The sequence below is a fragment of the Lepus europaeus genome, chromosome 1, assembly GCF_033115175.1.
Source record: "Lepus europaeus isolate LE1 chromosome 1, mLepTim1.pri, whole genome shotgun sequence".
Classification (NCBI taxonomy): Eukaryota; Metazoa; Chordata; class Mammalia; order Lagomorpha; family Leporidae; genus Lepus; species Lepus europaeus.
This window is the reverse complement of record NC_084827.1, coordinates 124,063,348-124,351,705: the sequence shown is the minus strand read 5'-3', so window position 1 is coordinate 124,351,705 and position 288,358 is coordinate 124,063,348. Positions and strand designations below refer to the sequence as shown.

Here is a 288,358-nt window from a genome sequence, read left to right as displayed (position 1 = left end):
GAGGGAAGTTATGGGAGGGGGGAAGCCATTGTAACCCATAAGCTGTACTTTGGAAATTTATATTCATTAAATAAAAGTTTAATAAATGAAAAAAAAAGCAGTGTAATCCTGTCATTTGCAAAGACATGAATAAACCTGGAGGACACTAGGCTAGGTGTTACAAACCAAGGACAGAATAAACAAATACTATAGATCTCATTTTCATGAAGAGTCTAAAACAATTGAACTCACAGAATTAAAAATAAAATGTGTCTGCTTGAGCAGCACATATACTCAAAGTAAAATAGTGGTTGCCAAGGGCTAGAGTGATGGGGCAGTTGTTGGACAAAGGGTATAAAGTTACAGTTAGGTGAGATGAGTAAATTCTAGTGATCTATTGTACAGCATAGTGACCATAGTTAATAATGTGTTGTACATTTGAAAATTTCTAGAAGAGTATATCATAAATGTTAACACACATGAAAAATGATGTGCATAATATGCTGTATATATTACTTAGTTTAATCATTTTGCAGTGTATGCATGTATCAAAACATATTGTACAGCATAAACATAAAATAAAAAAGTAAGTCTGGAAGGGTTCTGAATATTTAATCCTTTAAAAAATATTAGTTCATATACATCTAATGCAGCAAATACTCTAAATTATTATAAACTAGGAATGGGTTGAAAAATTTTCAGAGTGCAGTCAAGAGCCTATGTATATATGGACATATATACATATACATATACAGGATATACATGCATATATATACATACAGGATATAGTTGCTTAAAATTATCTGATCCTATATTAAATTGGCAAATACATTCACTCAGCCATTTATTAATCAACTCCCCTGTGCCCAGAGCTGTGATAGACATTACAACCCCCTTAACATCACTAGATAATTTTTTGACTTTCTATGTAACCAAGAATAAAAACCGAAATCCATAATCCATAAGGTAACACAGCCTCCATTTTAAAGCACTAATGACCCAGCAAACTATGAAGGATGAATTTCTTTTCTGTGCTTTTCAAATATTTTAAGTACTTATGCACTTATGAGATGAAAATCATATCCTAATCAGTAAGATGTTTCACTAAGTTTGGAATGGAACTGTAAGTTTTAACATCTAACAGAATTTCTTATGCAGTTCAACATTCTCATCAATGAATTTGTACTTACATGTATAGAAATTTGTTACATATGATGCTAACTATATACCCAAGATTCCAATAGCAACTCACATGGTTTAGTTATAATGTAAACAAGAAGGAAACTGTTTACTGACTTTATGCTTTCCATTGCATGTAATTAATCAGTTTTCAAGGATTGTTACAGGGTATAAGTAAAACAGTAAATGACAAAGGGCTGTTACTGGCTCACAGTAAGGTCTTCTTACAAATAAGTTATAGGAAACGGCCCTTGCAGTTCCCTTATGTATCACTGGTTCCTGGGCATGCTCAGACCACTCTTCATTTGGTCCAGAGGTGGTACCTAAAAGGCAGGGCCGCATTCAGCTCAAGGCATGTGTAGCCTGGCGGGCATATTTTCGTCTTGGTTGGTCTTGAAGTCCTTTGCAATGTGATGTCCTGAGAATGTGTTTTGGTTTGTTTTGATTCTATTTTGCAATGGCAATATTTGGTAGTTGGATGGGACTTAAGCTTGTCACTCTACTCCACTTCGTACTCTTCCCTGTTGTGTTTAACATTCTGTCCTATCTACTTACATTTGTCCCCTGCCTCTCTGAGCTCTGAGACCCGCCCCATAAGCAAATATTAGCAGGAAACTTCCAAGTAAAACCGAATCCACTGTGACATCTTCCCATGAGAGGAAAGGATTCCTCTCCTTTGCACTGTGCTTGCTGAGCGTCTTCATTTTCTGTAACAGAAAGCCACTGTTTGAAATGCTGGGAATACGCGGCAGAAACCAGTGTTGGCAGCATCTCCGCCACTCCTGCGGCTCTGAACATCCCAGAAAACTGTCTCCCAATCTGTATGCCGCACAGCTTGAGTACGAGTGTGCCTCGCAACATTATCTTGCTCCATTGAATGAAAGCCGGGAAGTCTTCCCTGTGCCCTCTCCTATTCTCTTCACTCCTCAGACAACAGAATTCTCCATTAGAAAGAGAGAGTATAGCAATTGGAGGAAAAAAAAATCCGTTTTTTGTTCTCCCTCTTCTGTCCGCTATAATACAAAGCTTTGCTCCTCCTCTCGGGAAAACGTAAGGCTGGCTGGCCGTCAGTTTGACAGAAGGAGAGCAGTGCAGCGGAAAATTGGATAACAGGATAAAAATCTATGGGGCCACAGGAATCCCATCAAAAAGGGCTCCTCCTGTCAAAACCCAGACAAGTGACAAGGACAAATATAGAATGTTATTTATATTTAAATATTTCTAATGATATCATAATTACACTTCTGCCTCTTTTAGGCAGCCATTTTCCTTTATGCCACAGTTCTGCAAACCAAATGTTGTGTGTTGCAGAAAATCTACATAAGAATCAGACAGCTTCAATCAGACATCTGGGAATAGCCTATAAACTCCTCAAATAGCTATTTCTAAGGCCACAGCCTAACAATTCACTTTTCTAAGAAATTTTACTTAGAGTACAATAGTCAAGTTTCCATTCTCAACTCTTTGGGCATAGGAAAACCAAGCTATCTAGCAGGTAGCTAATGAATTAAGCTCACTTAAAATTAAATTTGATAATTTGGAAAATATCTTTTTTTCTCACAATGTGTCTTATTGAGTCCTTCTATAGTTTAAGTTAGTGACAGATGGTCTTAATTTATTAAACTATGGTAAGTTTGACACTTAAAATACATACATTTTCTTATTTTGAAACTTGGAAAATGTTCTAATGTAATATAAATTGATATTATAATTCCATTGTGAAAAGGTGCTATTGCAGAGTACTCCCTTAAGGGAAAATACTGTGTTACCCAAGAACTTAGCATTATTACAGAAGACAAAAATCTACATAGCATATAATATATGTATATATGGATAATATATGGGCAGACTGCTGCTTGCAATGTCCATATCCCATATTGGAGTGCTGGTTCAAATTCCAGCAACTCCACTTCCAATCCCATTTCTTACTAATGTGTTAATTTGTCCTGGGAGGCAGCTTATATGGATCAAGTGCTTGAGTGTGCTCCCCACATGAAAGACCCAGATGGAATTTGGGTCTCCTGGCCTGCAGGCCATTTGAGAGTGAACCAGAAAATGGACAATCTCTCTCTCTCTCTCTCTCTCTCTCTCTCTTTCTCTCCTTCCCTCATATTCCCTCTCTCTCTCTCTCTCTCTCTCTCTCTCTCTCTGTGTGTGTGTATGTGTGTTGCTCTGCCTTTCAAGTAAATAATTTTTTAAATAAACATATAGTCTATGTAGAATCTACTTTATATTAAGTACCAAGTTCATGGAACTTCCATAAAATTTGGTCATCTTTATTAATCATATGCTCTTTTTATAAATGGCTGGTTATATATATATATATATATATATATATATATATATATAAATACAACAAATCAGTGCAACAGATTGTGCAGTGACTGGTTGTCAGCATATAAACTCATTAATTTATATGAAAAACAATATATTCATTTCCCATCATATTGAAGACAATGTCCCAAGTGCTGGCAGAGAAGCTAGTATAAGAAGGTGTTTCATTCAAAATAATGTCATCCAAAACTTATGTTGGAGCTTTATAAACAGAGAATGGATATCTGAGAGTCTTCCATTCTATATGTCATTTCAAGGTAAAATACTGCTAGGCATTGAGGCTTCAAACCATCTGAACTCATTTCACTGAGCAAATTTAATTTCCCATTGCTGCCAATCTTTCCCTTCCACTTTGCTCATAGGAATGTCCCTACTCATACCTACCATTTTCTTTTCTTTTCTTTTTTTTTTTTTTTAACAGGCAGAGCGGGCAGTGAGAGAGAGAGACAGAGAGAAAGGTCTTCTTTTTCCATTGGTTCACCCCCCAATGGCCTATGCGGCCGGCGCACTGCACTGATCTGAAGCCAGGAGCCAGGTGCTTCTCCTGGTCTCCCATGCGGGTGCAGGGCCCAAGGACTTGGGCCATCCTCCACTGCCTTCCCAGGCCACAGCAGAGAGCTGGACTGGAAGAGGAGCAACCGGGACTAGAACCCGGGGTGCAGGCGCCACAGGCAGAGGCTAGTGAGCCGCGGCACTGGCCTCATACCTACGATTTTCACTCCTGCATTCTCCCATTTAACCTCTTCCTCTACCTAAGATGCCTGGATCCTTCCTTCCTTTACTCTAAACCTAACCTTTTAAAGTTCAACTAGAGTATCACTTCCCTGTTGAAACCTGTTTTCGACTAATCTAGAAGATTGTCTACCTTGCATAAGGTAATACCGTGATTGATAAATAAGAGCATACTTGAAAATGTTCATGAAAAGAATGGAATTAAAAGGTGATGTGAATTTCCATAAATTTTGGAATACTTCTCATGTGATCTTACTTAATGTCAAAATGCTATTAAGGGGGCTAGGACCCCATTTTAGAAGTGCAGAAAGCTCAGAGCAGTTAAATAGCTTGTCTTATTACACAGCTTAATGGCCGAGTGCTGCGGCTCACTTGGCCGGGTTCTAGTCCCGGTCGGGGTGCTGGATTCTGTCCCAGTTGCCCCTCTTCCAGTCCAGCTCTCTGCTGTGGCCTGGGAGGGCAGTGGAGGATGGCCCAAGTGCTTGGGCCCTGCACCTTCATGGGAGACCAGAAGGAAGCACCTGGCTCCTGGCCCTCAAATCAGCACAGCGCGCCGGCTGTAGCGGCCATTTGGGGGGTGAACCAATGGAAAAGAAAGACAATTCTCTCTGTCTCTCTCTCACTGTCTAACTCTGCCTGTCAAAAAGAAAAAGAAAAAAAAATACACAGCTTAAAAGTAGTAGAGTTCAGATTCAAGTTGTATCCATCTGACCCAAAAGCCTATGTCTCTTATTATTCTGTTGTTTGGCTCTCTCTCGTCATGCAATCAATTCCTATTTTCACTGAGCTTGTGTTCTAGATGGTCCCACCTGATACAGCCTTTCATAGTCCTCACATTCGCATAGTCTTCTTCGCTAGGCTGTTAATCTACCTAAACTTATTTGCTCCCTACCCCAGCCCAGTACCAGGCATTTGACTTGTTTCTGGACTGAAGCTGGCAAATATACAGGAGTTTAACAAATTAGAGGACAAACTACATTTCTCATAGTATTGCTCTACTTGCCATTTGTTTGAGTTATTCATAGCTGTTTTAGCCCTGTGGGATTATTTGCCTTCTAGTGAACTATGAAATGTGAAGTCACAGGAGTGGCATTGTGTATAGTGGGTAAAGCCACTGCCTGTAGCACCACTATCCTATATGGCGCTGGGCCAAGTCCTGGCTTCTCCACTTCCTATCCAGCTCCCTGGTACTGTGCCTGGGAAAGCAACAAAAAATGATCCAAGTCCATGGGCCCCTGTACCCACCTGGGATACACGGATGAAACTCCTGACTCCTGGCTTTGGTCTGGCCCAGCCCTGACCATTGTGGCCATTTGGGAAGTAAACGAGCAGATGGAAGATCTCTCTCTATCTCTGTAACTCTGCCTTTCAAATAAATAAAATAAATATTTTTTAAAAATGTGAGGCCAGCGCCATGGCTTAACAGGCTAATCCTCCTCCTTGCGGCGCCGGCACACGGGGTTCTAGTCCCGGTCGGGGCGCCGGACTCTATCCCAGTTGCTCCTCTTCCAGGCCAGCTCTCTGCTATGGTCCAGGAAGGCAGTGGAGGATGGCCCAAGTCCTTGGGCCCTGCACCCGCATGGGAGACCAGGAGAAGCACCTGGCTCCTGGCTTCAGATCAGTGAGATGTGCCAGCCGCAGCAGCCATTGGAGGGTGAACCAATGGCAAAAAGGAAGACCTTTCTCTCTGTCTCTCTCTCTCTCACTATCCACTCTGCCTGTCAAAAAAAAAACGTGAAGTCACAAAAGAGAATCCTAATTTTCATTCATCAAGTCTTTATTGATTGACAACTACGTGAACAGTAAATTGCCAGGCATGTAGTAGCAGAAAGACCAATATAATCCCTGTTGCTAAGAATCTCATTAACTTCTTGCAAGGAGATTTCATAAACACACATACACACACTAATTATATGGTACATATAGATATATATGCTATATATTCAATTATATGTTTATAGGAATTAACATCAAAATGTGAGTTTATACTTAACATGCACTTCAGTGTAAGGCCTATCACACAGGAAGAGGATGATAATTAAATAATTTATCCAAGAGTTCTAATGTACGCCAAGGTGACTACAGTTAATAATATTCCATTATTTTCTGGAAATTTGCTTAGAAAAAAAGATTTCAGGGGCTCTTATACTACACACTTTTAAAAAGTCAATGCAATAAGGAAATGGGTATATTCATTTGCTTGACTATAGTAATCACTTCATTATTGTATGTATATCAAAACATCATGTTGTCCACCTTAAATATCTATAATATAAATATCATATCCATCCCATCAAAGCACAGGGAGGCTATTGCGTGTTATTTAACCTGCTGCCACTCAGGATTTGCAGCATCTATCACCAGAGCTATTGTTTATTATCAGATATTTTATTCAAAAAATATCTATTGTTTTTCCATTCTGTGTCTTTCCAGAATTTACAATCTGGCAAAGTGAAGGGTGAGGAGCTGCGGAAAACACAAGGAACTGGATGTTTCTGAAAGTGGTCCTCTCCTGAAAGATGCAGTCTGGACTAAGTCCCTGACATGAGTTTTTGCAATATCAGTTTTTTGTTTGTTTGTTTTTTGCCTCTTAAAAATGGAGTTCAGCAAAGAAAGATGATGTTTTGTACCTCTTGCTTAAATGGACTCTAGCTATGATTTTACTGTACTATTAATATTAATATATAAGCTCCCTCTTTTTTTTTTTTATTTTTGACAGGCAGAGTGGACAGTGAGAGAGAGAGAGAGAGAAAGGTCTTCCTTTTTGCCGTTGGTTCACCCTCCAATGGCCGCCGCGGTAGCGCGCTGCGGCCGGCGCACTGCACTGTTCCGATGGCAGGATCCAGGTGCTTATCCTGGTCTCCCATGGGGTGCAGGGCCCAAGCACTTGGGCCATCCTCCACTGCACTCCCTGGCCACAGCAGAGAGCTGGCCTGGAAGAGGGGCAACCGGGACAGGATCGGTGCCCCGACCGGGACTAGAACCCGGTGTGCCGGCGCCGCAAGGCGGAGGATTAGCCTGTTGAGTATGGTTGTTTTTATTATGTGAATTTGGACGCATTAGTCTAGGGTCAGATAAATTACATGAAAAATTATCCCCAAGAGTTCTAGCATCAAAAACAATATGTGGTTCTTCAATTCTGTTACTTACTTAATGGATCACAACCAGGCATCAGCTAAAGGCTGGTTATTCAAATTATAAGCAGGGGGGGTTCAAAGATGTAGCTAATTCATTACTCACACATTTCTAGTTGAAGAAGTAATTTAAAATCATGTGTGATGCATTAATTGTGATGTTGTTTCCAAATGACAAGATAAATATCTCAAGGAACATAATATATTATGGTCACAGGTCAACCCAAATGAATGTCTAACATAGATTAGCACTAAATGCATGCAATATGTCATATTTATAAAATTTTTAAAGGATAAATTATATTAACATTTAGCAGATTGCTCATTACACATCAACATTTAGCTTTAAGTGTATTAAACTCTATTCAGCAACAGCATTCTCTGAATGTACCAAATAAAGAAATGCTACAAAATCAGATGGAAAATCTAATGTTTTAAAAAAATACACCAATATAATTTGAACTCTTTCCCACTAAGATTCCATTTCTTTGTTACACATAAATGTGAAATAGATAGAATTTGGTGCTCAAGTGTCTTAAACACAGGCTATGTTACAATTAGCAAAAGAAGAAAATTGTCATAAATGCTAGGTCCCCACCAGTCTGTGATTATAGTTCTGCTTTTAATTTAAGCTTCTCTGTCATCTGGGACTGAAACTGACCCTCATCCACGGTCCTATAGTAGAAAACCAAATTGTCCCACCAGGAGCACATGGCAAAATACATGCACTCATGTGGGAGACACAGAATAATATCCTGGCTTCTGGCTCCTGGCTTCTGCCTGGCCCAGCCCCAGCCTTTGCACCCATTTGTTTAATGAACCAGCAGATGGAAGACCTCTCTCTCAGCCTGTGTGTGTGTGTGTGTGTAACTCTACCTTTCAAATAAAATAAATCTTTAAAAACAGACAAAAACAATTATTAAAACTTCTAATAAAACTCATTTAGAAGCTGCATCAGTAATTTCAATTTTAAAAACATAGGAAGGATGTAAGATAAGCATAACTTTTAAACCCTGGATTTATTGGGATGCAGTATGGTAGATTAATTTACAGAGCTGAAAACCCTAATTTAGCACTCACCTGCTACTGGTAACCCGGGATAAGTTATTTAACTATTCTGTCCTTAGTTTCTTTATCTACAACCTTACCATCAAGGGAAAAGTGGAGTGTTCATTATAATGAACAGCAGAGTCAAAGCAAAAATCACAACAGCATAATTTGTATACATCTATGGCATTGGCTCAGATTAGCTCAGGCTGCTATGACAAAACACCACAGACTGGGGGATTAAACAGCAAAAATGTATTTTCTCACTGTTCCAGAGGCTTGAAGTCCAAGATCAAGTTGTTGACAAGCTTGGTTTCTCCTAAGGCCCGCTCCTTGGCAAGGGGATGGCCATCTTCTGGCTGTGACCCTTATTCCATGCACATTCATCCCCAAGGTCTTTTCCTCATTTTACAGGCATTTCAGTTACAGTAGATTAGGAACCCAACCTGTTGACCATATTTAATTATTTCAGTCTCTGTCTCCAAATACAGTCCTGATGGGAGTGTTAGAACTTCAGCTTAGGAAATCTACAGGATCCCAATTGAGCACACAACAGGTATTAACAGTGTACTTCATAGAGTTGCTATGAGGATTAAGTGAGTATTATAAAGTTTTCTGAACAGTGCTTGGTACACAGTATGGCCTCCAAGAACTTTCTAAACAACTCCTTTAAAATTTTAATGATCATTTGTAATCTCTCCCCATTAATATCTGTAAAATGAAAGGATGTCTCTCTTCCTGGTAAATTCGAATCAGGCAAATGTGTGAGTTATTTATTCCTGCATAATAGCCTATTCTAGCCAAGATGTAAAATGATGCTAAACTTTAATTATAAACATGTTTCTTTCTAGCTGCTCCAGTTTCTGGCTCGGAAGCCAGATTCTTTAAAGGGGGACTGACAAAGTCTCTATCCACCTAACACTGAATATAACCAGGCATTGCTAGTTCAAAATGTAGATCAAACGGAGGTCCAGCAAAAGGGACAAAGTGTTCCAAAAGAGACTTACAGATAATTAGAGATGGTTATGTGGCACATACTAGAGACATGGGTTCCAGGATCCCAGGAAAGCTCTAATATCCACAGGCTACACAGTGAAAACCCAGAAGCCCAAAAACTTACTACAAAAATCAAAAAACTCACTGTTGAGTTATGTGGTAAGATCTAGAATAAACTTAGGGTTTACATGGTAACACTAGTTAAACCTGGCAGCCCAGGCCCATAACCCACGGGCTACACCGTAAACATCTGGAAGCCTAAGGATGGCAGAGACGTCTGCCACAACTTCTCTAAGTCAGGCTATGCAGTAAGCACTGGTTAAACAAAATCCCAGGAAGTCAGGTTAAGCAACCAGAAAGACTCAACTCACTGCCTCTTTTATCCCCTTTTCTCTTCCAGAAGGGAAGTTACTACTGTTCTTCAGGACTCTCCACTGTGATGTACGGTTTGATCCCCAGACCTTTTATAAGGGATGACTGACATTTTCTGTAATAATGCCTGGCCACAGTATAAAGGACCAAGTAACAGAGCCAGACAATGAGAGCTTAAACTATGAAATAATGTTATAGCTAGATTGATTTTTCTGTGTACATGGTAAATGTGCAGAATGCCCCTTTTAAACCAAATTTAGGGGCAGATAGGAAGTTGTACTGATGAGCTCAAAATATGTATACAGGTCACCACATGTGATCTTACCTGAAAGGTCATACTTCTCATGGGCACAGTTTTAACTCACAGGGAAATACTAAGTGTCAGAATTTGCCTGTGACCATAGCTTTCTAGCTCATCCTGATGATATTAAAGAAATTGTCAAAAACCAGGGTTGGGTTCAGCACCCCTTTGACTAACATCATAGAGACTTCTTCCATGGTCTACTATATAAGAGACCAGGAGAACAAGGAGCAAGCTAGCAGCAGGAGCAATGTAAGGATATGCAACAGGCCAATTAATGGCCACTTTACACGGTGATCTACCATCAAGGAGACCCAACAAGGCTAGTCCACCCCGAATGGCACCTGTTTCTGATATGAGGAGCCAGGGCATTGGGCAAGCAGCCATTGTGAGAGAAACTTGCTTCTGTCGGCTCTGCCAAGAGCAAGGCCCTGAACACAGAACTGCCCTGGGTGTCGAAGGACTCCTAGTTCAGAACCGCAGACCCTGCGGCCCTGAGCTAAAAAGCCTTTGGCTCTGCCCAGCCTCTGCCCAGCTTCCAACTCTAGCCACTGCTATTGAGGGGATGGCCTAGGGTCAGTGAAACATAAGTTGCCTATTTGTACCAGCCTCCTATTCAGCTCCCCTCCTAGTCCAGCCACATAATGGGAGTCAACAGGATGCCTCCCTTAAGGAAATTCACATCTCTCTTGCAATTCTCTTCCAGCACTCCATGGATAGGTCTGGGCCTCACACACACCCAACCAGACCTTAAAGCCTGTCCAAATATTATTTTTTTAAAGATTTATTTATTTATTTGAGAGACTGAGTTACAGAGAGAGGTAGAGGCAGAGAGAAAGGTCTTCCATCTGCTGGTTCACTCCCCAGATGGCCTCAACAGCTAGAGCTGCGCCAATTTGAAGCCAGGAGCCAGGAACTTCTTCCAGGTCTCCCACATGGGTGCAGGGGCCCAAGGACTTGGGGCATCTTCTACTGCTATCCCAGGCCATAGCAGAGAGCTGGATCAGAAGAGGAGCAGCTGGGACTAGAACGGGCATCCATAAATGGGATGCCGGCACTTCAGGCCAGGGCTTTAACCCACTGCGCCACAGTGCCAGCCCCACATCCAAACATTATTAAGCTTAGAAAGCCCTTCCTGCCAGCTCCTAGAAGCAGGGTTTTAAAGAATAACAGCCAACTTAGTCCTGCACCTATTTGGACAAAGCCTCATCAAGGACCTAAAGGGCCTAGCTCTTGAGGGGGGTGTGAAATAATCCAAAATGTAGATGGTTAAATGTAAGTGATGTATTACCCTGTTTCCTTTCCCAGACTGAGACTCTGGTCTTGTACATTAGCTTAACTTCCTAGCAAAATTACCTACTAAGTATCCAGAGGAAAAAACATAGCATAGCCAGTCCACTAGAGAGTTAATTATTTAATCCTTATCCTCACCCCTGGGGAGAGAAAACCTACTCCAGAGAGCCATGCAGCAAATTCCTACTTCTGCAAACTTCAGGCAGTCTCAGCATTTCCCTAACAAGTTACAGAGTCCTAGATACAGGGAAATAACACAGTTCTAAACCAGGCTCTCAATAGGGAGCCAAAGCATAGGCCCTCCTTACGGAAATAAACAAATAAACAAAGCACAGCTTTCACCCATTGAAAAGATGCCATGACTAAGGCTTTCACAAAGGGATTGTTAATTCAGTCCTTCAAACAGGCAGGCTCTAGACTGCTACCTGCTGCCCAAGAAAGTGCCAAAACTAGGGCCAAATTAAATGGGTACAAAATCATGTTTATGCTATCTTGTACAAAGCCAGAAAACTCCAGGACCAGGTCAGACAAGGCGAAAATATCCGGCCTAACATCACATCTGGTCATGGAAATCCTGGTGACAATCCCTGGTGACGTAGCGTCCACATTCTTTCTGCTCTCTGCAGACTGCTGTGCTTTAACATCCTGGTTTGTTCTGCCTAATGGAAGACAAGCCATCTGGCTCCAGGTGCTTCTAAGACATGGCTTCCGGCCAGCTCACTTGGCTAATCCTCTGCCTGCGGCCTGGCACCTCAGGTACTAGTCCTGGTAGTTCCTCTTCCAGTCCAGCTCTCTTCTGTGGCCTGGGAGTGCAGTGGAGGATGGCCCAAGTGCTTGGGTCCCTGCACCCGCATGGGAGACCGGGAGGAAACACCCGGCTCCTGACTTCAGATCGGCATGGTGCGCCGGCCATGGTGGCCATTAGGGCAGTGAACCAACGGAAGGAAGACCTTTCTCTCTGTCTCTCTCTTGCTGTCTATAACTCTACCTGCCATTAAAAAAAAAAAAAAAAAAAAAAAAAAGACATGGCTTCCAGCCTGCCTCATCAGACCAGGAGACCTGCCCTCTGGACCAAGCAGGACAATGCTTCCTGAGACCACTCTCAAACACCATAGGACAGAAAGCAAGAGAAAAATACTCATATCTATCTCTACACCCATTTGTCAGCTTCCAAAGTAGCTACGGAAAACAGACCTCCAGCCACTTATCACCATACGATTATGGGTACTTCTCTCTTGAGTGGGGATATGTTAGGTAGCAAGTCAGAAATTTAGCCTATGTGTGTGTGAGAAAGGCCTGAAGACCAGCACCTACTGCGAAAGCTCCAGAAGCCCAGCATCTTGCACTTGCAAGTCCAGCTCAGACCCTGATAACCTCCCAAGGGGTCCCAGCCCTTCCCCCAAGGAAAGCTCCCAGGAGAATTCTCTCCTCAGGACCAAATGGGTTACCTGACCTGATGACATGGGCAATACAACTTTCACAGATGCCCTAAAGGAAGCCCCACTGCTCTGTCCAGCTGCCAGGTGCCAGCAAATCTGGAGGGAAATTTTCTAATTTTCACCCAACAAACCCTTCTGCTAGGACTTTCTATCTTTTGTCCTGGAGGAGAGAGGGAGGTAGGTAAACAGATTCCCTTAAAAACCTAGGGAGTCCAGTCTGTGTGCTCAGCTCTTTGGCTCTCTGCTGAGCGGCCCACCTGCCTGGCCTGCCCAGGTGTATTCTCTCCATTCAACCATGTAGCCTTGCTCTCCCCCAGTCTGAGAGACTGGACGTTCTCTCTCTGTCCCTTTCATTCTGCACTCTCTGTCTCTTCCATTCTGATGGATGCCCTATCCCCAATAAAGCTTCATCACGCCACAAAAAAAAAAAAAAAAAAAAGAGAGAAAAAAAAAAAAAAAAACCCTACTCTAAAACTTAGCAACTTAAAAAAAACAAACATTCCTTTGTAATCATAACCTCTACTCTATCACCAATGGCTCTACTCCCAACCTGTGTGTACTGATGGTCCTCTTCCCCACTTAATGCTGTATAATTGTTCAGACCTGCTTAATGCCACTCTTAGGATCATTGGTTACTATCCTCACCCTGTCTTTTATGACCTTGTCTAAATATGATCAGAGTCGGGGAACTTGGAAGGCTTCCATAGCCTTGGCAACTCATGACGACAGCCTAGGGTGGTTACTGGTGCCATAAACTAGAGTGTCAATTTGTTGGGTCAACAACAGGAGCCACTGTGCGCTTGCTCCTGATGTGGGATCTCTGTCCTTAATGTACTGTACATTTTGATTTAATGCTATAACTAGTACTCAAACAGTATGTTTCACTTTGTGTTTCTATGTGGGTGCAAACTGTTGAAATCTTTACTTAATGTATACTAAATTGATCTTCGGTATATAAAGAGAATTGAAAATGAATCTTAATGTGAATGGAAGGGGAGAGGGAGCGGGAGAGGGGAGGGTTGCGGGTGGGAGGGAAATTATGGGAAGGGGAAGCCATTGTAATCCATAAGCTGTATACTGGAAATTTATATTCATTAAATAAAAGTTAAAAAAAAAAACATTCATTGCCTCAAATAGTTTTTGTGGGATTGGATTCAGAACTAATTCACCTACACCACTATAGCTCAGTCTTTCATGAGTCGCAATTAAGATACGAGCTTGACTGGGGCTGTAGGATACACTTCCAAGTTGGCTTGCTGCTGCCAACAGTTGGTAGGAGGTCCAGAATTCTCACAATGTTGACCTCTCCAAAGGGCTACTTAGGAGTCCTCACAACATGGCAACTGATTTCTTTCAAGGAACTGATCCAAGAGACAGCAGGACAGAGGGACAATATCTCTTATGATCTGGCCTGAGAGGTCACAAAGCACCACTTTTGCTGTATTCTATTGGTCAACATGAATACCATGTGGAAAGACTACACAAGGGCATGAGTGTCAGGAGCTGAGAGTCACTGGAACCATCTATGGGTGAATGGCTACCATATTTGGCCAGATGCTGCCCAGGATGTGAAACAAGGAGACAGTGATAGTGCAAGATAACTTACAGCCCAGCACAAATATTAAGTAGGAAGAGCCTCAGTAGACAGGATCCCAAGCAAGCACCTGGTTATGTCTGGATTGTGTTCTACGTTCATCGTCTTACAGGTTTTGTTTGGCTCTCATTCTCAATTTCCCAGTCTCCCAAACAATTCTGGGACATGCTCAGTATTCTTTCAACAATTTTTTTTTTAAAGATTAATCTATTTACTTGAAAGTCAGAGTTACAGAGGCTGAGACAGAGACAGAGGGAGAGAGAATCTTCCATCTGCTAGTTGACACCCCAGTGGCCACAGTAGCCAGGGCTGTACCAGGCCTAAACCAGGAGACAGGAGTTTCATCAGAGTCTACCACATGTGTAGTAGAGAGGCACAAGATTTGAACCATTTTCTGCTGCTTTTTCCAGGCCGTTAGCAGGGAGCTGGATTGGAATTATAACAGCCAGGAAACTAACCAGCACCCCTATGTGTTGCTGGCATTGCAAGAGGTAGCTTTACCCACTATGCCACAACACTGGCCTCTCAACAGTTTGTTTTTGAACTGCTGGTTATTCAGTTGATTACTATTATTTGCAATGCAGACCTTTTGCTGATACAATCTTGAACTCTTGCCACAATTAATTCCTGTTCTTCCCTCAGATGTCACATCCCAGGAACATGTCATCTCCTCTAGGAAGCCTGACCTGAAAGCTCAGACTTTCAAAGGCAGGAGCACCACACTGCAAGCTTTCCTCACACATTGTCTTTCTCATCCTCACCTCTGTTGCTAACAATGAGTTTTCTGACTGTTGCTATACAGCAAATTTTTCACAGAATTTCACCCATGGAGTGCAGAGAATGTGAATATTTTGTTTGCTGCTGTATCCCCAGCATTTAGCATAGGTCTACCTAAAAGTGAAGAATAAAAATCAAACATAAATGTTTCTGTGCCTGGTGTTGCAGTATAATTGTTGAGGTTGCCGTCTGATGTTGGCCTGCCATATGGACCTTGGTTTGTGTCTCGGCTGCTCCACTTCTAACTGAGCTCCTGCTAATGTGCCTGGGAAAGCAGTGGAGGATGGCCCAAGTGCTTGGGCCCTTGCACTCATGTGTGACACTTGGATGAAGCTCCTGGCTTCAGTCTGTCCCAGCCCTGGCTGCTGTGACCATTTGGGGAGTGAACCAGCAGATGGAAGTTCTCTCTGTGTGTGTATCTCTCTCTGTAGCTCTGCCTTTCAAATAAATAAATAAATCTTTTTAAACAGATTTTTTTTTTACTTTACTGCCTTTATAAGAACTTGAATTGAGAATGACATTGTCTTCATTTAATTTTACCATTTTCCAATGTGTTTTTTTCTACTAATTTTTTAAATGTGTATTCTCAAAGCTCAGTTTGATATGGCCATTCTGCTGAATATATCCTTTATTCAGTGACTTCTTTCCCTATGAGAAAGCCAAAATGTAATGAGAAGTTTGTTCCATGAACATAGAATTTGAAAATTAAGAGAATTAATTATCTGATTGTTCAATGGTGTCTGGCTAAGGAAGCTTCACTGAGAATGGAGATTTTGCTGCCAAGACTTCTGACAAGTCCATGAGCCAGGATTCCCTCTCTAAGAATGGGCAGTGCCAAGGCATGACTCTCTAGCCTTTATTTTTCTCTGCTGATCAACTACCCCTTCTCTTTCTAATGTACTCAGTCTTTGTTTCAATGTTATTATCATCCAAGCCCATATTTGATAATCTGGGAACAATTAATTTTAAAGATAATTTTTATCTCTGATTGGGTTAGAAGGTTAGAAAGCAAGAGGAGTTTTAGAAATGGCACTTTAATTTTTGTGCTTTTAAAAAATTAATCAGGCCAAATCAATGTGACCTGTGGCACCGGCTTGAGGCATAATTAAGATCATAAATCTTTTTAATATTCAAATTAATCATTCAGTCCCCCACAGGACCAATTTAAAAGAAAACCCAATGACTACCTTTGGAAATCTACTGTTTTAACTAAATTGACTAGATAGTGGAAGCTTACACAGTCCTAAAATATCATCTGTTTCTCTTTAGCAGGAGAATTAAAACAGGAAGGAAGGTGAAATGGAAGGAAGGCACTCTAGCTGTCTGATCCATTTCATACTCACCTTAGCAATGCTAAAGCATAAGCTGCAAACACACTCTATGCTTAGGCTTCAGTTCCAGCTGCTATTTACCCTTTCAGCCTAGGTCATTGTTTGCACAATGTGTCTGTTAGGACAGGGAGGTCTTTCAGCTACAAATTGTTAGGCAGTGAATCTTCCTTCCTGATTTCCTACAGTTCGCTAAGGGTAAAAGCTTTTCCTAAGGGTAAGGACTTCTTTGGAGACACAAGTGAAATTATTTGAAATCATCTTAACCAATCTGTTGTTCTGATAAAGTGGACTCAGATGGAATAGAGAGGAAAGTCTATTTCCTTGTAGTAATCTTTTATGATGCAAATTTACTTGGACTTTTCTATTAGGCTTGAATAGCTACAAATATATGGGAATAACTTTATCACATCACAAAATACCCTGATACATACTTTCTCTGAGTCAATGAGCTCCTACTGCTTCCACCTGCATAACAGTGGTTCCTGCAGCAACTCCTCCTTCTGAATCAAGAAATTTACTCCAATTTGAGTCCTTGTCATCCTTCATCCAGGAAAATAGTCCGCTATTTTCACCAACATAGAAACAAAAACAAACAAAATCCCTCCTCTATCTTGCCACATATCCCTCTATACTTTTGCACAAAGGAAGAAAACAGCCTACAATCATTAAAGAGAACAGAAGAAAATACAGGACTTATTTGAAAGGTGTAATACAGGAGATGATTGGGCCATTTAACATAGATGCATCTTAGGTATCAGCATCCTAAATTTGATGCTAGTATCAACCCTTGTCAATGTAGCCCATGTATTTGGAGTCAACTGGCTTCCCACTTCCATGTCTTTGGAAACATGTGCATCTCCAATTAGTATTTCCTTGGATATAGTAGTTGGTTCAGGGATGGGCCCATGATTTAATGTCAGCCTATGAGAGCTATGTTTTTGCTGTATTCTTTCTAAAATTACTTTTCTCTTTTGAGGGACAGAGTGTGAGGGAGAGCGAGACAGAAAGAGAGACAAAGAGAGAAACACATGAACACAGTCCTGAGTGACAGAAAGGAAGAACAACAGGAACTCAGTCCAGGCCTCTCAACTACTTGAGCCGTCACCCCTGCCTCCCAAGGTGTACATTAGCAGAAAATTGCAATCTGGAGTGGAGCTGGAACTCAAACTCACTCTGCTGTGTGATACAGGAGTCCTATCTGATATTCTGAACATCCACTCCTACTTTTCATCTACTTTTCAAGGAGAGCAGCTTTGTTTCCTGGTAGATGAGAAGTCTAACCAAAACTGAAGAGTCTGTTTAAAGAGGAGCCAATACAGGGGAAGTGGAGCTAGCAATAAATTCTGGTCATTTCAGATATAGAGTGCTCACTTAAACAATAAACTCCCTTTTAGTTATTTTGCTTAGTGATTTATGTTGCTTTCTATCAAATGATCTTTATCTGATACATATTACCTAATTTGCGTGTTAGAGGGTTTCTATTGCTGATGTACTGTGTAGAAGGGAAAGGGTGGGGAAGCTCATTTTCTTTTTCTTTTTAAATTTGCACCTATTGTAACCACTATAACAACAGGAAGCACAGTTTAATTGGAAATAGTCTAACGTGGTTCTAAGAATAATCATCTGAGGCTAACTGCCTGGTAGTTTTGATGTCAGATAAATTGGCTCTCTTGTTATAAAGTGCATCTCTCCTGATTAGTACTTGATTAAACAACAACAACAAAAATAACCTCTTAGAACAGAATTATCAACATCTTCTGAATTCCATTTTCCTCAGCAAGATAATGAGCATAGCACATTGTTGTGCATGGTTTTAATTGGATGAATATCAGATATACTACATTATTCTATCATTGTCTTGTGTGCTAAGAATTTCATTACATCCATAATGCAGCATTACTACATAAAGAATTTTTTGAATTTGTCACATATTCCTCCGTACAAAGATAATAACACAACTTGAAAATTTATCTATTAGCCTTTTCTTTAAATGTACCCCATTGAACTCTTAGATCATCTAGCCTGATGGACTCTGCTTTTGATCACTGTTTGCTTTTTCAGAAATAGATTTTTTAAAAGAGTAGAATCAGAGTGGGGTTTTTATTTCACCAGTGAATCCTATCGTTACTGATTGCACATTCTTTGTTCTACAAATGAGAAAGAAAGATGAAAACATGGTCATTCTGCAGCAGAAATTTATAATCTGGCTCTAGTTGACAATATTGGCAAGGTTTCAAAAAATAGTACCATTTACACAGCAAACTACAAGAGAACATAATACAGAAGCATTAAGTGGTGAGAAAATAAGTGCTAAAGGGGTTGTTAGTATCAATTTGACTCATAAGGGTGAAGAAAGTCAAGAAATGCTCAACTAGAGAGTCACATAGTACTCCAAAATGAATGACTTTTATCATTCATCAATTCAATAAATGATTACATACATTTTATCCACTAAGGTTCATGCTATCTTTAAAAAATAGTTACGTTAGAGTTCCCTTTGTTGCCTCTTTTATCACTTTGTCTTTCATCTTGGATGAACATTAGTTGCACAGAATCATCATGCATGGTCTATGACACATTAACATCAAGAATGTAGTCAGGGGCCATAGTTGGGTTGTTGCCACTGTGAGGCTACTATAAATACATGCCAACAAACATAACAATAAGAAATTGCTAATCAAATGGCATATAAATACTCAAATGTGCAACACTGTTTTCTCAAGTAGTTGAACTCATTTATATTCCTACAAGCAGTGTATAAGAACTCCAATTGATCCACATTCTCACTAACAATTGGTATTAACAGATTCCTCAAATTTTTTGTCATCTATTTTGTATAGAATTTCATCTCGTTATGGTCTCAATTTGTTTACCCAACTCAAGTCAAGAATCTCTTCATATATTTTCTGGTAATCTGTATTTTTTCATTACCCATTTTTTACTCTATTAAATATTCTTAGTATTACAGCCATGGATGGATATAGAATAGCAAACACAATTCTAGCAAGATGACAAAGTATGTTGAACTAATGAAGAGCTAAAAGCCTCATGTATTCTTTTTTTCATAAGGAATATGAGAAAGAACATTTGCCCTTTGACCTAGTAATTAAAGGAAATATTAAGCCTCAACTATTGCTCACCTTATATGGTATTAGACAATTTCGTATCAGATTACTCAGTATCTCACCTCATTTCCAAAGCTCACAGGATTCCTATTGAGCAAAATGAGAAGGATCTTGAAAGCAAACCCTCCCCAACTCCTTTTTTCATTGAGCAAGTCTGAGAGATCTGGGACTAAGACTTTTGCAGACTGAAAGGCTCCTGAGCTCTGGAAACCAGTTCAGGGCACGGGAACACAGAATTCTCAGGCTCCCCTAGAGTCACCTCTGACAAGCACATCAGGATGTTTGTTCTGCGCTGGGGGACATCGCTTCAAACAGCAGTGGAACTATAACATACATCAGGTGCAGAGGGGCAAGGAACATTGGCTTTGGACACAGGCTAAATACTGATGAGAGTCATTCTGTTTCACATTCAATTTCCAAAAGGGAAAGATAGAAACAAAATGAGTTCACAAAATTTTGGCTTGACTGAGTATCTGATGTGAATTGGAAAGAATGAGAAAATACTGGAGATGGTGCAAAGACACTTTTAAATTTTCATGGAAAATGTATATCATGTTAAAACTATACACATGTCTCAGAAATAATTTTGCACTGACATAAACTTATCTTTTAACACATTTTCTATGAACTTTCTGAAGTACCCATAAATACTATAAAGACTATTGAAAAATAATTTAGTAGGTTAACATGAATATTTTCAATGACTTTAAAAGATAGAAAAAAGTATATATATAAAGCTATATTCAGAATGTCTAAAGGTTTTTAAAATTGTTCTGTTTTTTGTTTTGCTTCGAATGAAAGCAAGAAAGCACAAAGTTTCTTCCAAAGTAAGCATAAGAGATTGTAGATGTTTCAAATGCAATGGTATTCATTTACATTCACAGACTATATTTCCAGTGTATATTCTTCTTCAATATTCCAGGAAATTTGGACCAGAGGTATCTAAATTTGCCCTTTTTATCCATAGCCATATTGAAGCAAAGAGAAATGAAGCAATTTTCCTGTAGTCATAAGGAGTGTGGCCTCAAAAAGAAACCTCAAAGTCACATCACCTAAATCCTACTATGGCCATGACAAGGGCAAGAGAAAAAGTAGAATTCCACTATTGTGTTAGCTCAAAAGTTCTTTTTAAAAAAGAACATAGAAGTGCCATAGGGTTAGTTGTGTCCATTCTATTTGTATGTAAGGAATTAGTGAAAAGCTTGTAAGTCAGCAACCTTACCTTTTTTGTGTATTCTATAAAAATTCCCAGATGTCAGAATTGACACATCTACTTGTTAAATTGGAGAAATTCTTGAACCACAGTAAGCAGATGCTAGAACAGATGGAAATATTCTTTTTGGGCTGAGAAAAAAGAAATTTCCAATTAAGAAATGCCTGGACACTATTTTTTCTTCCTTCTAGTTGACTGAACTATGAGATTTCCTTATGTCACAGCTTAGAATTTAAAAAAAAAACTTCATATTTCTCTCAAAATCTTTATTTCTTCATGTATCATGTATCAAGCATTAGCTTAAAAGCTGTTCATTTTCATGTCCTCCTTAGAAAATTACCTTAATGCCTTCAAAAAATAAAAATAAATGAAGTATTTTCATGTAATGTTTATAGTTACTACTTTTATCTTCATCCATCTGGTGTCAAGCTTGCTTGTTACATTTTTTTCCTCATTCACTTACAATTTTATACAGTATCTATTACCTGCTTAATGCAAGGGGGCTTCAAAAGGCTCACAGAAAAATGGAATTTAAAGAAGTTTATTTTGGGGCCAAAAATTGATATCCATGCAACATTTTTTAGTAACACATTTTCCATGAACCCTTGTATTTTCCGTACACCACTCCCCCATCTATTCAAATGGAGGTATTATAAAATGCAAAATAAAAATCCTTTTATCAAGAATGGAGTAGATGTCTACATTTGTACTAACTATTCTAAAACACCCTAAATGCAATATGCAATATCTAGCTTCATTCCTGCCTTTTTGGGGTATAGATGAAGTAGTCCATTCACTCCTGGGCCACCCCTCTGGCTGCTGCTTCACTGACAGGTATTCTTGCTACACCCTATTCATCCTGAAAAAAACCCTTCCTTGCTGTAATCTTGCTACCATGCCAGTCTATGTACTTCCCCTAAATTAGCACTAATTCAAGGGTACACAGAGAGGCCTTCAGAGAGGACTAAGGCATTGGGTGGATTATATATCAACTCACAGCCTAATAGGTAAGATAAAATATCAACTCTCTTGTCTAAAAGTCTTTGGCCATTTTTAAACAGACTGTAATTCTTAGAGTAGTTTTAGAATCATACCAAAATTGGCAAAAGGTACTAAAATTTCTCATATACCCCATCCCCACACTTGGCTAGTTCCCTTCACCACAGTGACACATTTGTTGCAGTCAATGAACCTACACTGATACATCAGTGTCCTCCGAAGTCCATAGTTTACATAAGGGTTCAGTCTTGATGCCATTTCTCTATGGGTTTTGATAAATGTATATTGGCATGTATCCACCATCATAGTGTCACACAGTACAGTTTTACACCCCTAACAATCCTTTATAGTCACCTATTCATCCCTACGTCCAACATGCCCCCAGCAACCACTGATATTTTACTGTCTCCATAACTTGTCTTTTTCCAGATGTCACATAGTGTGTGGGCTTTTCACATTGGCTTCTTTCACTTAATAATATATACTTAAAGTTCCTCAATGTCTTTTCATGACTTGGTAACACATATCTCCTTAGTGCTGAATAATAATCTATTGTCTAGATATAGAACAGTTTATTTTTGCATTCATTCATGGAAAACATGTTAACTGTCTCCAAGTTTTTGCAATTTTTTGCTATAGATATTCATGCACAGGATTTCATATGGATATAAGTTTTCAATTCATTTTGGTAAATACCAAGGAGCAGCTTGCTGAATGGTATGGTAAGAACATGATTAGTTTTATAGTTTTGTCTTGCAAAGTGGCTGTAATATTTTGCATTCCTACCTGCAGTGAATAATAGTTCCTGTTGTTCCACAACCTCACATCATTTGATATTATCAACATTTTAGATTTTGGCCATTCTAATATATGTGCTGTTGTATTTCATAGCTTTAGCTTTCTGTTCCCTAATGAACTATGATGCTGGGCATTGTCTCACATGCTTATCTGTTTTCTGTTATAAATTCTTTGGTGAGGTGTCTATTCAGATCTTTTACTCCTTTTGAGTTCTTTCTTTTCCAATTGTTACATCTTAAGAGTTCTTTGTACATTTTGGATAACATTCCTTTATAAGATATCTTTTGCAAATATCTTCTCCCAGTCTGTGGCTTGTATTTTCATTCCATCTACATTGTCTTTTGTTTTAGTGAAGTCCATCCTCCTAATTATATAGTACTTTTGGTACTATACCTCAAATGTCATCCTGTAACTCAAGGTCATTTAGGATTTCCTCCAAGTTAGCTTCTAGATATTACATCTGAACTAATTTTAAGTTAGTTTTTGTGATAGGGTAAGGTCTGTGTCAATTTTTTTTTTCTTTTTCTGCATTTGGATGTCCAGTTGTTCCAGACTCCTCAGGCATTTTTTGAGCGACTAAATTTCCAGCTTCCTGAAGCTCCCAAAATTCCTGCTTAATTTTTATCATGAAATCATTTTCATACCATTTATCTTGCTAAGCCAACTCTGACTTTCCCAGAGGGTATCATTTTTATAACCAAACTCTGTGATTAAATCACATATAACATTTGAGATGCCCCTGACTGCATGTCCTCTGGTAGAATATGTTCGTGAACATCTGGGTGGGAGGGGCAGCCATTGACTTTGCCATAATTTTATTCCAACTGCACATAAAACAGACCAAATACTATCATGTGTGGGGAAAATGTCAAATTATTATGCTGGCATATTTCTGAGTTTTACTGTGTTTTTTCCTTCTGATTTTCCTTCCTTTTCTTGTTTTTCAATGTTTTGTGAAATAAAATGATAGAGGTTTGGTAACTAAATTCTGCTTGAATTTGAGAGATAGGATTATGTGCCATATATGAGGGGTTTTAAAAATATTCAAGGAAAATACATATTATTTTTAGAAGTATGCATGGGTTTCAAAAATTTTTGTACCCATCAAGATAAACTTATTTTTAATTCCTGTTTGCACCAACTTTTTTAAATACTTATTTTTAGACTTTAACACATATGAAAATTGTACCTGCTTATGGGTTACTATGTGATATTTCAGTACATGTATACATCGTGTAATGTTCAATGAGGGCAAACATATTTATCTCTTCAAATAGTCAACATTTCTTTCTGGTAAGGCATTCAAAATACTATCTTCTGGGCTTTTATTATTTTTTGGGGGTAGAGAAATACACAATACATTATCTAAAGTCACTTTCCTGTGCAGTAAAATGTCAGAACTTCTTACTCCTGTACAGCTATAACCTATCCAGTAATCAGATGACTGTCCACAAACTTTTTAAAGTAGCCTCATACTATGGAAAATGGGCTTAATAAATAAAAAAAAATCTCCTCACCCATTTTTCAAATTCAAGGGGCATTTTAAAGAAGGATTATCATGTTTCTTACACAATGTAAGAAGAGATTTGAGGGACTAGTTATTGGGATTTATCTGTATGTTATGATAAAAGCAAGTTTCTTTTATGTGTCACTTTCTATCCTGGATGAAGACATGAAAAAAATGAGGAAAGATCAAGTAATAATAGGTAGCTATCACAATGTAAACAAACCCTCGGAAGTGTGACAACAGCATTAAAACCAAGTGGCTATATAATTAAAGAGTTGAAGATCACACAACGAACACTTTTTCTTGAAATCCCAACGACATCAGGGCCCATTAATTTTGAGTAAATGAAGTTCCACTAATGTTCCTTGGAGTCTTTAGCTTTAAGCTTCTATGAAAACACACCTTAATTGATTCTGAACATTTAGGAATATTTCACAGACACTGACTCCTAATGAAATAGGGAATAATGATGATTATTCATTTTGTTTCAACATCACTTGTCCAGGACTTAGAATTATCATATCCAATGGTATTTATAAATAGTTACAAAGAAATTTCTCCTGTTTTAGAGGTAGCTTGTTGTTTTTCCTGCCTTCTATAAAAGCAGGGAAGTGTGTATAAATTAATGAAATTTACAGTAGAAGGATGAAAGTTACCAAGGCAATCAACCTATCTTCCCTACAAACTGCCTCCTTTCTACCATTCTTTTTAATACAAAAGGGTGTTCTATCTCAAAATGAAAAGGTAAATGTTGAAAATTCAATAATGAAGGTAACATTTAAACATAAAAGCTTTCTCTTCCTCTGACAATTCAAGCAATACATTACTAAGATGTTATAAAACTGGTTAGAAGTTAAAATTTAGTGTCAATATAAAAGGCCAAAAGAAAAAAAAAAAGACACAGTAATCTTAGTTTGGAACTAGGCTTTAAGTAGCTCTTTTTTCCCCTTAATTTCTATTTAAGTTTATATCTAATTTGTATATATTCTGCTATTTTCCAACAATGCCTTTGTCTTCCCCCAAATAAAAGACACAATGATTCTAGTTCTTTCCAAATTAAAGTTTTATGGTAAAACTGCCATTGCCTCTTCATGTTCAGTGCTTTCCTTCAGAACATAAGCCAGCACAACAAGACCACTTCTTCAACATCACCCAGTGATGCATTTGAGGCTCCTTTGCAAATGTGTGATTACATTTTCGTGCAATCAAAGCCACAATTTCTCCTCCAAATCATTTTGTGCCCTCACAACCTTGTGGACTTCAGTAGGCAAAAACAGGTTCACTGAGGTTGGAGATCGGCTTTTCCAAACCTTGGCCACTTTCATTTGAAATGAGCTCCTCTTCATTTTTTTCACCCTCTGCAAACAAAGAGCCCCTAGCATTTTCACAGCTACAATAAGAAACAATTAAAGACTGGTGAGTAGCTTTTCAAGTCATCAGCCCAGCTGAGGAATGGGCTCCTGACAGCTGGACTGATGAAATATTTCGAGTCTGCAGAGGCTGCCCATAAGAACCATATGGAGTGACACCACCACTTCCAGCACGCCCATCAGAAACCCCACAGCTGGTGGGCTTCACACAGCTGTGGGTTATTAGGAGGGAGCCTTAAATGAACGAGGGAGTCCTCTTTAGGGTCATTCACTATCATAATAATGTTAACTAAAACCTGCTGGTGGTGAAGCAACTTAGTGGAAAAGAACAATATATCACTTTTTGACGGCTGATACAAGCTACAGGGAGTTCTCTGTCTTCTTTCTGTGTATTTTGAGAAATTAATTTTATGTCTGAATTCTATAATGATCTCCTGGGGCTAATAAATGGGACTCTTTACCTGACTTGTATGGCCGTTAACATTCTAAAGAATGCCTTTATTAAACAGACTTCATTTGAATGCATGCAAAAACAAAAAAACACAGATTCTCAATATTTTCTTGAAAGCCTCAAGTGAATAATCAAATAAATTATAATTTACAACCCATGTGAAGGTTTTAGAACATCATTCTGACTAGCCAAGAATCCTTTTGAAATTATTATGTAGGGGTAGGTATACTCCCAAAATTATTTCTTCAGTGTTAATGACAGCAAATTAAAAATACCTTATTAGTAAAACTCAATCCCTAAATTAAAAATTGCTTTAAGATAAACTGAATCTAAAGAATCATTTGACAATGGAGAAGGCAGTTTCTCTTACTCCTTGAAGTTCACGTATGCCAATATTCAGAAGAAGGTTCTGATAGAGATCACATATTACAGTCTAAAATAATCAATGATTCCCTCTATTGTTTGTTAAACAAACACTTAACAAGTACCTATTACATGCAAGAGCCCAAGATCCCCAGAGTTTAATAACTGTGGCTCAAGCTAAGAGTTTCTGTTTGGCCAATGGAAGTGAAGTCAAGTGTTAGGCCAAATTTACTGCCCTCCTCCTCATTCCAATAAGGGAATGGCAAGCAAACACTTACATATCTTATTATAAGATAATCAGATGTTTTTCTCATGTGTAGATGCTTTACAAAATGAAGTATCATTGAATCAATAAAAGCACTTAGTCAAAGAGCAAAACCCAGGTTTTCATTTTCATCACAGTGCTTCTGTATAAATAAACAGCCCTTGATTCAGGACCCGCCCTAATAGAAATGCCTTACTTTGAAGCAATACCAGTGTTCCTTTTCACTGGACACAGCTCCTGTCTCCACTGGTAGATACCAGTAGGTGGCACTCATGGCAGATGATGAGTTGGGAGTTGAGGGGCAGGTTCATCTGCTGCCTGGAGTCTGAGGACATGTTGCTTTCTTGAGAGCATCTTTCCAACCCCAGAACCCTTCACTGATATACCTTTTTCATTTGGTTATTTAATATTTTTCATTTTCAGGGCCAGCGCTGTGGCACAGCGAGTAAAGCTGCCACCTGCGATGCCGGCATCCCATATGGGCACCGGTTCAGGTCCCAGCTGCTCCACTTCCAATCCAGTTCTCTGCTATGGCCTAGGATAGCAGTAGAAGATGGCCCAAGTACTTGGGCCCCTACACCCAAATGGGAGACCTGGAAGCTCCTGGCTTCAGATGGGTGCAAATCCAGTCATTGCAGCCAATTAGGGAGTGAACCAGGAGATGGAAGACCTTTCTCTCCCTCTCTCTCTCTCTCCCTCTCCTTATCTCTCTGTGTAACTCTTTCAAATAAATAAATAAATATTTAAAAAAAATTTTTTTTTCATTTTCAAATGTCTGGCCTTGCAGGGTCAGCACTATAGCATAGAAAGTTAAGCCTCCACCTGCCGTGCCAGCATCCCATATGGGCACTGGTTCGAGTCCCAGCTGTTCCACTTCTGATCCAGCTTTCTGCTAATTTGCCCAGGAAAGCAGTGGAAGTTGGCCCAAACACTTGGGCCCCTGCATCCATGTAGGAGACCTGGAAGAAGCTCCTGGCTTCAGACTGGCTTAGTATCAACCATTGTAGGCATTTGGGGGGTGAACCAACAGATGGAAGATCTCTCTCTCCCTCTTTCTCTCTCCTTCTCTCTCTCTCTCTTTCAAATAGTTAATATATAAATCTTTTAAAATTTTTCTGACCTTAAAACGAGCTTCACCAAACAAATGAAAGAAAAGCCTTACACTAACTCATCTCTACTAAAAATCAGATAAATCATAGTGGCTTATGCAATATAAGGGAGCCTCAAAGAGTTCATGGAAAAGTGGAACTAAAACTCAACATGAATTTTCCAAGGACTTTTAAAGCTTCCTGTCCATTATGCTTTTCGGGGAACTCTAAGAAGACTGATGTTGATTTATTACACACCACAGATAATTTGGGGGAGCAAGGGAACAATTTTCATGATTATGAGTAGTAGAAAAGCTAAATAAGGACCCAGAAGTCCAGAGGTCCTTCTCAAGCCTTTCACTTTTGAGCTACAAATTTTATAAGTCCCCTTATTCACTGATTCATCTGATAGTGACTGAAGGTTTGCATATGTAATATTCCTATCTAAATGAGAGCACATTCAATGTGATGGTGTGAGAACCAATCTTTTGAGACACACAGGCTTTTACAGAGACTTCTCTGCCTGAGATCCAGGCAGTCCTGGGTAAGCGTACAGTGAGTGACTTTGGAGCTCCACTTCTGCAGGGCTCCAGTTGCTGGATGTTGCTCTTTGCTGGTGCCTAAATGCTTGAATGACCACTCGAGGATAAATGGACAGGCATTACTTGTCAATTTCCACAATTTAAAGAATTAAACACCCACAGGAAACAGATAATGGTCACCAGTTTTAAAATGATAAAAAGAAAAAATCCTTTAAATATTTTGCTATCTGTATGTTCCTGTGGCTAGGCAGCTATCCATCTTAGTTTGCCCAATTCCCTGTTAGTTTACAACTGTTGTCCCAGGGTTTTGTTTGCTTTACAAGGGAAAGGGAGAGGATAGGAGAGGGAGAGGGAGAGAGATACATGTCATCCACTGATTCACTCCCCAAGGCTGACAACAGTTAGGACAAGGCCCTGGCCAAAGCTGGGAACATAATCCAGGTCTCCCATGTGGGTGACAGGGACCGAACTACTTGAACCATCACCATTGCCTCTCAGCATCTGCTTTCCAGAAAATTGGAATCAGGAGCTGGAGCCAGGATTTGAACCAAGGCTTTCCAATACAGTGCATGAACTCCTTTTCCAACATATGTTGACTAGTGCCTCCTCTTGTTTTCAAAAGTGACCTAACAACTTGGGACAAGTCATCTGACCTCTAAGTTTTATCGTGTGTAAGTAGGAATAATGGTACCTACTTCAAAGAACTGTCATGGGAACTGTATATATTTTATACCTACGTGATGTTTAAAGTAGTACCAGATACTTAGCCAGTACTCAATAACACTTAGTTTGTATGAATAGGGGGTATTATATCATAGTTCAGTACATTTTATATTTATTATTATTATAAGTTATCAGCCTGTAAAGATATGTAAAACACACATCAGGAGATATTAATTATACCTCTAGAGAAAGTAAACCATCACATTGTATACAATAACCAACTTCACAGCTAAGTCAATAGTAAATTATCAGTTGATCCTTTTTATGTTCAATTTTTTCATATAATAAATGTAAAGTATCTGTCCAATACTAAGGCAATAATTTTCCATTATTAATTCTCAATTAAGAAAACAACCTGCAATCAGAGTATACATATGTCTTGGGATCCTCCATCCTACAAAATAACTAGTTTCTAGAATCATGAAAATAATATTTGGAAATACATATATATGAGTAAACATAAAAGAGGTTTTAAAATACCATCTTTTCATGTATGTGCATGTGCATGTTTGTATATAAAGTACCTTAATTCACAAAGGTATTGACAAATTTTGTCATATTAAAATTAAAAGACATCTTAAAGAAAATGAAAAGACTAGCCACAAAATGACATGTAGAAGAAATTAGTTATCTAGTCTATATGTAAAGGTACATAGATTAATAAGAGAAAATGTTAAAGCCAATAGAAAAATGAGGAAAAGAATAACTACATTATTCAAAAAATAAGGCATCTGGTGGTATATGTGGGGCACAGCAGTTAAGCCACAGCTTGGGACATCCGTGTCCCATACCAGAGTGCCGGGTTCAGGTTCCTGATACTCTGCTTCCAATCCAGCTTCCAACTCATGTGCACTGGGCTAGCAGCACAAGATGGACTAAGCACTTGGATCTCTGCCACCCTCCTGGGAATCCAGATGGAGTTTCAGGCTCCTGAATTCAGCCTGGCCTGGCCCTGGCTGCTGGATACATCTGAGGAGTAAAACAACACATGAAAGATCTCTGTCTGTCTCTGTGCCTTTCAAATGAAAGTAAATAAAAATTTTAGAAAAGAAATACCTTAATACCTTTAGACTACAAGCAGATGAAGTAGATCAATCTTATCAAAAAAATTGAAAAAAAATGAAGAAATCTAACAATGTTGTGCACAGTTTTAGGCATGTTGCAGTTTCTGCTGGGTTACTTTGAACTTAAAGCTAAAAACATTGTTGTAATTTCCAACAGTTAAACAAAGATCATTAGATCTAAAGGTATAGTAAATATTAGTGAAATTCAGACAGATGGGAAAATGTTTATTTGTTAAACTACTTTTAGTTTAAAACAAGATTTTTAAAAATCATTTCTTTACTTTTAAATCTTACAGAGTTTAACATTTGCATACCCCCCCCAGTAGTTTTCCAAGGTGTATATGCAAGGTAAATGTTTATATGTGTGTGTGTACTAGGGACGCACATAAGGCAGCTTTTATATCACAGTTTAGAAAAACAAAAGCTCTGAACATTTCAAATGCCCTAAGAGGAAAATGGATCAATATATTATGGTACATGTTCATCAGATATTATAAAGCAATAAGAATGGACTAACTTATGTATAAAATAGCATGGATCAATCGTAGTAATAATTCTCAATGAAAAGAATCAAAACAATCTAAATAAGTTATCATTTATATACATATATATATATGTCTTTCTGTTTATATGATAAAATTAATTTTAAAAAGGAAAAATAGAAGTACAATTTAGGATAGTGTTTATGTGAGAGGAGAAAGGGTCCAGAAAAGAGTGGATTGGTAATTTTAAGATACACATACACAGACACACACATTTCAATTTTGGGGATAGATTCTAGGCTCATGAATATTTTTAATTATTAAGCAAATACATACTAGAGACCCCTTACTCAAATAATGATACTGTGGCCTGCACCGAGAATTAGAATTAGTTCCAAATACCAGGGATCCAGAAAAGATGGTCACCCTTTAGAAGGGGAGTGGTGTGTAGGTTATTTGTTTTTACAGATTTTGCTTGTTGCATTGCAGTTGTACTTAGTATCTTCTGAGAGGCACTCCAGATATCAATGTTTTTGCTTTTCACAGTAAATGTCAAAGGATAAATTGTTTCATAATAAAAGACTATGCTTGATTACATTTTACAAAGTTTACTATGGTGAACACAGCTTAATAGGCAATAGACATTATTGCTGATTTCTCCAAAGATTTACTAAGTGACTAGAGAATTTGAATAGATGGCAGAGATAATAGATTTATTTAAAAAAAAAAAGATAAAAAACTATCTGCTTTCCTTTGCTTCTTGCCAGTCACATTTACTTTGGAACTCACTAGGTGCTGTACATGCCATGAGCTCTGTGTTCCTTGTGATGAGTACAACTGGAATAAGTTCCACTGTCAAATTCTAAAACATTAATTTCTATTTGTAGATACAAATAGAAAATAGATGGTATACAAATTTTTAAAAGATTTATGTATTTTTTTATTCCAAAGGCAAAATCAGAAGCCATGAGCAAAGGGGTAGGGGAGAGGAGGCAGAGATCTTGCATCTGCTGGTTCATTTCCTAAATGATTGCAATGGCCAGGGTTGGGCCAGACTGAAGCCAGTAGCTCAATACTCCAACCAGGTCTCCCATGTAGTTAGCAGTGACCCAAGTACTTGGGCCATCTTCTAATACTTTCTCATGCACATAGAATAGGGAGCTGAATAGGAAGTGGAGAAGCCAAGACACAAATGTTGCTCCAGACATTGGATTCCACCACCACAGGCTTAACCCACTGTACCATAACACCAGCCCTACAAAATTGTTTTTTAGAAGACTCAGGGAGGGGCCAAGATGGAACTATAGCAACAGCACATTCTGAATTGTGCAGGGCAAAACAGATAGTTAATAAGCAGAGGGGATACAAGCCAGTGATGGAGTCGTGAGAAGTTCGTGTAAAGGAGCCCAGGATTGCACCAGAGACTGGGCAGGTCCATGCAGAGGGAGCAAAGAGGAAGGAGAAATGATGAAGGTGTAGTGGAGGTGCAGCGAGGGCACAATGGAGATGCCAAACAAAGAGATTGGCGCCAGCCCCCACAGGGAACCAGCTGAGAGTCATGAGTCCAAGGAACTGTGGATAGCAGCAGGCAGGGGAGCTTAGTGAACTGCATTTGAAGTTCTAAGAAGGAAGAGGGGAAAATTATGGGGGAACAAGCAGAGAGGTCAGGCATGCTCTGGTCCATCTATGTGTCCCTCTCTCTTCCCCCCAAAAGAACCTACAGCTGGCAGGGAGAAGCTATGTTGATTGTTTACATTTTTGAGTGTAAGCAGGGGGCTTTCAGATTTGCCTCCTGTGCACATGACCATCAATTGAGGGGCCACCTCACAACACCCCCACCTGGGAATGAGGATCACAGCATTTCAGAGTGATTTAGTCCTCACCACACAAGCTGTACAACAAGGAATAGTCCTAAACACTGAAAACCTGAGCTCGTTTCATGCACCAGTGAGAAGCAAGCCCAGACCCAGTATGTAGGGCATAGTGCACCAAAGCTCTGGTACCCACCTCCATCACAATCTAGAAGTAAACAGGGCTCCAGGAGGTAGGGCTATGTACTTCCACTTGCAACGCACAGACACATAGCAGCTCATAGAACAGGGAAATCGCACCACGAACACAGTCACAATTTAAAGATAAAAATCAACCAGAAATGCCAAAGAACAAAGGAAAAATCCTGAATAAGAATAAGGAAGACTCTATGAACTTCCCAGAGGAACACTACAACTCTTCAATAATGGAAGCTAAAGACGAAGAGATTTGCCGGCGCCGTGGCTTAACAGGCTAATCCTCCTCCTTGCGGCACCGGCACACCGGGTTCTAGTCCTGGTCGGGGCACCAATCCTGTCCCGGTTGCCCCTCTTCCAGGCCAGCTCTCTGCTATGGCCTGGGAGTACAGTGGAGGATGGCCCAAGTGCTTGGGCCCTGCACCTGCATGGGAGACCAGGAAAAAGCACCTGGCTCCTGGCTTCGGATCAGCACGATGCGCCGGCCGCAGCGGCCATTGGAGGGTGAACCAACGGCAAAGGAAGACCTTTCTCTCTGTCTCTCTCACTATCCACTCTGCCTGTCAAAAAAAATAAAAGAAAAGAAAAGAAGAAGAGACTGAGGATATGCCAGAAAAGGAATTCAGAAAATTAATAGATTACTTAGAAATAATCAGAAATAAATTCATGATCTAAATGAAAAGTGCTCCCAAGAAATCGAGATATTAAAGAGAAGCCAGAATGAAATACTAGAAATGAAGAATTCAATAGAGCAAATAAAAAATACAGTAGAAAGTCTTAATAATAGAAGAGACAGAAGAAAGAATACCAGAATTAGAAGACAAGTTTCCAGATATAATACAGTCAGACCAAGTACAAGAAGAAATTAGAAAATTAAAAATCACAGTTGGAAATTTACAAGATTTTATCAAAAGACCCAACTTATGGATCCCAGAAGTTCCAGAAGGTGTGGAAAGAAAGAAGGGATTAGAAGGCCTTCTTGATGAAATAATAACAGAGAGCTTCTGCCTTCTGGAGAAAGAAAAACACATCCAAGTACAAGAAATATACAGAACTCCCAATAGACACAACCGGAAAAGAACTTTACCACAACACATTATAGCAAAACTCACCTCAGTGAAACACAAAGAACATATCTTAAAATGTGTACCAGAGAAATGACAAATCGCATTCAGAGGAAACCCAATTAGACTCACTCAGGACTTCTCATCACAAACCCTACAGGCAAGGAGACAACGTCAAGACATAGTCCAAGTCCTAAGAGAAAAAAACTGTCAACCTAGAATACTGCACCCTGCGAAACTCTCATTTATGAATGAAGGAGAAATAAGGATCTTCCACAACAAGCAGAAATTGAAAGAATTTTGTAATTACTTGCCCAGCCTTACAAAAGATGCCCAAGGATATGCTACACACAGAAACACAGAAACAGAAACATCACTACCAATCAAAATCCAGAGACATTATTTTCAGATCTAGAAAAAAATGATTATGAAATTCATATGGAGGCAGAAGAGACCTCAAATAGCTAAAGCAATCTTATATAACAAAACAAAGCCAGAGGCATCACAATACCAGATTTCAAGACATACTACAGGGCAGTTATAATCAAGCAGCACGGTACTTGTACAGAAACAGATGGGTAGACCAATGAAACAGAATAGAAACACCAGACATCAATCCAGACTTCTACAACCAACTTATATTTGACCAAGGAGCTAAAACCAAGCCCTGGAGCAAGGACAGTCTCTTCAACAAATGGTGCTGGGAAAATTGGACTTCCACATGCAGAAAAATGAAGCAAGACCCCTATCTTACACCTTAAACAAAAATCCACTCAACATGGATTAAAGATCTAAATCTACAACCCGACACCATCTAAATGAGAACATTGGGAAATCCCACAAGACATTAGCACAAGCAAGGAGTTCTTGGAAAAGACTCCAGAGGCAAAGGCAGTCAAAGCCAAAATTAACAAATGGGATTACTTCAAATTGAGAAGTTTCTGTACGGCAAAAGAAACAGGAAACTGAAGAGGCAACTGACAGAATGAAAGAAATTATTTGCAAACTACTCAACTGATAAAGGATTAATAACTAGAATCTAAAAAGAGATCAAGAAACTCCACAACAAAACAAACAATCCATTTAACAGACAGGCCAAGGACTTAAATAGACATTTTTCAAAGAGGAAATCCAAATGGCCAACAGACATGTGAAAAAATGCTCAGGATCACTGTCATGGAAATGCAAATCAAAACAAAATGAGGTTTCACCTCACCCCAGATAGAATGGCTTTCATACAGAAATCAACAAACAACAAATGCTGGAGAGGATGTGGGGGTAAGGTACCCTAATCCTCTGTTGGTGGGAATGTAAACTGATAAAGCAACTATAGAAGACAGTATAGAGATACTTCAGCAATGAGAATACAGACCTAACATGTGACCTAGCCATCCCATTCCTGGGAATTTACCCAAGGGAAATGAAATCCGTAAACAAAAGAGCTGTCTGCACCTCCATGTTAATTGCAGCTCAATTCACAATAGCTAAGACATGGAATCAACCTAAATGTTCATCAACTGAAGACTGGATAAAGAAATTATGGGATATCTACATTATGGAATACTACACAACAGAAAAAAAATTAAATCCAGTCATTTGCAACAAAATGGATCAATCTGGAAAACATCATACTTAGTGAAATAAGCCAGTCCCAAAGTGACAAATACCATATGTTCTCCCTGATCTGTAAGAACTAATTGAGCACCTAAAATGAAAGCTGTAGAAGTGAAATTGATACTTTGAGAAACAATGACTTGAACAGTTCTTGTCTTGACTGTTGAGGAACAGTTTTTTTTTTTTTCTCCTCTTCATACTATTTGTTGAACTCTTTTACTTAACATAGAATTAATCATATGGAAAAAGTCAATTGAAAATAGATCTCAGTAAAAAATAAGAGGTGGAATAAGAGAAGGAGAAGGAAGTTTTTAACTGTAAAGCTATATAGTTCTGCATACATTCCTACAGACTTACTTCTAAGGGTACAGTTTAAAAACTTGTCATGGAACTCCAAACCCCATTACAATTGGTGGTAAAAATACCATCTTAAGGTTACCATATTAAGTGTTAAAGTGAACATATAGATAGTATTAAGTGTTAAAGAGATCATATAAATAGCATCAAGTGCCTGGTAATAATAATAGACAGAATTAAAAAGGAGGGAATGTCCAACACGGGAAGCAGCCCACACAGCAGACTCAGAGAATGACAATCGCTTTAAGTAACACTCTGACCTCACAATCAACTGTTCATAAATATATAGCAAATTGTTTGTTCTCTGTGTCATGGTTTTGACTAATTACACAAATGACAGAGTAGAAATGGTCTCTCTTAAGAAGTTTAAGCCAACTATCAAACAGACATGGCATTAAGTCATATTCTGCATGTTGGTGATGTCAAGTTCAGCTAAGGAGTAGCTGTGCTTCTGTTTTCTCCCAGGTTTCTCAGTAGCTATGTTTCATGACTTGTTGGATTTTTAGCTTCCTAGTAAGGTATAACAAGTAGAAAAGCAAGTGAAGACCTGTGAGGGGACTTTAAAAAGTTTCTGGGAAATGGAATCCAAAACTATTTTGGCACAAAAAATGTTTTTGAGATCAATGCATTTTTTATAATCCACATTTCCATCAACTTTTTGAAGTACCCCTGCTTTCATGTACTGTGCTAGATGTTGGAGAGTAACACTGACGCTTGCCCTCCTGTAGCTCACAGTGACACGGTGAAATGCAGGCAACTGAACAGAGACCTGGATTGCAGAGAATGCGCATTGTGATGAAACAAGCACCAAGGACTAAAAAGTTTTCAATCAATGTGGAGTTTAAGAATCTCAAAACACATTTTAAGATCAAAGTCTCCTTGTGTAAGAGGAAACCAAAGCATGGGACACTCTCACATCTTGATTTACTCAGAAGCTAAAAGACAGGTTAGGGTTGGATGTGGTGGGCTAACCAGAGTAAGCCCAGAGAAGCATTGCTTTAAACCAGAAGAAAATTCTAAAGCAACTTAAGTGATTTAGAGTTCATCTCAAGAGCTATGGGAATGTTTGCTTCATCAGTTAATGCAATGATCACATTCATATTTTATGAAGATTACTTTGACTGTTATGTGAAAAACTAATTGAAAGGGAACAAACCAAGGTGTCGGGAAAATGGCTAGGAAATCATAGTTACTCAAGTAAGGAGAGCAGCTACGTACAAGGGTAGTGAGGAGAAACAGAGGCTCAAGGGCACTTCAAAAGCAGAGTCAGAGGCCGGCGCCGCGGCTCACTAGGCTAATCCTCCGCCTTGCGGCACCAGCACACCGGGTTCTAGTCCCGGTCGGGGCACCGATCCTGTCCCGGTTGCCACTCTTCCAGGCCAGGCCAGGGAGTGCAGTGGAGGATGGCCCAAGTCCTTGGGCCCTGTACCCCATGGGAGACCAGGAGAAGCACCTGGCTCCTGCCATCGGATCAGTGCAGTGCGCTGGCCGCAGCGCGCCTACCGCGGTGGCCATTGGAGGGTGAACCAACGGCAAAAGGAAGACCTTTCTCTCTGTCTCTCTCTCTCACTGTCCACTCTGCCTGTAAAAAAAAAATAATAAAAAAATAAAAATAAAAAGCAGAGTCAGAGACACTGCATGAGGGGTTAGAGAGCAGGAGGGGAGTTTTCTAGTTTTGCTATATTCATAACTTTAAAAGTAAAATGACACTTTGATTGAGACATAAAAAGAGATTTCGATCTTTATTCTACTTAGTTTCTACTTAAAGAGAACAGTGGAAAAGGAAACCCTGCCTGAGACTCTCCTCTGGCATATGGGAAATCAAGCAAAGATATTACTCCATCCGATAAGTATGCACATATGTACATGCATACAGATGTACATACAATTATGTAAATTCACAAAACTATTTCTATTTAATGAAATTCATGTTACAAGACTGCAGTTTATAGACAGTTACTGGTTTCAAGACTGTAGGAAGCATTTCTTTATGGTTATTTGTGCTTTCTGTTTGGATTAGGAACAGCATTGTCACATATGGAAAATCAGTTATAATTTTTTGTAAATTTGTAATAAAAATTGTTATTAACATAAAGAGAACAGGTTTCATGTATTATATAGGTATGTTATAGGTACATTTCTAAGATAACCACCTTTCCCATCCTCTACCTCTCCCTCCCACAATCCCCCTCTTTCATTCCTTTTTTTAAATTTTTTACTTTATAATCACAGGCTTAGTGCACCACTATCCATAATATTCAACAAATAAAAAAATTAGAAATACCATAGACCACATGAGTAGAAACAAGGGTTAAAAACAACAATCAAATTTCAAGATGTCCATTACACTCCTGTATATATTTGTATTCTATATTAACTACTACTTATCAGAGAAAATATATATTTGTCTATTGGAGACTGGCTTATCTCACTAAGCATAATGCTTTACAGTTGCATCCATTTTGTTGCAAAAGACAGGATTTTGTTCTTATGGCTATTATTCCATAGTGTGTATGTGTGTGTATGTGTGTGTATATATATATTTACATATATCAGAGATTTTCTTTATCTAGTCATCAGTTGATGGACATGTGGGTTACTTTCATATCTTAGCTATTGTGAATTAACATACAATAAACATGGAGGTACAAATAACTCTTTTATATGCTGATTTCATTTAATTTGGATAAATTCCTAGGAGTGGGACAGTTGCTCATTTGGTAGATCTGTTTTCAGATTTCTGAGGAATCTCCATATTGTTTTCCATAATGATTGTACTAGTTTACATTCCCACCAACAGTGTGGGAGAATACATTTTGCCCTAGACCCTTGCCAACATTTATTATTATTATTATTTTATTTTTGGATGAGAGCCATTCTAACTGGGGTGAGGTGAACCTTATTTGGTTTTTACTCACATTTCCCTGATGACTAGTGATCCTGAGATTTTTTTTTATGTGTCTATTGGTCATTTGTATTTCATCCTTTGAAAAAATGCCTATTCAAGTCCTTTGCTCATTTTATAACTTTGATTGTTTTGTTGTTGTTGAATTTCTTGAGCGCTTTATAGATTCTGCATATTAATCCTTTATCAACTGCATAGTTTGCAAGTATTTTCTCCTGTTCTCTCAGTTGCCTCTTCACTTTGTTGAATATTTCTGTTCTAGTAAAGAAGCTTCTTAGCTTGATGTAATCCCATTTGTCTATTTTTGCTTTTATTGCCTGCAATTCTTGGTCTTTTCTAAGAAGTCTTAGCCTATGCCATTACCTTGCAAAGGTTCCCATATGTTTTTCTCTGGTATTTTGATGGTATCAGGTTATACATTTAGATTTTTTACCCATTGTGTGTTGATTGTTGTATAAGATGTAAGGTAGAGGTCTTGTTTCATACTCCTGCATGGATAAATCAACTTTTCCTGACACCATTTATTGAAGACTCTCCTTTCTCTAGGGATTTATTTTAGCTGTTTTGTCAAAGATTAGTTGGCTGTAGCTGCATGGATTAATCTCAGGGGTTTCTATTATACTCCACTGGTCTAAATGTCTATTTTTGTGCCATTACCAGGATGTTTTGATTACAACTGCCTTGTAATATGTCTTGAAATCTGGTATTGTGATAACTCCAGCTTTATTTTTGTTGTTTAAGCTTGCTTTAGCTATTTAGGATCTCCTGTGTTCCCATATGAATGTTATCTTATTTTTTCTAGATTTGAGAAGAATGTCATTGGTATTTTGATAGAGATGGCATTGAATCTATAAATTGCTTTGGGTATTATGGAAATTTTGATGATATGAATTCTTCCAATCCATGAACATGGAAGGTTACTCCATTTTTTTGGTGTCTTCTTCTATTTTGTTATTTTTTTTAATTTTCATTATAGATATCTTTTACCTCGATTAAATTTATTCCAAGATATTTAAATTTTTTGTAGCTATTGTGAATGGCACCAGTCTTAAAACTTCTTTCTCAGCCATGGCATTGTGTGTGTATACAAAGGCTATTGGTTTTTGTGTGTTGATTTTATATCCTGCAACTTTACCAAACTCTGAGTTCCAAGAGTCTCCTATGTAGTCTTTTGGTTGCCCTTATATATGGGATCATATCATCTGAAAAAATTGATATTTTGACTTTCTCCTTTCCAATTTGGGCCATTTTGATTACTTTTTTCTCACCTAATGGCTCTGGCTAAAACATTCAGAACTATATTTAATAGTAATGGTGAAAGTGGATATCCTTGGCTGGTTCCAGAAGTTAGTGGGAATGCTTCCCACTTTTCCCCCATTTAAACTCATGCTGGCTGTAGCTTTGACTTTTGCCATGATCATGATAAGGAAATGTTACTTCTATATCCAAGTTCTTTAAGGGTTTTTTAATCAAGCAAGGATGTTATATTTTATCAAATGCTTTCTCTTCATCTATTGAGATAATCATAGGGTTTTTAGTCTTCAATTTATTAATGTGATGTATCACATTTATTGATTTGCATATGTTGATCTCTCCCTGAACACCATGGATAAATCCCACTTGATCCAGGTGAATGATCTTTCTGATGAGTTGTTGAATTCATATTTTGTTGAGGATTTTTGCATCTATGTTTATCATTCTTTTGAATTCCTTTTCAGGCATTTGACCAATCTGTCCATCCTCACATTCTAATATTAAAGTGTTGTTGTGTTCCTTTTGGGGAGTCATATTGTCTTCCTTGTTCAAGCCTCTTAGATCTCCATGTTTATTTTTAGGACTTAATGGAAACACTTGCTTGTTTTCTCTTCTGTTGAATTTTATTTTTTGAAATATTCCTCTGTGGCTTAGAGAAGTATCTGCTCCTTCAGTGGATATCCAAAGGAGTATGATGGGTTTGGACAGGGAGATCCAATTAGTGTTTGGGGGTAAGCAACATTCCAGGATGACTCTCAAGTTTGGTGTCAGATCTCATCTATTACAAGCAGGTGGGAGGCTTTGATCATATTGCCTGGCATGATCAGAGAATCTACCCCTTTCTACCAAGGTGAACCAACCATACAGGGTGAACCCACAGTGCCCAGGTACCTCACCCATGCAGGTGCCTGAGCCACACAAAGGATCTGCACTCTCCTCAGTGTGAGTGTGGAACCCTGAGCCTCTTGAAATCTGACACAGCATCTACCCATAGGTCCAGCCACACCCTATCACATAGTCAAAGAATTCACACAATCACAGGGCACAATTACCCACATCAGAGGGAGTAGGGGATCCACTCATCGCCACAAAACTTTCTTATCCATGGAAAGAGTCATGGCAATCCCAGAGTCAGCTGCCTAACTGATAGTTTTTTGGTGCTCTACCTTTGCAAATTGAGTTCAGGTGCCATGTTAGAGTGAGAGGAGGGGAGTGCCTCATGGGCCTAAGTGGGCACTCTGTCCACCACATTCCTCCAGGCCAGACTCAAAGTCAGTGGGGATTATGGATTTATCCCTCTGATAAAATCCCTCAGTCACATGCAGGCCACAGCAGCCACTACTTGACTTATTTTTATTTATTTATTTATTTATTTATTTATTTATTTATTGAAAGGCAGAGTTAGTGAGAGAGAGACAGCGAGAGAGTTATAGACAGTGAGAGAGAGAGACAGAAAGGTCTTCCTTCCGTTGGTTCACTCCCCTAATGGCCACTATGGCCAGCGCTGTGCCAATCCGAAGCCAGGAGCTAGGTGTTTCCTCCTGGACCCCCATGCAGGTGCAGGGACCCAAGCACTTGGGCCATCCTCTGCTGCCCTCCCGAGCCACAGCAGAGAGCTGAACTGGAAGAGGATCAACCAGGACTAGTACCTGGCGCCCCAATTGGGACTAGAACCCTGGGTGCCAGCACCGCAGGCAGAGGATTAGTCAAATGAGCCACGGCGCCAGCCCTCTACTTGATTTTTTATTTGTTTATTTATTTTGACAGGCAGAGTTAGACTGAGAGAGAGAGAGAGAGAGAGAGAGAGAGAGAGAAAGGTCTTCCTTTTCCGTTGGTTCACCCCCCAAATGGCCACTGCGGCCAGTGCTGCACTGATCCGAAGCCAGGAGCCAGGTGCTTCCTCCTGGTCTCCCATGCGGGTGCAGGGACCCAAGGACTTGGGCCATCCTACACTGCCTTCCCGGGCCACAGCAGAGAGCTGGCCTGGAAGAGGGGCAACCAGGACAGAATCTGACACCCCAACCAGGACTAGAACCCGGGGTGCCAGCGCCGCAAGCAGAGGATTAGCCAAGTGAGCCGCGACACCAGCCCCTCTACTTGATTTATTAAGACAATGCTTCCTCCCTGCTGGTTGCCAGGTGCCTCACTCCGAGAAGCTGGCATTCCTTCCAGCCACTGGCTGTGGAAATCGCTGGTGGTTTCCTGCTTACTGCTGCATGATTGTACTCTCCACTGTTCCATGGCATCTCTTCCTTTTGTAGACATTCCACTGCAAACCTCTCCAACTGTCCTTTGGGAATGCAATTCTCCCCCTTTCTTCTGTTATCTCTCTGTGGTCAGAATCAGCACGTCTGTTCCCTATTCAGCTATCTTGGATCTCAGTATTATTTCAAAAATGTATTTTGGATTTTTTCAGTTCAAATCTGGTCTTATTTTAAAAAAGCACAGAATTGAGCCAGGTTATTCATACGTTGACAGAACACTGGAAATAATCTGGAACAGTGATATTCAAGGTTGTCTGCACATTAGGGTCACTAGGAGGTCTTTTTCAAAGTGGCAAATCTCCCATTCCAAATGAGTTATATTAACAATCTGCAGGAATCATCCACAGGTTTCAATCACTTTAAGCTCATAAAGTAATACCAATGCGCAGACAAGTTTGGGAACCACCAGTCTAAGGAAGGTAAAGAAACGAATGGACACTGTTCTCTGCATACTGGAGCTGGCATAATTTTCAGGCCACACACTCAGATGTTAGGAAATGTCTGTTTTTCTATAAAGGACTATAATTTTTCTTTTAAACCACTATTCTTCAATGTGGCTGAAACGTACTTCCAGTCCATCCAGGGCTTTGCTCTCTTATTTCCTGTGTTGCTTCTTAATTGGAAATGGGAGTGGGATCACCAGGTGGGAGTTAGTTATACAGTACCAAGGCAGGAGAGAGGGCCAGGAGGATGAGCCTCCATCTCCTCACCATCGAATACTGATCCTTGTCTGTTCTCACTGAGTCCCTTCAGCATATGGCTTCTCCAGGTAGCCATTTCTTTTTTCTTCTAAATGTATTACTTTTGTAGTTTTAAAATTTAAGGATTTTTAAACAGTTTTAACATCTCAAATGACATACACATATTCCATTTTTATTAAAAACATATTAATATCAAAAAGAAAGATATCATATCACAGAGCGGGGAAGGTAGTAGCTTGCCTGATCACCTATTCTCTGAGTTCAGGACTTGATGTGGTATGGCAGAGACGTCAACTCTGAAGACTGAATGACACTACAAGCTGCCTTAAAGAGAATTAAAGGGGCTCTAAATAAAAATAAGAATGAGCAACTCTGTTGTCTTTTAATTGGGAAAGGGATAGGCACATTGCCTGGCTAGGATCAACTTTTTATAAACCAGATGATTCTCCTGCACAGAGATGCTTTTGCTCCTTAAACAAATTCTGTGTCACATTCTGTGGCAGGAAAGTGAGTTCTCACAGACATAGGGGAAATGGTATCTGGGTGCAGTTTCTAAATTAACACAAAAATGTTCAAATATAGAAAATCTTCCTTCCAATATTTTGGCAAGTGAAAAATCAGATTTATTGAGTCTCAGCTATGTTTAGGTGTTATTTGTGAGGACTGTGGGGTGTTCAGAAATAGCCTTGACTCACACATCTTTTAGTCAAATGGGAGTAATAAGGTATACATAACATGAAAGGCAGAGTTAGGAAAAGGGCCCCAAAAAGGAAGACCCAGCAAGTTTGTAAAAGTGAGATGCATGGCTGATAGGCTCAAGGGGAGCTTTATGAAAGGCATGGAGGCTTGGGTAGCCTGGGATGCCAGGTAAGAATCCAACAGATCAAGAATGGTAGAGGCTTTTTCCCTGAGAAAAAGAACCACAAGAACAAATTCAAAGAGGCAAGACCATGGGGTCGCAATAGGAGAGAGGTGCAGCATGGAACACAAAGTCTACACAGAGGAGTAGAGAAACTACTACAACACAGAGAAAACAATAGGCAGTGCATTGAATTAAGCCAACTTGGCAGAACGTTTTGGAATTTAGTCTTCTAACTGTAGAAACAGGGAGGAAATTTTGTTTGAATTAGCTACCAGTATTTAATATCACATAAAATTCTAAACATTTGGCTTCTCTTTAAAAAAAAATCTGAAGTCTGATAGCCATGCTCTTCCACATGTCATAATTAGTGGAGATGAACAGAAGCAAACCTCTGGACAGGGCAGATACTCCACTAACAGCCATAATCCCCAGCACTTCTTACTGTTACAGCAAATGTCAGCTGTCACTTATTATCATTAGGATGCTGGGTCTATTGTTGTGTTTGTTGTTTTGTAATAAAGACTGCAGTTTTTCTTCAACCTTGCTTCACACATCTCTAAGAAATCTGATCTCTGTAGGAATGAGAGGTTTTTTTATCTCCATCATAAAGGAAGATCAGAAGACATGAAACATCTGCCGGAAGTATTTGTTCTTCATCTGGTAGCCATCGATAAAGCTTTGAAATATTTAGAAGATTCAAGTGGTTGATTAGCAATGTGTTTTAGGAAGTTTAGTAAATGGAAAAAAAGTAATTGCAGATGGAAAATAAAGATTAAAAAAACAATTAGAAGTCCAACTCAGCACTCAAGAGAGAGACAAAGAGAATTGGAATTTGGATGGCACATGTAACAACAGAAGGAAAAAGAAGCGTGTCAGAGAGGGATACTCACAGATGAATCAGGTAATTTATAAAGGGAGATGAGATGGAGAAAGACATAAGCTTTCAAATTACACTGAGATCTCAGACTGGGCTAGGTTGGTGGTTCTATCAGCAGAAATAAAGTTGATCAATGTCTGAAGAAAAATCTGCTTTTCCTAGGTGGGATGGATCATCACCTGCCCTGAGGGATGGTGACTTTGTGATGTTTGCTGAAGATCCTGGTGGAGAACTCCCTCAAATCCGGTAGAGTACAGCAATGAAAGCACTGGCTTTAGAATCAGAGCTCAGCTTCCTCACCCACAACATGAGGGTAAGACTGGGTACCACCTGCCTTGAGTGGACTCGGGAAATGTGTAATCCACAGCGACTGCTCCATTAAAAACTCTGTTAGTTATTAGAGTGAAGAACTGCATACATGTAAATGTTCATGAACTCTAACAGAATGGAAGAAATAATCAAAGAAAAGATTGCAGAAATGGAAAATAACCAAAGAAAATACTGTAGAAAGTGATGTCCATACTACTCAAACAACTACTAATGCAGTGATAACTAAGTCAACCTTTTAGTGATTTTGTATATAAGACAGGCAGACAGTCATTAGAGGCAACTTGGGGACCAAAAGGCATTGAAACACAATATACCAGCTCTTAAATTCTCAAGTGGACTGTCCCTTTCGACATATTGAATGTTTTTCTCTGTTGTGATATACATAAGTGGTGTAAATATATTTTTCTTTCTTGCATTTTTTAATGTTAAGCATCATCACATATTTAAACAGAAATACAGATCATTAAAAGTATGTTAACATAGAACACAAAATGTAGCTTTTACTTAAACAGTTATAGGAATGAGGTTGTTTTTCAGTTTCTTCACTGACAACCCCATTTTAACTATTGAACAAACTGTACTTAAATTAACAGTAGCAAAAATGTAAAAATTCAAATTTAGACATGAAAATATGGAACAACAACAACAAAAGAACAGGAACTATCTTCATTTCCAAACAGATTAACGAATTTGCAGACACTCGGATACTTTCTGAGGCATCTCAAAACACGTACATCGAAGGTTGCATTCATTTGAGAGGTATCAATACATTTGATGACTGGTATGTTTACCTCCAGAAGTATTTACTGACTTCATAACATATCACTGGATACAGAATTGCTGAGATAGGTAAGTATTCATTTCTGGATGGATAAATAGGTGGGTAGATAGACAGACAGATGAGATATGTATTATGTGGTACTGCTTGGAGTTAAAGGGTTCCATGAACAGACATTTTGCAATACCAGGTTAATTAATTTACAGTAGGTCCCAGCATTAGTGAACTTGTTTATATTTACAAACTCTCACTAAAGTTGATGATACTCAGACAAAAGAGAAAATCAGCTAATAAGTCAACATATATATCTCAACATGCCTTTCTTATACAATAAATTCATTTCCAGCATCTCTTCCCCCAGACATTTAACCTGAGAGCTAGAAACAGAAGGAACAAAGCCAAAAGGATCACTGATTGTAAGATTAGAATGTTCAGTCGGCAGTGACTTAATGCCCAAAGATGGCATACTCCATTCATGTAGATGTAAGTAAATGCAACTGATCAATGGTTTTTACCCACACTCCTGCCAGGACAAAAATAATTCACTTGCTCAGAAAGAGAACTATTAAAAGTTGAAAAGATCATTCGAATGTAGGAAATTGCACAAACATCCTGTTTTCTGATTTAGGAATTCATGAAATGCCATATGTCAAGTGTGTACTACACTGGATGATTATGGGCACACATTCTTCTATGATCTTTTAGAGAAAAAAAAAAAAAACCAGGAAGACATTTGATTGTTAAACAGGGAAATAGGAATTTAAGACTTAGTTTTCCACGTAGCTAATTACATCTGCAGCTTGTCACATAAATAAAGTTTAGCAAGCATGTCACTGAGTTACCTCAGTCCTTAGTCTACTGAACACAGAAGAAAATGAGGTAAATAGACTGGCCTGAATAGTGCTGAGGAATTTCAAGGTCTGACAACTCATGACCCATTCTTTACACGGACTCTGCAACATGCATTGTGTTCACCTTACATTCTTTTTTGCATTCCTCAAAATTGCATGTTGGAGATGAGTAAAAAAAAAAAAATCTCAGCTGCTTTCAGAGAAAATCTTGATTTTTGTTAATATCCTCCAGTAATCGGATTTAGTATGATTGTTAAAATGGAGCCATCCGGTAAAGGCAGTTTTCCAAGGCTTCTCATTAGGGTAAGATTCTTTTCCAAGAATAAGAAATAACTTTAAATAACTTATAATGAGCCAGGATAATCACCAAGGGTCCTTTCTAGCTGCTCTTTGCACATGGTACAGTTTAGGCTCCTGACTCCTATTTCAACAGAGGCCGGCAGCTACCTGAATTTTAATATGGTTCTCTAATTCCTTTATTTAGGCAAGAGGCAGCAATACAAAGGTTCTCTAAAACAAACCCCAGAAGTTCTCCAGAGTAAGGTATATAACCTGTTTCTGTGTCTCAGTTATAGTTCTTTACTAAACCTTGTAAGAGGGAGGCTAACACAACTTATAGCGCCATCAGAAGCTTCTTCACATATCTTTAGATTCAACATGAACAGGTTTAAATTAAACACGATCATCAGAGGTATTTTTTTCTCTCCAAAGATACATTGATTATTGTTATTTGATTAAGTTCTGCTCATCTTGATACACCGAGAAGCCTTTGGTAGTAAGAAAAAACAGATATTCCTCAAAAATATTTTTCTATAATTTTAAAGTTGAGGAATTGAAAATATATTTTTAAATATATATTTGGCCTTAGCTATATTTTGACACATAATCACTGGAAAACTTCATTCTTGGTGCATTCTACTTCAAAAATGTTCACATTTCTCAAGCTCCAAAATAAACCATTCAATATCAGAAATCTGTTCTACTTGTCAAATGTCAAGTTTAAATAGAAAACTCAAACAATTTTATTGACACAAGATGGACTATGACCCTTACCCCTTGGAGATATTACCAAGTATGCCAGATTGATTTGGGGAAATTAAAATCATCATAAGAAGTAAACCCAGGATATCCAACAACTACAAGGAGGAGACATTTTTGACAACTTTATGGTGTGTATTTTTCACAAGTTATGTTTCTTCCTTAAATAAAATGTTTGCAATGAAATGGATGACCAAAATTACTCAGCCACTTTGCCTGGGTTACACACAGTACTTGTCAGAATTTGTGGAGTAGCATCTGAAAAAACTGATGCTACTAAATACCCCTTTCAAGATCATAGCCCTTAAAGTGGAATACACTAAACAAACGAAACCAGGTGGAGACACCCTGGTTCCTCTTGCTTCTGTAGCTTCTTATATTCAGTATCTCACTTTAGTCAGGTTCTGCGTGATTTGTTTCTACTCTTAGCACAGCCTGTGAAAGAATGGTTTAACCATACTCATAACTATTGGCCTGATTCTCTCATCCCTGTGCTCATATAACTTCCATAAAGTCAAAACTCCTTTCAGAGTGTCTTAACCTTGAGAATTCCTGTGCAGTCCATATGGGAGTATTTGTACATCTTTAAGATGATTGCTTCTTTTTTGCTATTACTAACTCTTCCTCAAAACAAATAGAGTAAACAGCGTATGCAGGGCCATCTTTCTGAGAGAAGAAATCTCCAGGAAGTAATTAATGATCCAACTGGAAAATATTCTAACCATACAGACCTTCCTGGTTTGCAAATTGACTACAGGTGGATAAGCTCTGAAAAGCCCAAGACAGTGAACAGATTGAATCACTTTTAACAAGATGAATCTTGAGTGAATTCCAAAGTACTTAGAGTCAAGCTGTTTTTGCCTTTCCTTAACTAATACTGCAAATAAAGATTAATTTTCTTTGAAAGTTGGCCCAAAGTACTAGAAAATTGTGTACTTGGAAAACCATATTCATAATATAATGAGTGTTTGGGCACTGTAATTACACTTATATTTTAATTGATGTTGCCATAAATTTGGGGGCAGAGATTATCTTTTCAAATTTTTCTTAGGTATGCTAATAATCTCTAAAACAGACACAATTCAAAAAAATTCAGAAATTTAAACATTTCTGGAATATGTCATCATATAAATATTAACATGGTGCTTTGAAAAGAAAAGTTGAAGCCTTTCAACACTGAATATACTGAGGTATTTTCCTATCTTAAAATCAGGACTTGGAATTCCAGTTTGGAAAATAGTTCTCTACATAACTACTATGAATTTAGTGCTGATCACTGTCTTAAACTGAATTTGCTATTAACTGAAATAGAGCCAGAGAACATAAAATTTTGCATACAGCTTAAGATGGTGTTTTTCTTTTAATAATGCCCATAAGAAAATAAATCAAAATAAAAAGCTTGGCTGATTGGTATACAATCTCTAATTGAGAATTGATCACAATATACTTTAAAATGATTCCTACTTTTTAAATATACATTTAAATGTCCTCTACATGTGCTGGGGTTGGGAGATCAGGCATTTGCCTTAGCTGACTATTAAGATGCTGACTATGATGCCTGTGTCCCATATGGAAGTGTCTGGGTTCAATTCCCAGCTCAGTTCTCAATTCCAGCTTCCTGCCAATAAAGGCCTCCAGGAGAGAGCAAGTAATGGCTGAAGTAGTTGGGTCCCTGCCACCCAAGTGGAAGAACTTGGACTTAGTCTTCTGCTCCTGGCTTTGACTAGGCCCACCACTGACTGCTGTGAGCATTTGGAGAGTAAACTAGTGGATAGAAGCTTTCACTGTTTCTCAGATACATAAACAAATATATTTAAAAAGATTACTTTGGATTTCCATTTTTTAAAACCCTATTTTACTTCCTTAAGCTCAGCAGATGATAAGAAGAAAGATACTGATGTGAATGGAAGGGGAGAGCGAGTGGGAAAGGGGAGGGTTGCGGGTGGGAGGGAAGTTATGGGGCGGGGGGGGGGGGGGGGAAGCCATTGTAATCCATAAGCTGTACTTTGGAAATTTACATTCATTAAATAAAAGATTAAAAAAAAGAAGAAGAAAGATACCTTACTGATGTGGGACATAAGGGAAGAAAGCGTTATCAAAAATGCCCAGTAAATTCATCACGGTGTTTGAAGAAAGTGTATTTTTTATAGTCATCCTAAGTCAAGGGAAGCCTTCCAATCAAGCTGTCTTATTCCACCATATGTGCAGGAAACATTTACCATGATAATCACAAGGGTCACTGAACACTCTAAAAACCTCATCATGAGATTAAATCATCACAGACTCACTCCAAGCAGGCTGGTAAGTTCTGGCAAACCTTACACTAATTCTGGGAAAATATGAGCCATTGCAGAGGGAGCAAAGCATAGCAAAAAGAATATTTATTATACCAGTTGCTTTGAAATTTGAACATTTAAAAAAATTTAAAAATCAAAATTGGTACCTGTGCTGTATAAAATGCATAGCTACTTAAAATCAGTCTCTCTGTCTCTCTGTATCTCTCTCTCTTTCTCTGTAAAAACTTCTGTTTATCCAGTTGCACAGTTTGAAAGTAAATCTGTGTACCAGAAGGTTGTTCAGGATTATGAAACTTAATGCACTTTATCACAAGCAAATATAAACATTTTCAGGGAACATGCAAGGCAAGAGACTTAAAAGACCATATGTTTCCAGTGTTCCCCATGTCAAAACAATACCAGTCTCCAGAAAATAACTGCTAGTCATATTGAATTATTTTGCAAGATATCTTCCAAAAGTTACTTGGAAGAAAGTACAGTGCACTCCATGTACCATGTAATGGATAAAAATAGATTTCCCCAGACCAAACATATTACATTCATGAATTATTTTATTGGCCATAATACTTTATAAGATTTCTGAGTTTTATTGCTCATGGGGAAGTGGCAAAGGTAAAAATGAGATAAGAGAAAATAGAGGCTTAATTTTCTGGAAAATGTTTCTCAACAAGCTGTGTAAACTACTTTTAGTTAAAATGATATTCTTAATACACCTTTAATACACACAAAAAGATCATTCATTCTTCCCAGAGGCTATGTGAGCTCCATACATAGGTTCACACTGCTTCTGCCAAGCTCTACATTGAAGCTCAAACACACACACACACACACACACACAGGGGAGGGGCGGGAGACACTTTAACGTTCCACTGGTCCTCCTTTTCAACCTGTCAAAACACTGCTCAGGTGACCTGATGGGTCACTGCAAATGACTTCTTCAACCTATAATCCTTTCTCTGGCTGCTCTTGGAAGGGGCCTTTCGCTGAATTATATGCTCTACATATTAATACACCCTTCTGCCCCCATTTTATGATCTTTGCTATGAAGCCCACATTATGTGATAGTAATATGTATACCCTTGCTTTTAAAAAAATGTCAGTATGTACATTATTCATGTGAAGTAAACAGGGCAAAATATTTTAAAAATTGTTAAATCTGTGTTCATTGAACTCCTCTTTAAAATTTTCTATATTTGAAATATTTTAAAATTAAGAAGTCAAAATAAATAAAAATTGAAAAACTGGGAAAAAAACAGCCTTTCCTTTTGCCAGACCACTTTCTAAATCATTACCATCAAAAAGTCTCTAATACACCAGATCCTAGAGACAGCCATTCAGGTAGAGATGGGAATAAAATGGAAGCCATTCTATCCATGACTCTTGTAGGCGTATTTGTTACTTCTAGAATTTTCTTTCTAATCATTTTCTGTTTTGAGGGCCCACAATTTACTTTCTATATTATCCCTCTATGTATTGAAGACTTATTGTGTACCAGATCCTTTGCTGGATGCTTATTCTATCTTATCTCAGCTAATATTTTCACTAACCAAATGCATATCTTTTTTCTAAAAAAAAGATTTTTTATTTATTTGAAAGAGAGAGAGAGAGAGAGGGAGGGAGAGAAAGAGAAACAGATATTCCATCTGCTGGTTCACTCCTCAAATGGCTGTAATGGCCGAAGCTGAGCCCATCTGAAGCCAGGAGTCAGGAGCTTCTTCTGAGTCTCCCATGTGGGTGCAGAGGCCCAAGGACTTGGGCCATCCTCTGCTGCTTTCCCAAGCACATCAGCAGAGAGCTGGATCAGAAGTGGAGCAGCCAACACTTGAACAAGCACCCATATGGGATGCCAGCACTGCAGGCCAGTGCTTTAACCTGCTGTGCCCCCTAATGCATATCTTGACCACAGAACAGGCAGAGCTCAATAGAAAATGAAAATGTGAAGTCCATACTTCAAAAAGCAGGTAAAAAGTATCATTTAAGTATACTAAGATATAAATCATTGACCTTTTCACTTTGACCCCTGGGGCATTCTTTACTCCTACTTAATGCTGTGCTCCATGGGGTACCAGAATACTCATGAAGTTATGCAGACGTTCATCCCGGGCTTTGCCCACTACATGGTGTTTGCTCACTTGTAGGTATAAAGCCCATCAGGAACCAGCATGTTCCTTTTGTCAGCCACGTAATCAAAATGCTGTGGTCTGGTTGGAAGCAGGGGTGTTGAATGTTTACTCCCTCTGAGCCCCACTCTAACTCAAGAGAAATGAGACACAATAGTAAAAGACCCACCTATGTAACTCACCATGGCTGTACTCCAAGAAACCACGTGGAGCATACATGACTCCCTGTCCTGCAACTGAGCCCTGGACCTTGTCAAGAGCAAAGGGCCCTAGCTGTCCCCAGCACAGCAGGAATGCCAGTTAGGACCCAGGGTACCAAGGAGTTAAAGAGACAGCAGTCAATAACCCACCTGAGGTGTCAGGAAAACACTCAGCTCTTGCTGCATTGTCATATCCAACTTCACTTACAAACCACAAAATCAAAAATAAATTACAGGGCCAGTGTTGTAGCATAGTGTTTAAAGCTGCAATCTGCAATGCTGGCATCTCACATGGTCACCTGTTAGAGTCCTGGCTGCTCCACTTTTTTTCTTTTTTTTTAAGATTGATTTGATTTGATTTGAAATACAGGGTTACAGAGAGAGGCAGAGACAGATAGAGAGCTCTTCCATCTGCTGGCTCACTCCCCAGACTGCCACAATGGCTGGAACTGTGCCAATCCAAAGCCAGGAGCCAGGAGCTTCTTTTGGGTCTCCACGCAGGTGCAGGGGCCCAAAGACTTGGGCCATCTTCTACTACTTTTCCAGGCCATAGCAGAGAGCTGGATCAGAAGAGGAGCGCCAGGATTAGAACCAGCACCCATATGGGATGCGGGCGCTTCAGGCCAGGGCTTTAACCCAGTGCGCCACAGAGACGGCCCTTGATCCACTTTTGATTCAGCTCCCTGCTAATGTGCCTGGGAGGGCGATGGAAGATGGCCCAAGTGCTTGAGTCTGCACCCACGTGGAAGACCCAGAAGAAGTTCCTGGTTCCTGGCTTTGATCTAGCCCAGCCCCAGCCATTGCAGCCATCTGGGGAGTGAACCAGCAGATGGAAGATTTCTTTCTCTCTCTCTCTCTCTCTCTCTCTCTCTCTCTCTCTCTCTGTAACTCTGCCTTTCAAATAAATAAACCTTTAAAAAAATAAAATAAAATCACCAAACGTTGACTATAGAGCCTTAAAAAAAATGACACTTCTAAGCAAGCGTGAACACTGGTCACTTGCCCATGAAGCTAACCTTACTGATAGACAGATGTCTAATAAACAGTTTCTTCCTCTCCCTGCATCATTGCCCAACTGTAATAACCCTCACCATGCCCACCCAGTAACCCAGTTGAAGTCACAGGGTATCTTGAAATAAAACATAACAGATATATTTTTGCCCAGGGAAAAGAATCCTGTTTCTATTTTTTTTCCTGCTCTTTCACAAATGAGCAAACTGATGAAGCTTAAGTGACATGCTAAAAATCCATCTTGTATGTAAGAGTATGCAGTAGGCTTTGGTTTGAAATCAAAATCATTGACTTCTCCATAATGTGCAGCTGTCACTTAGCCAAGAGAGACAAATGCATGATAAATGCTTCCCAGTAAATATGTTGATATCTGACAGTGTTACAATCTGACTTTTACCATTGACTTTAGGAGGAAAAAAATAACCAAAACATCTTGACACTTTAAGCAGATGCTTATAAAATGTCCTCCTTGTGTTATGGTCTCACTGTGAATGCAACCTTTGGTTAGAAGAACAAAATCTCGGCCGGCACCGTGGCTCAACAGGCTAATCCTCCGCCTTGCAGCGCCAGCACACCGGGTTCTAGTCCCGGTCGGGGTGCCAGATTCTGTCCCGGTTGCCCCTCTTCCAGGCCAGCTCTCTGGTATGGCCCGGGAGTGCAGTGGAGGATGGCCCAAGTGCTTGGGCCCTGCACCCCATGGGAGACGAGGAGAAGCACCTGCCTCCTACCATCGGATCAGTGTGGTGCGGCGGCCATTGGAGGGTGAACCAATGGCAAAAGGAAGACCTTTTTTTTTTTTTTTTTTTTTGACAGGCAGAGTGGATAGTGAGAGAGAGAGAGAGACAGAGAGGAAGGTCTTCCTTTTTGCCGTTGGTTCACCCTCCAATGGCCGCTGCGGCCGGCGCATCTCACTGATCCGAAGCCTGGAGCCAGGTGCTTCTCCTGGTCTCCCTTGCGGGTGCAGGGCCCAAGCACTTGGGCCATCCTCCACTGCTTTCCCGGGCCATAGCAGAGAGCTGGCCTGGAAGAGGGGCAACTGGGATAGATCCGGCGCCCCAACCGGGACTAGAACCCGGTGTGCCGGCGCTGCAAGGTGGAGGATTAGCCTGTTAAGCCACAGCGCCGGCCGAAAGGAAGACCTTTCTCTCTGTCTCTCTCTCTCTCACTGTCCACTCTGCCTGTCAAAAACTTAAAAAAAAAAATCTCTTCCTTATAGATGGCTATCATTAATAATAGCATTACTATATAATTATTATTATATAATATTTTATATATAATTATTATATAATATCATTAATTGCTAATTGCTCATGTATGAGACAATGTATAAGTGATATTATTTCATTAAATCATGCTTAGGAAATAAAGTGTCTAATTATAAGCTTAACCTTATCAATTTCAAATCTTGAAATGCACATACATGTCATTATGTAAGCCACTATATTCAAGTATTCTTTTATTAAGCTAGTGTAGATCAAAACATAATGTAATCATAACACAGAAAATTTCAGATATAAAAAAATACAATAAAGAACTCATAATCTCACCACTCGCAAACAATCACAATTAATCTTGACTTATTTTCCATCCAGTGTTGTTATATAATATGTAATTTATATATATACACACACACACATATATATAGTGTTGTGCTTTGTTTTTTTAAAAGAAAAATCTAAAACCAAACCTCATACTGTGAAAACTGATCTGTAGCTTTGTGTACATAACATTTTATAGCCTACAGCTAGTAATAAAATGTTAAATCACAGTTTTGACCTGATATTTTTATTAATGTCTTTAAAAATATTTGTAAAGATTAAGATTAAAAATTATGATTAAGAGTATTCTAAAGATTAAGATATTAAATCGGGCATATCTAAAGAAGTTTTTTAGTCTAAAAAATACTTTTATTAACCCATTATCAATAGTCATCCTCCCTAGCCAAAAATACTTTGCCAGCTACTTTCTAACTTCATTAGACTTTAATTTGTACCTTCCTGGTAGAACTTATTGTAGTCTGTTTGTATTATAGTTAAGTACTGAAGTTAAATCTTCAACTAAACTGCAAAATATATGAAAAATAAGATTTCCTTTAACCTTAAGAAAATTGTCTTGCACAAAAATGCCCTTTGTCACTCAAACAAGTGTGCGAATGACCAAACCAATTTATTTTGAGCTGTTTCACTACAGGAATATATTTGTGACTCTCTTGTGTAGTTTTTTATTTATAACTAAATTCAAGATGACAGGCCAAGTTCAGTGTATAAGAGCTACCAAAACAGCTAACGAGCCCATATAGTGACTGAAGCCAAAGCAAATACTTAGCAGCAAAGTTTCATTATTTTTGTAGCCTTTGAGCATACATTCTTGAATCTACTTTGACAGACCATGATAGTGATAGGCATCTGAAGACTTCAGCATTCTTAGTCTCCAGAAATATTCAAGTGAATCTTTTTATATGATTTTAAACATATTTTTATCAAATTACACACATATGACTTCATAGTAAATACCTTCATCATGTCCTTGTGTTCATTTTAGTTTCTCTATAAAAACACTTGACTTTGTAAATGGTAGTTTTCCTTGTTTTGGTTTCTGATTTCTTGTGGCTTTTGAGTACATAATTTTTCACTTTTTAAAAATTTATATTAAGGGGAAAATTTCATGTATTTGATATTTACAGTTTTTAAGAGCATAATGATACTCTCCACTCTACCCTCCTTTCTTCCCTCACAATCCCCGTTCTTCCTTCTTTACTTATTTTCTTTTAATTTTTAAAATGAAATACTTTCAATTTTCTTTATAATCACAAATTTAATTCTCCACTAAATACAGAATTCAACTAGTGGTAAGTAGAAAAACTACTGTCCCTCAAGAGTATAGACAAAGACTATAAACAATAATCAAATCTCCAGAGCATAATAAACTCATCTCCAAATCTAAAAAATAATTTAAGAATTGTTAAACTCCTAAATATGACATATTTCATTTTCCTGAGAAATCTATGATGGTCCTTATTAGGTTCTTCTTGAAAGTCTGGACAAGGCTTTGCATAAAAGTGAATAGAAGAGTCACCTCAAAACAAGAGATTCTCAAAAGGCGAAAACCAGAAGCACATGCGAACGTTGAACTACAGATTCCAATGCAAGACAGGTCTTATACTTAGGTACTTTGTTTGCAAAATAAAACAGTGGAATACAAAGTTCAGAGCAGTAAAAGGATGCATGTGATCAATATTTCCTAAAGACTACTGTGTACCCAGACCTGTTCCGGATCGCACTGACCTGGGAGGAGACTCAATCCTTGCCATTGAGGGGCATACACATTTGTAGGGAATAAGAAGCCAAGTATCAGAAGAAATGTGTACATTTAATTTGATAAACTAAGAAGCAATCATTACAAGGATGTTGAATCATTTATTTACATTCTCTATACTTTACCTTTTAGTTTGATAATTTTTCTTGACTTCTAATAACCATGTGAGATATTAATGATGATAAACTTGTAGCTAGGTGGAAAATTTCAACTTTGCTGCCTGTAACTATCAACAGAATCATGACAACCTAAAAAACAAAGATCTCACACAGTACATTATGTTACCAGTGGTCTTAGTTCTGCTGTAGCCCATGAGCAATCTCAGGAAGTTGAGTGAGAGAGATGTGCATTCTCTTTTGTTTACTTATCCACAGCAAAATTTTATAGAAAGCATCCTTTGACTTATCCTTTCAGTATCACAATTAATCATGACCTGCTATTGGCTCTGCCTGAGTCAAAAGACAAACCAACTGCTGGGAGAGAAGAAGGGAAGCAAAGCAAAATGAAGTGGAATCATGAAATGAACTCCAATTATTTACTTACATTACAAAGCGTGGTCCAAGACCAAGAGCATGCAGATTGCCCAGAAAATGTTTCCGAAATGCATACTCCAAGGCCCTGCCCAGTTCTACTGAGGAAGAATTTGCATTTTAAATTAAATGAAGAGTTGGTTTCTTGAAAAGATAAGCAAATTCAATCAACCTTTAGCCGCAGTAACTAAGAATAAAAAAAAAGAAGAATCAAATAAGAAAAATCAGAGATGAAAAAAGACATATAACAACTGATAGTACAAAAACACAAAGGATCATTAAGAAGAACTGTATGCCCTTGTCATGACTGTTGAGGAGCAGTGTTGGTTTTTCTCCAAATATTATTTGTTGAACTTTTTGCTTAGTGTAGGGTTAATCTTACGGGTATAAAGTAAACTAAAAATAGATTTTTGTAAAAGAAATAAAAATGGGAAAAGGAGAGGGAGGAAGAAGAAAGGTAGGAGGAAGGGTAGGGTGGGAAGAATCACTATAGTCCTAAATTTGTATATATGAAATGCAAGAAGTTTATATATCTTAATAAAAGGTTTCTAGGTAAAAAAAAAAAAAAAAAGAAGAAGAAGAAGAAGAACTGTATGCCAACAAATTGGAAAACCTAGAAGAAATAAACAAATTTATATATACATATAGATATAAATCTACCAAAATTGAATCATGATGACAGAAAACCTGAATAGACTAATTATGAGTAATGGTATTGAATCAATAATCAAAAGTCTCCCAGGGGCTGGTGCTGTGGCGTAGAAGATAAAGCCACCATCTACAATGCCAGCATCCCATACAGGTGCCACTTTGAGTCCCAGCTGTTCCATTTCTGATCCAGCTCTCTGCTATGACCTAGATAGGCAGTAGAATATGGCCAAAGTCCTTGGGCCCCTGTACCTGCCTGGGAGACCCTGAAGAATCTCCTGGCTCCTGGTTTCAGATCAGCCCAGCTCTGGCCATTACCAACATTTGAGGACTGAACAAAGAGATAAAAGACATCTCCCTCTGTCTCTGTCTCTCTGTAACTCTGCCTTTTAAATAAATGAATAAATCTTTTTAAAAAAACCTCCCAAAAAAGAAATGTCCAGGACCAGATGGCTTCTAACAAACTTTTAAGGAGAAACTAACACCAAGACTTCTCTAACTAGTCGAAAAAATTGAAAGAGTATAAACACATGCTAATTCATTCTATAAGGGTAACCTTGAATTCAAAATAAGAACAGGACACAATAACAGCAACTCAAAAAAAAACCCCAAAACTATAGGCCAAGATCTTGATGAATATAGGTGTAAAAATTCTCAACAAAATGCTAGCAAATTGATTTTTTTTTTTTTTTGACAGGCAGAGTGGACAGTGAGAGACAGAGACAGAGAGAAAGGTCTTCCTTTTTGCCGTTGGTTCACCCTCCAATGGCCGCTGCGGACGGCGCATCTCGCTGATCCGAAGCCAGGAGCCAGGTGCTTCTCCTGGTCTCCCACGCAGGTGCAGGGCCCAAGCACTTGGGCCATCCTCCACTGCCTTCCTGGGCCATAGCAGAGAGCTGGCCTGGAAGAGGCAACCGGGATAGAATCTGGCTCCCCAACCGGGACTAGGACCTGGTGAGCCGGCGCCGCAAGGCGGAGGATTAGCCTGTTAAGCCACGGCGCCGGCTGCAAATTGAATTTAACAGCCCACCAAATGAGATGTATCTCAAAGATTCAAGGACGGTTTGATATATGCAAACCAATGAATGTGATCCATCAGTAGTATAAAGGCCAAAAATCATATGATCATCTCAATAGCAACAGAAGAAACATTTGATAAGACACAACATCCACTGAAGATTTAAAAAAAAAAAATCTTGAACAAATTAGATATAGATGGAAGCTACCTCAGCTTATAAAGGCTATATATGGCAAACATACATCATATTTAATGGGAAAAAGCCAAAAGCATTTTCTCTAAGATCTGGAACAAGACATGTATGTCTATTCCACTGTGTGTACTCAATATAGAAATTTTAGCCAGAATCCTTAGGCCAGAGAAAGAAATAAAATGCATACATACATGAATGAAGGAAGTCAAACCATCTCGTTATAGCTAACACAAATCTTTGTATTATAAACTCACCAAAATTCTATTCAAACTTATAAATAAGTCAGTAAAGTGGCAGTACACAAAATCAACACAGAGAAAAGAGTAGTATGTTTATATGTGTAATAACAAACTCACTGATAAACAATAAGAATGAGCAATCCCATTCACAATAGCTATAAATAAATAAACTAAACTAAATACCTTGGAATAAGTTTGTCCAAGGATGTGAAAGATGTCTACAACAAAAAGTAAGGGTCCAGCATTGTGGCGTAGTGGGTACAGCCACTGCCTGCAATGCCAGTATCCCATATGGGCACCAGTTTGATTTCCAGCTGCTCTATTTCCAATCCAGCTCCCTACTAATGCACCTAGGAAAGCAGCTGAAGATGGCCCAAGTCCTTGGGCCTCTGCTACCCATGTTCGAGCCCTGGGTGAAGCTCCTGGCTCCTGGCTTCAGTCTGGCCCCCAGCCCTGGTCACTGGGGCCATTGGGGGAACATACCAACAGATGAGACATCTCCTCTGCATGTGTGTGTGTGTGTGTGTGTCTGTAACTCTGCCTTTCAAATAAATAAAATATTTAATAGAAAAGTTAAAACCATTAGTGAGTGAAATTGAAGACAACACACACAACAATGGAAAGACTTTCCATGTCCCTAGATTGAAAAAATTAACATTATTAAAATGTCTATATTACCCAAAGTGATTTACAATTCAACACAATCCCAATCAAAATACCAATGACATTCTTCATAGAACTAGAGAAAAGCAATTGTAAAGTTCCAATGAAAGCACAAAAGACTTTGAATTGACGAAGCAATCTTGAACAGAAAAAAAGCTAGGAGCATCAAAAAATCTGATTTCAAACATACTACAAACCTGTTGTAACCAAACCAGCATGGTACTGCCGTAAAAACAGGCACATAGACCATTAGATCAGAACAGAAGTCCCAGAAATTATTCCACATTAATACAACCAACTAATCTTTGGAAAAGAGTACAAACATAGACACACACTGGAGAAGAGACAATCTCTTCAATAAATGGTGTTGGAAAAATTAGATATGCAGACACGGAAGACTAGAACAAGACCAACCCTCACCTCTTACACCAAAATCAGCTCAAAATGGACCAGATATGTAAATGTATGATCTGAAACTATGGATCTACTGGAAGAGAACAGCGGAAACACTTTAACACATTGGCATAGGCAGTAAGTTTTTAGATAAGACCCCAAAAGCACAGTTAGCAAAAGCAAAACTAGGCAGATGGAATTACATCAAACTAAGAAGCTTCTGCAGAGTAAAAGAAACCATCAACAGAACAAAGAGACAATCCACATGATGGGAGAGAATATTTCCAAACTATGTACCTGATAAAGGATTAATATCTAGAATATACAAAGAATTCAAAAACTCAAGAAAAGCAATTCAATTAATAGGCAACTAGGGAGCCAGCACCGCGGCATAGTGGGTAAAGTCACCACCTGCAGTCCTGGCATCCCATATGGGCGCTGGTTCAAGTACCAGCAACTCCACTTCCTATCCAACTCTCTGCTATGGTCTGGGAAAACAATAGAAGATGGCCCAAGCTCTTGGGCCCCTGCACCATGCGGGAGACCCAGAAGAAGCTCTTGGCTCCTGGCTTTGAATCAGCGCAGATCCAGCTGTTGTGGCCAGTTGAGGAGTGAACCAGCAGATGGAAGACTGCTTTCTTTCTCTCTCTCGCTCTCATTCTTTCTCCTGTTTTCTCTCTGCCTCTCCTCATTCTGTGTAACTCTGACTTTCAAATAAATAAATCAATCTTTAAAAAAAAAAAAGAAATAGGCAATTGGAGTAGGCATTGTGGAACAGTAGATTAAGTTGCCAATTGGGATGCTGGCATCCTTTATCATAGTGTCAGTTTGAGTCCCACCTGTGCCACTTCTGATCCAGCCTCCTGCTAATACATTCAAGGAGACAGCAGATGATGGCTCAAATACTTGAGCCCCTGCCACCTTGTGGAAGGCCTGGATATTGCAAAGATTTGTAGAGTGAACCAGTGGAAGATAGAAGATACTGCTGTCTGTCTGTCTGTCTCTCTCTCTCTCTCTCTCTCTCCCCTTTCAAATAGATTAAAAGCAATAGGCCTTTAAAAAAGAAGCAGGCAATGGATAGGAATAGATACCTCTCTGAAAAAGAAATTCTCTGAAGAAGAAATACAAATGGCCACATGTACATGCAAAAATACTCAGTATCACCAGTCATCAGTTAAATACATATTAAAACCAGAGGAGATCTCACCTCATTGATTAGAATAGCAATTATCACAAACACAAAAAAATGACAAATGGTGACAAGAATATAGGGTAAAGGAAACCCTTACACATTGTTGGTGGAAATGCAAATTAGTACAGCCACTATGGAGAACACTATGGAGGTTCCTCAAAAAAAAAAAAAAAAATAGATCAACCACATGACTCAGCTATTTCTCTTCTGGGCATATCTCCAAAGGAAGTGAAATCAGCCTAAGAAAGAGACACCTGTACTCCCATGTTCACCGCAGCACTATTCACAACAGCCAAGACATGGAATCAACCTGAGTGCCCATTGATGGATGAACTGATAAACAAATGTGATATATATACAAAATGGAATATTATTCAGTCACAGATACGATGAAATCCTGACTTTCGCTGCAAAATGTATGGAACTAGAGGTCATCAACATTAAGTGATATATGCTAGATACAGAAAGATAAATATGCTATCTCTCATGTATGGAAGTTAAAAAAAAGTCTATTTGAACTTAGAATCATGATTATTAGAGGCTGGGAAATGTTGGGAGAGAGATTGTATAACAGCCACTAAAGCAGAGTCACATAGAAGTAACAAGCTCTCTACGGGGCCAGCACTGTGACATAGTGGGCAAAGCTGCCACCTACAGTGCCAGCATCCCATATGGGCACCAGTTGGAGTTCCTGCTGCTCCACTTCTGATTCAGCTCTCTGCTATAGCCTGGGAAAGCAGTGGAAGATGGCCCAAGTCCCTAGGTTCCTGCAAGCATGGGGGATACCCAGAAGAAGTCCCTGGCTCCTGGCTTCGGAATGGCCCAGCTCTGGCAGTTTTGGCCAACTGGAAAGTAAACCAGCAGATAGAAGACCTCTCTCTCTAAATCTCTCTCTCTCCCTCCCTCCCTCCCTCTCTCCCTCTCTCCCTCTTTGTAACTGTGCCTTTACAATAAATAAATATTTAAAAAAAGAATTAACAAGCTCTAATGTTCCGTAGCTCAATGGGACAGCTATAGTTCACAATAATGTATTATATTCTCTATGAAGAACTAGAAGAGAAAAGTTGGTATGCTCCAAACACAACGGAAATGGAGAGGCTGGTTGCCTGATTTGATTGTCTTACACTGCATATATGTGCCAATATATTGCATTGTAACAAAAATAAAGGAAAAAATATGACCTAATTAACAGATCAGAAAAATAAAAATACTTCCACTTCATCGGCGTTATATCACCACTTAATTAAGAAATTCACATGCACCAGAATTCCTGTTTCTAGCTGATCATAAAGCTACAGAACCTGCCAGGTACTCGTATGGCTCTGCATTCCTCTTTAGTCCCTTTAAAGCGGGAGAGGCTGATTTTTGCCACAAAATAGGCTTGTGAATAGAGTCCATAATTTCAGCATCACCTTCTGCTGTGGTCCAAAGATCCAGTGCCTAAAACTTCATCGCTATAGAGGCTCTCCTTTCCATTCAAATAGTTGGGTACTGAGGGTGGTTGCTAGTTTCAAATAGCAAATTTCAATTCAGGCTTTACTGGAATCATTTTGCTACAAGCTTGTGAGAATAATTACTTATAATATTTCTCAAGTTTGCCTAACTTAATAATGCAAATAATTGCTATCTCATATCTTTCTGACTGTAATAGTCATTGATATAAGCTCATATATTGTAAACAAAAGACCATGGCTCTGAACACATTCTATCTTTATGATTTTGGTCTACCACCATAGTTAAATTGACCAGTAGGGTTCACACTCTCCCTCTAAAGATGCTATAAATAAGCTACTCCATTGATATACCTCAAATCTATTTGGTCATGATCATCAAAAGTCATGTATTTCTCAATGATAAGTAGCTTTCTTCTTTCTTTTTTAATATTTATTTATTTATTTGAAAATCCGAGTCACTGAGAGAGAGGGAGACACTGAGAGACATCTTCCATTCACTGGGTTACTTTCCAAGGGGCTGCACCAGGCCAAAGCCAGGAGTCAGGAGCTTCATCCAGTCTCCCAGAAGGAACATCTTTGGCTGCTTTTCTCTGACCATTAGCAGGAAACGGGGTCTGAAGTGGAACAGCTGGGATATGAGCTGGCACACATATGGGATGCCAGCATTGTAGGCAGTGACTTTACCTACTATGCTACAACACCCACCCCGATGAGCAGTTTTTATGCACTGCAGTCTAAGACAAGCTCAGAAGCAACCTTTTGTATATCATTTTTGGTCACTCTAATTTCTCTCATAATAAAAAAGCTTAAATACAGTCATATTTTCTTAAACTAATACTTACTAAAATTATTTTGAGTCCATGGTTATACTTGAAGAAAAAAAAATCACCAAAGTCTAACTATTTACAGTTGAGCCCAAAAACTAAAGTGGTGTTACACATAACCTTAAGCTTAGAGAGTCATTTCCCAGAGGAAACTGTTCAGACAACTTGTCAGACTCTTCATCAACACACTCTCAGTGATGAAACGTCAGCTCGAGAGACTTCCTAGTTCTCTGGTGCAGATGCTGCCTGTTAATAAGCACTTTTCCCTCTCTGTAACTATCTTAGCAGACATGCCGACTACGAAAGATTACTGCATGGTCTAAGTTTAAGATTCTTGGATTTTTAAAAGTGCTATATCCTGCAGGATCTAGGAAGGTTATACCACACTGATACCTCAAGTACATCATAGCTATTCCTTTCAACATTTAAAAGGCTGTTCTAAATAATTGATATTTTATGTTTCATATCCAATATCCATTCAACAAGCCAAGTGTACTAAATCTAAAGACTTCAAAGAATCACCAACCTCAGATGGACTTTGAGAAATAATTGTAAACAACATCTTGCTTTTAAGCAATACTTTGCTTAAGACATCTCAAAAAACTACCTTATTTTTAAAGATCATCATACTTTCCCAGTCTGCTTATATAAGCTATTTTCAAAAAGTTCATGGAAAATGCATATTATGAAAAAACAGTGCAGGGATTTCAAAAAATGTAGCAAAACAAATTTTACTTTCAATCCTGTTTTCCATGAACGTGTGGAAGTTTTCTTGTATACTGCATGACAAAAAATGCTTCCTCACAGATCATCAAAATCCTGCATATGGTGGCTTAAGTCTATGTCTTCTACACCAATCCTTTGTCAACTCACTACCTCTCCTACAAATTTTCATTGATTATTTCAGTTGATGATATAGTGGAAAGAATGTTGAAGAGATTTCTAGCAACTTATCTCCAGCCTTGGTTCTGCCCCCAAATAGAGGAATGGCCTTGGATAACTCACTGCACCTTCCTGACTGCACATCAGTGATCAATTTGCTCCTCAGAAAAATGAAAAATTTAAACTTCTCAAGTCAATTTACCTGTTATTATTTTACTGGTTTAAGGTTCTTTCAAAACTTGCAAATTAGTCCTCTATGTGAATGTTCCCTTCATTCTTCACACAATCATTAAATTAAAATTAAGTTATTATTGCCTCTCTATGAGGAAACTAAGGTTAAAGAAGATAATTTACATTTCCAAGATCACATACTTCAAAAGAGATAGAAGCAGGACTTACTCAGGGTCAGGACTTACTAGGGCCCAACAGGAAAAGAGGACGGGGCACAAAATTTAAGGAGACATTCACTGTCGAGGTAGTGCACGTGCAGGGCTGGCACCTCAAAGTGCACCCCAGGCATCTTGCTTGCCATGCCCTAAAGACATAAGTTCTCTTACCTCTGGAATTATGTGATTCTCAGTTCCTTTAAAGTATTTACTGTTTTTAAAATTCAAAGGATATAAAATTTTCTTCCACCAAAAGCATTTTCACTATTATTCATTTTGAATGGAATGAAGACACATGTATCCCTCTTTGTTCTGAAACACAACAGTTTTGTTTGAAACATGACTTCCAAGGTAACTAAACAATATAAAATATTATTTTACAGTATTCATTGGTTTACTTATAAATAAAAATGATTGAAACATGAAGCTCATATCATTATAATTGGAACAGCAGGCCATCATGAGATGCATAGCACTGTATTTTGAGAACATCTTTTGAAACCTTTGAACCAGAGGGGCCACTTTACTCCAGAAGGAAGAATGAAGTTTATCCACAAAGGCCCAGATATGTTCTGTTGCAGGGCGGGCTCCAAGATGGTGGAATAGGGAGGGAGTCCAGGAAATATAGGATAGTCCAGGAAAACATATCTTAATAAAAGTGAAGATAGTGTAGTTTCAAGGAAGAGTTAGGGAAAAAACTGCAGAGGAAACTTTTCCAGAATTAGAAGGACACAATGGATCTACGTGGTGCCCACAGCTCAGGAACCCAGCTACCGAGAGCCTTCTCCTCCACACCAGCGCCAGAAAGAGAGGTGAGGCGAAACCACATGAGACACTGGCAGAAAAGTGGCAGGAAGAGCCTAGAGGGAACGAGGCTTGAAGCCTCATGGGGGAAAGTACACCAGCCTAACTAGAGGAGAGGAAAAAAATAAAAGGGATGGTATGGACACAATTGTCTCTCTCCACACACCTTACAAAGGTGAGGAATACAATAGAACAGGTGCCATTTTGGACATACATAACAGCTGTGCCATCTCAGGGCTGTGCCCACCCTCACCCAAACAGAAAAACCTGACTCTGTTTGGGAGTAATAACAAGAGACTAAGACCTAGTGAATGTGTGGAGCTTATGAACCAGGACTGTGGAAAAAACAAAACAAAACAAAAAAACTGAGGGTGTTTAGGAGAACTCACTGTGTAGCTGAGATGTGAATACTCTCGCTGGGAGTTGCCACAAACTCGGGTGGCCTTGGTTACCTGGTGAGAGACATTGCAGGGGAATCTGAGCTTACAATGAGGACTGCACAGGTCCTTTATGTGGTCCTTGGGACAAAGTAGATGAGTATTATACCCACGAGAGCTAGCACTCAGGCACTGGTTGGATCAAGGAGAAGAGCTCAGCTGAGTGTAATTACTTCCCCTCTGAATAAATAGAGAGAGAGAGAAAAAAAGAATTACCATGCCAAACCAGGGTGTGTCAACTTTGGCAGACCCTTAACCCTGAAGAACTGAATAAAGCTCTCTAGCCACACCCACCACAAGCCTCTAGAGATTCACCAAAAGCAGACAATCCACTTAATCTAGAGTCATAGTATAACAAGAAAACCACCACAGCGAGAAAAAAAAGAAGAAGAAACCAAAGAATATCTCCACAATGCCAAACAATGAATGCAGAAACCGAGGAAACAAGAACAAGGAAGACATTATGACACCCTCAAATGAACAAGATACCCCAAGCCAAGATTATGAAGATAATGAGATAGAACAAATGCAAGACCCCCAAATGAACAAGATACCCCAAGCCAAGATTATGAAGATAATGAGATAGAAGAAATGCAAGATATGGATTTCAAAAAATGTATAATAAGAACAATTAGAAGTGTTCAAAAACAAATGTTTGAGCTACAGAAATCCTTACTGGACAGGATAGAAAATCTCCTTTAAGAAAATGAAATCTTAAGGAGGAATCAAAATGAAACGCAGAAGCTAGTTGAACAGGAAAGTATGATAGTGACGAGAAACCATAATGAAATGAAGAACTCAATAGATCAAATGACAAACACATTAGAGAGCCTTAAAAACAGAGTCAGTGAGACAGAAGAGAGAATATTGGACTTAGAAGACAGAGCACAGGAAAGTATACAGTCAAACCAAAGAAAAGAAGAGGAAATTAGAAATCTAAAAAATATTGTTGGGAATCTACAGGATACTATTTAAAAAACCAACATTCGGCTTCTAGGAGTTTCTGAAGGCATGGAGAGGGAGAAAGGATTAGAAGGCCTTTTTAGTGAGATACTTGCAGAGAACTTCCCGGGTTTGGAGAAGGACAGAGACATCCTAGTACAGGAAGCTCATAGAACCCCTAGTAAACATGACCAAAAGAGATCTTCACCACGATGTGTTGCAATCAAACTCAGCACAGTGAAACATAAAGAAAAGATTCTAAATTCTCAAGAGGGAAACGTCAGATTACTCTCAGAGGATTTCCAATTAGACTCACAGCTGACTTCTCATCAGAAACCCTACAAGCTAGAAGGGAATGGCGAGATATAGCCCAGCTACTAAGAGAGAAAAACTGCCAGCCCAGGATATTATATCCTGCAAAGCTCTCATTGGTGAATGAAGGTGAAATAAAGACCTTTCATAGCAAACATAAATTGAAAGAATTTGTTGCTACTCGTCCAGCCCTGCAAAAGATGCTTAAAGATGTGTTACACACAGAAACAGAGAAACACGGTCATCAATATGAAAGAAGGTAAAGGAAACCTCACAGCAAAAGATCACAGGAAGCTCAAAGCATATATTAGAAAATATCTTTAGCAAATGGCAGGGCAAAGTTACTACTTATCAATAGTCACATTGAATGTTAATGGCCTGAACTGTCCAGTTAAAAGACACAGATTGGCTGACTGGGTTAAGGAACAAAACCCATCTATTTGCTGCTTACAAGAAACACATCTATCCAACCAAGATGCATACAGACTGAAAGTAAAAGGCTGGAAAAAGATATACCATGCCAACAGAAATGAAAAAAGAGCAGGCATAGCCATCTTAATATCAGACAACATAAACTTTAACACAAAAACTGTTAACAGAGACAAAGAGGGGCACTATATAATGATTAAGGGCTCAATTCAACAGGAAGATATAACGATTATCAATGTATATGCACCTGATTACAGGGCACTGGTTTATTTAAAAGATTTGCTAAGGGACTTAAAGGGAGACTTAGACTCCAATACAATAGTACTGGGGGACTTCAATACTACACTCTCAGAAATAGATCAACCGGACAGAAGATCAACAGGAGACAGTAGATTTAAATGACACTATAGACCAAATGGATCTAACAGATATCTACAGAACTTTTCATCCTGCACTTAAAGAATACACATTCTTCTCAGCAGTACATGGAACCTTCTCTAGGATTGACCACATACTAGGCCATAAAGCAAGTCTCAGCAAATTCAAAACAATTAGGATCATACAATGCAACTTCTCAGACCACAGTGGAATGAAGTTGGAAATTAGCAACTCAGGAATCCCTAGAGCATATGCAAACACATGGAGATTGAACAACATGCTCCTGAATGAACAATGGGTCATAGAAGAAATCAAAAGAGAAATCAAAAACTTTCTGGAAGTAAATGAGGATTACAACACAACATACCAAAACTTATGGGATATAACAAAAGCAGTGTTGAGAGGAAAGTTTATATCAATAGGTGCCTATATCAAGAAATTGGAAAGGCACCAAATAAATGAGTTTCAGTGCATCTCAAGGATCTAGAAAAACTGCAGCAAATCAGACCCAAAACTAGTAGGAGAAGAGAAATAATTAAAATTAGAGAAGAAATCAACAGAACTTAATCCAAAAAAAAAAAAAATTACAAAAGATCAGCAAAACGAAGAGCTGGTTTTTGAAAAAATAAACAAAATTGACACACCATTTGCCTAACTAACTAAAAAAAGACCCAAATCAATACAATCAGAGATGAAAAAGGAAACGTAACAATAGACACCACAGAAATAATAAGAGTCATGAGAAATTACTACGAAGAGTCGTATGCCAGCAAACAGGGAAATCTATCAGAAATGGATAGATTCCTGGACACATACAACGTACCTAAATTGAACCGTGAAGACATAATAAATATAAACAGTTATGGACTGGTGGAGAAATTCAATAAACATGTCCTGGATTGTGGTTACATTATGTTCACTTTAGGGTTTGAGCCTGGGTACACCTCACTGAGTACCTGAAAGAACCCATGCTAGGGCCAGCACTGTGGAACTGCAGGTTAAAACCTGAGCCTGCAGCATCAGCATCCAATATGGGTATGTAGTTGAGTCCTGGCTGATCCACTTCAGATCCAGCTCTCACTAATGTGCCTGGGAAAGCAGTGCAAAATCACCCAAGTGCTTGGGCCCCTGCATCTACATGGGAGACCCAGAAGAAACTCCTGGTTTCTGGCTTAAGATCAGCTCATCTCTGGATACTGTGACCATTTGGTGTGGGTGAACCAGTGGATGTATATAAAAAAATAAAGCTTCAACCCCATTCTATCAATAGTTTCTTCAGTGAAAAGAACAGCATCTTCAAAGTTCTTGAGAAAGTAATGGGTATCAAAACTAATATTAATGTATTAAATAAGCATGTATGGTAAAGAATTAGGACTTGTTCAAAGAAAAGGGCTGACCATTGGGACATTGTGTCAGCTGGGAGTTTCTGAAAGATAATCTCTTCTGATGGGAGGGTCTCTGTTTGCTTTGGTTTAGTTCATGCAAGATAGTCCAATAGCATTATTTAGGGAAGAAGAGTGGCACAGCAGATATTTGGGGCCGGCATAACCATACAATAATGTCCGATAATGCAAGGTAAAGGTTGTGCTCAGGAGCATTGGTGGCTGGTGACTGAGCAGGAACACCCACCGAGGCTCATAAGCTTCCTTGATTAGCAATACAGTACATGTATTGTCAAACACCAATGGCAGGAGCACAATGCACTTTTACTCCACAAAAGACAGCAAAAGCTCCGCACCGCACCGTGCTTCTCCTGGATTCTGCATTCTTTTTCTTGCTTTGGATGATTTCATCTGTGTGGGTTCCCTGTAATGGATCGTGACTATGAGTATAGTAGCTGTAAATGAGTTTGGTGAGTCTCTGTAGTGTATTTTCACATTTGGGGACTCTTCTCCAAAACTTGTTGTTGCTGTGAGAATTGTGGCCTCTTGAGATTGTGTGGTCTGCAGTCAGCCTCAAACTTACAATGTGTAAGAGATAAAGCAGAGGAAAAACAGAAAAATGGCAGGTGATTTTTATGAAAAAAAATATTTGTTGGAGACTTAGAAATAATTTGGGAGAAATGTGGGAGGGTTAAAAATTCCAACGGGGTCAGCAAGGGTGTGACTAGAAGATTTTACTTTAGAACTGCTGTTAATGGCTCTATTTTTCTCCCTTTTCCAGCATAATCTGAAAAGCACATGATATAAATTACTGTGGACATTTTATTTCCAATTACAGCCAAGCATGTTTCTACCAGTTAAGCTCTTTTGTAGGTAAAACTATAAAATCTCAACAAACCACAAAAAAGAACTACCTAAAGGCACTAGAGAGTAGATGAAAGCAGGACGATACTATGGAGGATTCAGTACTCGGATGAAGGGCATAACATGATATGTGTTTCCTATTTTCCTGAGCAGCATTTGTACTTGAATGTGGGAAGATGTATGGGTCAGATAAATGGAATGATTGGAACTCAGAGGGAGACTTATGGTCTTATTTAAAAAATCAGAACATAATCTTACCATAACAACGAATAGAAAATAGAGAAAGAATAAGAGATTCCCAAATCTCTAGCGCCTTATCAATACTTGTACAGGGAAGACTACAAGCAGTCCAGCTAAGATTAAATTAATTAATTAGATGTGCTGCCCACTATAGTAAGGAAAAAGGGAGAGAGAGATCATAAACTTAAGGTTCCTATGATAAGCAATATAAATATCTCTACAATATGTCATTCATGAGGTCAAAAATATAGTGTAAAACAACTCAACATATCATAAAATAAATGAAAATATAAAATATGGCTCATTTTCATTAGGAAATACAGTTGATTTTAGGCAAACCTGAGTTAACACAGAGATTTGAATAAGGAAGCAAGGATTTTAAAATAGCCATTATATCTGTTATACCAAATATAAATGAAAATATGTGTACAATGAATGAAAAGATACAAAATCTCAGCAGAGAAATTGAAATTATTAAAAGAATCACATGGAAATTCTAGAGTTGAGAAATTCAACATCTGAATTTTTAAAATGTATAGAATGACGGTGAAAATTGTGGCTTCGTGGATTAAGCTGCTGGACGGGTCTGAGTTCTGTCCCCACTCTGATCCAGCTTCCTGCTGAGAAGAGGCAGGGAGATGGTAGTTCAAGTGCTTGGGTCTCTGCCTCCCACATGGAAGACTCATATAGAGTTTTCTGGCTCCTGTTTTTGGCTTGGCCAGTCCCAGAATTGCAGGCATTTGGGGAATGAACCAGCTAACAGAAGGTATTTCTCTTTCTTCCTCTCCCTATCTCTATATCACTCTCCCCATCACTCTGCCTTGCAAGTAAGTAAGTAAACTTAGAAATGTGTTGAATGAGCTTAAGAGTAGAATTGAATTGGCAGAAGAATCACTGAACTTGAAGACAAATCAAGAGAAAATGTCTAATCTGAGCAATAAAAAGTGATCCAAAAAAGAATTAAAATAGTCTCAGAGATCTATGAGGTTATTATCAAAAGCTATAATATTGGTATAACTAGAGTCCAAGACAGAGAGAGAAATGAGAAAATAGAAAATACTGGAATAAATAATGCCAAAAATTTCCTCAAATTAGGTAAAAAGAAATGTTTATATATTCAAGAAGCTTAGCAAACTATAAGTAATAAATACACACAGAAAAAGATCCATCTATAAAAACATCCATATCTGTCATAATAAGCTATTGAAAATAAGAGAAAAAGCTTTTTAAAGAAGCCAGAAAAAATGGCATATTTCATGTATGGGAACAAAAATTCAAGTGACTGGAGATTTCTCATCAGAAACAGTGAGTACTATATACAAATAAATAGCATCTTGAACGAGTTGAAATAGAATCAGTTAATCCAGGATTCTATATCTAGTGAAAGTATCCTTTAAGAATGAAAGCAAAAGATATACTGGTAGATCCCATACCAGGAAATGGCAGGTTTATCCAGAATTGTCTTACATTTGCCTCTGATTCCACAGAAATTGTGTTTCCCAACTAGTTTAAAAGGTTCAAGATTTATAACTAATCACCTAACGGATCCTCCACCCTCTCTGTGGTATTGTAAGTTTTACCTGCTGGTTTACCCATTACATCAACATGTTTGTGAACTTCACAGGACTCAGGAATCTCTCTCCTGTAAGTTTTCTATACCTACCAAAGTTATACCATTGACTGTACAAATGTGAGGCTTGCTACCAGCCTTGGCTATGTTCAAATTCCACATCATCAAGAAAGCTGATGGTATCTCCCTTAAAGCATTCAGGTTGTTTCAATATTTTGAAAAACTTATGTAAAAGCATGCAGAATGTTGTTTACAGAAACACACACAAAAAAATCAAGCAGGCACTCATAAGTCAAAAATGAGGCTTTAATTTATATTAAGTATCTTGAATCCCTTGTACTAAATAATCATGTAACTACAATATATCATCACTCAGGAGATTTCAAAATAATATTAATAAATGTGAACATTTGCATATCCATCATTTAAATCTTCTCTCCCCTAACTTTGTCAAATAAAAATCTTCCTGTGATCATTCTGAAAAAAAAAAAAAAAAAAAAAACTTCCTTTTTTCTTTATTTGCACAGTGATTAAAATGAGGTAATAATACTAGGTGCTTAATGTCTATGGTATTTGGGAAACTTGCTGAGATTCCTGAAGCTTATTTTACTTCCTTAAACATCTACAAGTGAAAGTCAAAATGTGAATCTTTTCTGAGTGATACTCATCTCGTTAGATTTCTGGTGGGAGCACTGACTGTAGAACTGAGGCAAGCCACACGGTGAATTCTGTAGTCAGTTGAAAAAGTCTCAGTGAACTCTCTGGGGAGCTTTGATTTTGTGGCTTGGTTTTAGGTATCAGTCCTCTCAAGTTACACTTGCTGGTTTTAACCCTGGTATGAACCCTTAAAATTGAAGAGTAATTTTAAGGAAGTGTTTTCCCACCACACAAAGCCCTCAGGAAGAGCTCTGTAATCACAAACCACAGACTGAAGACGCTGTGTTTGCAAGTCTTCTCTTGTATTAATCATTTTTATTCTCTTTAGTCCCAGTACCCTGAGTTATTCAAAACATAAACAACTTGGTACTTGTTTGGGAATCTCAAATTATTTTTCCTTCTTTTAGAATTTTTTAATCTATGCTTTACTTCTGGAACTCAAAGTATGTATCATCAAGTAGCTCAGTGTGATCACTAGAAATACAAAACTGCGAGGGAATCGCTGGACACTTAGGCAGCTTCTTGCTGTTCCTGACTGTGCTCCTCTCTCCTTTCCCTTCTGATCTACTGTTTGTCTTCTGCTTACCAAGTTCCAGCTACCCTACTAAGTACTTTGGATACATTTTCCTATTTCTTCCTCACAAAAATCTTAAAAGGATATTATGCTTCCCCATTATGAGGTTGAAAAGGAGGAGAGTTAGAAAAATTAAGTAAAATAATCAAAATTGTATAGTTAGGAAGGGATAGAGCCAAGCTCTGAAACATGGAGTTGATTTTTGTCTATTTTTCTATTTTCCCTATTTTTTCTTTCTCTAAATCTCTCTCTCTCCCTCTCTTTATTTGAAAGGCAGACAGAGGGAAAGAGAGAATTTTCTATCTTCTGATTAATGCCCCAAATGCCCTCAACAGCTGGAGCTGGGTCAAGCCAAAGCCAAGCACCCAGAACTCAGTCCTGGTCTCTCACCTGGGCAGCAGGGAGCCAAGTACTTGAGGTGGCACCTGCTGATACCCAGAATCAGCATTAGCAAAAAGCTGGAACTAGAAATGAAGCTTTAACACAAGTTCTTTGATATGGGACACAGGCATCCCAAGTGGCTTCTTACCCACCATGCTAAACATCAACCTCTGCTTCTCTTTTTACAAGGTGATAATATAGTAATTCATCAAATTGTATATACTATTGTCCCTGATTTAAGATGGTTCCACTTATAGTGCTTGGACTTTACAATGGTGCCAGGGCTACACATATTCGATAGGAACAGTACTTCAAGTTGTGAATTTTGATCTTTTTTTCTGAGCTAAGGATTTGTAGCGCAATTCTCTCTCACAGTAGGCTGCAGTTTCAAGCCAGCCACATGATCACAAAGGTGAACACAATACTCTAAAACATACTGAGTTGTTGAGCTGTTTGGTGTATTAAATGTATTTGCATTTGTTACTGGTTTATTAGGATGTATCTCAATCACATGGCAAGGAGCATCTATATTATATACTATAAGGTACTTCAAAAATTCACTGAAAATAGAATTATAAGGGGTTTTTTGATGCAAAAATATTTTGAAATCTATGCATATGAGGGGTCTTCAAAAAAGATCTTGGAACATGTGTATTATTTTAAAATTATGGGGGTTGACACTGTGGCGTAGCTGGTAAAGTCACCTCCTGCAGTGCTGGCATCCCACATGGGTACTGGTTCAAGTCCCAGCAGCTCCTGTTCAAGTCCGAGCCAGATCTCTGCTATGGCCTCAGAAAGCAGTGGAAGATGACCCAAGTCTTGTGCCCCTGCACCCACTTGGGAGATGGGAAGGAGCTCCTGGCTCCTGGCTTCAGATCTGCCCCGCTCCAGACATTGCGGCCAGTCAAGGAGGGAACTAGTGGATGGAAGACCTCTCTCTATCTCTCTCTCTGTCTCAGTCTCTCTGTAACTCTGCCTTTCAAATAAATAAATCTTTTTAAAAAAGGAAAGTTAAAACTTACAGGGCCAGCACTATGGCATAGTGGGTAAAACCTCCACCTGTGACACTGGCAAACCATATGAGTGCTGGTTCAAGTCCTGGCTGCTCCAGCTCTCTGTTAATGTGCTTGGGAAAGCAGTGGAAGATGGCCCAGGTCCTTGGGACCCTGCATCCACATGGGAGACCCAGGAGAAGCTCCTAGCTCCTGGTTTTGGACCAGCCCAACTCCAGCTGTTGTAGCCATTTGGGAAGTGAACCAGTGGATGGAAGACCTCTCTCTCTGTCTCTCCCTCTTTCTCTCTATAATCTCTGCCTTTCAAAGAAATACTTAAAAAATTATTCATGGATTTAAAATTTTTTTGTCTCAAAATGAACTTGTTTTAATTCCATTTTCTATGAACATTTTGAAGTATTTTCATATATAGCTAAACATATTATATATTTATATTATTATTTAATATATAATTATATATTTATATAATAGAATAGGCATTTGGATTTAAACTATATAAAACTATAAGAAAATTTTATGTAACAATATTCAATGAAGTACATTACACATGAAATGCACAATAAATCTAGTGTCTGCATTTTAAATAATGTTTATATTTACAGTAATCTTAAAGTATAAACTCTTGAGAATGAAGGTGCTCGTTGTAGGTGTAATTATATATTTTGAGACAGTATATTTTAGTCACATGTCCTATGTTGAAAACATCCTTGCAACAGATATATGTACCACCTCAAATTTTGACTGCTTCTCATTATAAATCAGTCTAATAATAACCTTGCCAATTATGCTATTACAGATGAACTATGACTAATTGTTATAGCCAATAGTTGTAAAAATAATTTCTGTTAAAGTAGCTTATATTGATTACACTGAAAAACTAGCGTAAGATTTTATTTATAAAAATAACTTTTATTAATAGTAATGTCAAGCCATAGTTTGATAACATGGAAATATGATAACTTGCTGGCCAAACAAATGTATTGCCACTGTTGATGCTAACAGAGAGTTAATAGTGTACACCAGAGCAGCATACAAAGGATACAGCATGTGACTATTGTGATTAGGATTGCCTGTGCTATACTGACTGCTAACATTTTTAGTAGTAATTCTAGTGCTGTAACTTATACAACTTACACTTTTCTGAGCTTGTGTTAAAGTAGCAAAGGTAAGACTTACTAAATTCCCTAACATTCATATTTTATTTATTATAAATATTTGGCTTAGAAATAGCAATATATAGTTTCTTTGTCATCCTTTTAATTCATTTTTAAAGCACTTAAGATTAACTTAATATTTTGACTGAATAATCTTTTTTCTGCCAGGTGAAAGACAGTCTAATGAAGGATGGTACTAAAATAAAAGATTGAAAGAACTACCTTCAACTTATTTAGGAATAAAACTTTAAAGAGCTAGAGTGAGCTTGACAGTTTGTTTTTAACAGGTAAGCTCCAATAAAGATGTGTATACGTGTAGAGTTGATGAATATACCTCTTTCCTGTGACAGAGGAAGATTTAAAATGTAGTCTTGACTGTTTGAAACTTGCATTGCTTGGTTTTTTATTTATTTATTTATTTATTTTGATTGAGATCTCAACTTGCCAGAAATAAACTCCTTTTTCTTATCGTTACCATTCCTTAATAGTATATGTCTAGCAACAATTGCAGATAAAATTTCCTTACTTGCTACCTGGTTTTTAACAGACCTGTGGGCTTAAGCAAGCAGTGATACTGGCAGATGAAATGAAGTAAAATTAATGAGCTCTGGTATAAAAAGCAGAGTGTGAAGCCAGCTTGGCAGTGGGTGAGAAAAAATACAGATGAAGAAAAATACCAGGGTGAGCACAGGAAGATGTGCAGGCAGTAGTTCACTAATAGGTATGAATATAGCTTAAGTGCTGTGGGGGAAATGTGTAAAATGGGGGTGTAAAGAAAATTAAGCACACATTTACAACTGTGATTCCTAAAAAGAGCTCTCACCAACCAGACCAAGGAAAGGTCATGGGGTCTTCAAAATCTTCCCACCCAGCAACTGTACAGTTTCAATAGCAGTAACAAGTGATCCTAGTCCTTGAAAGACTGAGAGCTCCACAGTCTCTTTGGGTTACTTGGCTGAGATCAGCCTGGAGTTTCCAGTTAGGCAGTTTTGATATCTTAGAACTCTGCTCTGTTTGACTTAATTTGAACCATGAAGAAACAGTCTGTATTTCAGTCCCAGGAGATAGAAAGTATTTCTAAGTGGAAAGATATAGTTCAATTGGTAAGCAAGAAGGAGGGACACAGAATTGAAAAACAATGCATAGACACTTGAATTTCTTAAAGTTTTTCTTTTCTGCAGATACGCCTTGTAGTTTTCGTTATTAACAACATGCATGTTGCCCCTTTGTAATTAATCTTTTGGCTATAGGATAGTTTATAATTCTTTATGATCAGTGAAAGAATGTGCTTACTATCCTAAACTTCGATATCTTAAATATCTTAATTTTACCACTCGGAACATTTACCCTTTCTCCAGTATGGATACGAGAAACATAAATAACCTCTGATAAAAATAACCTGGTTGCCAAGTTGTTTTAATTAGTGCTTCTGGACGGGTGCTTCGCATCCACATTGTGTTTCTAAGGAAGCCGGTCTCCACAATGGCTGCTAGGCAGTTTTCACCTACATGGTCTCCAGGGAATACAGCTTCCACTGACCCCCGATTGCAAGTGGAGGCTGGGGAAACCCCACTGTTTTTCTTTCCAAGCAATCCATATTCATATACACTATTTTGACTCTACAGACTTCTCTGTCTACAGATAACAGCAGAATTATCACACAAAAAGCACAGATATATTTTTAGAATTTTCTATTAATTTTCTGAAGATCCTCTGTGAGAAAATTCTAGAATGTCCTAGACCATAACTGCCTTGTCTGTTTTTCAATCCCATCCTCTACACATATTGCAACATAACCCATCTAAATGGAAACTGAGGGTTTGAGACTGTCAAACGATTGCCCATTTTCTTTGAGAAAAATGTCCAAGCATCTTCCCATAGCCACATTCTTCTGCAATGTGGCCCTTGCCTACCGATCTTCCCACCTCATAGACTACATGCCAATAATACAGAACTCACACACCATGAAGTTGGTCACTTCCAAGGCTTGGTATATACATCTGGTTCTACCTCTGTCATACCTAATTCTTCAGAGTCTCATCTCTAGGAACCTTCAGCCTTCTCTGAGACTGCACCCCTCCACACACTATCAGGTGATACTACAGTTCCTTTCTGCTGGAAGTTCTAACACCTGATGCCATCACGCCTTTGCATTTTACTGTGTATGTATCTGGCTTAACACCTGCATTCTAGAGGGCAAGGATTTCATACACTTTTTAAGAAATTATTTTATTTACTCGAAAGGTAGAGAGACACACACAGAGAGCAAAAGAGAGATATCCCATCCTCTGGTTCATTATTCAAATGACCACAACAGCCTGGGCTAAACAAAGTCTAAGCTGGGAGCTGGGAACTCTGTTCAGGTCCCCCATGTGAGTGGCAGGAACCTCAACTACCTGAGCCACACTCAGCTGCCTCCTGGGGTGTGCATTAGCAGGAAGCTGGAATCAGAAGCAGAGCTGGGACTCAAACTCAGGCACTCAGATATCCCAAGGAGCGTCTGCATCATTAAACCTGCCCCATGTGTTATTTTATCACCCACAATGCCTTAGCAGATATCCTGGTACAGAGTAGACATTTAATAAATATTTTTGCATAAAAAATACATTAAAATTAAGCTGAGCTAAACCATCCAAATGTAAGGTCTGATTCAACTTTATTTATGTTCATTGCCATAGCTGCTGCTTGCCTACATTCTAGTATTGTGTCTTTGCTTAATATGAACATCTCTTATGAGTTCTGTTTTGTGGATAGTTTTAAAAACAGCGTATTGTTCTGTTTCTCCAGTTTTAGTTTTTACTTTAAATAGGTTTTTTTCTGCATTTTACTCAAACATTGTCTGTTTTCTAGTTTTCTTTTCTTGTTTCTAAGATCTTATATAGGTACTATATGGTCAGTTAATAATGGATTAGAGTGGTTGGAAAAAATACGCAATCTAATTTAAAAAAAAAAACAGTGCTTAAACAATTGTAAATTCTATGTTTGAATAGTTAACTCAAAATTGTTTCAGTATATGTGTATTCGCATTCCTGTTACTCATCTGTGGATTAAAAATAAGCATCACCTTCTAAGTTAGCTTTACTGAATGTTGATTTCAAAATATGATAATCCATGGGGATTTCAAGCTTCAATAATTTATTTTCTAAAGCTTTATTTATTAGAAAGGCAAAATGACAGACAGAATGAGAAAGGGATTGAGAGGGGAAGGGAAGAGAAAGGAAGGGGAGGGGAGGGGTAGGAGATCTTCCAATCCACAGATTCACTATTCAAATGCCCACAACAGCCAGAGGGAGGCCAGGACAGAGCTAAGAGCAGAGAACTCCATCAGATTCTGTCATATGGCATCAGGGACCCATACACTTTGGTCCATCTGCTGCCTACCAGAAACATTAGCCTGAAGAGGAATAGGAAGCACAGAGTAGCCAGGACTCAGACCAGCCCTCCAGTATGAGACGTGAACATCCCAAGAAGCAATTTAACACATTGTACCATAATGCCCACTTGAAATTTCAGTATTCCTAAAGCACCCATGTGGGAGACATGGAAGAAGCTCCTGGCTTTAGCCTTGCCCAACCCTGGTTCTTGTGGTCATTTGGGGAGTAAGCCAGAGGATGGGAGGTTTCTCTCTGTCTCTCCCCCCTTCTCTCTCTAACTCTGCCTTTCAAATAAATAAAGTAAAACTTAAAAAAGAAAGAAAGAAAGAAATTCCAGGGCCGGCGCTGTGTCACAGTGGGTTAAAGCTGCAGCCTGCAGTGCCAGCATCCCATATGGGCACCAGATCAAGTTCTAGCTGCTCTGCTTCCAATCCAGCTCTCTGCTATGTCCTGGAAAAGTAGCAGAAGATAGCCCAAGTCCTTGGGCCCCTGCACCCACATGGGAGACCTGGAAGAAGCTCCTGGCTTTGGATCAGTGCAGCTCTGGCCGTTGTGGTCATTTGAAGAGTATACCAGCATATGGAAGATGTTGATGTCGATGTCGATGTCGATGTCAATGTCTCTCTCTCCCCCCACCCCCAGGTTTTTTTCACTCTACCTCTCTCTGTAACTCTGACATTCAAATAAATAAAATAAATCTTTAAAAAAATTCCTATTTTATGGGAGTAAAATGCTTTCAATACATGAACATATAAACCATCTGGATGCACTGATCTTGAACTGGATCCAATAATGGAATAAATGACTACCCAATCTTGAAACGCCTTCAGTACAACTCATTTATTTATAGCTATAACATCCTATCTTGGCTTTCCCCCTTCTGCTCAGAGCTATAACTGTAACACATTAAATATCTGTCTCTCCCCACCTATGTGTGTGTCTGTGTGTGTTGAAGATTTATGTTATTTATTTGAAAGAGTTAAAGAGAGAAGGAGAGGCGGAGGGGGGCGGGGGGAGAGATCTTCCATCTGCTGGTTAACTCCCCAAATGGCCACAACAGCAGGGGCTGGGCCAGGCCAATGCCAGGAGCCAGGAGATTTTCCTGGTCTCTAACATGGGTGCAAGGGCCCAGGCACTGCTCCACTGCTTTCCCAGGCACATTAACAGAGAGCTGGACCAGAAGTGCAGCAGTCAGGACTGAAAGCAGCACCCACATGGGATGCTGGCACTGCAGGTGGCAGCTTTACCTGTGCTGCCACAACAAGGGCCTCACTTTGTGTTTTCTATACTACACCCACAGATGGAGTGGTTTTATCCTGGACTCCAGTAATCTTCGTTGGAAATAGATTTTCCCATCCATGACTATTCACTGAATCAAAAACAAACTTAATACTTGAGTTCTGTAGAACTAAATCTTAATTTAACCACTTATGGGGCACAGAGTTTACTGCCTACAGTGCCAGCATCCCACATGGGCACTGGGTCAAGTCTCAGCTGCTCCACTTCTGATTCAGCTCTCTGCTATGGCCTGGGAAAGCAATATCATGTGCCCAAGTCCTTGTGCCTCTCCACCTGTGTGGGAGACCCAGAAGAAGATCCTGGCTCCTGGCTTCAGATCGGTGCAGCTCCAGTCATTGTGGCCAAATGGAAAGTGAACCGGCGTATGGAAGACCTCTCTCCCTCCCTCCCTTCCTCCCTTCCTCCCTCTCTTTCTCTCTCTCTCTCTCTCTCCCCCACCTCGACCCTCCTTCCGTCTCTACATCTCTCTTTAACTCTGCCTTTCTTTTTAAAAAATATGATTTATTTAATTTATTTGAAAGGCAGAGTTACAGAGAGGCAGAGGCAGAGAAAAAGAGAAGGGTCTTCCATACACTGGTTCACTCCCCAGATAGCTGCAACAGCCGGAGTTGTGCCAATCCAAAGCCAGGACCCAGGAGCTTCCTCCTGGTTTCCCATGTGAGTACAGGGGCCCAAGGACCTGGGCTATCCTCTACTGCTTTCCCAGGCCATAAAAGCGAGCTGGATTGGAAATGGAGCAGTCGGGACTTGAACCAGAACCCATATCAGATGCCGGCACTTTAGACGGAGGCTTTGCTTGCTATGCCACGCGCCTGCACACAAAAATAATTTAACCACTTATCCATTCTACATATTTTCCCTTTTTCCTACTGGCTGCAGGTCAAGTAAATAAAAATTATTATCTTGATTACACTTGATCACGGTACCCTCAAAAATAACTAGCACAGGAACAATGCAACTAAACTCTAAAAAAAAATGGAAAAGTTCAATTCCATTTCATTTCCATTACGCTTTCTCCCAGAATTTACTGAATCAATTATTACATTTAGTGTTACTCATTAAGTAATATACTAGCTTCATTGGTTTGGTCTTCACTATTTACTTCTTTTGTCTGGACTTATTTTCACAGAGATGCATGAAAAATTGCCTGGCTAGACTTTAAACTCTTCATCTATAGGCATTTTCTTTACTATTTCTTTTTTTTCTTTAATCCCTGGAAATTTAGACACCATAGAAAACTCTTATTTTCCTCATAATGGACTCCTCAGTGTGTTTCACAGTCTTTTGTGGAAAATAATGAGATAATGATAGTGCTCTCAGACCTATATTTTCTACTTGATAAACTAGCAATTATATGATTAAAGCATTTTTAGAAACTCACGTTAAGTATATGATACCCTAGGAACCAGTCCATCATGTAATTACACAGTCAGGAGAGAAAGAATTTACATAACTAAAAGCCATCTGAACAGTATTCATGACCAGTCTGTGATTTTTTAAATGGATAAATATTTAAGAAATATTAAATAATTCTCTATACAGCACACTTTTAATGTGAGTTAGGACCATGAATTCTGTATTGTATAAATTAGGTTTAAACTTCTATTTTCTGTCAATAGTAAAAGGAAACTGTGTTAACCTCCACTGGAAACATGTGCTAATGAGCTGGATATATGAGAGCAAACTCAGATAAACCAGAATATTTCTCTCAAAAAAGACATGTACTTATGGAGAACAAAACAGGCAGGCAATACCCAGGTATTTATGCTCTTTGATGAACACCAGTTTTACCAAAGATTTTCTTAGATCCATCTTAAAGGCAAATTTTATTAGACTATGATTTTCTTGAATGTCAAATCATTACACCTGCACTGTGAAACTGGAAGAGATCTCTCTCTCTCTGAAAACTGATCCCTGTTAAATATAAGAATGGGAGTAATAGAGGGAAGAGATGTACAGTTCAGCATATGCTCACTCGGACTTACTCCTAATGGTAGAGCTAGAAACATGCCAGGGGATTCCAATTCAATCCCATCCAGGTGGCATGTACCAATGCCATCTTACTTGTTAAAGGAGAAAATGATCTTACAAGGGAAGCAGGATACACATAGACTCATAGAATCACAAATGCCCTAAACAGCACTCTGGCCTCAGAATCAGCCCTTAAGGCATTCGGATCTGGCTAAAATGCCCATGAGAGTTTCGTAGGCATGGAAAGCCAATACACTGTGGAAAAAAAAAAAAAACTAAATGAAAAATCTCTGTGAGTAAGATCCCAGTGGAAAGAAAGGGCCATCAAAGAAGGAGGTACCTTTCTCTGAAGGGAGGAGAGAACTTCCACTTTGAATATGGCCTTGTCTAAATAAGATGATAGGAGTTGGTGAACTCAAGAGGCTTCCATAGCCTCGGCAGCTCATGACAAGAGCCTTGGGTGATTACTGACATCATAAATAAGAGTGTCAATTGCTAAATCAACCACAGGAGTCACTGTGCACCTGTTCCCCATGTAGGACCTCTGTCCTTAATGTGTTGTACTATGTGAATTAATAGTAAAACTACTACTAAAACAATACTCTATACTTTGTGTGTCTTTGTGTGTGCAGTCTGTTGAAATCTTTACATAGTATATACTAAGTTGATCCTGTATATAAAGATAATTGAAAATGAATTGTGATGAAAAATGGGATGGGAGAGGGAGTGGGATATGAGATGGTTGCGGGTAGGAGGGAGGTTATGGGGGAAAGCTGCTATAATTCAAAAGTTATACTTTGGAAATTTATATTTATTAAATAAAAGTTGAAAAAAACCAGGAGGGACATTAACCAGAGGCACAAAGGGTTCAATCAGTGTGTATTGAAAGGATCCTTTCTCAAAATCTAAATATACTAATATCTCCCTCTTCTCATTGCCTTGTTCAGCTCACAGAGCCCACTGTCCTGCTTTCCTGGTTCATTTCCAGAGGCAGAGCCCTAGAACTAATCCTTCTAAGAGATGATCTCGATCAATGAGCAAGTAATCCCAGAAAGAAGGCTTAAATGGCTTAAATTAAATGTGAGGGCTTCAAAATGCCTGCTTTGAAAATGTACATTATCTTTTAATGCCATCTCTCCATAAGCTTGTAGTAGTACCATCTTATTAGGAAAAAGAATCAGGACACCAAACTATGTATGGTATTTTACCACTTGTAGTTTGGGTTTGTTGTTAAGAAACAAAGGGGAAAATATCTCTATAAAAGTACACAAGAAAACTAGATGAGGGTTTTTTGTTTTAAATTCTTTCATATGGTCTGTGATGCAAACATGAGGGCAGAGAAGGGAGGAAAATTCCAAGATATATCAATATGTTTTCTAGGCTTTCAATAATTTTAATGTATTATCTACTCAAAAACTATGCCAGCATTTCAAAAAGAAAGGAAGGAGTCTTTTTTTTTTTTTTTAACTTACTTATCTGAAAGGCAGAGTGATAGGGATCTTCTATGTGCTGGTTCACTCCTCATATCATCACAGCAGCGAGGGGTGGGCCAAGCTGAAGCAGGAGCTAGGAACTCATCTGAGTCTGCCACATGGATGATGGGCCCAGCACCTGGGACATCCTCTGATAACTTCCCTGGAGCATTAGCAGGAAACTGGATCTGAAGAGGAGAACCAGGGTTCAAACTGGCACTCTATCTCCGTAGCTCTGCCTTTCAAGTCAATATATAAATATGCAAACTAATCTTTTTAAAAAACAAAAGAAAGAAAAAAATTTCATGGAAATTCATAATATGTAGAAACCATGAGTAGATTTTAATGTGTTTTGAACCAAAACAAATCAATCTTTGAATTCTACTTTCCATGGACTTTTGGAAATGCCCTCAGATAGATGTGTTTTCTTTCGTGTCTGGGTCTTCTCTTTCCCCAAATAGCATAGGCTTTCTACAGCTGAGTTGTGAAGCTCACACAAAAAATAAGACAGTATTCTTAATGAAGTTTTCTGTTGCACTAAGGGACAATTATAACAAAGCATATGCTTGTTTTAGAGTTACTAATGAAATTTCTTTTAAAAGGTCAAAACTTTTTAAAAAAACTACTATATTTTGCAAAATGACCCAAACACTGATTGTGACGTGCACTTTCAACGCCAAGTGTAAAAACATTAAGTCTGTGATTATAGAGTAGATTAAAAATGTCTTTTTGAAAAAATTAAAGAAAAAATAAAGGAAGAAAGGATGGTGGCTGGGGGAGGGAAAGAGAGAAGGAAGTATGCTTATGTTCTTAGAATCATACCTATGAAATATCTGAAATCTGTTATCTTTATATTAATAAAAATGTAAAAACTGAAAAAGAACATTGCATCTGGCAATTTTGATAACCAACTGCAACCACTGATACAATTCCTGGCTTATCACTTTATATCTAAGGACGTTTTCATGAAAAAATTTGAATTGTTTCTTTACCTTATTTCCACCTGAACATAAATTCCCCATCTTCCTAGCCACAATAGGAGACAACATGGTAGCATATCAATAAAACACGTTCTGGAATAGTCAAAACCTGATGAAAAATGCAAATTATACTATGGGATATGCAAATAAGAAAAACACAAATCTGAGAAAGACTTCTGATTGTATTTCCCCTGAAGTTTGGTATATGCTGGTAGAATTTCAATGCACTCTAGTGCTGAGCCTTCACAGTAAAAACTGTGGAGGCCCGGAGATCAGGCAAGCTGCTCTGTTGTCACTCATTTCCTGAGCTAATGTCACACTGATGTAAGATTTAATGGTTTGTTGCAAACAGAGCAATATTAGAAAGAACATCTTTTAGAAAACAGACTTTCAGAAAATTGAAGACAATTATTATTACACTTAAAAAAGCCATCAGTTGTGCATTTTTAATATGACCTATCATAAAAATGTCATTTTATTTGTATTAACATCTATTTAAATGTTTTGAATTTATTGTTATTCCCAGCAGCTAACAATAAGAAAATAGTAGCATTAAGCTCAGTTTGAGATCTATTTTTTACTAGAAATCATGACACTAATGAGCTCTGAAAATATTGGTAATATTACTTCTTTTGCAGTCTTGTAAAACAACAATGAATATCTATATATGAAGTATATATAACCCAATTATGTATGTGTGTTTATAACTTGACAGGTGAGTTTCTTCAGTCTAAGAAAAACAAAACACAATAGTTTGTTGTATTTTTTACATTAGACAAAATGTGTTTAATGAATTTTAATATCAACTTTTATCAGAACTTATTTTCAGTGAACTGTGGAGTTCAAACAAAATAGGTTATTTTGCAATAAAATATTTTAGAAAATGTTGAATAGAGCCAAAATCCTATCCAGAGAGATATGTATTACAGAAGCAGAATATCCAGTAATTTCTGGGTGATTGAGAGGCTCTGTGAGAACAAAGCCTGCAGGTTGAAATCATGGTCAGGGAATCTAAGGACTCAAGGGCACGAGGACTCCAGCACCTTTATTTTTTAAAATAAAGATAATTTCTCTTATGAAATATTCAAGAGGATTAAATTTATCATGTAAGCAAAAGAATCTAATAAACTATAAAATAATATCTTTGTAAGCTATTCATATTATTATTGATAATACATCCATTTGAATACCAAAACAGTATTAAGATTTCAGTGCATAGATTCAAACAACTTTAAACCATTTTAGGTAAAAAGAGTAAAATATATTACCACTTTAACTCTTACTGTATATTTTTGCAATGTTTAATACAAATGATATTTATATTTGAGGGAAACAAAATATCAGCACTTTTTCTTAAATATAAGTGTTCTTCATTTATCAATAATAACCTTGAATGTAAATTGCCTAAAATCTCCATGTTTTAAATTTTTTAATAGTTTGAGAATAATTAGAATTAGTTCTACCTCAAAGACTTGGTAGAATTTGGCAGTGAAGTCATGAAGTCCTGGGCTTTTCTTTTTTGGGAGGGTCTTTATTATTGATTCAATTTCCAGTTTTATCCAGAGCCATTAGGCAAGAAAAAGAAATCAAAAGAATACAAATTGGAAAGTAGGATCTCAAATTATCTCTGCAGATGTCATGATCCTATACTATTGCAATGCATGAGAGAGTTTGGTAATATAAAATCAACACACAAAAATCAGTTTCTGTACACTGACAATGCCATAGCTGAGAAAGAACTTGTAAGATCAGTACCATTCATTGCAGTGGGTTAAGTCACCATCTGCAGCACCAGCATCCCATATTGGCACTGGATTGAGTCCTGGCTGTTCCACTTCTGACCCAGCTCCTGATAATGTTCCCAGGAAAGCAGCAGAAAATGGCGTAAGTGCAGCTCTTTGCTCCTGGCTTGGGCCTGGCCCAGCCCTGACCATTGTGTCCATTTGGGGAGTGAACCAGCAGATGGGAGAATTTTCTCTCTCTCTCTTTCCCTCTCTCTCTGTATTTCTGACTTTCAAACAAATCTTATTTTAAAGAAGATCAGTATCATTCACAATGGCTACAAAAAAAATTTAAATACCTTGGCAGAAATTTAACCAATAGGTAAAACATCTCTATAATAAAAATCTAAGACATTAAAGAAAGAAACAAGAAGAAGACGCACAATAAAATGTAAAAATCTTCCATATTCAGGAATTGGAAGAATTAATATAATCAAAATGACCATTGCATCCCAAAGCAATTTACAGATTCAAGGCTATCCCAATCAAAATACCAAGAACATTATTCTCAGATGTAGAAAAAACAGTGTTGAAATTCATATGCAAACACAAGAGATTCTGAATAGTTAAACCAATCTTAAACAATAAAAACAAAGCTGGAGGAATCACAATACTAGATTTCAAGATATATACTACAGGGCAGTTACAATAAAACTGCATGGTACTGGCAGAAAAATAGACATGTAGACCAGTGGAACATAATAGAAACTCCAGAAATTAAATCATACATCTACAACAAATTAATCTTTGACAAATGAGCTAAAATCAGTCTCTGAGAAAGGACAATCTCTTCAACAAATGGTGCTGGGAAAATTGGATCTATGTGTGGAGAAATACGAAACAAGACCTTTATCTTACACCTTATACTAAATCAACTCAGAGTGGATCAAAGATTTAAATTTAAGACCTGATACCATCAAATTACTGAGGAAAACATTGAGGAAATCCTGTAAGACTTTGGCTTGGGCAGACTTCTTGGAAAAGACCCAAGAAGCAAGGCAATAAAAGCAAAAATAAAACGGGATTATATCAAGTTAAGAAGCCTCTACACTACAAAGGACACACTCTAGAGAGTAAAGAGGCAACTGACAGAATAGAAGAAAATATTTGCAAACTATGCAACTGATAAGGACCAATATCCAGAATCTATAAAGAGCTCAAGAAATTCAGCAACAGGGGCCAGTGCTGTGGCTTAGTGGGTATGGCCACCGCTTGCAGTGCTGGCATCCCATATGGGTGCTAGTTTCGAGTCCCAGCTGCTTCACTTCCAATCCAACTCTCTGCTATGGCCTGAGGAAAGCAGTGGAAGATGGCCCAAGTTCTCTGGCCCCTGCACTGGTATATGAGACTCAGAAGCTCCTGGCTCCTATCTTTGAATCTACCCAGCTCTGGCCATTATGGCCATCTGGGGAGTGAACCAGCTGATGGAAGAAATCTCTCTCTCTCTCTCTCTGCCTCTCTGTAACTCTGCCTTTCAAATAAATAAATAAATCTTTAAAGGAAAAGAAAGTCAACAGCAAAACAAACAATCCAGTTAGGAAATGAGCAAATGACATGAACAGAAATTATTTTTTTAAAAAAAGACAAATGTCATGTTTTCTCTGATCTGTGGCAATTAATATAGAATACAAAAGAAGTATAGAAATGAAATGGACATTTTGTGATATGATTGTTGCTTTTAGCCCTTGTTTATACTCCTATGGACCTGTGGTCTTCCTACTTTGTACTTGTTGACTATTATGATTAGTGGTGATTTTGGCCTGTGATTATAGAATAAACTTTTGTCTTTGCAAATATTAATTAAAAGAGGGAGGGACTGGCATTGTGGTATAGCAGATAAAACTACCACCTAGAACACCAGCATCCCATATGGGCACAGGTTGGAGTCCCAGCTGTTCCACTTCTAATCTAGCTCCCTACTGATGTGCCTAGAAAAAGCAGAAGATGGTCCATGTCCTTGGACCTCTGCATCTATGTGGGAGACCCGGAAGAATCTTCTGGCCCCTGACTTCTGGGTACCCAAGCCCTGGCCATGTGGCCTTTGGGGAGTGAACTAGTGGATGGAAGCACTGTCTCACTCTCTTTCTCTGCCACTGTGCCTTTCAAATAAAATAAATTAATTAATTAAAAAAAAAACTCTTCTAAAAAAATGGAAAGTAATGGAGGGAAGGAAGAGGTTTGGGAGAGGAGGAAGTGTAGTTATCTTCATAGAACCATATCTGTGTAATCATGAAATCTGTTCTCTTTATATTAATAAAAATTTAAAAATAAAAATATTCATCTACTCCCACTTATTAGACAAAACCCAAAATGTCCATCTCCTTTTCCTAATTGTCAGATAAAACACAAAGATGCCAATGATCTTTTTAAGTAAGAAAAAAGTCTCTTTTATTTACTCACATGTCTTTGAAGTACTTTGTGTTTTATTTGTAAACTCACTGACAACTAGCCAATTAACAAACCAATAAAGGACCTAGGTTCTAGTATACTGTGAATCACTCAGATTTACTGACTCTGTGACCTTGTGTAAGCAGCTTAACCTAAACTGTCTCAGGTTCCTCTCCTACATAATGGTGGGTACTAATATTACCTACTCCTCAGAAAACCGCTGTGAATGCAAGTGAGCCTTCACAGGTTCAGAACTGAGTGCAGTGTTGGGCACAGGGGAGGAACACCCCCCCCCCCCCCCCGCCCAGTGTCTGCTGTCACAGACGACTGTGCATCTCCTCGCATGGGCATCGCAGGCTCACTGATCACTCCCAAACCTTATTTGTGAAGACCAACAAGACTGGACTCCACCTCAGATTCATCCTCTTCCCTGAGTCAGGCACTCGCTCTGGGAAGCCCATTCAGATGAAATCAAAGTGATCCCTCTGTCAATGAACAAAGTCACCTAACACCCCACCCCACTGATGCACTTTAATAGCTTAAGGGCCATATTTATTAGTCTTAATCATAACAGCCTTAGTAAAGGTTTATTCCAGATTCTTGCCATAGGATTTCATTTATTCATTCATCTAACCAAAAAACAAGTATTTAGGGAACCCTCACTATATCACAAGCCCTGTAATATGTAGTGGAATACAAAATTAAGCAAAAAAAAGCAATCTCTTTTTTCATGTAATAAGTTAGGAGGCCGGCACTGAAGCATAGAAGGGAAAGCTGCTGTCTACAGTGTTGGCATCCCATATGGGCGCTGGTTCGAGTCCCGGCTGCTCCACTTCCGATCCAGCTCTCTGCTATGGCCTGGGAAAACAGAAGATGGCCCAAGTCGTTGGACCCCTACACCTCGCGTGGGAGACCAGGAAGAAGCTCCTGGCTCCTGGCTTCAGATCGGTGCAGCTCTGGCTGTTGTGGCCAACTGGGGAGTGAACCATTGGATGGATGACTTCCCTGAGGAAGTCACCATGAAGTTGCTATTGGATAAAGGTTTGTGGAGTTAACAGAAAAAAAAAGAAGCGAGTAGCAGTGCTTGAGTGCAAGAAAGTAGACATGGGCAAGGAGGGAACGTGGTATTAAAAGCCTGAAAGAAGAGAGGTGAGATTGGACTTGAGAAGGAGAAGGTGAGTGAGACGAGACTGGGAGAATAAGCCCAGCCCTGCAAGCCATGTTAAAGGGCTTGTTCTCCAATGCTAAGAACAAAGGAAATCTATAGGAGAATTTTAAGCGTGAGTATGTAGACAGTGTTGAGCAGAGGAAGGGGTGAATGTGTTGGGATGTGGATTCTAGCTGTGAAGAAACGTTCAAGGGTGGTCAGAGTGAGTGTGGAGAAGCCAGTGAAGAGCTTGTTGCTGGGGTTCTAGAAGGAGAATGTGGATTAATGAGGGCAGGTGAACTAGAGTCTTTGCAAGTGATAAAGGAAGAGCTTGGTGTTTCCTAGGACAAAAATCCTTCTCTTTCATTGTCCAGGCACAGTTTTCATAGAAAGCCATTTCCTTTCAAAGTGTCCTAAAAGGACTCAAGTAAAGGCTATTGGTGGTGAAAAGGATTCTGTGTACATTTGAATTTATAAGGAAATAATAAAATTCCAATTTCTAAATGATCAGTATAGGGGCTGGCATTGCAGCGTACTGGGTAAATCTGCCACCTGCAACTCCTGCATCCCATATGGGCACCAGTTCATTTCCACTTCCAATCCAGCTCCCTGCTAACTGCCTCGGAAAAGCAGCAGAAAACGGCTCAAGTGCTTGGGCTTCTGCCACCCACATGGGAGAATCCAGATGAAGCTGCTGGTTACTGACCAGCAGGCTCCGCCATGACCATGGCGGCCACCTGGGGAGTGAACAAGCAGGTGAAGACCTCTCTGTCTCTCCCTCTTCTCCATGTAACTCTTTCAAATAAATAAATAAGTCTTTAAACTAATTAATTAAAAATAAATGAATAAACAGCTTTATTTCTGTCCAGAAGAAACCCTTGTTTGGTATTACAGTAAAAACATAAAATACTGAAAATGAACCAAATGAAAGAACTACCATTGAAATGCATTTTTATTATGAAAATATCATAGGTAAATGATCATTTATGAGAAATTGGACCAAAGAATAATGATACTTCTGAAAGAAAGGAAAACACATCCAGGAAGTTGAAAGTCACAGGCAAAAATAGTAACAATTAGTTATTCAAAAAACATTAGTTATATCAAAAGCAATTGATAGTAACAATCCTAAAACCTTTGGCCTGATGACTGGCTGCTGCCTCAGAGAGAGTATCTTCCATATTTTAGCTGCTAAACAATCGTGATTTATATGTAAAAGTGGTTTGTATGCCAACAAGGCACATTCCTCATAACTTCACAGCAACCGAACAAATTCATACACACACACACACCCCAATAGTCCTAAATATACATAAACTCACACATCTCAAAGGATTAAATAGGAAAAAAAAAAAAAAAAAAAAAGGAACAGCACAGGCCTGCGCCATGGCTCACTTGGCTAATCCTCTGCCTGTGGCGCCCGCACCCTGGGTTCTAGTCCCGGTTGGGGCACCAGATTCTGTCCTGGTTGCTTCTCTTCCAGTCCAGCTCTCTGCTGTGGCCTGGGAAGGCAGTGGAGGATGGCCCAAGTGCTTGGGCCCTGTACCCACATGGGAGACCAGGAGGAATCACCTGGCTCCTGGCTTTGGATCAGTGCAGTGTTCTGGCTGCACTGCACATTGGGGGGTGAACCAATGGAAGGAAGACCTTTCTCTCTTTCTCTAACTCTGCCTGTCAAAAAAAAAGGAACAGTACAGCACAAAACACATCTTCCCTGCACAAAACAGACGTGCAAAATCATTAATATTTTCTCTAAGATGAATTGTATGTCTCTCCTAAAAGAAGAATGAAGTCATTGGCAGCCCAGCTCCTCCTGAGTAGAAGTGAGACATTAATTTAGATCATTGTGCACGCTGAAAAGTATTGCACTGCAGGATTTCCAATTACACTACACAGAAGCAGAACTCTGTTTGGGTGTCACTTGGCTGCCAGCATCCATGGGTGAGCTGTGTAACACTCCTGTCATGTAGCTCATGTGAGAAAAGAATTCTGCTGTTCCAAGAAATGGCACTCATCTTGGAGACCTTCCCAGTTACACAAAAGAGCATAATTTCCACATTATCCCCAGGCATACTGTCTAGGATGATAAGTCTATGATAGCTTTATGTGTAAATTATATACACAGCTCTACTAATGAAAGGCATACGGACTGCTTTTTGGTGGTGGCAGTGCAGAAAAACAAAATCAATTTGTTTTTTTCATTTTTATAAAATGACACCTGAGCCACTATTACCATCTATGGTAATCCACAGAGACTGTGAGGGCTAGACGGTAGATGGGGTAATTGCCCTGTGATTATCTAACAAATCAGGACTGGAGCAAGCAAGCCATGAATGTCAAAAGGGTACAAACTTCTCAGCCACTTTGTAAGTGCTGTGTTTCAGGATTTTGATTTTAATTCCTTCACACTTTTGATCCTATGTCTAGTTTTTCATCAGGGGTTGAATTCTTTTGCATTGCTTTAATTTTTTACATATGAAAGTACATTTGTGAAGGAGAAACAGGAAGTCCAAGGAATATAAAGGTTTCCATGTATTTATTTTCCTTTTGATGACAAAACTCCCCATCCCAGCGGCCAGAGACAAGGGATAAACTGCAAGACAAACAGTGTTCTTTTCTTCTATAGGCTCACAGCCCTTTTTTTAAGATACAAAAACATGAAAAATTTTCTATACTGGCAATCAGTATCATTTTATCAATTTATTGAATTCAACAATTCTAAATCAAATAGAATAAAAGTAGATATAACACCTGGTATTTGTTAAGCATTTACTATATATACACGTTTCCCACATTTCTAATCCTTAAAAATCTCATTATATTTGCAATTGTTATTTTTTAAAATTTTTGTTTATTTGAACGGCAGAGAGACAGAGAGGGGCACAAAGAGAGAGACGGATAGAGATCTTTCGTCTACCAGCTCACTCCACAGATGCCTTACAACAGCTGGAGCTGAGACAGGCTGAAACTGGGGTCCAAGAACTCAATCCAGCTGTCACACATGGATTACAGAGACCCAGTGCTTGAGTGGTCACTGCTGCTTCCTGGAGTGCACATTAGTCGGAAGCTTGAATTCCAAGCACATCCGGGACTTGAGCCACGGTACTCCAATATGAGACGTGGGCAACCCAAGTAGTGTTTTCAATGCTGTGCCAAACACCCACCCCTTACCATTATATGTGAATCTTCATTTTAGAGATGAGAAAATGGAGGATTACACAAGTCAAACAATTTCTAAAAGATAACATGTCTGAAAAATGGAGGCTGAATTTCAACCAATGTCTAATTCCACAGTGCTCTCTCCTTTTCATTTCTGTATACTGTTCTAACATTTTCCTTAACCTCAACATTCAGGCACTTGTGCCTCAGGGGTGTGTGTGTGTGTGTGTGTATGTGTGCACGCATATATGAGTACATTTATTTAATACATATATTTATTGTTTGATACAAAAATTTTTCTTCAATTCATTCTCCTTTTCTCTTTTCTTGAGGATCTCAGTGGGGAAATGAACCAAGTGTCTTGTGGGTATTCCATTATAATTGAAAACAACCATGTCACTCTTTCCCTCTCAAACTATTGTTTTATTGCCTTCGTGTTAAAATATGTTTACTGAGCACCTTTTATATACTAAATATGGTGCTAAGTGTTTTGTGAGTCAACTTGTGGCTCTTGCCCTCTACTTACAGAAAAACCATAGTCAAATAATGAGTGAAGTACGCTCTAATAAGTGATTTGGTAGGAAGCACACAGTGTGTCAAGTAAGCACCTGCCAACAGGATTTCGGCTGAGCCCTCTATAGGTAAGCTGTCACCTGAAACTTACAAAGACCTGGGCTAGCTTTCATTTTCACTTTTCCAACCTTGACTTCATCTTTCAGAATTTTTTTAAAAAAAGATTTACTTATTTATTTGAAAGAGTTACAGAAAGAGGGAACAACAGAGACAAAGAGCTCTTCCATCACTGGTTTACTCCCCACAAGGGCTGCAATGGCCAGGGCTGGGCCAGGTTGAAAACAGGAGCCAGGAGCTTCACCCAGGACTCCCACATGGGTAGCAAGGGACCAAATTCTTGGGTCATCTGCTGCTTTTCACAGGCCATTAACAGGGAGCTGGAGCAGAAGTGGAGCAGTTGGAACACCAACTAGCACCCATATGGGCTGCTGGTGTCACAGGCAGCAGCTTTACCTGCTCCGCTATATCAACAGTCACCGTCTTTCAGAATTTGGCCTCTATCCACTCTATATAACAATGTTTCTGAACATACAGAATACAATCAATACAATCTGGTCCCTCACAAATGTCTCTGGCCCTTCATAATCACTGTACTCATATATTCTGGAAAGTTCCTTGGAGATACTTTGAGAAAACCACAAGAAATCAGGCTGTCTGGCAGTAGGGCTGAGCTCATGTTTTGAAGTTTAAGCATTAGTTTTGTAACTTGGAGGTAATAATTTAATATTTCTCTGTCGGCGGCCAAACAACAAACAGGCGGAGTTGCGGTAACAGGTTCTGCCATCAGAGGGAAACTTAAAGTTCTGCTTTGACTGTATTAAGTTTGAGATAACTATGAGTCATCCAACTATGGATCTGAAGAATAAAATCAGAAAGTATTCATTTATGTCTCAGAGTTTCCACAGCTGGCACAGGGAAGGTGAACCTTGTAGATGCCCTGAGTTGAGGAGATACAGCTTAGGGATATCAAGAATATTAGTGGTTGCTGGGCAAAATAAACAAACTAGAAAGGAGACAGTTGTGTTAGGAGAGAACTGAAAACCTAAGGAAGACCTCCTTAAAGTATTCAGTAAAGCACTGATCATCACATGCGTGTGAAGAAACTAGCTAAAAAATGCTTGAAAGGATTTTGAGAGAAGAGCACTTGGAACTCACAAAAGGTTAGGAATAGTCTTGTATACAAGACTGAGAATCCGGTACTGAGATACAGGGGCACTCGGCAAGTACTCTGATGGATGTTGCTTTAGAAGTAGGAATAGACCTAGACCAAATACCACTCTAGCTCTACTTAAGACATTTTTAATGTAAGAACTCAAAATGTCAAATTGTTTCCAAATAATTCAATTATGCATTAGTACAAAGCTCAAAAACATCAAATACCTGAGAAGGTAAAACTTTCAGTGTCTGATAGCCTATCAAAAATTACCAGGCATGCAAAAAGCAGGAAAATATCACCCATTATGTGAAAAAAAAAATCAAATTGAATCAACTGATACCAAACCAGAAATGGCACAGATGTTATAATCGTCATATAAAGGTGTTTTCACATTCAAATACAGACATGACAATTATAAAAAAAAAACAAAACTTTAAAAAATGAAAGCCACAATGTATGGGTTAAAATAAAAAACACACTGAATTAGATGAAGAGAAAACTAATCATCACAGAAGAAAAAATATAGTGCACCTGACGACATAGAAATAGGAACTATCAAAATGAAACACAAAGAGAAAAGAGAAATGAAAATCAATGGAATCATACTGATCTAACTAAATGATTTTATACAGAATTGCAAATACCAAGAGTAGACAAAACAACTTGAAAAAAAGAAGAAGAACACTACATGACTACAAGACAGATATAAGGTACAGTAATCAAGGCAGTATGGTTTGGACACTAAAATACACAAATAGATCAATGAACAGGATGGGGAGAGCAGAAACGAACCTATACCTATAGAGACCACTGGTATTTTGACAAATGTTGAAAAGGCAATTAAAGTGAAAAATTATAGTTTTTCAAAAACTATTTCAGGAACAATTAAATATGCATATACAAGAAAATAAACATTGATCCCTATCTCATTGTGTGTGATCCTGTGCCTGGCTGGGAGACTGCCTGCCTAGCCCATGCAGAAGGTTAAAAGGGCATAGTATGGATGCACCCCAGGAAAAACCCTGGTTGAGGGCTCAGCACACTTGGACCCGCACACATGACCTGGCTGCTGGCAGTCGGCAGGGACCTCAGGCACATTTCCCCACCCCCACTTCCTGTTGAAGGGCCTTGTACTTGTCAACTAGATAAACAGCTCCCAGGTGTGGCCCAGACTCATAAGACCATCTGGAAGTGTACATAGGCTACATGCCTTCAAGCTGATTGGCGAAATGTAGAGGTGCCAGCATTGGCTTTATCCTATAGAATTAGTGTTGCCCTGAACTAGCTATGCCCCCTCTGCCTGCCCCATAAAAGCTTGTGCCTGATTGTTGACATGTTCATCAAAACTTGTCTCCAGCACTTGTCAAAGAATGCCATTGACCCAACACCCTGACAGTGTGGGCCTCACAGGACGAGTCCACATCTGATGTTTTAAATAAAAATTAATTTAAGATAGACCTTAGATCTAAATGTTGACTACAAAAATTATCAAATAAAATATAGAAAGAAAATCTTTGTGACCCAGGTTTAAGCAAATAATTTTAGATATGATACTAAAAGAAGAGGGAACATTGTTCAATTATACTTCATCAAAACTAAAGATGTTTGATGAAAAAACAAGCCACAAACTTGAAAAAAATATTTACAAGACTTCTATCTTCTACTGAAATCCAGAAAGAAATCTATATTAGGTATTCTCAAGAAAACAATCAACCCAATTTAAAAATACAGAAAATCCATACGCTTCAAAAAACGAATACAGAAAACAAATAAATATAGGAAAAAACTACAACTCATTTGTTATTAAGGAAAGAGGAATTAAAGCCCAATGAGATAACAATATAGACCTTATTAAAATACTGGCCTGGCACTGTGGCGTAGCAGGTAAAGCCACCACCTGAAGTGCTAGCATCCCATATGGATGCCAGTTCAAGTCCCGGGTGCTCCACTTCTGATCCAGCTCTCCGCTATGGCCTGGAAAAGCAGTAGAAGATGGCCATAGTTCTTGGGCCCCTGCATCCACATGGGAGACTTGGAAAAAGCTCCTGGCTCCTGGCTTTGGATTGGTGCAGCTCCAGCCGTTGTGGCCAAATGAGGAGTGAGCCAATGGATGGAAGACCTCTCTCTCCCTCTCTCTCTGCAACTCTGACTTTCAAATAAATAAATAAATCTTTAAAAAAAAATACTGTCCTACCACATGTCGGCAAGTATAGAGAACAACTAGACACTTAACTCACTGCAAATACGAATGAAAACAGTGCAATCACATTAGAAAACTGGCAGTTTCCTGAGAATGTAAATATAATCCTACCATATGATCCAACCACTCCATTCCTAGGTATTTATTCAAGGTAAATCAAAACACATGTACACACAAAGGCTTGTACTCAAATGTTCATAGCAGCTTTATTTATAATAGGCAAAACCAGCAAACAACACAAATGCTAAAAAACTGGTGAATGAGTAAACAAATGGTGACATATTCATACAATGAAATACTACTGCTAAGCAATGAAAAGGACGGATGAATCGCAATAATCAGGCTGAGTGAAAAAACCTAGATAAAAAAGGATTGAGAAATTATTTCAAATGGCAATTTAAATTAACCTTGTTTGTTTCTTTGTGCTTGTGGTTTTTTGTTTGTTTTTTGCCTAGAGCTGTAGCCTTGAAAACTTCTAAATACTACTGGAATATTTCACTCATTATATAATACTACTCCATTTATATAAAATTCTAGAATTTATAAACTAATACATAAAGACGTGAGACATATTTTTGGTTGCCTAGAGATTTGTGAAGGGGCAGAGGGGAAAGCAGAAATGACCAAAATCATAAGAGGCTTTTTAAGAGATAATGTACATTATTTTGTATGTGATGAAGGGCTCATGGGTGAACAGATGCATTAAAATTGTACAGTTCAAATATGTGTAGTGCAATATATATTAGTTGTGAATCAAGCTGTTAGAAGAGAAAGGAGGCAGAGAAGCAGAAGGAGGAAGGGCAGAGGATGAGAAGGAAGCAGGTACATGGGTTGAGAGATGTGGTATTTGCTAGAATTACAAATTTTATGGTGATAAATCTATAGATGGTACTTCAAACCTCAGTAATGAGTGAAATCATCCAGGAAGAGATTAGTCTGAAAAGAGAAGGGGACCCAGGATATTGCATAAGAAACACCAAAATGTAGAAGTTTATGAGGAAGTGAGTCATGACAAACTGTTCAGCTTTCTTCAGCCGTTGAAATACAATATCAAGTTTGAAGCACTCAGTCATCATTTTGTTCACTACATACTGAACTTGTTGGAATATTCTTCTGCTCAAGATAGTAACAATAATTTTTGTGACTTATGTACTTAATTCCTATTCATAGCTATGTAATATTTTTAAAGTTTACTTTTTTAAAAAAAATTGTTTGAGAGGAAGAAACAGTGCTAGACAGAGATCAGAGATCTTCTATCCACTGGTTCATTCCCCACTAAAACCTGGAGCTGGGCTAGGTCAAATCCAAGAGCTCAAAACTCAATCCAGGTTTTCCACATGGGTGGCAGGGACCCAAATACTTGACCCATGGCTGCAGCCTTATGTTGTGTGCATTAGCAGGAAACCAGAATCAGAAGTGGAGCCAGGACTCAAACCCAGATACTCCAATATGGGGTGTGGATGTCCCATGCAGTGTCTTAACCACTGTGCTAACCCACCCCAACATTATTAATTCCAATTTATAGTTGTCTTTTTTCCCCAATGTTAGTATTTATAAAATCCAATTCAAAATTATCATAAAGAAAATATTTATTGTATTTCCATGCAATATATGACATATTTTGTAGATATAATGCATTCTAACTTTCATAATGTCAAACTAATAATATTATATGTAGCACATATCATCAATAGATACAAAATACAGAAATGAGATTGTGACAACTGTCCTTCTAATTGGTATTTTATGAGACATGTAATAAAGATTAATCTTATTATAATTCAAACCCAAATAAATATTTTGTTTAAGCTTCAGGTAAACTATTTTAAATAATTCTTTCTATTAGGTTTGTATGTTTAGTTCTGTTTCGTCATATTAAAGCTATAGCCTTGAAACCATATAAATACTATAGAAACTACATATTAAAACAACATATTTCTATCAGAAATAGAATCTTCCTGCCCAAATTCAAAAAATTCAAATTCATTCCATCCCTCAGTCTTGTCTCTGGTTCAGGCCACTCGCTCTGCCTCTCCCAATCCACTGCCAAACACTTCTGTGTGTTTGTTCATGGGCCTCGCTCCTTCCTTCTATTGTTGCCAGCCATGTCCGTATCCTGAGACTGCTTTCTTGGAGCCCACCACGTCTCAGTGTCTAGCACCCATGAGCACTCTTCTCCTCTCCAGCTCTTTAAACTTGTTGCAATATTTAGCACTGTAGTTGCCTCCATTCTCACAATTCTCACCCCCCACCTTTTTTTTTCCCTTGCATCTGGGATACCAAGTTCTCTTACTTCGCAGGTTATTGCCTTTACAGTTTCTGAATTTCCCTTCCCAATTTCAATTGTGAATTTGCCTGGTGTTATTTTCTACCTTCTTCTTTCTCTACCTTCTTCCTAAACAGTCACCTCCACCTATGTGTGTAGTCCTCATATCCTAACTTATTTGCGTTTCCATGAAATAAAGACTGGTCTCCTTTTGGGACAAATACCTTGCCTACCTCAATGTTTTCTGCTAACTCTCACTGGACCTAGAAGTGTCAGGTCAAGAAATAAAACGTTGGAAGTCATGTCTATTTAGTAATAAAGAAATCTGTCAGAATGGCATACACTTTACCAAATAAAGTAACAACCAAGCAATCCCTTCCAATAGTTAATTTATGTGAAGGGTACTTTTCAGAAAATCAAAGAAAAACATACATAAGCATAAGTTTGTAGTTGCCAGTCACAGAACAGTACATAAAAGCTGTGGGACAAGGCATTGGAGAGTAAAATATAAGAGAGGGTATGAACTCACTTGGTCTGGAGCCAGAGCTCATCTATATTAATCTCATATTGAACTTTCTGTCTAGTTGAAAGTCAACAAAAGGATACAACATTTTGCTGAAGCTCAGAGAAACTGCTCATAGTATTTATGACAAGTCACTGCTATAGATGAAATTTAAAGTGCTGTAACTTTATGCTCTAAGCTGTCTTGGACAATGTCCAAAATATGACAACAATGAGGCCCATTTTAGCAGTTAAAAAACCCAGGGGATTTGAAAAGGCTGTATTTATGTAGATGCTAACAGAAGAATATGTCTTATTGTCACAAAGCAACAAAAGCAAATTCTTCTTAATTTTTAGATGAAATTATTCACTGACCAAATTCTTCAATTAAATCAATTTATGAATAAGAAAGTATGTAAATTTTGCTTCCATGAAAATTACCCTGTAAAATCATTTTTCATCTCTTAAGGATACTTTGTGTTTTATAAATAATATTTTAGTTATTTATAAAATTTTTATCTATCTTATTTATTTGAAAGGCAGAGGGAAAGAGAGAGAAAGAGAAGGGAAGGAAGGAAAGAAGGTAGGCAGACAGGCAGGAAGGCACACCCATTTATTGGTTCATTCCCCAAATATCTATCACAGTTGAGGTTGAGCCAGGTTAAAAGCCACTAACCAGTAACCTAATCTAGGTCTCCCAAGTAGGTGGCAGGGATCCAAGTATTTGATCCATCACTGTTACCCCTCAAAGTGTATATCAGCAGGGAGCTGGAATCAGGAGTAGAGCTGAGACTTGAACCTAAGCACCCCAATATAGGATGCCAGCATCCCAAATGTTATCTTTGATGCTACACAATAGCAAATGTCTGCTGCTGAATAAAATTTTAGCACTTCTGTTATAATCTCAAATTTTATACATGGTTTAATTTTTAAATTTAAATGTTTCTATTAAATATTATATATTTGTATTTGATTTAAAAAATTGTGATTCTATGTATACCAAGAGATAGAGACAGGGAAAGACAACACAAAAGAGATTGTTACTGAGCAAACAATATTTACCCACATTAATTTTTTTAAAGGCCAGGCTACAAAATCCCAGGTCTCAGGCTGGGATGCCCCTCTTTTACTTTTTTTTAAGATGTATTTATTTATTTGAAAGGCAGAGTTACAGAGAGGGAAAGAAAGGCTGAAAGAGATCTTCCGTTCAATGGTTCACTATCCAAATGGCTGCAATGGCTGGGTCTAGGACAAGCAGAAGCCAAGAGCCTGTAATTCCTGACCTCCCGCCTGGGCAGCAGAGGCCCAAGCACATGGTAAGTCTTCTACTGCCTTCCCAGGTGCATTTGTAGCAAGCTGGATAGGAAGTAGAGCAGCCAAGAGAAGTGGGATCCCAGCATTGCAGGAGGCAGTGTAATCAGGTGTGTCACACCTGGGAAAGTAGCAGAAGATAGTACAAATCATTGGCCCCTGCACCTGCTTGGGAGATCTGGAAGAAGCTCCTAGCTCCTGGCTTTGGAACAGCCCAGCTCTGGCCATTGTGGCCATTTGGAAAGAGAACCAGTGGAAGGAAAACCTCTCCCTCCCTCCCCCTCCCCCTCCCCCTCCCCTCCCCCCTCCTTCCTTCCCCCTCCCCCTCCCCTCCCCCTGCCTCTCCCTCTCCCTCTCCCTCTCCCTCTCCCTCTCTCTCTCCCTCTCCCTTCCCCCCCCCCTTGCCTCTGCCTCTCTGTAACACTGGCTTCTCAATAATAAATAAATAAATCTTAAAAATAATCGGGTGTGTCACAATTCTATTCCCAAATTAAAATTAATTGTGTATAAAATATTACTAAAGTATGGAACACGAAATAAAGTATTAAAAGTTTGCCTGCACATCATCAATTTCAAGACTTTGATTAGAGAAGCAAACTTATCAGCAGAAATCTTACAGACCAGATGAGAGTGAGAAGATATAGTCAAAGTCTTAAAAAAAAAAACTTCCAAGAATATTATATCAGCAAAGCTATCCTTTAAAAGTGAAGGAGAAGGGGCTTGGCGCTGGGTTAAAGCCCTAGCCTGAAGTGCCAGCATCCCATATGGACACAGGTTCTATTCCCAGATGCTCCTCTTCCAATCCAGCTCTCTGCTATGGCCTGGGAAAGCAGTAGAACATGGCCCAAGTCCTTGGGCCCCTGTACCCATATGGGAGACCTGGAAGAAGCTCCTGGCTCCTGGCTATGGATCGATGCAGCTCCGGCCATTGCAGCCATCTGGGGAGTGAACCAGCAGATGGAAGACCTCTCTGCCTGTCTCTACCTCTCTCTGTAACTCTGTCTTTCAAATAAATAAAATAAATCTTTTTTAAAAAACAGTGAAGGAGAAATTTTCCAGATTATTTTCCAGATAACCAAAAAGTAAGAGAATTCACCACCACCAGACCAGCTTTACAAGAAATACTGAAGGGTATCCTGCATTATAATTAAACACCATCAAAACACATGACACCACCAAATTCAATAACAGAGCAGGTAGAAACATTATCCAATCAACAAAACGACAGATCTCAGTTCTTATCAATACTAAGCTTGGTTGTAAATGGATTAAGTTCACCAACCAAAAGACTTTGGATTATTGAATGGATAAAAAATTACAACTCATCTATATGCTGCCTTCAAGAAATGAGCTTCACAAAGATATGCACACTGAAAGCAAAAGGTTGGAAAAGGACAGACCAGGCAAATGGAAGCCAAAAGCAAGCAGGTGCAGCTATTCTGTTATCAGATAAAACAGACTTTAAATCAAAAACTTTAAAAAGATAAGGGAGGACATTATATTTTGATAAAAGGTTCAATTGAGCAAGAAGACATAGCAATCATAAATATATATGTACCTCAACACAAGACCACCCAGATGTATATGGAAAATACTATTAGACCTAAAAAGAAAGATATACAGCACAATAATACAATAATAGTAGGTTTACTTCAACACTCTACTTTCATCAATGAGCAGATCATTCAGACAGAAGATCAATAAAGATACAGCATGGTTGAAAAATACTATCAAGCAAATGGATCTAACAGACATTTACAGGACATTTCATCCAATGGCTACAGAATACACATTCTTCTCATCAACACGAGGAACATTTTCTAGGATAGACCATAAATTAGGCCACAAATCAAGTCCCAGAAAACTTAAAAAGGTTGAAATCATACCATATAATGTCTCAAAACTAAAGGAAAAAAATTAGAAATCAACAAGAAAACAATAGGATATTCACAAATACTTGGAAATTAAACAACATGCTACAGAATAATCAATGGGTCATTGAAGAAGTTAAAAAGAAAATAAAAAGCTTTCTTAAAATAAATGAAAATTAAAACACATCAAAACCTGTGGGATACAGCAAAAGCAGTATTAAGAGAGAAGTTTATCACATTTACAAAAGAGAAATGTCTGATTACAGATCTCTTGGTGCATCTTGAAGACTTAAAAAAACAAGAACAAATCAAACCCAAAATCAGCAGGAGGTGACAAATAATAAGGATCAGGGCATAAATAAAAGAAATTAAAACAAAAAAAAAAAAGATCAACAGAACAAAAAGTTGTTTTTTTGAGAAGATACACAAAATAGCCATTAGCCAGACTAATGAAGAAAAAGAGAAAAATTCAAATAAATGAAATCAGAGTTGAAAAAAGGAGATATTATAACTGACATCACTGAAACACAAAGGATCATAAGAAACTACTATGAAAAACTCTATGCTAAAAAACAGGAAAACCTCAAAGAAATGAATAAATTCCTTGATTCCTATAAACAACCAAGATTAAATCAAGACAATCTAGACGACCTAGACAGACCCATAACAAGCAATGAGGCTGAAGCAGTAATCAAAGTCTTCCATCAGTGAAAAGTCTGGGACCTCATGGCTTCACTACTGAATCCTACAAAACCTTCAAAGAGGAAGAAACTCCAATACTCTTCAAACTATTCCACACTATTGAACAGGATAGAACTCAGCCAAACACTTTTTGTGAGGCCAGGATTTCTTTGTTACCAAAACCAAAGACATGATGTGAAAACTATAGACCTATACCCTTAATGAATATAGATACAAAAATTCTCAACAAAATACTAGCAAATCAAATCCAAAGCCACACAGAAAGATCATACATCACGATCAAATGGGATTTATCCCTGAAAGGTCAGGGTGGTTCAACATTTGCAAATCAATAAACATCATAAATCACATCAATAGAATGAAAAATAAAAACCATATGGCCAGCCGGCGCCGCAGCTCACTAGGCTAATCCTCCGCCTTGCGGCGCCGGCACACCGGGTTCTAGTCCCGGTCAGGGCACGGATCCTGTCCCGTTTGCCCCTCTTCCAGGCCAGCTCTCTGCTGTGGCCAGGGAGTGCAGTGGAGGATGGCCCAAGTGCTTGGGCCCTGCACCCCATGGGAGACTAGGGTAAGCACCTGGCTCCTGCCATCCGATCAGCGCGGTGCGCCGGCCGCAGCGCGCCTACCGCGGCAGCCATTGGAGGGTGAACCAACGGCAAAGGAAGACCTTTCTCTCTGTCTCTCTCTCTCACTGTCCACTCTGCCTGTCAAAAAAAAAAAAAAAAACATATGGCCATCTCAATAGATGCAGAGAAAGCATTTGATAAGACACACCCTTTCATGATTAAAAAAAATCCTTCACAAATTAGGTATAGAAGGAACATACCTCAGAATTATAAAGACAATATATGACAAACCAATAGTCAATATCACACTGAAGGGTAAAAAGCTAAAAGCATGTCCTATCAGATCTGGAAGAAGAAAAATACGTACACTTTCACGACTTTTACATAATATAGGACTGGAAATTTTAGCAAGAGCATTAGGGAGGAGAAAAAATAAAGGGCATCAGAATTGGAAAAGAAGAAGTTGAATTATCCATGTTTGCAGATGACATGATGTAATAAGCTGTTAGAATAGATAAGCCAGTTCAGTAAAGTTGCAGATTACAACATAAACATACAAAAAACAGTCGTTTTTTGGTATGCTAATGATGGACTCACAGAAGGAGAAATGAAGAAAGAAATCCTATTCAAAATAGCTACCAAAGAATCAAATATTTAGGAATAAAGTTAGCCAAACAAGTGAAAGATCTCTATAACAAAAAAATCAAGGACACAAAAAAACAGAAAGATATTTCTTGCTCATGGATCAGAAAAATTAATATCATTAAAATATCTATACTAGGGCCAGCACTGTGGCATAGTAAGCTAAGCCTAGAAACATATGGTAAATAGACTTTTCAGACTAGGTTCAAAACCAGGTTGTAGGGCTGGCACTGTGGCATAGTAGGCTAAGCCTCTGCTTGTGTGCTGGATTCCCACACGGGTGCCTGTCCAAGTCCCAGCTGCTCCTCTTCCAATACAGCTCTCTGCTATGGCCTAGGAAAATAGTGGAAGATGGCCCAAGTGCTTGGCCCCCTGCACCCACGTGGGAGACCTGGAAGAAACTCCTGGCTCCTGGCTTTGGATCGGCTCAGTTCTGGCTATTGCAGCCATTTTTGGAGTGAACCAGAGGAAGGAAAACCTTTTTCTCCATCTCTGCCTCCCTTTGTCTGTAACTCTACTTCTTAAATAAATCAGTAACATCTTTTTAAAAAAATTTTTTAAAGTCTATACTACCTAAAGCAATCAACAAATTCAATGCAATCCCTATCAAAATATTAGTGACATTCTTTACAGAATAAAAGGAATCCTAAAATTCATATGGAATAACAAAAGACCCAGAATAGCCAAATTGATCTTTAATAAGAAAAATTAACCTGGAGGGATCATAATACTTGACTTCAAAGCATACTACAAAGCTTGGGTACTGGCATAAGAAACAATACGTAAGTCAATGGAACAGAACAGAGAGCCCAGAAATTGATCTAATTACATATAGTCAAATGATTTTTGCCAAATTGCTCAGATCATAACAGTGGAGTAAGGATAGTCTCTTCAAAAAATGGTGCTGGCAAAACTGGATTTATATGTAGAACAATGAAATTAGATCCATATCTCCTACAATATACAAGAATCAAATCAAGATGGATCAAAGACCTAAATTTAAGACCTGAAACCATGAGGTTTCTGGAAGAAATTATATGAGAAACTCTCTGAGACATTGGAGTAGGGGATGACTTCTTGGATAAGGCCACCCAAAGCACAGGCAACAAAAGCAAGACTAAACAAATGGTACTATATCAAACTCAAAAGTTTTAGCATGGCAAAGGAAATGATAAATAAAGAGATATCCAAATAAATGGCAAAAAAGTATTTGCAAATCACCCAGCTGGAAAAGTTTTAATATCCCAAATAACTCAACAACTAAAAACCAGTCCAGCTGAGATATGGGCAAAGGACTTCAACAGATAGTTCTCAAAAGAAAAAAATACAAATGGCCACAACTATACAAAACAGTGTTCAATATCAACATCATACTTAGTGAAATAAGCCCATCCTCCCTCCCCAAAAAAACAAATATAATATGTTCTCCCTGATCTGTGGTAACTAACAGAGTACTGAAAAGGTGATCTATAGAAGTATGGTTGACACTATAAGAGGCAATGACTTTGAACAGCCCTGTCTTGACTGTTGAGAAACTTTTTTTTCATACTACTTGTTGAACTCTGTATTTAGTGGTTAATATTTGTGTACAAAGTTAATTTAAAATAGGTCTTAGTAAAAAATAAGAATGGGAATAGGAGAGGGAGGAGGAAGAAGGGTGGGAGGGTAGGCAGGAGGGTAGGGTGGGAAGAATCACTATGTTCCTAAATTTGTACTTACAAAATGCATGAAGTTTGTATACCTTAAAAAAAGGGTTTCTGGGAAAAAATGCAAATGGCCACAAATATATGAAAAAATGCGCAACATCACTAGCCATCAGGAAAAAGCAAATCAAAACCACAATGAGATATCTCCTCACTCCTGCTGGAATGGCTAAAATCCAAAACACAGAGAGTAAAATATGCTGGCAAGGATGTAGACAAAGGGGAACAGTTATACACTGTCATTTTGATTATAAATTAGTGCAGCCATTGTGGAAAAACAGTGTAGATATTTCTTTAAAAACGAGACATAGACTGGCCATATGATCTGGCACTACCACTACTGGGTATATACCCAAAAGACTTGAATACAATGTATCAAAGAGATATCTGCACCATCATTTTTTAAAATTTTATTTAGATTATATATTTCATGTACTCATACACCAGATTTAGTGGGTGATACTTCCCACCCACTTCCTTCCACTCATACTCTAACCCTCTTCCTCTTCCCTCTCCTATTCCCACTCTTAATTTTTACAAAGATCTATTTTCAGTTCACTTAATGATTGTAAGGTTAATCTTACACTCAGTAAAGAGTTCAACAAAAAGTCTGATGAAAAAAAAACACTGTTCCTCAACAGAAAAGACAAGGGCTATAAACAGCCATAGAATCTCAAAATGTCCATTTCATGCACTACATTACATTTCAGGTGCCCTGTTAGTTACCCCAGGTCAGGGAAAACACAGGATATCTGTCTTTTGGGGACTGGCTTATTTCACAATAGCAGCACTGTTCACAATAGCTCAAACTTGTAATCAACCAAGGTGTCCATAATCAGACGAATGGACAAAGAAAATGTGGTAGTTATATACAGTGGAATATTATTCAGCTATAAAAAAGAACAGAATTCTCCCATTTGCCACAAAATAGACACAACTGAAGGACATCACATTGAGTGAATTAGACCAGACCCAGAAAGGCAAATACCACATGTTCTCCCTTGTATGTGGGAGCTAAAATTTTTTAAAACAAACAAAAAAGAAATGTCTGTGTGTATCAGTATTGCTATAAATATAGTTTTGTAAAACATTGTTTTATATCTTTGTGAAACCAATGGTTAAGAATGTTATACTACTGTAGTTTTAATGATCTATGACTACTTCAAAATTTACTGTGTATGGGTGAAATGGTCGTGTTTCCATTCAATTATTGTTAATATTGTTAATATATTCCCACTAAACTAAGGTCTTTTTGCTTTTTTACTTGTTAAACCTCTTATTTGGTGAGGTATTAAGCCTTTTTACTGTAATATAAATTTAAAAGATGATATTTCAAAAACTTAAAAAATGAAAGGGAGAAAGAATTAGGGTAGCAGGGAGACAGGGAGAAAGGGATAGAGAAGGGAATATCATTATATTCTTAGAATATTATCTACAAATCACATTGAATCTATTGAAAACTAGTTTAATTTAAAATTTTTTTAAAGTGCTGATTTTGAAGATTTCCGTATATTCATATGGAAAGATACTGGATACTGCTTGTTATATTTCCAATAAAACATCTGCTTTTCTTATCTTGAGAGTTTTGTGGTCACTTTTGTATCTGAGTCATGAGAAAATTCAGTAAGCTCCCCAAATGAAAAAATTTTAAGTATTCCTCTCTGAGTAATTACTATTTCTTAAGTAGTAGATAACATCAGTATATATATTCCATTTAAAAAGAACAACATTCTATCTGATTTTATTTGATGGATTTTTACTAGAAATAAATTATTCTCATGTAGTTTTAACATGAGAATAGAACATTATAAATCTTAGTGGAGTGATTGCAAGCATGAAGCAGTAGGTCAATGACATTGATCAAGCACATTATCTTAAACAGCTGTCCATTAATAAGCCTCTGAGCCCACTGCTTGGCAGACACATTTATACAGGGAGAACCTGATAAGGCCTTTATCCCAATTACTATGAAAATGTTCCAGGATGATCCCAGGTGTCAGGACACCATTGTAGTTAACCAACACTTTTTCTACTACTAATTTTCTCTATTAGTAAGATTGAAGTACATTCTTAAACTGTATTTTAGTTTTAGATGTTTTTCAAAGGGTAAAGATGCTAGACTTCATTATTAAGCAAAACTCTAAAGTACTGGAGAGCTGTCTTGATAGAAAGTTGTCTTGTCAAGAGTTCGTAGTTGATGTCTGATAGCTATACAAGCTTTCGTCAGACACAACTAGGCACATTAATAGTGAAAGCAAGCTTCTTAGCCCATTCACTGATGCAAGAATTCCCCATGATTTTCTTAACGTAGGCTTTCAGCATGATTAAATGATTTACAAGTTCTAGTTTTGAAAAGAACACTGAAAAACAACATGCAAAGAGCCAGTGTGCTGAGGAGTCAAGGTAAATTCCCAGAAGGTGAAAAGTCAATCATGAAACTGATGCACTGCTCTTTATATACTGCTGATTTCCTTCAAGCCCATTCTTAAAACAGGGTAGTGAAAAGGGTGCTTGCATTTCTCTATTTAGCTACTTACTTCTTTTGAGCTTTGCCATATAATCCAAGGACTTCTGTCAAAGCCCAGCATTCTTAGTGAAAGAATTATCAACCAATGCAATTTGTTACTACTTGGTGATTATTAAGCAAGCATGTTAGAAAGCTTCTGGAATGTATGATAATTTTAATGTTCTTCCCAAGTTACATCAATGATGTTCATTTTGAAAACAATGACAGATTAGAAACCCTATAATGATATAAGTAACACACTCATATTGTAGCAAAATCATTGTGTCTTCCCAAATCAAAATCACAATGAAATCTTTCTCTTGCCTTTAGGGAGCCTAAATTTAGGACTAGCCTGCCTAAATTATTCTATTTAAAGTGAAGTCATATGGATGCCCAAAAACTGCCATCCAGTATCAATGAAAAAGGTATACAGCCCCATCCTTAGAGCTGTGGAAAATAAAGGCTAATGAGCGTGAAATTTCAGATGACTGAAAGGTATGGAAAAAAGGGAAATATTTATACCCAAAAGGGAGTTTTCTGTTCATTACTGTATTCTTAATTATTCAAGGAATGTATTTTGCTTTGCTTTCTTACATTTTTAAGACAGTGCCATTTTATTTTCAGAATGTTTGCTTCTAACTCATTGATGTTTCCCTAAATCTCTGTCAGAGGAGTCCACAGAGTTCTCTCTAAAGCATCTAGAGCACACTGCCATTGACTCCATGTTGTCATTGCTCAGGCACACTTCTCTGGCTCAGGCATTGTAAGGACCCCAGTGAACCACAGAAGCATGAGTTATCTAGAATCAATTCCATAGTCGTTCTCAGAACTCGAACAGCACCTCCGTGCAAGTGATAGCAACAGCCATAGAGCATCCAGGGCTCATGGCATGGGAAACGAGGAAAATACATCAGTACAAAGACAAAGGTCTTTCTCAGGAAATGCAGAAATTCCAAGAGGTAGGCAAAGATAAGACTTGGGTATACACCTGGAACCTGTGTGTCATCATATCAGAGCATCAACAGAAAATTCCAAAGAACAATTGACAGGAGCCCAGAAATCAGCAGCCAGGAGTCATAGATTGACACTAAGTCACCGTGGCAGTGGGGAGTGGAGAACTATTTGATTGAAGTTGCCATGAAGAACATCTTGCAGAATCAAATACATCCATATCTCACATTGGCAATCATTTTATAGCCCTTTTAGCCAACTTTTTAGCCCTCTGATTCCTTTACACCTACTTTACTGGACAACTACTATTCATACTTTTCCCCAGATAGTCAATACAGACAACCTGGTGAGTATCCTCTGTACATAGCCTCATAGATTATATGTAGGTAGATGATGGATGGATGGATAGACAGATTGTTTTATGCTTTCTCAGAGCCCTATTATATGCACTCTTTGGAATTTGTACTGCTTCCCGGTAAACTTGGGAAATTCCCCAATGATGGAGATGTATTTCCAAATTCATGGTGACTGTGCAATACTCCATGTTACTGAAAGACCACCGTTCATCCTACCATGCTCTTAATGTTTTTCTCTTTGATTATTTTTTTTTAAAGTTAAATCTTTTTTTTTATTAAACTTTTATTTAATGAATATAAATTTCCAAAGTATAGCTTGTGGGTTACAATGGCTTCCCCCCTCCCATAACTTCCCTCCCGCCCGCAACCCTCCCCCCTCCCGCTCCCTTTCCCCTTCCATTCATGTAAAGATTCATTTTCAATTCTCTTTGTATACAGAAGATCAATTTAGTATATATTAGGTAAAGGTTTCAACATTTTGCCCATATAGCAACATCGAGTGAAAAAACTACCATTGGATTACTAATTATAGCATTAAATAGCAATGTACAGCACATTAAAGACAGAGATCCTACATAATTTTTTTTTTCAAAATAATTAATTTTCTATGCCATTTCCATTTTAACACCAGGTTGTTTTTTTTTTTTTCATTTCCAATTCTCTTTATATACAGAAGATCACTTCAGTATATAATTAGCAAAGACCTCATCAGTCTGCGCCCACACAGAAACGCAAAGTATAAAAATACTGTTTCAGTACCAGTCATAGCATCACTTGGCTTTAGACGACACATTAGGGACAGATCCCGCATGGGGTGTAAGTACACAGTGACTCCTGTTGCTGACTTAACAATTTGACACTCCTGTTCATGGCGTCAGTAATCTCCCTAGGCTCTAGTCATGAGTTGCCAGGGCTATGGAAGCCTTTAGAGTTCGCTGACTTTGGTCTTATTCCGATAGGGTCATAGTCAAAGTGGAGGTTCTCTCCTCCCTTCGGAGAAGGGTATCTCCTTCTTTGATGGCCCCGTTCTTTCCACTGGGATCTCACTCACAGAGATCATTCATTTAGGTCTTTTTTTTTTTTTTTTCCCATGATATCTTGGCTTTCCATGCCTGCTATACTCTCATGGGCTCTTCAGCCAGATCTGAATGCCTTGAGGGCTGATTCTGAGGCCGGAGTGTTGTTTAGGACATCTGCCATCCTATGAGTCTGCTGTGTATCCCACTTCCCATGTTGGATCTTTCTCTCCCTTTTTGATTCTATCAGTTAGTATTAGCAGATACTTGTCTTGTTTGTGTGATCTCTTTGACTCTTAGACCTATCAGAGCTATCAATTGTGAGCTGAAATTGATCACTTGGACTAGTGCGATGGCATTGGTACATGCCATCTTGATGGAACCCTACCATACAACCCAGCCATCCCACTCCTTGGAATTTACCCAAAGGAATTTAATTTGACAAATAAAAAAGCCATCTGCACATTAATGTTTATTGCAGCTCAATTCACAATAGCTAAGACCTGGAACCAACCCAAATGCCCATCAACAGTAGACTGGATAAAGAAATTATGGGACATGTACTCCATAGAATACTATACAGCAGTAAGAAACAACAAAACCCAGTCATTTGCAACAAGATGGAGCAATCTGGAAAACATCATGCTGAGTGAATTAAGCCAGTCCCAAAGAGAAAAATATCATTTGTTTTCCCTGATCGATGACAACTGAGCGCCAAAGAGGAAACCTGTTAAGTGAAATGGACACTATAAGCAACAATGAACTGATCAGCTCCTGCCCTGACTTTAGATGTACAATGTAATACTTTATCCTTTTTAGTATTTGTTGTTGTTGTTGTTGTTCTAGTACTATTGGTTGAACTCAGTAATTAACACACAATTATTCTCAGGTGTTTAAATTTTAACTGAAAAGTGATCCCTGTTAAATCTAAGAGTGGAAAAAGAGAGGGAGGAGATGAACAATTTGGAACATGCTCAATCGGACTGGCCGCAAATGGTGGAGTTAGAAATGTGCAGGGGATTCCAACACAATTCCATCAAGATGGCATGTACCAATGCCATCGCACTAGTCCAAGTGATCTCTTTGATTATTTTTTGTTCATTTGCTACCACAGATAGTTCATCCACATAAGAGGTCTTCAATACTCTTTCTGTGCCTGTTCAACTCTAGAAATAGGGCAGTAAACAAAATGAAGTCCCCACTCTCACAGAACATTGATTCTGGTGGAGGGAACATAATGTTATACTTCTATGAAGCTAACTGTGGAGATATAAAGTTACAGGGATTTATTATTACTTCAGATGTGGTTATCAGGAAAGACCTCTCTCAGGAGATGTTTGATCAGAAGCCCAAATGACCTGAGTAGTAAACCATGAGGAGTATTTAGAGAACAGCATTCCAGTCGGAAGGAATAGCAAGCAGCAAAGTTCTGAGAGCGTGCTTAGAGGAGCAGTTGAGAGTAAGCAGGGATGCCATTGTGGTTGATGCACAAGGAGGGGCAGGCTAAGGTGTCAGACAGATATCCTGGTGAGAATCCAGATGATGCAGGGGTTGGTAGGTTGTGGTAGGAACATCCAAAAACATCCACAAACATTACTAGATTTGTCTCTAAAAGAACTATCACAATTCACATTTTTACCGTCTATGAACATAGGCAAACTCCAAAATTTATGCAGCTGTCTGTCAGGCATTTGAGTTTGTTTTTTTAAAAGTCAACCCATAAGTTGGAAAGGTAATAGAAGAATACAATATTTGTATATACAGGCTATATTAAATATATATATATATTCTTGTTGATTTATCACATCTGTCAAAACCAGACAAATCTGCATATTAGATTCACCAGTGGGAAACAAAACAGCTTCTCAGTGAAAAACATTGAAGCCTGAAAAAAAAAAAGTCTGGTAAAGCCTCAGGTCTAGTGGTCCCGGGAATAATGGTTTCCAGGGTTAGAACTGGGGACTTCAAATCGATAGTATTAGTAAAAAAACTATAGGACAATTGCTAAAAGCCCCAATATGTGTTTCAACATGAGATAGAATTTTCTGGGTTGGAAGGAAATGATCTTTTAAATATTTTAAAATTTTGACTTACAACTGTAATTATGATAAAGCAACTTAAATCAAGAAAAGCACAAATATGGATAAAATTTTAAGCAAAAAAAACCTTTCTTAAATCATTGTACACTCCTTTTCCTGAACTTCTGGGTTCACTGTCTTAAATTGACAATGTTCTACGAGGGAGGAAGTGGGGAAAGCAGGAACAGCCTGGTAAAAACATAGAAGGCCTAAAGGTCAATGGAGAGGCAAATCCTTGAAGAATGAATCTATGCTGCCTTTTCACTAAAAAAAAATAATAAAAAGAAAGAGGAAAGAAAAAGAAAAGCTTAAGGAACTCTTAATCATCTAATATTCACACTCTAGGAAAAAGCTATTTTAAATTGAATTATGTAACAATTTTCGGTGATTGTGAAATAATCATATAAATTAGCCATGTTCTCGGCATTTGCCAAAAGAAATTACAAAAAAAATGTTAGAAATGATACTGACTCCACTTCAAGTTTAAAACTCTTGATTAGAGTTTTTTATTAGGGGAGAGGGGGAGAAAAAAAGCCAAAGAATATCTGTTATTGTCATAAGACCTGTATCTCTTGAAACTCTAATTCAATTAAGTTTTAATTTGAAACCTGGGCTTACAGATGGAATTTTAGACTCATACAAAAAGAAAGAGGAAAAAAGCTTTCTAAAACCAAGCAGTCAATAAAACTTCGGTTATACTGTCTAGCCAGCCATCATTGGCTCTTAAAATTCTGATAACCTTCCCTCAGAAAACAAAGCATTTCCTGCAGTCTAGACAACATAACCTGCTTCCGTCTCTGATAGGGCACTTGGGAACCTCGGATCTGTCTCGTTTCTCCCACACCATATTTGATTCCACAGAAACTAGGGCTGCATGTCCCATCCACACCCCAGATAGGGATCCCCGCAAGGCTGTGCTTCCTATCACTCTTGGGCCAATGCCCTCCCCAAATTCTGTTTGAAAACGCATTTGTTCCTGTTTTCACTTACCTTGTGAAGTCTTGTCTCCATGACATCTGACAGTGGCTTTGGGTGTTGGCTAAAGAGAAAGCTGCAAGCAGCAGTTAGGAAGGTGGTTTCCTGTGGAGCAGTCAACTTACCACCACAAAGTTCAGGTCACCCTCCGAACAGTAAAACTGAGAAGTGAACAGTAGTGTAATAGGAGGCAGCTAGATGCTTTCACTATGCCCACACATGGGCTAGCCGAGCATTTTACTGCTGAATTTTCTTGAACTACAGAATTCTGCTTGATTAAAATTGTATTTTGCAACTTAGAAAAATTTTTATAACAGACTGCATTTTGGAGAAAGGGTGGCTTGCTTTCTTTGAAATATGTTACCTAGGAATCAGTATTTGTGTGCTATATAACGTGTTGCTGTCACATAACTATGGGAAAGGATGCCCTCTCCTATTCCTTGGCATCCCCTACAGGACCAGCACAAGGCATTCCTGGGATTTGAAAATGCGTATGCATTCAGCATTTGCTGTTTGCTCATTGATTCATACCATTATTTATTCAATTGAGCTTCTCTTTTTCATGCCCTGAGTATATAACTACAGGAAAGCACCTTCAATAATTTGGCCAATACCTGGAAAACACATGGATATTCCAGATTTTCTCAATGTTCAACTAAGTGTTAGCATATGGAGCAGAACTAATCCCTTTTTAGAAAGCTACCTTCAGTTCATTTTTATGTATCAGAACAGCTTAGACCCAATAGAAAATTATAGCATTCATAATAGTGCCTGGCACAGAGTAGACTCTCAGTAAACAGGTGTTGATGGAAGTACCACATTGAGGTAGCACTGGGCAAACAAACAAATGCACTGGGCACTGACCCAGGCTCTCCAGGTTGTGGCTGTTACTATTTCTTTGGTAACTACTGTCAGGATATGCCCTTGAGATTCGTAGAGTTGCATTCATTTGGTCTCTATTGGTCTCTAGTTCTAGCTAAACTTTGTCCTATCCCACAGATATCTGGAGATAGCTGAAAATGTCATCTGTAGGAGTGTTTGGGCAGGTTCAAAACATATAGCTGTCAGGTTATTAACCTTGGACATACAAAGCAAAGGAACACAGCTCCAGTGGCCACTGATTCCAAACACCCAAATCACAAAGGCAAAAGCAAGAGGTCCATGGACAGCCACAATAGAAGAAGCAGAGAGCCATTTCCTCTGTGTCTTATCCTGTACTGGTTGGATGCGTACAGTTAGGGGGTAAAGTGATGATGATAGTAATGGAAGTGTAGAAGAGAAAAGAGCATGATTAGCAAATAGGTTTGCTGAACAGAAGGTAGACTAGGCTACCAACACAAAACACTGGAGCCAGATCCAGACACCATCTCACAATACAAACATGTCCTTCAAGTCTCCACAGAGCTTACCACTTCCCCGTTTGCTTGCCCTTCTTCTGCTTCTTTAGAACCCCTTTTCTGAAACTCCTTTCCTCCCTTGTTTTGCAACCATTTCAATATTTTCTTTACATCAAAATGGATCAAAGCACTTAGAAACTGCAAGCTAGATAGAACTTCAGACAGCATCAAACTCAAACTTATTCCATGTTTGAGGAAACAGTAGACAAGAGAAGTTGATCTTGTCATATGAAATTGTTTTTCTGGTGCTTAAATAAAGATAAACTTCTGTCTCCTAATAACCTTCCCCTCACCAAGTTCAGAGTCATTTCTAATATATCAGGTTGTCCCTGCTCCTATCCAACTAGTTAGGAAATGATCATGGCTTAATATCGTTGTCATCCATTAAACCTGGGCTCTTCCTCTCTCTCATTAACTCTTCCCGATAAGACGCTAATAGATTTTGCATCCTTTTCTCTCCATGTTCTGTGTCTCCATTCCACTTCCATCCACATTCAATCACACACTCTAAGTTCCATCCTTGGTAATCCTGCTCTCCCTGAGTTCATCTATCTGAATTCCACTTCCCCTTTTCTCAGCTCGTGACACTTCTTGTTCTGAACAATTATTTTGCAAACACCTAACTGCTTTTTTGATTAGACTCCTAACTAGCTAATTTACTTATCTGTATATTTTTCTTGCCTAGAAGATAACTTTATTGAGAGGCAAAATTATTTTTAATTGTTTCTGTATCTATGCATCACAAAGGTTTACACACAGGAGATAAATTTTAAAAACATGTGCACAATAGACCCTTGTAACACAATGGATGCTTTAATGAAAAGATGGCTATAATGGAAGATACCTATTTCTTGGGTTGGAAACTTTGCATACCCTGTTAGTCTTACTATATAGCAATTGTATCGATCCATAAAATGGGTCAGGCAAAAGGGTAAAAATTCTTTGACTCTAGATTGTGTTTGTGAATTAAATGAAGACATAGAAAAAAGAGCTGTCATTCAGCTTATTCAGATTAGATACACTGAGCTTAATAACTAAAATTCCATGTAGCTCTTTAGTTCAAAGTGCAACAATTCACATGGATAGAGTTGAAGCATAGATTTGTAGTTTTTTCAAATACCTTTCCTAGAATCGCACTGCAAATCTAATCAAATAACTTCATCCTTTAGCCCTTTGCTTGCTGAACTTCAGTCTTATTTCTGAGAAAAGAAGGGAGGATGTGAGTTAACTTATAGGACTGTGGTTTGTTTGTTTTATGTCAAGACTAGAGATTTGAAAGCAAATATATTCCAGGAAACTCATTTGTAACTCAGAATACTTTTCCTTCATTAATAATATATGGAGAATGAGGTCCAAAACATAATTAGTTATATACTTGAGGTAGATGACAGATAAAATAAGTTTTACTAGTCAGACTGAGTACACAGATACTACAGTTTCAATTTAAATATGGAAATTCAAATACAAAATTCTGGATCTCCAAATTACAAAAAAGAGTGTTTGCAGCTACATTTTATCTAGTGAAACCAATGTTCTTGCCTTTACTTTTCTAAAGAGAAAGTGGTGATACATCTGAATGCATCTGTCGTCTTGTCTTGATCAATCCCCAAGAGGGAACGGAGCTTGACTATACGAACAGTTTGCAATTTCTTTGGTAAATCTCTTTATTACCACCAAGTAGCACTTAATATATGCTATTGCTCAGCAAGACCTAACTTCCATGCATGAAATTCTGAAATTGTTCTTGATCATTTAAGCTTCAGTTATTTATAATTTCAAATTAAAGTAAAACTTACTATCTTTGGCTCAACTGAAACTAAATTATCTCAGCTGAAAAATAGCACTTCAGATTTTTAAAAAAATAGTTTAGTGACTTGCTTTTATCTACATTTGCATCGTACATAAAAAGATAGCTGGTGTATATCCTATATGCAACTCTATAACAATAACGATTTTAATTCAACAAACTTATTAGCCACTAATTACATGTGGGACACACACCATTCTAACCTCAAAGAGTCAGTGAGTTTGAAATAGATTTTTCTAGGCTTTCTTTCAACCTTTATGACTTTCTGGGGTATAACTGATGCTTTATTCCTGTTACCCAGAGAAAATATTAGCAAAATAATTGGACTCAATTTTTCAGAGCAATATATCTAGGAAACATTGTAGTAGTAGCAGATATAAAAGAAGAGAGTTCATTCTTTGGAGGAAGACAGATAAGAATTCAAATCCTGGCTCTATCACCTATTAACAGTGATTTTGAACAAGTTAATTAACCTCCCTAGGCCACAATGTCTGACTGTCTTTGGGACTACGTTGAGCCAGCACACAGGTGTACTGTCATAGTGTTTCATAGATGGTGAAGCCTTCCATAAAACATTAAAGAGCTGCTGCCCATAGCCCCTGAGTCTCCATGTCCTATTCTACACCAGAATCCTCTGAACCTTCCTAAATTTAAAAACCAAAAGCTTGGGACCAGCACTGCGCCCCGGACGCAGTGCCAATGTTTCATGTGGGCGCCGGTTTGAGTCCTGGCTGCTCCGCTTCTGATCCAGCTCTCTGATATAGCTTGGGAAAGCAGTGAAAGATGGCCCAAGTCCTTGAGAGACCCGGAAGAAGCTCTGGCTCCTGGCTTCAGATCGGCACAGCTCCAGCCGTTGCAGCCAACTGTGGAGTGAACCAGCGGATGGAAGACCTCTCTCTCTTTCTGCTTCTCCTTCTCTCTCTGTGTAAGTCTTTCAAATAAATAAATCTTTTAAAAAAAAAGGGAGGGGGGATTCTGGTATTTTATCCCAGAGCTGCCATTCTGATTAGTCAGTGCCCTTTCCATCTTGTTAATTTTTTTAAAAAAGATTTATTTATTTATTTATTTATTTATTTATTTATTTGAAAGCAGAGCTACAGATAGAGAGGAAGAAAAAGAGATCTCCCATCTGTTGGTTCACTCCGCAAATGGCTATAACAGCCAGTGGTGGGCCAACTCAAAGCCAGGAGCTTCATTCAGATCTCCCAAGTGGTTGGCAGGGGCTCAGACATTTGGGTCATCTTCTACTGCTTTCCCAGATGTATTAGCAGGGAGCTGGATTGGAATTGGAGCAGCCAGGACCTGGACTAGTGCCCAAATGGGATGTTGGCATCACAGGTGATGGCTTAACCCACTAAACCACAACACTGGCCCCATTAAATATTTCTAATGGTTCACCTACCAGCCTCAAATTTTCTAGGATCTAGTGAGATGGCTATAACTAACATTTAGCAAGGATTTATGTTCAGTATTGTAGGTCTCATCTTTACAAAATATCACAATGCTGGCTGCATCTCCTGTGGCTTAGCAAGAAAAGCCCTCACTTGATAAGGTCATAGAAACTATGATTTCCAAATTATTTCCTCCTTTTTAGATCACTGGCAGTACTGGTTTCATGTTTTTAAGTGCATTTAGCAATCTTAAAATGTAGGGAAAATAAAGCATTGCTGAACAGGTCAAAATGGATTAGCAGACTGAGTTTGAGTTTCAAGATGACTTTTTCACTTTTATATCAGTTCATTTAATTAATGAGTGTTTGTACATTGCTTCTGTTTTTATACTTTCTTGACATTGTATAACTAAATATTAAATACAAAATTATATACAGAAGGAAGGTTTGTGATTTGACTTCAATCTAAAGTATTAACGCAAATAATTGCAGTTTTTTTTAAAACCTAAATAAGTCATAAAGAACATGTAGGACCTTGGTACTGTGGACTGATTGCCGTTCCTTCACAGTTTCATGACTCTACACGGTCACTGCCTCCCCCTCATCTGGACACCCAGCGCGTCCTTGAACTGTTAGCTCACAGCAGCAACATGCTTCATGCACAGCATCAAAGTTCTGGCCCACAATCCCGTCCCAACAGAAAGGTCAATACTTGTGAAAGAATTTGTAAAAAAAAAAAAAACAGCCTTGCATGATGGCTACTCCAGTAAAATGAGGATGAAAAGACACATCGCGGTCACATTTCTGGACATCAACAAGAGGATCTTTCAAATTTCACTCTCTTGACCCAGCTGGCCTTGGTACTCCCCCAGCTGGTCCATGATTTCTTAGTCAATCTGCTGAGTCTCTGTGGCAATACCACCAGAGTGCTCTTTGCTTTGGGTGGCCTGCGCAGACTTCCGGGTTCTTGCAGAAGCTATGTGCTTTGAGACTGAACCTCAGTTCTGTCATTCTCTATGCCTCAGTGCCGTACTTCATGTCCACTTGGCTCCAGGTATGACTGTCAAAGGTGTGCTGTTCCCTTCCCAATGGAGTTTAGTGAGGACCCTCCAGGAGTGGTTGTCCTTGTGTTATAGAAAGACCAGGGTGCATAAGGGAATTCACTCATCTCTGCAGACTCTGTCACATACTTCCTGCTGCATTGCATCAGGATCTCTGAGCAACTTCTCTTCAGTCTCTGTCATCCCCAGCCACCACTCAAGCAGGCATCCTTGTATGTAGTTGGAGGCGGCAAGAGACCTTATGTACCTAACTCCAGTCTGGGAGCTAGGCCAGCTCTTATCAGGTGGTCAATCAGCCAGCCCTGCAGCCTTCCTGACCACTGCCACCAAATAATTAGGTTTTCACTGTTGTTTCAGACAATGAAAGTTTCAGTTCTCAAACATTAAAATAAATTCCCTTTCTTCAGGTTCAAAGTTACATAGATGGTTAATTCAGAAATTAAAAGAAAAATATCTAAGAACCATACAAATATTTGACTTGGAAAAGGCCAAGTGTGTAAGTTAACAGATGCATCGCAAAGAGGTTTGTCTTTTTTCCAGGTCTAATGCTATTGTCTTTTAGCATGGAATGATAACGTGAAAGGACATCCCTGTGTGCTTCTGTCGTAACTAACTGACTTGTGTGCCTTGGGTTAGAAGCACTTCTGCTCCTTCGCTGTTCCTGCAGGCCTGATAGGGCATAATTAGTGTAGAATATTAGGTAGGGCAGAGCTATGAGCTTGCCAATCAAGTTTACTATTGAAACAGTGGATGTTGCCACTTCTAGCCATTTCTGACAGTACTGTTAGGAATTAAATCATGGCCTTAGCTGAGCATTGTCTGGCTGTGCGAACCTACTAGGTCATCAGTTTATACTCCCACCCTCCAGACAAGTGGCAGGTGGAGCAGCACTAGCCACTGCTAATGCCATGAGCTAGAGGCTCTGGCCAGTAGATGAGAGTTTACAGGGTTTTGTTTTTTTTTTAATTCATCCGGCCATATGCTGCCAGGCTCTCATGCAAATAGACAAAATTACAAATAATAAAGAAAGAACCAACTGTTTTAGCACTTGGCTGTTTTCTGTCATCATTCTCATCTATGTGAGAGGCCAGTTAATGAAAGAGGGGTCCTGGACTTGCAGTGACATCAACCTAAAGGGATAGATACTGCAAAATCCAAGCTCCATTCAAACCATGTTAAACCTCTGCCCTAGGGTAGCTCAGTGCCAAGTGTCTATTTGGCTGAAAAGCAGGGGAGCCTGGCCTTCCAGCTGGCCTTGAGATTGGGCAAGCTTCTCTAATGCTCCCTGCAGCTGAGGCCCCATTGTCCACTGATGTGAGAAGAGAGAAAAGGTTACGTTTCGCTTAGGCAGGGTTAAGTTGGGGCTCATGGGTTTATCAGATTCAGACACACTTTGAATAAGCAGTGATAGAAATAGAAAAGATTAGTGCAATTTTTCTTTTTAAATTATAAGAAAATTAGTATTTGCAGGCTGTTTGAAAATCTGTAACATTTCAATATTGAAGACAGCAAGAAAGTGTCTCTAAGCAGATTCTAAGCTTGCACTTAAAATTAAAATGTTGCTGAAATCTTGTATATTTTTTCTATTGCTCTATTCATAATTATTACCAAGTTTCCAGTCTGAACACAAGGAGAACTTCACACCTTTAATAGAATTCACACATTTATTTCTCATTTTAAGGCTGTAAATCCCCAACCAAAAAAATGAATTAGACCAACTCTAAAGTCATATCTGTATGTGCATATTTAAAATAACTCCAATTTAGAAATGTTGTGCTAACGTTCATTTGCACCTTTATCAGGTCATTCTGAAGCCATAATTTGCACTTTTTAAAAGGCAGCTCAAAACCAGTTGTATTCAATTAATATGCTATGTGCTGCAGTTCAAGAATTGTCAAAATAAAGCTATCACAGAAATATGTATACAGGCCTGTGTAATGCTGGAAGAAGTTCACTGTGAGAGTCACATGTGATTCAGCTTGCTACATAGCAAGAATAACCTGAGGAGTGCTTTTGTCCACAGTAGCCAAGGCAAAAGAAATGTCTTTTAGGCAAGAAAAAATTATTTTCCATCCTATTTTCCCTAGAATGTCACCAAAATCTCTGTTCCTTAGTGTCTCACTGAGTTTGCTTTTACCGCCTGGCTAATTGAAAATCTAAAGAATGATTATGAAATGCACATGAGCTCAGCTTGGCTGTCAGGAATGCTTCCCACATCCACCGGAGGACAAAGCATAGTCAAAGACGGTAAAGGTGTTCCCCCAACACCTGTCATAGATACACTCCACCCAAATCCAAATTTGACAGCTTTTCAATGAAGAGTGTTAGTTCAGAGGAAATCAACATTGTCAAATAAATTATATCATATTGTATGTAAACAATGAGACTGTTTATCAGAGTCCTGTAACAGGGCAAAACAGGTTCCATTGTCAGACATTTATGATCCTGTATTCCAAATCGGTTTCATTGTTTTCTTTTCTAATTTGATAGAGTTTACTTCATTGGGAAACAAGATTCATTGGCAATGTTAATTGCACGGTATCATACAAGGAAAGATCTACCTTTTCAGCAAATTTAGAGCTGAAAAATTAGCACTCAGCTTGACCTTAACTTGAATGAATATTGAAGCAAGAAGCAATTCAATCAGTTCACAAGAATTTCAACATTTTAACGTAATGTGAAACCACATCGGTACTATGTCCAAAAATAGGTAACATTCTACTTTTCAGTAGAAAATTTCAAGATTTGTTACTTTTCACAATGAATTCTAAGCTTAACAACTCACTTTTAATGGTGATAAACATTTTTTCTCCCATAGGAAAATCCATGCCAACAATAGGCCAATTTTTTACACGATGTAAAAATATACTTAGACATCACTATACAGTCAAGTAAAACAACCAATCCTAAAGTTTAGGGATAAAATTTAGTGTTGAGAGAAAACAAGCACATAAACAATTTACTGTTGAAAATCCCACTCTCGATTAGCTAAAGTTCTAAGGTCACCAATAAATAAAATACTCATGCAAACAGATCTCACACTTAGGAACCAAAACATCATTCAATCATTTCTCCTATTGATTCTCTTACATAAATAGCAAATTCAATCACTAATCCATCCTGCTAGTGAAGTTATGTTCAAGAAAAAGGGGTTACACTCTGGAAACAGATCTGAATTAATTCATAAGTGCTAGGCACACAGTGTTCTAAGCACTGGCTACCTATCTGTGCCCAAGATAGCGTCTTGGTCTCAGAAAGACAAACTCCTAAACAGAAGATGAACAAATAAATAAGAGGCCGGAGTAAGAGCTCTAGAGAATGTAAGACTAACCAGTTGAGAGAAGTTTCAGTTAGCTGAAGGTGATTCTTCCCCTGGCGTGAAAAGCACACTATCATTTACTTATGACATAATCAAAGACACACAAAGTCAGCCAGTCAAATCTTTTTAGAGACAAAAAGGTCTTAGAGACCATCAGTGGTACTCTCTCACTGTATATGATAAAACCAAAGTTTGAGTGGGTTAAGTGACTTACCTCATGTCTCATAACTAGCTGGACAGTAAGTTTTTGCTGTTAAAAAATAAAGGAAAAAAATCACTATAGATAGATAAATTTACTAATTATTCCATGTTAGTGAACACACAATTAAACAATACAGCTAAATCTGGTTATCAATTCAGTTATGATGGAAAGACTCTACATAAATAATGATCTTCATCTAATTAGATTGTATCATAGCTCTTATATGGCATGTGAATTGGATTTTTGACATCAAATCCCCGCTTTAGCTCTATCCTAATAGTGATTTTTCTTTCAGAATGATATAAGAAAATCATATTTCTTAGATTCTACATATTTATGCAGACACACAGAAAACAGTGGCAATAAACTAGTTTCCTGAACCTTGTAAGAAGGATCATCATAGAGGTCTCAATCACATTTTAGTGTTTACTTTAGTAATAAAACAAGGATTAAAACCATTGAACACCTATAAAACACTTATTCTTCCAAAATATAATCTGATCTTCAAACAAATTAGAATAGCATATGTAGAAAAGACATTACTGTAATTCATTTTAGATTCAGAAAGGATAAATGACTTACCATAGGTCGTATGGTAACCTAGAAATATGAAAAAAACGAAAACCTAGTATTTTCACTGGATCATCTACCTACCTCTATAACCATGGATTATACTATCAATGGATACTTTATATGGTGCAGCAATACAGAGAAGTTATTAAAAATATATGTTCTTTGCCCTTTAGAAGGTCATAGTCGAACTATAAATATGACCATAGACACACAAACATACATAGACACACACACTGAGTTGGATCAGTTTGTTTCAAGAATAAAAGCAGCAATGTTTCTCAGCAGCCTGATCTTTCTCCACACGATTTCATTCACAAACATCTCCTCCTCAAATATCCCCTTAGTAAATTCTCTGTCGTTAATAGTTGGCACTCTCTTGAGCTCTCTCTGGCTTGCTTAACTTCTTGCTTTCTAAGAATACACCAAAGAAGCAATCTGAGTACTTTTAATAGTCTAATCAGCTTTCATCACTAACTTATATGCAGTCTATTTAAACTATAAAGACAAATAGAAGCAATATGAGATAAGAAAGTCCCCCAGGTACCAAAACTGTTTCATTAACTAGGAAACCTGTCCTACTAGGTTTAAGAAATCTGTGACTGAAAGATTGATTATCCTATCATCTTGCAGGCAACGTTGCTATCATGAGTGCAACTCAGTTCGACATTCCTAACTACAGATGAGCTAGCTGTGGGGACTGCCAATTGCTTGTTCATAGAAACGTGCATGAAAAGCTCTAAAATAGCCTATTAAACCAGGTGGTTCAGAGGCATTTCATGATCCTGACTTCTAGAACAAGCGTAGATAATTAATAAGGCTGACAGAGCCCATTATTTTTACACTCAAGTGCATCACATTAAATTAACAGACAGAGGCCACATGATGTGTGACTTTTTTTCCACTGATAATCATTTATGTGGTGCCACTCTTGCTACCACATTCTTCTCTTGCATGGGCTAGACTCCAGTAGACAGTCACAAAGCAGTTATTCTATCAGCTGTCAGTTTTTTGTTTATTTTTCCTTAACTGGGAAAGCTATTTTGAGCCATTCTCAGTGGTGGTACTCTGGTGTGATGGGAAAGAAGTTTGAACAAAAATAAATGAGCAGAAAGACAAAATATAGAGCTGACATTACTGAACTCAGAGGATGACCCATGTGTTTAGGAAAAAAAAATGACTTTAAGTTTAGAAAAATAATTTTTGCACTATCTTTATATTAAAAAAAAAAAAGAGTGACAAAGATAGAAGAGAGACACACACGGAGTGAGAGAGATCTTCCATTCACTGGTTTACTCCTCAAATAGTTGCAATGGTTGAGGCTGTGTCAGGCTTAAGCCAGGAGCGAGGATCTCCATCCTGGTCCCCCATATCAGGGCAGGGGCCCAAGCTCTTGACCCACCTTCCACTGCTTTCCAAGGTGCATTAGCAGGGAGTAGGATTGGAAATGGAGTAGCCAGGACTCAAACCAGTGCTCTGATATGGGATGCTGTCCTCATAAGCACAGGCTTAACCCATTGTACCACAATGCTAGCACCTAGCCTCATATTTTCATGCTTTCTGTGGATCAAAATGAATTTCCTCATATTATGCAGCTGTCCCTTGAGAAAGGAAAATAATCTTACTGATCTATATTGCCAATAATTTGATGTGATATTTTATAAATTTTCATTTTTATACATCAAAAAATCAAACTGGGGCAGGTATTGCAAATGCAATGGGTTATGCTGTAGACTGGGGACATCCATATCCCATATTGGAGTGTCAGGTTAAGTCTCAGCTCCGCTACTTCTGATCCAGCTTTCTGCTAATGCATCTATGGAGGCTCCTGGCTTCAGCCTGACCCAGCCCTGGCTCTTGTCAGCACTGGGGTATTGAACCAGCAGATGGAAGTTCTCCCTCTCATTGCAACCCCCTCCAACTTGTCTCTCTTTCTAATAAATAAATCTTAAAAAATGAAATTTCAAACTCCTATTCCTGTTTCTAGTAGTGATAGAAAAAGTACATTTGTGCATTGTATAAGATGGCTCTCATTAAAGTAATAATGGTAGAAAAGTGTTAAAATTAAGTAATCAGGGACTGGCATTGTGGAACAACAGATTAAGATACCACTTGCTACACAGGCATCCCATATCAAATGCTGGTTCAAGTCCTATCCGCTCTGCTTCCAATCCAACTTCCTGCTAATGCTCCTGGGAAGGTGGCAGATGATGGCCCAAGTACTTGGTACCCTCTCATCTATTTGGGAGACCCAGATGGAGTTCCTGACTCTTAACTTCACTCTGGCCAAGTCCTAGCTGTTGCAGCCATTTGAGGAGGGAACTAGCAGATAGAAGATCCATTTCTCTACCACTTTACCTTTCACATAAATAAATCTTTTTTAAAATTAAGTCATTTACAAACATGATACTGACTACAGAACAGTGAAACCTATTTGGAACTACTATACTGGAACATGTTCAAATGTTTGTTGCTATCACGTTTTCTTTAGAAGGAATCATAAGGCCAATCCTGCTGCCACTTGGAACTTAGGGAACTTTCAACACAAATGAATAAAATTGTTCTTACTTCAAATCCAGATGCCCTTCTTTCTTTCCTTCCATCCTTCTGTCAATCCAAAGCGATATTACTAGAAATTAACTAATTTATCATAGATGACTACAAATGACATTGTAAGTCAAATATCAAGTCCACCCTTAAATGTTGAAGGTTTTACTACACGTAAGTACTTATAACATAACATTGTATCATATTATAAATATAATGTGTGATATAATTCATACTTTTAGTACAATACATTTACCCATAGAAATTTAAGAAATGGAAAGTACCATATTTTAAACTGTGCACACTTAAATGTTCAATACAACCACCAGTTCATTTCATGAAAGGACAATTCTATAGCTATGTAGAAGAGATTTACCCCATTACCATGGTTTATCTAAATTGTAATAAAATAATTTACTATTGAGAAATGCCATTCCCACTTTTAGATCAGTTAACCTTCTAAGTCTGTTATCAAATTCACTTCTGGATACTAACTCACATTGGCAAGCTCTTCTTCCAAATCCTTATAGAGCCTCACTTCCTTCTCCTATGCTCATTGGATAAGAAAATAAAATCCTGGATTTATCAATAAATCATTTCAAGACACTTTTCAGAGCAAAGGCTCAATTCTCAGCTTGTGCGGATACATCGGAAACATCATTGCTGAAACTGTTTTGATGGTGTTCTCTGATCTTTGTAAGGTAGACTTTGTCCAAGACACTGCTTTAGGCTCTATGTCTTACTGATTAACTCTGTCATTTATTGGAGAGCTGCAGGCTTCTCTCTGTCAGCTCAGGTTTGTACACAGATAAGTCATGTGTTTAAAGCACACCGAATGTCATACTAACAGATGTCCAAAAAGCTTAAGATACGGATGTCATTTTGAAAGCATCTCTGAAATGAAGTCATTTGCTGAGAAGGTCTTAAGGGCCTAATATGCAAATGTAAATTTGTGTTGATTGTGGTAAGACTGATTGGATTACACAAAATTGGCTCAAATTCTTTCAAATCTGTGAATGGAAGTATCCCTGTATACAGAGGTCAGCTCTTCCATAAAACGTTCCACAATCCCGCTAGCCCGGTGTTTTTCAAATTCTCCTTCGGAATGCCCAAGTACATTATTAAAACGAAGATTCTGGTTCAGTAGATCTGCATAGGGTCTGAAATTATGCACTGTGTCAACCTCCCCAGTGATATCACCACTGGCCCTCAAATACACTTTTAGTAACAAAGTTCTAGCCTATCATACTATTTCCTTCTTGATTTTACATCACATATGATTTATTTATCTTCATATCTCCACTAAGTCAAAGAGTTCTTGATACAGCATAACGCTGAATAAATGTCAAATTAATGATGAACTGGATGAATAACTGTGCAACATTAACTCTGGCACTTAGAAAATTCTACTTAAAGGAGAATATTGTCACATGCACTGCTTTCTGTGGCTGTTACTGAGTTAACGGCAAATACATTGTGCTTATTTGCATCTTTAAAGAGCGTATATACTCTTTGTGCCCACAGACAATAGGCACTCATGTAAGTATTACCTAAGAATCAGTTGTTAAAAGGATTGACTGAATAACTGGAAAAGGAGCAGCATCAGCTGTAGACTGCACATGAGGTACCCAAAAGGCAAGAGTCATTTACAAGTTGGCCACATACTTACAGGTAGAAAGTCTGCAGACCAGCAATGACAAATGAAAAAGGGCAGAAATATTAAAATAAGCAACTAGTAACAAAGGCCTTTTGCAGATAAAGACACACTCTAATGAGAAATGTGCTTCAGTTAGTTAAAATGCCAAGCCAGTGGCTGATATGCTTGGGAATAAAACCAAGCATTATTATATGAGTAGGCAGATGGTGCATTTTTTTTTCTTAATTCAAAGCTTCACATTTGTAAATAACAATGGAAATTGAACAACTGGCACATACCAAGCGTTGCAGACTGTTTTAAGAGTTTTCAGAAGTAAATTTCCTTAAAAATGTATGCCTTGGCATATTTAAATGTATATTTATGTATAGAACTGTTTTGTCAATATTTCACACCTCTGTGTTATCTTCTAAGCCACCCAGGGAAAAGGACGCAGTGGACACATCATACTTGTTTAATACATACAGTATGTAGAAGAATTTTCATGACATACAACTCTGGTGCCAGATAGGGATCTTGTATTAAGCTGAGAAGAGCAAGGATAGATCAGGAGTTGGAATTCAGGGGGTGCAGGCCACGTAACTTGAGTGGATTTCCAGACTGGACAGTTAAACTCCACATACATTGGATACGGATTTTCCTTTTTCTTTTTCCTATCTTTATATCCACCTAAGATGAACTATCCAAAAATTCTGCAAATAACTGCTTCTTTAAAATATCACATTATGCAAATAGGTGACAACTGCAGTGCCCCTGAAGCTTTAGAATCACTTCACCAAACATTGCTCTGCCAGCAGATTACAAGTAAGCCAGATGCAAATAATTTGTCGGTAGGGGCAAGGAGATGTATCTGCCAATGACATTATAGCTGTCACAGAAGTAATTAAAGTGTTGATTCTTGGAAAGACAGGGCATATATATATATAGGGCATATATTTTGTACAAATGTATGGGTTCAGATAACTATGTGGTTCAAAATACACCTATGATACTTCTGATTTATGTTTAAATCTACCAACTATCCTGTAATTATTTATATAATTATGCTTCATTCTGTTTAAAGACAGATTCTGCAAATACATAGGAGTTTCTCCTGCACAGAATATTTAAAATAGAATGGAATTAGCAATCCGTAATTTAAGATTATACATAGCATTTAGCTTCCTTTAAAATTAAGAGTGCTAGAAGAAGCAAATTTCCATGGCATTTTCATTATGCAGAGAGGTAAACAACAAATAAATAAGTCATACATGAATATGAAATTAACAGCACGATAATTGCTTTACACTTAGAGTGTGTGCAGTATCAAATCCTCAAATAAACACTTACTTAACCTCATTCTCACATATGCCTATTGCTTTTATCAAAAGCAGAATACTTGGAATGCTCAAACTAACGCAACTTCCACAATGAAGTGCAAAGTCCACAGAAATCAGTGCTGTTTGCTAGAAATTTAAGAATGGTTTTTTTTGGGGGGGGGGCAGTTTTAGCATTAGTGGTGGTATATTTGGGAATCAGTGCAAGTGAGAGGAAATTTTGAAACCGATAACAAATATATTCCACATATCATTGTTATTATGCATATCCTATCATAATTGACTACTCTGCTCACTCTTAAAAAACCTTCCCCAGATAATCAATACAGCCATTCTAAGGATGTGCACCTCCTTGCTGAGGCCACGCCCAAGTTCTCTGTTTGTCTAGCACAGAGCCCCGATGACTTGTTGTACAATATTTATGCAGGAAACTGACAAACCTTATTTCTGTTCAATTTTTCCTTCTCTGAAAAAGACAGAAATTCTTTTTGTCGTTTTCTTATGGTTCCTAATTGCAGCTAAAGTCTGTCTTGTTCTCTGGGCCCAGGCTTGCCCTAAATTTAACCCCAAGTAATGGATTCTCTGTCTTACTCATAGCCTGAAACTGACTCATTTATCAAGACGCTGCTGGTACTACTGGTGTTTTCCAGTAAGCAAAGGTTAAAAGGTCAGTAATAATGTTACCTCTACCCATATGAGTGTACAACTGGTAGAGTTCATCGTTATTTGGACTTAACCTAACATCTCATTTTCCACAAAATACCAACCGTAAGGCTCAGAAGGGCTATGTGACCTGTGTGTGTGTGTGCCAGACCATCTTTCCTACCCAGGAGAGGTGAAGTACTTCATCTGAAGTCAGTAAAAAATAAACTAAACTACAAGAAAAAAAAAAAAAAACGAAAATAAAACAATTATGAGGTCCAAAGGAAGGAAAGTCTTGTCTTTCCAAATAAATCCCTTTAAAAATTATTGTTTTATTGTTCTAGTGATAAAATCAGTATGGCTTTGTTGACCTAAACTTAAATTTGATTCAATGGGTAAATTTAAGCCTCGGGCTTTTATGCCATTATCAGAGGCTCTGTCAGTGAGTGCTTTAACCTAATTACATTTGATGCAGCAAATCAACAAAACCACTGCTGGTTATGACCTCTGCCAAGAGCACTAGTGAGCTAGACAAATGGAGCTTAAGATGTTCTGAGTTGTTCAGTTGCAAAGTTCCAGATAGAGCACGACAGGAGGCTGCCGCCCGACTTGGGCACGCATTCTCCAGATGGCGTTCTGCACTGGCTTGTGGCAAGGCTCACAGGGATGTGGGCACATTTTCTCTGTCAAAATGAAAGTTTTCCAATTACAAGGAGATAATGCGAGGAGATGCAAACTTAATCTCTTGAACAAAAGGCTGCTAGCTGTGTAATAGCCATTTCAGGGGAGAGATTTCACTGTAGTTCAATTGATTTAAACGTTACAGATGACAAGAAAGGGCTATTTTTCCTAATAAAACCAAAGAATCAACTACACTAGATTCTATTTACTGGAACACTGTTGTAATGGTCTCGTCATCTAGGGATGCTTCTTTTAACTGGATGTTCTTCCACTACATTGAAATCTATTTTAATTTTTTGTTTTTTCCTCATGCGTGAATAAATACATAGGGACTTTTCTTTTAAACACAAAATGCAGTCTTCAGGTGTGATGTTCTAACAGATTACTCTTGGATACCAAACCACAGAATTTCTTTTGGGAGACTACACGTTAAATGGTTACCATCAAAACCTGCAAGTCAATTTGGCTAAAACGTTGGCACTCTTTATTTTCTAATCCAGAGAACACCAGCACAAATGGTAAAAAGGTAGAAGGATCCATAGCTATGGAAATTAGGTGATACACCTCAATACTTGTCCAAAAATAATTGACCATCAAAGCACGTCAATAGGTGCTTTGCTGTAAGATTACTTCTCAGGAAGATGTAGATTTTCCAGCTGACAGGAACATGCTGTGAGAAAGTAGAGGAGCCACTGTATATCGCTGCTACCAATCTCACAGGGACGGCATACAGGAGACGAGAATGTGTGTGCATGCCAGCCTTGAACAGAGTGCTTTACAGGGTACCTCTAACCACATTCCTGAACGGAACACATTAAAGAGAATTTCAGCAGAGTTTAATTGCTGAAATCATCATACCAGGGCTTTTTTTTTTTCCATACAGTTACAATGTAGGCAATGATTCTTTATTATTTATGATAGCCTTTTTATTTTGTGCTGTAAAGAGAGTTAGCTAATCCAAAATTTCTAAGCACAGGTATAGAATTATGAAGGTACTTCAAAAACCTCATAGAAACAGAATTAAAAGCTGAGTCTGCTTTGATGTAGAAAATTTCAAAACTCCATCATTTTTTCAGAACACATATTTCCCCCAAACCTTTTGAAGATTCCTTATATTAAAAGATTTTTTATATTAAAAGATATGCTTCCAAAAATTAAGGTAATTCACACAAAAACATTTCTGTCAAATTCCAAAGTACCTTAAAAATGTAATTTAGCCATTTCGATGAAGATCAATATTGCAAGTTTGTATAAAATGCTGAATTGCTGTCAATAGAGTAAAGCCATAATAAACAGATGTCTTTTGTCATTTCCATAGCAAGTAGCTAGGAAACTGTCATTTCTTTACTGAAAATTCAGTCAGCTAAATAAAACAGGATTATAAATTCTAAGTAGACTCAACTGCAACATTGTGAGATCTGTAAATCAGTCAGAAATATAAGTAAGCCTTTCAAATCACTCAGAAAACTTACCAGATTCCCATGGAAGAGTTAACATTTTCTAGCAATAAGCATTTTTAAAAAGTCTCAGCATAAACATAAAGTGGTCTATAACAGCTGTTGTAAAGCTCAACATCAATTTTATGTTGGCTCAACCACTAAACAGCAATCACAATGACATCCCTTAGGAGGCATTTAAGGGCCCAAGTGGATAGCAATTTAAAAACTGAGCAGGAAATCAAAACTAATTCCTAGTCTGTTTACAAAAATACTTCTCCCAATGTTCTTGTACCACCACCTAGTGGTTATATAGCTCTCATCTGACCCTTAATTGAGACCAGACTGTAGGGAAGAAGAGGGAAAGAAAGGAGGGAGGAAGAAAGGAAGAAGGCGAAAAGAAAAACAGAAGAAAGAATAAAAAGGAAAAAAGTGAAGAAGGTAAAAACTAACAAGTGAAAGCCAAAAAACAAGTACACATTTAATTTCCAGGTCTTAGGATCTACATCATAAAATTCAGAGGATCTCGCAATCAAAATTAAAACATTGAAAACCACTTTGCTTCATGCATGTACCAAGTACATGAACACCGTATACTTGAGATAACCAATGCCTGTTTTTAAAAATGTAGTTGAGCTTCTAGGATTTTATCCTACATATAGAACTGGCAGACACATTTGCCTGCATGTGAACTGATACAAGTACAGATTATAATTTATAATAGCAGCAATATTTATCAGTAAAGCAGTTCATATAAATTATGATACTTACAAAAGGTAAAAAATTAAGTAAACCTTTATGTCTTGCTAGGGAATAATCTCTAAAATACTCATATTCAGTTAAGTGGAATTAAAAAGCAAGATGCAGTTTGTAGTTTACTATTTGCATTAAAATTTGTTTTCTTTTATAAATGTATACTGTCTCTGGAAAGATAGACAAAGAAGGTTGAAAAATTGTCTCCACAGAGGGGAAAAGGATGATTTGGAAGTCAAGCTAGGAAGGAGATATTTTGTTATTTAAACCAGGTGAATGCATCACCTAAACTAAATAAATTATCAGTCTGAAAAAAAATAGCACCATGATTAAAAGAAACCATTACCTCTGGCTTTTTTTCATCAACAAAAGCATTCCTGAAATATTTTCTCTTCAGAATTAATTGTGACATTTAATGTAAATGGAAATATGACAAAAATGTGAGCTTTACTTTTGCTCTACCGAAGAAATACAATAGGGCAAGTGGGGAAAATTATTTGTAAATGGCATAAAATTAACTCAATGAAATACTAAAACCATTTTATTTCATATTTTGACAAGTTCTGCAGATCTGAGTGGAGGAATGTTCTCACCAGGAGAGTCAGGAATTTTTAGGGCCTCTGTGCTCTAAGCTGAGCTACTTAGAACAGTGAGAAAAATACACTGGAGACAGCACTTGCTGATAAGAATGTGGCCAAAAGGAGCTGTAAAAACAGATTCGAAGAGAGGAAAACTCAACAGGTTTTGGCTCATGAGATCTGAGGAAAGTGATGTGATGGGCTGAAAAGGGTCCATGAGACCACCAAAGGTGACACACAGACCAGGCAATGCCTCAATGCTTCCTAATAAAAGTCCCTTGGAATGCTGGATTTTTGTTTCATAAGCTGATAAAAACTTTCTACCACAAACTTGCCTGTTTTCATCTTTCATTGAAATTTAAATTATTTACTATAGTTTAAAGGTCAATATAAGCTATGCTACTCTTCCAAGTGATAAATTCCATAAACGTTCTTAAGTAGATGTGTAAAATATTCAGTATTATAAACACAAATACAGTTTTTGGAATCTTGGCATGGAGTCAATACTGTATCCTATTGACATTAATAGGTATTTTTAATAGACTATGAACCTTATATTTGAGATGCTGAACACTGTTATTGAATAACTTGGGATATCCAATTATCAAAAGTGAGTAGGTTCTTTCTGGGCAAAGGTATAGGGAAGAATACAAGTCTCAGATGAACCATATAACAAAGTGAGATAATTCTCATGAAGAGACTGATCCAAACTCACAGCTTTTAAACAAAGCTATGGCAATCCTCGTGAGCCTAAGTGTTGACACTTAAAAATATTGTATAACTAACTTCCGTATCAAATATATATACTATTTTCAGTATCACTTGATAAAAGTTTTCCATAAAACTTCTAATTTTGAGATAATTATATATTAACATGTAATCACAAGAAATACAGAAACATCTTGTATACCCTCTACCTAGTTTCTCCTAATAACTTTATAAAATTATAGGGCAATATTACAACTAGTCAAGATTCAGATTTTCATCAAAAAGCATCACTCAAGTTGCAATTTTATAGCCACACCCAACATTTCTCACCCTACATCTCTTTAACTCTCGACGATAACTAGTATTTTCTCCATTTCTCCTTTAAGATTATTTTGATTTATTTGAAAGGTAGAGTGATGGAGATGGACACAGAGAAAAAGAGATCTTCATCTGCTGGTCCATTCTCCAAATGGCTTCAATGTGCAGGACAGGGCCAGGATGAAACTAGGAGCCCAGAACTCCACCTGGGTTTCCTATGTGGGTGGCAACTTGGGTCATCCTCTGTTGCTTTCCCAGGCACATTAGCAGGGTGCTGGATGGGAAACAGAACAGCCAGGACTTGAACTGGCACTTGGATATCCGATGCAGGAGAAGCAAGTGGCAGCTTAAACCACTGTGCTACCAATTTGGTCATTTCAAGAACGATAGACAAATGGAGTCAGACAGTATATAACCTTTGGGATTGACTCTTTCCACCTAGCAGATCACTGTGGAGAGTCACACACATTATTGCCTGTACCAATAACTTATCCCTGTTTATTGTCAAGTACTAAAACATTTCCATCATGTGAACCACATGAATGAACCAGTTTGTTTAACCATTTATTTGTTTTAGGATATCTAGGTTGCTTCTAGTTTTTGGCCATTACTAATAATGTGGTTATAACCATTAGTGAGCAGGCTTTTGAAAGAATGTAATTTTTCATTTTTCGGGGATAAATTCTTAGGAGTTCAATTGTTGGACCATGTAACAGTTGCATATAATTTGGCCTCTTCCAGAAGTCAGCTAGTTGGAGTCATATGGCCTTTTCAGATTGATTTTTTCAATTAGTAATATCCATTTAAGTTTCTTCCACATATTTTCATGACTTAACAGCTCATTTCTTCTTAGTTCTGAATAATGTTCCATTATTTGGATATAACACAGTCTATTCACCTGTTCATTCACTGAAGGATATTTTGGTTGCTTCCAAGTTTTACCAGTTATGAATAAAGCTGCTCCAAATGTCCTGTGCAGATTTGGGTGCAGACATAAGTTCTCAGCTCCTTTGAGTAAATAACAAGGAGTGTGATTGTTGGGAAATATGGTAGGAGTAGGTTTCATGTTTTAAGAAACTGCCTTACTGCCTTCCAGAGTGGTCATTTGACATTCTCCCCAGAAACATCTGAGTGGTTCAGCTTCTCTGAAACCTTGCTACCATTTCATAAACTCACTATTTATTGTGCCAATTCTAATACACATGTGGTGGCAGCTCATCATGGTCTTAATTCGTGTTTCCCAAATGGCCAGACTTTTGAACGACCCTTTGTGTTTTTTTTTTCCCCTGTTGGTATATCCTCCCGATATGCTTCTTCATATCTTCCATCCATTTCTGTACTAGATTTCTTTAATGTTGACATTTGAGGTTCTTTGGATGTTTTACATATAAGTTCTGTGTCAGATACATTTCTAAACACCTTCTCCAAGATTATAGCTTGTCTAAGCTTGCAATTTTTCTTCCTTAGTCCATTAATACAGTAGACTGTAATGATTGATGATCAAATACTGAGGCAGCATTGTATACCCAGAATAAAATCCTATTTATCATGATGATTTCTTTGGACATATTGCTGAATTATACTTGTTAATATTTTGCTAAGTGTTTTTGTTCTATTTTTTAAATCTTTGATTTTGCTGAGATTATGATGAGCTTTATAAGAATGAATTGGAAGTGTTCCTTCATCTCTTTCCTAGAAGAAATTGTGTAAAATTGGTGCTAATTCTTCAATTAATTTTCTGTTGAATTTTCTTGTGACAATATCTGGGCCTCGTGGTTTCTATTGTGGGAGTCTTTTAATTATGAATTCATTTTATTAATAGTTATAGAGCTATTCAAGATATCTACATTGGGTACATTGTGATGGTTTGTATGTTTTTGAGGAATCTGTCCATTGATTCTTTTTAAAGATTTATTTATTTAAAAGGCAGAATGACAGAGGAAAGAGAGAGAGCAAGAGAGAATGAGAACGTGAGCAAGAAGTGTGGAGCGGGGGAGAGAGAGAGTGAGCCCATGTACTGGTTCACTTCCCAACTGGCTGCAACAGCCAGTCTAGGACAGGTTGAATCCAGAAGCCAGGAACTTCACCCTTATCTCTCACATGGGTGGCAGAGACCCATGTATTTAGCTCACCTTCTGCTATGTTACCAGGAACATTAGCAGGAAGCTGATCAGAAGCAGAGTAATTAGTACTTGTATGCCAGTGTTATAACATGGGGTGGCAGGGCCCAAGTACCTGGGCCATCTTCTGCTGCTTTTCCCAGGCCATCAGCAAAGAGCTGGATCAGAAGTGGTGCAGCGGGGATATGAACTAGAGCTCATACAGGATGCTGGTTGTCACAGGGGGTGGCTTTGCCTACCATGCCACAATGCCAGCCCCAAGGAACATACACTTTTAGGGTTATTAAATCTTTTTGCTGGATTGACCCTTTGATCATTCTATCATGTCCCCTGTCTCTAGTAATTTCTTTGTTCTGAGTTTATTTATCCAAAATTAATATAGCCACTCCTGCTTTTCTTAGATCTTTTAGCACGATATATATCTTTCCATCCCACCTGTATCATTGCATTTTAAGGAAGTCTCTTGTATGCAGTAATTAGTTGGGTCACACACCTTTTTTTTTTTTTTTTTCTCTCCCCAGAAACAGAGAGGAAGGGATTTTCCATCTTCTGATTTACTCTCCAAATGCTTCCATCAGCCAGGGCTGGGTCAGGCTGAAGCAAGTAACCAGGACAAATCAACTTGGGTCTCCTACCTAGGTGGCAGGGACCCAAATATTTGAGCTATAACTATTGCCCTCCAAGGTGTACATTATAAGGAAGAAGGAATTGGGAACAGAGCAGGGACTTGAATCCAGGCACTCTGTTGTCTCACTTTTTTTTTTTTTAACAGGCAGAGTGGACAGTGAGAGAGAGAGAGACAGAGAGAAAGGTCTTCCTTTTTCCGTTGGTTCACCCCTCAATGGCTGCTATGGCCAGCGCACTGCAACCGGCGCACCACGCTGATCCGAAGCTAGAAGCCAGGTGCTTTTCCTGGTCTCCCATGCGGGTGCAGGGCCCAAGGACCTGGGCCATCCTCCACTGCACTCCCGGGCCACAGCATAGAGCTGGACTGGAAGAGGAGCAAATGGGACAGAATCCAGCACCCGACCGGGACTAGAACCCGGTGTGCCGGCACCGCAGGTGGAGGACTAGCCTATTGAGCTGCAGCACCGGCCATGTCTCACTTTCAATACTCTGCCAATCTTTGTGTTTCAATTGAGATATACAGAACACTTATGTTTAGTATAATTTTTATATGTTGTCAGAAGACTGTCAAGATTTTTTTGCTTTGTTTTTTCATTCTGTTTTTCATTTCCATTTTCCTTTTCCTTGCTTCCTGTGAGTTACTCGAAAAATTTTCAGAATTGTACTTTGATTCATCTATAGTGGTTTTTAGTATTTCTTTTTTAAAAAAATTTTTTGACAGGCAGAGTTAGAGAGAGAGAGACAGAGAGAAAGGTCTTCCTTCTGTTGGTTCACCCCCTAAATGGCCACTATGGCCGATGTGCCACACCGATCCAAAGCCAGGAGCCAGATGCTTCCTCCTGATCTCTCTTTTTAAAAAACTTATCTTTTTATTTGAAAGGCAGTGAGACAGAGATCTCCCGTTCATTGGTTTATTCCCCAAATCCCTACAACAGCTGGAGCTGAGCCAGGCCAAAACCAGGAGCTCAAAACTCCATCTGTGTCTCATACATGAGTAGAAAAGATCCAACTGCTTGAGTCATTGCCAGCTGCCTCCCAAGATGTGCACTAGCAGGAAGCTGGGAGCAGAAGTGGAGCCAGAACTTGGACCCAAGCACTCCGAGATTGGATATGGGTGTCTCAAAAGGCATATGAACCACTTCACCAAATGTCTGCCCTAGTCTATGTCTTTGCATATCACTTTAATGGTTCCTTTAGAAATTAGATTACATTCACAGAATTTATCCAGTCTATGGACTGGCATTTTTCTTTTGCTAATCAAAGGAAAGTCTAGGAAGCTTCCCTCCTTTTACCCACTTCTATTTATAATATTTTAATAAATAATTCCACACCAGGCAGTAGTATTTTTTGCATCAACTATCAAACATAATTTAGATACCTTAAAATTAGATTTTATTTCTCTATATTATTGCCCATGGAAAAGCTCCAGTGTTGGAAGCCTCTGTTACCTCTGAAAGCAGGAGCATGACAAGGGCTAAAAACAGGAGACCAGTAGAAAAGTAAGCTTACCTAATTATCAATTAGACAGCTAGACTCCCACACCCAGGCCATACAACCTGCCACCATTTTATATAGTATGGGTGTCTCTCAGAGACAGCAGAAATAGCTGAAAAGAGGATGAGCCATCTATGGGGCAACGGGAAACCTACAATGTGAATGGGAAAAAACAAAACAAATGAGCAGAAAAGTTTAAAGTTTGGAAGAATGATGGGCAACACAGTAAGCTAAAGAGAAAGCAAAGGAAAAAGAGAGCAACTATTGTCATCATGAAGCAAAAGCAGATACCAGAAAGATGAGCATTCGGAGAATGAGAAAGAGCTCTTTTCAAAACCAAATACATGACAGAAGTGAAAGAGGCAATAACCAATAGGGAGGTAATGTTGAGGATGTCTTTTAGGAAGCAAAACAAACAAAACAGGAAAATCATGACAACAGAAGACAAAAATAAGAAAACAAGAGAGTCAAGTCAGGATTTCCAACATCCATTGATAAAAGTTCTATTAAGTTAAGCAGATAAAAGAAACAGGGAAAAATTATTAAATCCCAAATAATTATGCTTCAGATTGGAACTTGGAGACAGAAAGTCCCAGAGTGTTGACTTTGAGGGGAAAAATGATACACATCATTTTGTGTTCAGTTCCATTAAGAGAGTTTTAGAGATCTAGGGAATGAGTTAACAATAAGACCATAGAAAACCAAGTAGAATATCATAAAATTAGGCAACTTTTGGAGAGGGGAAAGTTACATAGTATGGAAATGTAATCATGGTACACTATTTTACCTTGTTGTGGAATAATTTGATGCTGTCATGTTAATGTAACACTGACTACATATTTAATGCAAATGTGATATGATTTGAGAAGAATGAGGTGAGGGAAAGTGGGAGAATATACTGGGGAGACACACATAAAATCCCTCTTCCAGCCTGTGCCCCGGCTCAACAGGCTAATCCTCCTCCTAGCGGCGCAGGCACACCGAGTTCTAGTCCCGGTTGGGGCGCCGGATTCTGTCCCGATTGCCCCTCTTCCAGGCCAGCTCTCTGCTGTGGCCAGGGAGTGCAGTGGAGGATGGCCCAAGTGCTAGGGCCCTGCACCCCATGAGAGACCTGGAGAAGCACCTGGCTCCTGCCAGCGTGGTGCACCAGCTGTAGCACGCCGGCCACGGCGGCCATTGGAGGATGAACCAAAGACAAAGGAAGACCTTTCTCTCTGTCTCTCTCTCACTGTCTACTCTGCCAGTCAAAAAAAAAAAAAAAAAAAATCCCTCTTCCATAGTAGAAAGATAATGTCTCAAATTGTAAAGCAAAGAAATCGAAGTACAGATTGTTATTAGGAATGGAGAATTTAAAACCAGAAAGCCATAGGGAAAGGAGTTGTAAGTGAATGCTGGCAGGGAATTGGACTCAGATGGGAATAGGTAGATCATAGATCTGTGAAACTTCTCACAAGCCTTGAAGGACTATTTTTAATTATCTGCTTGTGTTGTTTTGCTTAAAATCTCATTTGAAAATATAAATAACATTCTATGAGTCTGCTGTGTATCCTGCTTCCCATGATGGATCGTTCTCTCCCTTTTTGATTCTATCAGTTAGTATTAGCAGACACTAGTCTTGTTTGTGTGATCCCTTTGACTCTCAGACCTATCAGTGTGATCAATTGTGAACTGAAATTGATCACTTGGACTAGTGAGATGGCATTGGTACATGCCACCCTGATGGGATTGTATTGGAATCCCCTGGCACGTTTCTAACTCCACCATTTGGGGCAAGTCCGATTGAGCATGTCCCAAATTGTTCTTCTCCTACCTCTCTTATTCCCACTGTTATATTTAATAGAGGTTACTTTTCAATTAAAATTTAAACACCTAAGAATAATTGTGTGTTAATTCCAGAGTTCAACCAATAGTACTAGAACAAAACAGAGAAAAAATACTAAAATGGATAAAGTATTACATTGTACATCAGCAGTCAGGACAAGAGCTGATCAAGTCACTGTTTCTCATAGTGTCCATTTCACTTCAACAGGTTTCCCCTTTGGTGCTCAGTTAGTTGTCGCCAATCAGGGAGAACATTTGATATTTGTCCCTTTAGGACTAGCTTAATTCACTCAGCATAATGTTTTCCAGATTCCTCCATCTTGTTGCAAATGACCAGATTTCATTGTTTTTGACTGCTGTATAGTATTCTATAGAGTACATATCCCATAATTGCTTTATCCAGTCTACTGTTGATGGGCATTTGGGTTGGTTCCAGGTTTTAGCTATTGTGAATTGAGCTGCAATAAACATTAATGTGCAGACAGCTTTTTTGTTAGCCAATTTAATTTCCTTTGGGTAAATTCCAAGGACTGGGATGGCTGGGTTATATGGTAGGGTTATATTCAGGTTTCTGAGGAATCTCCAGACTGACTTCCATAGTGGCTTAAGCAGTTTGCATTCCCACAAACAGTGAGTTAGTGTCCCTTTTTCCCCACATCCTCTCCAACATCTATTGTTGGTAGATTTCTGAATGTGAGCCATTCTCACCGGGGTGAGGTGAAACCTCATTGTGGTTTTGATTTGCATTTCCCTGATAGCTAGTGATCTTGAACATTTTTTCATGTGTCTGTTGGCCATTTGGATTTCCTCTTTGGAAAAATGTCTATTGAGGTCCTTGGCCCATCTCTTAAGTGGGTTGTTTGTTTTGATGTTGTGGAGTTTCTTGATTTATTTGTAGATTCTGGTTATCAACCCTTTATCTGTTGTGTAGTTTGCAAAATTTTTTTCCCATGGCAGATGTCCTAAATAGCACTCTGGCCTCAGAATCAGCCCTTAAGGCATTCAGACCTGGCTGAAGAGCCCATGAGAGTATTGTAGGCATGGAAAGCCAAGACACTCTGGCAAAAAAAAAAAAAAAGGAGGAGGAGAAGGAGGAGGAGGAGGAGAAGAAAGAGGAGGAGGAGGAGAAGGAGGAGGAGGAGGAGAAGGAGGAGGAGGAGGAGAAGAAGAAGGAGGAGAAGAAGAAGAAGGAGGAGGAGAAGAAGAAGAAGAAGGAGGAGAAGGAGAAGGAGAAGGAGGAGAAGAAGAAGGAGAAGAAGAAGAAGGAGGAGGAGGAGGAGGAGGAGGAGAAGGAAGAAGAAGGAAGAAAGAAGGAAGAAGGAAGGAAGAAGGAAGAAAGAAGAAGAAGAAGACCTAAATGAAAGTTCTCTGCGAGTGAGATCCCAGTGAAAAGAACGGGGCCATCAAAGAAGGAGGTACCTTTCTCTGAAGGGAGGAGAGAACTTCCACTTTGACTATGACCCTATCGGAATAAGATCAAAGTCAGCGAACTCAAAAGGCTTCCAGAGCCTTGGCAACTCATGACCAGTGCCTAGGGAGATTACTGACGCCATAAACAAGAGTGTCAAATTGTTTAGTCAACAACAGGAGTCACTGTGTACTTACTCCCCATGTAGGATATCTGTCCTTAATGTGTTGTCCAATGTGAAGTAATGCTATAGCTAGTACTGAAACAGTATTTTATACTTTGTGTTTCTGTGTGGGTGCAAACTGATGAAATCTTTACTTAATATATACTAAATCGATCTTCTGTATATAAAGATAATTGAAAATGAATCTTGATGTGAATGGAATGGGAGAGGGAGCAGGAGATGGGAGGGGTGTGAGTGGGAGGGAAATTATGGGGGGGGAGCCATTGTAATCCATAAACTGTACTTTGGAAATTTATATTTGCTAAATAAAAAATAAATTAAAAATATATGAATAACAGAAATAGCAATACATGCTGATGACAGTTGAGCAGTATAAAGTGGTACTACCAAAAAATTAAGTTTCTTTCCCCTCTCTGCAGCCCAATGTGACACCTCCTCTCCAGTTATAAAGATTCTGCTGTGTATAGCTCCAGGAATTATTTTGAAGTTTTGGGGAGTGATGGGGGGAGGAGGAAGAGAGACTATCTGCTGGTTCACTCCCCAGATGATTGCAGCAACCTGAGCTGGGCCAGACTGAAGCCAAGCCAAAAGGGAGGAACTCAACCCAGGTCTTCCACATGGGGTAGGAACACAATCACTTGAGCCATTACCACTGACAGCCAAGATCTACATAGGCAGGAAGCTAAAGTCAAGAGCCAGGAATCAAACCCAGACATCCTGATGTGGGATATGGGCATCTTAACCATTAGGCTAAACCCCTACTCCAATTCCAGACATTTTTCTCTGCACACATATGTACATTTAAATAAACACTGCAGCCCAGTGGTATATAGTTTTCATGGATGTTTACACATGATGACATGGCCAGGCCATGATACCCAGAAATTTGGTCAATCACTAGATGTTTCTATGAAGATATTTTTTGGCTGGGATTAATATTTAACTCTGTAGACTTTGAGGAAAGCAGAATATTCAATGCTTGAAGGCATGATGAGAAAATACACCGAGAATTCCAAAATAAAAGGAAACTCTGCCCTCCAGAATGTGTCTTCCAGTTTTTCCCAGGGTCTCTAACCAGTTAGTACACACTGCAAATACTAACCATGCCAGCCCAACTTTAAGTTGGTTCCTCAAAACCTTTCTCTTTCCCAGGCTCTTTCTCCCCTCCCCACCCTAAACACACACACACACAAAATCTATTGGCTTTGTTTTTCTGGAGAAGCTTAACACAGGAGCATTTAAGGACACACAGAGGATGAGAGTGAACAATGAGATGAATAATCCTGAATGGAGTAATATAGGATATGCTCTAAAAAAGTCCTTCAAAACCAAGTACAAAATGAGCTGCTTAGATGCTTTCCATGATTGGAGTACAGATAAATGTAAACATAATAATGCTCATTAATACTAAGCATGTCTGGAAAGATTTGAGTGTTAATAGAGATTGGAGATATGGCATACTGGTGGTTACTGTTACATTAATAGAGTTGCATGATTTTTCAGTCAAGCCAAAGATTGGAGCGAAATTTCAGAAGAAACTGAAATAGTAGAAAGTACTAAAATAGTAGAAAGTACTAAGGAATTGTTCAAATTTGCTATCAAATCCCTGGAGGCAGAGTTAGTTTTTCAAATCTCCACTCCGTCTTGAATTGTTGCATTGTCCTAGACAGATTATCTCATTTCTCTAATCTTGTATCCTCACGTCTATTTTTAAAATGGAGATAATTAGACTTCTTTCCTATGGTTACACAGACAATTAAAGAAGAGGATGCATGTGAATGTAAAACCCACATTATGTTGGGCAAGAAATGATTTAATGGTAATGAATATTAGTTGCTCCTAGGGAGCAGTTTAAAGGACACCAAGTGACTCTTGATGCTTTCCGACAGGGAGACTTTAGCATCATTCTCCTCATCACTCGAGAGGCAGAGGAAGAAAAGCAGGAAGAGAAAGAACACTGATCACCCAGAAATAAAACCGCCGTAACAAAGAGAATGTGGATGGAGCTTTCAAGCAAGTGAGGCAGAGAATGCCAGCTTCAGGAACAAGAGAGAAGAAACTGGAGAACATGTTTTGTTCTATTTGTCGGGTGTGGTATGTACGTATCGTGAGGTTACACTTTTGAGAAAACTCTAACAGCTGTCAGGAGAATTGCTCTTAGGAAGAGAGCTGTCTTTGTTCAGGACAATACCTTGATTGGCACAGAGCATGGGGGTTCCCAGGAGGCAGCAGAGAAAGGAGAAACCCCTTTTTTGTCTTCTTGCCCTTTTTCCTCTGGAGTAAAGGGGGCAAAAATGAACACAGGACAGACAAAATGAAGGAAGATGACAGACAGAAGCCAACAAAATAGAGGAACAGCAAACAAACCAGAAAAACAGGGAAGAGGAGAGTTGAAGAGTCGGTGAACATTCACGCTGTAGAGTAGCAGAGGAGCCTGATTCACCAACCTTTTGCTAGAAATGATCAGGCTCTGCTCGTCTATCTCTTGAAGGCTCTGGGAGAGAAACTGTGGTATGAATCTCCTTAGTTCCAAAAAACCTACCAGTTTGCAATGAATTCACTTTTCTAAGCTTATTTCTTAGCCCTTCTGAACAAATTCTCCTACAGCTGGTTTAAAGCACATCACCTACTAAATGCGCTTTTTCATCATCATAGGAGAGATTCCTAGTGTCTTCTCGTATTTTCTGCTCCCTAATTTATCCTCACCGTTCAGCTCAATGGCCCTCTGTGATTTTTATATTATTATTGCCTAGATGTCCTCCCCCTACCTCCCTCCACATCTTTCATGACTTTAGAATATAGGAGTGGGCTTCAAAAAGCCTATTGAGACAGAGTTAAAAGGACTTTTTGAAGTCCCCTTGTAAGTGTGCATCATTAATTTGATGATTTATCCTTATCCCTTCACTTACAGATATTTTATCTCCCAGAGGAACTCTGGACTACTTCCGGGAAGTACATTCAGTAAAAGTGGCTGATAACATCAGAGTGAGTCATTGCTCCAAGAAGAAACAAACAAGTTGAGTTTTTCAAATTTTCAGCTGTGCATTTAAGGAGAAGCATTCATGACAATGTAAAATCTGGATAATTTTAATTCCTTTGAGAGTTTATACTAATTCTATGCCATAATGCTTTGACTAATGCTCACAAATTAATCTGCATCCTAATTATGGGCTACAAACCACTTAATCTGTGGAAGAGAAGACTCAGGCTCCATTAGTGAGTGGGATTTATTTATTGTGCTTACTAAGTAATCAGTGAAGTATCTCTACAAAACGACTTCCTATTAGCAAAAAGTAAAGTTTCCTGGACACAATATATTTTGAATGAGGGTCTTCAATCAACTACATGGAATGAATCAAATTACTTTGTTGATCTCTTTAGAAAAGTAAAAGTAACAGAATTTTGTTGGCATGATGTTGTGCCCAGAAACACTCTTTTACTTTTTCTTGTTCACTTCTGTCTCCTATGGATTCTGTTTAAGAAACCAGAGGGACCATGGTTTCTTGCCCTGCTCCTTGTAGGACTTAGTTTTGTTTCTATTAGCATCAATTATTTTTTATGACACATATTTTCTATGGAATTTTTTAAGATACCTTGTATTCTTTATTTTTTTTAAAAGATTTATTTATTTGAAAGACAGAGTTACAGAGAGAGTTAGAGACACATGGGGGGGGGGGTGTCTTCCATTCGCTGGTTCACTCCCCAAATGGCTGCAATAGCCAGAGCCAGGCCAATCTGATGCCAGGAGCCAGGAGCTTCCTCTGGGTCTCCCACACAGGCTCAAGAGCCCAAGGACTTGGGCCATGTTCTACTGCTTTCCCAGGCCATAGCAGAGAGATGAATCAGAGCAGCTGGGACTAGAACCAGCATCCATATGGGATGCTGGAGCTTCAGGCCAGGGCTTTAACCCACTGCACCACAGCACCAGCCCCATCAATTGAGTATTCTGTTGGGATAGCATTACATAGTACTGTAATAGTGCACTACTTGGAAGAAAAATACTTGGCTAAAGCCATCAAAATCGCTGAATATTATAACTACAGAAATTTAAAGAGAATAAAGCCAAGAAAATTGAACACCAGAGTTTTGTGGCATATAAAGTAATCTCTGTCAGAGTACACAGACATTCAACATCAAGAGGCATTTTTTAAGAGGCTGACACCATAACTTAGGTATGTTGCCTGCAGCAGTGATTGTTAGTAAATAAAAATGACTTTTTTTTGGTACCCTTTTCTCAGAATACAGAGGAGAAAAATGAACAATAGATGGTTGAAGAAAATTACATCTAGGGGCTAGTGTTGTGGCATATTGGATAAAGCCACCACCTGTGACACTGGCATCCCATATGGGCACTGATTCGAGTCCAAGCTGTACCACTTCCCTTCCGGCTTCCTGCTAATGTGCCTGGGAGAGCAGTGGAAGATGGCACAAGTCCTAGAGTCCTTGCCCTCAGGTGTGGTGCCCGGAAGAAGCTCCTGGCTCCTGGCTTTGGACTCCAGGCATTGCAGCCATTTGAAGAGTGAACCAGTTGATGGAAGCACTTTCTCACTCTCTCCAGCTGTGCTCTTGAATGGCACTGTTTTACAGCAGTGGCTTGTCTGTGTTGATGAACTGATTCAAATATTAGTGTGGATGTAATCACCTTGCACATTTATTAAAATGCAGATTCCTGGATCACTGGACCACATTGCAGTAATTTCTTTTACAGTGAATTTGGAGTAGGGCCCAAGTAGATGTATATTAACCATGGACCCAAATAATGAGTATCTGGACCACACTAAGAATCACTGTTTTGCATCTTGTACGCTAGGGGCCTTCTATAATGGAGAATGGGAATAATGTTGATGAGTTGATCGCTGACATTATTTAGAACCTGAGTCAGTCTGGGGTCCAAGGCAACTAGGCATATCTGAAGTAGCATGTTGAGCTAGGTTGGGAAGGTATTCTAATACAAAAATATCCAATAAGAAGGTTCAGTTTAAGATGGGCTTGCAATTGACAGCTGACTCAGTATAGCAAAGTTGGATCTTTGGTTTCAAGGCCTATAGACAAATTTATAATGATCAAAACAGCAAAATACAATAGTGATTCGCTTACATGCCTAAGCTGCTCTTACATATAGAGTATTTGATAAAAATTGAGGATGGATGACTGGGCAGCTTATTGCAGCTATTAAAGCCTTACAATAATTTTTAATTTATGATAAAATTCCACTGAATAGACAGGTTCATTTTCAGAATTGAGCACAGTACCTGCAGCACTAGCAGTTTACTTATCATGGAAGTGAGACTTTTGTTCCTTTTCATTGTGATGTTGTAACAGAAAGACATTGTCTTTGTGGTCAGAAGATCAGGAGCTTGAATCCTGGGTCTGTCATTTTAGCTTTGTAATCTTGGGAAAATTCTCAAAAACATCTCTTCTATTGGGGTATGGAGAGGGTTAGGTTCAGTAAGTTCTCTCTCTCTCGCTCTCGCTCTTAGCTTAATAATATTTCCTTTCTTGGTTGGTTTAGCAATTCACCCAAACTAGAAAGGTAAGGGTCTGGGGCCAGCACTGCCGTGTAGCAAGTAAAGCCGCCGGCTGCAGTGCCGGAAGCCTATATGGGTGCCAGTTCAAATTCTGGATGCTCCACTTCCGATCCAGCTCTCTGCTATGGCCTGGGAAAGCAGTGGAAGATGGTCTGAGTCCATGGGCCGCTGCACCCGCATGGAGACCCTGAAGTAACTCCTGGCTCCCGGCTTCGGATTGGTGCAGCTCCAGCCATTGCGGCCAACTGGGGAGTGAACCAACAGATCAAAGACCTCTCCTTTCCTCCCTCCCTCTCTTTCTCTCTGCCTCTCCTTCTTAGTGTAACTCTTTCAAAAAAATAAATAAATAAATCTTAAAAAAATAAAAGAAAGGTAAACTTTGTTTTAAAAAAGCAAACCACAATGAGGTTTCACCTCACCCATACTGGAATGGCTGTCATACAGAAATCAACAAAAAACAAATGCTGGTAAGGATGTGTGGAAAAAGGTACCCTAATCCACTGTTGGTAGGAATGTAAACTGGTACAGCCACTGTGGAAGACTTCAGAAATCAGAATATAGACCTACCGTATGACATAGCCATCCCACGCCTGGGAATTTACCCAAAGGAAATGAAATTAGCATATGAAAGAGTTTTCTGTATCCCCAAGTTTATTGCAGCTCAGTTCACAATAGCTAAGACATGGAATCAACCAAGGTGTCCCTCAACTGAAGACTGGATAAAGAAAAATTATGGAATATGTAAAACAAATCTTTAAAAAAAAATTATGGGCCGGCGCCGTGGCTTAACAGGCTAATCCTCCACCTTGCGGTGCCGGCACACTGGGTTCTAGTCCCGGTTGGGGCACTGGATACTATCCCGGTTGCCCCTCTTCCAGGCCAGCTCTCTGCTATGGCCCGGGAAGGCAGTGGAGGATGGCCCAAGTCCTTGGGCCCTGCACCCGCATGGGAGACCAGGAGAAGCACCTGGCTCCTGGCTTCGGATCAGCGAGATGCGCCGGCCGCAGCGGCCATTGGAGGGTGAACCAACGGCAAAAAGGAAGACCTTTCTCTCTGTTTCTCTCTCTCACTATCCACTCTGCCTGTAAAAAAAAAAAAAAAAAAATTATGGGATATGTACACCATGGAATACTACATAGTAAAAAAAAAAAAAAAAAAAAGTGTGGGGCCGGCGCCATGGCTCACTTGGTTAATCCTCCGGCTGCTGTGCCGGCATCCACATGGGTGCTGAGTTCTAGTCCCAGTTGCTCCTCTTCCAGTCCAACTCTGTGCTATGGCTCGGGAGTGCAGTGGAGGATGGCCCAAGTGCTTGGGCCCTGCACCCGCATCGGAGACCAGGAAGAAGCACCTGGCTCCTGGCTTCAGATCGGCGCAGCGCCGGCTGTGGCGGCCATTTGGGGGGTGAACCAACAGAAGGAAGACCTTTCTCTCTCTCTCTCACTGTCTAACTCTGCCTGTCAAAAAAAAAAAAAAAGTGAAATCCTGTCATTTACAATGAAATGGATTCAACTGGAAACAAATCAGTCCCAAAAGGACAAATACCATACATTCTCCCTGATCTGTAGTAACTAATAGAGTACCTAAAAGTAATCTATAGAAGTGAAATTGACACTTTGAGGTACAATGACTTTGAACAGCCTTTGTCTAGACTGTTGAGAACTGTTTTTTGTTGTTGTTGTTGAACTCTTTACTTAGTATAGGATTAACTTTATGAGTATAACGTTAATTGAAAAAAGATTTTAGTAAAAAATAAGAGTGGGAACAGGAGCTGGAGGAAGAAGGGTGGGAGTGCAGGTGGGAAGAATCAATACGCTCCTAAAGTTGTGTTTATGAAATGCATGAAGTTTATATACCTTAAATAAAAGGTTTCTGGGGAAAAAAAAGCCAATCCCTTCTGCATGTTTCTTCCAGTGGTGACCAAATCTACTGTGCTTCCAAAACACTCATTGCCATCTGTTCAATTAGGCCCATATAAATTTTTAAAAGGTATATTTATTTATTTGAGAGGGAAGAGGAGGGAGAATTTGAGAGGGAAAGGGAGGGAGAGGAGGAGGAAGAGGGGAAGAGGGAATCTTCTGCAACATCAAGGTGTGAGCCAGGCAAAAGCCAGGACCCTGGGACTCCCTGTCTGTCTCCAACACGAGTGGCATGAGCCACAACACTTGAGCCATCTTCTGCTGGTTTTCCGGGTTCATTCCCAGGAGCTCCATCGAGCAGAATAGCCGGACTCTAAGCAGCACTCTGACATGAGATGCTGGTGTTCCAAGCAGTGGCTTAACCCACAGTATCATAACACAAGCCTCAGCCTACATGCCTGATGCTTCCTTTAACTGGACTGCCCTTCCCCTTCAAGTCCTCCGGGCGAGAGCCATGTCTCCCCTTGAGAATGCCAGCACCTTCCACAGACTGTGTGCGCAGGCTTCCTGAAGGCTAGAGACATCCAAGAGCCACACATGCTCTGTCAGGAGGGTGCCTCTGAGCACCCTGGTTACTCTATGGTTGCCATCCTTCCTCATGTGCACTCCTGCTACCAGAGCCAAGGAGCGAGCTTTGAACAAGAGCTCCAAGGGAAGTCCTGAGAGGGCCGCCATGCTTAGTGTAAACATGGACACGTGCTCCTGGCCCCGCATGCGCACTCAACACAAAGCCCTCCCACACACCACCAACACCATCTCTGCCAAACAAAAACTTTAAGTAGCCTGCTGGTAGCATACCCCTCCGAAAAGAGAGATGGGAGCCAGTATTGTGGTGCAGTGGGATAAGCGACAGCCTGGGACTCCAGCATCCCATTTGACCAGTGTCTCAGCTACTCCATCTCCTATCTACCTCACTGCTAATGCCCCTGGGGAAAGGAGCATATGATTGCCCAAGTACTTGGGCCCCTGCCAACCATATGGGAGACCTGGATACAGTTCCAGGCTCTTGGGTTTGTCCTGGGCCAGCCCTGGTTGCTGTGATCATTTGATGAGTGAACCAAAGAACAGAAGACCCCCCCCCCCCCGCCTCTCCCTCTCTTTGTAACTTTGCATTTCAAATAAATAGATTTCAAAAAAAAAAAAAACTAGAAAAGATAAATCAATCACTCCAAAGAATCCAGAAAAATCAATCATTTTTTTTAAACAGATAATAAAAGCCAAATAAAGAAGGCATTGTTTCAATTTAACTAAAAGGATGTTTCTGTGAGTGTAGATTAACTAAGGGAATTAAGCTACAAAGACTATCTGGGTTCATTCAGAGGAAAAACTTTCTCTAAAAGTTGAATGAACTGAATGGTGTACAAATATTTAAGAATGTGAAGATTTGAAATGATTTACCTTAAGCATAGTTTCTTATCTTAGTTCCTCCAAATAATATCTGAAAGCCTAACAAGGAACATGTATTAGGAAACATTTATGAACCAAAAGATTTCAAAATCAACATGTTGGGGCTGGCATTGTGCTGTAGCAGGTTAAGCTGCCACCCGTGATGCCGGCATCCCAAACACCTTTGAGTCCTGGCTGCTCCATTTCCAATCCAGGTTCCTGTTAATGCTCCTGGTAAAGCAACAGAAGATAGCCCAAGTGCTTGGGCCCCAGCACCCACATGCAAGACCTAGAAGCTCTGGGCTCCTGGCTTCTGCCTGGCTCAGCCCTGGCCATTGCAGCCACTTGGGAAGTGAATTGGAATGGAAAATCTTTGTCTCTTCCCTCTCTCTCTGTAACTCTGCCTTTCAAATAAATAAAATATGTCTTAAAAAATTAATGTTTATTGTTAATGTCCCATCTAGACATTAAAGAGCACAATTATACAAAATAGAAAGTGATGAATAAAAACCAAGAAAAGTTTTGTTGCTTTCTAACCACTGTCAATTCCATGAATTAAGTTTTGAAGGCTTGATGTCAATTATTGAAACCAGCAGTGGCAACCTTAGAATCAGTAGGAAAAAAAAAAAAAAAAACAGCATGCCATAGGCCCAGGGACACATCCATTTTTATGTGTTTTGAAGGTCTGTTCTCAAAAGCACTAGCCATATTCAGGACTTAATGGTGATCAACAGATTTGTTCAAACAGTTGCCAAACACAAGAAAGCTTCATGAGGTCATTATAAGAACAGGATTCAGAGAAAGGTACTGATCTGTCCTTAATGGGCTGTCCAATGTGAAGTAATGATATAGCTAGTACTGAAACAGTATTTTTACACTTTGTGTTTCTGTGTGGGTGCAAACTGATGAAATCTTTACTTAGTATATACTGAATCGATCTCCTGTATATAAAGATAATTGAAAATGAAAAAAAAAAAAAAACACCTTGGTGTTAAATTGGAAATGGCATAGAAAATTAATTAATTTAAAAAAAAATTATGTAGGATCTCTGTCATTAATGTGCTGTACACTGTTATTTAATGCTATAACTAGTACTCCAACAGTATTTTTTCACTTTGTGTTGCTATGTGAGGGCAAACTGTTGAAATCTTCATATATACTAAACCGATTTTCTGTATTTAAAGAAAATTGAAAATGAATCTTGATGTGAATGGAAGGGGAGAGCGAGTGGGAAAGAGGAGGGTTGCGGGTGGGAGGGAAGTTAGAGGGGGGAAAGCCATTGTAACCCATAAGCTGTACTAAAAGATTAAAAAAAAAAAAAAGAACAGGATTCAGTCAGAGGCACGATCCTTTTCCTATGTCAAGACAAGCTTTTCCTGACACAAGTTAAATGCTTGCTTTACACTTCCATACTTCCATCTTTGGTAGCTTTTTTTTTTTTTTTTTTTTTTTTTTTTTACAGGCAGAGTGGATAGTGAGAGAGAGAGACAGACAGAGAGAAAGGTCTTCCTTTTCCATTGGTTTACCCCACAATGGCCGCTGCAGCCGGCACGCTGAGCCAGCACACCACACTGATCCGAAGCCAGGAGCCAGGTGCTTCTCCTGGTCGCCCATGTGGGTGCAGGGCCCAAGCACTTGGGCCATCCTCCACTGCACTCCCGGGCCACAGCAGAGAGCTGGCCTGGAAGAGGGGCAACCGGGACAGAATCCGGTGCCCTGACCAGGACTAGAATCCAGGGTGCTGGTGCTGCAGATGGAGGATTAGCCTAGTGAGCCATGGCGCTGGCCTTTTGGTAGCATTTTGTAAAACATTTGATCTATGGTTGGAATAGTTTATGTCAAAGACATAAGCCAGATGTGATGAAGTAGAATAGTTTTAGTTAGTCATGAGATAAAAGAAAGAAAAAGTAGACTAGTCAGATTACCTAGGGAATTGTGAAAAGTCTTTCTGAAGATAAAGACTTTAAGTAGCTGTTTGATATTGCATACTTTTTTTTTTTTTTTTTTTTTTTTTGGACAGGCAGAGTTAGACAAGAGAGAGAGAGACAGAGAGAAAGGTCTTCCTTTTCCATTGGTTCACCTCCCAAATGGCTGCCGCGGCCGGCCTGCTGCACTGATCTGAAGCCAGGAGCCAGATGCTTTCTCCTGGTCTCCCATGCGGGTGCAGGGCCCAAGGACTTGGGCCATCCTCCACTGCACTCCCGGGCAACAGCAGAGAGCTGGCCTGGAAGAGGGGTAACCGGGACAGAATCCAGCGCCCCGACTGGGACTAGAACCTGGGGTGCCAGCGCCACAAGCAGAGGATTAGCATACTTTTTAAACAACCATTATCTCATTTGATCCTTATAGTGACTAAGAAATAAACACTATAGCTATTTGCATTTTTTAGCTGAAAAATTGAAGCCACAGAGAAGTTAAGTAATTTAGCCGAGGTTAAACAGCTTGCATGCTGTGGAGAGAGCACACTGTTAAATGCCCCCCTTCATATCCAGTCTTACTATAACATCAGTTTCACCTATTGTCTGCTTCTCATCAACTGTAAAAAACAAAACAAAATCACATTCTCTCTCTACTGAACATAAAAATAAAGATTTAACAAATCTAGTTAGGTGGATGACAGTGTTATATATACCCAAGAACACACATTGGAGAAAGGAGGGCCTTTTTCAATAAATGGTGCTGGCATATTGGATATACACATGAAGAATGAAATTAGATCTTTTACCTCTTCCCACATACAAAAGTCAACTCAACATGGATCAAAGACAGAAATGTAAAACATGAAACTGTGAAACTGTTAGAAGAAAATGTAGCAGAAACACTTCAAGACATTGGTAAAGTGATGATTTCTTGGATAAGACCCCCAAAAGCTCAGGTAACAGTGCAACACTAGACAAATGGTAATATACCAAATTGAGAAACTTCTGTACAGCAAAGGAAACAAGCAATAGCGTGAAGAGACATCTGACAGAATGGAAGAAAATATTTGCAAGCTACCTATTTGAACAAGGATTAATATCCAGAATATATCAGCAACTCAGAATCTCAACAAAAATCCCAAGCAATTCAGGAGCCTGCACTGTGGAGCTGTCATTGAGATGCTGGCCTCACATATGAGTGCCAGTTTGAAGACCAGAGGCTCCACTGCCCATTCAGCTCCCTACTTTCCCTACTGGGAAAGTAGCATTAAGACAGCCCCAGTGCTGGGGCCCCTGCCACCCATGTGAGAGACCCAGATGAAGTTTCAGGCTCTGGCTTCAGCCTGGCCCAGCCCTGGCCATTGCAGCCTTTTGGGGAATGAACAGTGGATGCAAAATCTCTCTTTTCTCTGACAGCAGATAGAAAATCTCTCTTCTATTTCATTGTAACCCTTTCAAATAAATTTTAAAAATCTTTAAAAATACATACACACACAAAAAACCAATCCAATTAAGAAATGTGCAAAGGGCCAGGATTGTGGTTTAGTGGGTTAAGCCACCACCTGCAATGCCAGCATCCAATACCGGCACCATTTCATGTCCCAGCTACTCCACTTCTGATCCAGCTCCCTTACTAATGTGCCTGGGAAAGCAGCAGAAGATGGTCAAGTGCTTGGGCCTCTGCTACCAACATGGGAGACCTGGATGAAGCTTCTGGTTCCTGGCTTTGGAGTGGCCCAGCACTGGCCTTTATGGCCATTTGGGGAATGAACCAGCAGATGGAAGATCTCTCTCTGTTTCTTCCTCTCTCTATAATTCTACCTTTCAATTAAATAATCTAAAAAAAAGAAAAAAGAAAAAGAAAAAGAAATGGTCAAAGACCTCAACAGTTCTTAAAAGCATAAATACAAATGGATGACATATATGAAAAAAGTGCTCGGAGCTGATGCTGTGACACAGTGGGTAAAGCCACTGCCTGCAGTGCCAGCATCCCATATGGACGCCGGTTCGAGTCCTAGATGCTCCACTTCCAATCCAGCTCTCTGCTATGGCCTGGGAAAGCAGTAGAAGATGATCCAAGTCCTTGGGCTCCTGCACCCTCATGGGAGACCTGGAAGATGCTCCTGGCTCCTGGCTCTGGATAGGCCCAACTACGGCTGATGCGGCAATTTGGGGAGTGAACCAGCGGATGGAAGACTCTCCGACTCTCTCCCTCTCTCTGCCTTTGCTCCTCTGTAATTTTGCAATTTAAGTAAATAAGTAAATCTTTAAAAAAAAGAAATGCTCAATATTGCTAGCAAGCTAGAAAATGCAAATCAAAATCACAATGAACTATCACTTCACCTTTTTTGTTTTCAAAAAGAGAGTAACAAATGCTGGTGAGGGTGTGGAGAAAGCTGTTGGTGGGAATGTAAATTAGTGCAGCCACTGTGGAAAACATTATGGAAATTTCTTTAAAAACTAGAAATAGACCTGCCAATGATCCAGCAATCCCACTACTGGGGACATACCCAAAAGGCAGGAAACTTATCAGACAGCTGATCCACCATGTTTATCACAGCATTGTTCACAACATCCAAAATATGGAATTCACCAAGATGTGTATCAGAAGATAAATGGATAAAGAAAATGTGTCATATGTGTGTTTACATAATGGAATATGATTCAGCCACAAAAACAATGAAATTCTGTCATTTGCAGTGAAATAAGCCAGACAGAGAAAAACAAATTCTGTATGTTGTCCCTCATATGTGGTAGTTAGCAACAAACAACAAACAAAACCAAAAAGTCGATCTGAAAACAGAATGCGGGTTACTAGAGGCTGGCAGTAGGGACAGGAGAGACAGGAATTTGGATAAAATAAAGGAAGCCAAACATGGGTCATTAGTTTGACAAATATACTAATATGTGATGCTAATAATGTAGGAAGTGGGGTGAGGGGGTAAGGGAATTATTTATATTTACTATGCCACAATTTTTGTTTTGTAAATTTAAAGTTATTCTGAAATAAAATGTTAAATACCATAAAAATATAGGAATTAGATTAAAAACCCAGTGGACAAAAATGTTACATTGTTCCAGATCTTAAGAGCAGTTAGCCTGAAATAATGTTGTGCTATTGGACACAAACACAACTTTCAACTGTACAAATGGTTCAAGATACTATAAGAACTGGTTAACCTATGTTCTTTTATTTCAAACTCATAAAACTTAAAATGCATTTTGTATCTACAATGAAATAATAATACTAAATGTAGAAAAAATTTGATGTGCAAAGTTTGCTTCTATGTATTTAATAAATAACAACTCAGGCTCTGTCGGGAGAGGTGCCCATCCATCCTTACAGATGTCCCTTCCTAATAAACCTTGCTATTTTACCTCCCCTCCCCCAAAAAAAAAATATGAACAAAAGCTTTTTTGGGAAAAAAATATCCCCTTCCTTTCTCCCACAGGAAATCCTGCCAGGGCATAGGAGACAGCTGGCTGGCTTGACAGGAGTTCCAGAACATGGAGGGAAAGATAGGACACAGAGTGGAAGGGGAGTGTTAGGCTGGGTCAGGCTGAGAGCCATGACTACCAACTCAAAGGACATCTTCAAGGGCACTAGAAACAGTGTGATTCAATAGCCCCTGGGAGATGGGTGCTGAGGGGTTAAAGTGTCCTGGGAGAAGGGATGATACTGGAGTTCCTGGTACACAAATGTGCCAGCCATCAAGTTAGCTATTGGACACTGCAAAATGAAACCTTGTTTCCAGTGAGACCACTTCTAGTCTAACCCCCATCACCTGAGTGAAGCAAGAGCACCCGGGACACAGGGAGCGAGGCCGGCACCAACAGCCATGAGTTTGCAAGGCTGTGCTAGGAAGGCAGAGGGAGCCAAGGCAGCCATGTCATCACGGAAGGGGGCAGAAGTTGGGAGACTTCTCTTAGTACTCCTCCTCTGTTGGAGTAAGTGGGAGAAATGTTGAGGGGGTTTAGCACAATGTAACTATTTAATGCACACTCCAAAAAAGCTTTTAATTTATTTAAGAGGCAAATGGAAGGAGGAAGGGGAAGTATGGAATGGAGAAGGGGGAGGAGAGGGAGGGAGAGAGATTTATTTACACTTTCTAGTTCATGTCCCAAGTACCCGTAAGGAGGAGGCCAGGAACACAACTCTCTCCCACATGGGCGGCAGGAACCAATCAACTTGGGCCATCACCACTACCATGGAGGACCTGCATTAGAACGGGCTGGACACAAGAGCTAGAGCCAGGAATTGAACCCAGGAACTCAAATGTGAGACAGAGGTGTTTTGATAGTCCTCTTAATCTCAAGGTCAAATACCCAACCCTATTATACAATTTCTGTCTTGCCCCCAAGGCTGATGGTATAGGGAAATAAACCTGTTAGACATGTGTATCAGGAAGTCTTTAGCAGCAAATAACCAGCAAGTATTTACTGAGCTAGTACCAAGTTAGACTCTGTGCTGGGCCCTGGGGATACATACACTGAAGAGTAGGCCTTGGTCCTATGCTCAGGTGCCTCTGGAGTCTGAGCAGGGAAGAGAAACAGGAAGGAAACCACACCCTCAAAGTACACTGAGTGATTTCTATGAGTCAAAGATCCTGGTTACAACATATAATACAAGAAAACGGACTGAGGGAATTGGTAGGATGGAGGGGTTTCCTAATTTTAAAAATAAATTTTAAAAAGATTAATCTACTTGTTTGGATTATAGAGAGAGAGTTATCTTCCATCTGCTGATTCACCTCCCAAAAGGCCATGACAGGGCTGGGCAAAGCTGAAGTTAGGAGCCTGAAACTCCATCTTTGTCTCTTACGTGAGGGGCAGGAACCCAAGCACCTGGACCATCTTCTGTGCTCTCCCAGGTGCATTATCAGGGAGCTGGATCCACACTGGAGCAGCTGGGACTTGAACCAGCGCTCACAAGCAGCTTAACCCACTGCACCCCCCATGCCAGCCCCTAAAAACCTTTTATAATGATGGAACAGTATGTAATGTGACTGAACGAGGAGTGAAAACTAAGAGAACCACCACTATGCCAGATAACCTAGAGGTTTCTATAGTATAGGAGGAAAAGAAAAAAGGAAGTGTGCTTTGGATAGATCTGTTCAGAATAGCATTGCTAAGTAGGTCAGCCTCTAGCAAGCAATAGTTGCTGAATCCTATTATTGTAGTTTTCATATGGGACATGTTGTTATGAAACTCAGGCTGCTCAGCTGTTTCCATTTGTACTACTCAGCTGGGGTATGGGGTGCTTTACACACTTCACGGTTCTCTCACAAGTCTCCCACAAGGGAAGCTAATGTTCTTCATTGCATGCCCACAGAGGGAACGTTGACAAATCACAGCATACTAGAGCTCAAATAGGATGGCTACACATTAATGGAAAGGGTAAAACTGATTGTAAAAATAAAATAACCTTATTTTAATATATTTTAAAATGTATTTATAAACATAATATTTAACCTACAAGGCAAATTATTTTAATTCATAAACTGAAGACTATCAAATATTGCTGTGATAGTGAACTCCAACCCTATTTTATCATCATCATCATATATTCAGACATGGAATAAAAGAGAACTGATTTATAAAGAGAATTGTTAAGATATAAAAATCTGAGGAGGCTGGCGCCATGGCTCAACAGGCTAATCCTCTGCCTAGTAGCGCCGGCACACTGGGTTCTAGTCCCGGTTGTTCCTCTTCCAGGCCAGCTCTCTGCTATGGCCCAGGAGTGCAGTGGAGGATGGCCCAAGTGCTTGGGCCCTGCACCCCATGGGAGACCAGGAGAAGCACCTGGCTCCTGCCTTCGGATCAGTGCGGTGTGCCGACTACAGCACGCCAGCCGCGGCGGCCATTAGAAGGTGAACCAACGGAAAAGGAAGACCTTTCTCTCTGTCTCTCTCTCTGTCCACTCTGTCAAAAAAAAAAAAAAAAAAAAAATCTGAGGAAGCTTTGTCTTAAACTACTGCAAAAATAATAAAGACTAAAAATGTTGACTACCTTAGTTTAAGTTAAAACTTTCCTGTTTAGTTCCATCTTTATCCTTTAACAAGAATAAACAGTGTTCTAGGAGAAAAAAATAAAATTTAAGAAATTTCCCCAGTTGCCTATGGATGTGTTTTCAATACATTTACAAACTCTTAAGATATTTCTATCAAAGTTTTGAAAACACTTTGCCAAAAAAAGCCCACAGCACTTAAAATAGTATCACTGGGCAGGCATCTGGCCTAGCGGTTAGGACTCTCATTTCCTTTTTCTGGTTTCGATGCCACCTCCACCATTTGACTTCAACTTCTTGCTAATGCAGACCTTGGAGGCAGCAGCTCAAGTACTGGGGTTCCTACACCCCCATGGAAGACCTGTGTCGAGTTCCCAGCTACTGCCTTCAGCCTGACCCAGCCCTGGCCATGGCAGGCTTTGCAGCAAGTGGAAGCTCACTCACTCTGCCTCTTAATAAAACAGTATCACAGCTAATGCTTACTAAATGTCTCTACACAAGCTGCAGAAGGAAAACAATCCAACCCACCACAACCAGAAAGCAATGATCTAGATGATGCTGAAGTCCAGCACCTACAGAATTCATTTCCTGATGTATGCCAGCCATCTATACACAATCTTGACCTTCCTGTGTGTGACTGCAATTACAAAGGAAGACCATACTGTGAGCAGGAATGAAGAGTTCTGCTGGCTGGTCTGTTTAGCGAAAATGAGGATGTTGGTCTCACCTTTGCAGCTTGTCAGGAAGCACCCACAACCTAAGTCAAGATGCCGGCTGCTCTGCCAGAGTCGGAGAGAAGGCGTGGGCATGTGCTGTCGAAAGCAAGGCTGCTCCAAATCCGGACCCGGCACAGCAGTCAGCAATGCAAGTATGTAGCCCTCACCTGGTAAATCACGAGCTCTCAGATGGGGCCCAGTAATCTGCTTTAACAGGCTCTCCAGGTGATTCTTAGCCTCACCCACACCCTAGAACTACTGATCTAAAAGACTCCCAGGTGCTGCGGTCAGGACTTGCCATAGATGAGTGAAGATTAAGTCTATCCCTCCACATTAACAGCATGGACTTCAGCTGGGAGCTCCTTTAGACATGCAGGTTTTCCTACCCCAATCCTACAGAATCAGTGTCTACAGTTTAGAAAGATCCAGGGAATCCCTCTGAGTTCAAGCTGGAAGCTGGAAGCTGTGGATCCCCCGTTCTTCTGCAGGGAGTGGGGAGGTAATGGGTGTTTTCCCATGAGAAATCAGTTTCCTAGCAGCCTGTCCTCTCAAGCAGTGCTCCAGTGCTCAGGGCTTCTCTTGACATCTCTCTATACAAATCCCCATTTAGCCAGTGACTTCTTCAAGCAGGTGTGGGAAGGGAGAGTGATTGTTATGACCTAATGAACTTTAGTGACTAGTCAATGACAAAAATGCAATGTGTTACTGATTCCCGTAATATCAACATAATAAGAGATTTCTGGAGATAGCTGTATTTTAAGCCAAAGAACCTAATGGTGAAATTCTAGGCAAAGTGAGAAACTGGCAGAATAAATAAAGGTTTTGCGGGGCTCATTTTTAATACTCTACAAATCAGATCTGAGGTAGGCTGCTCTATTCTTGGTCTTCCACTTGGATTCCTTTCCTTTATTATTTAAGTTGGCTGAATGAAGAATTTAACTCCACTGACTTACCACCCAGATTTGGTAACTTCAGAGCAACCAGTATGAGCCCAGTATTCCATAAGTTCTAGCAAATAACATTTAGTGGCTTCACGAGTTCACAAGTGAACTTAAGTAAGTATATAGGAAGTGTGATGTGTGTCTGTAAGGTCCGGTGTGCATCAGAACTTCACAATACCCTAAAAAGTTCTGACTCATAGGTTCGAAAATGCAGGTTTCCAAACATCATGCCTAGACGATAGGAATGGTGGCAAGAGAACATACATAATTTTAGAAGCGTTTTCTAGTGAATTTTAATAGACATGCCCAGCTTCCCCAACTGATAATCACTGATCAGTGTTTTATTGGCCATGAAATTTTCACACATAATTCAAGGTGGCTACACTGTTATTATTTGCTTGAGACATATAATTCCTTTATATATATATACAGAATGTTATTTTATATCTGTTTGACACATGCATGATTTGCTATATACAAGTTCTGAATCAAAACTAGGTTCAAACATGCAAAAACAACAGCATTTTAATGTTTTACTTTGACACTCTGTTGAACTTAACTGGTAACTCTTCTAACTTTATACTCCATTGAAATAAAAACACAAGTTAAATAGAGCTATATTTTAAAACTTATTTATCAATATTCACTTAACACCAGTAATACACTAAATACCACAGCAAATTGCCTGCTAGGATTTAAGTAATCAATTATCTTCACTTAAAATTTACATTGCAGTTTGAAAATCTGACCATGTACTTTTGCCAGCTTAACCTTGATTTTTATGATTTAATGGGAAACATTGGTAAACAAGCCAAACATTAAGCCCATCCTGAATTACAATTGTTTTCATGGATGTCAATGAGCTCTCCTTAAGCTTGAGACTGTGGCAAATTTTTACAACATGAACAATAAAGGAGGAAACATTCTTTCTCTTTATTTATTATAGAACAATATTACCACATAAAGGAGGAATTACATTTATCATAATCCCACCAGCCTAACCTCTTTTCTGTTCACTCTTTTAATCTTTACCCACAAATATGATAGACCTGGAACCTGTGTATATAATCTAGGGAAAAATCACCATTTAAATCCTATGATACAGAATTATATGTAGACTTCTCTTTAAGAAAACTACACAGTGTGAAACCTACAATGTAGAATCTGTACCAAAATCCTCAAATTTTTCAGTTCCCATTTTTCATTCCAGATTACTTCTTCCTTTCTTCCCTTTTGCACTTGAAAATGAACTAAGATGAGGTTCATGCTGGCTTGAGTTCACCATTCCAAAAATAGCATACATGAAAATATGAGACTTCAAAAAATCCATAAGAAATTGAATATATACTTTTCCATGAACTTTTTGAAGTGCTTTCGATTGTTGTTTAGCATCTGTTTGTGCAGTAATAAAATTTAGGTTTTTCTGATAGAAACATTCCCATGCTAACTTTACTAACTTAATGGCTCTTAATTATTTCACTCCTATGAGCTTGTTTTATAGGGAAGGTCATTAATACATACGGCAGACTTCTCCAAAGGGATTCTGCATCTAAATGCACTTCAGATACCAAAGCAACGGCGGTGTGGATGAGGCACAGTATGTTCTGCAATCACAAAGTTCCAGTCCAGTTCCTTTCACTGTGACTATGTGGCCTTGGGCCAATCACTGTGACCCCATGCAATTCCTGTTACTCTACTGGAAACTGAAGGCCATATTTGCATTTCATGTCTTTTGGAATATTATGGCAAATGACTAGAATTCAGGAGGGACCTTGAAAAAAGTTCATGGAAAATGCACATTATCTGCTAATTAATTCCATTTTTCCATGAACCTGCTGAAGTACCCTTGGAGGTAAGCATTTTGAAATCCTCAGATGAAAGATAATGTGTTTTTTAAACATGAGGACAAATACCACTTATTACTAACATGTACCACAAAAACACATCTATATCCATCATTCTGGTTGGAAAATATAAAATTGGAATTTACCTTTCCAATAGATTTCAAAAACAGTTCTGGAGCGCATGCTGAACCAGTTTCATTTAGTGACACACTGACATCTAGTGGAGATTTATGCTATGGGATCTCTTAAACCCCAGACAACCACAGTTCTGATGGGGGCAGAGACGCCAAAGCAACTTTGATCCATGCAAAGCATCAAGGACAAGATATGCAAGATTAAACAAACAAACAAAAAAATACATTCCCTGTATATTTGTTTTTCTTGTCCAGTTGGGAGCACTGACCAATTCAAGAGACATGATCAAAAGCTACTGCATGGTGATAGTGGTGGTGATGGTGGTGGTGAGCTGTTTTGTGTTGTGATTTAAGAGATCCACAAAACCTCCCTCTCACACTGAGTTTCAAAGCACAACTACTCAACTAGGTGCTCACCAGGGGGCAAGGGTGCAGAGAGAAGGGTAGGGATGGGCAGGAAGGGTAGGGATGGTGAATAAAGGAGAGGGGAGAGTCTTCAGGCTTTCAAATACAGCTCTTGAATTAATTTCTAACACCTCTTTGTGGTTAGAATTTCATTAATTCCAGAAGGAAAGCTCTGTTAAGCAAGTATATGTGTAAGCTTTTTGGCACGTCACTAAGCATTTACCTAAACTTGCTCATTTAATACTGCATTTACTTTGGAACGAAAATAGAAAATAAAATGTTTCTATTACCTGGAGTTTTCCAGAATGCCTAGCACAGTCAGTAAAAATGTAGCCTCCTTGTTTCTGTCCCCTCTAAAGGCTACAAAAATAAACCCTGAGTAGCCCCAGGAGGAAGTTAACTTAATACCTACATATTTTATTTAACATGTAATTATTTAAATCCAGTTTCATGAAGATATTCATTGGAAGATAATCGTATCTGCTACAAGCAAATTTTGAAAACTCTGTGTCCCCTCTCCCCCTTAGTGAGCCTGGGAAGGACTCGAGTACAGACGGTCTACGTGAGCTACACAGCCTACTTCCTTGATTTCTACTGAGCTTCAACCACTGGATGGAACTTCTTTACACCACTGTTTAACAGCTTCATTATTCCAACGAACAGGAAAGGCTGAAGAGGAGGAATTCTGGAAGCTGGAATAAATAATTTTTTTTATACTGCTGTGTGCTTAGCCTCTGGTTCTGGCAGACCCTTCCACCACACCTCTTCTGGAAAAAATAAAAAAGAAAAATGAAAACATCTTACTGTTGGTCTACAGGAAATACAGAACTAAAAGAAATACTTAAAGACCAGGAAATGTGTGACTTTCTCTTGAGTAGAATGTGCATGTTTATTTCCACCATACCCAGGATGCTTCTAAATTGATTTAACTCCTTCACTCTTTATGTCTGGGGAGAATTATCTAGAAATGATTAGGCCAGACCAGCTCTCAAGTGTAAAATCCTAGAAGAATATTAAGGCAGCTACACTGCCTAGTTGTAACATCCTTACATAAATGCGTTATCTATTGTTGGCACTGTTAAATTTTTAAAAAGAAATATACTCACTTATGTCCTTCTCAGCAATAGTAAACTTCAATCTTCAGAGCCCAGAGACAAAACAAACAAACAAAAAACAACAAAAAAAGATGCGACACAACCTATTAGCATAAGCAAAAACAACGTCCTAACAGTGAAGCTTCATGTTGCACTCAGGTGTATAATTACCCATACTATTTAAAGTCATGTTATATTTTACTGCTTAAAAAAATCGGTCCAGGCTCTTTACACTGCACAGTTTTATCACTAAATAGAGTTCTTCCTCACTACATTTCTGCACTGTTATTCATTGTTTTTAGTTCAATTGTATAATTGAGAAAAATCAGACCCAGAAATGTACAGGAAAAAAAAAAAGTTCCTAGTGGCAGAGCAAGATAGCAAATGGAAAAGATTTGAAGGCTTTGTCACACTATTACAGCTGGTGGTTAAATTAATTACATTATGTTGGCTCTAAAGGTCAGTATTCTAAAGACCCAGAAGTCAGAACTAAGATAGTAATTAGTATTGGGATGTTTTACTCATGAAGAAACTATTTTGATAAGCTGAGTGGGAATACAACTAAACTTTAAAAGTTGTGATTGCCATATGAATTTCTTTCCATAGTGTCAAAATGTCAGGCTATAACCCTTGGTAATTAGTTTTCATGGATGTATCATACAAATTTTATTGGATGGTAAGTTTTATTTTAGAAATGGTGATTTTAAAGATTCCTGAGCAAGACTATGATGTTGCAATGGAGGCTTTCTCTCTCCGGTGCAGAGTAAGTTGGTGCCACTGATTTCCAGAAAGGTTGCCTGTCATTCTGGGTATATGTATCCTCCTAAACAGGTCTTATGTTCCATTCTCACAGGGCACACTACTTGGTTGTAAACAGGAGCTAAGTTTTCCAGGCACGTTCAGAGCTATAGAAACCAAAAGGAGAGAACTATTCAAAGATCAGTCCACACGTATGTCTATGAGATGTGTCAGAGTGCCTGTGAACAATATATTTAATTTCAGAGAAAGAAAATCACAGTATAGACTCAGTACTAACATTTTCACCACCAAAATCCACCACCCTTGGTGATCTTGGCTCCCCTGGAAATGTTAATAAAATGGAGACAAATATGACTTAAAAAATTTGAGGATACTTTATTGATCTCTTTATCCTCTCAGCATTATAAAGCAGGCAAAATGGCATTTTTAACCCAAGCTCCAACCTTGCCCAAAGCTTAAATGGGCTGGATGTTTTCTCCCCAGTACAGTACCCACCACCACTACACCAATCATCCTCCTCCATCTCCAGCACATCCCACAACCCAGAGTACAGAATTTTGCTATTTCCCTGCTTGAGGGTTCTTGTCTTCTGGGCTTTTGGCATCCCACGATATTTAAACTACAGAGTTCCATTAACCTTACTTTGAAAATACATGACGAGAAAAAAATGTAGCTCTTGCCAATCACTCGGGCAGCTCTAACAAGACACAAGTTAGAGGAATATAAAACAATTTCTAATTTCATTTAATAAAATATAGGATTCTGGAGACGCTATTCTCTAAATACAGACTTTAGACATAGTATTCATTGCAACCTTCCAGCCAGGCCTTACATAAGGAAATGCTGTTTAAGCAAAGTGCCTAAGGAGAGAAAAGTCTTAACCCGGGGAATAAATGAAACAGGAGAGGTCAGTACATGAGATTTAAAATGCTCTGGTGGGGTGCATGTTTGGTGCAGCAGTTAAGATGCTAGCTAGGATTCCTGCGTCCCACAACTAAGTGCCAAGACTCAAGTCCAGGTTCAGCTCCTGATTCCAGTTTCCTGATAATGCACACAATGGGAGACAGCAGGTGACAGCTCAATTACTCCAGCCCCTGCCACCCAAGTGGGATACCTGGATTGAGTTCTCAGCTCCTGGCTTCAGCCCTAGCCCAGCCTGAGTCATTGCAGGCATTTGGGGAATGAAGTAGCAGATGGAAGCTCTTGCTGTCTCTCTGCCTTTCAAATAATAAATTAGGTAAAACAGAAATCTTTAAATTCACCTCAATACTTTAAATTCACCTCAGTAGGACTTGAAAATCCTCCCTTTTAATAGCCTAACAACTTTAAATCTGGAAAGTCGTGTGCCTACATTTAAATGTGTTAATCTCTCTAGATATACACAGCTACAACAAAACAAAAACAAGTGGTTCCATATGCTAAACTGACACACAAGACTTCTCAACTGACTATATGCTTGCCCATACCTGCAGCGTCATTTTATGAAGGCTCACAGATACAGTTAATGTGTAAGTGAAAGGACTTCCAAATACTCAAATTCAGCAAGAAAAAAAGACAAGATGCTCAAAGTTGCCCACTCATCAGCGCATTATTTTGGACTGAACGGAAGCCTGTTTCAGCACTACCAAATGCTCTTAGGCACAGAAGCAATGTACCATCTGCCTGAGGCACCAAGTGTATCAACTCACGTTTAAAATACTGGCGTGCCTAGTAAAGAATCTTCAGCAATCCATTTTCTGATGTTTGACTGAAACTTAACATGGCCAGCAACAAGGTTACATGCATCAATACTTTGAACTGCTAGCAGTAAAATAAATGATAAAAACATCAGAGCGGCAGAAGTGCAATCTTACGAGCAGAAAGCCTGGAAGAGTCGGGATTAAGGAAGTGTTCTCAGTGAGTCACAACTGCTCCTTATCCAAGGAAATCTTTGCCAGGGAAAGGTGGAACTGCTGCCATTGGCAAGTGACTGGTATTTCACTACAAAGTGAGCGCCCCTGAAGCTGCTCCAGAGCCAGAGGCTCTGTCAGGACGCCAGGCTACAGCAATTTAAGGAGGCAAAGCTGGTTTCCACCGAGCAAGCAACAGACACCCACGGCAGTCTCGTGAGCAGGGAATGTCCTGGTGAAAGTCTACACTCCGGGAAGATTAGCAAGACAGTGGTGTGAAAAATGAACTGGAGTCTTTCATATGGACAAAACAGTAACTTGAAAAGGCTCCTACTAGATAAGAGGCAATAGCAGAGCTGGAAAGCAGAGAATCAAGATAGGATGTCCTCCAGACATGAGGAAAAAGAAACCATCAGCCTATCTATATGTAAAATATGCTAAAGAATACTGTTATGACTGATGTAACTAACAAGAGTCACCATATTTCTACTAGAATGTTTTGCTGGGTCTAAATGTGCAATAGTTACCACGAAAGGACTGTTCAGTAAGACCCACTAAGGAAAGAAAAGTTTTACTGTTTTAACTTTTTTTTTTTTTTTGACAGGCAGAGTTAGAGAGAGAGACAGAGAGAAAGGTCTTCCTTTACCGTTGGTTCACCCTCCAATGGCCGCCGTGGCCGGCATGCTGGACGATCCGAAGCCAGGAGCCAGGTGCTTCCTCCTGGTCTCCCATGCAGGTGCAGGGCCCAAGTGCTTGGGCCATCCTCCACTGCCTTCCCGGGCCACAGCAGAGAGCTGGACTGGAAGAGGAGCAACTGGGACAGAATCCGGTTCCCCAACCGGGACTAGAACCCGGGGTGCCGGCGCCGCAGGTGGAGGATTAGCCTAGTGAGCTGCGGCGCCAGCCTACTGTTTTAACTCTTGACTCCAAGCAAAATTAACTAGCTGAGTTATTTAAAATTCAGGACTCTATCTCTGCCCACGTTTTCAGAGAGAACAAGCAAAGATACACCACACTAGCTTTCACTGGAAAGCAGTCAGGACAGTAGCAAGGAAACAAAAACACAATGGAAGGTAGAAGACTTGGCCATAAGCTGTGACTGCTCTACAGGTCTTCTAGAAATGAAACTTGAGGGAAGGCCTAGAACTGAAGTCTAGGGACAGTAGACTGGGTAAAACCAGTTGGTGTTACTGTGTTCTCTGACTGCCACATCCACGGGACAAGCCTGGGGGAAAGAATTCCCAGTTTTCAAGACTCATTTCCTCTCGCTAGTTCCAAGAAGTCATCCACTACATGACACACTGAAGTGTGGCCAAAACCCTCCGTACTTAAAACAGACATCTCTCTCTTCTGGACTAGCCTATGATGAGCTCGCTGGGAAACCGAGCATACCTATTCTTTCATTCCAGCACTTTTAAGAGACATGAACTTTCAGCAATACTTCCATTTATCTAGTTAATCTAGTATCAAGATTCTTCACTGACTTCAGGAAAATCACTTGAAGGGAAAAAAATACCAATGTGCTCAAGATTCAAACCAACTAACCACTACTAAGACCATACTTGATGAAAAGAAGAGTCCATCCAGCTGCTGGGGCCACTGCAGCTGCTTGCTGATTATTAATTAATGTGTAACTATGAAACTAAAGGCCCACCCAGTAAGACAACTCAGCTCACTGATAAACAAATTACTAGTTCTCTGCTGGGACAAGGGAGTCACATAGATCTGTCCCCTCATCCTCACTTCAGCCAACAACCTATTTCTCAAGAGGTGTGGACGCAATCAGATAGCCTCCAGCTATGTCTCCCCTCCAGTCTGGGCCTGTGCTCTTGCATTCTGCCTGCTCTCCAAATGCTTCTGTTCTAATCACAGGCCAAGATCCTACTCCCTTTTGGCTACAGGGGGAGATTCAAGAACTAGGTGAACATCAAAACTGTTTCAAGTCCTGGATATTATATTTCCCAAAGAGCTTCTGGTCTGGTCAGGAACAGAGATGTCTAAGGCAGTCCAGAGAGCTTTACAAACCGCCTCAGTCAATGGTGTAGCACTGCTCTTCTCAAGGACACTGCCTCTCTCCCCTACATAATTCATTGCCCCCTCTACCACCTTTCCCATTACCATAAACACACTATAATTTTGCCTTAGGAGAAAAAACAAAACTCCCAATTATTCCCCATTTTTCTCCAACATGGTCAGTAGTCTCCAATTTCTTACTTCTTTGGCACCTTCTCCAAACAACTGTGAAACTGACTGCTCCAACAAAACTGCTTCTAAAAGTCTCCAATGACCATTTAGTTGCTAAATAAAAAGGCTGATTTCGGTTCTCATCTTGTTTTGACTCCCAGTGGCATCTGATGCAATGATTCCCACCTCCGAGAAATTTTTCACTTCCTTCCCCAGTTCACCTACTCTCCTGGTTTTAACTGTTTTTTCCTTCCTCAGTTCTTTTGGTGATTTCCCATCTGCTCAGCTTCCTAATGCTGTAGTGCCCAGACTTCTTTCTAGGAGGACTTGGATGAACTCATAGTCTCAAATCTATCAATAACATCTACACACTTGAATCCTACAGGGACATACCTGGACCACAAGGAACTAACTCCCAAATGTCATATTTGTACATGAGGATACTTTAAAAAGAGCCAGGAAAAACAGAATTCAAAGTAAATTTTGAAGTCGTGTTTTTTAAAATGTGCATTTTCCAGGAACTTCCATAGCACTCTACTATGTTCACATCATATGAATCAATAGGCATTTCAAACTTAGCCTATTGAAAACTAAGTTTCTACCCTGGCTGCTGGTCCTGTTTTACCTCCAACTTTCTCCTCTTAGTTAATGACAATCACATATTTTAGTTTGCCCACGCCCTAAACTTTTACTCCTTTTTCACATTTCACATTCAATTTATCAGAAAATATTGGCTCTATTCTCAACCAGAACCTGATCATTTCTACCTCCAAGACCACCATCAAGGATTAGACTCTCTTTACTCCATTAGTCTCCTGGGTGATCACCCTACTCCCAACTCCTCACTTCTACCCCAAGTCTTTTTCTTAACAGTAAGCAGACATTCAAATACAACCCAAGTCATAACCTATTGCTCTTTGCTAAGAAACCTTCCAATGGCTTCTGATCTTATTTAGAAAATCAGCCTGCAATGGACTACAAGATCCTACACAATCTCCCCTCCTTTCCCAGTTGCTCACTATGCTCCAGCCCCAAGGGCCTCTGTTGATTCTTGAATGCAGTGGGCATGCTCCTGTCCTGGGGTCTTTTCACTCACGCTCCTGCCTGAAATATGCTTCCCCTGTGGGGCTGGCTTAGCCCTCGCCATCTTCAGCTCTTGAAAAATTTTTGGTGAGGTCTCCTGATTACTCTTTTGTACCACTGCACTGTACCTTTCTCACTCCTAGCACAAACTGTTTCCCTTTCCAGTTTTAGCTTTCTCCATAGCACATACCATTTACTACATAATAGACTTGGGGATTGCGGGGTGGGGGTGGGGGGGCCGTCCTGTGTCCCTGTACTTGAAAGTAAATTCTGTTAATGTTAGGGTTTTTGGTATGCTTTCTTCACTGCTACTGTTAAGCATCTTAAACAGTTTTTGTCAGTACACACAACCAAAACCCACCGAGTTAAGTGAACACCTTATTTCTAGGGGACTCAGGAATAAGGAGAAAGAAAAATTTTAATGTGCTATTTAAAAATTATAGGAGACAATGTCTCATATCCATATATAAAATGACCTTTACCATTTGAGAATTGCCTGGCCAGGGTGACATGGTTTAGCAGAGTGTTGAAGTGTTCCCCAACAATTAATAAAGGAACTAGATAAGGGGAGTCAATGATATCCCTGCCACCTCAAACCCACTATTTGTCTCATAAATGACTGTTCTTCTTAACTTTATAGATGAAAGATGAGACCTGACATAAGCTCTCCCATCTCAATCACCAGAGAATCCTTAACTTGGGGCCATCATTGTTGGGACCTGGAGATCAACCCCTCGGCAAACTAGATGTATTTCTCCACAGGCTTACCTTTTCCATCTCTTGGAGTGAGACGGGCCTGGGAGTAGTCAATGTTTATGCGTTTGCTCATGTGACTTAAGAAATCCTCATGATATGAGTGAGATACATGAGAAGTTGTTGGAATTAGGAAGTTTTGATCCAGTCACTTTTCACGTAGACCTACTGTCACAGAAACAACACTGGACAATTAATTCTTTGTGCTGCTCCACCTCCCTTTCTCACAGAAGCTAGAAATGAGGGGACAAAAAAGAGATTGCAACAATAACCTACTTTCAACACTGAATGACACTTTCCATACTAGTAATAGAGTATGTTAGTTCCCTTTTTGAAGATATTTCTTTTAAAACAATTTTTTAAAGGCTGTAAATTTTCATTGTTCCTATTTGATTTCCCTAAAAGAACACTCTAAGCAGTTAGTCATGCATCACTTAACAATAAGGATGCATTCAACGATACACATGGCTAGGTCATTTTTTCATGGCATGAACACCAACAGGTGTACCTACACAACTGGGATAGCTATAGAACCACTAGACAATACAATCTCATGGGAACACTGTTGTGTATGTGGTCTGCTGTAGACTGAAATGTCACTGTGTGCCAACGAATATGCATGTATTGCTTTGGGTCATTTTTCTTTTTACCAATAAAAGGGGATAGGAGAAACGTATCAGTTAATAAGACAGTAATGATAATGAGAAAATACATCAACTTAATAGGACAGAAAACATTCTGTAACATTTAAGTACTTTTAATATTAATTCCTAGTTTTTAAACAGTTAAATATTTGATGGTTTATAGGAATAACCTGTTGCTAAATTCCCTTATTTCAGTGAAATAGGAATATAAATAGCACCTACCATATTCAAAGCACTGAATAAGTGTGATATGGAATTAAAGACCTGGATATGTCCCATATTGGGTCTCTAGATACATCTTGAGAAGACTTACAACCACGATATAGTAATCATTCAGCAAACCCATACCATGTTAGATATGAGGCTAGATAATGAGTGTATAGAGAAGGAATATATCCAGAAATATGTATATGGTGTTAGCCTGAATATAATAATATGTCAAAACACATGCTAGCAAACTGGGCACTAAGAGTAGTTTGAAAGACAGTACTTATTTTGAAAGTATCAAATAATATTAAGCATGTTTAAAATTACATAGATTGGTACAACTTACCAAACATTATACTAATATTTTCATTGCTAATTCAGCAAGGACATCTGTTCAACTCCTCATTCAATAGAAAATGGATATACATTAAGAAAGATATGATGTGTTCCTTCAAAGAGGGCCAAATCTATATGGACAGGAAAATCATCAACTATTTTAGGATATGAAAATGTACTCATCTTTGTCTATCACACTGCCTGAAAGAAAACCTTCCAGTTAGCAAGCAATTAGAATTTGTAGGACAAATAAATTCATAATACAGATCAGTTAAGGGGTTTTATAGAATAATCCACCTCCCCCTCCCCTCCCCTCAAAAAAAAGAAAGAAAGAAAGGAGAAAGGTTTCTTGGCTTCAGAGCAAACAATACTGAGGGGACACCACCTCGCATGTTGTTGAAATGGGGAAATACACATGCTCTTGATTTCCTTTCATTATTTCTGATGTTTGTGCAGATGGCATCTCACAGAAACTGACGAACAGATTATGTGACAACAGTGCACAGGAAGGTTTTATCAAATGGAGTTGAATTTAAGATAAAAGTTTAGGGACTGGAAGATTTGGGAGAAACACTGATTTTAGTGACCTGTGTTAAGTAGTTTCATGATTGGTGTTAGCCTCACCAGATTTCAACAAGGTAACCTAAAGATACAAAAGATCTAAAATCAATTTAAATTTCTCTAATTTCATGGATAATACCTAGGCTTGTCAAACAAACAATTCCTTTTGTTATGCCATAGTTCTGTTTATTTAAGAATATATCCAAGACTAGACCCCAGGGTTCTGTTGCCTAATCTTAGTTAAATCTCTCTTTCTCATGTATAATTAAATTAATGATGACTATAAAGAGCCACTGACACTGTGCTTGGCCTGAATAATCTACTAATAAACTTTTTTAGTTTTCAAAACAGCTTCTCAATATTTACATATATTAATATACTAGATACTCTTATTTAAAAGTCACCTTGGGTTTCCAGTCTCTTGAACTACTGGAACAAGCAGTTGAGAGCATAGCAGGTGGTATACTTGAAACAAAAGAAAGTGCTGGAGTCCCAGGACACTGCTTTCAGAGAAGTGCCTTGAGTTTTACAGTCAAGGAAACAGGAAAGCGAGGCTATGTGTTCATATGCTTTAGATATGCACACAGCTTACATAGTCATTCCTCCTCTCTAACAAGGTTTACTATGACAATGACCAAGGTTTAAACATCACCCATGGCTACTGACAATACAGTTACATAAACCACCCTCAGCAACTTATCTTATAAACCATTTTGAAAGCATTAACAGCTCACTGTGTACAGACATCTGATAACATGTTGGAGAGATACACATTTAAACAACTGAAGAACTTTACAATAAAAAGCTGACAAATCAGTTTTAAAAGATTTCATTTCAAATAATATGTATTCACTGGAGTGTAATTACAAGCTGTTTTTATTATTTGGGTATTGCTTGAAGACACTATGTTATATGTTGAAACATGAAACAATGGGATTTATTTGCACAATTTATTTCCCTAAAATAAAGAACATTACTGAAATAGAAGCAGATAATGTAGTATTGTGGAAATACCACCTCATCCTCTTAAATACATTTGTAATGGTTTGGGAAACCATAAATCATTCATAAATCTGTTCAGAGACCATAATATAAATGTTGACTTTAAAATGTGTTAACATACTACACTACCATAATCATACCTAAGATTAGTGTATCAAGTTATGGAATTGAAATTAACTTACATTTTCCCACACATTCTTGTATGAATTTTAAGAATACAGTTGGGTAAGTTAGTGTACATCAGAAAACACCTCAAAGTTATTAAAAGGGTAGCACATACATAAGACAAAATTCAAACATCAACTCAACTTTATGGCTGTGCCTGTAAGATTTCCTCACTAAAAAAGAAAGGCAATGGCCAGACAGATGAGTGTCAATACCTCATTTTGAAAAAGATACTCATTAAATGTTTCAGGCTTATCAATATAAATTTTTGATGTGGTTATATAATGTATGATTAAATAAATTGCTTTTAAATTTATTTTCTTAAAGATTTATTTATTCATTTGAAAGGCAGAGTTTCAGAGAGAAGGAGAAACAGTCTCAGATCTTCCAACTGCTGGGAGACTGGAATTCAACCAGGTCTCCCACATGGGTGGCAGGGGCCCAAGCACTTAGACCACCTTCTGCTGCCTTCACAGGCCTATCAACAGGGAGCTGGATTGGAAGGAGAGCTGCAGGTACAGGAGCCAGCACCCATATGGGATGCAGGTGTCAGGGGCTGTGGCTTACCCTGCTGCACCACTACACTGGCCCCCTGGCTAAAGAAAAATTTAACACAGCATCTTATATTTCTCAAAAAAAGACAAACCCGGGGCCAGCATTGTGGTATAGTGGGTAAAGTTGCTGCCTATGACACCAGCATCCCATATGGATGCTGATTCATGTCCTGGCTGCTCCACATCAGATCTAGCTCCCTGATAATGGCCTAGGAAAAGCAGCAGAAGATGGCTCAAGTGTTTGGGCCCCTCCCACACACATGGGAGACCCGGATGAAGCTCCTGGCTCCTGGCTTCAGTCTGGCTCAGCCTTGGCCACTGCAGCTATTTGGATGGTGAATCTGCAGATGGAAGACATCTGTAATTCTTCCTCTGTGTAATTCTTTCAAATTAAAAAAACAAAAAAGCCTCTAAAGAAAAACGAGAGAGAGAAATCACTGGTATGAGAAGTACTAGACAAATGACTATAGGAAAATACAGATAAATCTAACACATAGTTTTGAAAAATAAAAATTTAAGGTTCCATTAATAGACACTACAATAAAATATCAAAATAAGAATATACTAAAATGCAAAATTGTAATTTTTAGAAGTTGTAGATTAATTATTCTATGAATATAGTTTTTAGAGAACAGTTTTAAGTGGTGTGTAAGTATGTGTGTGTTTTCAACATCAATTTGTGATGTGATAAACACTCCCAGCCTAGAGTCAAGCACAGGGGCTTATTCATCTATACTACCTATGCAACCTGTTTATATATTAGTTTCAAACCTACATGTGTCTAACCTCCTAAAACTCTTTGGGGGTGTTAAATGAGATAAGGCACAACACTGTCTAAATGGTGGTTGGCATACAGGGAGACACTGTCCAGCTCACTAGAAGACCCTAATTAGAGCACACCAGGCTTAAAGGGATGCATAATGCCATGATCATTCTTACACACTTATAAAATTACATATGGATTTGCAACGTGTATAATCTGCTTTTAATGGATGAGAAATGGTCTAGGTTTTGTTTGAAATACCACAATTTATAAATAGATGCAACTTCATGGAGAAAAAAATTCCCAAGTGACAGTAAGAGGATACTCAAGAAGTTTTCAGAAAATGGAATTAAGATACAAAGTGTCTCCAAAAATTCATGGAAAACTTAAATTATGAGAAACAAAAGCTATACACCAAAATATTTTTACACCAAAATAAATTTAATAGGGCGGGCATTTAGCCTACAGGTCAAGACACCTTTGAAAGACAAAAAACACATCCTATTATCAGAGTGCTTGGATCTGTTACCTGGCTCCATCTCCTGATTCACCTTCCTGCTAACACAGACACTGGGAGGCAGTAGTGATGGATGGCCCAGCTGGGTTTTTGCCATCCCTGTGGAAAACCTGGATTCAGTTCCCAGTTGGCTTTAGCCTGGCTTAGTCCCAGCCATTGCAGGTAGTGAACCAGTGGATAGAAGCTCCATCTGTTATGTCTCTTTCTAATAAATATTTAATTTAAAAAATTATCTTTTAATTCTATTTTTCCACAAACTTTTTGAAGTATTCTTGTTCATTTGAGGACAAAAAAAATTTGAAATCCATACAGTTTTTTTCATAATACACATTTTCACAACATTTTTTATTATTCCCTTCATATGCATGGATTTCAATTCTTTTGCAACAAAATATCTTTCCCAGTAATTCTGTTTTTCAATACATTTTCTGAACTCAAGGGATAAACACCTATGTTGTGAAAAGGACTGACAGTTTTTCAGAAATAAGAAAACTAGATACCTCCCTCACTCTAACAAAGCCCTAAATTTAAGAGAAACAATAGGCCGGCGCCGTGGCTCACTAGGCTAATCCTGTGCCTTGCGGCGCCGGCACCCCGGGTTCTAGTCCCGGTCGGGGCACCGATCCTGTCCCGGTTGCCCCTCTTCCAGGCCAGCTCTCTGCTGTGGCCTGGGAGTGCAGTGGAGGATGGCCCAAGTCCTTGGGCCCTGCACCCCATGGGAGACCAGGAGAAGCACCTGGCTCCTGCCATCGGATCGGCACGGTGCGCCGGCCACAGCGCGCCAGCCGCGGCGGCCATTGGAGGGTGACCAATGGCAAAGGAAGACCTTTCTCTCTGTCTGTCTCTCTCTCACTGTCCACTCTTCCTGTCAAAAATTAAAAAAAAAAAAAAAAAAAGAGAGAGAGAGAAACAATAGAAGGATTCCAAATGATTCTTACTTTTTAAAATATACTAGTTTTGATTCTCTCCTCTTTAGAAGAGTTACAGTTCTCACTTTATAGGTAGATCTATATATTAGAACACCAAGATACTATTAGCTTATTTGAAAGTGTAGCCTGTTCCCTGCAAGAGAAAGCAGAACAAGCAGAACAAAGACGAAGAAGATTAGAATTACTCAGAATTACTCAGAGTTTTATAGTGAATAAAAAATACACAAATAAGCAAATTCAACTCTGGTTGAATAGCTTGAAACTCAGTTATACTGCCTTACTCCAAGGCTACAAAGGTAGTTTGTGGAACAGTCACAAATATGTTAAGTAACTATTTCCTTCTATTTGGTCCCAGGCCAATATGGGACACAGCCTATATATTAGCAAAATATCATGGTGATAATAGTAACTAGAGAAAGCCTAACCAAATTCCCAAACCTCTGACTAGCACCATGACAGAAGTTTATACTCTATGATATGCAATGTGCAATCTCAGAAATGGGGAAAATCTACTTCTCACAGCTCACAAAAATCCTTATAGCTTACGTAAAAAGTCTTCACTTTTACCATATTGACTTCAATTCCATTACAGATTATTAGTTACTGGTTAAAGTAGTTAAAAGTCAGAGATTTTCACAGATGCAAGGATATAGTACTGTTTTATTTGGTGTTCCTTCAAAGGAAGGATTGAGGGTTGGCAAGTTAAGTGAAAAAATATTAAGCGCATATTTTATTTTATTTTTACTCAGACCTAAGACTTCTATTGGCAACTCAAGTAAGAGCTCACTATTCTAAGTGATAGTATACACAACTATGTTTGTTTTAATCTGTTATCATGAAGCAATTTTATGTTACTAATTTCACTTTATAAATTTTAAGACAGTGCTCCATTTCCACCTTCAGGTGTAGAAAAGACACTTGCCCTATAAACCACACACTTGGCCACGTGACCAGAGATAATAACCCCAAGTCATAGTAAAACACAAACCTAGTATTAGAAAGAATTTGACCCATAAAACTCTTAAAATATCATATTTTTTCAATAGAGGAACAATGTCACTTCTGTATACTAACATGTAACTTCCTCTCTACCTTCAGGGCTGACAAGAGTTCCTGCATTCAACTCTGCCTCTGGCTATACTGGATGGCCAGGTGCCACAGTGAGAATGGTAATACATACCATAAAATGCAAGATCAGGATTAAAAGGAGACTGCACCACAAACAGCTATGAGATTAAAGGGATTATTTGACAATATTGTCTAATGGTGGACAGAAATCACCAAATTTTTCTAGAAGGCATTACCAGATTCCTAAGCAAGCCTGGATTTTGTCTTCTTTTTCACTTAAATACTATCATCATCAAATTAAACCTTTATGTGTTTCTGAAACCAATGATTTCAAGTCCAGTTCTGTATATTTAAGCTCATTGTATTCTCCAAGACTTAAAGGAAAAACTCTATACACATTTAATGATTTTTAATGTTTTCAATTTAATAATTCACTTATTTTTACTAGTCCTTAGTAGTCAATCTTCATACCCACATTTTTATTTCACCAACAATCATCTCTGACACACCTTCTAACAAGACTGACTAAAAATATTACGACAAGAAACTATGCCTTCAGGAGCATGTTTATTGTGTTTGAGATGATACATCAGGTGCTCTCTGAGCTACAAAGGGTAAAAGGAAATCCTCTCATTACAAACTGACAAAGGTAAAAGGTAAAACATTTTTCACAACAGCATGAACCACATACTCAGAAATAGATCTGGGTTTAATACAAATGACATAATTCCTAGTCATCTACAGCTACTTTTATAACTTCATACAGATAATGAATTAGGCTAAAATGCACTATAATATTTGGTAGACTTCAGGACCAGTATCCTTAGTACATCACAAAATACATTTTGATATCCCAAAGAAGCAAGACTTGCAAGTAGGCATTTTAAACATAACTAATCTACAGCTACAAAGTTCTACTCTTGAGAGCATTTACCTTTTTGGGGAGTCTCCCAGTCTCCAAAGGATAAAAGCAGAGAGTAGAATCAGTATAACATATACACAGAAGTCCGTATTGTAAAGGCTATAAAGATTTGCAGCACAGTGAGAAGATGCCTTCTGCTCCTTCACACTGCATACAAATTATGTGAATTATGTTGCGTATCTCTTGGTCCACTGTCTGGCTATCCTGTCATGTTCTGCTCTGTTGGTCAAATACTGAGTGGCTATGCTTCCAACCAGAGGATCCGCTGGAAAAGTGGAAACAACATTAAAAGATATTATGTGGTATCTTTAAGGTACAGTTCTGATATTCTATTCAACTAAAACATTTTTATTTTAGCAGCACCTTGACATTCAATAGCTAGGTTTTCAAAAGAAAAACGTTTAAAGCAACATGATCATTTACATAGTCTATTACTTAAATTAGGAAGGCCCCTTTGGTTAAAAAATGAATTTTGAGTTAATAGAATTTATTTTTATAAAAGATGTAAACCTTTAAAACCTTTGTAATCCTCACATTTTATTCAATAATCAGAGTGTGCTGGGTGGTTGTAATTCTGTCCTTATTTTATACATTAAAAAAATTGTTAAGATAAAACTTGAATCTTACAATGCTAAATGAAATGTTTCTCTTATTCTGTGCAGTGATCTTTAATCACTACTCATATCTCCACTAGAAAACCTGACATTTCATTTTCATAGACTTCTGACCTAGAAACTGAATCTGAGTTTTATTTTGAACTTATTTTCAAAAAGATAAAGTATGTCCATGTGGTACAATAACTGAAATATACCAAATAGCCTGTAAAAATATAAAATTCTCTTCCTTCGTGATCCAAATACTCCGAAGATTCTCTTCCTGGCAAATAACTGTTACTCGTTTACAATATTTCTTTCAGATACATTATGTGCATTTAAAAGCATTTAGAATATTATTTTATATATATATATATATTTCTCTGGTACCTTGATTTATGCTTAATATCTTAAAGATCATTCCTTATCACATCATATCTAGCGGCTTCATTCTTTTTAATAGGAATATCTTCTATTTGTAGACATTCAGGTTATTACCAATCTTTTTCTTTAATAAAGGATAGCACAATGAATATCTATCTATTGAGTATGTGTAACTGCCAAGCCACAGGTAATGGAGACAGACCTTACTATTATGTTTTTAGAAAAGTATGTCAGCTCCTTTAAAAATGACCACATAGTAAGAGAACTTACAGGAAACTCCAGGTCCAAACACCAGTTTATAAAGTTAGCTACCTATGTTAAAGCTCCTATCTGGTTGTTAGATATTCCTAAATAAGTTATAGACTCTACACTGATGATTTTATTTTAATTTATAAAATCATCAACTTCCATCTGCCATAAATTTAGCATCCATTAATACTACATCTAATATAGCCAATTTTAATTAGTCCTAAAAGTTAAGGAAGAGCAAGAAACCCTTCGTTTTTTTTTTTGTCTTAAAGCATACGGCTGCATGCAAGGATAAAGAAAGAGAGGCACTGGGGCCAGTGTTGTGGCACAGAGGGTTGGGCCACTGACTGTGATACCAGCATCCCATAAGAGCACAGGTTCAAGTCCCAGCTGGTCTACTTTCCTGCTAATGTGCCTGGGAAGGCAGTAGAAGATGGCAAAAGTACATGGGCTCCTGCTGCCTATGTGAGAAACCCAGATGGAGTTCCAGGCTCCCATCTGCAGCCAGACATGCCAGCAGCCACTGAAGCATTTGGGGAGTGAACCAATGGATTGAAGATCTCTCTGCCTCTCCCTCTCTCAGCAACTCTGCCTTTCAAATCAATCAATCAATCTTAAAAAGCAATTAAAAAAAAAAAAGAAAAAAAGATATTGCTTTACTCTTAGCAGAAGTACAGCTACATAATTTAAAATGTAGATTCCATACCTAGATTTCATGAAGGATGTCAAGAAAAACCATTATAGAGCAGTATGACATTAATAAAATAAATGAATTTACTGAGAAACTTCTGGGCTACTCTAACTGAAATAGGTTTGATAAATTCCTCACAACATGTTTTATGCTGATTTATTTCTACCAAGAGCATTTACTTATTTACCCACATTTAAGCTATTGAAGAGAGATATACTAGTTTTTGTGGCTTTATTATATGAGTTTACAAAAATTGCTTACCAGGGTTGCAGTCTGTCAAAAGGGAACAAATAGACAGCAAAACCTTTGAAATAGTCAAAGCAGGACTCCAGTTGTCTTTAAGGATGTCCAAACAGATGACTCCCTGACTGTTGATGTTGCAGTGATAGATTCTGGTGCGGAAAGTAACCTATGTACAATCACATTAAAAACAGGAAGAAAATGAATGCTTTATTACCAACCAAAATTCTCACCAGAAAAAAATGAAAGGAACAAAACCACAAACAATACTGAACAGCAAATAATTTAACTGAAACTGATATTAGGCTTAATTGCAAAAATTAAAGGGGCTTATTTGAATCAGTTGAAAGATTATTTTCTGTTTTTACCTGGCAAAGAGGGAACAACGAGGGAGAATAGAAATGTTTTGGCACCCAGGGTAAGGGAAACCGGTGGAAGAATTTTTTATAAGCACAGAAGTTACATTTGTTTCTTGGCAGAAAACAACTGTCTCAACTCCACTAATTTTCTGCCATAGGTAAAAAAAAAATACTGGAGAAGGATTTAGAGAAAGTTTGGTAATGGGGCTGGCGCTGTGGAGTAAAGCCATCACCTGCAGTGCCGGCATCCCATTTGGGCGCCGTTTAAAGGCCTGGCTGCTCCACTTCTGATCCAGCTCTCTGCTATGCCTGGGAAAGCAGTGGAAAATGGCCCAAGTCCTTGGGCCCCTGCAGCTGCATGGGAGACCTGGAAGAAGGTCCTGGCTCCTGGCCATTTGGGAAGTGAACCAGCGGATGGAAGACCTCTCTCTCTCTCTGTGTAACTCTTTCAAAAAAATAAATAAATAAATAAATAAATAAATATATATATATATATTTTTTTTTAAAAGGTCAGTGATACCATTTGTACTACCTATCTTTCTAGTTCTCAATTTTTCATTCCCATGGTTGGTACACTGTGTTTTGTTTTGTTTTCTTTTTGAGTAAAACATTAAAATTAGCAGTCTTTACTACTGGGTAAAGGAAACTGACATAATGCTGAGGTACGTGAGAAAAGGTAAGTCATAGGAACAAATACTGGCAAGTTTCAAAACAAATACAAATACTAATTGAGTGGTTAAGTCATAATTTGGGATTGCAGAGGGGAAAAAAAGACAATTTCTGACCTCTAGGAAGTAACACTGAACTGTGAGCTCTGAAATGGAATCTGAAAGAAAATACTAAAATTTCTCAGACATATCTTTCTGAAAAGGGGGCAGGAGTTGAAAGGAGAGGTGGAAAGATAGGAATAGCTTACTGGTTCAGTGTGGGAAGAGGCAGAGCCTCTAGAACTTCTCTGTCCAATACAAAACCAACTAACTGCATATGTGTGAATACACAACTTTTGAACTGGGGCTACCCAAAGTATCAAAGTATAAAATCAGATTTCAAAAATTTGGTGGCAAAAAGATGATGTAAAAGGCATCAAAAATAAAACTGTAATTATGTGAAAATGACAGTGTTTTGGTACTTGGCTAACTAAAACATATTATTAATTATTAATTTTAGGGGTACTTGTTTGACCTAGCAGTAAAAATACCACTGAAGAAACCTGCATCCAGTATTCAAATGCCTGGTTTAGTGTCCTGGCTCCATTTTAGGCTGTAGCTTTCTGATGTCGTGTACCCTGGAAGGCAGTAGGTGATGGCTGATGTGGGTGGGTCTCTGCCATCCATAGGGGACACTGAGTTCCCAAATCCTAGCTTCAGCTTGGCCCACACCTAGCTGTGAGCATTTGGGAGAGGGGGCCAACATATGGGAACTTGTTCTCTTGTCTCTCAAAGTAAGTAAATAAAAATGTAAGTTTATTGTCTCTTTTTCCTTTTTTAACTGTGTCTACCTGAACATTTAAACTTCTATTTATAGTCTATATTATAATTCTATTAGTGCTGCCCTATAAAATGAGGAATAATGTATATTCAGGTTATTGACACTCAATAGACACACAGTGGTTTACAAATAAAATTAATATTTTGAAAATGTTTAGTTATTAATAGCTGGAGAACAGAAATACTATTCATGAACAGAAGAGAATTAAATTTTTATCATTCAACAAGTTCAACTTTTAACTTCAAAAATAGGAACTAAACAGAAATAATTGTTACAACAAGTTAATAGCAGAAACTTCATTTGTTTTAAACGTCCAACATTTTTTAGAACTTAGTGATGTCTAATTCTATATGTTATCTTAGCAAGAGAAGTAAACAGAAATTAAAGGATTAGAAAATTAAAATATTATAATTTCAAAAATTAATAAGCTAAATTTGAAAATAACTGCATTAATCAAAATGATAAATCACACACAGAACAACTGTTTGAAACCCATGTTAGTCAACCCATTTTCCGTTAAGTCAATAGGATAAATGTTAACAGTCTTATAATTCTGTACAAAGTAAATCTTGCTTTTTTTCCCTAGTTTTGCTAACATGTTTAAAGCAATTCTAATATGGAACACTAGGCACACAGAGTTATCACTACTTATAAATACAGTTATAAGGTACTTCTAAAGTTTCATTTGTTTTCCTGTAATACAGAGTACTTTCAGCATTATACTAACATTTAAAGGTATTAATCAAATTAGGGTTTTGCCCTTTTAATTGATTCAGCAAGATGGATTCTATAGACCTGGAAACAGTAAAAAAGATATTAACTTCAAGAGCTTAGATTCTGATGGAACACACAGAAAAACACTCCAAAAATAATCTGGTAACTGTAATTGACAGTAAATATTTGTAGGGGATATAGACCTTGGCATCTGCAACATGAGGTAAATACCACTAGGTGGCACTGTTGTTACCTTGTTATATAATGCTTTCCTGAGACAGAATCTTTCTTAAATCTTTACATAATATAGATTATATATATTACACACACACATGCATTAAGTTGCTACATAAATTGTAATTTTTAAAAATTTTATTTATTTGGAAGACAGAGACACACACACATAGGCAGAGGGATTTTTCCATCCACTAGTTGACTCCCTAAATATCCACAGTAGCTGGGACTTGCCCAATCTTATCCCAGAGTCCGGAAATCAATCCAGATCTCCAACACTATGGGTAGCAGGGACCCAAGTACTTGGGCCATCATCTTCTGTTTCTGAGGGTGCACATTAGCAAGAAAGTTGAAAGTGGAACTGAGACTCAAATCCAGCCACTCCAAAATGCGATGTGGGCGTACCATGCAGCATCTTTACAGCTGTATCAAATGCCTCCCCCTCTACATAAACCTTAAATAGTATAGGGCATAAGAGGAATAATGTTGCAAAGAACAATTCATAGCAGCTAAGGGCTATAGGCTTGCTAACACACTTTCCCCCCTGGCATGTTGAATGTCTCTGGAATAAAAGCACAATTATGTTCTGATTTAGTTCTGGCATTTTTTTATAGCTTGACAGGTAAAAGGAAGGAAGCCATTCACATGAGTGTCATGTTTGTTTTGTAAACTAATTATGTTACATTTCAGTTTGGTAAACTGACAGTTATTACAAGGCACAACTTAATGCTTCTCTTTGTTAGCCATGTAATTCATACTTCAAGTGAATGAAGCACTAACAGAGTCAGAAGCCACCTGGTCATCCTCCGCTTCTAGTACGAGGTCATACCCACACAGCCACATTACTAGATTCCTGCGTATCTGTTGTAGTTTCCCAGGTTTTTGCTTATCTATGAAGGACTTCGCATAAAACTCACACTAAACTCTCATTTCTGCAAACTGTCAGTTTTTTGTCCCAGTATGTTTCTTAGAGAAGGTTCATTGAATATTTTCCCTCAGAAGTTCAAAATGCATCTGCCTCACTGATATGCAAAGTATAGTTTTATTTACAATTAACAATTCACCTTCCTTCTGTTGATCACAAAATTATTTGTAAGACTCAATTACTTTCAGTTTTAAAATTCTTTCATGTGAGATTCCACATAAATTCATGAAAAATAATGAAATAAAATGCAACCAGAATACATGTAAGTCCTAGAATTAATGATTTTAGAGAAGAATGAATATTAAAGAATATACTTATAGGTTCTTACCTTTGGTGGTTTAAATGGATAATCTGATGAAAATGTGATATCCAGAAAAAACACACCACCTTCATATACAGAACCTGGTGGACCAAGTATAGTTGATCTCCACTCATAAATGTTATCTCCTTTAGGCCCAGCACTATTTAAAAGAAATTAAAAATCAATACATACATCTGCAAATACACATGCTAACATCTTAAAACCAGTAAAGTATTAAAGGTAAATTAGTGAGAGCAACAAAGAATAAGTAAAAAAAAAAAAAAAAAAAAGGCAATAAGGCCTAATGTGCTCAGCCATATGTATAAAAAAAACCAATTTTAAAATATCTCAAACTTACAGAAAAATTACAACAAAAGTACAAAGAACACTTTACCCACAATCTCCTTCTGTTAGCACGAGGCCCCATTTGCTCCTCTCTCTTTAGAACACATATGCACATGCACATACACACACAGACACGCATATGCACCTGTTCCTGAATCATTTAGGAGCATGCTTAGGAGCATGCTTGCATACATCATGGTCCTTTCCCCATAAACACTTAAGTGTACATTTCCTAAAAACAGTCTCCTATAAATCACAATGCATTTATCATTTCAAGAAATTTGCTAACACAAAACTACCTGCATAATGTTGTTAACTGAATCATAAGTATTATTTTCCAGACATAAGTTCCGGTCTTTGGAACATGTTATACCCTATGTCTACAGTCTCTGTTGATAGGGTTCTCTCAGCCTTTTCTGACATTTCTAACATTAACATTTTTACAGGATACAGTTCTTCAAAATAGAACTGAATGATCATCACTTGAAGCTGTTTCCCCCTCACTAATTTCAAGTCATGAATTTCTAGCTGAAACAGTACATAAATGATGTGTCCTCCACAGGGTTATCACAGCCAGAAGCACAAGGTATCAACCAACCTCTTGCTCACCGGTGATGTTAGGTTTCTTCATCTAGACAAGCACGGTCCAATTTTCCTACTACTTAGTTATCTTTTCCTTGCAACTTAGAAGCAATCTCTGGGTAAACACATTAAGATCATGGAAATGTCTTATTTATTAAAATTTCTCTCCTGTATCTAACACCTATTTGTGATTCTTTAACTTTACTAATCATGATTTCTCAGCTCCAGTACTTCTTACACACGTCACCCAACTGCACCTTGTTAGAAAGTAAGCAACACACTCTTCTGTGTGTTCCTAGTTTGTCTCCTGGGTTCCTATTTTTTCCCAATTCTTTATATAATTTACTATGGCATTAGTTACTCTGGTGGATCAGATTGGCCAGTGGGAGCCCTTTAAAAAAGGCTCTAATCCTTCTGACATGTCACCACATTTTCTAAGTATCACCTTTTCTGGTATAACAGGAATTCTAGGCTTTCAGTCTGGTTATCAGCCTGTTCTCCAAGGAGCCCTAATTTCTTTGAGTGAAAATGTAATTAGAAACCAAGATCTGAGTCTTAGGTGCTACTAAGCTCCAGTTACATTTTGATGAATTGTGCTCAACATCAGCACTTCATTTATAAAATGCAAACAAAAGATTCAGTTCAAGTAAAATCTAAATTCACAATTACTTAGTAGGAAACCCTAATACTCCTTAAACCCTCTTCAAATATACCTGACAGACTTCCATTTTTCTCTAACCTTTACATCATAAACTCCCTGGCTTTCTGGAGATACATATGTATAAAGGTTTTCTTCTGTTAAAGTGATCATTAGTTTAGAAATGATCTCAGGTTCTATTTAAAACAGGTTCAAACCAGCATTGATAAAGCAAACATATGTTAATTAACAATAGGGCATTGGTTAAAATGATTTAACTATTGTTAATTATTTAAACATAAGAGTATAAAATGTAAAACTTCAGGAAGGTAAATAATGCTATCAATAATCAAATATGTTTTCTGAAAAATGGTTCCTATAAAAAAAAAGTCTAGAAAACTTGTTGATGTGTTAAGAATGGTTTACAGATTGTTTCAATAATCTTTAAGGGAAATATATGCACAATTAAAACTTACCATTTTGTTCTATTTAGGAAAAAAATTTGAAAAGAAATAGTATTTCATAAATTTTAAGAAACACTAATAACTGAAACTAATTATAGTAATGGTTCATTGTTAAGTCATCATTTGAGAATAGGGTATGTTCCCTAAGAGAATATCACTAGAATTAAAAACACCCAAAATTAAGGACCAATAGTATAAAACAAATAGTTTAAATGCTTCTGAACCATAAATAACACACCAGTAAGAGTAACAGCAATAATGAAAGTTAGCTACACTTCACTCCATTTGTACCATAAACCAAGAATTGTTTATAAAAGCACCAAGGTGCATTCACAACTCACTGAATTTCAACAAACCAAGGAAGAGGGTACTATTACTATATCACTACTTTTAGATGAGGGGACTTAATGTATGTCTCAGAGCTACAAAATGACATAGAATTTGAACAAAGCAAGTAAACTAGTCTGTGTTTTCCTCAATGGTTTTGCTGTATTTCCTCTTCTAATTTCAGGACTATTCTTTCTGATCTCCAATCAAATTTTGCAAATATTTATTTATAAATGAGCCTGGGAGGGGAGCTGTTTTCCAGGTAAACTACACTGCCTCAGAGATATAACTGCTTCTTGGTATAATGGTTGGATAGAAGGTTAAGTTGGGATTACTGTATTTTAATGGATCACAGATTTGTAGACTGAGAATATCAGGCTGACATCAACCCCCAACCCCTTTACATGTGGAGAAACCAAGATACAGGAAGGGTATCTCTAACCTAGATTTCTGAATCCTGGAACTATGTATCTAAATTCTAAGTCTTTATTTTGAAATACAATATTTGAATATAATAAAGTTGAATAGTGCCTCCAATTTAAATCAAGTTCCTGATAGTCCCAACTCCTACAATCCTTTTTTTCAGCTAATGCTAACTTCCTTTTTTCTAGTTCCTCACAGCAAAAGTCTCATCTTTGATCACCTTCTTTGAGCTCTCATCCAGTATACCACAAAATTCTACTGTTTCTACCCAAAAAAGCATATTCAAAGTACTACTTCTCCCCACTGGCACTGGCTCAACCTTGACTGAAAACACCAGCATCCTCTACGTGGTTAATCACAACTGCCTTCCTTCTTCCACCTCTCACCCAATCCCCAAACCACGTGTGGTTCTCAATATGACAATCAGGAAGAACAACAGCTAAAAAGTAAAGCACAGTATGTAACTCTGGTCAAAACCGTCTTGGTTGTATTGAAGTCAAAGTCTTGTAAACGACAAGACCCTGTGTAATTTACCAGACCACAACCCCCTCATCTCTTACACTCTCCATTGCTGGGCTGGTTGCACCATGTTTATTCTGACCTCTGTGCAGCTACATCGTTTGAATCTCTGCCTGGAAAACTATTCTAGAAAACTACCTGACTTTTTGTTTGTGTGCTTGCTTGCTTGCATAATTTCTGCAGGTCTTGACCCAAAAGTCACTGTCTCAGTACGGCCCTTCCTGGTGACTCTAACACCACAAATGATCTCCACATATTTCATATGCTCCATTTTTCTTCCTCATAGCATTTACCATTCCCTAACATATCACAGAGCCCCACGCTTTACTTATCATCTGTCATCCAACAAGAATTTAAGCTCCATGAAGATACAGATGTGAACTGGGCATTTTATGATCAGAAAATGAGGTGCATTTTTTAATATGTATTTTTTCTTTTTGACAAAAAGTAATTGTAATTATTTATGGAGTACAGGGTAATAATACATGTACACAATGTGTAACAATCAAATTGGAATAAACAGCATTTCTATATCCTTATCAATTCTTTGTGCTTGATTACTAGTTCTTCATAAAGTATCTAACATGCTGTTATAAACTAGTCAACTTAACTGTGCTACAGAACACCATAAGTTATTCCTCCTATCAAACTGTGTTTTTGAACCTGTTATCTAACCTTCCTCTACCCTTCCCAGCCTCTAATGATCACTATTCTAGTCTCTTCCTTATAATCCATTTTTTATCTTCCACTTGATTGACAATAGGCAGTATCAGTCTGCTGGTTAATTTCACTTAACGTATGCCCTCAGATTCCAACCATATTGCTGCAAATGACAGGATTTCATTCTTTATGGCTAATAACCCCACTGTGTACACATAGCACAATTTCTTTATCCATTCATCAATCAGTGGACACTTAGGTTGTTTCCATTGCTTGGCTACTGTTAATAGTGCTGCAATAAACACAGGAGTTTATTAGACAGAAATTTCCTGTCTAACAGCAGAGGGGATGGGTGGATTATATGGCAGACCTATTTGTAATTTTGTGAGGAATCTCCCTATAGCTCTCCAAGACTTTATTCATTTACATTCCCACCAAAAGTATATAAGGATTCCCTAGTCTGATTCCTCACCAGCAATTCTTCCTCTTTGCTTTTCTGATTACAGCCATAACTGCGGTGAGATGATATCTCATTGTGGTTTTGAGTTGCATTTCACTGATGACTAGTGATCTTCAGTATTTTTCATATGCTTTGTTGGCAACTGTATTTCTTTTGAGAAATATCTATTATTTGACTTTTTTTAAAAAAAAGTGTTTTGATCTATCTGAAAGGCAGAGTTATATATATAGAGAGAAAGACAAACACAGACACACACAGAGAGAGACACAGAGAGAGAGAGAGAGAGAGAGAGAGAGAGAGAGAGAGAGAAACGTGCACACGCCCAGGCCAAAGCCAGAAACCAGTAGCTCCATACAGGTCTCCCACGTGGAAATGAGGGGCTCAAGCACTCGAGACTTTTTTTGGATGCTTCCCCAGTTGCATTACTGGTCTCAAATGGGATGCCAGTGTCACAGCCTGTGGTTTACCTCCCTGCACCACAACACTGGCTTCTATTTGACCACCTAACTCAGCTTAGTTTTTGCTCTTGAAGTTTTAAAGTTTCTTATACAGTCTGGATATCAATCCCTAGTCAGATAAATAGTTTGCCAATATTTTCTCCCATTTTGTCAGCTCTGTCTTCACTTTTCATTGTTTTCTTGGCTGAGCAGAAGCACCTGAGTTGACACAATCCTATTTGTCTACTGTGAGATACAACTTAATAATTAAAGTGATCAAAGAGTGATGGGATCAGCAGAGGGGAGAGGAAAAGAATATCAAATACTGCAAGTTTACTAGCAGTGGTGACAAAAATGGAAGAATAAAATTATTTCTTACATTAGTTTCGTAAGGAAGGGTTAATTTATTAAGTGATTTTCTTCAAGGACAATACAAAAGAATTCATTCCTGTTCTGGTTCAAGTTATAAAACAGCAGATATAATATTAACAGGGATTTAGTTTACTAAAACTTCAATGTGAGCTAATCTCCCAAAGAAAGGTGAATAAACTCATAAGCAGAAATTTGACCTCTTATTTATATATTTAGCAAATGAGAAACATCTTTAGACTACTGTTTTCCCTTTCGAAATTCTCATTTTTCCTCTTTAAATACAATGTTTCCCATATGCATTCTTATCAAAACAAGAAAAATAAAAAGCAGGTAGAAAGTACAGATATACATAGAGTGATACAAAGTGACACCAATGAATTTTCTGTTATGAGCATCTCTTACTGCTAACAGGTGAAACGATGTCAAACAATAACAGTTTCAAGACTAATATCTTAGCAAAATCTGGTTCCTCAATTCTTGAATACTAATTCAACTTTTATGGTGAAGGTAATAAACAATATCCTTTTGCAGCACTGGAATGACTCTAAGAACTCTCAAATCCTTAATAATGGAATCATTTTACAATACACTATTTTTTTTTTTTTTTAAACAGGCAGAGTAGACAGTGAGAGAGAGAGAGAGAGAAAGGTCTTCCTTTGCCGTTGGTCACCCTCCAATGGCAACCGCAGCCAGCGTGCTGCAGCTGGCGCACCGCGCTGATCCGAAGCCAGGAGCCAGGTGCTTCTCCTGGTCTCCCATGGGGTGCAGGGCCCAAGGACTTGGGCCATCCTCCACTGCACTCCCAGGCCACAGCATAGAGCTGGCCTGGAAGAGGGGCAACCGGGACAGAATCCAGCGCCCCGACCAGGACTAGAACCCGGTGTGCCGGCGCCGCAGGTGGAGGATTAGCCTAGTGAGCCGTGGCGCCGGCCTACAATACACTATTTTTAACACATTGCTTTTACACAGGCAACTGTTTAACCCTGCACTAAGCCAGATGCAAAGGTTTATAGTAAATACCGTATGTATGTTATTTTATTCCAAGAACAAAGAAAAATCCTATCTAAAAATGATCAGAATAAATTATAAATTAATACAGAGAAATCATGTAACAATGATTTAAGATGACACAATTGTGAAAAACAATGTCATGATGAGCACTACATTTTACACTGTTAAATTGAATATTCCTATGTTTGTTATTGAAGAATGAGTTTACTTTTATGACTGCAAAAATGGAAGGGTTGAACTAACATGCCATACTGATGTAGTAATTTCAATGGACTTATTCAACTCAACTGAATTTTAAAGTGCCACATAGTCGTAGAATGCATGCTAAAAATACAAACAACTAGATAAATGGACAAATAATCCATATCTGTGAATAAGAATCATCAATATTGTGACAATGTCATTTCTTCTTACTTCATCCTATAGATTCAGTGCAATTACATCCAATCAAACATCCAAGCAAGTTATTTTGTTTATATCAATAAACTGATTCTAAAGTTTATATGGAAGTCTAAAGACCCATAATACCTAACTCAACACTGAAGGAGAGAACAAAGTTGGGAAGACTCAACTGCAGCACTTATTACAAACATTCAGAAATCAAGACCGTGTGATACTGGTGAAAACAGACAGACCAAGGGAAAAGAACAGAGAACCTAGAAATAGACATACTTAAATGCAGCCCACTGACCTTTGACAAAGAAACAAAAGCAATACAATGGAACAAAGAAAACTTTGTCAATAAGTGGTGCAAGAATAACATACACCTGCAAAAAAACTGAATCTTGACAGACCTTAAACCCTTCTCCAAAATTAATTCAATATGGATCAGACCTAAATGCAAACAAAAAAATTTTAACACTCCTGGAAAATAACATAAAAGAAAGCTTAGATGACCTTGAAGCATGGTGCCATCTTTAATTATAACATCAAAATCATAATCCATGAAGGGTATAACTGATAAGATTACATCAAGAGAATGAGAAGACAAACCACAGACCAAGAGAAAATACATTTATACAACAAATCTAATACAGAACTGGTATCCAAAATATACTAAGTACTCTTCAAACTCAACAACAACAAAAAATCAATAACTCAATTTACTTATTTATTTGAAAGGCAGAGAGGTGGGCAAGGAATATCTTCCACCTACTGGTTCACTCCCCAAATGCATTCAATAGCCAGAGCCCAGCCAGGTCAAAGCTAGAAGCCAGTCTCCCACATGGGTGGTAGGAACCCAACTTGAACCCTCATCTGCTGCTTCCCAGGGTGCATGTTAGCAGGGAACTTGTCAGAAGCAGAGGCAGTACTCAACCCCAGGCACTTTGATGAGACTTGGGTGTCCCAGGCAGTGTCTTAACTCAAAGCATAATGCCCATCCCACAAAAATTAGTTTTACAATTGGCAAAAATCCTGGGCACTTCACAAAGAGACACAGGTGACAAGTAAGTAAGCATACGGAAAGATGTTCAAAGTCATGTCAATAGGGAAATGTAAATTAAAACAATGGCATACCATTACACACCTGCTGAAGAGCTGAAATCCAAAACAGTGACAATACCAAATGCTAGAAATATCATGCAGCAATACCAACTCTCATCCACCACTGTCTGGAGTGGGAATAGTACAGGGAATGCGAAATGTCTGGATTTTTTGCACGTAGGTATCCACTTCTGAAGACAAAGTTTAATAGTTTCTTATAAAGCTAAACCTAACTAATCACATGATCCAACAATCATATTCCTTGGTATTTACCCAAAAGAACTAAAAACTTAGTTCCACACAAAAATTTGCACACAGATGTTCACAGCAGCTTTAGTCACGATTTCCAAAACCTAGAAGCAAACAAGATGCTCTTCAGTAGGTAAATCTGTGGTATAGCCAGTTGCTGGAATATTATTCAGTGTTAAAAAGAAATGAACTATTAAGTCACAGAAGACATGGAGGAAGCTAACTGTGTATTGTCAAACAAAAGAAACCAATTTGAAAAGACTATGCACTGTATAATTTCAACTATATGACATTCTGGAAAATTAAAACAATGCAGACAATAAAAAGATCCGTGGAAGGCATAGAGTGGGGGAGGAGGGGATAAACAAAACAAAGCATCTTTAAGGCAGGGAAACTGTTGGAGACAGTAAGCCAGAGATGGATATACGTCATTATACACTGGCCAAAACCCATGTTGCTATATGGGCAAAATGTTGAAATCTTTACCTAATATATACTAAACTGATCTTCTGTATAGAAAGAGAATTGAAAATGAATCTTTACATGAATGGAAGGGGAAAGGGAGCAGGAAAGGGGAGGGTTGCGGGCGGGAGGGAAGTTATGGGAGGGGGGAAGCCATTGTAACCCATAAGCTGTACTTTGGAAATTTATATTCATTAAATAAAAAGTTTAATAAAAAAAAAAATGGACAACACCAAGAGTGAATGAACACTGATAGAAACTGACATCTGGGTGATAATGATAAATGCCAATGTAGGTTCAATCACAACAAATGTACTGTTGTAGTAGGGGCAACCTGGCTTTAAGTGTATGGGGTCATGCATACATATGAACTCTACATTTTCTGCTCACTTTTCCTATGCCCTAAAAATGCTACAAATAATAGTAACAATCGTTCTCTCTTTTTTAATTCTGTATTAGCAAACACTAGTCTTGTTTATGTGATCCCTTTGACTTTTAATCCTATCATTATGATCAATTATGAACTGAAACTGATCGTTTTGACTAGTGAGATGGCGGAGGATGGCCCGGGGACCTTCAGTTCCTGTACCCATGTGAGAGATCAGGAGGAAGCTCCTGGCTCCTGGTTCCTGGCTTCTGATCGGCACAGAACTGGCTGTTGCAGGGAGTGAACCAACGGATGGAAGACCTCTATCTCTGCCTCTCCATCTCTGTGTAACTCTTTCAAATAAATAAATTTTTAAAAAAATAACTTAAAATAAATCCTATTAAAAATTAAAATCAATCACTATCAATGTCAATAAAATAAAGAATAACTGTTCCTTACATTCATATGACTTTTCCCACAATGAGGTATCACCTTAGCAAGAGTACTGTGGGGCAGCTGAGGGAAAATTAGAAAAAGAGACAGGAACCTATTAATCTGACCAATCTCTAGTAAAGACTAACATGAAACACACAATTACTAGAGTTTACAATAAACTTTTTTCAGGCCAGTAGTATGTATTTCATGGATTAAGGTGGAATTCAATAAATAAGTCCTCCTGCATTCTAAGACAAATATTAAAAATATAAAGACATTTACCATAGCACTATTTGATAGTGACAAATTGCAAAAAAACTTAATGCCCATCAATGAGGAAATAAATACATGACACAGCAATTCAAATTAAAAGTCTTGATTTTTCAGCTAGATAGAGCTCAAAAATATGGTGAATATTAAGTTATTAATACTATGTTATTTCATGTTAAATATTAAATACTCAATTGATTAAATATATAATTGTATACACAAGTTTTTAAAATATAAAAAGATACCACATACTGTTTATGAACACACATATACAGTAAAAGCATGAAAACATTCAGAAATTGTGGACAAAAAATTAATTTTAGGATAGGCAAAAGGAAGTACAAAGAAGCTTCAATCATATATAGTTATATTTTCTGTAAAAAACAATGTGTTCATGGGGTGGAAGCTATGGCAGCTTGAGGCACTGGTTGGTCCAAGACCCACCTATTCTACTGGTCCAGCTTCCTGCTAAAGCTCCTGGAAGGTACCAGATGATGGCTCAAGTATCTGAGCCTCTGTCACCCTCATAGCAGTCCTAGATAGGGTTCCTGGTTCCTGGCTTCAGCCAGGTTTTGGGCATTTGCAGAGTGACCCAGCAGGTGGAAGAGATCTCTGTCTCTCCCTCTCTGCCTGTCACCCTGCCTTTCAAATAAATATATAAATCTTTTCAAAGTAAGTCCAAGCTGAAATGTAAGGACTGTAAGATCTTAACTCAAATGGTATTCACTTCTGCACTTTTATTTTAAAAAGTTCCAAAGTACACTGTAGCTCTATTTTACTATTAACACTATTTTTAAGGAATACCTGCTCTATGCCAAACATTTTATATGCTATGTATCTTGAACTTCAGTGGTCTGTATTTTTATTAAATTTTAGAGATGAGAAAATGAAGGGTCAGGAGGGCTACCTGACTTTCCTAGGGCCATATATACCTATGACTGTCTTTTAAAATGTTTTCATCATATAACTGTGATTAATTCATGCAAGTATTCCTAATCACTTAGCTTCTACCAAAATCAAAGTCTTCAGATGCAGAAAAAAAAAAGGCACCTGATGACGTATTGGAGATAGTTCTGCAGTATCTTCTACACTAAACACTTCTTCAAAGTAACACACTAAATGTTTCATATCATATGGATTATTAGCGTTTTCGTTCCATCTCCGGTTTGTTAAAATATGTGGCAATTACTCTCCAATTTCGGTTGGGGGGAGTGGGTGTTTGTGAAGAGAACCTCGTTGAACAAAACAGCAGATGAGAACATGAGCTTCAGATAGAATCTTTATAACATTATATCATGTAGTATGTGGGAAATGGAGGGGAAAATAATTAAAATTACACTAATTTAAGTTTTTAATATCAGAAAAATTCATAAGGCATCACCTTAAAATGGATACAATTAATTTGCATTAAAAGTTTTTATTAGTGGGGCTGGCACTGTGTCGTAGCAGGTAAAAGCTGCCGCCTGCAGTGCCGGCACCCCATATGGGCGCCGGTTCTAGTCCCAACTGCTTCTCTTCCAATCCAGCTCTCTGCTGTGGCCTGAGGAAGCACTGGAGGATGGCCCAAGAGCTTGGGTCCCTGCACCTGCATGGGAGACCCAGAAGAAGCTCTGGGCTCTTGGCTTCAGATCCGCTCAGCTCCAGCTGTTGTGGCCACTGGTAGAGTGAACCGTCATATGAAAGACCTCTCTCTCTCTCTCTGCCTCTGTCTCTCTTTCAAATAAATAAATAAATAGAAAAAAATGTTGTTAGTACTGTAACTTTTCTGAAACATCTTCAATACTTGTTCAGGAAATTGATCAGAGTACTGTCCTACAAAAGGGTGTTTTTTAAAAAAAATTGTAAGATTTGTATTAAGCAAAATTTAACTGCTTAAATTATTTATTTTCATTTTAATTTGAAAGGGTAACAGAAATCTTCCACCTGCTGGTTCACTCCCCAAATTTCCCTAGGAGACAGGGATAGGTTTGGCCAAAACAAGGAACCAGAATTCAATCCTGGTCTCTCACATGGTGGCCAGGACACAAGTACTTAAACTATGACCAGCTGCCTCCTGGTGTACACATCAGCAAGAAACTGGACTTGGAAGTAGAAGAAGCAGGATAACAACCAGGCTTTTTTTTTTTTTTTTTTTAATTTGAAAGACAGAGTTAGAGAGAGAGGTAGAGACAGAGAGAGAGGTCTTCCATCGCTGGTTCACTCCCCAGATGGCCGCAACGGCAGAAGGAGCCGATCCAAAGTACAATCTGTACTTCGATTTCTTTGCTTTACAATTTGAGACATTATCTTTCTACTATGGAAGAGGGATTTTTTTTTTTTTTTTTGACAGGCAGAGTAGACAGTGAGAGAGAGAGACAGAGAGAAAGGTCTTCCTTTGCCATTGGTTCACCCTCCAATGGGCTCCGTGGCCGGCGTGCTGCGGCCGGCGCACCGCGCTGATCCGAAGCAAGGAGCCATCCTCCACTGCACTCCCGGGCCACAGCAGAGAGCTGGACTGGAAGAGGAGCAACTGGGACAGAATCCGGCGCCCCGACCGGGACTAGAACCCGGGGTGCCGACACCATAGGCGGAGGATTAGCCTATTGAGCCGAAGCACCAGCACCAATTATTTTTCACCCCAACAAGTTTATCAACGGTAGGTGAAGTTTTTGAAGATTCTTAGCATACAGAATAATGAAGAATGAATGTGTATGTGTCAACTAGACTGGGAACCTAAGCAATCTTTTTAAAATTTTTTTAAGGGAAAACCATATCTCTGTATTTCTTTACAAATTTAAAACACTGTTGATAAATGAATAGTTGGAATTCACAAGTGTTTTCGAATAAGTTGTCTTTGTTTAGATTGAAAATAACTAGGAGTTTATGATTTATGAGAGAGAGATATAAGACAATCAAGAGGAGGGGGATGGCTGGGCAAACAATTTAGGAATCTAATTCCACTAAGAAAGGTAGGCTGAGTTATCTGGTAGTAGTTCCCAATTATTTTAATCTTCTTAACTTCCCACCTCCAGAATGACATCTTTCTGATAAATTTGTGAATTCTGATGAGTAGATAAATTAATCTGTACTACATCCAACCAGAAAATGTTATTACTTATGAATACATAATTTGACTTGTGAACATATAAATTTACTTTGAATTGAAAAAATGTATTTGAGCTTTTACAATATGCAAATAGATTCAATGCAGAAAACAGGAATTCATTCACTCAAAGATTTACTGTGGCATAGCAAGTAAAGCAGTGATGCTGGCATCCCATATGGGCACGTCTCCACTTTTAATCCAGCTCCCTGCCTGTGGCCCAGGAAAAGCAGCAGAGTGGATAGCTCAAATGCTTTGCCCCTGGCACCCACATGGGAGACTTGGAAGAAGCTCCTGGCATTGGCCTGGCTCTGCCCTGAATATTACTGCCACTTGGGGAGAGAACCAGCATATGAAGATGTTTGTTTCTTCCTCTCTTTCAAATAAATAAATAAATCTTCTAAAAAATTTATTGAGTATCTACTATTTTGTGCCAAGGACCTGTGGTGAGAAACTAAAGATACCATAGCCACTGCCTCAGAGAGATTACAGCCTAACTTGAGATATAAACATTAATCAAATAAACACAAAAATCATAAAACAGAAAATGTGACAAATGTTACAAAGTAAGCTTTGCTGAGTTCCAGTGGAATATGTTCTAACCAGGGACAGCAGGGAAGATTCAGAAGGCAATGCTAGAGAGGATATCTGTAACAAACAATAAATTTAATGATGGAAAGGTAACAGGGAAGAATGGGAAAGACAACTGAAAAGCAAATGCAAATGTACTGAGGCAGCAGGGAACAAGGGCATAAGGTAATAGGGAGCTTGGAAATAAGGAAAATGTAAAAAAAAAAAAAAAAAAATCTGGTCATTTGCAACAAAATGGAGGAATCTGGAAAACATCATGCTGAGTTAAATAAGCCAGTCCCAAAGGGACAAATATCCTATGTTCTCCCTGATCTGTGACAACTAACTGAGCACCTAAAAGGAAACCTGTAGAAGTAAAACTGACACTATGAGAAGCAATGACTTGATCAGCCCTTGTCCTGACTATTGAGGACAGCTTACTATCTTATTCTTTTTAGTATTTTCTTTTTCTACTTAATACTATTAGCTGAACTCTTTAATTAACTCACAATTATTCTTAGGTGTTTAAATTCAACTGAAAATTGACCCCTGTTAAAAATAAGAGTGGGCGGCCGGCGCCACGGCTCAATAGGCTAATCCTCTGCCTGCGGCGCCAGCATCCTGGGTTCTAGTCCCAGTCAGGGTGCCGGATTCTGTCCCAGTTGCCCCTCTTCCAGGCCAGCTCTCTGCTATGGTCCGGGAGTGCAGTGGAGGATGGCCCAAGTGCTTGGGCCCTGCACCCCATGGGAGACCAGGAGAAGCACCTGGCTCCTGCCATCGGATCAGCGCCGGCCGCAGCACACCGGCCATTGGAGGGTGAACCAACGGCAAAAGGAAGACCTTTCTCTCTGTCTTTCTCTCTCTCACTGTCCACTCTGCCTGTCAAAAAAACACAAAAAACAAAAAACAAAACAAAACAAAAGAGTGGGAATAAGAGAGGGAGGAGATGTACAGTTTGGCACACGCTCACTAGGACCTACTCCTTTTTTGCCTTTTTGTTTTTTTTAATTTTTATTTGACAGAGTTTAGACAGTGAGAGAGAGACAGACAGATAGAAAGGTCTTCCTTCCGTTGGTTCGCCCCCCAAATAGCTGCTACGGTGGGCACTGCACCGATCCGAAGCCAGGAGCCAGGTGTGTTTCCTGTTCTCCCACGTGGGTGCAGGCGCTCAAGCACTTGGGCCATCCTCCACTGCCCTCCCAGGCCACAGAAGAGAGCTGGACTGGAAGAGGAACAACCGGGACTAGAACTGGCACCCATATGGGATGCCAGCCCTGCAGGCGGAGGATTAACCAAGTGAGCCACAGTGCTGGTCCCATCAGACCTACTCCTAATGGTAAAGCTAGAAATGTGCCATGGGACTCCAAATCTCATTAAGTTGGCATGTACCAATGCCATCATACTAGTTAAAGTCATTAGTTTAAGTTCATAATTGATCATAAAGATAGGACTGTCAAAGGGATCACATAAATAAGACCAGTGTCTGATAATAATAATTGACAGAATTAAAAAGGAGAGAACAATCCAACATGGGAAGTGGGATACACAGCAGACTCATAGAATGGCAAATGCCCTAAACAGCACTTTGGCCTCAGAATCAGCCCTTAAGGCATTCGGATCTGGCTCAAGAGCCCATGAGTTTCTTAGGCATGGAAAGCCAAGACACTGGCAAAAAATGACCAAAATGAAAGATTTCTCTGAGTGACATCCCAGTGTAAAGAATGGGCCATCAAAGAAGCAGGTACCTTTCTCTGAAGGGAGGAGAGAACTTCCACTTTGACTGTGACCTTGTCTAAATAAGATCGGAGTTGCCAAACTCAAGAGGCTTCCATAGCCTTGGCAGCTCATGACAAGAGCCTCGGGTGATTACTGATGCCATAAACAAGAGTGTCAACTGTTAAGTCAACAATAGGAGTCACTGTGCACTTATTTCCCATGTAGGATCTCTGTCCTTAATGTGTTGTACAATGTGAATTAATGCTATAACTAGTACTCAAACAGTACTTTACCCTTTGTGTGTCTGTGTGGGTGCAAACTGTTGAAATTTTACTTAATATACACTAAGTTGATCTTCTGTATATAAAGATAATTAAAAATGAATCTTAATGAAGAATGGGTGGGAGAGGGAGTAGGAGATGGGATGGTTTGCAGGTGGGAGTGTGGTCATGGGTGGGGGGAACCACTATAATCCAAAAGTTGTACTTTGGAAATTTATATTTATTAAATAAGTTTTCAAGAAAAAAAGAAAAAGATTTTCTACTATTCACACTCAAAAAAAAAAAAAAAAAAAAAAAAGGAAATAAGGACAATGTAACAGAAATAACCAGAGTATGGGGAAGCACAATGGGATGAACAGATAAGAGAAGTACTAACCAATGTCCATGATACAGGACTTTGTCAAGATGTGTTAAAGATAACTGGAACAAGCATCTGGCCTAGGGGTTAAGTGGATGGTAGCGATACTTCTTCCCATATCTGAGTACCTGACTTTGAGTCTCCCAGATTCATGCTAGTACACACCCTGAAATACAGCAGAGGATGGCTTTGGTCCCTACCATCCAAGTGAGACCTGTCTGGATTGAGTTTTTGACCTCTGACTTTACTTGGCCCAGTCCCAGCCACTACAGGCATTGGTGGGTGGACCAGTAGCTGGGAGCTCTGTCTCTTAAACACATTTAATTAATTAACAAATAATTAACTATTAATTCTTATAAGTAAGTGAGAAAATAGATGCTTGTATTTAATTGAATGTTTGGCCTAGCAATCAAGATGCTGGTTAGAAGGTGGCTGCATTGCCCAGCTACCTGAGCCAGGCTCCACCCCCATCCTAATGGAATTCACTGCTCCTGCTTCCCTGCCTGCCCTCAGGCAAAGTTTTAAAAGTGCCTGTTCCTGAATATGTGCTCTCTTGGCTCTTCTCTCTTGGTTCTGCTCTCTTGGCCTCTTCCTCTGGTCTCTTAGCTCTCCTCTCCTGCTCTCTGCTCTCCTCTTCTTCTCTGCTCTGTCTTCTCTCCTCACTATCTCCTCTCCTCTGTCTCTCTCTCTCTTATACTTTCTCTCTCTTTCCCTTTGCCACCCTTTCACTCCGGTCTGCTGGGTGTTCCCCAATAAACCCCCCCCCCCCAAAAAAAGATGCTGCTGGTTAGATACCTGTACTCCACCTTTGAATGGAGTGCCTAGGTTTGTGTACTGGCTCCATTCCCAATTCCAGCTTCCTGATAATGGGAGACAGCAGGCAATGGCTCAAGTGGTTGGGTCCCTCCTACCTATGAGGGAAACCCTGACTCAGTTCCTGGTTCTTGACTTAGGCCTAGTTGGGTCTTAACTGTTACAGACATATGGGAAATGAACCAGCAGATAAAAGCTTCTTACTATGTCTGTCTCTCAAAAATTTTTTTCAAAAAGAAAGAAAAAAGTTTAAGATAATGTTCTTTTGACTCTAAAAACAGTAAAAAGCTAGCAAAGTATTTTAAACAAGTGAGGTCATCATACAAATATTTACATTTTGGAAGGCCTTCTCACGTTGCTGTGTGGAGAATGGTCTAGAAAAGGGCCAAGAGGGGCTGTGGGTGGACTATCGTAATAAAGAGGTGAAAGGTCACAGAGGCTAGACTAAGGTGGTATGGGAGATGAAGAGAGGATGATGAACCTGAGAGATCTTTCGGAAGAAAAAAAAAAAATCAACCAAATTTACATTTTTTGGAATATGGGAGGTGAAGGGAAAGAGGTATCAAGAATAGCTTGCGATTTTCTGGACTGTGGAACTGGGATGACAGAAGATTCCATTCACTAAGATACAGATGCTAACAAAGAAATCTGATTTTGGAAATACTGGATTAAAGAAGTTTTTGAAGGGGCTGGCCTGTGGTACAGCAATTAAGCCACTGCCTGCAATACTGGCATTCCATGAGTTCGTGTCCCAACTGCTCCACTTCTGATCCAGTTTCCTGCTAATATGCCTGGGAAAGCAGCAGCAGATGGCCCAAATGCTTGGGCGCCTGCACATGTGGGAGAACCAGATGGAGTTCCAAGCTCCTAGCTTCAGCCTGATTCAGCCCTCACTGTTGTGGCCATTTGGGGAATGAACCAAAAGATGGAGGATCTCTATCTAACGAACTAACTATCTCTCTGTCTCTTTCTCCCTCCCTCTCTCTGTAAATCTTTCAAATAAATTAAAAAAAAAAAAAAAGCAATTTTGCTAGGTTCTAAAATGGCAGATTAAGGACAGACATACTGCGCTAGGCTAGGGGATAAACAATTAAAAAAAAAAAAAGTGTAGGAAGTGCACTCAGGGGAGAACTGGAAAGAAAAACCACACTGGAAATCCTACAAGAGGAATACTGTGGACTTTTGTGGCGCACATAGCACGAACACAAACACAATACACAACTGCAGCAGCCAAGAGCTTGGAAGTGGAGGTAAGACCGGACTGCAGCAATCTGTAGTGATATAGCTAGAGGGACAGTGTGGCCTGAGTCTGGACTGGAGTCCTGGGGGCTAGCGGTTGCTAGCAGTTACCTGCAGACTCAGTGGAAGGAGAAGGGGCATGTTTATCTCACCCTGACTTCCCCACTACAGCTTCTGCTATCTGGCTGAGAAACAACAGGCACGATTTTGGGTTTGGCCAGGAGCTTCGAAGACTTGGTGAGCGTGCACAGCAACTGGCTGAGACAGGACATCATCTTCTTGGCAGTACTGGTGGCAGTGGTGGGGAAGAGCAACATTCGGCCAGTGGCTCTTGTATATGTGTGTGTTCCAGAGATTCTAACAGAGGGAACAATCCGCAGTTCCCATTGACTTTAAGCCTGGCTGGGAGGTAGCTGGACAACCATAGAGGATTGTAAGGTGTCCACAGCCTCCCAGGATCAAGACACCTAGGTGGAGCTGTCTCAGGGAACATCTCCTTCTCTGTTGACTGGAGAGGCTTGCAGGGCAGAGAGAAACCTCTGCATCCAGTGATTGTGGGAGCCTTTGGTGCTGAGACTGTGGGGACACAGTTATTACATGAGAAGGTATAGGGTGTGGCTGGGTCTGTGGGCAATCACTGGGTGCAGCTCTACATGTTCAGAGCTCCCTGGCTACCTAGAGCAGGTTACTATAGTTGGAACAATGCTCACATTAAGGACTGTGCGGATCATTTGTGTAGTTCATACAGTGGCAAGAAAAACACTTGGGGCTAACATCTGAGCATTGAGATTTAATGTGCCCAACTTGGGTGTTACCCTGGACACTCAGCACACCCTGGAGCACTGACCAGAACTCCCTGGCCACACCAACCATACACCTCTTGGTATTCACTGAATGTACAGACATTCCAGTAATCCAGAAACTCATAGCTCAAAGATAAATGCCATCAGAGGGAAAAAAACAAAAATCAACTCCACAAATGCCTAAAACAAATGCAGAAATTCAAGAAACAATAATAAAGAAGACATCATGACCCCCCCCCCCAAAGGAAAACAACATTTCAATATTAGAATGTGAAGATGAAGGAATTGAGGAAATGCTGAAAACGGAATTAAAAAAATTAATCACAAGATTACTCAAAAGCCATCAGAAGCAAATCCATGAACTAAAGGAAACCAAAAATAACACGAATGAAAATTATTCCCAAGAAATTGGGATTTTAAAGAGAAATAAAAATGGAATATTAGAAACAAAAAATTCAATAGATCAAAAAAAAAAAAAAAATGTGGTAGAAAGCCTTAACAGCAAACTTGGCGAGACAGAATAATATCTAAACGAGAAGCCAAACCTTTGGAAACCTTATAGTCACAACAAAAACAAAACAAAACAAAACAAAACAAAACAAAACAAAAGAACAAGAAAATAGAAAACTTAAAAACAGTGTTGGTGATTTATGGAATACTATCAAACAACCCAACACACAGGTATTAGGAGTTCCTGAAGGCATAGAAAGAGAATGGATTAGAAGGCCTATTTAGTCAAATAATTACAGAAAACTTCCCTAATTTGTAGAAAGAAGGGGACATCCAAGTAAAGGAAGCAAATAGACATGACCAGAAAAGATCTTCACCACCGTACATTGTAGTCAAACTTTCCACAGTAAAACATAAAGAAAAGATTCTAAAATGTGCACAAGGGAAATACCAGATTACTTTCAGAGATCTCCAATTAGACTCACAGCTGACTTCTCTTCAGAAACCCTACAGGCTAGAATGAAATGGCAAGACATAGTCCCAGCCTTAAGAGAAAAAAATCTGTCAACCTAGAATACTGTACCCTGAAAAGCTTTCATTTATGAATGAAGGTGAAATAAAGGCCTTCCATAACAAACAGAAATTGAAAAAATTTGTTGCTGCTGAGCATTGCTTGTCCAACCTTACAAAAGATGCTTAAGGATGCGCTACACACAGAAACACATCATTATGCAAGAATGTGAAGGTGGAAAATCCTCCAGTAAAAGTACAAAAGAAATCCAAAGTAAACAACAGGGATGTTTATGGAAAAATGGTAGGGCCATTTTTATCAACAGTCATGTTGAATGTAAATAGCCTCAACTCTCCAGTTAAAAGATACATAGTGGATGACTGGATTAAAAAAAAAAAATCTATTTGCTCCCTACAAGAAATACATCTCACCAACAAAGATAAATGCAGACTAAAAGTGAAAGGATGGAAAAAGATATTCCACGCTAACAGAAAGCAAAAAAGGACAGGTGTTGCCATCCTAATACCAGACAAAATAGACTTTAACATAAAATTGTTAAAAAGACAAAGAAGGATACCATGTACTGATTAAGCAATCAATTCAACAAGACTATAATATATGCATATGCAACCAATTACAGGGTACTTGGCTATTGAAAAGAAATATTAATGGATCTAAAGGGAGACATAGACTCCTACACTATAGTAGTGGGGGACTTCAACACCCCATTTTCATCAACAGACAGATCAACTAGTCAGAAAATCAACAAAGAAACAACTGAACTAATTGACACTATGGACCAAATGGACCCAACTGATATCTATAGAACCTTTCACCCCACAGCTGCAGAATACACATTCTTCTCATCATTTTCTCTAGATATACCATATGCTAGGCCAAAAGCAAGTCTCAACAAATTCAAAAAATCAAAATCATACCATGCATCTTCTCAGACCACAATGGAATGAAGCTGGATATCAACAATACAAGAATTTCTAGATCATACGCAAACATATAGAGATTGAATAACATGGTCCTGAATGAACAGTGGATCATAAAAGGAATTAAAAGACAAATAAAAAATAACTGGAAACAAATGAAGACAACAATACATCATATCAAAGCTTATGGGATATAACAAAAAACAACGTTAACAGGTAAGGTTATAGAAATTGGTGCCTACATGAATAAATGGGAAAGGTATCAAATAAATGAGCTATCGATGCATCTCAAAGACCTAGAAAAACAACAGCAAACCAAACCCAAAATTAGGAGGAAAGAAATAATTAAAAATAGAGAATAAATAAATAAAATTGAAACAAAAAGATACAAAAGAACAGTGAAATGAAGAGCTGATTTGTTGAAAATATAAACAAACTAGAACCAGATTTGGATGTTCATTCTCACCAATGCTATTTAATACAGTCCTGGAAGTTTTACCCAGATCCATTAGGAAATAAAAAGAAATCGAAGATATACAAATTGGAAAGGAGGAAATTTGCAGATGACATGATTCTATATATAGGAGATCCAAAAATCTCCACTGAGAGATTATTGGACCTCATAAGAGAGTCTGGTAAAGTGGCAAGATATAAAATCAACAAGGAAACAATCAATAGCCTTTGTATAAACAGACAATGTCATGGCTGAGAAAGAACTTTATTTGTAAATTAATTTACACTTGAAAGGATGACACTTACAGAGAGGGAGGGGCAGAGAGTGAGCAGGGGTGGGGGGGGCAGTGGGGAGAGAGGTCTTCCACTTGCTGCTTCACTCCACAAAAGGTTGCAACAGCAGCGGCTGGGCCAATCCGAAGCCAGAAGCCAGGAGCCAGGAGCCTCCTCCAGGTCTCCCACGCAGGTGCAGGGGCCGCCATCTTCTACTGCCTTCCCAGGCCATAGCAGAGAGCTTCACTGCAAGAGGAGCAGCTGGGACTTGAACCGGCGCCCATAAGGAATACCAGCACTGCAGGTGGCAGCCTTACCTGCTACACAACAGCACTGGACCCCTGAGAAAGAACTTTTAATATCAGTCTCATTCACAATAGCTACAAAAAGAATTAAATACCTTGGAATAATTTAAACCAAAGATGTCAAAGATTTCTATGATGAAAATTACAAAACATTAAGCAAGAAATAGAAGAAGACACTAAAAATGGAAAAATTTTCCATGTTCATGGATTAGAAGAATCAACATCAGCAAAATGTCCTTACTAACAAAAGCAATTTATAAATTCATTGTGACATCAATCAAAATACCAACAACATTCTTCAAAGATCAAGAAAAAATGATGCTAAAATTCATATGGAAACACAAGAGACCCCAAATTGCTAAAGCAATCTCATACAACAAAAAGCCAGATGCATCACAATACCTAATTTCAAGATATACCACAGGGAAGTTATAAACAAAATAGCCAGGTAAAGGCACAAGAAAAGACATGTTGACCAATGGAACAGAACAGAAACACCAGAAATCAATCCATACATCTACAACCAATTAATCTTTGACAAAGGAGCTAAAATCAATCCCTGGAGCAAGGATAGTCTCTTCAACAAATGGTGCTGGGAAAACTGGATCTCCATATGCAGAAGTATGAAACTAGACCCCTACCTTTCCTTACACCTTACACAAAAATCCACTCAGAATAGATCAAAGACCTAAATCTACGATCCAATATCATCAAATTACTAGAGAACATTAAGGAAACTCTGCAAGACACTGGCATAGGCACAGACTTCATGGAGAAGACCCCAGAAGCACAGGCAATCAAAGCAAAAATTGACAAATGGGATCAACAACAAATTGAGAAACATCCAGACTCTATAAAAAGAGACTCAAGAAATTCAACAACAAAACAAACAATCCAGTTAAGAAATGGGCAAAGGACTTGAAAAGGCATTTTTCAAAAGCGGAAATTCAAATGCCCAACAAACACTGAAAACATGCTCAGGATCATTAGCTATCAAGGAAATGCAAATCAAAACCATGGTGAGGTTTCACCTCCCTCCAGGTAGAATGGCTCTCATACAGAACCAACAAAGCACAGATGCTAGTGAGGATGTGGGCGTAACATACCCTGGTCCACTGTTAAGAATGTAAACTGGTACAGCCACTGTGGAACAGTATGGAGCAATCTCAGAAATCTGAATATAGACCTACCATATGACTCAGCCATCTCACTCCGGGTAATCTACGCAAACCCAAAGAAATCAGTAATGAAAGAGTTATCTGTAGCCGGCGCCGCAGCTCAATAGGCTAATCCTCCACCTTGCGGCACCGCACACCCGATTCTAGTCCCGGTCGGGGTGCCGGATTCTGTCCCGGTTGCCCCTCTTCCAGGCCAGCTCCCTGCTGTGGCCAGGGAGTGCAGTGGAGGATGGTCCAAGTGCTTGGGCCCTGCACCCCATGGGAGACCAGGAGAAGCACCTGGCTCCTGCCAATGGATCAGCGTGGTGCGCTGGCCACAGCGCGCCGGCCGCGGCAGCCATTGGAGGGTGAACCAAGGGCAAAGGAAGACCTTTCTCTCTGTCTCTCTCACTGTCCACTCTGCTTGTCAAAAAAAAAAAAAAAAAAAAGTTATCTGTGCCCCTATGTTTACTGCAGCACAATTCACAATTTAGCTAATATATGGATTCAAACCAGATGTCCATCAACTGTTGACTAGATAAATAATTTATGCTATATATATACTACAGAGTATTACTCAGCTGTTAAAAAAAATGAAATCCTGTCTTTTGCACAAGGTGGACTCAACTGGAAACCATGATACTTAGTGAAATAAGCCAGTTTCAAAGAGACAAATATCATTATGTTTTCCTTGATCTGAGGTAACTAACAGAGTACCTGAAATGTAAAGTATTGGAGTGAAACAGACATTTTGAGATTAGATGATTGTTTATAGCCCTTGTCTCTTCTGTTGAGGAACAGTGTTTTTTTCCTTCATACTATTTCTTTAACTCTTTTACTTAGTGTAGGGTTAACTATATGATCATTAAGTAAACTGAAAATAGACCTTTGTAAAAATTAAGAGTGAGAATGTGAGAGGGAGGAGTAGGAAGGGTTGAAGCATGGGCAGAAGTGGAGTATCACTATGTTCCTAAATCTGTATGAATGAAATACATAAAACTCGTATAACTTAAACAAAATTAGGAAAAAAAGCAGTTTTCAATATACCAACAGATAGATCTGACAAGAGACATATACAGATAAATATTTATGTTTATGCGTGTTTATGTGGGGTTTGGGCTGTAGATTTAAGTATGTGAGACCCTGCTATTCTGGTGATCTTAAAGTCCTGCAGGCAGATGAGTCAGGGTAAGGAAGTTTGAAGAGTGAGAAGGGAGAGGATGCCTGAGATGAGAGCTCCACATGTAAATCACAACGACATACAGCATAGCTTTGACAGATGTGTAATAGCCAAAAATAAAAAGAGCATATGGAAGAAAGCAGGGAGAGATGAATTACATCAGGAGATAATAGAAGAAGCTGGGTTTGAAGAGTGTCAGAGACTAAGGAACACTTCTGGTGAAACTGGGATTAGGCCAGCTCACGGTGAGGACAAGAAAAAATAATTTGCAATAATTTTGAAGACACACGTTAAATGAAAAGAAAAAAAAAAAGGCAGGTACAGAGAGCAGGAAATAAAAATGCTCCCAATAATATAGCTATCATCTATAAGAACTCTCTGCATATAAAAGTTGGTAATAGGAGCTCTTTCTAGAAAAATACAGAAGGAAATGCTAATAGTAGGACATGGAGCTCTAGAGGGGAAAGGACACCTATTTATCATTCACTCTATACTTTCTGCCCTGAATTATTTTCTGTCTCTCAGATACAACACACACAAATTTTAGTTTAAAAAAAAAAATATATATATATAAGAGCTGGGGGAACCTCTGTGAGTCTCACAAGGCTAATGTACTAAGAGCTGTAAAGGGAGTATAGAGAAAATCTAAACCATGAAACATTTTATATAGCTAGAGTGGATTTTTAAAATGTGCCTTCTTAAACTTAATCCTGTAACAGGGAAAGTCTGACAGTAGAGAGTACCCTAATTCTGTAACAACACAGACTAACAACTTCTAGGTACCCTGGCTAGAACTACTTACTCCTTCTCAAGTAACTTCCTTTTCTCCTTTCTTTCCCCACTACAAATTTTAAAGGTGTATCCAAAATTCAAGCCATTTTGCCACTATTTTATAAATCTATAGCACAGGTCAACCACATTTGATAAACATCTCATTTGCCCTCATCTATTTAAGACAGGTTATACTGAGCAAAGATACAGTCCATGAGTTAACACTGGTTCACTCAAGTGATAAGATGAGAGGGAGGGAAGAACAGAGAGCAGAAATCTCCCAGGTGATTTTAATAAGCAACCTGCTAATTGCTCTTCAAGTTAATTGATGGTGTTGGCACATCTGAAACTATGGGTCACAAGCTTGGCTACCAAGTAAGCCCACCTGTGGAACTTCAAAATTCACTCTTTCCTAGGTCCCACCCCCAGAGATGCTGATACAGTTAACCTGGGGTGTGGTCTGAGCTTATAGATTTAAAATTTCATCAGGTGATAATAAGCAGCCAGGATTCAAAACTACTGGTTGGTAGAGGGGTGAGGATCTGATATGCAAAAAGAATGGGAAATAACAGAATGAACTTAGTATCCCAATCATCAACTATGACAATTACCTAGGCTCCCTATGTGTCATTCCTGCTATGCAGATACAAATAAAAAGCTTTAATAACTTTTTTCTTAAAAAAATTATTTATTTATTTGAAAGTCAAAGTTACACAGAGAGAGAAGGAGAGGCAGAGAGAGGGAGATGCCCTCAATCCGCTGGTTCACTCCCCGGTTGGCTGCAATGACTGGAGCTATGCTGATCCGAAGACAGGAGCTTCCTCTGAGTCTCCCATGTGGGTGCAGGGGCCCAAGGACCTGGGCCATCTTCCGCTGCTTTCCCATGCCATAGCAGAGAGCTAGATTGGAAGAAGTAGGGCAGCCAGGACTCGAACCGACGCCCATATGGAATGCTGGAACTGCAGGCGCCAGCCCCTTAATATTTTTCACCATAACTGTTTTTCACTTTTGGATTATAGTGTTTATTAGGGTAATACAGCTCCCTTGATTTCAGTCTGGGACATGTCATCTTCCTTGGAAAACTTCCCCATTACCACTTCAAAAAGCTACAAATTTTTTTTTTTTTTTAAATTGGTCAAATGAGAAAATGTCTTGACAGAAGTAATTTTGTTTTTAGATTTGTCTTTAAAAAATAGAATGCTGGGGCTGGCGCTGTGGCATAGCGGGAGAAGCCACCACCTGCGGTGCCAGCATCCCATATGGGCTCCGGTTCAAATCCCAGCTGCTCCACTTCCAATCCAGCTCTTTTCTATGGCCTGGGAAAACAGTAGAAGATGGCCCAAGTGCTTGGGACCCTGCACCCACGTGGGAGACCCGGAGGAAGCTCCTGGCTCCTGGCTTTGGGTCAGTGCAGCTCCGGCCGTTGTGACCAACTAGGAAGTGAAGCAGCTGATGGAAGACCTCTCTCTCTCCTCTCGCTGTGTAACTGACTTTCAAATAAAATAAATAAACCTTAAAATAAAAAAACCAGAATGTTACAACATCAAGATCCTGCTCTTCGTGCTACATGCTTGTCATTTCTTTCCCTCTCTTTCTGCTTATAAAGCAGAAGCAGGCCTAAAAAAGCATAATCACAAAGTACATTAGAGAAAGGTAAATATTAATTCAGAATCTTACCAAATTATCTTGAATTTTAAATTCTAACATCTAGATAGCTTTACATGAGAAAATATAACATGAAGTATATACTAATTACATGTAATTATCAATTCTAAAACAATAAACAATACATTAGACATTATATGACTGTTCTGCTATAACTGTTTGAGATTTGTAACTGAATGAGTCCAGTAAATCAATCAGAAACTATAGCCTTTTTATCATGGTGGTTAAAATAAAAACCATTTAGAGACTTCAATAATACAATATCATCTACAGGCACCTAATATAAAATAGCTGGTTCTAGTCCCGGTTGGGGCACCAGATTCTGTCCTGGTTGCTCCTCTTCCAGTCCAGCTCTCTGCTGTGGCCCGGGAAGGCAGTGGAGGATGGCCCAAGTGCTTGGGCCCTGCACCCGCAAGGGAGACCAGGAGGAAGCACCTGGCTCCTGGCTTTGGATCGGGGCAGCACACTGGCCGTAGTGGCCATTTGGGGGTGAACTAACGGAGAAAGCAAAGACCTTTCTCTCTCTCTCTCTCTCTCTCTCTCTCTCTCTCTCTAACTCTGCCTGTCCAAAAAAAAAAAAAAAAAAAAAAAAAAAAGATGTAAAATCTGGTTGCACTTACCAGATGTATGACATCAGGCAAATTATCCACTTTTTGCCCCTATCTCTGATGGCTTCTACTTTTGGGGTTATGGTGATGATGACAGCTCTTAATATTATACAATTTTCTTTAACACTACTTCAAAGACAAATACTTAGCACATTTGACTGCAGGATGAATATGGATGTACAAAATCAAAAAAGCTTCCAGACATGTTTTAGTTTGAGTTCCTTGTTTTACAAAAGAGGACACAGAGGCCACATACTTTCTCAAAGCCATGAAACAACCATGTGGCAGACCCTGAATTCTAACCTGTTTCTTGACTCCAAGTTCAGCACTGTCTTTCCAGCATCCTTGGAAAATCCTTTCTTCCTACCTCACCAATCATTCGTATCTCTTTCAATACTTTTTAATCTGAATTCAACTAATTAACAGAACCCCTTCCCCCACCCAAAGTCAAAAGTGACTTTTCCACCCTTTTAGAGCTTATCAAGTGTTGTTTGGCTTTTTGTTTAGGTCCCATTGTTGGATGGCCAACGAGATAGCACAACAGCTAGAGGACAAGTCAGAAAACATGAAACATACAGCCAGCCATGAAGGCCCAGAATAGTAACTGCCGTTTCACAACAGCCTTAAGAATAAGATTGAGTGAGGGTCCCTACATATTGTTTCCTAAGACAGGAAAACAGATTAGTTCTGAAATATTGGAAAGCTTAGATGCAACTGAAAACTGATGCATTAGACTAAAGAGATGTGACAACTACATGCAGTGTGGTGTCCTATAATAAAAAAGATATTAGTGGAAAAAAAAACTGGTAAAACCTGAACAAAGTTCAGAGTTTAGTTAACAGTAATTTCTGAATATTAGCTTCTTAATTTTGACAAATGTGGTGGAAGGCTTCACAACTACAAGCGTTCTATCATATAAAGAACAGGCATCACGGTAATGTATACAGTCAACTGGGGTCTGAGAGTAGATACCAGGTCTTCCCCAATGGCCCTGAGCTCCGGGAGAGTAGGGATGAGCTCTCCTAACTCTCGAGTGCTCTCCCAAATCACACTGCTCTTGCCAATGATTTGGCTGTCATTCAGTTCACTGAGGAAAAACACTGGCCATAAATATAATCTGTGACAAAATCTTATTGCAAGTATGCTGTTAAGAATCCTTAAGTTACACAGCATTCATGGAAAGCTCTGACACCCATCTTAACCATCAATGTAGACCTATACTGATCATCTATATAAACTGTTCAATGTTCCTATGAAGAGAGGTAAAGGGCTATTTGAAGTCTAAAATCTACTTTAAAAAGGAAAAAAAAAAATAAATAAATAAAAGCCAGTGAGTCTTTGAAGTCTTGTCCTTCATCATATTTCTTTAGAGCAAAGAAAACATTGAAGATTCCAGAGAAACCATTCAAGTCTTCTGCTCTTCTACATTAAAGACTATCTCATTTACTACAGTCTCTTTTGTTCAATCTAAAATGACTGTATAAACCTCTTCCCAAAACTGTTTTATTAAAATGACATTTTAAACTATGATTATTTTGAATAGCATAGATACTAAAAATGAGTTCCTCTGTCATCATAATAAATGGTTTTCCAATACTATTAACCTACAATCCACCTGAAAGCTCTGGTGATTATCCACACTCACCCTTTATATTACACCTTACACTAAACAGAAATTACATTTTGTTCTATACTTAAAGGTTTGGTTGTCACAGCAGTTTTATATATCCCAAAACAGCCAATATAACATTTTCCACATAATAGATAGTCAATAAATGTTTGCTGAGTAAATGTCAAGCATGATAAAAACACATCATGGCACAAAAATGGTAATTTAAAAAAACTTTCCTTTCCACGATTATTTCTTGCAGGCATATCATAAGCTGGGCACTGTAGCTGGTGGAAAGACAAAAGGAGTAAGATGCCATCTAACTGAATTTACAGATGTGAGAATGGCTACATGCTATAGAGTAAACATGTGCAGAAATGACGACAGTCTTATAAAAGGATAAAGGAGACATGGTTGCTTACTTGGGGGTACCAGAAAGCTCTACAAACGTCTGAGTATAAAGCAATCCTCCAGTTTCTCAAAGAAGATACAAAAAAATCCCATCTACATTTACGTATACAAATTTTTAGTGTTATCAAGGAAATAGATTTAAAAAAACTTATCAGTTTAGGGACCAGAGCTGTGGTACAGTAGGCTAAGCCTCTGCCTGCAGGACTAGTGTTCCATATGGGCACCAGTTAACAGCTGTTCCTCTTCAGAGCCAGTTCTTTGCTAATGGCCTGGGAAAGCAATGGAAGATAGCCCAAGTGTCTGGGCCAAAACACCCATGGGAGAGACTGGGAGGAATCTTCTGGCTCTGCACTGGCCCAGCTGTGGTTGTTGCGGCCATCTGGGGAGTGAACCTGAGGATGGAAGACCTTTTCTTGCTGTCTCTCCCTCTCTGTGTCTGTAACTCTACCACTCAAATAAAATCTTAAAAAAAAAAAAAAGGTTGTGAGGGTATGTGTAAGGGGGGTGGTATCAACAGTTCACTTAATAGATGGAAATAATGCAATCTGTTTATCAATTCACCCAGTTAACAGACATTGGGTTGTTTTCAGTTGCTGGCTATTATGACCACAACTGTTCTAAATATTTGAATATATTTTTGTGTGAACATATTTTTCATTTTTCCTCGTGTAAAGGCCTAAAAATGGTATTGCTAGATATGGATATATTTGTTCCCTAAAGCTGATGATGTACTGCAAACTAATATGGTGGAAAACAATGAAAATTTACTTTTTCAGAGTTCCACAGGCTAGAAGTATTAAACCAAGGTACTGGTGTGTCATGCTCTATTGAAGCTCTAGAAGGGTCTCTAGGGAGGTATCTGTTCCATGTGCTTTCTTTAAAAAGAAAGAAAAGATTTATTTATTTGAAAGGCAGAGTTACACAGAAAGGGGGGAAAAACAGAGAGATCTTACATCCACTGGTTCACTCTCCACATGGCTGTCAACAGCTAGGGCCAGATCAAAGCCAGGAGCTTCATCCTGGTCTCCCATGTGGGTGGCAGGTGCCCAAACACCTGGGCCATCTTCCACGGCTTTTCCCAGGCCATTAGCAGGGAGCTGGATCAGAAGCGGAGCAGTCAAGACAGGACCTGGAGCACAAAAGGGATGCCTGATGCCTGCATAGCATGTGGTGGCTTTATCTGCTACAATACTGGCTCCCTGTTCCATATTTTTTTTTCTCAGCTACTGTTGCTGCCAGTAATTCTGGGCAGGCCTTGACTTCCAGCTGCGTAAATCCCATCCCATTTTTCATTGTTGGGTGGCATTCTCCCTTTAAGTCTCTGTCTTCATAAGACAGTCTCCCCTCTTTGCCTCTTCTGAAAGAGAACACAAGTCATACTGAATAAGGAACTCTCCATTCCAATATGACCTCTGTACTGATTTCATTGGCAATGACCTTATTTCCAAAAATGGTCAAATTTTTTAAATAGTAGAGATCACATATCATTGGGGAGATATAACTCACTCAGAACCCTGACTGACAAAGTGGCTGCCTTCTCAATAGTAACGTATGATGGTTTTAACTGTTCTACATCCTCCACCAAGCCAAACTTAGTATGACCCAGGTTTTTTTCTTTTCAACTGTTCTGGTTTGTATGTAGTTATATCTCATTGCAGTTCTAATTTGCATTTCCCGATTAACTAATGATGTTAAGCATTGTTGACCTTCACATACAGTGTCACTAGTAACATGCCTATTTAAATCTCTTGCCCATTTTGAAGTGCTTTCCTCACTATTAATATGAAACATTTCTTTGTATGTTCTGGATACAAGTCTTTAATCAGACACAGGTTTATAAACTGCTTCTCTGTCTTCCCTTTTCATTTTCTCAAACGTGCCTTTTGTTTAGATGAAGTCCAATTTGCCAATTTTTGTCTTTTATTTCATGCTTTTTCATCCTAAGAAATCTTTGCTTAATCTTAGGGCAAAAAAACTTTCTATGTTTTATTCTATAAGTTTTATAGCTTTGTCCTATATTTCAATTTGAGCTAAGTTTTGTTTCTGATGTGAGGTAATGACCAAGTTTCAGTATTTTGCTTAATACTGTTATTCTAGCATCTTCTGCTAAAGTCCTTTCCCTACTGAATTACCTTGGCATCGCAGTCAAGGAAAGAAGGGAATTTCATTATGCTCTTAGAGCTGTGTCTACAAATCACACTGAATCTGCTGAAGAGCCCAGGAGAGTATCTCAGGCATGGAAAGCCAAGACACTCTGGCAAAAAAAAAAAAAACAAAAAAAACAAAAAACAAAACAAAAAAAAAAACCTAAATGAAAGCTCTCTGCGAGTGAGATCCCAGTGGAAAGAACGGGCCATCAAAGAAGGAGGTACCTTCCTCTGAAGGGAGGAGAGAACTTCCACTTTGACTATGACCTTGTCTAAATAAGATCAGAGTTGGTGAACTCAAAAGGCTTCCATAGCCTTGGCAACTCATGACTAGAGCCTAGGGAGATTACTGATGCCATAAACAAGAGTGTCAATTGTTAAGTCAACAACAGGAGTCACTGTGCACTTACTTCTTACGTAGGATCTCTGTCCTTAATGTGTTGTACAATGTGAATTAATGCTGTAACTAGTACTCAAACAGTACTTTACCCTTTGTGTGTCTGTGTGGGTGCAAACTGATGAAATCTTTACTTAATATATACTAAATTGATCTTCTGTATATAAAGATAATTGAAAATGAATCTTGATGTGAACGAGTGGGAGAGGGAGCGGGAGAGGGGAGGGTTGCAGGTGGGAGGGAAGTTATGGGGGGGAAGCTACTGTAATTCATAAGCTGTACTTTAGAAATTTATATTTATTAAATAAAAGTTAAAAAAACTAATTAAAATTAAAATTAAAGAATTAATCTAGCAGTGTAATAAATGAGATGAAAAAATACACAAAAATTGATAACAAATACTTGATAAATTGATTTGAGTACAAGAAATGATATGGAAAATGGGAATAAAATTCCTAATTAAAGAGTATGACTGTTGAGTCCTCATAATAGTGCTAATGGAGGAGCTGGGTCAGTGAAAAAGAAAAGCATATGGGTGAGTTAAAAACCAAAACAAATGAAAAAGCCAGGAGCCCACCCAGACAAGTCGTTCTTATCCCCATTCTACTTCCTGGTTTCCCAAGGCATCAGTTCTGGAGGACTGAGACAGCAGCCAGGGATCTGGAGCAGTTCTTTCTTTCCCATGGTGGTAGAGGAAAAACAGGTTCAGCATCAGTGTTTTAACACTGGCTGTAAGTCAGGCATTGGTAGCCTCTGCAGGTCTACCCAGAGGTGGACCGATATACCCGCAAAGTGAAGAACCTATTTTGCCCTAATGCAGGAGACCTTCCTCTGTTTCTTGGTAGAGTGCTTGCGTGACTTCTCTATGATAGCTCATTGCAAAGTGGTATGTAGCTTTTCTCTTCCTTTCAGAGATGTTTTGACAGAAGGTACATTTTGAAGGCATCCCTTAGACATTACTGCACTCTGGCTTTCAGTCAGAGTTTAGACAGATCTTACATAATTTCATTTTTTACTTACATAGTTACAATTTTGATCAACATTAAAAGAAAGTTGATCATCTTTTACATTATTTCAGTATAGCTATATGACAGACATGTAGATTTAAAAATTCCTAATAGGCTTACTATTTACTTCTATATTTCCTGCCTCTCCTCAAGTGGTATTGTCTTCCCTCTAACGTGTACAGATGTTCCCACTTTCATGTTTCAGTGACAATTGGATTAATAAGTATTATTTCAATTATTTGGAAAAGAGTGGTGTGCAGGGGAGGGTTGGACCAGGCTTGTACTAACTCTTAAGAGCTGACTGATAAATTTTTAGGAATTTTGTTGTTTGTTAAACACACCTGTTACTAAAATTAAATTTTATAACCTTAAAATAAATTATATTCAGACAATACAGCCTCAAAATCAACTGATCGTTTGTGTGTAGGTCTATGTCTGGGTCCTCTAGTCCGTACCACTAATCTATCTGTTCATTCTTATGTTCATACTAGTCTTAGTCTTGATTATTGTCATCTCAGAAACATGCAGTTTGAGTCCTTCTACTTTGTTTTTCATCTTCAAAATTTAGAATGTTGCCTAATGTAATCTGGTTCCCCCATTCTATTCATTTCAATTAGAAATTTGGTATTTCAAAGACAACACTCAATAAAATCAGGATTTTACTGTTTAAAGAATGGGCTGTACTGAAACCACCTAACACACTGGAGGCTTACTTTAACATATACCTAGAATCCAACATCACATAAAATCAATCTTGAACTCTAAGAGAGCTGGCTGTTGAAGGATGAAAAGACTTCATTATATGCTTATACTACTTATAATATGACCTTCCCTCTGTCTCCATGCAAAAACCCTGGGCACATATAAAGTAAGACTATATACAACTACAAAGAATAACAGATAACCATATCTATATTATTATATGTAGTATAAGTAACATGCTAGTATAGTCTATATTATTAATAATAACAGGATTACTAATAAGAGTAACATAATTAGCAATAATTTGGAGGTGGTGTCGTGGCACAGTGGTTTAATTCACCTCCTATGATGCTTGCATCCTACATGTGTGCCGGTTCACGTCCTAGCTGGCTCTACTTCCGACCCAGCTCCCTGCTAATGCACCTGGGGGAGCAGGAGAAGAGGGCTAAAGTGCTTGGCTCTTGCACCCATGTGGGAGACCTGGAAATACCCCCTGGCTTAAGCCTGGCCAGCCTTGGCCATTGTTTCCATTTGGGGAGTTTATCAGCAGATGGAAGATTCTCTCATTCTCTCTCTCTCTCTCTGTAACTCTATCAAATAAATAAAAAAATTTTTTTTTGATTAACAATAAGTATTTTAAAATTACCTTGAACTTTCTTTAAAAAAGAAAAGAAATGACAATTATTTCCCTGACAATGATAAAAGCATGTTTAAATTCAAAAACAGGGGCAGGTGCTGTGGCACAGTACACTAACCCTCGCCTGTGGTATGGGCATCCCATATGGGCTCTGGTTCTAGTCCCGGCTACTCCTCTTGCGATCCAGCTCTCTGCTATGGCCTGGGAAACAGTAAAAGATGGCCCAAGTCCTTGCACCTCTGCACTTGCTCCTGGCTTCGGACCAGCTCAGCTCCAGCTATTGCAGCCATTTAGAGAGTGAACTAGTGGATGGGAGACCCTTCTCCCTGTTTCTCCCTCTCACTGCCTATAACTCTACCTCTCAAATAAATAAATACATTTTTTTTGAAAAAAATTCAAAAACAAAAGTAAGTACCTGGAAGAAATACTGCAACCAAAAAAGAAGACTTCAGGAAGAGAAATATATAAGGGGCTTTGCATCACATACACCATAGAATAACAAGTGATTAGAAAACTCTTTTATTTGTAAGTTTTACTTTTTACCATGTAAAATGTTCTTATCTTTTAAATAGAATGCATACAAATATAGAAATAAAAGTTATTCTGCTCTAATCTATATGAATTCAAAACTCAATACTAACCATAAAGCACCTAAATGATATGAATAGTTTATGAAAGATGACTTATATACCAAATACATTATGAAGCTTTTCCAAAGGAGAAATTGCTATTTATCTAAAAAGAATTATCTAAAATACCAATTATCTTTGTTTTCCCTCATCTCTAACCTTCCCTAAATTTAATTAATTTCTCCCTGGAAATATAAATCTATGTATTTTTTAAAAAAGTTAACTTTAAGATTTTACCATGGCAATGATAAAAATTGTGTTTAACTTCAAATTGAAACTTTTTCTATTATTGAAAACATTCCACCAGCAGAAAGTTAAATTTTGTCCTCTTAACAATTCTTATGAAACTTCAAGATTAAACAGAATTTAAATACAATTCAATGTACACACTGAATTTTAAGTTGGGCTTAAAAATATTAATGTGGCATGTAAGTTTTAGGAAATTTCACACAGTATTTGATAATCCTAGAATTAAAACAAGCATTTACCCATGAACTTCTGTGCTTCTGAATCAACTGGAGTAAGCAGGTGCCCTTTTAAAATTGTACATTTCAATCTCATTTTCTCTGCATTTCAAAATTATTATACTAAACTTTGAATTTTCTTACTTTTCAAAGAGATTGTAAATTTTTCTTATTTAGAAAAAGATAGCTTTTTAAGAGCTAACAGTAAGTCCTGGATACAAAGAAGATATTCAAAACAAAACAAAACAAAACAAAGACTCATTTTTCATTTTTTTCCAACTTCATTATCTTATTCATCCCTATTACAAAGGCTCCCTTCAAGAGGAGCCATTTGAATAAATTAGACAAATAATTTTTCTCTGGTCATGTATATGAAAGTATAATATATATTTTTATCAGAGAACAGAAACTGACTCTCCAGAGAAATAAATGTCATCAATTAAAAATTAATGTTGACTATGTATTATTTCATATAATTACTACCAGATGAATAAGGCCACACTCTTTCTTTTCCTTTGAAATAATGATATTCACTTTAGCCCCCTTAGGATACTATTTCAACAGTTCATTTTGTCAGAGCCATCTCCCAAGGAAAGCTGAGTGTTAGAATCCGCTCAAAGTGGGTATGAGAAGCTCCATTTCTTCAAAAAACAAAAAACTCCAGAAGAGTGATACTATGCAGTTTTTGGTGCCCAGGTTCTCCCAATGAAGTACCTCCCAGAAACCAGCTTCACTATGTAGAAAATAACTCCTGAATGATAACAGGTTACATGGCATTTTCAAGATGGGCATTTGTGAGCCTGGCCAAAAGTGACTTAGACAAAAATAAAGGCATTTTTCAAAATGTTAATAGTCTAGAAACATTTAAAATCAGGAAACAAACTGCTAAACTGTTGTATTGTATGAGAGGGAGTTAAAAGTTATTAATGTAGGCCGGCGCCGCGGCTCACTAGGCTAATCCTCCGCCTTGCGGCGCCGGCACACCGGGTTCTAGTCCCGGTCGGGGCACCGATCCTGTCCCGGTTGCCCCTCTTCCAGGCCAGCTCTCTGCTGTGGCCAGGGAGTGCAGTGGAGGATGGCCCAAGTCCTTGGGCCTGCACCCCATGGGAGACCAGGATAAGCACCTGGCTCCTGCCATCGGATCAGCGCAGTGCGCCGGCCGCAGCGCGCCTACCGCGGCGGCCATTGGAGGGTGAACCAACGGCAAAAGGAAGACCTTTCTCTCTGTCTCTCTCTCTCACTGTCCACTCTGCCTGTCAAAAAAAAAAAAAAAAAAAAAAAAAAAAAAAAAAAAAAAAAAAAAGTTATTAATGTAAAGTTTATTTAAGTAGGCATGTTATAATTCCAAGGTAATCAGTAACAAAATAAAAATAGTATATATGCATGCAGCAAAACTGGATGTAGAGGAAGAATGTTACTTTAAATACACACACCAGAACTAATGCACAAGCAAAAAGTCTTCAATCTATCAAAGAGGGGAAAAGGAAGGAAACAGAAAAATAGAAAGTATTAAGTAGACAGTACAACTAACCCCATCACAATAAATATAAATAGACCAAAACTTTTTAGAGATTGTCAAACTGAATAAACACATATTAACACAGCAAACTTGTATTTTTAAACAGCTGTTAAGATGTTTCAACTTACTGAAAATATTTAATTTTAAATTTGCTTCAGGAAATAAACAGCCCACAGATATATCACCACAGCAAAGGTTAGACAAATGCATACATTTCCAAACTTTGTATTTTATTTTTCAATAAGTAAAGCGGGGTGAAGGGGGATTAAGATACAAACAACCTGAACCACAAGATTAATGAATTTGATTTAATGAAGATTTTTTTTTAATGAAAACATTTATAGAACTTTGTAACCAAAGCAATGAGAGATGATACATTTTTTTCTAAAGCACAGTGGAAATATTTACAAAGCCTAATAATATACCAGGTAAGAAAGCAATTCTCAACATAATTCTTTTAAAAACTAGTACTAGGGAAGCCACAAAGACAGTTGTTTATATTTGGAAGCCAAAACTAATAATACAAACACAAAAATCTCTGACAAAACTGAGTGAACAGAAATTTTTAGAAAACAAAAATGTTCCAATTCTTCAACAAATGTAATCTACCAAAAAGAACAAACTAAGAAAATACTCCTATAACCAGTAAAGAAATAGACTATAAGTTAGTTTTTACCTTTTCCTCACCCCATCCCAAATAAAAAATAACAGTTCCAAATAGTTTAACTAGAGTCATATTGAATTTCAAGTAAAGACCATTCCAATCTTAAAACTCTTCAAAAAGGTTCTTTTGTGACCAATTATAATCTTGATGTTAAAAATAGGCTGGGGTAGGCATCTGGCACAGAAGCTAAAGTCTCTGCTCCAGCTTCCTGCTAATACACATTGTAGGAGGAGCAGATGACGGCTCAAGTACTTGGACCCATGTGGGAGATCATGATCAAGTTCCAGGTACCAGCAGAAAGAAGACTCTTCTCTCTAAGTACCAGAAGAAAAGCCAATCCCACAAAAACAGATGCAAAATCCTTAATAACAAACCACATCCAAGAATGTTTGCATTAAAAAAAAATGGTATCATAACCAATTTGGAGTTGCAAAGTAAGTTTGACATTGGGAAAAATATGCAAACAAAATTTATCATACCAAACAAATTAAAGCAGAATAGTATGATTATTTCCATAGCAGAAAAATTACTTGTCAAAACCTAATACCTAATTAAGATTTTATATGAGGTCTGCATTATGGGGCAGTGGACTACACTGCAGCCTGGCTGCTCTGCTTCAGATCCAGCTATCTGCTAATACACCTGGAAACGAAATGGATGATGGTCCAAGCACTTGGGGCCCTCCTACCCACCCTGGAAGACCTGGATGTAGCTCTGGGCTCTTGGCTTCAGCCTGCAAATGGGAAGTGAACCGGCAGATGGGAGACTACTGTTGAATTAATAGGTCCTTTTTTGTTGCTGAGGGAAATGACACAGATTTCTCATCTGTTGGTTCACTCCCCAAATGACCACAACAACCAAGGCTGGAACAGGCCGAAGCCAGGAGCAAGGAGTTTTATTCGAGTCTTCCACATGGATGGCACAGGCCAAAAATTTGGGCCACCCTCTGCAGCTTTTCCCAGGCCACCAACAGGGAGCTGGATCAGAAGCAGAATGGTAGAGACATGAACCAGCACCCATATGGGACGCCAGCACTATAGGCAGTGGCTTAATCTGCTATACTTCAGTTCTGGCTCCATAAATAAGTCTTTTTAAAAAACACCTTAAGAACACCATCACCTTCAGAAATAACCAAAATGCCCTCTTGGAAAACTAGCAAACGGGGATTACTTAACCAATAAAAATATCAACACTGAATCAAATATCAACACTGAATATTTTTAAGATGAAAAGCTCATACCACTCCATTTAAAATCCAGAATAAGACAGGAAACGCATCTATCATCTGGTGGTATAGGACAGAACAGCAAAGAAATGGAACTAGAAGTAACTTTCTCTTTGCTTTCCCCTTCAAAAAAAGAAAGATGAGGGCCAATGCTGAGGCACTGCCTCTGACAACAGCATCTCATATCCTAACACCTGTATGAGTTCCAGCTATTCCACTTCTGACTCAGCTTCCTATAAATGAGCCTGGGAAATCAGCACATAATGGCCCAGGAACTTGGGCCCCTGCCACCACAAAGGAACTCCTGGCTCCTGGCTTCAGCCTGGCTCAGGCTGGGCTACTTAGCCCATTTGAGTAGTGAAGCAGACAATGAAAGATTTTCTCTCTGTGTCTCTCTGTCTCTGTCTTTCTCTCTCTCCCTCTCTCCCTCCCTATCACTCTTTCAAATAAATAAATTTCAAAAAAAAGTGTGAGATGACTGTCTACATATAAAACTCTGAAAATGTGTGACAAAAATCATTAGAATTAATAATAGTATTTATACAAAGTTGCCAGATGAAAAACATCAAAAAATTCCGTTTAGGAGATCCAAGATAGCTAAATAAGGCACAGCCACACTAATTTAAGCTACTCTTGGATATGAAAAGAACAAGGGAAGGACTAAGTTTCCAGGGGTGTGAAGAAGTGAGGAGGGGGAAAAAAAAGAAAACCAAAGACTCTGTGGGACAAGAGGAGAGCAGAGACACCACTGCAGCTAGCACCCAGCCCTGCAAGGTGCAGGCTGTGAACCTCCAATTTTACCACGTGAAGGTAGGAAGAAACTGCCACGTGCCCGCGGCTCCAAGTTTTGGCTGAGAGGGAATTCCTCAGTACCCTACTGACTTCTACTTAAGCCTGGAGAGCTGACTGGGGTCTGAGCAACGGCCGGGCTTGCAATAGGGCAGCTGATTTCCTTCCTTCCCTTCCCCTACTCTGCAGAGCACCACAAGTCATGCAGTGTTATCTCTGTTCTACCAGCATCATAGCCAGGGTCAGGGCAACATGTGGGGCAAAAGACAGATCCCCTACAACTGTGGGAGTTTGGGGACATTAGCCCCAAGGCTATGTTAATGCACTCTATGTGAGCAAGGGGGGCTAACACCAAAGCAGCCCATTAGAAAAATCCACTCCCATCCTGGGAGATGTGGGTAATGACTCCACTACACCTTGCAACACAAGGACCGTAACAATTCATTCTAAATTTGTGCCACTTGAATCTACATGGTGGACCTACAGGAAAGAATCTACCTGCATTCTACCTCTCTGGACTCAAACCCTCTAGAGTAGGATCTCCTATATACATTGTAGTCACCCTGTAGGACTAAAACAGGGTTCAGTCCACATTCCCTAGCCCTAGGACTAGGGCTCTTGGTATTGTAAGCCCCAGCACCAGTTGGACTCTCCTGGAAGGGTGTGAGGAAAGGTACATCCATATAATATGGTCCTACAGCCAAAGCAACTGGTGCCACAAACCCCAGCTTCATTCAGGCTTGCCAGTAGGACAAGAGGGGCAGCCACACTTGTCTTCCTCAGTACCAGGAACAAGGCCCTGGCTATCACGTTTGCCAGGGAGACAGACATTGAACTCTCTGTGGACCAAAGATTCACACCCAAGGAAACCTTTATTTATCTCAAAGTCAAACTTCCAGCCCAACAAACTGGAGATCAGTTCAAAGCGTCACAGACACAGCTGACATTGATTAAGAAATCACTCAGTGACTACACTCCTGGGCTCACCCAGAACCAATGCCAAAAAAGGAAGCCAAGTAATTGATACTTTGCATTCCTGCTAAACCATAAACTCTTACCAAAATAAATAAATAAATAAATAAATAAATAAATAATAAAATAAAGAAGAAGGGACGAGGGGTCAGTGCTACCGTGGCATAGTGGATAAAACCGCCACCTGCAGTGCTGGCATCCCATACGGGCACTGGTTCAACTCCCAGCTCCACTTCCTACGCAGTTCTCTGCTATGGCCTGGGAAAGCAGTAGAAGATGCCCCAAGTCCTTGGAACCCTGCACCTGCCTGGGAGACTGGAGGAAGCGCCTGGCTTTGGATCAGCGCAGCTCCAGCCGTTTTGGCCAATTGGGGAGTGAACCAACAGATGGAAGACCTCTGTCTCTCTCCCCCTCCCTCCCTCCCTTTCCTCTCTGTATGTAATGCTGACTTTCAAATAAATAAATAAATCTTAAAAAAAAAAAAAAAGGGATGAATACACCAGATGGACAGACTTCAATGTAGGGATACAGGAGACATGAAGAAGCAAGGTAGCAAGAAGCCTCCAAAAGAATACAATACTCTTCCAGAATTAGATCCTGAACTGAAGGAAATCATTGAAATGACAGATATAAAATTCAAAATAATGACTGTGAGGAAACTCAATGAGATGCAAGAGAACACTGACAGATTAAGGAAATGAAGCAATCAAAGAATGACATGAATGAAAATATTACTAAGGAGACAGAACTCATTAAGAAGAACCAAATAAAAATTTGGAGATAAAAGCTCCAGTGAGTGAAATAAAAACATGACTGACAGCTTTAACAGCAGAACAGATCAAGTGGAAGAAGAATTTCAGACCTTAAGGAGAATTTTAAAATAACCCAATAAGACAGAAATAAAGAAAAAAGAACCAAAAATAATTAAAGTCTGTGAAATATGTAACGCCATTAAACATCCAAATGTCTGTATTATGGTTATCTCTGAAGGATAAAAAAAGGAAACGCCATTGAGAACCTGCTAAAGTAAATAACAGTTAAAAATTTCCTAAGGTCTTGAAAGAGACATGGACATCCAACTACAAGAAGCTCAAAGTCTTCAAGCAGATTCAACCAAAAAAGGTCTTCTCCAAAGCATATCACCGTCAAACTGTCAAAAAGTTAAAGACAAGAAAAAAATCCTCAAGACACTAGGAGAAAAATGTCAAATTATATATAAAGGGAAACCAGTAAAATTAATATCACAATTCTCAGTAGAAACCCTACAGGCCAGATGAGCATGGGATGAAATATTCAATGTCATAAAAGAAAAAAAATTTACAACCAAGAATATTATTTTTAGCAAAGCTACCCTTTAAAAGTGAAGGAGAGCAGTGTTGTGCCACAGCTGGTAAAGCCACTGCCTGTAGTGCTGGCATCCCATGTGGGCCTCTGCATCCACATGGGAGACCTGGAGGAAGCTACTGGTTCCTGGCTTCAGATCACCCAGTTCTGGCCATTGCGGCCATTTGGGGAGTGAACCAGCGAATGGAAGACCTCTCTCTCTTTCTCTGCCTCTCCGTAACTCTGCCTTTCAAATACATAAATAAATCCTTAAAAAATGAAGAAAAAATAAGGTACTTTTCAGATAAGCAAAAACAGAGAATTCACCACCAGCAGACCAGCTTTACAAGAAATTCTGAAGGGCACCTTGCATTAGAAGTTAAACATCCTCAAAACACATAACACCACCAAATTCATTAAAACAGCAGGTAGAATTATTATCCAATCAACAAAATGACAGGTCTTAGATCTTATCTGTCAATAGTAACCTTGAATATAAATGGATTAAATACACCAACCCAAAGACCTAGGTGGGCTAAATGGATTAAAATAAAACCATGATCCCACAATATGCTGCCTACAAGAAACTCACTTCACAAAGATACTACACACAGATGGAAAGTAAAGAGTTGGAAAAAGATAGACCAGGCAAATGGAAACCAAAAGCAAGCAGGAGTAGCTATCATGATATCAGATTAAACAGACTTGAAATCAAAAACTTGAAAAAGACATAAAGGACATTATCTTTTGATAAAAGGTTCAATTCAGCAAGAACACATAACAATCAAGAATATACATACATCCAACACAAGACCATCCAGATATATACAGAAAATACTGCTAGAGCTTAAGGGAGAGACTCCGCAATACAATAATAGAGAGCAGAAATAAATGAAATTGAAACTAAAAAAAAGCAATACAAAAGATCAAGAAAACAAAAAGTTGGTTTTTTTGAGGAGATAAACAAAATAGATAAACCTCTAGCCAGACTAACAAAGAAAAAACTCAATATGTAGAATTAAAGATGAAAAAGTAGACATTACAACCAACACCACTAAAATACCAAGGATATAGAAACAACTATGAAGAACTATAGGCTAATAAACAGGAAAACTTCGAAGAAATACATAAATTCCAGGATTCATAGCACCCACACCAAGATTAAATCAAGAAGATATAGAAACCTAAATAGACCCATAACAAGCAATGAGACTGAAGCAGTAATCAAAGTCTTCCATCTCAGAAAAGTCTGGGACCTAACAGCTTTATTACTGAATTCTACAAAACATTCAAAGAGAAAGAAACTCCAATACTCTTCAAACTATTCCACACTATTGAACAGGATAGAACTCTGCCACACTCTTCCTTTGAGGCCAGCATTACTTTGATACCAAACCTAAGACAGGACACAAAAAGAAAACTTTAGACCTATATCCTTAATGAACCATAGATGCAAAGATTCTTAACAGAATACTAGCAAATCTAATTAAAACCCACTTTGAAAAGATCATATATCACAATCAAGTGGGATTATACCAGAAATGCCAGGGTGGTTCAACAATTGCAAATGAATAAATGCCATAAATCACATCAATAAAATGAAGAATAAAAACTAATAGGGCCAGCACCGCAGCTCAATAGGCTAATCCTCCACCTGCGGCGCTGGCACCCCAGGTTCTAGTCCTGGTCGGGGCACCGGATTCTGTCCCGGTTGCTCCTCTTCCAGTCCAGCTCTCTGCTGTGGCCCAGGAGTGCAGTGGAGGATGGCCCAGGTCCTTGGGTCCTGCACCAGCATGGGAGACCAGGAGAGGCACCTGGCTCCTGGCTTCACCACACCGGCCACAGTGCACCGGCCAGAGCAGCCACTGAGGAGTGAACCAACAGAAAAAGAAGACCCTTCTCTCTGTCTCTCTCTCTCTCACTGTCCACTCTGCCTGTCAAACACACACACACACACACACACTAATAGATGCAGAGAAAGCATTTAATAAGGTTCAACACCTCTTTGTGATAAAAAATCCTCTACAAATTGGGTATAGAAGGAACATACCTCAAAATCATAAAGGCTTTAAATCACAAACCAACAGCAAAAATCATACTAAATAGGGAAAAGCTGAAAGCAAAGATCTGGAACAAGACAAGGATATCCACTTTCACCATTTTAATTCAATATATTACTGAAGTTTTAGCAAGAGCAATTAGGGAGGAAAAGAAATAAGCAGCAAAATTGGAAAAGAGTAAGTCAAATTATTCATGTTTGCAGATGGCATGACGTACATGGAAAAACCTAATACGCCACCAAAGAGTTGTTAGAATTGATAAACCAATTCAGTAAAGTTACAGGTTACAAAATAAACATACAAAAAACAGTGGCTTTTTGTATGCTAATGATGAACTCACAGAAAGAGAAATGAAAAAAGAAATCTCATTTACAACACTAACCAAAAAAATAAAATATTTAAGAATAAATTTAACCAAAGAAGTTAGGGATCTCCATAAAGAAAATTATCAAACACTGATGAAAGCAATCATCAAGGATACAAAAAATGGAATGATAGTCCTTGCTCACAGACAAGAACCAATATTATTAAAATGACTAGACTAACTAAAGCAATCCACAGACTCAGTGTAATCCCTATCAAAATATCAATGACATTCTTTACAGAACTAGAAAAAGCAATCCTAAAATTCATATGTAATCACACACACACACACACACACAAACCACAATAGCCAAAAAAGATCCTAAAGAAAAAAAATAAAGCTGGAGGCATCACAATACCTGACTTCAAAGCCTACTACAAAGCTAGAGTAATAAAAATAACATGATACCAGCACAAAAAAAATCAATGCAACAGAATACAGAGTCCAGAAATTAATCCACATACATACAGCCAACTGATTTTTGACAAAAGTGCTCAGACCATACAATGGAGTAACATAATCTCTTCAACAAATTGTGACGGTGAAACTGGATTTATATATGTAGAAGAATGAACTCTCACCAAGTACAAAATTTAACTCAAGATGAATCAAAGTCCTAAATTCAAGACCTGAGATGATGGCTTGGGAAAGCAGTGAAGGGTGACCGAAATGCTTGGGCCCCTGGCTTCAGATTGGCACAGCTGTGGCCATTGCTGCCAAGTGGGGAGTGAACCATCAGATGGACCACCTCTCTCTCTCTGCCTCTCCTCTCTCTGTGTAACTCTTTCAAATAAATAAATAAATATGTTAAAAAAAAAAAAAAAGAACTAAGATGATGAAGTTGTTGGAAGAAAACAAAGGGGGAATACTCCAAGACACTGGGGTAGGGTAAAACTTCTTGAACAAGAACCCCAAAAACACAGGCAACAAAAGTAAAAACTGAACAAATGGGACTATATCAAACTCAGAAGTTTTTGCACAGCAAAGGAAATGATCAATAAAGTGAAGAGACATCCAACAGAATGGGAAAAAGTATTTGTAAAGCACCTGACAAAAAATTAATTACCCTGAATATGTCAGCAACTTAAAAATTTCAACAAAAAAAACAACCAATTCAGTTGAGAAAGGGGCAAAGGACTTCAATGACCAGTTTTCAAAAGAAATACAAGTGGCCAACAAAATACATGAAAAAATGCTAAACATCACTAGCCATCAGGGAAAATAAAATCAAAACCACAATAAGATACCACTTTATCCCTGTCAGAATGGCTACAACCCATTTGGGCTCCTGCACCATCGTAGGAAACCAGGGTGGAGTTACAGGCTCTGGCTTCAGCCTGACACAGACTCAGTTGTTGCAGTCATTGGGAGAGTGAAAGTCCCTCTGTCTCTCCAGAGAGCCCTTACCCCACATTTCAAATAAATAAATCAAGCCGGCGCCGCGGCTCACTAGGCTAATCCTCTGCCTTGCGGCGCCGGCACACTGGGTTCTAGTCCCGGTCGGGGCACCGATCCTGTCCCGGTTGCCCTTCTTCCAGGCCAGCTCTCTGCTGTGGCCAGGGAGTGCAGTGGAGGATGGCCCAAGTGCTTGGGCCCTGCACCCCATGGGAGACCAGGAGAAGCACCTGGCTCCTGCCATCGGATCAGCTCGGTGCACTGGCCGCAGCGCACCTACCGCGGCGGCCATTGGAGGGTGAACCAACGGTAAAGGAAGACCTTTCTCTCTGTCTCTCTCTCACTGTCCACTCTGCCTGTCTAAAAATTAAAAAAAAAAAAAATTTCAATAAATCAGTAAATAAATCTTAAAGAAAAGCACTTAATCCTATCATTATGATCAATTATGAACTGAAACTGATCACTTTGTCTAGAGAGATGGCATCAGTACATGCCACCTTGATGGGATTGAATTGGAATCTCCTGGCACGTTTCTAACTACCATTTGGGGGCAAGTCCAACTGAGCATGTGCCAAACTGTACATCTCCTCCCTCTCTTATTCCTACTCTTATATTTAACAGGGATCACTTTTCAGTTAAATTTAAATGCCTAAGAATAATTGTGTATTAATTAAAGAGTTCAACCAATGCTATTAAGTAGAACAAGAAAAATACTAAAAGGAATAAAATAGTAGGTTGTTCCTCAACAGTCAGGACAAGGGCTGATAAGTCATTGTTTCTCATAGTGTCCATTTCACTTCAACAAGTTTCCTTTTAGGTGCTCAGTTAGCTGTTACAAATGAGGGAGAAAATCTATTTGGGACTGGCTTATTTCACTCAGCATGATGTTTTTCAGATTCCTCCATTTTGTTGCAACTGACTGGATTTCATTTTTTTACTGCTGTATAGTATTCTATAGTGTACATATCCCATAATTTCTTTATCCAATATTCTGTTGATGGGCAGTTAGGTTCATTCCATGTCCATTAAGTGTCAAAGGGATCACATAAACAAGACTAGTATCTGCTAATACTGATAGAATTAAAAAGGAGAGAACAATCCAACATGGGAAGCGAGATACACAGCAGACTCATAGAATGGCAGATGTCCTAAACAGCACTCTGGCCTCAGAATCAGCCCTTAAGGCATTCAGATATGGCTAAAAAGCCCATAAGAGTTTCTCAGACATGGAAAGCCAAGACACTCTGGAAAAATAAAACAAAAACAAAACAAAAAAAACACCTAAATGAAAGCTCTCTGCGAGTGAGATCCCAGTGGAAAGAACGGGCCATCAAAGAAGGAGGTACCTTTCTCTGAAGGGAGGAGAGAACCTCTACTTTGACTATGGCCTTGTCTAAATAAGATTGGAGTTGCCAAACTCAAGAGGCTTCCATAGCCTTGGCAGCTCATGACAAAAGCCTTGGGTGATTACTGACACCATAAACAAGAGTGTCAATTGTTAAGTCAACAACAGGAGTCACTGGGCACTTACTCCCCATGTAGGACCTCTGTCCTTAATGTGTTGTACTATGTGAGTTAGCGGTATAATTAGTACTCAAACAATTCTTTATACTTTGTGTTTCTGTGTGGGTGCAAACTGTTGAAATCTTTACCTAGTAAATTCTAAGTAGATCTTTGGTATATAAAGATAATAGAAAATGAATCTTGATGTGAATGGGTGGGAGAGGGAGTAGGAGATGGGATGGTTGCAGGTGGGAGGGAGGTTATGGGGGGGAAAAGCCGCTATAATCCAAAAGTTGTACTTTGGAAATTTATATTTATTAAATAAAAGTTAAAAAAAGAAAAAAAAACCCAATGACAACAGACCAGCTGTCTTTTAAGAAGTTACCTTTACCTAGGGTTTGTACTGTTTTGTTCTCCTAAAATTTATTTAATTATTCTTTAACTCACTGTCAAATTGCAAGGAAATCTCAATAATCTACAAAATATATGATCTATATTTGCTACATTAAAAGATCTATTTGTTTCTAAGAGTGTCCAAAGTATTTGCATGAATCATTATCTTCTAAATTTGACTAAATCTTTTGAACAGTTTTAGTGTGTTCTGTCCGTTTTTCCTATTTTACTAACTAGTCAAGTATTCATTTATATTTGCTTGCATAGTGAAAGCCTCAGTTCTATCATCATCTTATTAACTATTCTACTGACCATGTAAAATAAAATCAAATTGCTTCTTGGTATTATTAAAAAATTTAACAAATTTTTTGAACATTAGGAAAACATGCTTAAATGTTTAAGATAAAATGTGATAAAATGTTTATGTACACATTTCCCTAAATCCATTTCTTGTTTTTCTGAAAATTGTTTTCACACAAAGTTGAACTATCTTAGAATGTTTTTCTTAAGATTTATTTATTTATTTGAAAAGCAGAGCTACAGAGAGAGACACATTGTGACAGAGAGAGAGAGAGAGACAGACAGACAGAATCTTCCATCCCCTGGTTCACTACTCAAATGGCTGCAATAGTAAGGACTGGGCAAGGCTGCTGCCAAGAACCAGGAGCTTCTTCCAGGCCTCCCACGAGGATGCAAGGGCCCAAGCTCTTGGGCCTATCTTCTGCTGTTCTCCCAGGTACATTAGCAGGGAGCTGGATCTGAAGTAGAGCAGCCAGGATTCGAACTGGCCACTCATATGGGATGTCTGCCCTGCAACCTGCAGCTTTAACCCTGCTGAGCCACAGCGTCAGCACCCAAGAGAATTTTTAAAACAATAAAGAGGGGCTGGCTTTCTGGCGCAGCAGGTTACGTTGCTACCTGTGATGCCAGAATCCCACATGGACACTGGTTCCATTCCCAGCTGCTCCAATTTCAATCCAGCTTCCTGCTAATTCATCTGGGAAAGCAGTGGAGAATGACCCAAGTGCTTGAACCTCTGCCACTCATGTGGAAGACCTGGATGAAACTCCTGGCTTCGACCTGGACAAGCCCTGGCAGCTGCAGCAACGTGGGGAGTGAATCAGCAGATGTAAGACCTCTCTCTCTCTCCCACTCTGTAACTCTTCGAAATAAATAAATAAATAAATCTTTAAAAAGCAAAACAAAGGGCTACTGTACATTCACATTAGAATAGTTCTTACAGAGGACTATGTATGGGAACCAGCACTGTGGCACAGCATCCCATATGGATGCCGGCTTGAATCCCAGCTGCTCTACTTCTGATCCAGCTCCCTGCTAATGTGCCTGGGAAAGCAGCAGAGGATGGCTCAAGTCCTCGGGCCCCTGCACCCTCATGGGAGACCTGGAAGAGGTTCCTGGCTCCAGCTTTGGATCAGATCAGCTCCAGCCATTGTGGCCATTTGGGGAGTGAACCAGCAGATGGAAGACCTCTCTGTGTCTCTACTTCTCTCTGTTACTCTGTCTTTCAAATAAATGAAATAAATTCAAATAAATAAATGTGTAATTTCAATGCCACTGTACATTATGCAGGGGGAAACAATGTCTCATTACAGGTCTACTCTGACATCCACTAAAATGTGAACTAGTTTGCATAGGTTAGTCCCTTGGATAGCATGATGTTGCTCTAGTCCACCAAGGCTTAAAGATTCACAGTGTAGAGGAAAAAAACATGAATTAAAGCATTTTTACTAAAATATATTTTAATAGCTGTCATTAACAATTTGCATAACAAAAGCCAAATTATGTTAATAACACTGTATCATTCTGTAAGCCCCTTCCTTTGAAAAGCATTTGGAATGTTTTTTTCAAAACTGTTAGGTTCTCAATGTTAGTACAGTCTTGCACATTTATCATCCACCACAATTCTACATCTTTTGAAGGAGATAGAAGCCAAACAGCACAATGGTGTGATTTTGCATTTCTATCACAGGTCAAAGGTCAACAGTTCTGTATCATGTCTGTCACATACTTAGTGCTGCTTCCCAAAATGTATAGCAGCTCTTTATATGGACACCAGAGAAAGGGACTGTGATATAGTTTTCTTTTCCGTTAAAGCAAATCATTCTCAACAGCAACTGGATAATAAAGACATAGATATTATGCAAACTGAATACCATATTATCAAATGCAAACAGCATATGGAATTCCTACGAATCTACCAAAGTAATGTGGACAACTGGAGAGAAAATTTGCCTGGGGATCTTTCCAGGCTTGTGGATTCTAGTAGTGTGAGCATCACGGAACGACGACCACAGAGGTCTCATATGATGTCCTGACTTTTTTTATCATCAATAGTTGAAGTTAGTTGCCCTGAAAGGACCCTTGTGGGTTACTTCAGAAAGAGACTCTCATTTTAGCATCCTTCATCAAGTTTCCACAGCTACTCGCTCAACCAAAGCTATCTCATCTCCATGTCACATTACCTAAAACAACAGCAATCTAACCACTGAAGTTATCAGAAGCAAATACCTAAGGTATAATTAACTTATAAAGTAAAATTCATCTTATAGAGTGAATTCAGCCTTCTAACAAAATTATTCTCTTACAACAGTATTTCAAATCCCAAACCTAAACTTAATGTTTCCGTATCTCAACTATATATGTTAATCCATAAAGAACCTTTCAGAAATATATGGGGAAAAAAATCAACATTTTCTGAAGTTCTAAACCTTTAAGAGTAAAATACAATACAATTAGCTACCACTATTAGTACCTCTCAGGAGCACTCCCTGTCCCCACCACAAAAATACCCATCATTTATAACAAAATATTACTATAGAATAATAGGCACAAGTTTGCTCATTTAGTTTTCTTCCCAAGACCATAATAGCTAAACAGAATAATAAAAAAGGCATCTGTTTTTCTATATATCTATTACTATAATTTTGGTATAAACTATATCCATTTTGTATAGGGATATGTATCAAAGATCACAGACATTATCTTTTCATTAAAAACATTCCATGGGAAATCACAAACCTAAACTGAAATTTTTTAAGTCTAACAAGATAACCACTAAAAGGATTCTTTACTGCTAATATACATAGACATGGCTCTCAAAGATTACTAAAAGTATATAATATGATTCAAATCCACAATTAACTTGATAGAAAAATTATGTATTTCTCATTTCTGAGAAAAGTTCAATAACACAGCATGGTGGTCATTCAAATGTGTAGTATGTGTGGTTATTAACAAGTATGACTAAAGGTACATTAGAAAACTGTTCTAAAATAATACCCTTAAATGGCATATACCTCAAAAAATTCCACCTGTTCTTACAATACAAAAGGGAGACAATAAAACTTATCTTGCAGGTCAGCAAAGTGGTGCCAGAATCCCCTAAGAGCAACAACTTAAGTCCTGGCTGCTTTACTTCAGACCTATCTACCTACTAATGCACCTGAGAAAGCATTCAGGAAGATGGCCCAAGTACTTGGGCCCCTGCCACCCACATAAGAGATTCCCATGGAGCTCCAGGAGGCTCCTAGCTTCCGCCTGGCCTACCTTTGGCTGTTGGAACCATTTGGGGAGTGAATCAGCAAACGACAAGATTAAATAAATCTGAATATCAACAGGTGAAAAAAATGGTAGTATCTTCAATGACAAAATCAGTATTATGAAAATTTACAAGTAAAATGCTAGTAATAAAAACAAAGGTATTTTTCTACAAAGCAAGCCCACTTAATGTTGGCTGAGCAGGTTCCTGCTCTACTTAACAGAGTGCCTAGAGAACGGATTTAGGAATTCAAGCACACTAGTCGAAGTAGTCTGGTTTCTGGACAAATCAAAGCCCACACCTGAGATTCTAAACTGTGCCTCAAAACCTGTGCCCCTAGAAATTATTTGATATTTTTAACACTCTGAATATAAAGACTGAGCATGCTTTCTCTAACATGACCAGTATGAGACATGTTTTAGATGTTGGATTTTCACGTATTTGCATGTACATGTTGAAATACCTTATGAATGAGACCCAATTTTTTAAAAGATTTATTTTTATTTATTTGAAAAACAATCCAAAGCCAATTTGCCAATCCAAAGCCAGGAGCCAGGAGTTTCATTCAAGTCTTCTCAAGCAGGTACAGGGGCCCAAAGATTTGGGCCATCTTCTACTGCTTTCCCAGGCCACAGAAGAGAGCTGGATTAGAAGTGGAGCAGCCGGGTCTTGAACCAGCACCCTTATGAGACGCCACAGTTCATGCCCCACCTATCTACTTTTAGAGTATACAGTGGTTCATTATAAAATAGGTACATCACATTGCCTTTATAAAAACTCAATGACAGGGGCCAGTGCTGTGGCGTAGTGGGTTAATGCCCAGGCCTGAAGCGCCGGCATCCCATACGGGCACCAGTTTGAGACCTGGCTGCTCCACTTCATGTCCAGCTCTCTGCTTTGTCCCGGGAAAGCAGCAGAAGATGGCCCAAGTCCTTGGGCACCCACGTGGGAGACCTGAAAGAAGCTCATGGCTCCTGGCTTCGGATCAGCACAGCTTCGGCGGTTACGGCCATTTGGGGAGGGAACCATCAGATGGAAGACCTCTCTCTCTCTCTCTCTCTCTCTGCCTCTCTTCTCTGTGTAACTCTCTGACTTTCAAATAAATAAATAAATCTAAAAAAAAAAAAAAAAAAAAAAAAAAAAAACCTCCATGACAGGGGCCAGTTTTGTGGTATAGTAGATTAAGTTGTCACCTGTGACACTGGTATACCATATGGACACCAGTTCAAGCGCTGGCTACTCCACTTCTGATCCAGCTTCCTGCTAATTTGCCTAAGAAAGCAGCAGGGGATGGCCCAAGTGTTTGGGCCTCTGTACCAAATTGGGAGAATCAGATGATGCTCCTGTCTCCTGGCTTTGTCCCAGCCCAGCCCTGGCCGTTGCAACCACTTGAGGAGTGAACCAGAGAACAGAAGATCTCTCTCTCCCTTTCTCTCTCTGTAACTCGGTCTTTCACATAACTAAATAAATCTTTAAAAATAAAAACCTCAATGACAGAATCTAGGTGTTGGGTATATTGTTAGTCACATAGCTTTGCTCTAGATTTAAACATTTTCACAATCAAATGTCAGAGAAAAACAGACATAGTAATGACTCATTTACACACAGCAGCATATAACCAATATGATTTTATAATATCATCATATATATTAAATGTCAAGTTTGTGAAAATAAATTCAGAAAACACTCAAAGTCTGATTTATAGCTCTGTTACAATTCAACATTATTGGAGATTACCTGATCAGGCCATTGTTTGTTTATTACATTATGCATGGAACTTAGCATCCAAAATACTTCAATTTTCTCCCTTATTGAAAACCTTTCTAGATGATTTTTCATACAAATTGGGTAGAGGGATGAATAGTATGGTGAAGTCTTCAACATTTTTCTAAAAAATAACTTCAATATAATTCATAATACTCTTTAGGAGTTAAACTTAACATACACTGTCAATCATATTCTGAGGACAGTATAAAGACTAATCTTAGAAGATATCAACATTTGTAAAAATGCTTTGACTATTTTAAATAGTTTTAATTCGGAGAAACTAAAAATTGTTTTTGAGGAATGTTTTACCCATTGTTAAATCCTCACATCAACTTTCAGTTCATAATGAAGGACAGAACGTGCATGTTTATCTCCTTCCATTGCTGACCTTTTACCACGATAATAACAAGGGAGAAAAGTGAGCAAACAAAGGACAATAAACAGGAGTTTGAGAAACAGGGGCCAGCACTGTGGCCCAACTGCTCCTCTTCCCATCCAGCTCTCTGCCATGGCCTGGGAAAGCAGTGGAAGATGACCCAAGTGCTTGGACCCCTGCACCCGTGTGGGAGACCCAGAAGAAGCTCCTGGCTTCGATTGGCCCAGCTCTGGCTGTTGTGGCCATTTGGAGAGTGAACCAGTAGATGGAAGAAATTTCTCTCTGTCTCTCCCTCTCTCTGTAACTCTACCTCTCAAGTAAATGAATAAAAGCTTTAAAAAATAAATACATGAGAAATATCACAAAACACAGGCTTCTTAATGGCTTCATCACCTATGACAACAAATGGCAGGGAAAAATAAGAACCATTTAAATTAAGGATAATAGTAATAGCAAGGATAGTTAACTTTTACTGAATAGTAACCTAAGTAGCATGTGCTATTTTAAACACTTCGCACCTATCTCCTTTTTATTTTAATTTTTAATAGATTCAATATGATTTGTAGATACAAATTTAAGAACATAATGATATTCTCTTCCTTCTTCCCTCTCCCCCTCCTTCTTTATAGCTTTTGATAACATATTTTAAACATACATTACAGTAAAAGGGCTTAATACCTCACAGAATAAGAAGTTTAACAAATAGAAAGCAAAAAGACCCCAGTAGGAATATAGACAATGGCTATAAACAATAATTAAATGGAAAAAAGACCTTTTTATCTATATACAGTTTTAATCACAGATCATTAAAACTATAGTAGTGTAACATCTTTAACCACTGATTTCTTTTTTTTTTTTAAATCTCATCTCTTTACTTAAGTCTCACACCAAAACCATGAGGTAGATCCTACTATTAACCTTACTATATAAAGAAATCAAGACACAACGAACTTAGGTAATGAACCTAAAGTCACACATATAATAACAAGATGAAACTCATGTGCTCAATTCTCTTGCTACACTAAATATCCCTGATTTTTTGCCCAGAAATATCTAAAGACTGTTGGGTAGAATAATGCCTATTGCCAAATCAGGAAGCTGTGTAAAGGAAAGTAAAAGGGATGCCCCATACCGGCCAAAGTCCTCTTATTCTCTCTTGCAACTAAGCAATTCATTATTCCTTTATGGAGCAGACTCCTTATCATTCAATCAAAAGGCAATGCAAATAACCCATTTTATTTATTTAACATTTATTTTATTTTTTGAAACAGTTACAGAGAGAGGGGAAGAAACACACACACACACACGTGTTGGGGGAGGAGAGAAAGATATCTTACATTCACTGGTTCACTCCCTAAATGGTCTCGATGGTCAGGCTGAAGCCAGGAGCCCTAGCTCTGTGCAGGTCTCCCATGTGGGTGGCAGGGGCTCAAATACTTGGTCCATATTCCTCTGCTTTCCCAGGCACATTAGCAGGGAGCTAGATCAGAAGTGGAGCAGCCAGGACTGGTACTCATAAAGGATGCTGGCATCCTAAGAAGCAGCTTAACCCATTGCATCATGACACCAGTCCCATAAAATTCATTTTTATTCCGGCCGGTGCTGTGGCTCAACAGGCTAATCCTCCGCCTAGTGGCGCCGGCACACTGGGTTCTAGTCCCGGTTGGGGCGCTGGATTCTGTCCCGGTTGCCACTCTTCCAGGCCAGCTCTCTGCTGTGGCCCAGCAGTGCAGTGGAGGATGGCCCAAGTGGTTGGGTCCTGCACCCCATGGGAGACCAGGATAAGCACCTGGCTCCTGCCTTCGGAACAGCGCGGTGCAGCGGCCGCAGCGCGCCAGCCGCAGCGGCCATTGGAGGGTGAACCAATGGCAAAAGGAAGACCTTTCTCTCTGCCTCTCTCTCTCACTAGCCACTCTGCCTGTCAAAAAGTAAAAAAAAAAAAAAAAAAAAATTCATTTTCATTTGCAACAAATATAGGTATTAGAGATTTTGTGGCAATATATATTGAGCAATCAGAAGATAAAGGTAAAAAACACCATTTACTGTTAAATAAGAAATTAAAAAGTATCTGTATCTAATTTTAACAACTTAATAATAACCTAATTCATCCTCTCACTGTACAGTAGATAGTCAATCATCATTACTCACAGATTTCATACCTGTTCATTCATCTATTCTCTAAAATATACTTGCAAATTCAAAATCAATAGCAGTGGGGCTTTTACAGTCATTTGTGCATATGTTGCAAAGTGGAGAAAAATTTAAACTCTAGGTGAGGTTGAACAAGGCACTGCATTCCTGTGTCAGCTCTTATACTGTAAACAAGTGTCCTTTTTGTGGCCTATTTGCTACTATGTTGTTTGCACTTTGTGCTTTTTGTTGGTTGGTGCTCACTGTCTGAACTGGTCCCTAAGCACAGTGCTAATGTGGTTTCTATAGTCTCTAAGATCAAGAAGACCATGACATACCTCACTAAAAAAATACATGTGTTAGATGAGCTTTGTTCAGTAAGCACTATAGTGTTGCCGTCATGAGTTGAATGTTAATGAATTAACATTATCTATTAAGATATCTTTAAATAGAAACAATGTTGTTTCCTCTAATTTTTATTTAAGCATTGAAATGTTGGTGAAATGTTACAACAAGAGGCTCCAATGAACCCTGTATTTCCTGTAGCTGTAGTGATTCAGTATTCATTAATTCAGTCTTTGCAGCAACCTCATGGAACATAAGCACCGCGTATTAACAAGAATGAATTGAATTTCTTTTCCCAAACAGCTGATATATCTTTCTGAAATGGATGGAGCTAGCAACATTCATCTTATTTTCAAGAAAATCGTACCCAAAATTTAAATTTATCATCAAATAACTATTAAACATTCACAGAATGTTGGTCCATGAATCCTAGAATTATAATATACTTTTAGTAAACAAGATTAACTAGAAGAAATCTAAATGTAATGCTCCATTTAAGTTCCAAAATTACTGTCAATGGTATCTTATTACATTTGTATTATATTTTACAATTTCCAAAATATTACATATCCTATGATTTTACCTTCACAAAAGATGATAGCCTATGGAGTGACCTGATCCTGAACTGTATACAAACTGCAAAATGAAATAAACATTTTCCTTCCCAAGAAGTCCCTCTGGGTATTTTAGTTAAAATAGTGAAAAAATCGACTATTAGAAGATGGGAAGATGGTAGAGGCAGTGTTGAAAAGATGAAATAAGAAGGAAAAGAACAATAGTTCTGTGTTTAGAACACTATTACTTATAATGAAAATCTTTTTCATCAGCTCTTAAAGGTTGGATTGTGTCCCTCTGAAAGATGTATTCAAATCTGTTAACGCTGTACTCAAAAGATGACCACATTTAAAAACAGTCACTGCAGATGTACTTATTGAAAATATGGGTCAGAATGCAGTAGGGTGTACCCTTTTAAGAAAAGAGAAACAGAGACAGACACTCAGGAAAGGAATGCCCCTTCCATGACAACAGAGGCAGAGATAAGAGATGCATGTGTAAGTCAAGGAGTGGCAAGGACTGCCTGCACACAACACAAACTAGAAGAAACAAAGAATTCTTCCCTATGAGTTTCAAAGTTAGCATGGCGCTGCCAACACTGTAATTTGGAGAATATCTAGCTTCCAGATATGACATGATAAATTTATGTTCAAAGTCGTTCAGTATGTGGTACTTTGTTATGGCAGGTGTAGGAAACTAACAAATCAACAATCCCAAAAAACTAACAGTAAATAGACTATTTAAAAAAAAAAGGTCACTGGTACAATATGCCCTCCAATTAAAGTAAATTTTAGATATAATTAAAAACAAAGCTCCTAACTCCAGAGTCCTACAGTTTCAATTATTCCATCAAAATGCAAAATGAAAATAAAATCCATGCTGTACTTTCCAAATAACAATGTGAAAAAAAAAGGAAGTTAAAAAGGCCATGGAATACTGTATTCTGAAAGTATATATTAGAGGGGGAAAATTAATGTAAAGTTAGTTTGTTTTTCAGTGACATTTATGGGCAGTGAACTTTGACCACTGGCTGAACAGGTTTCAATGATTTAATATCTGTAAACTAAGAACTAGATTGACCTATATTCTCATTTCCATCTTCCTGATTTTACAATGAAAAATCTGAGACCAAAGAACCTAGATTTCTCTTGATTCCTAGGTCCAGTAATCAGAAAAGTCATGAGCTTTTCTAGACCCTCTGGACAATGAAGCAAGCAATTATGTATGTTTACTACTACATTAGTGCCATTCACTAAGATGTTACTAATACTATCAAATCAAAGATAAAGAGCCAGAAAACCGTAATGGAAAAAACACTAACTCTCGCAATTAAAATTACTTCTTTCTACAAGCTCTTCAGAATTTGTTTATTAAAAGGCTTAGTAGTCCAGCACTGGGGCACAGCGGGGTTAATGCCCTGGCCTGCAGTGTCCACATCCCCTATGGGCACAGGTTGGAGGGAGACTCTGCTGCTCCACTTCCGATCCAGCTCTCTGCTATGGCCTGGGAAAGCAGTAGAAGATGGCCCAAGTCCTTGGGGTCCTGCATCCACGTGGGAAACCGGGAAGAAGCTCCTGGCTCCTGATCAGCGCAGCTCTAGCTGTTGTGGCCAACTGGAAGGTGAACCAAGGGATGGGATGTAAGACCTCTCTTTCTCTCTCTGCTTTTCCTCTCTCTGTGTAACTTTGAATTTAAAATAAATAAATAAATCCTTAAAAAAAAAAAAAAGGCTTAGTAAAAGAATCAAACATGAGAAACTAAATTTGTCTCCTCCAAATAAATAAAATAAAACAAAGGAACAGGCATTTCAACCTAGCAGGTTAAGATAGCTGTGTACCATGTAGGAGTTCCTAGGGCTGATCCCTAGCTCTGGCACCTAACTCTAGTCAGCTTCCTGCTAATGCAGATGTTGGCACAACTCAAGCAGTCAGGTTCTTGCCATCCATGTGACTCCCAGCTTCAACTGTAGCAGGCATCTGAGGAACCAGCCAGCAGATAAGTTCTCTCTGCCACCTTTTTATCTCTTTGTCTCTCAGATTAATAAATAAAACTTTTACAAACTGCAACAAAATGCAAAGGTGTGAGCAAATAAGAAGGGCACACAATTGTAACTACCTATACTCTTAAGTCCTCCGTAACAGAAAGTAATCACATATGTATGGCCTACACTTTACTGTATATTTATATGCACATGCCCCCCACAAAATACCTCTACAGATACATACATACATACAATATGTCTCCCTGTATAACATCTATATGTGTATAAATAGATGACAATACTAACCGCGTATGGAAACACAGGTACTTACATGCATGTGGATGTGTATTTATTCATACACATATGAGGAAACGACAAAAAGTCCATGGAAAATGGAATTCAAAGATAAGTTTATTTTGGTGCAAAAAATTCATGGAAAATGAGTTATCAAAAAATACTCAGGGATTTAATCAAAATAAACTTGCCTTATACTTAAATTAATTTATCTGTGAATTACATTTTTCCATGAAGTACCCTTATGTACCAAAATACATTCCTCAAAAAGGGTCAGAATCTTATCATGTTCTTTAGATTTTAGTGGCTTAAGTTGCTACTGTAACGTAACCCCTTTTATTAGTTATTATTCACTTAAGGAGAAATGGCAAAGTACCAAGAAGCACAAAGCAAAGGAAAGCCCGACATGTAAGCATAAATTAAACCAAAGCCAATCACCATGACAGTGTCAACACAGAACTAAAAGGAGACCAACAAGGGTGATCTGAAAGAAAAGAGAAAGCAGAAATTAAAGATACTGTGAAAAGAAATGGAGACAAAATGAAACACGTTCAGAGGACGGAGTTGGAAGGCGCTGGCTGACATGAGGATCAGATTCTTTTAACCAAGGTAAGTTGCAGCAGTGGGGCTCTAAGTCACTCTAAAAAAAAAGCAGCTTCAATTTCCTCTTAAAAGTTCTCAAAGCCCCTTGTTTTAGGTGAGAGTTGAAAGAGCAGGCAAGCTAAAGGAGCACTATGAGTCTAATTATTAAACAAATTTTTATTTCATGCTGTTGTTAAATTAAGCACCTTATGACACTTCTACACAAAAAGGATTAAAGGAAAGCTGAGAGCTGGAAGGAACAGATGAAATCAAGTCTAGAAGTTACATTTCCCAGATGGACAGTAGGCATACTGCTGCACATACCTGAGATGATTTTAGGCAGTATACATACAAACTATCTTCCTTGAGAAAGAACTGTCCAGAACTGGGACAACCCATGGTCAGTCTTATAAGAACAACTCTTGCTTAACAAACTGGAGCTGATCATGCCTGGCTCCCTGTCCCATGCCCCAACTCACTATCTATGGTCCCAATCTCACAGGTACCCTCCTGAGTTTTCATTTTTGAATCTTCCTCACTGGTCAATCCCTTACTTGTCCCAGCAGCCTCTCCTGGGTCTCAGCCTTCACTTGCATATACCTAAAAATCTCTATAGAGAGCTTACTCATTGTGCTACTTTAATCTGAGCTCCCAGGCCTATGATTTTTCCAGACTTCTCAATCCTCATGCCCCTCCTTCAGGATCTACACTTTTCACTCCAAGGAATATTCCATCTTCAGTCTCAGGTACTATAAGGCAGGTTCTATTCCTCACCCAACTGTCTTCCACTTTCCAACTTTCTCTTTTCAATTGGAACCAACTCTTCCTCACTTTCCCTTTCTTTTCTTGTCTGCAATATAGTTACTTAATAAAGGTCCCAGTCAGATGGGACCTGAACTGCAGTTCTAAGCGCTCTCCTCTGAACTGTTGTGGCATTTCCAGACTCAGGCCTCTGACTCAGACAGACTCATCTGTCCCTGGATCTTTGGTCCTTCCTACCTTTCAAGTATCCTTTTTCTCTCCACTCTCCCAGGATGAAGGGAGAGTCCATTATCTTTTCAAGTTTTCCTGTAAGTTTTGTTTAATTTTTGTTTATCAAGCATATTCCTTCTGATATAAATAAGTAGACTATGTGAATAAGCATTTAAAGAGAAATATCTAGTAAATAACAGTAGTAGTGACACACTAGGGAATAGCAAAGTATAACAATGAATGAAGTTTGTTGGGACACACTAACACTGTGTAGAAAAGCATCAGTTTTTGGGTCAATGGACTTGAGGTGGAATTCTACCTCCATTATTTACTAGCCAGATAGTCTTGTCAAGTTACCTAGCCTTAACTGTACAATGAGTCTACCAGAGCAGCTTCACAGGATGGCTAAGGATTAAAAAATAAATATTAAGAAAATTACACCATATGTCACACAGGTGCGCAACAAATTAGTTTTTATACAGCTCTGACTCTAACTCCATCATTTTATTGATAGTGACAAAAAGGTATAAAGAAATAAAGAAAGGAATGGTTGTGTGTCTTGTCCAGGTTCACAAAGCTAAACCTGTGGCGGATTTAGAATTCAAATTCAGTTGCCCAGACAGTAAGTTGTTCACTGCCATTTACTTCCAAGTTTGCCACATGAACGCTAGTGGCAGCATATGGTTATTTTACTTTACTACAATTTCCTACAACTTTCTAAAAAGCTACTTTAATTAGGCAAATTTTAATCTTCACTGGTAATTACTCTGGTATCATTCTTGTAGCTTCAACATGCTCCATGGTCTTAATCAGTGGCTGGTGAGACAAGAACCCAATTTCTAGCTAGGGCTCTGGCACTATAGTTAGCAATATACTATTGAGCTACTACTGACTTGACATTTGTGGGTTTCATCTCTAGAGTACCTGGAACAAAGACCAAACAGTTCTTTAACAATTATATTAAATTCTAGACTTCTTTGCACATCCATTTAATTAATCCCAGTTTTTTGTTGCCATTCAGCCTTGATGAAATTTGTATCATCTATTTTTTAAGTGTTTGTTATTTCTTGGGGACTTCCCAAGGCAATTAACTTGATTTTATTCTATTCTTAACTGTTGATATGATATACTACAAATTTTTAAATAGTCTTGCCATTGTCCTATCAGGGAAATTGCTCGTTTTTCCAAGAATTCTGCCATTATCTTTTAATAATGACTCCAGTCTGAGAAACTCTGTATTATTTCCTCGGGACTATACATTACGATTTATTTCACTGTTTGGGTTTTTAAACAGTAAAATTTGCCTTTCATTATTGTCCTTTACTGAAAAAATTCATCCTGTTCTGTCTCAATAAACACTGTTTTTATAGACACATGTTCCAGCTTTGTTGAAACCAAAGTAATTCAAGTCACCAACTTAGTTCACAAAGAACACATGTAAGCCACATAATAACTAGTTTGCATTGTTAAATGGCCTAATGTGACTACATATAGGAGTGGCTTAAGCTATGGGAGCATAAATGCCTTATCTCTATTCCTAAATAAATATACTTTTCATGTCCTGACTTTTACACTGAACTAAGTACATGTATAGGGTTCTGCAGTTACTGCTCCCTCTCAATCCTTAAATAAACATTTCAAGGTGTTGAGCTCCTTTCTTCTTAAAGGGGGAAAAATTAAGAAAACCAAACAAAAAAACCTTGCTTCATTTCCTTTGCTACTGGCCTCTCTTCTGCAACAAAACCATTTTAAAGCATTCCTATACCAAGTATCTGCATTCTTTCTTCCCACTCACTTTCCACAACACTCCAACTTGAATTCACTTTGACTCCTCTTCAAAACAATTTTGCTGAAGTCACCTTCAACAAATACTTACAAAGAAGGCCAAATCCAATAAACATTATTCAGTCCTCAACTTAGTTGACTTTGAGATAATTCTTGAAACACTGTGGTTAGGTTTCCCTTTTTCAGGCCAGCCCTTCTCAATCTTGTTTACTGATATAGCCCCTTCTCATCAGTCATGAAAAAACTGACATTCCCTGGAGCTTTTCCCCTTTTTTATCTTCTCAGTGCATATTCAAGTGGAATGAATTTTGCTTGTTCCTACTGCCACCTTTACACCGAACATTCTTGAAGACTCTATGATGAAGACTGTTTCTCTATGTTAAACTAGCACCATTCCATTTCTATTGAATGCCCATTAAGTAACTCAAACTCATTCCAGAATTGAACTATAATCTTCCCACCCAGCCTCCCACAATTATAACCACTGAAGACAAAAACAAAAATTTCTATTCCTATATCCTCCAGGATTTCCTATCCCAGAGTAGGACGACAAATCCCCTTAATCACACATGTCAAAAACCTGGGAATCATCCCCAACACTTCTACCTCCTTCATCATCCAAATCTTTTCAATCAACAGATGCTGTCCACATTCTGGCATCTCTTGCATGTATCTCTACTTCTTTCTATTCCCACTCTGACCACCATCATTCATCTCCTTGCTGAACTAACAACAGAAGCATGTTAGCTGATCTCCCAGCATCTTTTCTTGTTCTCCCTTTTGCAGCGCATTAAGTTTTCCCAATAATGGCCACATCGGTACACTTAGTCCAAGTGCTCTTCTAGAACCGTGGCATTCCCCCATTAAAAGGCAGGGACTGTCCTCCTTCCTCTGAGTTGGGGCAGAACTTTGTTACTACCTTGATGAACAGAATTCAAGACAGGTGACATATGACTTCCAAGGCTGGGTCCAAAAAGGCAATGTGACTCTTGTGTAGGACTAAATGTTCCCTCACCCCCTCTTCTTATTCAAACTCTGCCATCACACTTAGGAAAGCCCAGGAAAAACAGAGATGTCATTCACACCTCCCTCAGATCACTTAGTCTGGAAAAAGTTAGCTGCTTTGTTACCAGGATGTATGAAGCCCACATGGCAAGAAACTAAGGCTTCCCACTAAAGGCTATGTGAATAAGTTATCTTGAGATAAATCTTCCAATCTAATTAAATGTTCAGATAACAGCAGTTTGCTGATACACTGACTGTAACTTCCCCTCGCCATCCCTTTGCTATGTGATCTCTCAGCCACATCTTGGCTCCCTGATATTGGACTTCCCAGACTCTAGAACTGTGAGCTCATCAGTTCTGCTCATTGTAAATGCCCAAGTTGAAGGTATTCTGTTATGATAGCACAATATGAACTAAGAGAAAGCAAAACGGAGCCTCCAGGTCTGAACTTCTGTGCTAGCAGGGAGGGAGGAAAGAAGGGTGGGCCAATGACCTTGTATCCAAGACAAGTGTAAAACTCTCCCAAAGTTTACTAGTGAGACTTTTATTAGATAAATCTTTAAGGGCCTTGCCTGTTGTATGCTGGGAAGTCTTCAGTAGGAAGTTTCAAATCAAGACACTCACTATCATCTAAGCACACATAACAATCTGAGGCAGGTTTGAATGCTGGAAATAAGCACATCCATCTAAGTGCAAAATGCAAAAACAAATAAAAACAGCCAGCAGGAGGCAAATATATCCAATACTCTATAACATCATACCTCTTTATAGCAAAAAGGATTCTTCCCCTAAATTGGTTTTATCAGTCACCAGCTGTTTTAGTCTGAAGTCCCACTAGAAAATACTGTTTACACAAATGCAGAAATGGAAAAGAATAAGACGATATTTAGAAAAATTGTACTAGTTGCTATTTTCCTTTTATATCTAATTGAGAAATCAAATTCCTATGTAACTTCTGAATCTCTTTTTGGCAGTCACAAAAACACATACCAAAATCTAACTAACGGTGTCAATCCTGCTAGAATTTTTACATCAGTGCAAATTTTCAATCTGATACAAGTATTAAAAACCTGCATGGTTTCTACAGATTACTTCCTTTACTGAAGAGCATACACACAGATTAGGATGGATAGGTAAATCCTAGAAACATGCAAATATCCCTTTGATTTTTCTACAGGAATAATATCAACCATTCTTACTGTTTGAAAAAAAGCAAAGCTAGAAGTAACCACTGCACACAGGGTTCTTTCAAAACAGCATAAGACAAACAAGAAATAGTATTGCAGTAACATGTTATTAACCCTCTAACTAGTCCTGACACACCTGAAATTAAGTCTTCCATTGACTTCTCTCAATAAAAATTAGTATAAAGACATGCAATATTAATAATATCAATACAAATTAATACAAATACATATCTTCCAACTATCCCACTAGTTCTTTTGTTTTGTTTTGTTTTGGACAGGCAGAATTAGACAGTGAGAGAGACAGAGAGAAAGGTATTCCTTCCGTTGGTTCACCCCCCAAATGGCTGCTACGGCCGGCGCCCTGCGCTGATTCGAAGCCAAGAGCCAGGTGCTTCCTCCTGGTCTCCCATTCGGGTGCAGGGCTCAAGCACTTAGGCCATTCTCAACTGCCGTCCCGGGCCACAGCAGAGAACTGGCGCCCCAACCAGGACTAGAACCCGGGATGCTGGCGCCGCAGGCGGAGGATTAGCCCAGTGAGCCACAGCACTGCCTATCCCACTAGTTTTATAGAAGAAATAACACTGTGGTGAGACTTCATCTTTTAGTGAATATTCTTAGATGGTAAAAATTGTAATCCACAAATGGATATGACAGAAATCTGATTATATCTGCAACCATACATCTTTATTTTATATTTCTGTTCTATTCTAGCATAAACAAATATTTGCATAAAAGTTAAAAGACAAAGGAATTAATTGGGATGGTGGTACTTCAGTTCCCAGCTGCTCCACTTCAAATCCAGCTCCCTGCTAATGCACTGGATAAAGCACGTACCAGGGCCTCTGCCACCCACGTGAGAGGCCCAGATGAAGTTCCTTGCTCCTGGCTCCAGCCTGGCCCAGCTCCAGCCATTTCAGCCATTGCAGCCATTTGGAGAGCAAACCAGTGAACAGAAAATCTCTTTTTTTTAAAGATTTATTTATTTATTTGAAAGTCAGAATTACACAGAGAGAAGAAGAGGCAGAGAGAGACAGAGAGGTCTTTCATTCGCTGGTTTACTCCCCAACTGGCTGCAATGGCTGGAGCTGGGCAGATCCGAAGGCAGGAGCCAGGAGCTTCTTCTGGGCCTCTGTACCTCCCATGCGGGTGCAGGGGCCCAAGGACTTGGGCCATCTTCTACTGCTTTCCCAGGCCATAGCAGAGAGCTGGATCAGAAGTGGAGCAGCTGGGACTCAAATCAGGCCCATATGGGATGCTGGCACTTCAAGCAGCAGCTTTACCCACCATGCCACAGCACCAGCCTCTCTCTCTCTCTCTCTCTCGGTCTTTCAAATAAATATTTGTTTAAAACAGAAATAACTATTTAGAAAAGAACAGAAAATATAAATGCCATTTACAGTATCAAACTACAAATACATTTGAGGAGAATTAATGAAGAGTAAAAAAATGTAAGAAACTAGGAAAGTAAGCTTATCAAGAAAAATGATTATACATTTATGGTAAAAAAGCATTTATAAAATAGCTAAATGTCAATGTGCTTTATTAATATTACCTTGCAATTTCTGATAGCAATAAATTCTTAAAATAGTAACTTTTACATTTCCTAAAGGAATTAAGCTTAGCTTGTACTTTAGGGTACAGGAGTCAGAAAAACATTAACACTTCAGAAGAAAAAATACTGAAAGGAAGAAACTTATTTCTTCACTGATTTCAAGCAACTGTACACACTAAAATACATGAAAGCTAAAACTTAATAACTGAAAGTTAGCTTTATAGGTAAACAGTAAAAAGACTCACTTAGTTTCCAGTTATATATTTTGTGACATGCCCAATCTTTTAACATCAAAAACATTTTACACCCAGGAAAAACATCTCACTAGCATTACATTAACAATTACTATGGAAGAAATACAGTTCTCATTTTCATTTAGAGAGGACATTCTAAATAGGAGTAGAGCAGGGGACAAAATGTGAAAGAAATGGCTGAAAGAAACAATTGCTTCCTCTAACTATTTTATAACAGTGCTATCTGTTTACAATGTTGGAGAATAATCATCTTTAAAACTGCTACAATATTGAATGCATGCAGATCCAACACTGTTCCACTCAACTAATTTTATATTTTCGTTGAAAAAATTAAGCAAATTTTAGTGTGGTAAGGAGAAAGTACTGTGTAACTGAATGACTCTGTCAAAGATTTCAAGGAGAGTCACGGTCATAACCTACTAAATCATTTCAAATTTAGCTTTAAGAAAATAAACCATCACCTTCAGCAACTGCTTAGTGTTTCTTGTGGGAAACAGACTTGATGTAAGCTTGCTCAGGGCTCTTTGATCTGCTTTAATCATACTCACTGACATTTCCTTTTCCCTGTCCAAAGTGCTTAAAGAATGCCTCCTTCCTCCTCACTTCTAAAGATTCCACCATAGCCAGACTGGCCAGAGTCCTCACTCTGCTGGAACCTGGAGCTGCCCCTAGTGCTGCCCTCAGCAGGCTGGAACAGGAAACCTCCCCTTACACAATCAGGGCTGTAGTACACAACCAGCTGGAACTAAAAATGTGTTCTCACCCAGTAGTCAACTTCTATGCACAAAGAAGAAATGTCTACGTAAGATGAGATGATGATGATATCAGTGCAATGTAACAGTTAACAGCATGAACTCTGGAGTCAGACAGCCTGATTGCAAGTATTGGTCTCAGCTTCTACCAAGTGTGTGAGTCAAAGCAAGTACTTCCTCCTTCTGCATCTCAGTTTTCTCACTTAAAGTGACTATAACATTCATAAGCCTGCTTTGACACTAGAATAATGTTAGACATATAACAATAATCCAATAAATATTAGAATTATTCTACAAAGCTTCCAGCCAAACCTTATGCAGAAGAACAAGAAATCATTTGTAAAATAACTGCCCGATTACCATGCCCATCATATTTGTCTATATTGCAGTGGCCCCATAATGTCACAAGTGGTAATTTTATCACCAAGTTCAAAGTTTAAACTATTCTTAAAACTTGTGTGGCATCAATAACTACTTTTAAAAAGTCAGATGAAGAAATGATTCAGAGTACTGTCTTTGTTTGGTGTTAGTTTCAGTAGATGATGAGAGAATAGGAAATAAACAGAATTTTCCATTCTAGAGAAGCCTTTTATCAAGGCTCTATGCAATATGTTAGTCATTAGCCAGTTGCATGTGGTTATTTAAACTTAAAATAATAAAAATCATAAACACAGTTCTTCTTTCATGTTAGCAATATCTCAGTTCCCATATCTGGGAGCTATCAAGCTCTTCCACTACCTTATGAAGTTCCTTTGGACAGAATTGGTATGGACAGAGCCCTGCCACAGCACATTAACTGTCTCGCCTCCCAGTTGGAGGTGCCCAAGAGACTATGTTGATGCAGTCCTCCTCCAAGGTTGGTAAAGCTGGAGACCAATGCTTATCCAATCAAAGGTCAAAGGGACTAATTAACTCTAGCTCCAATCTGCATCTCCTCATTACAGACTAATGTCCTATACAGATATCTAGAAAGGAAGAAAGAAAAAGAGATGACCAATTTCTATTTTGCAGTTTTACTCAATTCCACTTCCTCACCTCTAAAGTCTATTCTCTTTAAATAATAAAAGCACTAATAAGATTTGATTACAAATGGGAAGCAACAGGGAGGGCTGTTTCTCCTCATACCATACCACCTACTGTCTGCATGTGGGAGATGGACAGGAAGACAAGCTATCGGACTCAACAACTCTGAAAACCTGAGGGTCTGTTCTCTTTTTCTCATCATATTTATAGAGGTAGTGGACATAAAAGATGTGACTTATTTAAACTATAATTCCACAATTATGAAATAATTAATGAAGTTACTACAAACTACTAGAAAAGAATTATAACCATCTTGCCAGATCTGGGTCAAGGGCATTAGAGAAACACTGAAGGACTGAGGGGGTGAAAGGAACCTTACTGTCTGGCTCAAAATAATACATGCCCCTGAGATTCCTCAAGCTAAATTACATCACAGTTTGTTTCTTGGTGTTTCCAGTGAAGTATCTTGCAAGAAAGATTAGATTATTAGACATTATAATAAATTCTGTGTGGGATTTTTTTTTTTTTAAGATTTATTCATTTTATTTGAAAGGCAGCATTAGAGAGAGGTCTTCCATCTACTCCCCAGATGGCCACAATGGCCAGAGATGTACTGGATCTGAAGGGAGGAGCTAGGAGCATCTTCTGGGTCTCCCACGTGGGTGCAGGAGTCCAAGACCTTGGGCCATTTTCTATTGCTTTTCCAGCCCATAGCAGAGAGCTGGATCAGAAGTGGAGCAGCCAGGTCTTAAACCAGCACCCATATGGGATGCCAGCACTGCAGCGGCGGCTTTAACCACTAAGCCACAGAGGCAGCCCCAATTTTGTGTGGCTTTTAAAGTGATTTTATTCAGAATTTTTTTAAATGGTGGAGTAATTTAAGTACTATCTTATCTCAAATATTCAAATATGAGCTTTGGCCCCAAAAGGCTTCTAACTAATATTTATTTGTGAAACACAAAAGTTTGAGGGTTACTTACTGGAAAATAACCAGAGGATTGCAAACTTTAGTAAATAAAAATATAGGAAAACCTCTGAATTATTTCTTACAACTCCATGTGAAGCTACAGTTCTCTCAAAATAAAAAATTTAATTAAAGGGAAACACAGAACACTCCATAAAATCTGAATTTCAGATAAACAAGGAATATTTAGTGTTCCCCTAATATTTCATATGCAACTAATATGCCCATATGTGTACCTGGGACCTACTTATACTAATAAATTATTGTCTATCTGACATTCAGTTTTAATTAGGTGTCCTATATTTTATCTGGCCACCCTAAACACCTAGCCTTCATGGATTCTGGAAAGGCAAAGGGTAAAGGGCATAAAAATCTGAAATCATGAACAATATGGATAGACTAAGGATAGACTAAATACACACTGGGCAGAAAGATGCACCTTAAAAACAAGCGAAGGCATGTCTATGTGGGCAAACCCCATGCATCCAGTTCTAGACTGGTGTAAGAATAAGGGACTATGGAAATGCCTTCCAATTCTGTTGCTGCAAACAGATTAGGTTTGGACCTCTTCAATTCCAGCTATGATGCCTCCGAGGCCTCATAATCTACTGATTGGTTTAGCTAAAATTATACATACATGAGTCAAAATATTGGCTACACATTCTTCTATGAAATGGCCAGAGCAGTTTAATAATTTCAGCTGAGGTTTAACCAATAAGTAAAGGTTTTTTTTTTTTTTTTTTAATATGGTCTTTTGGAAAAAGTCAACCATTTATAAACATCTTTGCTATCACAACCAAAACAAATATAATTTCATATTCATAGAATATTTAAGACACAGATTTCCAAATGATTAAAGATATGAAAGGTCTGTTAAATGGAATGGAAAAAAAATTATACAATCAAAACAAATTCTTCAATAGTTACAATAATGAGATGGTAGTTATATATCAGGAGAATCAAACTCAAATGTCTCCAAGGTGCCAAGTAGGAAATGAAAATTAATTAGGTGGGCTAGAATAATAGGGAGTGGTGAGGGCTATTGTATCACAAAGAATGCTGTCACTCTGAATGGGATACATGTTGATTTTTACACTCAGCTTCTTTGACTTAACTTATGGTAGCTCATTTCACATTTGGACCCTTTCTCACAGCCTACCTGCCTCCAGTAGAGTTAATATCAATTCAAACTCCGGGACTGAGTAACAGCCAAGGCAGGAACCATTTCACCTCCCAATTCTCCTCACCACACTGTGGCTGGCTCAATGATGACTCCAATTAGATTTAATGAAACTCAATTTGACTTCCAAAGAAAAAAATAGCGCCAGGACCCTCACTATTTCACACTGCATCTCAGCCTAAAGGACATGGCAGGGAGGTATTAGCAGTTATCTTATGACCCTCAGGAAAGTCTGGAGTCAGTTAAGACAAAGGAGAGCTAACAAAAAGAAAGGTAAGACAGACCCCAATCGTATGCCAAAAGCCAAATCAACTCTGAGCTTGTCAGTTATGTGAGCCAGTTTAGTATGAATTTTCTGTCATAGCAACCAAAAGAATTCTGAAACAGGCATTCAAAGTCAATTTTTAAAGGTACTTCATAAAAACACAGTCCTGAGTTTATCTCATAAATTGCCAGTATGCAACTATGTACAAATGTAAAGCCTTGAGTTTTATTTAAAATTCTTTCTAAACATTTTCTATGACATATTCTGCCTTAAGATGTAACATGCAAATACCAGCCTTCAAAAACTACCTGTGGCAGAAGACCAAAAAGCAACAAAGGCTTTACTCATCATTTACTATACAATTTATATACACACATACATATATTCATAATATAATGAACTATAATGCTTTAGTCTCTTAAAAAATAAAAAAACCCTAAACACAGGCACACAACACTGACATTCTCAGTATTAAACCAATATTAAGCCTCAAGTCAAAAGTTACTTTTGTATTGTTTCTTAAGCTACAGCTAATTTTGTAGCTAATATTTATGTACAAATATGAGATTTAAGATATTAACATTATATTATCAGGGCTGGTGCTATGGCGAAGTGGGTTAACGCCCTGGCCTGAAGCGCCAGCATCCCATATAGGTACCAGTTCGAGACCTGGCTGCTCCACCTCCAATCCGGCTCTCTGCTATGGCCTGGGAAAGCAGTAGAAGATGGCTCAAGTCCTTGCACCCCTGCACCCACATGGGAGACCCGGAAGAAGCTTCTGGCTCCTGGCTTCGGATCGGCACAGCTCCAGCTGTTGCAACCAACTGGGGAGTGAACCAGCAGACAGAAGACCTCTCTCTCTCTCTCTCCTCTCCCTGTGTAACTCTTTCAAATAAATAAATAAATCTTTTTAAAAAAATTATATTATCAAGTTTTACAACTAAAACTATTACATACCATCACTGGCTTAAAAATTGATTATAGAGGCCGGCACTGTGGCGTAGAGGGTAAAGCCGTTGCCTGTAGTGCCAGCATCCCATGTGGGCACTGGTTCAAGATTGGGCTATTCCACTTCCAATCCAGCTCTCTGCTATGGCCTGGGAAAGCAGAAAAGGATGGCCCAAGTCCTTGAGCCCCTACACCCAAGTGGGAGACCCAGAAGAAGCTCCTGGCTTTGGATCTGTGCAGCTCCAGCCGTGTGGCCATTTGGGGAGTGAACCAATGGGAGGAAGATGGACCTCTCTTGCTGCTTCTCCCTTCTCTCTGTGTAACTCTGACTTTCAAGTAAAATAAATAAATCTTAACAACAACAACAAAAAGATAGGATATTTGAAGTGATATTCTAAAGTAGTTCTAAATTTTAAAAAATTTGATTATATAGGGGCCAGCATTATACCATAGCAGGTAAAGCCGCTGCCTGCAAAGCCAGCATCCAAGGGTGCCAATTCAAGTCCAGCTGCTCCACTTCCAATTCAGCTCCCTGCTAATGTGGGTGGGAGAGCATTGGAGGATAGCCCAATTGTTTGTGCCCCTGAACCCAGGTGGGAGACCCAGAACGAACTCTTGGCTTCAGGATGGCCCAGCCCCGGCCTTGCAGCCATTTGGAGGAGTTAAACCAGCACGGGGAAGACTTCTCTGTCTGTGTGTCTCCCTCTCTCTCTGTTAACTCTGCCTTTTAAATAAATAAATCTTTAAAAAAAAAAAAAAGATTATACATTCTTAAATAGTGTTTGACGTCAACAAATCTCAAATTGTGTATAATAAAAAGTGAAGATAAAAGTAAAGTAGTAGGCTACATTGATTACTTTCAGTGTAAATAGGCTTTCTTTCTCTCTCACCTCAACCTCAAATACACTTCACACCTGAAGCCACGGGGAGCTCTCAGGCAGCATAAGAAGAGCTTCCATCCTTCACTAGGATCTTAAGAAGAATTACATAATTTCTCAACAAAAGATAATATCTTCCTAGGAGCATTGAAAAGCAGGAGAGCACACGTAAATCACCTAAAACAGGAGCTGACATTGTGCCTCACTGGATTAAGCTGCCACCTGCCAACATGAGCATCCATATGGGCTGGTTCAAATCCCAGCTACTCCACTTCCAAACCAGCTCCCCACTAATGTGCCTGGGAAAGCAATGGAAGACAACCCAAGGGGCCCGGGGCACCTAAGTGAAAGACCTGGATCAGAGTTCCAGGCTCCTGGCTTCAGCCTGGCCCAGCCCTGGTCACTGTACCCATTAGGGGAGTGAATTAGCAGATGGAAGACACCTCCCCCATCTCATAACTCTGCCTTTCAAATAAATAAATCTTTACCTCCCTCCAAAAAATTACCTAGATCAGTATCTACTATACTCAACAACACACTAGAAATTACATTCAGATGGTTATGTAGAATTGAAATTAAGTGACACTTGTCAAAATGCATCACTTAAGAAATAAGAAAATGGCAATAAAAATGTATAAATCTAGAATCAGAAATCTTGGAAAATACCAAATGGTTCTACAGTATATAGAGCAACAAATTTTGTTTTATGAAATTTTATAATATTCAAATTTAGTATTCAAAAGCAACCAGCTGACTTACATTACAGTAATAAAGTCACAATCCAAAAAAAACAGGAACACATCTCATTTACAGTGTGTATTAAATAAGGTCCAATGGTAATGATATTGTCAACTTTACATCTTAAGTCAGTATCATGCCTTCTGAAAGTCCTTAGAAAGTAAGACACAAATAATTATATTTACAAAATTCTTCTAGAAATGTTCAGACAGGGAACATATTTCCTCATTAAAAGTTGTCTGAAACATCACTACTGCTATTGGCCAGATTATCTATAACAGGATAAAAAAGTCACAAATACATTACCTCATGTTTGCTTAAAAGTTGTTAATATAAAAATTCAAACACGAGGCCGGCACTGTGGTAAAACGGGTAAAGCCGCCGCCTGCAACTACAGCATCCCATATGGGCGCCGCTTTGAGACCCAGCTGCTCAGTTTCAGAACCAGCTATCTGCTATGACCTGGGAACGCAGTGGAAGAGGGCCCAAGTCCTTGGGCCCCTGCACCCACATGGGAAGACTCAGAGGAAGCTCGCTCCTGGCTTTGGATAGCCACAGCTTCGGCCATCTGAGGAGTGAACCAGCAGATGGAAGAACCCACCCCCCCCCCTTCTCTTTTTTAAAGATTTATTTATTTATTTGAAAGGCAGCATTACAGAGAGAGAGAGAGAAGTAGAGGCAGAGAGAGAGAATCTTCCACCCGCTGGTTCACTCCCCAAGTGGCCGCAACACCTGGGGCTGTGCTGATCCGAAGCCAGGATCCAGGAGCTTCTTCCAGGTCTCCCACTTGGGTGTAGGGGCCCAAGTACTTGGGCCATCCTCCACTGCTTTCCCAGATCATAGCAGAGAGGTGGACTGGAAGTAGAACAGCCGGGACTCGAACCGGCGCCCATATGGGATGCCAGCACTGCAGGCGGCAGCTTTACCTGCTATGCCACAGCATGGGCCCTGATAAATACATCTTTTAAAAAAAAAATTAAACTCACAGTAAATGGCATTTCAACTTAAAACACTAATGAAAATATTACTTAAGTCCAATTCAAGCTCCTTCCATGTAGGAATTCTAATTAAGCGAAATAGACTTCCTCCTGTCACAAAAGTGATGCTTAAGATACACTATTCTCAAAAGGAATAGAGACTCTCAAAGCAGAGTATCAATACCCTATCTAAGACAAGAGCAACTAAGACTCATGGGCATACAGATATCTGTTTCAATACAAAATCCTTTGGAAAGAAGCCCACTTTTCTGTCCTAGGTATTTTTTTCCATCCCAGATCTTTGACACCTAATTACCTCGAGTCAGAAAGGGTCCTTAATTCTTTTACAAACTGGAGTGTCCCCTAGTTCTCGAGGTCCATGTACCTTAAAAAAACGGAAGAGGGAACAAAAGACAATCCAGGATAGGTAGAAGAATACAGGACCAACAGTCCAACTCCCCTCCATCCAATACAGTAGCCACTAGTCTATCTGTGGTTACTTCAAGGTTCTAAATGAAATTTGTGGCTAAGGAGAAATATAAACCAGTCTTCAAAGACACTAAAAAATACTAAATATATCTGACCAATAATTTTTGTAATATTTATATACTGATATTAGTATTGGGAATATTTAATTTAAAAATACTGGAACTGGGGCTAGCATTGTACCCCAGAAGGTTAAGCTGCAGCCTGTGACATCAGTATCACATTTTAGCCCTGGTTCAAGTGGCTGCTCCACTTCCATTCCAGCTCCCTGCCAATGTACCTGGAAAAGCAGTGGAAGACGGTCTAACTGCTTGGGCTCCTGCATTATGTGTGTGAGACACGGATGGAGTTCCAGGCTCCCGGCTTCTACTGGGGAATGAACCAGTGGATAGAAACTCTATTTCTCACTCTCTGCCTTTAACTGTGACTTTCAAATAAACATCTTTTTTTAAAAAAATATGAGATTTTCTTAAAATACTGAAATGTCACTTATTCCCTCCAAAAAAATCTCAAGCCTCTAAGGCTCCATCAAAAGCAGACAGTCCACTTAATAAGGTCATATATGGTATAACAACAAGGGAAGAAGAATCCAAAGAATATCTCCACAATGTGAGACTGCTAAAAAACTGTACTTTTATGAAGTATCAGTGAAATTTTTTTTTTTTTTTTGCACAGGCAGAGTGGATAGTGAGGGAGAGAGATAGAGAGAAAGGTCTTCCTTTTTGCCGTTGGTTCACCCTCCAATGGCCGCTGCGGCCGGCGCATCTTGCTGATCCAAAGCCAGGAGCCAGGTGCTTCTCCTGGTCTCCCATGCGGGTGCAGGGCCCAAGCACTTGGACCATCCTCCACTGCACTCCCGGGCCATAGCAGAGAGCTGGCCTGGAAGAGGGGCAACCGGGATAGAATCCGGCGCCCTAACCGGGACTAGAACCCAGTGTGCCGGCGCCGCAAGGCAGAGGATTAGCCTGTTAAGCCACGGCGCCGGCCAGTATCAGTGAATTTAAATACCCTTTATTTCCTGCACTATTCCATACATAATTTTTTAAAAGATTTATTTGAAAGAGTTAGAAAGAGAGAGAAGTAGACACAGAGAAATCTTCCACTCACTAGTTCATTCGCCAGATGGCTACAATAGCCAGAGCCAGGAGCTGCATCCAGGTCTCCCACGTGGGTAGCAAGGGTCCAAACACTTAAGCTATAACCCATTGCTTTTCCTAGGCCATTAGCAGGCAGCTGGATCAGAAGTAGAGCAGTGGGACTCCAACCAGCACCCATATGGGATGCTGGAGTCAAAGGCAGCAGCTTTACCCACTCCTCCACAACACCCACTCCTCCGTACATTCTCATGTTAGGGCCCTTCCTAACAGCAGTAATTAATATAAAATAGATACACTAATAAATAATATAGATCATGCTTTAAAATACATCAGTGGCCGAAATGATGATCAGAGACACTCTGCTGAGGCATGAGATGGGTGTGGCCTGAGAGCTCTGTTTGGTTCTTCAGGGTTAAGGGTGTGTCAAAGGTGACACTCCCAGGTTAGGCTAGGTAAATCTCTCTCTCTCTCTCTCTCTCTCTCTCTCTCTCTCTCTCTCTTTTTTTTTTTTTTTTTTTTTGATTCAGAAGGGAAATAATTCCACACAGCTGAGCAGAATTGAAGGTAGTTAGCTGGCGAATGATATACCCACAGGAGCCAGAGATCAGAAGCTCTTTAACAAGGACCACACAGGGAATCTGTGCTGCCCTCAGTGTGGCCTCAAATTCTCCTGAAATCTCCCACTGGGTTGCCAAGGTTACAGAATTGTAGCTTCTCTGGAGAATACTCACATGAATTCCATGAGTTCTCTCACCCACCTTCCCTTTTTTCACAGTCTCAGTTCATTAGCACTACTAAGAAACTATTGGAACTCATAGAAGAGTTTGGCAAAGTAGCAGGATATAAAATCAATGCACAAAAATCAACAGCCTTTGTATACACAGGTAATGCCACGGCTGAGGAAGAACTTTGAAGATCAATCCCATTCACAATAGCTACAAAAACAATCAAATACCTTGGAATAAACTTAACCAAGGATGTTAAAGATCTCTATGATGAAAATTACAAAACCTTAAAGAAAGAAATAGAAGAGGATACCAACAAATGGAAAAATCGTCCATGCTCATGGATTGGAAGAATCAATATCATCAAAATGTCCATTCTCCCAAACGCAATTTATAGATTCAATGCAATACCAATCAAAATACCGAAAACATTCGTCTCAGATCTGGAAAAAATGATGCTGAAATTCATATGGAGACACAGGAGACCTCGAATAGCTAAAGCAATCTTGTACAACAAAACAAAGCTGGAGACATCACAATACCATATCTCAGGACATACAACAGGGCAGTTGTAATCAAAACAGCATGGTACTGGTACAGAAACAGATGGATAGACCAATGGAACAGAATAGAAACACCAGAAATCAATCCAAACATCTACAGCCAACTTATATTTCATCAAGGATCCAAAACCAATCCCTGGAGTAAGGACAGTCTATTCAATAAATAGTGCTGGGAAAATTGGATTTCCACGTGCAGAAGCATGAAGCAAGATCCCTACTTTTCACCTTACACAAAAATCCACTCAACATGGATTAAAGACTTAAATCTATGACCCGACACCATCAAATTACTAGAGAGCATTGGAGAAACCCTGCAAGATATGGGAACCGGTAAAGACTCCTTGGAAAAGACCCCAGAAGCACAGGCAGTCAAAGCCAAAATTAACATTTGGGATTGCATCAAATTGAGAAGTTTCTGTACTGCAAAAGAAACAGTCAGGAAAGTGAAGGGGCAACCAACAGAATGGGAAAAAATATTTGCAAACTATGCTACAGATAAAGGGTTGATAACCAGAATCTACAAAGAAATCAAGAAACTCCACAACATCAAAACAAACAACCCACTTAAGAGATGGGCCAAGGACCTCAATAGACATTTTATGAAAGAGGAAATCCAAATGGCCAACAGACACATGAAAAAATGTTCAAGATCACTAGCCATCAGGGAAATGCAAATCAAAACCACAATGAGGTTTCACCTCACCCCAGTGAGAATGGCTCACATTCAGAAATCTACCAACAACAGATGCTGGAGAGGATGTGGGGAAAAGGGGACACTAACCCACTGTTGGTGGGAATGCAAACTGCTTAAGCCACTATGGAAGTCAGTCTGGAGATTCCTCAGAAACCTGAATATAACCCTACCATTCAACCCAGCCATCCCACTCCTTGGAATTTACCCAAAGGAAATTAAATTGGCAAACAAAAAAGCCATCTGCACATTAATGTTTATTGCAGCTCAATTCACAATAGCTAAGACCTGGAACCAACCCAAATGCCCATCAACAGTAGACTGGATAAAGAAATTATGGGACATGTACTCTATAGAATACTATACAGCAGTCAAAAACAATGAAATCTGGTCATTTGCAACAAGATGGAGGAATCTGGAAAACATTATGCTCAGTGAATTAAGCCAGTCCCAAAGGGACAAATATCATATGTTCTCCCTGATTGGTGACAACTAACTGAGCACCAAAGGGGAAACCTGTTGAAGTGAAATGGACACTATGAGAAACAGTGACTTGATCAGCCCTTGTCCTGACTGTTGATGTACAGTGTAATACTTTATCCCTTTTAGTATTTTTTTTTTTTGTTCTAGTACTATTGGTTGAACTCTGTAATTAACACATAGTTTTTCTTAGGTGTTTAAATTTAACTGAAAAGTGATACCTATTAAATATAAGAGTGGGAATAAGAGAGGGAAGAGATGTATAGTTCGGCACATGCTCAAGCTGACTTGCCCCAAATGGTAGAGTTAGAAATGTGCCAGGGGATTCCAATACAATCCCATCAAGGTGGCATGTACCAATGCCATCTCACTAGTCCAAGTGATCAGTTTCAGTTCACAATTGATCACACTGATAGGTCTAAGAGTCATAGGGGTCACACAAGACTAGTTTCTGCTAATACTAACTGAGAGAATCAAAAAGGAAGAGAACGATCCAACATGGGAAGCGGGATACACAGCAGTCTCATAGAATGGCAGATGTCCTAAACAGCACTCTGGCCTCAGAATCAGCCCTTAAGGCATTCGGATCTGGCTCAAGAGCCCATGAGAGTATTTTAAGGCAAGGAAAGCCAAGACACTCTGGCAAAATAAATAAACAAATAAATAATAAATGACCTAAATGAAAGATCTCTGTGAGTGAGATCCCAGTTTAAAGAACAGGCCATCAAAGAAGGAGGTATCTTTCTCTGAAGGGAGGAGAGAACATCCACTTTGACTATGACCCTGTCTGAATAAGATCAAAGTCGGCGAACTTAAAAGGCTTCCAGAGCCTTGGCAACTCATGACTAGAGCCTAGGAAGATTACTGACGCCATAAACAAAAAGAGTGTCAAATTGTTAAGTCAACAACAGGAGTCACTGTGTACTTACTCCTCATGTAGGATCTCTGTCCTTAATGTGTTGTTCAGTGTGAATTCATGCTATAACTAATACTGAAACAGTATTTTACACTTTGTGTTTCTGTGTGGGTGCAAACTGATGAGATCTTTACTTAATATATACTAAATCGATCTTCTGTATATAAAGATAATTGAAAATGAATCTTGATGTGAATGGAATGGGAGAGGGAGCGGGAGATGGGAGGGGTGTGAGTGGGAGGGAAGTTATGGGGGGGGGCATTGTAATCCATAAACTGTACTTAGGAAATTTATATTTACTAAATAAAAGTTAAAAATAAATAAATAAAAAAGAAAATAATATATCTCAGCCAAAGAAACACACACACACATCCCTCCACACACAGAAACAGAAATGACAAAGAAAAAGAAAATAGATCAGAAGAAGTGATCCATAACTAAATATACTAAACCAGTACTTTTATCATGTGGCCCAAAGGTGACACTCATTAATATAGAAATCCATTAAAACAAATCCTTTATGGGGCTGGAGATGTGGTGTAGCAGGTTAAGCTGCTGCCTGCAATGCCAGCAACACATGGGAGCACCAGCTCAAGTCCTAAACTGCTCCACTTCCGATGCAGCTCCCTGCTAATATATCCGGGGGGTAGGCAGCAGCAGACGGGCCAGTGCTTGGGCCCCTGCCTCCCACACGTGATCCAGATGGACTTCCAGCATTCTAGCTTCAGGCTGCCCAGCCCCAGCCATTGCCACCATTTGGGGAGTAAACTAGGAGACAGAAGATCTCTACCTCTGTAACTCTTGCCTTTCAAATAAACAAATAAATCTTAAAAATCTTTAAAAAAAAAAAAAAGCCATTTCAGGGTAATTGGTAAACAATAAAGTCACATTTGCATGCAAATAGTTGGTTTTAAAGGCTATATATATTTCCAGCTACTCCCAACTGGGCTTCTATATTGTTTGCTGTTTGTGATATTAAAGCCTCTGAATATCCACATACAAAGCTGGAAAAGTAAATGTCATTGTTAAACCACAACTTGTAAACTTCATTATTAAAACACAAAGATGGACAAACACAAAAGTGGACACTCTTTTTAGTTGCCAAATATTTAATAGTGACTACCACTGTTGCTATACGATTAAAAATAAAATTTTAAAAGACCCTCATCCATATTTAAAAACAGTATATTAGAAGACCTGAAAGATGAATTGATCCAGATTCTCACCACTCCGCCAACAGTCATTTGTCATTCACCCAAATCTCTGCAGCCAACACAACTCAAGTTACAGCTCTGTGTGTCTTCTCCATCAGAATCCCTAACTTCACTGCCCTGCAGATCTCTGACAGTGTCTTTACACATCAGAATCTTTACCTTCACTTTTCAAAGGCCTCACTGAGCCGGCTGAGGATTCTAATCGTCTTTACTGTTTTTCTCCACATCTCTACCTACTCCTTCCTTTATGCCTGAGTTAGCCTACTTATCTGGTGATACCACACCTTCTTCTAGATGTCTTTTTCCCTGTATTTCCACTCCATTCCCCAATCTTACACATTCACAGTGTGGGTTGGCAGAGGACTTCCAGACATAATTCTATATAGTTTTGCCTACTAAATCAGAATCTCTGCTTTGAATAATTGCTGATTACAAGTCTCTTGACTCACCAAGCTTAACCAGAACAGTGCCCATTTATAGCATCAGAGTAAGATGATCCTATAATTTATCACATAAACTGAAGCATTTCAGAAAGTGAAAGGAAATGCTACTAACATTTACCCAAGACAACAGAGGTAAACTAAGTTGTATTAGTAAAGCAAGGTAGTTTGGTAACTATACTTTGAGAATGTAGCCTAGTTTCAACCAAGTTAATTGAAATAATTCTCATATTTAGTAAGCACAAGGGCATGACACTGAAAGTTGATAATACAAGGAAACTTAAGATTTGTACCCAGTCCTAAAGAAAAGTCTAGCTGCAAAGAAAGGGAACATGACAAGAAACTGTGAATTAAATAAAAGTCTCTCAAGAGATATGTGCAGGAAAGGCATCACTTCCATGTAGAATTTGAAGTGGACCATAAAGGATCAGTACTGTTTGGAGGACCAATGCCAACCTAGGCATTGAGAGAAAGCAAACAAGGATGCAAAACCTGGAAACTCAAGTTATACCCTTGGGGTAGGAAAACAGTTCTGCTACAAAACAGAGCTTTTATATAACAGGAGATAAAATAAGTGAGGAATCAAATGCAGAAAGGTTTGATGGACAAACACTGAGATTCTGAGCGAATTCAATAATCAAAACACATCTGTGATACAATGTGGCATGAGTGCCTAGGGGATATGGGAACAGATAAAAGGTACAAGGATGAAAAAAAATAATAAGATATTGCTTGTAAGAGGAAATAATAAACACTAAAGAGTAACCAGAATAAAGAAGAAACATTCCAGAAATGTCAAAGGAAGCTGAAATTAAAGAGAATTAAGAAGGTAGGCACATAAATCATAAGAAAAAAAAATATTGATTGGTAAGATTATCAAATGATCTTTCTGAAATAAATGCAATAAGAAAAGCCAAATAACAGAGATGAAAGAAATATAAGACAGAAAATTGAAGAACTGGCTACATGTACCCACATACACTCCAGATAGTAAATAAGGAAAGAAAAATGAAAGAATAAATCAGAGAAAAAGGAAAAGTTTAATCACTGGAGAGAAATTAGAAATAAAAGAAAAAACAGAAAGCACAATTGAGGCAACAGGCTAACAGAAAATTTGTACTAAGGTTTTCCTTAAAAATAAAATACAGTAAAATTTTTGGAATACAAAGATCCAAAGGACACAAAGCCACATCCTTGCAAGACAGTGTGTGTTTTTGTACACATTGAGCTCATGCACAAAGTTCAAATTTGTAAGATTTCAGAGCTGAGATATAAAAAGTAAAATGCTGGGGCCAGCATTCACAGCTCAGCAGGTTAAGCTGTCATCTGCAACACCAGCACATCCCATATGGGCACTAGTTCAAGTCCCAGCTGCTCTGCTTCCAATCCAGCTCCCTGGTAATGTGTCTGAGAAAGCATAAAAGATGGCCCAAGTGCTTAGGTCTCTGCCACCCACGTGGAAACCTAGATGGAGCTCCAGGCTCCTGGCTTTGGCCTGGCCCACCAGCCTAGGCCATTGTGGCCATTTCTGGAGTGAACAAGTGGTTAAAAGATCTCTCTCTCCCCCCACACTCTGTAACTGCCTTTCAAGTAAATAAAACTTTCAAAACAAAAAGTAAAATGATAAGAGTATTTTTAGCATATCTGACAATTCCAAATGTAGCAAAACTTGTAAATTTGATCATGATAGATTTAACATAAGAAATCTTACTTTGAAATTATTATACATTTTCACAACAAAGCCATACGAAATTGGTTTACAATAGCACTATAATTTGCTGACATTGTAATATGGAATCTAGACTAGTACTTCCATGTGGAAGTGATAACCCCTTTTCCTATCCCCAAGACACTTGGAAATGAAGACAGAAGTGGATTGTAGGTGATCATAACACAAGGAGGGGCCCTATCAGAGTTTACTTAGTCAGCAGAGTCCAAGAATGTTCAATGCCTTCCAAGGCAATACACAATCCAGCCCAGAAGAAGGCTACTCGCCTTGTATATTTAGATACCAACAGGGTTAATTTTTAAATCCAGTTATTGAGATAAATTAGTTAGATTCTAACAAAGGTTTGCCTTCCACCTTAATCTAGTGCCTTAGTTTAATTCAAAAACATTAAAACAGGGCTATGGTTCTAACACAGATATTTTAGTTATTCTAACGCTAAGGTTTTAATTATATCTTGACAACTGACAAAGAACTGGGAAGCACTGGTTAGAAAAATGTCGTATGTTTAAAACAATACTTCATTAAGTACTGTTTTCAAAATATTACCTAGTGAAATGATTAAGTTGTATGTATGCATATGTATCATTTTACCACCAAATATGTGCACACAATGTTTACACATCTAAAGTTTCCAAAGACAAGGCAACTTAGCTTTAATGAACATTATTTAAAATTAAGAAGTTCTGTAGGGATAATAATGGGAATATACTGAAGTACTTCAAAGGACTGGAACACAACAAATATGAATATTTAATGATTCTGGAAAGGATACTTAATTATTTTGAAAGAGAAAACAAAACTGGTAAACAGGGGAAAGACTTACGTACTTCTTATCCTGCCTATACCATTTAACTCACAAGACTGAAGACAGGGTAAATTTCTCTTTAGAGATGTATTGCAATGGCTGCTACTTAGATATCTCCTGCTAGAAAAACAAACTACAGGGCCGGCGCCGCAGCTCACTAGGCTAATCCTCTGCCTGCGGCGCTGGCACCCCGGGTTCTAGCCCTGGTCAGGGCACCGGATTCTGTCCCGGTTGCTCCTCTTCCAGTCCAGCTCTCTGCTGTGGCCTGGGAGTGCAGTGGAGGATGGGGCCCTGCACCCCCATGGGAGACCAGGAGGAAGCACCTGGCTCCTGGCTTCGGATCGGCCCAGCGCGCCAGCCACAACACACCGGCCGTAGCGGCCACTTGCGGGGGTGAACCAACGGAAAAAGGAAGACCTTTCTCTCTGTCTCTCTCTCTCTCTCTCTCACTGTCTAACTCTGCCTGTCAAAAAAGAAAAACAAACTACCACCTAAGAAGATGTTTTGACAAAAGAGAAAATAAATGTAAAGGAAAATTCAGGCTGAATTTGATCAAGTCTCTTGACCTAACTCCCAAATTTATAAGAAATATTGAGCACAGAGAAAAATATTAAACACAACACAGGAAACTAATGAACAAATTACATACTCTAAGAAAATCAACCTAATTTCAATACACTGTAAAAATGGAAAAGAAAAAAGTTGAGAGGGACAGGCATTTAATCTAGAAGCTGACACTGTGGTAAGGACGTGAGCTCAGTATTCATAGCTGCTCCTAACAATAGCTTGCTGAGAATATTGACCCTAGGAGGTGGTGGAAATAGCTCAAGTAATTCAATTCCCACCACCCACGTGGGAGACCTGGATTGCTCACACTCTGTCTGACTCTGTCCCTAAGAATATTTCTTAGAGAAGAAACTTATAGTTCAGAAGATATCAAAGACATATCAACCAATGACAATGTATACTTTATTTAGATCCTGATTCAAATAAGTTGGAGGGGGGCCAGTGTTGTGGTGTAGTAGGTAAAAGCTGCCACCTGCAACACAGCCCTCTCTTATGGTTGCTGGTTCAAGTACTGGCTGTTCCACTTCCGATCCAGCTACCCATTAATGTACCTAGGAAAGCAGCAGAGAATGCCCAAGTGCTTGGGCCCCTGAACCCATGTGAGAGACCTAGAGGAAACTCCTGGCTCCTGGCTTTGGCCTGGCCCAGTTCCGGCCATTGCAGGCATTTGGGAAAAAAGCCAGCAGATGGAAGATCTCTTGCTTTCTCTCAATCCCTCTGTAACTCTGCCTTTTAAATAAATAAAATAAATATTTTAAAACAAATAAACAAAAATAAGTTGGAGGGAAGGGATAACTAACATTCGTGAAAATATTCATAAATTTGAATGACTGAGAAATTACTACAAAATTTTTAGGTATGGTAACGGCATTGTGGTTAACTTAAAAGGAGTCTTAGGGCAGGTGTTGTGGTACAGCTGGCTAAGTCTCAGCATGGGACACAAGCATCCATACTGGAGTTCCTGAGTTTTGATCCCTGCCTCTGTAGTGGATCCAGCATTTTGTTAATGTGCGCTTTAGGAGGCAGTAGATGATGACTCAAGTATTTGGGTCCATGCCACCCACGTGGAAGACCCAGATGGATGGAGTTCTTAGCTCTTGGCTTCTGCACAGTATCACTCCAGCTATTCTAGGCATTTGGGGAATAAACCAGTGGACAGAAGATCTCTCTGTCACTCTGCCTTTCAACTAAATAAAAACAACAAAAAGAGTCTTTCATTTTTTTAAATGAATACTGAAAGATCTGCATCTTTGAAAGTACATGTGTGAGATGTGCTTCAATGAAATATAGGAGGATGAAACAGATGGAGGCAAAGATGAAACAATTAGCCCTGGATTGGTAACTACTGAAATTTGACAAAGACTACACAGGGGTTTATCACACTAGTCTATTCACTTTTGTATATGTTACAAGCTCTCCAAAATAAAAAGTCAGTTGCAAAAAAAAAAAAAAAAAATGAAATCTCAACAGAAGAGAAAAACAATTATTTGCAATATGTCTACTAAAGGGTTTAAAAAGAACAAAATGAATATCTGGCAAAGTCCTCTAATGGAAATTGGGATCTGAGGCAACAGAGAAGATAGAATAAAAACGTCTGAAAAATTTTAAAAGGTATCAATATAAATAAAATGAAGAAAAACCACAGGGACCCCAGGTAAAAATGTCACTAAATTCCCTATAGACTGCATGCCTCTAATTTGTGTTCAAATACCAGATTTTTCTTCATTGTGATACCAGGTAACTTTAGTACAAGTATGTATATCATAAATCCAACAAATACCACTAGTACCTTTAGAAACAAGTGTGAAGCAAGAATAACAACATAAGCCAAGGCCTAATGGTGCCCCCTATATTTTGTTGTACTACTGTGTAGATTGAGAAGACTACAGAAAGCAATAGGAAGCCATAAAAAAAAATACGTAACCACAACCTTCTCAGATCAATTCTCTTGGGGACCCTGAAGAAATGGATTCTTGACCTACTAAAATTTAATGTGAAAAAGTGATTCATTTATAAACGACCTGTAAGATTATAAAGGCCAAAACTAACTACAAAAAATCAACTACAAAATGGGAATGAATGGTGTTTAAAAAATGGAGATGCCTATATGTGAAGGGAGGGTCATCACGATGATTTATAAGTAAAGGCAAATAAAACAGTAACAAAATTCATGCTTCCCCAGGCCTTTCACTGACCAGAGATGTGGAGTTATACTCCCAAAAGCAATTTCTGACTAGAGATGTCTTTATTTTTCCCCAGACAAGCTAGAAGCTAAACAGAATGACAAAGTATATTTGCTCTGGGACACTGAAGCATTAAACAAACTTCAGAATGATATAACTGGTCCAAATTCTTCCCACAGAGGCAGACTAAACTTCAGACAAAGAATGAATGATGAAAAACTACAATTCCACTCGAAGTTTCATTTGTTACCAATAACCATAAAACTAGTATTACGTACACTAAGGACCAAATACTTGTAGAAGGAGCAGGGATTTTTTTAAAATTTGTTTAATTTAATAACTCTGAAAATCTGATCTTCATTGTGTTAATCATTAATGTTAATCATCATATCAAAAACAAGTTTCTGCTCTTTGCTATACAGCCTTATAAAACTTGATGAAATGTCCACAGAGGCAAAGCTTTGGAATTTAACATTAATTACTGCATTTAGACAAGCCACAAGGCACATATCTGAGTGATAAAACAAGTTTCATCAATCCAAAATGGACTTTATAAACCTGTCAGGTCACAGAACACTAGGTTTGTTTTGCTAAGGCCCAAGCTCCTCCTCCTTCCAAAGAGATTCATTGGGTAGAAAAAAGCACAAAGTCCCATATCAGTATCTGGGAATAATTTGCTTGTATATTTTCTAAATTTAGGGAAAAAAGCAAGATCTATACAAACTATGAGGCCATATAAAGTAAGATAAAAATAAGAGGGACCTAATATAAAGCCAAATTTCTACAAAATGTCCAATGTTGTGCAAGTACAAGTTGCTGAGATAGGAGTTTTTGAAAGCCCCTGAAGTTCTAGAGAAGTGTACTCTTCCCCCATAGAGCACAAAAATTCTTATCTATAGAGAGATTTTTCCAACTCCATTCATAAACATGGTCTGCTTCACCATACCCAAAATAAAAAAGAGGTAGATTTAGAAGTTACTCCTTTGCCCAAAAACAATCAAAAAAAAAACAAACAAAAAAAAAAACAAAAAAAAAACACAGACTCAAAGCACTACAAGGCAGAAAACAAAGATTTGGCTTTTCTATGATGTCATATGTAATCCCTGTCCTCCTCCCTTAGAAGGAAAGACACCAATGTAAAAGAGCTGGCAACTTGGGGAATGTTCTGCTTCTGAATGATAATTTAAAAAGTAAGAACCTAAGAAGTGTTAGCACACACCCAAGCCAGAGAAAGGAACTCTCCTCCCCCTAACTCACAGTCTAGACCTTACTTTCCAGATACTAAAATGCTGGAGCAAGAGTTTTAGACCCTTCAAGAGACAAGCAAACAAGTGGGACAGGATTACACTAAGCATGTACCAATCAACCAGGTTTTCCAAACAGTACTAAGTAAAAGCAAAAACACTGATATTCATGTCTAAGGCAAGCCTGGAATACCTTGGATCTGTCATGTATAAGCACTATATATGTGACATCTGACAAGTTTCTAAATAACTCTCAGATTCAGTTTTGAAATCTAAGAATAATGATACTAGTTTCGTAACTGTTAACTACACAAAATAATGTATTACTAGTTTACTATTCTGGGGAACATAGTACAGTGCCAGGCTAATAGTACTCAATTATTTCCTCTTTACTCTTCTGAAGTGAGTCACCCACTCAAGCAAAAATATAGCCTATGTGGTAGAGAAACTGATTTCTAAGAGAAGACCCATATATTCCACATAATTCACATTTTTCAGTCCTCTAACAGTCAGTTGAGGCCATATGACTAATCCATGCCTTATTTTCACACGAAAGCACTTAAAATCTGGCACATGATCCTCCAACTGTCCTGTCTGAATACAGGTTCCAAACAGCACAGCTGCAAGATGCAAGACCCAAATCAACACATGGAAGAGCTACCAAGGAGATTCTCTGGACCACAGTGTATTTCCTATGAAGGAGAAATCAACCTTTATATGTTGAGCCACTATGCTCTTTAAATTCGTTTAATGTTTCCTTTTACAACCTAATTGCACTTAAGTGCAAAACAAAATATATATATAAAAGTGGAAGTCCATATTGAAAGCTAGCTTCCTTTGTGTGTAATTCTGCATGTCCAGAATAAACAGAATGTTTAAAAGACAGTATTTGGAAGCAAAGTGGAAAAATTACCCAATACATACAGAATAACTCAAAAAGAAATTGATATCGTTTCACCTTAAGAGAAAGACGCTCCTCCCAATTTTTATACTCTCTAGTTACTTCTTCACTGAAGCATATCTTTTATATAACAATATACCCTTCTTTCATCAGACTATGATCGTTATCACGAATTCCTCACTTTATGACACTAGTATATGTTTTCAAGAGAAAAACTGTATACATGTATATAATGACTACGTATGAAGTGAATGTGGCAAAATGTTAAAAACTGTTAAATTTTAAAACATACATATATGTTTTAAATGTTTTATATATATATATATGTAAAGAGGAAAGAACTGTAACATTTAGAGTTTAAACTTAGAGCTGACACTGTAGTACAGCAGGTTAAGCTGCTGATTGCAATGCAGCATAATCCCATGTCAGAGCATGAATTCAAGCTCCAGCTGTTCCGCTTCTTATCTACCTCCCTACTAATGCGGCTGGCAAGGCAACAAAAGATGGTCCAATTCCTGAGCCCCTGCCACCAATAATGGGAGATCCAGACAGAGTTCCAGGTTCCTGGCTTCCAATTGGCCCAGTCCCAGTCACTGAAACTATTTGGGGGCTGAACTGGCAGGTGAAAGATCTCTTTCTACATCTCCACCTCTGTTACTCTTTCAAATAAATAAAAAAAAATATTTACAAAAATATCTAAACTTTTTCTCTAGTTAAGCACAAAAAAAGCAAATACTTAAAAGTAACAACTGAGATTCTGAGATCAGCTATTAGGAAACAGGTAAAAATGAAAGCAAAGCGGGGCCAGCGCTGTGACACAGCAGGTAAAGCCTCCACCTGCGGTGCCAGTATCCCATATGGGCGCCGGTTCGAGTCCCACTGCTCCACTTCTGATCCAGCTCTCTTTTATGGCCTGGGAAAGCAGTAGAAGATGGCTCAAGTCCTTGGGCCCCTGCACCTGCGTGAGAGATTCAGAAGATCCTGGCACCTGGCTTCGGATCAGCGCGGCTCCGGCCGTTGTGGCCAGTTAGGAAGTGAACCAGAAGATGGAAGACCCCTCTCTCTCTGCCTCTCCTTAACTCTGCCTTTCAAATAAATAAATAAATCTAAAAAAAAAAAAAAATGAAATGAAATGAAAGCAAAGCGATATTATAAAACACCCTTTCTACATAAGCAGTAGTTGTAGCCACTGCCACTATAATAAAAGTAGTACAGTGCCTTAACAGCTTTTCTATAATGCTGAAAGCTCTAAAAACAAATAAAAAAATCAAAGGTTTTTAATCAGGATAGTGCAAAATAATCTGGTAGGAACATCAAATTTGAACTGACTTGAAACTATAGTTCCTATTTATCCCTCTTATAATTAATAGTTATACATTTTTGGTGGAGAAATATCAACAAGCTTGTTTATGGAGTGCTGCTGTGGCTATAACATAACATTCAACAAACATACCATTACCTTATTAGAATCTAAAAACTTTTGTATTTGTGGACTTGTGATAACAGAATGCAAGAAATGTCTGTAATCTTGTCCTAATGACGAAAATAAAAATCAAACGAAGAGCACAGCTTTCTAATCTGTGTGGAATACAATCAATGTAAAACTGAATGCTGATGATTTTACAAATGTGTATCTTCTTGATATTATTTCAATAGTCCTATTAGAATACAATAGGTACAACCAGCCTAAAGCTAGATCATACTGGGCTATAATCAACTGGCAGAAGACCTAAAAGAAATAAAAATATTGCTGTAAGTGTTTCAGGCCTCAAAAGACCTTAATTTAGCAGATACCTCAAATAGTCATTCCTATAGTTTCACATAAGAATACACCTACATAAAACTTATAGCATGGAGTACCAGCAGATAGAGACACCAGCTCTGAGGAAAGTGATTGTAGATATCAAGATTCTCCAGGAAAACAGGAAAAGAGTCAAAAGCAAACTACCAAACAATTCAATCTCCGTAATACTGACATTTTGGTCTAGATAATCCTTTGATGTGGGTAGCTGTCCTATGCACTGTAGGGTATTTAGCAGTATACCTGCCTACTGCCCTAGTTATGAAAAGCAAAAAAGTCTCCAAGCATTGCCAATTGTCCCCTAGGCTGGTGGTAGAGTGAGACACAAAAACTGCCCCTGCTGACACATAAAAAGAAAAGATTAAAGATAGATGCAAGGGGCTGGTGCTGTGACATAGTGGGTAAAGCCACAGAGGTGCCGGCATCCCATATGGGCACTGGTTTAAATGCTCCACTTCCGATCCAGCTCTCTGCTATGGTCTGGGAAAGCAGTAGAAGATGGCCCAAGGCCTTGGGTCCTTGCACCTGCATGGGAGACCAGGAAGAAGCTCCTGGCTCACAATCAGCACAGCTGTGGCCGTTAAGGCCAATTGGGGAGTGAACCAATGGATGGAAGACCTCTCTCTCTCTCTCTTTCTCTCTCTCTCTGCCTCTCCTTCTCTCTGTGTAACTCTGACTTTCAAATAAATAAATAAATCTTAAAAAAAGATAAATGCAAAAGATCTAAAGTTTAAAAATGGTTCATCTGGATTCTAATAAAATGTCTAAGTATACTTACTTCCCTCTCACAAGCAGTAGAAAAATCACTATTTCTCTAAATCTGTAAGTGCTTTTCATTATGTTTTTATGTAGGAAGGAAGAAGAAAAAAGATCAAGTTCTCCATTCTCAATCTGAATGCCCTTATGCTATAAACAAGACTTGCTGATTTTCCTGATAACTAACATTTCCATTTGTTCTTAAGCAACTCAAGGAGTGAAGACAGGATCAACTGGTTACCTACAGAAATGGTAGACAGTAGTTTGCAGCATGTAAATGCAAAATAACCATATAACTGCTTTAAAATCATACACTATTTTCTAATTACATTATCTGCACTGAACTTAATAGGTCCCTAATAAAAATGTAGCCTTTCTGGGAGTAAGAATATTGTTTTCAATTAGTCATTCCTTTGAAAAATGTTTTTAGTCACAAAACAGTATTGACTCCCTCTGCCACACCAGTACTCACATATGGCGAAAATAATTAGGAATATTGTGATCAATTCCTTTTAGAAGTAAATAAAAATATTAGCTAAATAATCTTTAACTAATCATAATAAATATCCTAATTATGATGTGGGTAGCTGTCCTATGCACTGTAGGGTATTTAGCAGTATAAAGAAACAGGAGCAGGGATTTCAAACATCAATTAAGATACCCTTTGGGATTCCCACATCCCATATCAGAATGCCTGGTTGAGTCACAGCTCTGCTCCTGATCTCAGCTTCCTACTTTTATGTACCCTGGGAGCCAGCAGGTGATGGTTCAAGTACTTGAATCCCTGCCACCCAAAAGGAGACCCAGAATGAGTTATAAGCTCCTTGCTTCATCCTGGTCCAGCCCAGATACTACAGTTTTTTGGGAAGCAAACCAATGGATGAAATAGTTATCTCTCAGGGCCGGCGCCATGGTGCAGGATAATCCTCTGCCTGCGGCACCGGCATCCTACATGGGTGCCGATTCTTGTCCTGGCTGCCCCTCTTCCAGTCCAGCTCTCTACTATGGCCTGGAAAAGCAGGTAGAAGGTGGCCCAAGTCCTTGGGCCCGCATGGGAGACCAGGAAGAAGTACTTGGCTCCTGGCTTTGGATCGGCACAGTGTCGGCTGTGGCGGCCATCTGGGGAGTGAACCAGAGGAAGGAGGACCTTTCTCTCTCTCTCTCTCTCCCTGTCTGTAACTCTACCTCTCAAATAAAATAAATAAAATTGTAAAAAAAAAAAAAAAGAGTTATCTCTCTGCCTTTTAAGTTTAAAAAAAAATTTTAGGTCAAAAATAGATGGAGTATTTAATAAATTTTCTCCAATCCAAAATGACTGCTTTGCTTGAAATTTCTGTTTATTAATTTAGCAAATCTTCCCATGCAAAGTAGCAGGTGAAGCAAGAGACACAAATGAATAAGACAATTTCTTCCTACACATACACTCAACTTGCAGAAGGTACACAAGTAATTAGCAACCTACTGTATTACAGCTGTGTTGAAGTGACTATTAGCTTAATGAAAAATAAAATATCAGGTGCTAGTGTTGTGGCACAGTGAGTAAAGCTTTCACCAGCAATACTGGCATCTCATACAGGCGCAGGTTGGTGTCTGGTTGCTCCACTTCTGATTCAGCTCCCTGGTAATGGCCTGAGAAAAGCAGCAGAGGATGGCCCAGGTGTTTGGGCACCTGCAACCCACATGGTAGGCCTGCATGAAACTCCTAGCTCTTGGCTTTGACATGGCCCAGCACTGGCTGTTGTAGTCATCTGGGGAGTGAACCAGCAAAGGAAAGATCTCTCTCTATCTCTCCCTCTCTCTCTGTAACTCTTTCAAAATAAATAAATAACCCTTTAAAAAAATTAATTTGCTTTGATCATTCACAACTTAAAATTCTCAGTAATGCCCAAGTCGCCAGAAAATTCTCATAATTTTTGAGGTGTATGCCAAAATTAAATTTATTAATAAATAATATAACTAACAATAAAACTCATCCATCAGCAGATAACCAAAGCACCATGGGATAAAACACACTTTCAAGGGGCAGAGCTATGGCACTGAGCTGCCTTCTGTAGCGCCAGCATCCCAAATGGGTACCAGTTTAAGTCCCGGCTATTCCATTTCCAATTCGGCTCCCTACTAATGCTCCTGGGAGAGTAGCATAGAATGGCCCAAGTCCTTGGGCCCCTGCACCCACACAGGAGATCTGGAAGAAGCTCCTGGCTTTACTGTGGGCCAGTCCCTGCTATTATGGCCATGGGGGGAGTGAACCAGCAGAAGGGAGATCTCACTCTTGTCTCTCCCTCTCTCATTGTAATCCTGACTTTTAAATAAATAAATAACTCAAAACACAAAACAAAACAAAACTTTCAATCAGAGTAGTTCTATATCTGTTTAAAATTCAAGTTTCCAATTAATATTGAAATTTTACATAGACAGGACTCCAGAATTCTTTTAAGAGTTAAAAATAAAAGGACTACATAATTAATCAGACAACTTTGTTTTATAAATTAAAGTGCTTTCATGTTATCCAATGTAAGTAAAACAATAAAACAAATGAATATGTAAGTAAAAAATAAAAAGCAACCTAGCTATATGTGGGAGGGCTTAAAATCAAGTACTGTATAAGCAACCAACAAAACTAAGGAGATATTACATGTTAATTCCATTATATTACCTGCCTTCATAAGCCAGGTAAGAATTATCTTTCAAGATCTATGATAGGCAAGCATTTTGTGCAGCAGTCAAGACACCATTTAGAATACACACATCTCCTATCTAAGCACCTGGGTTCTAATCTCTCTGCTCTCAACTCCAGCTAACGCATAACCTGAAAGGCAGCAGATGATGGCTCAAGTACTTAGGTCCCTGCCACCCATATGGGAGACTGGGATGAAGTTCTGGGCTCCTGGCTTTAGCCTGGCACAGCCACGATTATTGAGGGAATCTGGGGAATGAACCAATGAATGAGAAATTGGTGTCTCTTTGCTTTTCAAATAAAGAAAAAAAAAAAAAAAAGCCCTAAAAACCTTTAGATCACAGACACAAGGATGCTCCATTTAAGCAACTGGTAAACTGTATCATTCAGAATCTGAATTTTACAAATATTTACATAATCCCCTTCTTAGTAAACTCATTAATTCCTATAATGGAATATTTTTAAAAAGGGAAAATAACAGCTACCTCCTACCTAATAATGTTTTTATTATGCTATACTGGATAGTCATAACATTCTCTACTGAATTAAGTATCATTTATCTTATGCATATTCCTTCAAAAGGGATATAGTATTTTGTCCAGCTATGACCAATCTTTTTAGTTTTATTTTCCTTTTCCCTCAAGTTCCAAGAAACTGATTTTATCAACATTAAAAAAAACAAACTACTTGATATGTTCTCAATAATTAGGTGGTGAACTGATTAAGATGGAATTATTCCTATAAAGGGATGTTGATGCACTGGAGAAAATGCCAGCAAGAGTGATGGCATGCTGCTAAACTGATTCTTCTACTTTTATTTCATGCTGTGGCCACTTTAGTGACCCAATTTATACTGTTACAAAACTTTAAACATAGTAATTCATTTAATCCTCACAACAACCCTATTAAGGGGAGATCTTCTAAATCTCCATTTTATAGCTGAGGGAACTGAGAGACAAAAATATTCAAATTATCTAAGGTAGCCAGGGTAGCAGCAAGCAGCAGAACAATCTGAACCCAGGCAGTCTTGCTACACTACCAGTGCCTTTCAAACCTTGCTGTATGTACAATGAAGCTGAGAATCTTGTTAAAATTAGGTTCTGATTCAGTACTTGTGTATTAGGGGGAAGCAACATTCTGCATGTCTAACACTCTCACCCACAAGCTGCTGGTCTGCAGATCACCCCTTAAGTAGCAAAATCCAAGCATATCCTAGAAAATGACAGAAGGTGGGGACAACCCTCAGAAGGAGGCAGAGTTCATCCTCGGACAATTACGCTTACGAGCCACCTAAGCCTTGCAAACCTCTGGTTAGAATTTAACAGCTTTTCTTTTTGTGACTGTTTTTTTTTTTTAAGAAGTTAGCAAAATATGCAAGTATTATACCTGATCAGGTCCTGATAGTCAACATATTATTAATACTATTAACACAGCTAACACCTATGCCAATAAGGCCTTTCCCACAACCAAAAATTTACATATACCGTTAAGCATCTACTTTAACATAAATTCAATCTAAACATATTAAAGAATATTATAAGAGTGTATTTGTACTTTTTCATATATGGAAAGACATTTAGGGTAAGTTAGAGCCCAGTACCTTTCTATACTTTAACTGTACAAGTGGTAACTATGAGAGTGCAAGGATACCCTTTGGGAAACATGGAATATAAATGTTCTAATAATGCATAAGTAAGTCAAGTTGACAATGTTCTCTCCAAACAGGGAAATGCCTGTAAAATAACTTTCCTTCACTCTCACTGGTGTTATTATTTATTTATATCTTCATCTAAAATACAGTATGTAGAGTATAAATTTAAACCAAAAAATACTGTATTCCTATATTTAGGGTGCTCTCAACCATGGTCCAGCAGATCACTGGAAATAACATCTTTATCAACCTCCTACACGATGAGGGGAAAAAAAAATCAGTACTCTCAAAATATATTCCACCATATTTAAAGCCATACACTTAATTCAACAATTAAATCTATCCTAAGATAACTCTGGATAGATCTTATATATCAGATACAACTATATAACAATTTTAAAATATACTAAAGGAAGAGATTTAAGAGAAATTTCCCTAGTCTGAAAAACTTTGGTTTTGTTGAGCTTTCTTATATTTCATTCAACTTTTTCCTGAATGTATACTTTACATTTCTTCCCCAAGGAAACATTAAATCTGTCATGCACATTGACAAGCTTGTAAAAATCAAATTCAAAACCATAATGGAATTCTGATTAAATAACTACACATGAAAAGTTGGAATTATTAAGTTTCATAGAGCTCAGACAATATGAGTTCATACATTTTAGGATTTATGAATATAAAATCACATTTTTAATTACAGCATAAATAAATTTAAGCCATATAATCATCATAAAGTGAAAATTCTATTTATGCATCTGTGAATTAAAAGAACGTTAACACTACTATCTGCCAGAGACCTGACATGAAGGCAAAACTACAACAAATGCAGACTTATCTGTCAAAACTCAAAAATGCCTCCAGTAAACACTTAATCTTCCAAATTTCTCTTCAAGGTCAATGACTAGGCCTTCTTCCACCCAAAGAATCTGAAGACACACAGAATATTTGGATATGCTACACGTGAGGCATATGGAAGTAGACTGTCCCCAAAGTAGTAACAGACAACGTTTCTTATTTTCTACTGACTTATTTATTATGCTTCATTTTTTTTTTAATTACAAAGCCAAAGAAACTCCTATATTAAAAGAACTTGAGAGTGAAATGAAAGATGTGATCTACAACAGCTGAAAATCATTATAGGTTTGTGACAAAGAAAGAAGAAATGAGAGATTCCATGTTACTGTGCCCAAGCAAGCCCAAAGTTTTGCTATTTTGCTAGTCTCATTATTAAATGTGAAACACTCTTTCATGGAGGTGAATGAAATCTGGTATACGAAGAGAAAAATAGAAGACAAGGAAAGCTTTTTATCTCACACATTCTTATTTCTAAAATAATCTTCAGTGACCTTGTGGAACCATTTCTGAGTTAAACATATAAAGCAGACTTCTTTAGCCACTGCAACACCAGGCTACTGCTCAGGGGGCACTCAACACATGTCTACCTACTTACTGAGCTCTCCAGATACACAACCTTTTACCAGTTTGCTTTCTTTGCAGAAAGTCAACAGAAATCTTTAAGAATATCTGATCTTACATGAAATTTTAAAACATTTAAGAGTTTTGAACTGATATATCTTTAATACTGAGAAATATTAGAATACACTCTGCAAGTTAAGTGTTTCTTCCAGGGAGCAAATTTAACATGACCTTCCTAAATGGCTGCACATTTGACATATCATTTAGAAGGCTGGAAGGAAATACTTTGATTTACTTATTCTCCAAAGCCGTGTTGTTAAACAGAAATATAATGCAAGCCACATTCGTAATTTTAAATTTTCTAATAACCACATTAAAATGGTAAAAAAAAAACTCAATAAAATATAACCGAACATATCCCAAACATTATCATCTAAGCATGTAATAGGTTTTCAAAAAATATTTTACACTTTTTTCCTGTGTTAACTTTTCAAAACCTGATGTATATTTCAGACTTACAGCACATGTCATTTTGGACTAGCCACAACTAAAGTGGTCAACAGCCAGATGTGGCTAGTGACTACATTATGGTAAAGCACAGCACTTCTGAGATCTGACATACCACTTTCTGTTTAAACCTGGTAACATTTATGTTTCCTTCTTGATCTGAAATTACTGTGATTACAAATATAAGCAAAACTGTTAATTCACTGGATAAATCAGGATCAGATTATCTTATCTGAGGATCTAGTTAACAAACACAGTAAGAAGCAACTGGATTATACCCTATTATATCTAAAGTAGACTTCAGAAACAGATCTGATCATCACAAGTGAATACAACCTGTAGCAAAAACACAGGTTGGACACTTAAAACATTTTCATTCCAAACCAGTTACACTCCCTGATTTCTAGCAGCCACTGTCATTCTTGGACACATCTCCATATGCAAATTACCTATAATACTGTGTTCCAAATTTGATTAATGCAGTCATTGTAAAAAAAACAAACAGAGCACTATGTAACATGAAATGAAAAAATATATACGTTGGGAAAAAATTATCAACCAGCTACTTTTAATGCACTTTATACCAACTAAATTAATCTAAATATTTCTAAATTATTTCTGAGTTCCACTGAAATGAATTCTTTAATTCCAATTCATTTACTGCTTACTAAAAATTTTCCCCAGTAATCAAGACATTTGCTTAAAATGTAAATAATTCCAACAATGCATTCTCTAGAAACAACTAAAACCATTAACTTAGCACATAAAATTTGTCCTTAAGGCAAGTTACTGAATAAATCAAACAGAAACAACTATTGCATTTACATTTTGTAACACCACATTCAGCAATTTCTAAATTTGGCAGGTCAATTCAAATTTCACACAAGCAGTAACTTTAAAGTTAAATAAAATTTTAGAAGTTTCTGCAATATACTCCTGATTCTGAATAAACAGTCTACAGAAATACAACAGGATCAAATAACAGCACCATCCACTCATACTAATCTAAGCAGCACAAAATCGGCAGTCCTAAGTCCACAACATAAGACACAAGCTAAAAAGTATTTTCCCATTCCAATTTCATAATTCACCTTAAATAATTTTTGTTGAATGCACTTGCGAAGCTGTTAAGAAGCAAATGTAGCCTTTTCTGCTGCACACATATCTGAGGATGATATATTAATCTCTTGCTATTTGTCCACAATTTGAAATAAAAACAAAATTCCTTTCTTACCTACAATTAGGAGGAGGATCAAGGGTTATTTCAGCTAGCTCCTTCTGAATTCTGTTAGTGAAATGAGAACAGACAAAAAGGATTTGAGATAGTCTACAGAATAACCGGGGAATTACACTGCCCTCTACCACCATGCAGTTAAATGCAAGGCTGGCTTTGCCTTCAGTAATGCTAACATGGCTGCTTCCTCTTTGTTCTCAGAGGCATAACCCAAATCCCTGAACAGAAACTTTGCAGCTTTTTTTCTCACTTGCTACTGTAAATAAGTAAGTCATTTACACCTGATTTGAGAAATAGTCTTCCACTAGCAGTCAGGAAAGGATATGAAATCTATTTTAAAACACTTTTTACCAAAGAAATTCTCTTTTCAAGCTTATATGCAAATGAGAAAAAAGGGAGGAGGGAAAGCACTAGAATATTTGACAATGACTTCGAGTCACTTTTACTGCGGTAAAAATGAACAAGCTACTGCAGAAATACATTAATAGTTCTGACAATATTTTATCTGTCCCCAAAAAAGTTTAAAATGTACAAATATCTTTACCAGTGAAAAACTTCCAAAGACTATTTGGCATTCTTATTTAACCATTTGTTTTCCCTGATCTTAGAGCATTGAAATTTAATGAATTTGGGGATGTGGGGGAGGATAAGATATATAGCCTTGAGTTAAAAGCAGGGCAAAAAGTAGTTCCCTGATTTTCTTCAAATTTAAGACTCTTTCAAAACTTAAAATGTGTTTAATATATTATCCAAGACTACAACAAATTGCGGATTTAAATTACATCCAAGATTGAAGCTATTTGATAAAACATTCTCAAGTTATTAATACCTGGTTACTGATATAATAAAGGTGTAAATCCATTAAAAACCAGTATTTCTGAAACACTATAAAATGCAGTTACTTGATCAGCTTTTGCATTTTCTTTTTCTTTTAGTTGTAGTCAACAACAACAAAAAATCAAAATGTCACTGCTGGTTAATACTGCAGACACATTTTACGTGTAATTACAGTTCCACAAGGCACTCCACTACTGCTACCGACGGAGTCTCGCTGACAGAATCAGCGTTTTCCCCTCACAGAAAATAGAAATCAACAAGAAACAAATGATCTTTCACTTACACCCAACAAAATATGTTTCTCCTGCTGTTGAATATTAGTGTGTCAAGCACACCTAGGCGTTTGAGTGAGGAGTCAATGACAATTTCAAAGACAATGAAAGTTTCCAATTATCAACTGACACCTGAAATGCAAATGGCTACTTTTCGATTGCATTTGCCTTCACAAGATGAAGGGGGATAACCATCATTTAACTACCAAAAGTTATACCCTTGATGCAGAAGTAAAAGTCTTGTTTGAAAAAGTGAAGGCGATTCAGGGCATAATTTTCAATCTGCTTTCAAATACATAGCCAAGGCCTGGGATTTATAAGTTTCCCATCCAACGTGATCATTTCTGGTCATTCAGCTGCAGAAAGGGGAGCACTGCTGATCAATTCCACCATAGAAGGTATGACCCACAACAGGAAACATCCCCTGTGTACCACCTCATCTGGGTCCACCAAATTCTCCCTGCCAACTCCTTAATCTGTCAGAACGCTAGTCCAATCTCCAATCAAGGACGTCCTCACTGAGGTTACCAGAGTACACAGTAAGTTTGCTTAAAAGTACAGTTCTAGCAAGGTCGCTCATCCGACCACCTCCTGAAGAATGACATCTCATTCAGGTACAAATCCAATTGGTCGTGAAGTATTTCTCAACTATCAGTAGCGTGTAAAACCAACAGAAGCAGCAGACCATTTGTAAGACAGCCGGAGGGTGCCCTCGCCCTCGGTTTACACATTACCTTTTAGCACTAGTGGATAACTTAGCAGTGGTTTTGCTAGAGAGTTTGGTGTTCTTCTTCTGCTGGGTGGCAGAAGGTTTTCTTTCTTCTTGTTCCTCAGGCTCTGGAGCGGCTGGGTCTCTCTGGTCCGCATCTGAACTGCCACTGCTGGTGCTGGGGCTCTCATCGTCGGACCTCTGCCTATCACTGGACATCTTGGTGAAGTGACCTCTTGGAAAACTTTTGAGAGAGAGAGGGAGGGGAAGGAAAGGTTAGCTCTAGGAAATAAACCAGCAGCATTCTCTCCTCCTGGGAGACCCCCTAAAATGGTATTTTAATGAAAAAGCGCCAGGAGGGTTCACACTTATCTCACCGTGCACCAAGGTTACAGGGGAGGTGATGTGTGTCTCTCAACGCCAGCACGCAGGGACTGATCGGACTCAAGTTAGAAAACCCACTCACATTTTTCCCCCAGCCCCTTGGACAATCTATCAATTGTCTACTTTCTCAGAAGGCATGAGACAGATTTGCCAGGGAACTTAACATATGACACGCTGTAAATAACAGATCTCGCTGAAAAATGTGAAAAAGTCACTAATAACGTCTAAATATTTACACACTGACATTGGTCAAAGCCACCAAATTCCCCTCCCGAGAGGAAAACATACCCTGTTAATCGCCCATATGCTTATTTAACGTGGCGATCCCCCCCTCCTCCTCTGTGCACGTAAAGCCTTCAAACACTACACTTAAAAAATTTTAAAAATCAACTAACGAGCTGCTCCAGCCGCCTCCACGGCCAGCAGCGAAGACTCAGCCGGCCAAGACCGAGCTGCCATCCTGGGAAGAGCAGAATCCAAACTGCACCTTCTGCAAAGCTCCCAATGCCACCGAGGTCCCTCGCTCAATTTTTACATCACGGACCGACATTTTGTCCAAAATAATGAGAAGAGGAGGGGGGGTAAAAAAAAAAAAAAAGCCCAGAGGCAAAACAAACAAACAAACAAAGCCCCAAGAAGTGCAACAAATTTCCGCGCCCGCCGAGGCGAGCCGGGGCCGGCGGCGGCGGCGGCGGCGGCGGCGGCCACGCAGCTCCGCGGCCCTTTGTGGGGAGGGCCGCGCGGGGGCCGCGGGCAGCGCTCGCCGCGCCGGGCGCCAAGTGATGCGAGCGGCCCGGCCGGCCCCGCCGCGGCTCGCGGACACCGGCGGCGCGGGCGCCCGGCGCGAACAAAGCTGCCCGCCCCCGCCCCCTCCCCCACCGCCGCCGCCGCCCCGGCCGCCCCCCACGCGGCCCCCCGGCCCCGCCGCCTTACCTCGGCCGCCCGCCCGGCCCGCTCGCGCGCCGCTACGGTGTGGGGGAGGGAGAGAGAAAAAAACCCTTCCTTAAGGAAATGGAGGCAGCTGGGGGGGGGGAAAAGGGGGGGGAGGGAAAAAAAGAAGCCGAGGAGGCTCTGGCCGGGGAGTGTGGAACATTGAAAGTCGGAGGGGGTTGTGCAGTGCCGGGCTCCGGCCGGAGGGTGGCGCCGCCCAGCGCCTTCGGGAAAAAGGGGGGGGTGGGAGCTCGCCTGGGCGAGGGCGCGAGCTCCCGGCGAGGCGGAGGGGACGCGGGAGACCCCCGCGCGCTGTGGCCTCCCGCCGCCGCCGCCGCCGCCCGGCTCGGCTCCTCCCGGCCGCGCAGTCAGCAAGTTCCGAGGCGAGCGCGGGGGGAGGGGCGGGCGCGGCGGCGGCGGCGCGCGTGCTCGCTGCTTGCCTGGCGGAGGGGCGCGCGCCGCCGGCGGGCACGAGCCGTTCTCGCGCGCTCCCGCGCGCTCGCTCTCCGCGCCTCCCTTCACCCGGGGGGGCGCACGCGTTCGCCCGCGCGCGGCCAGGACAAAGAGCGCGGCGGGGACCCGGCGGGCTGGCCCCTGCCGCCCTGGGCCGCGGAGTCGGTGCAGGAGGAGGCGGGGGCGCGAGCGCCGTCTCGCGGGGCCGCCGAGCCGCGGGGTGGCTTCCGGCCTGGGCCCGCCTCCGGGGCGAGGCTGCCCACTGGGCTACCCGCCTCCCCGGGGCTTGACTCCATCCCTCGGACCTGCGCGGGGGCGGCCGTGCGCCTCGGGTCCTCGGTAGCCGAGGCCAGCCCTGGACGCGTGGTGGGGAGTCCCCCGCTGCCCCGGGAGCCCGGAGATGGATGGGTGTTGACGAGCCGGGCTCGCGGACCGAGGAGAGCTGCGTCTTGCCCCTCCTGTGAGCAGAGGCAGGGGCAAGGTAGGGTCCTGGGCGTTGAGGGAGGCAGAGAGGCGTTGGGCTGGGAGACCAGCCTCTGCTTCTGGTGTGGCTCTCAGCGTGCAGCTGTCGCTGCCAAAGGGGACTGCCCTTGGGATGCTTTGAAAACTTAAAAAAAATCCAATGCAGTTTTTTAAATGTCCCGCTCAAGATTTTAAAAAGTGGAAGAAGGGAGAGGATGTGCCTGAGACCTGACACTTCCCCACAGGACTGTTCTGCCTTTCACGGGAGACACCAGTTCTGGAAAGAGCAGCCCTGAGCGCCTCTGCACAGACGAGCTTCTAGGTGGGCATAATTGGAGGTTGGTTTTGTTTCACCAGGCTTCTTGCATAGTCTGCAGGTGGACACTGCGGTGCTTGCCCCAGGCGCTAAGTATCCAGAAGTACAAAAACTTCCTGTTTGCAGCCGGAGCCTTCTCCAGCTACTGGGAACTTGTTCCAGTGATGGCGCCTTAAAGGAATTTGTGGATTCCTCTCCCACAAGTGTCCCAGGCCAGGGGTGCTGGGAGAATGTGGAGTTCTCAGGGGGAGCAAGAATGGCAAAGTCCTAACAGATGAACAGGAGCTCAGGGAAAGAGAAGGTTGCATGAGCCCACATAGAAAAGTTTTGGTAAAGGATTGCTCACAATTCTAAAAGCTGTGTTGCAAAGCTGTACTTTTCCAAAGACACGGCCATTCAGTGACTTGTATTGAGGACTCATAGCTGCCACGGGCTGACACAGAAACTTCAATTACTGTATGATTAAAGCCAGGTCTTCCCATCTGTGCCAAAACTTCCTAGGCCAGAAGAGGAACAGATCATTAAAGTGCACCAGGTTGAGCAGGAAAAAAGACTATTCCCGTCAGAATGAGCTGAAAGAATGGTTCTCCTGCCTCGATGAAGAGCACGATCTGTGTGTGCAAAAGTATTTAGATTTGGCAAGACCAAAGGGTGCTTGTAGGAAGGGCTTGTGAGTGGAAATAGGAGCAGGCGATTCCCCCAACTTGATGCCTTGTGATGCCAGTGTGGAATTCTGGCTTAACTTTGTGTGGAAATGGGCAGCTGTAAAGGAGAACCACGTTATAAAAGTGAGTTTTTGGGGTCCATTCTGTGGTGTAGTAGGCTAAGCCTCCACCCGTGACGCCAGCGTCCCCTATGAGCCCAGGTTAGTGTCCTGGCTGTTCTTCTTCCAGTCCAGCTCGCTGCTGTGGTCTGGGATAGCAGTGGAAGATGGCCCAAGTGCTTGGGCCCCTGTACCCACATGGGAGACACAGAGGAAGTCCCAAGCTCCTGGCTTCCGATGGACTCAGCTCCTACGGTTGCAGCCATTTAAGGAGTGAACCAGCGGATGGAAGACATTTCTCTGTGTCTGTGTAACTCTCCCTCTCAAATAAATAAATAAATCTTTTTTTAAAAAGTGAGTTTTGGGGGCTGGTGCTGTGGCATAGCAGGTAAACCCACTGCCTGTAGCGCCAGTATCCCATATGGGCAGCAGTTTTGAGTCCCAGCTGCTCCACTTCCAATCCAGCTCTCTGCTATGGCCTGGGAAAGCAGTAGAAGATGGCACCTGTGTGGGAGACCTGGAAGAAGCTCCTGGCTCCTGGCTTCAGATTGCTGCCAGGATCCTGTTGCGGCCAACTGGGGAGTGAACCAGCAGATGGAAGACCCTTTCTCTCTCTCTCTCCCTCTCTCTCTCTCTCTCTCTCTCCCCATCCCCTCCCTCCCTTCCTCCCTCTCTCCCTCCTTCTCTCCCTCCCTCTCTCCCTCCCTGTCTCTGTGTAACACTGACTTTCAAATAAATAAATCTTAAAATATATTTTTAAAAAATGAGTTATTTTAGGGACATTAATATCACAGAAATAGCCTGGACACCAATTGCTGATACAATTTGGGTTGCATTGGGAGATTAGGAAATAAAATACTTGGCTGTGTTTTGGTGGCATCTTCTATAGAAGAAATAGTGTAGA

The 288,358-nt window shown here is 38.9% G+C and overlaps 1 protein-coding gene and 1 long non-coding RNA gene across 3 annotated transcripts; both read right to left on the bottom strand.

Annotated features, from left to right (window-relative positions):
* Positions 1 to 161,577: 161,577 nt before the first annotated feature.
* LOC133757820 (uncharacterized) lies at positions 161,578 to 172,935 on the bottom strand. The gene is made up of 3 exons (XR_009865736.1): positions 172,634 to 172,935; positions 164,781 to 164,812; positions 161,578 to 164,441 (listed from the first exon to the last, which is right to left on the bottom strand). It is a non-coding gene; the product is annotated as an uncharacterized LOC133757820 (long non-coding RNA).
* Positions 172,936 to 178,608: 5,673 nt separating this feature from the next.
* On the bottom strand, positions 178,609 to 285,740 carry UBE2E3 (ubiquitin conjugating enzyme E2 E3). 2 transcript variants are annotated; one of them, XM_062188647.1, is made up of 6 exons: positions 285,464 to 285,740; positions 284,172 to 284,390; positions 282,329 to 282,379; positions 185,310 to 185,442; positions 181,283 to 181,430; positions 178,609 to 179,369 (listed from the first exon to the last, which is right to left on the bottom strand). In XM_062188647.1, the coding sequence occupies exons 2-6, from the start codon at positions 284,363 to 284,365 to the stop codon at positions 179,272 to 179,274; spliced, it is 624 nt and encodes a 207-aa protein (XP_062044631.1). In that variant the 5' UTR covers positions 284,366 to 284,390; positions 285,464 to 285,740; the 3' UTR covers positions 178,609 to 179,271. The 2 variants fall into 2 exon arrangements, with proteins under 2 accessions (XP_062044631.1, XP_062044641.1); XM_062188657.1 differs by lacking the exon at positions 285,464 to 285,740 and adding an exon at positions 284,819 to 284,909.
* Positions 285,741 to 288,358: the final 2,618 nt, after the last annotated feature.

What these genes read in the sequence shown, in the direction of transcription:
- UBE2E3 (XM_062188647.1), bottom strand. Translation starts at nt 284,365, where the DNA reads ATGTCCAGTGATAGGCAGAGGTCCGACGATGAGAGCCCCAGCACCAGC. An exon ending in GATCCTCCTCCTAATTGTAG is followed by an intron (nt 185,443 to 282,328) that starts GTAAGAAAGGAA and finishes TCTTTTAAATAG; the next exon opens with TGCTGGGCCTAAAGGAGATA. An exon ending in ATCCATTTAAACCACCAAAG is followed by an intron (nt 181,431 to 185,309) that starts GTAAGAACCTAT and finishes GATTGTACATAG; the next exon opens with GTTACTTTCCGCACCAGAAT.